The sequence below is a fragment of the Rhinatrema bivittatum genome, chromosome 1, assembly GCF_901001135.1.
Source record: "Rhinatrema bivittatum chromosome 1, aRhiBiv1.1, whole genome shotgun sequence".
NCBI lineage: Eukaryota > Metazoa > Chordata > Amphibia > Gymnophiona > Rhinatrematidae > Rhinatrema > Rhinatrema bivittatum.
Window position 1 is genome coordinate 39,267,577 of NC_042615.1, and position 233,364 is coordinate 39,500,940.

The 233,364-nt window shown below is 44.2% G+C and overlaps 1 protein-coding gene across 2 annotated transcripts; it reads right to left on the reverse strand.

Annotated features, from left to right (window-relative positions):
• Positions 1-42,317: 42,317 nt before the first annotated feature.
• Positions 42,318-181,388, reverse strand: TBC1D9 (TBC1 domain family member 9). 2 transcript variants are annotated; one of them, XM_029597394.1, is made up of 21 exons: positions 181,274-181,388; positions 115,844-115,954; positions 111,357-111,475; positions 110,651-110,879; positions 106,157-106,415; positions 102,271-102,478; positions 96,365-96,553; positions 90,558-90,728; positions 82,661-82,811; positions 81,891-82,105; positions 73,227-73,344; positions 72,165-72,450; positions 70,359-70,488; positions 67,420-67,518; positions 65,284-65,352; positions 59,785-60,025; positions 56,855-56,920; positions 48,786-48,869; positions 46,967-47,035; positions 46,264-46,361; positions 42,318-44,187 (listed from the first exon to the last, which is right to left on the reverse strand). In XM_029597394.1, exons 4-21 carry the CDS (start codon positions 110,778-110,780, stop codon positions 43,498-43,500), a joined length of 3,273 nt encoding a protein of 1,090 aa, XP_029453254.1. In that variant the 5' UTR covers positions 110,781-110,879; positions 111,357-111,475; positions 115,844-115,954; positions 181,274-181,388; the 3' UTR covers positions 42,318-43,497. The 2 variants fall into 2 exon arrangements, with proteins under 2 accessions (XP_029453254.1, XP_029453177.1); XM_029597317.1 differs by lacking the exon at positions 181,274-181,388 and adding an exon at positions 175,394-175,758.
• Positions 181,389-233,364: the final 51,976 nt, after the last annotated feature.

Genomic DNA, 233,364 nt, shown 5'->3' on the forward strand with positions numbered 1-233,364 from the left:
CCTTCAGTAGGTGTAGGAACAGCGGCTCCCGGGGCGGGGCTTGGGTTGTGCTCCGCCCCGCCCCCGCGAAGGCCCCGCCCCCTCTCTCCCGTCAGAGCTCCTGCAGGTGTAGGAACGGCGGCTCCCGGGGCGGGGCTTGGTTTGTGCTCCGCCTCCCCCGCGTAGGCCCCGCCTCCTCCCTCCCGTCAGAGCTCCTTCTGTAGGTGTAGGAACGGCGGCTCCCGGGGCGGGACTTGGTTTGTGCTCCGCCCCCCTCGCCCGTCCCCCCCCAAGCTTCAGAGCCGGCCCGGGTGATGGAGAGAATCGGGAACCTCCACCCAGCGCCTCAGATCGCCTCCGTCCGAGCGAACTCCCCCAGACCTTTCTCTCCCCCTAACCGCACGGGGGCCACCTTCAGGGCCAGATGTGCTCGGCCCTGCCTGCTCTGACACAAAGCGGGAGGAAACCGTTATTACATCTGCGCTTCTTGGAGCGCCTGTGTAACTTCAGCGTAATTCAAGCTATGCCTTGGGGGGGGGGGGGCTTTTAGCGAGGAAGTAGCGAAAGCAAATCTTTAGAAAAGGTCATTTCACCCCCATTTAGGAGCCGATGGGCCGAAGGCGCTCGTAAAGATCCCGTTTGAAGTAAAGCGTAGAATCGTTTCTCGTCCTTTCGTCAAAGAAACGATAGGGCCGTTGCATTATCCACTGGCAACCGGGACGGCAGAACCCGTCCGTCACCCGCTGCGTTCAGTATTCCCCCTGCCCAGGGTTTAATTAGTTGAGTTTATTTCCTAAACCGCCTTTGCAACAAAAATCAAAGCCGGGAGCATAAAACCAACCGTCATAATAGCAACAACAAACCAAACTGCTTAGAGACAATAAATCAAAGCCGTTGAATGCATCAGAAATGACTGCAAGAAGTGTGAGCCACCGGAGCTCTGATGGATGTGCAGAGAAAGAAGAATGTGTAAGGGATGGGATGGGATAACCAAAGCAGTACTGGCTGCTGTTTATCTTTATCCCATTTTCAAGTGTGGTTTAAAGGAGATTCAACAACATTTATTTAAAAACAGGAGGGCTGAAACGCTGCAAGGAAGTATAAGGGCAGAAGGAAGGGGGTTAAAGTGGAGGATGTGATAAGAATGTCAGAGCCAAACAGGTTTTGTTTTATTGTGAGGAATTTTTCTCTTTTCTTTTACTTTTTTTTTAAAAATATTTTATAAAGTTCAATGTAAAACTTCTTTTATTCTGTTCTATGTAAAGCGCTATTTGTAGCGATAGTTACTGTTCTTTGTGAACCGGGGTGATATGTATATTATACAGGAACCTCCGGTATATAAATTATTTTAAATAAATAAATAAATAAATAAATAAAGGGCATTCACTGAGCCTCTAATTCACATCGTTAACACATACAAAAACACTATGATAATAATGATCTCATATAATTTCTATGAGAAATAATTTCACACAATGAGGTTACCTGTACTTTTAATGCAACTCTCTTTTTCTTATTTCCCAGCTGCTCTAATCATATTATAGTCTTGCCGCCCTATGTTATGAAGATTTTTTTTCTTTCGCTTTTCTGTACATTTGATAGTAAACTTCCTACAATTCACAGCACACTTCTGCCATTTTACACACCTTGCATTAATTAATTTGCAGGTTTATTGAACCTAACTTTGAGTTTTTAAACTCAGATTCCTTTCCAAATGCACACATGTATGCACGAATAGATGATCTTTAAACACACACATGTTAACTCGCATATATATGCGAAGGGTTATAAAATCGCCGTATCCATGTGCATGAGCTGGCAAACGCGCGCACATATGCACCCATGCACAGGTCTTAAAATTTACCTCTTAGGTTGTAAGCTCTTTGGAGAATGGAGTTAAAGAACCTGAATTCTAAATATACCACAACTTGCCTTGAGCATTATTTAGAAATACAGTCTACATATCCAGATTTATTATTAACAATACACCTTCTACTGGGAAAACAGAACAAGCTAGAATTTGCAGAAACTACACATTAACAAAATACCTGTTAGTCATGCATAGGCAAGACAGAATACCCTCACAAATACAGAATAAGCAAACACAAATTATAAATAGAAATATGCAGACAAAATCTAAACTCTTGTCCACTCTATGTTCACAATAGGAAGAGAGGGAGTGGCTTAGGGAACAGAGTGGTTCTCCTTTGCTTTGCTCTGCTCTTTCGCCTCTTGCCTGTTTCCTGCAAACTTCCTGGGAGAGGAGGAAGTACAGCAGGAATCATAGTGCTGGTTCTCTGCTGCCAGATACAAGGCTCCTGCCAGTAAAGTCATTAGACAACGCTCTGTGTGCTCATGCATGAGAAACCTCTGATGCTGTCCAAAAATAGTTGCCTTCTAAATGATCGTCTAGCGTGTCTGATGAAAGAGCCAGATCTCTATGTGGGGAGCCCAGTAATGAAGGCTATTTTGCTCTGGCCATGATGACAGGATCAAACTAGCAGCTGAGTCTGTCTGGCAGGCTGCAAATTCTGCAATGAACTAAAAGTCCTAGCAGAAATGCAAATGCTCTACAGGCAGCCTAACAGGTTGGATGGCGACCTCACTGGTATTACTGTCTGCCTGAATTGTGGCAGAGCCTTGTGGTTGGGCATGGAGGTTGGTGTGAGCTGGGGAAGGATCTTGTGTGATTTTCTAACCAGGATGGTGGAGTCCAGGGGAGAAAGACAAAACAGACTGTCCTGGATAAGAAGAAATCTTGCAGGTGGTCACACTTTGTCACAGGTGGCTGGAAGTATCCTTAGCAGTGTGGATAGAATAACTGGGCAGCCTGGATGGGCCGGATGGTCTTTTCCTGTTGTCACTTATTCTGTTTCTGCTGCTATTATGGTTTTTGGAGTGCTGGGATACACACCCTGTGCAGGTGAGCAGATTGGCTATAGATGAAAGCTTTTTGGATGTTCTTGTACACTGATTTTTTTATTTTCTTTGTTTATAGAAGGACGCTGCTATCTCCCTGTTTCCAACGCAGTGATTATTATTTTGCCTTGTTCCACCTGAGCCTCCTTGAAAAAGCCACCTGGCAAAGCATATTCCATGTCAGAGGAAGTACCACCATGGTGCTTTTTCACTAAATGGAAGAAAGTAATGTCATTTGTTTGTTTTGACTGCTTAAATGAGGAGTTTTTTGCATGCACAAATGGAGAAATGATCTTGAGTTTACTTCACACTGGTTTTGAAAAGGTAACATTTTTGAGTGACTGATGCTTTTAATTTTTATAGATGTGCAAATGGTTTTTGGTGCTCGGTAATTACAAAAGAAGTTGGTCTCCCCTGTGCACACCTGTGCTGCTTAAGATAAGGGAGCGATTATTTTACATTTAAGGCCAGAATTGTGGACCTCTGGTCTGCGGTATATACGTTTTAAATAAATAAGGTGGCAGGTGGTTGTATGAAGGCACCTTGTTCACTTGTTAAAAAGGTTTTTGTAAGTTTTGGACATGTAACCAGCATTCATGTAGGGTAAAATGTTTTGATATATGTTTTTCAAATTTGTTTAAAATATTTTTCTCCAGATTACAGGACTTTTTTGTTCACTGCTTGCTTGGAGTTTCGTCCTACTCTGGCTTACCATGTCCTTCTCTTAAAACATTTTTGGGATTTTTGTACAGCTCTGTTATTATGTCATTTAATATATGTCACTTAGGCAAAGATAAAGCAAGACAGACCAGTTGCCTTAGGTAAGGATTATTTATTCACACAATTATCTACATAGCTCGCTAATCTGCACAATCTTAGTATTTGAACTGGAATACTGATGTACACAACGTACGGTTGAAGTTTGATCCGCCGTGATTCCATTCAGCACAATCTTCCATAATTGCGTCTTGGAAAATCACACATAGCATTATCTCCCAGAAAGCCCCTGAAGCAGCCTTGTGTGAAACCCGGCCAGAGTTGGGCTCTTTTATCAAGATAATTGTGTGAATAAATAATCCCTACCTAAGGCAACTGGTCTATCTTGCTTTATCTTTGCCTTCTGGCTTTGACAGACCACCTACCGGCTTATATATGTCACTTAGATGTACAGAATATGATAGCAAATAAAGACTGTAAGGCCCATCCTGTCTGCATAATTTCCTTCTTGTTGCAATACTATAGACCGCACTTGATGTCCAGCTTTGCCTTCACTTCTTTGCCACTAAGGATCCTTTGCGCTTATGCCAAGCTTTTTCTCAATAGAACGTAGTTTGGTGGGTAGATAGGTCATCACATATGACAGATTGTGCATTAAATGCGATCCATTGCACACCCCGGGTGCGGTGCATGAGACCAAAGGCCAACCGCTCAGAAGCCATGGCCAGCAGTGGAGATTCTGGAGCTGTTCTCTTAGCAAGACTGGCTCAAGTTAAAAAAAACATCAACTCAGACTTTTAATACAAGCCAGTTCAGATTAGTAATAGAAGAACTGTGAGATTCCATTGGCTGGTTATAGCTTGGTCGGGATTTCCACTGCTTTTAAGCAGTCAGCGCTGTAGGCTGATTGAATTTATAATGTATTCCTGGGTTTTTTTTTATTTCCTTGTCCCAATTCTCAAGATGATTAACCATGTTGACCACGTGCTGACTGGCCCAGGGCTGGAAAGGAAGTTTCTTTTGTAGCTGAACTCTTCAGAACCAGGACTCTCTTTCTTCCAGAACCTGAGTGTAACAACTGATAACACCGTAGCACTAAATTTAATTTAATTTAAATAAAAAAATGTATCAGTCGCACAATCCATAGGTCTAGGGGACTTACACTTTGACATGCATAATATCATTTAACATACAAGACATAAATATTCATTTTTAAAACTAATAGCTAAAACTAATTAAAATAACAAATAATACAAGTTAAGAACATTCCACAAATAAAAATATAACAAGTAAAAATCTGCATCTTATAGGCCTGTTAACTAACACATTGCTTTCCTCAATGTTTTTGTTACTTTTGGCTGGTTGTGGGCCTGACCCGTGACTGGCCGCTGTCACCTCCAACCCGAGGTTGACAGGGGCCCACCAACATCACGGCAGGGCTCTGGGCAAAGACGCAGCCGGCCACTGCGCAGGCCTGACGTGCCTCACTAGGGACACCACTCAACCGAGCGGGGCGTCCCCAGGTGTGCACTCGCGCAACTCAGACACATTTAAAGGGCCCACGTCAGGAAATCCACTGTGGTGCCCCTGGATGATATCACAGGCCTTCCCCTATATAAGGCCTGCTCTGTCCTGCCTCAGACAACTGAACAATAGGTTGAACTCCTTGGAGTAACTGATCGCCTCCTTGTTCCTGATTTCGGTTCCTGCCCGTGTTCCAGTGCCTTGTCTTCGTGTTCCTGGGTCCTTCCTGTGTCTTCGGAGTTCCTGCGTTCCTGTCTTGGGGCTCCTCATCCATCTCCAGTGCCTTCCAGCTGTTCCACCTTGTGTTATTCCTCCTGGATTGACTTCTCTGCTTGACCTCGGTTCAGATCCCTGGCTTTGCCTTCAGTTGGATTCCTGGCTTGACTTCGGATTGCCCCTCGACGACATTTGACTTCTGCCTGCCTTGTGACCACTGCTTGCTCTTTGTCTTGTTGAACTCCTCCTGCCCCTGATCTCTGCCTGCTCTGCTGTCTGCCCCAACCACTGCTAGGACTGATTTCGTTCTATTCCCGCTGGCCAACAATATCTTCTGCGATGGATTCATCTCTTCACAGAGGACCTCGCCTAAGTCAGCCAGCCCAGGCACCCAAGGACTCAACTTGAAGGGAATGAGGGCTGGTATTGGTGAAGTTCCTGATGGGCCTCTGCTCCTGCCAGCTCCGCCTGCCGACGGTGAGGATCTGCATGGCTCCTCCCTGTGGGTTGCGCCAACCTCACCTCAGTCCAAGGGTCCACATCTGCAACAGTTTTATAAAACTGTGGACATATTTCATACCATCAGTACATGATTGAGATTCATTAATGCTGTAAAATTAATAAAATGAATAAAAATCCTGCTTAAATAAATAAGTTTTGAGCTCTTTTTTAAAAATGTTTTTGTGCAAGTTTGTTTATGCAGTTCAATAGGTAGTAAATTCCAGAGTGCAACACTGAAAGAAGCCTCTCTTTACAGGTGACTAGATGGCTTAGTTTATAGCTTGGAACCTCTAATAAACATTGAGGGCCGGATTTTCAAAAGGTTACGCGCGCAAGTTATAAAATCGGGTGTACATGCGTGAGTGCCGGGTAGCGCGCTCGCATGTACGCCCGCGTGCAACTTTTTAAAATTTACCCCTGACTCTCTGATCTTAAAGATCTGACTGAACAGTTGATTTTTACAAAAGTATTTAGATAAAATAAGGAGTTTCCACTTAAATCTAAGTGAATCATGTCAAGAATTTTATAGTGAAGTCTAAACTTTACTGGTAATTAATGTAACTCGTGTAAAACTGAGTTATGTGCTCACTTCGTAAAATGCCTGTCAAAATTCGAGCTGCCAAATTTTGTATCATCTGACTCTAATAATATAGACAGGTAGACTAGATAAAGGGAGTTACAATAATCTAAGCATGGAAAAATAAGGGCTTGTACTACAGTTCTAAAATCTGACATATTGAGAGGGTTTTAACTTAACGAAGCATTTTTAACTTTCACATTGGCATCTCTGAGCTAAAGATTTTACATGATCTTTAAAACTTAAGTCAGAGTCAATGAGAATACCTATGTTTTTTTGCTACTTTCTGTATTGGAATATGATATCCTTCAAAAGTAGAGTGCGAACAGTACTGAGTCTCAACTTTTCTAGTGAGAACATGATCTCTATTATGGGCTAGCCATCTCTTAATGGCTGTCATGTATACATCTAAAGATCCAATAGTGGAGTTGATATTCAGTGAGCAGTGGGGGAAAAAAATGGATATCATCTGCATAGACAGAGTACTGCAAAGGCAGTCCAGCAAGGAGCTTACCTAAAGGCTGAAGGTAAATATCAAATAAAATTGCTGAGAGCAATTTTTATCTGGTGGGACACCTTGTTTAAGAACTGCCCATGGCGATGTTAAAACTCCACATTTTACTTGTTGAATTCTGTGTGATAAAAAGGAAGAGGACCGTCTCGGCAGGACACCTCCAATACCAATGTGTAAGATGTTGCGATCCAATCTGTCAAATGCTGATGACACATCCAACAAAACCTGCAAACGGTTGGTACCTTTATCCTATCCTCTCTGAATAATCTCAAAATTTGATCTCAGCAAGAGCTCTGTGCTTTTTTTTTTTTTTACAAAATCCAAACTGAAAAATGTCAAGTAGATGATTATCGTCTAAGAACTCTTGCAATTGTTGATGAAGTACAGCGCATTCAATAAGTGAAGTAAAAGCCAGAATGAAAATGAGGGATCGTCATGATTTTAACCACCCAAGTGAATCTGAAATGTATTATCCTGGCTTTGCTTCTTTATTGTGACTGTCACACTCGCTCGTTCAGCGTGAAGGCTGCTTGTAGAGACATGAGCCTCCCTACTCAGGGATGACCTCTCTTTGTGTGCCTGCGGTGCAGCTTCTCCTCCTCTTCCCTGTATCCAGGGACCTTCATTTTCAGTTTTTATTTTATTTTGCCTGGGAATTTCAATGTTAGAACAAAAACGGCCAGTGGAAAAATTACTTTGATAGAACAGATAGGAGAAAAATCAGTGGAAAAGTCATTGTTTCACTGATTTCTCTATTGTTCAAACATTGAAATTCCCAGGCAAAATTACATAAAAACTGAAAAGGAAAGTCCCTACTATCCTAGCCCTTATGTTATCACAGGTCATTAGCAGTATCTCTCTCTCTCTCTCTCTCTCTGTCCTTCTGCTGTTTGGTGGCCTTGGAGGCTCGTTTGCTGACCACCAATCACAGGGGAGGCTGGAACCAGGTCTCCAGTGCTGTGGGGAGGAGCTGCATGAGAAGACCGTAAAGGATGCAGGCTGCACTCGGCTGTGTACGAGGCATGCAACGATAAACAAGTCTTAATAAGTTACTCATCTACTCCTAACCGGGGACTTGTTCTTGGAAAACTTCCTATGGTGATTGGGAAATTATTTGCTGCTTCAAAAGTGTCTACCCCTCTCATACATTTTTTTCTGTTTTCTTAAGATCAGCATGTGCAGTAGAAGCACGTTTCACTGAAATCTCTTATGCAAAATGTTTGCTAAAAATTCTGCGTAATACAATATTTTTGTATTCTTATGATGGTAGTGAGTTTCCTGATCCAGGGACTGACATTACACCATGCATTTCAGTTTTATTTGCCAGAAAAGGCTAAGTTGGTTAACCAGATTGGTAAATTTCACTCTTTTTTTTTTTTTTTTAATGGTGAATAAAACCAAGTTTCATGGACACACAGCAGCCCAGGACATGAGTTTAAGGAGGCCCCATGATGAATAGTTCCTGAAACACAAAATCATGCATTTAGGATACAGGAAAACAAAACATTCAATGATGGCACTGCAGGCGGAGAGAAGTGTGGGGTAATGATCTCAAGGTTAGCAAACAGATCAATAAGGCAGTGGAGATAACACAAGGAATGCAAGGAATGGGGTGCATATAACCAAGATCCCCGTGCTCCTGCAGTCCCAGAGGGGGTAGATTTCAAAGCGAGGCTTAGAAAATTCTGCAACACGGTTTTCAAGATCCCGTGGATATTCTGGAAAATTTAGCACCATTGTATACATTTGCACATACAACTATATGTGAAAACATTTTTATTGAAAATGTATCCAGTTTGAAAAATGCTTTGTTAAAATAAAATATTTCTCTAGTCTGTTGGGAACCATCTGAACCATATTTGTTCTTTTCTGCTTGCAAATCAGTTTTCTCACTTTTTCAGATTTTTTTTTAAATCTTGATGTTTTTATTCCTTCCACTTCATTTGACCACTTCTCTCACTACAGTCTGTTTATCCTGTTCTCAAAGTTAACTCTTTCCACGGGTGGATGCTTGACATAGGTGTCAAAGGACAACCTTTGAAGAAGACCAATGGGGTATGATAAAGAAGCATATGTAACATCAATAAAAAGCCTTTGTATTATACTCATTAATATCCTGATATTTTAGCAGTTTCACCAAAATTGGTAAATTTGTTTTAAATGAGGAAGTAGTTCATTTAAAACAAATAAAAAAAAAATATTTTTCACTCAGCGCATAGAGTTAAGCTCTGGAATTCATTGCCAGAGGATGTGGTTATGGAAGTTAGTGTAACTGGGTTTAAAAAAGGTTTGGATAAGTTCCTAGAGAAGAAGTCCATAAACTGCTATTAATCAATCTTGGGATCTATCTAATGTTTGGGTACATGCCAGGTACTTGTGACTTGGATTGGCCACTGTTGGAAACAGGATGCTGGGCTTGATGGACCCTTGGCCTGACCCTGTATGGCATTTCTTATGTTCTTATGGTGCCCTGCACTCAGGGAAGCTTGTAATTTGTGTTGGTCCCTAAGCCCTGCCTCCATTTTATCCAGCTTGCTGCATGCTACAAGAAAATGTTGTTCCCTGTATTTGTTTCATTCTAGTTACTATAGAGCTTTCTTTATCATCATAATGTTGGATAAAAGTTAACTCTGCTCCAATATGTTGAACTCTGAACCGAGAAGTTGTTTCTCCTACCTGATGTTACATGAAATATATGTAGTGCTAGGGAAGGCCTTCCTCCTAGCTGCTCTAGCCTAAGAGGGGGTCTGCTCAGTAAGAACTTGTTAATTCCCTACAACTGTTCCATTCCAGATGACATGAATAAGATCCTTTTAGAGAAGCAGAGTTGGTCTGCAGATTTTAAAAGAACCAAGGGAAGCAGCTGTATGCTAGAAGAGGAAAGATCCAGTTGCAGGAATCTATGAATGTGGAACAGGGGCGTAAGGTGACTGCCGAAGTTGGCGGTGCACCAGAAAATTTGCTGCTGCCATGTGACCAACCCTCTGAGCTGCCTCCCCAGCCTGACATCATGAATAAAGGCCAGGCTCAAAATGTCCCTTTTGACTGCTAACTCGTGCAGCATTGATCCAGGCTTTGGTGAGGATGTGAGGCTGTGGGAGGTAGTTCAGAGTGTTGGCAGCTCAGAGCAGGAGCAGCAGGGCTTTGCTTTATCGGTAACTGATGCCGGCCATTAGGAACAGCTCCTGGCAATCTGCTGCCTGAGGCGAGGGATAGGATAGGATGAGATTCCCACCACCACCCCTGCTAAGGTACCCAAAAGGGATGCACTCTCCAAGAGACAGGCCCACACCAACTCACCATTACAAAAGAAAATTCAAATTCTGGTGTCACCGCAGTAACAACCACGCAAACACCTTTCACTGCCAGAAACGTTTTGAAGTAAAACCTGGGAACTTTTGATTTGATTAGCGGAAAAGAGGAGAGGGGAGCAGGGGGACATACAAACTTTCTCGTCTCTCATCTACATACCCATAACCCTTCTACCCTCTCTTCTTCTTACTCCCCTCTTCCACTTCTTCATTCTCCCATTCCTCTTGCTCACTCACCCCTCTTCCCTTCCCTCTCAGTCACTCAACCCCTCCTTCTCATCACCACTGCGTGGGATGGGCTCCATCCTTGGTCACCAGGGCCTCAGTTATCTTCAGCCACAAGCGGGATGGGTTCTGCTTACGACCACTGGAACCTCAATTATCTCCAGCCATCAGCAGGATGGGCTCCTCTCACAGCCACCGGGGTCTCAATTATCTTCAGTCATGAGTGGATGGCGACCGCTTGTGGCCCCCCCCCGGGGGCTTTCATCATCTTCAGTCATGAGAGGGATGGGTTCCGCTCGCAGCCCACTGAGCCTTCCTCAATGTTAGCCGTGAGCAGATTGGGCTCCACTTATGGTCACCGGGCCTCTCTCCACTTTAGCCGTGAGAGGGATGGGCTCCGCCTGTGGCCACCGGGGCCTCAATCGTCTTCAGCTGCGAGCAGGATGGGCTCCGCTCGCGGCCCACCTGGCATCTCCAAATGCTGCGCGGTAGAGGAATTCTGTGCAAATACTGCATTCTGCACTAGTGCAGAATTCCCCCAGGAGTGAAGCTGGTGATGCACGGCACATCCCTTTCTAAAGTTGAGGGCAGTCGTGCACCACTGTACACTATGGACGCTGCGCCCCTGCTGTGGAAGGGTGAATCACTCTCGGGGAAGACAGCAAGATGAAGCTGGTTACACATGCAGAGATCTGCAATAAGGGAGGATAAGAACATAAGAAATTGCCATGCTGGGTTAGACCAAGGGTCCATCAAGCCCAGCATCCTGTTTCCAACAGAGGCCAAAACCAGGCCACAAGAACCTGGCAATTACCCAAACACTAAGAAGATCCCCTGCTACTGATGCAATTAATAGCAGTGGCTATTTCCTAAGTAAAATTGATTAATAGCCGTTAATGGACTTCTCCTCCAAGAACTTATCCAAACCTTTTTTGAACCCAGCTACACTAACTGCACTAACCACATCCTCTGGCAACTCTGATAACTTTCAGAACTGCTTGTGCGGACCCTTATATGCATTTATATGGGTGTACAAAAAGTTGCTACAGTATTGTAGAACCTGCGCGCAAATATTATGTGCAGTTTATAAAATAGAAGTACATATTCCCTCACACATGCTTGCATATGTAAAAATTGAGAGCTGTTGCAGTTCAGAAATATCCGGCTAAGTAGCAGCAAATCTTCTACGTAGCTGGTTTAGTCTGAAAAGCACTATTTGTCCATCATGTATTGCTTTTCAGACTTATCCAGTTATGTAAGATAGCAGGCTTCATTGAAAAAAAAAATACTCCAGTTAGAAGGATGTCTTAAAATGCTACTTATCCGGCTAAGTCAGATAGCCAGATAACTCTAAAAAGTGCTACATATCCGGCTAAATCAGCTAGCCGGATAAGTAGCATTTGTAGACTTATCATACAAACTTATCCAGCTAAGCAGTGCCTGCTGCCACTTAGCCAAATAAATTGGAATTTAGGAGTTTAAGAGATGCTATTTATCCGGATAATGTAAAATTTGTCCATCTACGTAGCAGCAAATGTGCTACTTAACAGATGTCAGCATTTAGCCAGGTAAGTGTGCACCGATAATATACCGGCTTCAAATTTTAAGGACATATGTGTGTAGATGTTACATGAGTTATTTAGATACATTTACCCCTATGGTAAGTCGGCTTTTACCCATGTAAGTCAGGGGATTTTCTAACATGAGGGTGGCAATGAACTTATCAGTTTTACCAATTAGTTTGCCAGTCTGCCCAGTCGATCAGCAGCTCGTGAAGACCCTCCTGGCTCTACAGCCTGGTTACCCCATTTCACCCAAATCCCTCACCCAGTCAGTTTTTTCACTTTTAAGATGTAAATGATCACTTAAACCAGATATTGAGCAGGAGTAAATATATGCAAATAAGGTGTTAAATTTACATGTGTAAATGGCTTATAAAATAGCAATTTATTTGCATAAATGCTGGCCCCCTCTGGAACGCCCCATCCTGCCCCTTTTTTACATGCACAATTTACCCACAGACCCTGATTTACAAGTGTATGTTGAGGTTTCTAAAATAGCATAAGTACCATTTTTTTATGTGCACAACTTTTGAAAATTCACCTTTAAGATTATAAGGAGCCCTGTGTTCCCTTAGTAACAGGTGTCTCTTTTAGGAGCCGGTTTTACATGCAGAGTGAGACATACGAACAGCACAGTTGACCTCAGTGAAGATGTGACGGGATTTAGAGTGAGGAAAGTCACACAAAGAAGAGATTTCTACAATGTTCTCTCGCCCTAGCTTGATGGACTCTCTAAGCTAGGGTGAGAGAACGTTGACATAATCTCATCTTAGTCTGACTTTCCTTACTCCAAATCACATCACATCTTCACTGAGGTCTACTCTGCTGTTTGTACATCTCACTCTGCATGTAAAACTGACCCCAAAACCCTAGACCACCAGCAAATCCTCACCTTCAGTTACTGCTGGCCCTCTTATAGTGGTATAAATAGTTAACTATTATGTGCTCCACCCCAGAGATCAGAGAAGCTCGTTCTCCCTCTCTCTCTCCTCATGCAAAAAGTATTGCATTTTGATAAAAAGATCATCATTGAAGTGATTCCTGAAAGGAGATGCATCCCATTCTGTTGCTTACTGGAAAATGCTTCCGTGTCTCCCTATGGGTTAGTTCTGTGCATGCTATGACAGGCATGAACCCCATTCGTAAGCCAGAGTATGTTGGATATGAACCCAACTTCTCAAACTTACTGCTAATGCTCTTCTTAATACTTGCCTTATGCCAAACAAGACCTTTTTTCTGGAGTTTATAGGGCGTAATATGTACAGGCAGCATATCAAGTTCTTCTTAATCAGGCCAGTGGCACCCAATATAAGTCAGTCGATTTCTGTATCTTTCTGCCGCAGTTTCTTAGTCTCTGATGGTATTTTTTGGTACTTGACGATCTTGAGCAGGTGGTGATGTGGGAGGAAAGAAGGAAAACGTTAAAAACTATAGAACACGGCTCTTTGGGAAGAAGGAAGGTGAGATACCTTGCAAGATTTTAAAAAAATATGGATTATATATATTTTTTTAAATTAAAAATATAGGTAAAGATCCATGCATCTAGTTTCCTTCCTGTTAATTTTGTTTGGATTTGAAATGTTTTAGTTAACTGAGTTCCGCTACAAGGGATATTTGGACACGAAGAGATATGACGTCAAGTTGTTGGGATGACAATGGCACCAGAGCTCGGCAATGTGTCAGATGCATGTTTACATGAGAAATTCAATACAAAAAAAAAAAGAAAGTAAAAATAAAAATCCAAGAGGGTTATCTAAAGATCCCAATCAAGTGGAAAGAAAGCATGGCTATGGGACCTCCCACGAATAGTGAAGGAGCCAAAGGAAGTGCTGGCTGCAGCCCTCACAGCTCTTTCTATGACCCATCGCCTGAGGAAAAGGATTCTCACACCTGGGGCAGGGAAGGTTGCAAAGAGACCAGGGTGGGAAGCAGGAGGAAGCAGGCAGGGGCGGAAGAGTACAGAACCCGGCAGCGAGTGGGTTGTAGGATCGTAGGCAACTTGCTTTCAGAAAGGACAAATCTTGCCAAGCGAATCTGATTGATTTCTTTGATGACGTGACCGGAGTAATAGATCGAGGGGGAACTGTAGGGGAAGGATGTTTGTAGATGGATTGTCCAGGGAGGGCTTTTTTTTTTTTTTAATTTTTATTTTTTGGTGATCTTAGCCTCAGACCCCAGGACAAGATCCATGCTATGCTAAAAATGTTTCTCTCCCTATCCCCCCTCTCCCTCGTCCTTCTCCTCCCCTCCCTGGACAATCACATCCGCCTACAGAGCTGTTCCCCTAATGATATCTGCATTTTACAAGGAAACCTTATAAGTGTTTTCAGCCTGAAAGCTGCTCAGCCATTTCTGATCCAAGCACTAGGTAAGTAACTATGAGATATACTCTGGAAAGGGAGTTTCTAAGAGAATTGAATTATGAATATATGTGAAAGATGTACAAAGGAACATTAGTCAGGGATGAAGCCTTAACGATCAGTGCTACTGCTCACATGTTTCAAATTTGTGCTACTTCAATGCCTTTTCATGTTTAATTTCATTTGTTCTATGTAATTTATTTTTTTTGGGGGGGGGGGGGGAGAATAGTAGTTTCCTCTTGCTCCTTTGGAATTCCAGCTCAGTCAGAACCGGGACCAGGATCAGGTGCCATGGGCCTTCATTCACAGCTACCTGGGGATTTCTCCCTTATTTCTCTGTCCCCTCTTAGCTCACCTAGCCCAGAGGCCATGCACCTGGGCTCCTCGAGCAACCCTGCAGTCATGGGCCCTGAGTCTGGCCACTAGGTGTCACCATTGCATGACCACTGGGACTCCCTCTCCCAGCCTGCACGGCGTCCCTGGCCAGGGGAAAGAATTCACAGCCTGGCAATGAAGCCCTGGCCTCCTCACAGCAGTGCACAGCACTGGCACAGAGCCACCAGGTCGGCCTATGTCATATTTTAAGGTGCCATGCAATTGGGCACACTGGGTCCAGCCTGGTGCTTGGCAATCTGTTTACACTTTCAGAAACACCTCAGAAGAACAATTTATAGACCCTTACTGATTGACAGTTGGGATATATCCATGCAGGTGGACAGGAATAATGTTTTTTCTTCTCCCTCCTGGAGCTAGAACTCCCTGTCAGATTGTAGGCCACTGTGTCAGATATTCTCTGCTGGATGCCAGAAGCTATCGGAGAGCAGCTGGTACCGAATGACCCTAAACAGACTCTGAAAATAAAACCATGTAAGCTTTTTTTTGCAACAAAAACCTACTTTTATCTCTTAAGGATGTACAGCACAATATAACCATATTGTAGCCCACATCTGACCAACAGTTTCAATCTATAAAGCGAAAGCAAGCAGGGCATGTTTTAAAACAATACAAATCTGCTTCAAATCCCCAGAGGCAGGCCATCAGCATAAAGGCAAACATTGCACCAGTGTGCGTGCAGTCAACGTTTTAATGGCTCATATGAACCTTGCAGCCTTGAAAGAGTTAAACCATTTCACTTTTCATTATGCCAACTCAGATGCTATGATTATCAAGGTGCACTGATAACCTCCCTCTAATCAGCTCGGTATTCTGCTTATTAGAAGTTTTAAAGATAGGAAAGAGGTGTGTGGTGTGCCCTGTTGTGGCTTGCTTGCACCTCTGACCACATCAGCAGATAACGGCTGCTGCTCTGTTATTCCCGCACTCTCGTGATTTGAACCCGACCCTTGGTTTCTGATAAGCCTGGTGGATTCCTTCAGGAAAGGCATCCCTCTGCTTGTTACCTTGTTTTCTCTTTCTTGAGAGGGGGAGCGGAATTTTTTTTTGTGTCTGCCCAAGGATCTCACAGTATCTCGGCTGTTGTGCCCGAGAAGTCTCCATCAGCGGGGAGCGTGTGAGGGGCAGGAACTGGGAAAGGAGGCCCTTTCGTAATTGGTGAACGTGGCTTGCCTCCAGGTTAAGGCTAGATTTCCAATTAGACATTGCATCAAATATAAATGAGTCCACAGGTCTGGTTCACGTGCAGACCTGTGGACTCATGTCCACGTGCAGACCTGTGCAGATATACAAGCGAAAAGGGACTTTTAGGTCTCTGGACTCGTCATCCAACTTTACCGTTTCACAAAAATGGTAGCAGGAAGGAGCCTGTAAACCACAGACCAGTTAGCCTTTCCTCTGTGGTGGCAAAACTAATGGAGACTCTTCTGAAGGAAAGGATAGTGAAATATGAGCAATATAGGTGGTTGCATGATCCAAAACAATACAGCTTTACCTAAAGAAGATCCACGTCACAAAATTCTGATTCACTTTTTTGATTCGGTGACTAGATCATCAGATGAAGGAAGGCACTTGGTGTGATTTATCTGTATTTCAGCAAAGCTTTTGATTCTGTCCCACATAGGAGACTCATGAACAAAGTGAAAAGCCGGGAGTGGGTCCCATGGTGGTGGAATGGGTCAGAAATTGGTTGACTGACAGGCGACAGCGAGTAGTCATAAGTGGTACCTGCTCTGAAGAGAGAAGAGTGATAAGTGGAGCGCCTCAGGGATCATATCTGGGACCGGTCCTGTTCAATATCTACGTGAGTGATATTGCAAAAGGCTTAGAAGGAAACTTTTCTCTTTTTGCAGAGGACACCATGGTCTGCAACAGAGCGGACCCACTTGAAGGAGTAGAGGGAATGAAAAGCAATCCGAAGAAAACTTGGAGTGGTTGGTTTGGCGGTTGGGATTCAATGCCGGGAAGTGCAGAGTCATGCATGTGCCGGAGCGTGCATGCAGGCATGTTTTAAAATCGGCTATTTGCGTGTACATGATTTCATATCGATGTGCACATGTCCGCGCAAATGCCGCCTCGCTCACATAAGTGGGGGGAGGGGAGAGATTTTACTAGAAATGCGCGCTGAGCCCATTTTCCCAGTTCGTTCCCGGTTTGCCCAGTTAACCAGTCAGCCTTCCTAACCCCCCTGTTATGGACCCCCTAAACCTCGCTAAGTAGCCTATATTTTATTATTTTATTACTTACACGCCATTCATAGCAGAAGTAATGTTACGCAGTAGGGGACCCCAGTGCGCACGTGTGCTCGTAAATAGGTTCGCGCAGAAATCGTGTCTCAGCCCTGGCCCATCTACGCCTCACCCCTTTTTCCTGAAACATTTTTTTACGTGTAACGGGAGGTACTCGCATTGTCACGGGCCTTTTAAAATCCGCGTGGCGCGGGCATGTCCGAGTCACACGCGTATCTCCTGGTTCTGGCACGCGCAAGGCTTTTAAAATCGAGCAGTTAAGTTTAGACCTGAGGCAGTGGAGAGTGAAGGGACTGGCCCAAGGTCACAAGGGGCAGCAGTGGGATTTGAAACCCTGGCTTCCCAAGTTCTTGGCCCCAGTGCTCTATCCACTATAGGCTACTCCCCTACTGTGCTTGAAAGAGCAGGTCTTCTGTCCAAAGATTTAACTTCCAGCAGCTTAAGAAAGGAGAAGAATTCCACAGAAAAACTGGCGTATATATAAAAACATGTACAAGAAGCACCATGCAAGGTTTCCTGGATTCCTAAAATTTAGCACTTTTACACGGCTCTTTTTATTGCAGACGTTATTGGGATCTGTTCTCCTGAAAGTTAATAGAAAGTTTTCCAGGGGTTTATTTATTTATTGAGTTTTATATCTCATTATTCGGTTTTGCCATCACAAATTCTGGACCTCAACTGCCTCTGGCTAGCCCTATTATGCAAACTAATCTGGTCCTTGGATCACACGCATGGAAATATATATGTCATGCATATTCATTGCAGAAATCCTGAAATGCAGACCGGTTTGTGCTACTTGAGGACTAGAGTTCACCATCGCGGACGACTTAGGCCTTTGTGAATTGAGTAGGTAGGACAGACATAAAAAAGGCAGAAGAGCAGGGAGGGCAATAGAAAGTATGAAGGAGGAAGGGGAAAAGGACAAACGTTTGGAAGCAATTGCAGGCAAAGGCGACCTAATATAATGGCAAAAAAATAGTTCCAGCGTTTCTCGAGCAGTTGAGTTTTTACTAAAAATAGCGCTGCTTCCATTCTGTGCAGATCTCTCCCAGGCGTATTCATTGTGGATGCCTTGAAAAAGCCCAACTGCCTGGGTGGTCCTCGAGGACCCTCTCGTTAATTTTAAAGATTTAAGAACTCTGCTAAGAGTAAACTGAAAAGTGGCATGTCTCCATCATTTATATTTGTATACCGTCTTTCCAAACATGATCAGGATGACTTACAATGTTAAACATGCATAAAATAAAAACAATAAAACACAACAGACACAAGTCAGCTCTGTGTGTGAAATGCACTGTGGCGAATGCGGTCAAACATGTGAAGGCAGGGGCTAGGCCGCTCTGCTCCTCGAGTGCTGCCGGTCGGCCAGGTTTTCAGAATATTTACAATGATTACGAACGAGGTGCATTTACATGCAACAGAGGCGCCGAGCGCAGATGCGTCTCATGCCTATTGCGCACGGACGTGTCGGAAAAACCCGACTGGTTTGTGGCACCACTGAATTAAGGGCTCCTGCAGGAATGCCAGCAGAGTGACGAGGAGGCGTTCTGCAACGCCAAACGCGAGGGCACGCGTGCAGCGGCAGGGTAACGCAGCAAGAACGGTGGAAGCCTATTTTCAAGAGCCTCAGAGCGCCAGAGGCACTGTGCTAAGTTACATTCTCTGCAATATTTTTTTTTTTTTAACAGTGCCTTGGGGAAAATATTCATAGAGGCCAGCTTAGAAGGATCCGGCTGTGATAACCCTTCACTAACGCCAAACAGGTTGGTGGTGGGGGGGGGGGCGTGTCAGTCAATACAGCAATTTGATTGCCTGCCTGAATGTACCCAAACAGGGTGCTGGTGAGTCAGCTAGAATCACACCGTACATTGCTAGCCTCGGTCTGCAGCAGCTGCTGCTTGCATCACACTTTTTGTTTTTTTTTATTGCTCAGACTTAGATTATAACCAACACAACAACATAAAAAAAAAGAAGCAGGAAGACACATTGGTTAAAGTCCATTGGTCCGGTATCAACCAGCTCAGCTGCTGAAAATGACAGAGCAGAATCATCAGCTTTCCCCCTATATTACCTTGTTGTGCAGGAAGAAACTATAACTTAAGATTAGAAATAAAGGTCAACAAACAAGTTGTTGGCGATCCCTTTTTTTTTTTATTGGACTCAATTTGTTGCTAGCTTCTGAGTAAGGATGTGATTTCATTTAAAATAATATTTCCCCTTTCTGTTTCAATTCATTTTTAAAACGAAATGAACAAAAAAAATTGATGGAAATTGTATTTGTTTTCATTTGTTTTAAATTTAAAAATGTTTACGCTGCCAAAATAAAATAACCCCACCCATCCCTCCCTCTTACCATATTTTTCTTCATGGGGCTGGAGTGATCTCTAGTTGCACCTGAATGCCTAATTCCAAACAACCCCACAACCTTTGAGCATGCTTGAGTTGATATATGAAACCTCCACCTGTCCCCTATCTATATTCAATAGCTGTGGGGTTGGTTGGATCTAGGTTAATTGTGAACAAGTTTAACCCTACCAATAGCGGCGATTACATTGTACGAGTTTTACAAATGAATGCCAACAAACTGAGGCTGGCATCACTTTAGTTTCTGTCGTAAAAAACTGATGCTGGCCTCAGGTCTGCCATCATTTCTAAGCGTACCGGCATTTCTGGTGGCACGTCACAGTCTGTTTCACCATTCTGCTCGGCTGAATGGTAGCGCACCCCTCCAACTGTTACACTCTTCCCCATCACACGTGGCATTTCCATCTGTACAGATTCTAGGGAGCAGTGTGTTTCCTGCTAAATTTGAATCCTGTTTGTATCGAATCCTTAACATACAGAGCTGCACCACCACAGACACTTCTATCTGCTTTGGCATTTTGATATATTTTGTATCCTGCTAGCACCTAGGGTCCCAGTGGTTGTCCTTTTTCCAGCGGGTCTCTGAAATGCCTCTTATCTAAATATTCTCATCTCGTGCCAGACACTAACTCTCCCATCTTATTGTTTAGACTTCTAGCATTTGCATATAGACATTTAAACATACTCTTCATTTTTTTCACAACACACGGAGGATAACTTTAATACATGCGTGAGCACGCCGATGAGCACACATAAATTGGTGTGCATGCACAATCGCATGTATTTTTGTATTGTGCATGCAAAGGTGCGCACAGTATACAAAGTACACTTAAATCAGCCCAACAACATGCTAGCGTATTTAAGAGATACAAGGCATGTGTTTTCAAAATAGCCAGACAAGGAGCATTTTATCACCCATCCAGCTATTTTACTTAGCCGTATAAGTAGTGGTTTTTGAGAATTATCTGGCTAAATGACAGTAAAGTCACCTCTTACCCAAAGTCAAAATGTATCAGGATAAGTGATGCATATTTTTCCTATATGCAAGTATCTGTGCTCCTAATTTTAATCATTTACATGTGCAGATCCAATTCACGTATTTTCCTTAGCACTTGTTGGCTTTTACACGTGTAAGACATACATTTTCAAACATGCACGCTTGAAGGAAATTATCAGCATTACAATTAGTCTGCCAGTTTGCCCAGTCGATCCAGTCAGTATTTGTCACCTGATCATTAGCAGGCATAAATATATGCAGGTAACAGCTTTTGTAGGTTATATAATAGCAATTTATCCACATAAATATTAGCCCCGCCCTGGAACTTCTCTGGTCCCTCCCTTTTTTATACCAGCAAATTTATTCATGCACCATTACTTGCAGGTGTACATTTGAGGTTTATAGTGCAGCCATTGTATGCAAGGAACTCTTTGAAAGTTCACCTTATGCTCTCAGTTGATTCAGCTTTTTCTGCACCTTACTTTGTAATTGGTACTCAGGTGGACCACGACAACCAGCCCTCTTCCACGCTCTCTCTAATCCTATCTAGGCAGTGCACGCGGTTTGCTACCTTTGCACCAGGCGGGCAAGTTACCAAAAGACCCTCATGGCCACCAAGCACCTAACTATCTATATTCCTAATAATGGAATTGCCCACAGTGGCAGTCCCAATGGCCTACCCTCCTGAGCGGACATCCCTTAAGATGCATCCTCAGTACTAGAGCATAATGCATCTCCCTGAGAGCGGGCCCCAGCTACAGGCTCACCCCCCACGCCACCAACAGGTGATGCTCTCTTTCCTGGTGACCTCGCTCCCCTCCTCGATCATTCAACCTAAATAATTATTTTATGTGGTTACTAAGTTAAAAAAAAGCATCCTAATATGTCAAATACTTCAGAAGCGGATTGTAAAAGTGTAGCCAGGTATTTTGTGGATAAGGTGGAGAATAGTGAAAGCTTAAGTTATGAGAATCTAGGCCCTGTAATTTGGACTCATTTTACAGGAATAACACTGATATTTTCAGATTAATCCCACAGTTGAAACCAACTTGTTGCCTACTTGCTCCATGTCCTTTGTGGATTGTTCAAAGTATGCAGCCATTCACTTAGTAAATATTATAAATGCTTCCTTGGAGGAAGGTCATATGTGCCTGGTGTAAGAGAGCCCTAGTTCCACCTGTCCAAAATGAGTTTGGATGTGGCCGTCAGTGACGTATCCGATTACCAACCAATGTCAAGCCTTACACACAAGCCGATACAGTACAGTGCGCTCCGACGGAGCACACTGTTAACCCTTGATTGGATGCGCGTTTTCCTTTACCCATTATTCAGTAAGGGGCAGAAAACGTGCGTCCAACTCGCCAAACCTAATAGGGCCATCAACATGCAAATGTGCCAAGCCGCACATTTTACTTTCAGAAATTAGCACCTACCCAAAGGTTGGCACTAATTTCTTCAGGCACCGGGAAAGTGCACAGAAAAGCAGTAAAAACAGCTTTTCTGTGCACCCTCCGACTTAATATCATGGCGATATTAAGTCAGAGGTCCCGAAGGCTAAAAAATGTAAAAAAAAAAAAAAATTGAAATCGGCCGGCGGCTGTCGGGTCGAAAACCGGACGCTCAATTTTGCCGGCGTCCAATTTCTGAGCCCGTAGCTGTCAGCAGGCTCGAGAACAGACACCGGCAAAATTGAGCGTTGGCTGTCAAACCCGCTGACAGCGCCGCTCTTGTCAAACCGCCTGGCCTAATTTAAATACTGTATCGCAAGCACAGATGAGTGGCCTGTGGGTGCGCGCCGGGAGAACGGGCTCTCCCGCAGACTTTACTGAATCGGCCCATAAGTAAGTTAATAGAAAAGTGGCTTTTATGTCAACTTGAGGAATTTATAAAAGAATAAAACATTTTAGACTCAAATCAATTTGGCTTTATTTAGAAAAGCCCATGGGACCGTAACTCTTTTAATCTCTTTGCTAGATTCACCGAGAGGGTGATTGGATAAGGGGAGAAACTTATTTTGTTGATGCAACTGGATATCTCTGTGATTTTTGCCATAGAAATCTAATTTCACATCTCTGGTCATTTGGGATTGGTGCAATAATGCTTCACTGTTTTGTTTTGTTTTTCTCTGACAAACAGAAAGCAGATGATCAGGTTAGGGAATAACTGTTCTTATGTAAGACATGCTATACCCATACTGGTTCAGACCAAGGGTCCATCAAGCCCAGCATCCTGTTTCCAACAGAGGCCAATCCAGGCTACAAGTACCTGGCAAGGACCCAAACATTAAATATATCACAAGCCACTATTGCTTATTAATTAATAGCAGTTTATGGATTTTTCCTCTAGGAACTTATCCAAACCTTTCTTAAACCCAGTTACACTAACTGCTGTAACCACATCCTCTGGCAATGAATTCCAGAGCTTAACTATGCACTGAGTGAAAAATAATTTTGATTTATTTTAAATGAGCTATTTGATAACTTCATGGAGTGCCCCCTGGTCCTTCTATTATCTGAGTGAGTAAATAACTGATTTACATTAACTTGTTCAAGTCCTTCCCTGATTTTGTAGACTTCTATCATATCCCCCCTTCAGTCATCTCTTCTCCAAATTGAACAGCCCTATCCTCTTTAGCCTTTCCTCATAGTGAAGCCATCCCATGCCCCTTATCATTTTGGTCGCCCTTCTCTGCACTTTCTCCAGTGCAACTTTATCTTTTTGAGATGCGGCGACCAGAACTGCACACAATATTCAAGATGTGGTCTTGAATTTCTCTTTTGGTATCCTGATTATAAGGACATTGATGCAGTTCTTTGCATCAATAATCTTATAATCAGGATACCAAAAGGAGAAATTTCGAACCGTGCATGCAGGTGTTGCCTTGCTCTTTAATGCTTTGATACTATGCATGACCCAATAGTGCCCTCTAGTGAAAGAAATTTACTCGGACACGACACAAAACAGAAGCTTGGCATATTATGATGTTTGACGTTTCTATGTCCAGTTTACAGATTTCTTTGAAAAGACAAATATACTGCAACTGATGGGGGTGGTCCGCATGACAGTTTGCCTCTGGCAGATTTGTGTTTGTCAAAGGGATAACCATTATATACTAGGATGGCGGAGCACTAAGTTGCCTTAAAGAATGACAGAACTGAAACTCTGGTCTCCTTCAGTGTACGCAGTACACATCCATTTGAACATTTGTGCCATTGAACGGGCTGACGTAGGGTAGAAGAGTGGGACTTGCTCTGCTAACCTGTAAAGACTGGAACAGAGAAGAATTTTTAAACTGAATTATGTTGAACCTTATGGGTTAAAGGCAGAGAGTAGACTGAATGAGCGGGTTTTCTGTAAGTGTGCAATTACATATAATTTATGTTTTTGACATGAGGGTGACTTTGGAGTTAAGTTTGTTTTTATACATTGAGTCAGAACTTTTTAATTAAATAATGTGTTAATTTTGGGATGGTTTTGAAACTACTTGATAGAGCAGCCTTTTTAGTTTATAATTTTCAGCTATGGTGAACTGTTGAGAAGGGCACCCCGACAGAGTATCTGGGTGCCCGGGCATAATGTGGGTGCCAGGCACACGCCGCGCCGGCACCCGGGGGGGGGGGGGGGGGGGGGAGGGGAAAGGGGAAAGCGGGCCGCTGTGCGCGCATGCCCGCTCCAGCGTGCCCGCTTATTGGCTGCTGTCCCCGAGGACGAATCCGGTCCTCGGGGAGGCAGGCCGGGAGCCCTAATTGGCTCCCTGAGAGGAAGGGAACCTTAATCGGCTGGAACCCAGCCGATTAAGGTTCCCAGGGAGCGCCGGCAGCTCCCTCTTTGCCTGCCGACGCTCCCGGGATCGCATCCCACCCACCCACCCTCACGGCACTTGTTATGTTAAGTTATCATGTTCACATTGTATATGCTAAGTCATCAGGCTCATATGGTTCTTGAGCCAATGCTGTCGCAACCGGGGGAGGCGGGGTCGTCCGAGCCAATTGAGAGGCAATGTGTCGAGGGGCAGGACAATTTGGTGCTGTTGTCCTACGGGGGAGGCTCCTTGCTGCAAGTGGCGGGAGCTGGTGGTCACAACCCCTTGCTGATGGTGGCGGGGGTAGTGGGTACAACGCAATGTTAATATCTGCGCACCTTGCTGTCACGTGGCGGGTGCGCAGGGAAGCTGATGTAAACTCCTGGCTCGGGCACCTAATTGTGGTACAATAAAGTTGCGGCCTGTTTGATCCCACTTTGGTCTAAGTCTCGTTCATGTTATCGATTGTACTGCTTGTTATTGATTTGTGAGAGGGTGGGTGCTGGGAAAAAGTCAGTCCTGGCTACCCATATTATGTTGTTTAAGAGGTCAGGTTACAGACCAATTAGCTGACATTCAGGAAAAAGGTGAAGACGTGGTTGTTTACCAGTTTGTAGGCCTGGGGCTGTGGGGGTTCTTACAGGTGTAGTTTTAGGATTGTTTTATTTTTATCATTTTTTATTGAACAGCTGTTTTATTTTAATTTTATGTTTTTATTGTAGTTCACCACACTGAACAGGATTTATTTTTTTTTCCTGCGGGTGCTGAACAGAAGAACTGGAAAATAAAAAAATAGATAAATCCTACTTTTAGTTCTTAGCCAGTGAGCTCAGCTGGCTTAAGTGGAAGCTGCACCGGCTGCAGGCTTTTGAATGATCTGCCTGCTGGACAGTTGGCAGCAGCTGTTTCTGGCTGCCCTCCACCGACTACACCTTTCTCTATAATGTATTGATTTCTTTCAAACCTGTGCTCAGCGCTGGCTCCTTTTCAGACAGGTCGTGACCGTGATGGCCACGAGGAGAGCCTGAGTGCAAGCCGGAAAAATGACATTTATTATTCAGTATCCAGCAGGCCAGTGAAGTTCCCCCCATCTGCACCCCGAGCAGTCTCGTTTTTCATTTGCTCAACAGGTATTCACTGAAACCTCATCTATCCTCAGGGCTCTTTTATACAAAGAAAGCAATAGGAAAATTGCCAGGAGCCTTAATCAGACCTTTCATTATTAAAAAACAAACAAACCATGTACTACACCAGCCTCAAGTGGCCCTGTGGTTTTCTTGTTAGGAGCTGCTGGTTGTGGTGAACTGTTTTTATATAACAAGTGGCAAAGCAAACCACATGCATTCCTTCTACCAATTAATTCCCGTTCACCCCACCACCAACTGCTAGAAAGACAAAACCAGATAGCGCCTGCAATTTCAGAAACCAGCCTCTTGTCTGCTTGCTTGCTTTCTGCCCCAGTGTTAACTAAACCTGTGGTTAGCTGCTGCCATCCTTATTCATCACTGCACAAAGGGCAGGGGAGGCCAGGCCAGGCCCATGGGGGCAGCAAATGGCCCCCAGGCAAGGATTCCGCAACATTTGCAAATTCTTTTCACGTTTGCTTCACTTCTCAGAGTTATAGACTTTTTTTTTTTTTTTTCAAATTAATCCGTCACAACTTCTTAGCAACATTATGCCATACTTAGTATAGCATGCTGGTGGAAGTGCTGCTGGCAAACCACTTACAGCTGCCTCTTGAACCTGGCTACTAGTACAGAGGCATATTTATCCTAGAGAAAAATAAATGTCATCGTGGTAGGTTGGGGTATTTTATTAGACTAACAGGAGAGTTGTAGTACATGAGCCTTTGCTAACATCGTCTTTTTGATGGGCGAATACAAATTTAAAGGATCACAATTTGGTAGATCAGAGTTTTAAAGCCTGCTCGCCGCCCTTTCGTTTTGTAAAACGATGCAGGGATTTGTAAATTTCTTTCAGTGTCCAGCAATGACGCTTTCCTCTCATCGCCGAGTATCCCTTCCCTTTCTGGGTGACCCACCACAGCCCCTCTAACATCTCAAAAAGGCATCAGCTGTCTCAAAAAGGCATCAGCCTTTTTGAGACAGCTCTGCCAGCGAGCTCCTCCGGACAGGGCGCTCTCTCTCCCCATGGACACAAGGGACTTTTGTTGCTTGCCCTGGGCAGACATTTCACCTAATGTGAATTATTTTTACTGTAACAGATCTTAAGAAAATTAAAAAAAAAAAAAGCTCATCATACCTACTATGATTCGGGGCTTTCTTTGTAGTTCCTGTACCACTGATACTTGAAGGTAAATGCAAAAGTTGTCTACTTTAAGATTTCGCAGTGGTGTGCCTGCTCTGCCTTTAGAAACAAAATTTAATATTCCAGGAATCATAGCAGGTGAGGCTTCAATTGGCAAGAATCGACAGAGGTTTAGGAGAAATAGCTCCTACCAAATCAATCGCTTAGCAGCAAACTCACTCTAAGAGGACAGATACTGTGAAAGAGACAGCATAATCGACTAAACATTGATTTTAAACTCATGCAAGATGCAATGTGAAGATGGTGTCTGGGAGTTGGGAAGGTGTCTCGGCTTCTAATGAATGGAACACGTTGCAACTCATGTCAGGGTTGGACTCACTACAGCTTAATTTTTTTTTTTTTTAATCAATGATCAAATCAGAAGAATAAAAGTGTCACCATAGTAAATGATGGCAGATAAAAGAAGCAATTGCTCCATCCATTTTGCCCAGGGAATCTGGTCCTCACGGTTAAGGATATGCCTATCTGGCAGCCCTAAAATCTGAACCACTTGTACCATCATTGCTCCTTTTCCAAATCTGTTTGTGTTGTCTCGCTTATTGGTTCTCTTCCGTACAGGTGGATGAGCATTATAGCATCCCATATTTAACCCAACACCTTCCTCCCTACATCTTACTACTAAAGTTTTATAATAAGCTAAACAGTTACCAGAACTAGGCACCTATTTATTAAAATGCATTCGCAGTAATGCATGCATTTAGCACACCTTAAACACCTGCAATACCAGTTAAAGAGGTAACAGGGTGCCATTAACACCAGAATGCAGATTTTCCCCATTCATATGCAACATTTAAAAGAACTGCTAACATTTTTAAAAATCATGCAATGCAGCTCATTTAAACATAGCACTGCATGTGTAAATGCATTGCATTAAAGCTCATGTGGCCATCAAATGCAAACCTAGCCCTAGTTCTAGAGGCATAGTTCAAGATCCTGGCATTAAAAGTATACATTAATGCACAGTTCACTTAAGGGCATAAAACCCTTAGAAATTAGCACATTAAAACATGCTGAAGTAACGCATTACATGCATTTTAGTAAATAGTCCCCTAGCGAGACTGTTGCGTGCATATCCAGCTGCCTAGCTCCCTGGAGTATGGTGACCACTAACCTCCCGGTCTCGACCAGCTGGTTCCTGGGAAGTTGTAAGCTGCTACTTCCCATAGAACTTCCCCATGGCCTGTGCTGTTCCTAGGGCCAGCTGCCTTTGCCTACCTCTTGTATTCTCATTCTCACCTTTATCTTTGCCTCTGCTCTTGTAAGTGCAAAGGTGAGGTGTTTGCAATATTGCAGTCTCCCAGCCTGTTCCTACCACTGCCCTCTATAATCTGTCCCCAAGCATATTTGAATTTTGGCACAGGGCTGGTTTCCATCATCTCTGCTTAGAGGGTTGATCATTCCAGACCTCTATCACCCTTCTCAGTCAAGAATTTAGAAGGTCACATCAACACACCACAATTGACCTACAATTTCCTCTCCGCTTACACAACTCCACAAGACCTACCAGAGACGCATATCCCCTACTAAAACCACTAGTCACATTACCTTAAGAGATCGAGCCCTCTCCACAGCTGGCCACCGTTATGGAACTCTATCCCTCCCGATCTCAGACAGGAGCCCTGCCTCCTAACCTTTAGAAAAAGACTCAAGGCTTGGCTGTTTATGCAAGCTTTCCCAGACTTAAATTAATGCACCTCGCCATCAACATATCCAACACCGCAGCTGTACCTCTTCTCCTTGTATATAATTTAGTCTCTGCTAAACTATCTTTATTTCCTCTGATCCCAGTTCAATAGTCCTTGTTAATTGTAACTTCTTTCTTCGACAGGTTATTTCTGTTTTGATGTATTTATTGCACCCCTGTTTATTTGTAAACCAGCATGATGTGATCGCTTCATGAATGCCGGTATATAAAAACCTTAAATAAATTCTCATGTTTCCTCTGAACCTTCCTTCTTCCTGGTTTATATTGTGACTGCTGTCCTCCAAGCTCCTTTTCTATGGAAGTTTTGCATCTGTCATTTATTGAAGCCTGTCAACTTCAATATTTGAATGTTTGTATCAAAGCATCCACTCCTCTCCCTACACATTTACACTTTCCTTTCTCCAGCAAATATAATGTTGCAGGACTCCAGTCTTGTTTTAGTGCTTGGCTTTCAGGCTCTGTCATAGGAGCCCTCCTCTAAGCCACTTTCATCTTCAATATGTGTAACACCCCCCCCCCCCCTCGGGGAGCTCTTGGAATGTAGGGGCACACCACTGGCAATGGGGCTACTCTTATTCCCAATTCTCCTTCTGCACCAGTCCACTGGGGAGAAGGATACATTTCCAGGGTCCTAGGGTCACATGTTGGAGACCGACAGTCTCAGTCAGTTGCTTGCACAGACTTATGCATGCTTGGGAGGTCCTTGCTTTAGGGCACCTCTGACTCAGAAAAAAAAATGCTGGCAACGCTGAGGGGGTGTTCAACAATTTAATTTACTGCAACCAAAAATACTTTAAATTCCAATTTCAACAAAAATTCTCCAATTTATCTTCCTGCAAAAGTAAACAGCCAAAAAGCACATCTTCAGGTTTGTTTGGGTTTTTTTGTTTTTGTTTAGCTAAGTCAGTGGCCCTTTGGATGGCAAGCACTAGGAAAAATCCCAACAGTCTTGTGTAATAGAGAGAGGGCTCCTAATGGGGCTAGGATCTCCTATATCTGTCTCTGCTGACAAAATATGGACTTTTGGTGGCACAAAGTCCCAAATGGTGGTCAAGCGCCAAAAATCTCTACTCCTCCTCTCAGTGGGCAGGAAGTGGCAGCAAACGAATTCCTCCTAAAACTCAAAAATAAAATCCTCTACAAAATACTTTTGTTCAGGAGGAAATGAGGCTGGTGGGAGCTTAATCAGCGAGCGAGCTCCCTGTGTAATGTAATGGAGCTGAAAACTCAGGCATCTGCAAATTAAGGAATCTCTCACCGCCCCGATCTGTTTGCGGAAGTGTTGCCGATGTCAACGAAGAGAAGATCGTTTGATTTGAAAACTGTTTTGAAATCAGAAAACGGATTTGGGCGTGTCAGCTTTGCAAAAAATGATGGTGATAGAGGGTGCCGATGCCAGCAACATGGACGACGAAGCTTCCGAAAACTCAGAATCTGAGCTACCTCTACGCACAGAAATGCATACCTGGTTCAGAGATTTATGCCAAGATTTAAAAAGTTACAAATAAGAAATGATGGCGATGTGGGGAGAAATGAAGGAAGACATGTCTGACCTGGGAAGGCAGGTAGATGAGGAGGATATTCATACAGAGGGGCAGGTCGAAGATATCTCCCCAACCACTGCATTCAGAGTATACAGTGCTAGCGGAGAAGCTGGAGGATATTGAAAATGTAACTCGCTGTTGCAATCTCTGATTCCATGTGGTGCTGGAGACTCCAGAATATCTGGACTGCTTGGAGATTGTAGCTCAAACTTGCACAAGCATATTGACCTCCTTTTCACATGCAAACTCTCCTAGCCTCACTGAAATTAAGCTGGATCAGGCCCATCATTCATTGGGTCAGAAAAAGGATAAGCATCCTTGTGACATTATCCTTTGTTTTCACAACTTTACAAGTAAAGATAAAATTTATAGCTTGGCCTGAAAACAAGCCTCATGGACATGAAACAAACCACGATATATCCATCTTTGTGGATTTATCCCCGACCACATCAAGAAAGCGGCAAGAGTTCAACCCTGTCACTGCTTTGCTATGAAAGGAGAATACTCTATAGCGCTGGTTATTTCCTTTCAGGATTTGGTTCTCGATGAAAGGGGTATCCTATCGAGTTAAAACCATTGTGGAGGCAAATGTGATTTTACAAAAGAGCTGTAAAAGCATCATCCGGGACTCAGCCTATGATTCCCAACAGAGAAGATGCACAGAAGATGGCAACAAGCAGGAACGGCTGGGAGGAGACTCCGCTGAAACTGAGGGGTTGACAGCACCTGGCGATGGAACATGAAGTCTTCCTATAGGCACCAGGCTTCCAATAGTTGTAAAAGCTAGTTTGTAAGTGATTGTTGGGGTATAAGGCCTTATTCAAGTTTATATTGTATTGAGAGGACTAAGTGAATACCTTATAGTTTTCAGATTCTTAGGATGCAATTTGATTTCTTTCATCTAGTTTCTCATGGGGAGGGGAACTGATAGTCTAAAGCCATTTCCTCCTAAATATAAAGTAAGTCTGCGGGTTTATTATAGGCAGAACATTCTGGGTATAGTGTCAAAGTTTATAACTATTACAGGGGGAGAATGGATAATAGGATATTGTTTTCTAATGCCTCTCTCACTAATCAAGACATACCAACCTTGTATTAATGACACTAAAGTAAAGAATCACCTGAGCTAAAGAATTCCAAAATATCCATATCAACTGAAAAGAAGGTTGTTGATATAAAACAAAAAACGCACATTGAAAGCTCTGTATGCCAATGCCAGAAGACTAAGCAATAAGATGGGAGAGTTAGAATGTATAGAAGTGAATTATATATACATAATTGGCATCTCAGAGACCTGGTGGAAGGAGGATAATCAATGTGACAGTGCTACATTGGGGAACAAATTATACTGCAATGATAGGGAGGATCAATTTGGTCAGGGTGTAGCACTTTATGTCCGGGAGGGTATAGAGTCCAACAGGATAAAGATTATACAAGAGACTAAATGCTCAGTAGAATCTATAAGGGTAGAAATCCCTTATGTGTTGGGTAAGAGTATAGTGATAGGAATATACTACCGTCCACCTGGACAAAATGGTCAGACAAATGATGAAATGCTAAGAGAGATCAGGGAAGCTAACCAATTTGGCAGTACAGTAATAATGGGAGATTTCAATTACCCCAATATTGACTGGGTAAGTGTAAAATCAAGACATGCTAGAGACATAAAATTCCTAGATGGAATAAATGACTGTTTCATGAACAAATGGTTTAGGAACCAACGAGGGAGGGAGCTATTTTAGATTTAATTCTTAGTGGAATGCAGGATTTGGTGAGAGAGATAATGGTGGTGGGGCCACTTGGCAATAGTGATCATAACATGATCAAATTTGAACTAATGACTGGAAGGAGGACATTTTTAAGAGAAACTTTTATAAAATGAAGAAAATAGAAAAAAACTGAAGGGTGCAGCTGGAAAGATTAAAAGTGTACAACAGGAGTGGACATTGTTTAAAAATACAATCTTAAAAGTGAAGTCCAGATGTATTCCATGCATTAAGAAAGGTTGGAGGAAGGCAAAAAGATTACTGGCATGGTTAAAAGATGAGGTAAAAGGGGCTATTTTAGCCCAAAAACATCCTTAAATTGGAAGAAGGATCCATCTGAAGAAAATAGGAAAAAGCATAAGCGTTGTCAAGTTAAGCGTAAAATAGTGATAAGGCAGGCTAAGATAGAATTTGAAATGAAGTTGGCTGTAGAGGCAAAAGCTCATAAAACCTTTTAAAAATATATCTGAAGCAAGAAACCTGTGACGGAGTTGGTTGGACCCTTAGATGAACAAGGGGTTAAAGGGGCTCTTAGGGAAGATAAGGCCATTGCAGAAAGACACTAAAACGTAATGGGATAGGAGGTGGTGTCCTTTCGTGGATTATAAACTGGTTGAAAGACAGGAAACAGAGTAGGATTAAATGGTCAATTTTTTCAGTGGAAAAAGGTAAACAGTAGAGTGCCTCAGGATCTGTACTTGGACCGGTACTTTTCAATATATTTATAAATTATCTCGAAAGGAATAGGATGAGTGAGGTAATCAGATCTGCAGATGATACAAAATTATTCAGAGTAGTTAAATCACAAGCAGATTGTGAAATTGCAGGAGTGCCTTGCAAGACTGGAAGATTGGGCATCCAAATGGCAGATGAAATTTAATATGGACAAGTGCAAGGTGATACATATGGGGAAAAATAATCCATGCTGTAGTTACACGATATTAGGTTCCATATTAGGAGCTACCACCCAGGAAAAAGATAAGGATGCACAAGACCACCTTTATAAATGTAAGAAGGCTGCTACCAGCATTATTGTGGAAAAGGTTCTTGGAGCAGTAGCCAAACAAAGGCATTGCTTGAAATTGAAAAGTATTTCCTAAAAATCACAAAGTGGATAAATTGATATTTTCTTATTGGAATATGAAGATATGCTTTGGTAAGATCCAAAAGGCATGAGCTATTCCCCTTGCCTTACTGCTGAAGTCACCAATTTAATGGTCTCCATCCTGAAATGAAACGGTCAATGCTTTGTTGACCTCTTTCAGATCCAGAATAGGTTGAAAGATTCCCTCTTTTTTGGGAACCATGAAATAAATCAAATAGCAACCTTAGCCCCTTTGATTTCATAGAACTAAACTACTATAGCTATGCGTAGAAGCCAAAAGTTGTATGAACGGCTCCTCTCTTTTGAGTGATTGAGCAAGGGGAAATCAAAGGCATCTGCTAAAGGATGAAACTTCAAAGTATAACCATCGTGAACAATTTCTAGCACCCACTGATCTGACATGATCCAGATCCATCTCTGAATAAAGCCAGACAAATTGACCTGTGCTTGTTTCTAGAGCCCAAAACCTTCAATGGGAGCTTTGAGAGGTACTGGAACCTCCCAGACCCCTTTCCTTCCCTCCTCATTTAGAGGAGCAAGAGGACTGAAGCTTACTATAAAGATCTATTTTTCTGACTCCTAGAATACCTTTACATCTCTGAAACACATTCTGGACAGAGATAAACAGAAAGACCCTTTAGGCCTAACCTCTGGAATCACCTCAGGCTTTAGCCATCTTCTCAAGCTCTTCCCCAAACAGAATTTTGCCTTTAAAAGGGAAGTCTTTGGCTCTACAACTGGTCTTCAGATTTTATTTCAAAGTTACCACCTTTCCATATAATGGAAGCCATGCTCCTAAGTAGAGGTACAAACTAAAATCAAAAGGAAGCATTGGTTAAGAATACAGCCTCTGGCTCTAAATGAGCAGCATCTGCCACCAAAGACCCCAAAATCTCAAAAGATCTTTCCTGTACACACCGAGATAAATGCAGACCAGCTCTAGCCACAATACAACCACAAGCCACAATCTGAAGAGCCAAGCTGGAAGCCTCAAAAGCTTGCTTAAGCTCAGATTCTATTTTTCTGTCTTGTGCATCTTTGAGTGCAGCACCTCTTCTACAGGGATACAAGGATGAGCTTATGAATTTAATCTAACCATAGAAGAGCCTTCTTCCTTACTTATCCACTCTCCTCTAAAAGAGGATTCAAGAAACACTTGGATGATTTTCTCTCTCCCATTCTCTTGATCTTCCTTCTATTGCATCCTATCCTGCTTCCCATATCCCCCCTTGAAGAGCTGGAACAGAGTTTTGCCCTATGCAAAATGCCTGAAGGTGGCATTTAAAAAATTCTTTAGAAAAAGCAATCTAGGAGGAAGAAAGAAGCAACTGAGAAAGATATTGGCCCTTTAAGAGTCAATCCTCCCATGACTTCCAAGGGATTTACAGTTAAGCTCTGATAAGAGGTGGCAGGTCCAACTCAGATTCTATTTGCAGAGCCTCAGAAACATCTGCTGTTCCCAGCACAAGCAAGCACAGCGGCAGGAACCAGCTGCCCAGCCAGTGCCCAGAGCTCTTGATTAAACTGAGCTGCTTCCAAAAAGAGGTAAAGCATGGACAACTCAGTCTCCCCTTAAAATGTTCCTTAGCAGGGAAATTTGAGTATATTCCTTCATGCATGTTGTGTTTTTCCCAAATGCTTTTATATGTGCCATCCTTCCATAAGGATCACCTTCATGTTACCAGAATCAAAGCGGTTTTAATTGCAACATCGATACATTGCAATGCATTACCTTTAGAACTGCAGCAGATACAGGCTTACTTAATACTTTGGAAGCAGTTTAACAGTTCTATTTCAACAGGTGGATACAGGCTTATAGAATTTATCTGAGTGCAGTCCAGTCCATAAATGCATGTGGCTTTTAGCATCATTTTTAATGTTAGTCACAGTTAAATTAAAATCTAAAACTATTTTAGGCTTGTTTTGATGAACTCCATGCTGAACTTGTTAGATTCGTGAAAACTCTTCAGAGGGACAGCCCTGTTAGGCTGGTGTAGCAAACACGACAGGAATTGAGTGCATGTGATGAAGTGGATTCTATCCTCAAAAGCTCATGCTTTAATAAATTGATTAGTCTATAATGGTGCCATGAGATTCCTGTCATTTTTGTTGATTTTATGGTACAGCTTCTAATCCACAAATCTAAGTTCATTTTTTTCTCTTCGGTTTTGATGCCTTGCTGCCTCAATAGCACCTGTCAGTGCTACTAAAAAACAAAAAAAAGAGTCTATAGAATTAGAGAATTCTGGAAGTTCCCCTCCTTCTGCCTTCTCCATCATGTCAGAAAGAACAAAACTACAGTCAATGGTTTCAAGAACAGTTTGCAGTCAGGTTATGTCCATAACCAGATGGACATGAACTGTTACTGCTGCCTGGGTCTGACCATGAACAAGCAAACTGTCAGGCCTGCAGGCAGATATCCCCAGTTTCAGCACTCTAGGAGCAGCAAAACTATAGAGACTGAATCATAAGAAGCCACAGCAGGTCTCCAATCCCAGAGTGCAGGTTCTTCTGCCTCACTGGATACAGACTTACACCATAGGTTCTCCAAGACTCCCCCATTGGCAGACAGAAGCTATGAGAGAGTTGAGTGAAAATGGTCACCATGTGTTGAAGTCAAAGCTGCACCATTCAGGGAAGCCTCCCAAGTGCTAGAGTAGTATATGCATAGATATGCATCAGCACCATCGATACATGCAGAGTCAGTGCCAAAATCGCAGAAGTCTGTCTCCTTGACGTATGGTTCATCAACACAGGCACCATTGACATATCCCAAGCCTGATACATACAAGCAACTACTTCAATCGATGCACTAGTGCTTCATTAGTTCCAACTAATGTATTCTACCCCTCTAATCAATGCAAGAACAGTCCAAAGCTCACCCACCTACATAGACACATTCTGGGTTCTCTTCACAGCTGTAAACAATCCAAGTTTGGGAAGTATTCCCTCTCCGGTCCAACTTTACTAATGCATTCTTCCAAGGATTCTTTCACACAGTCCTACAAGATGTCTTCTGCTTCCATGCATTTTATACCTACAAGACTCGGCTTCAAATTCTTCAGGCTGCCTTGCCCACTTAGCTTTACACTGTGCAGTTCATGCTAATGGTATCCAATGATTTGTTCCATCTGCCTTATCTAACGAGGACTTTCCCACTCTAACTACTGGCACAAGGTTTGTTTGGAGATGCCCAATCTTGTTTACTCTATTCAGATTTCCTCCAACAGGCCTCCAATTGTTGAGCAGGAACAGTTACTGGCATCAAAAGGATTTCCCTTCTACACTAGGTCAGAAGGCCCAGCAGTCTATCAAGGAGGAAGTGGAAATGGTGAGAAGCTTTCTTGCACTCTTAGTATCTGCAGGAACTTTTCCCCATAGCACTATCCTAACTTGAAGCTTCCACATCACCAGTTCATGTCCACTTTGAGGGTTTTTTTTCAGTTGCAGTGGCATCAAAAGTTCTATTTCACCCTTTTCCCTCACCAAGGCATCAGGAATTACCTCTATCATAGCAGTCATCTTCATGATTTTGGCCTTATCTCCAATGGATTCACCTGGGAGTTCAACATGGATTCCATCTGATTCGGTTCTGGATTCCCTGATCCCAGGTCTTCCCGGCAGATCTTTCCTATTCTTAAGTTTGAGAAATTGGACAGAGCACACAATATCCTTGCTCTAAGGTCATGGGGCTGCTACAAAAAGTTTGGACATCTCATCTGAGCCAGTAGTTCTTCTGCTGCATATTCTAAAGATGAAAATACAGGAAGTGCCCACTTCTAGGATTGCAGCAGCCAAAAGGCTGGACCTAGTCTATAAGATGTAGGAGTCTCCTACTGGTGTGGTAATTGTTCTCCTCCCACACCAGGCAACAGTAGTGGATGTGGCGCTTAAGAAAGTAAAGAAAATTAGACTTCATTCTAACTCCCCACCAGGAAGAGGGCCACAGGATTGTTAATTTTAGAACTAAGGTGTTTCAGGGTGCCATGTTAACTGCTCAAATAACTTATATTAATGAATGCATACAAAAAACTGAAGCTATTCATACCATGACACTGGCAAACCCTGCTCACAAGCTTTGCTGAACTTTGAAGACATTATCATTCACCCATTATACTCTGGTTTGTGAATCAGGTCTATTGCAAGATCAGTAGCCTCTGGAGCCAGATGCAAGCCTTGGTTTTGAGCCAGCAGCATCTGGTAGGATGTTCATGAGAAGCTTTCAGACCACTCTTGCTTAGGTGATAAACTTGGAACCACCACAGTCTGCTCTTTAATCTGAGACACTCATCATCCACAGTTGCAAACTCTGGTCACATCTAGATGGTCTCTCAAAGAGACTTTAGTAGCAGAAGTCCTTATTGCTCTTTCCATCCTTATTGCCTACTGCCCTAGTTAGTGCAAACACCCCAACTTCCAGCTAGATTTTGCCAGAGAATGCTGGCAGCTGAAAACCCAACTGACCCAGCCAAGATCTGGGTCCAGTTTTCAACCCTGGCTGTCTAGGGGAACCCTGACCTAGGTGGGGGCAGTCCAATCCTTCCTGGGAGTGTAGTGCCAAATGACAAAGGACAAGTGGATCCTCAAGATTGTATAATATGAACACAGTTTACATTCTCAGCTCCCTTTCTCTCAGAACTTGTATCCATTTGAGGCAATTGTGATTGATCCAGAGTTAAACTTGTCCAAGCATCACAAATGGAACATAGCTTCTAAGCCCACTGCTTCCTAATCTCCAAACAATTGGGGGTTTTGAGACTTAGTCTAGATCTGAAGCACCTGATCAGCTACCTGCATCATGAGAAGTTCAAAGTGAATTCTCTCACCACAATGCTTCCTTTTATCCAGCAGGGGGCATGGATGTGCTCTCTGGATCTCAAGGATGCTATTTACCCTTTGTTCTAGAGATATCTTTGCTTCAAGGTAGATTCTCCTCATTACCAATACAAGATACTCCCCCATTTAGCCCATCAGCTGTTCCCAGGGTCAAGTGCCTTGCAGTGTTAGAGGCCCATCTAAGATGTTAGGGGAATCCAGGCATTCCCATATATGGATGAGTGGCTAATTATGACATCCCCTGCACACCACAGTTAAGTTTCTACAAAACATCAGATTTCTAATCAACTTCAAGAAGTCCAGCTTGGTTCCAACAATTCCAATTCATCAGGGCATGAATAGATTCTTTGCAGAGGGTTCTTCCCTCCCAGTGACCACAGATATTGCATGCTATAGTTCGTCACCTATCAGATTTGGCAGTAGTCAATAGACTCAAGTGATCCTTCAAGCCACATGCGTATCTGGGATACTCAATACACTGGTGGATCACCTCAGCAGAGTGTTTTGTCTTCAATAGTGTCTCAGACCATACACAGCCAATGGCCTATTCAAGTTGTGGGACTATCAATTGATCAGTTTGCACTGGAGCAAGACCAGAAACAGCCAATTTTGCTCCATTCTTCCAATAAATCCTATGTTGTCTTAAGATTTCCTACTAGATTGGGGGTAGGGGTCAAGCCTTGTGTATGTTTTTCCATTTATTGCAAAGATGGTGCAGAAACTTTAGATACCATGGCTACATGAGCCTCATAGCACCAGCATGGTCCTAAAGTCTGATATGTATAGCTTGTACAACTTTCGTTACATCATCCAGTCCAACTCAGTTCTGACATTTTTCTGCTGACAAGAAAAAAAAAATTGTTCATCTGAATCTTTCCTCAACCTCACAGTTTGTATGTTGAGCATTTAGTAAGCACTCTGTAATAAACCTTTAACTACCCAAATCTATATTTTCAGCCCAAAAGCCTTCCACCAGGCAAAACTATTCCTTTAAGTAGACTGTATCACAAACTATGTGTGTAGAACAGATTAGGCCCATTCTATTGCAAACTAAAGCACCTCTCATATTTGCATTTCTTCTTGGACTGCCTATGTCTTCAGTAAGGGTACATCTGAGTGCCATAGCAGCCTATCATGCAACCATAGATAAGAACATCTAGACTCATGAAGGGGTTAGACACTTGAAATCTGATATATAAAGCCCCAGCACCATGGGATTTGAACAGTTCCTGCCCATTTGATAAAGCTTCCTTTTTTGTACCTTTAGACAGAGTTCCTGAAGTACCAGCCATGGAAAATGGTCTTCCTAGTTGCTGTAACCTTGGCATGCAGAGTCATGCTTCAAGTTCTAGTACACTATCCATTTTATATGCAATTTTCACACAATAAAATGGTCCTATATGCATCCAAAGTTCCTTCCAAAGGTAGGAAATGTTTCACATCAGTCCATTACGCTTTCTTCGCACAGTCAAATGCTCATGATAGTGAGAAGAATGTTCAGATATTGTACTGTAGAAGATCTCTGCCACATCAACAAGCTTCTAAACTTTCTCATTTGATCCTAGGATTTTGAACAGTTTCCAAACATACTTCATCCAACTGGAGAGCAGAATGCATTCAGCATGATGCACTTCAGCAAGTCTTGATCTTGCCAATCTGGTAAAAGCTCATCATGCTAGAGCTACAGCCTCTATTGCCCACTTAAAGGTTCCTCTAGAAGACATCTACAAAGCTGTTACATGGTCATCAGTGCATACCTTTACATCTTGCTATTGTCTGGATAATCTCACACAATCTTTGTATGGGCAGTGTTGCATAATGTACTCTTGCAATAGTCTTCACAGTGGAGTCAGTTGCTTTCAAGTAATCCTCTGTTACTGGAGTTTCAAGCTGAGTATTGCATCAAGGTTACTTGAGCCTGTTTGTCAGAGAATGCAATTTTGCTAATTGTACAACTTTTCCATAGGTAGCATGGATTAGCCATGAAATTCCAAGGAGAAGGGCAGGTGAGTAGACTAAATAGCTAGTTGGCTCTGAAGATTGAGGAGAATCTTGAGGCAACACTTACATGGAAACTACCACACATGCTCAAGTAGCACTCAAAGCTCTTCTAGCTTGGAGAGACTAGTCTGTCTGGTGTTGCCAGATGTCACCCACATATAAAGGGTGACTTCATCCGATTATCTACAGAAGACACTCTTTACAGTAAGCAAACTTACCATCTCTCCAGCTATGATTACAAGCACAACCCATACATCTGGACTGGTTTGGCTGGATGAAAAGGAAGTTCCTTTTGTTGACCAAAGTTCCTCCATACCCTACTCTGCGATGCCCAAGATGATCTTAACACTTGCTCTCTTGAAAGTCCATATCCTAGTCTAGGTATAATTTAGTTCAAGTTTGAGGGGTTTTTTGGACAGTGCAAGATGCTAAATTTTCCTTTGAGGTAATTGTCAATACTGGTACTTAAGACCATGTCAATGTTATGATTTGTGTCAAATCACTGTAAGGCTGCAAGATTATACAGAGAAAAAAGTGGCAAAAAAACTTTGTGAACAGCTACTGCTACAAACTCAAGACTGAACACATTTTTGAAAAATGTGGTTAAGCTAGTGTAAGCTGCTCATTTAGGGACTAAAACCAATTGCCACAGTTTGAGTGTCAGAAACCACTTCACCTATACAATGTTTTCCCTTTTGGGGTGGGGGGGAGGAGTTCTGTCTTTTCAACCACAGCCACTATTAAATCAGATTTTCAAAGATGGGGGGGCAGGGGGAAATCAAATTTAATGGCTTAGATTGTAGCATCATGAGCTACAGACTAACTTCACTCTATCCCAACTAGAAGTCTAAATGCCTTTACCTACAGAAAAGGAGATTTTATTTTCCCCATAAAAGCATTTTTCCTACTCTGTGTTGAGACCTGAAGTTTTGCTATTTGTCCTGGAGTGTCCGACTTCATTCAATAGTTACTCACATGCCACACTGCAGAGTGGTGGAGGGGTCGGGCTACAAGTTGTAAGTTAGAGAAAAGTCGCAGTATGCTATGTAGGACATAAGTCAGATCAACTATTTTCAGAAATGGTAATACAAATAGTTTGTATTTTACCCAAAAGAGGACATTACCATGTCCTCTTTTGGGCTTATTTCTAGTTTTCTTCTCTGTGGGTCCATTGGTTCTAAATTCAGACCTCTGGCTGCCTGGCCAGTTCAGTTTTCAGAATATCCACAAGGAACATGCTCTAGATTTGCATACAATGGACGTAATCTCGTGCATATTCCTTGTGGATATCCTGAAAGCTGAACTGGCCAGGTAGTCTCTGGGAATACAGACTGATTGCATAGTTCTTGGCCCAGTCCTCAGTTTGGGTTGTATTCTTGTTTAACATCAAAAAAATGGAGCCAAAGCTGTTCAAAGTAAAGGAATCCATACAAAAAAAAAAAAAAAAGTAATCATGTCTCCTCGCATTTTATGACCGAGCTGGTATACAGCATGGGTTGTCAAAATATTTGCCACTAAATATATACTAGTGTTTGATAACCTGAATCATCTTTATAAGTCAACAAAATACTAAGTCTCAAGTTTTAACGAATTTAAAATAAAATCACTTATCTTGCATCTGACCAAGACATTATGTCTCAAGACAGCCTCAGTGGAAAAAATGGCCCGTTCACAAATGAACAGTATGGTAACCCCCTAGGGTGATCACCACACACATCAAACCCAAAAACCAAGGTGCTGCAAAGATTACAGGGTCTGCAGGTATTTTAAAGTAAGGAGTATAATTATATTTAAGGAGAGGAAATACACTCTGTGACCTGGATTTGTGTAACACTCATGGAGTTTAGAATACAGCTCTGTCCCAACATGGGACAGTGTTTTGCAAAAAACTCTGCTCTGGCAGGAAAAAATGAGTCTCCATAAGAGCCAAATAGGAGAAATTATCAAAAAGCCATTTTCAGTTAGGGAAGTGAGTGTAGCGTAATGGCAGAGGTCTAATTTAACAGAGAAACTTGTAACGGAGGAGTCAAAAGGTAGTTGGAGGAATCTTTTTGGCAAATAAAATGCCAGCTAAGGTAGATCTCTTTGGACAGCGTCCGGAGTCCTTATTTTGTATTAAATACCACAGCAGAAGCCATGCCAGAGGTATGCAGAATATATGCCCGAAGGTGCGTGTTGAAACATTTATGGCTTTTGGCAGACACCACACTGTATACCAGTTCAGCTATAAAATATCTGAGGAGACAGGATTAGATAGCGTTTACACTGTTTGTATGAAGCCTTCCTGGGCTCCCATGGAGATCAGCACAGCTGTGCCCCTTTCTAGTCCAGGAGCTGCTGTAAGACAACAGCCCAACAGCTCAGTTGGTTAACTGCTGAGCACCACAATTGTTGAAAGTCTCCAGTCAGCCGAGGCTGGAAATGCTGTGGAGACTGTTTGCAGCCCCCTAGAGATTGTGGGGGAAGGCAGGGAATGTCATGGGCACTGCATAAGGCTGTTAAAATAGTGCCCTGGTTCTGTGGCTCCCCACCCACCCACGAGTCTGCGATGACTGAATTAAGCATAAGCTGGGTGCGGTTATAGAATAAGGAAAGAGTCTAGGTCATGAACGAAAGCTTAATGATGCCAGACTGTTCTGATGGAGCTGGAAGTAGAAAAAACCCATAGAAAAAAGTTGCTTGGTCAAAAAAAAGTACCAGAAATCTAATGCACCTTAAAACCTATCCCCTCAAATATTTTCTGGCTTTTACCTATCTACTGCCAAATGAAAGTATGTTTTTGCTAGTACCAATGCTTCAAAATTAAAGCAGGCCCAAGAGCATCATGTTAAGAGTATTTTATTGATTCCAATTTACCTTCTCGTGCAGTTCAGAGACCACACGCCCGACAGCTCTACAATCATTTCTGTAAACATAAAAACAGCAGCTGAACACAAAATTGGCATTTATAATACTGTACTAAAAAATTTTAAAAAACCCAAAATTTAAAAAGTTAGAGTAAAAAAAAAAAAAAAAGGAGTGTTGATACTGTGTTCACTGAAGGAATGATTTGGACCCAAATTTAAAAAAAAAAAAGCATAAAAATGTAAAGAGCCAAAAAGGTACCCTCGAATCGCAAAGATGAAAAAGTGCAGGTGCTCTCATCTCCAGGACCACATACAAGTTTAATACATCAATCTAGTATAATAGTATGAGCCTGCATAAAGTGACAGAGTGGTCTAAGACTTTAAAACATTCGCCTGCAAGTTTTTTTTCCTGTTTTACAAGAACTATAGAGTTACAGTGCTGCAAAACAGGAAATAAGGACATGTAAAATGCACAGTTCTTATTCCTAGGTGATGAAAGAAGATACATAGAAGTTAGAAAGATTGATTTTCAGAGAGAGAGAATTAAATGACAGGTTGTGATTCCCAGTACAGAATAAGAGTATAACCATACATAAAAATTCTTGCTAAAACCTTTTCCTTGCTTATCACATTCAAACTGTGTCTCAATAGCAGTCACCACTGTGGAAGGTGGCGGGCGTAGATCTATGACCTTCACCAAGCTTAAAGTAATGGTTTATTGGCTGATCTGGCTTTGTCAGGTGCACAGCTCTTTCCTCTAAGACAGCATGAGACACCAGTCCAAAAAAAAGTGTCAAAATCAGGCCACCAGCTGTTCTGTCACTCATTGGATGCAGGCCACTTTAGACTTTTGCTCTGAAAACTTACATAAATATCTGCCTTTAATTCAAAGATAAAATTCAGCACAAATATTTACCATTTACATTACAGTTCGATTGAGTAGTACACAGTTCACAGATGGATTTGTGATTCAGTTAGTCACTGAACAAAAAGACTGCAGACTTTCTAAAATGTCCTCCATAAACTAGAATGCTTTGCCCAACAGTACCCTCTGTGAAACTGCCGCCATGTTCAGATGCTAATACGGAATAAAAACAGGTTTTCGCTCATTTAAAAAGCAAGAATCCTCATCCCCTTCCCCCAAAGATGGCCGGGCCTAGCCTGATAATGTGGGGATTTCATAGTCACTAGCGGAGGTCAATGAGCGGCCCGTCATTCTTCCGTTCTTAGCATTAATGATCTTGGCCATCATTGACACAGGCTTCTCAAAGTACCTCACCAGAGCTGGCTCAGTCAACAAGGAGGCTAAAAATTGGTCAAAGGTAATCGCCCAGTCACGGTCCAGGCTAGTGCTGCGGGGCAGCGAGGCAGCACGGCTGCTCCGCACCAAAACAGTGTCCTCACTGATGTCCTCGCACTGCAGCTTTTCGTCCTCCTGCGAGACGCTGCTCAGCACGGAGTAGGAGGACATGGAGCTGTCGTCCTTGGTGTCGTCGTCCGAGATGAGCATGGCCGAGCAGGCTCCATTGTCCCTGGGAGAGGAGTCTTCCAGCTTCACGTCTTCCATCTGATCGGGGCCCAGCACCTCTTCCTCTGCGGCGGGGCTGGCGAGGAACTCCTCGTCCCGGCCCAGGTGGTATGGCACCACGCCCTGGATCGCCTTACTGCCATGGCCACCTCTGGCACCCCCCTCCTCCTTGGTGAACGAGCCAAGGAAGGTCTTGCCAACCTCGCCTATTTCTAGGAGCAAGCCGGTGACTGTGGCTGTGGCGTGGTACAGCTCCTGCTCATCAAAGTCCTCACTGAACATGCTGTACATTGTCTTGCACAACTCAATGAACTGCCCCTATAAAAAAAAAAAAAAAACCAAGGGGTAAAAAAAACCAAAAAGTCTGAAACAGGTCACAGAAGCTACAAAACTGTTCTAAATAGACGTCTAAAGGAAAAAAACTGAATAGCAAGCATTCATGAAAAAAACAAACCCTGCACTTTAGAAGGATGTCTCCGAAAACACACCAGAAGGAAAAGCTACAACCGAACCTGTAGTCAAAGCAGTAAGGTGTTTTGTTAAATTTAAAGTTAATTTAATTGTATTTTAATATCTTTTAGGATAAAGATATTTTATTTTTACTTTCACTTTATGAAAGAATAGTATTTATTATTTTGCTCATTATTGTAAACTTTTTTGTTCAAATCTAATTTGCTAAAGACGGTATATAAAAAAGTCTTAAACAAACAAACAGATGCTCAAAGCTGCTACACCGCCTACAGCTCCACACTCCAGTGGAGTCAGCAGTAGGTAGGGTGACCATATAGCTCCATGTCAAGACAGACATGGTTTTGCCTCTGTATGCATGGACAAGTCTTCCCCCTCCTTAGGGAAGTCGTAACTACATGATCTGCATTAAACGTTAGGATTCGCAGGCTACAAGATTTAATAAACTTTGGGTAAAAGCAGAGCCAAGTTGCAATGCTTCTCTTGACGGACTATATGGTCACCCTACTTTCAGGAGACAAACTGAATTAGACTTTGGATGAGGGAAGGGGGAATTGGCTCTGTTTTCTCTCTGCTAAAGTGTGAGCATTTGTCTGTGCAGTGAAGATGATGACTTTCTACATTAGGAACCTGCATTTGTTCCTGGATGGGTAGACTGATGGAGAATGGCCCTATATGGGTCTTAGGTGACTGGTCAGTACTCATCCTTATCTTTCCCCGGTACTGCCTCAGGTACAAAGTTAAAACTAAGTCCCTTGAGCATGGAAATTACATTCAGGTACTGTAACGCCATGAGATTGGTGAAAAGGCGCGAGCTAAATTGAAATCAAGCATGCTGGGATCCTGTCTGGATGAAAGGTGTTAAACTGTTAGTGTATCTCATTTTCCCCAGTGTATTTCCCTAGCAAAGTGCTCACGTTTTTATTTATTTATTTTTTTAGTATTGGTACTACTTATGTGCAGAACACCCCCACAACTGCCCAGTGCCTCCATCAATATGCAGTGGGGCTACTTCTAGGGTCACCAGGACAAGTCAGTCTTCATACAAGTTCACACTCTGGCCTTTGTGCTTAGACTATTACCAAGGGTGCCAATTAGGGCCAAGATGTATTGGATTTTAGTGCTGGGAACACCCAGTGCTGGGACAAATGGTGCCTGCCTGGACCCCAGTCTTGATGACTATCCCGACTGGGCTTGTAGTCAGGATATGGAGGAAGTGCTGTGTGGCAGCATGGCGCTGCTAACCCTTCTCAGGAAGTTTGGAGCCCTGCAGTATCCAGACTCATGTGCTGATCGCCGAGAGGCATTCGAAGTGCACGAACTGCACAGCTATGCAGAGCAGAAAGCCTGCACAATGGGGGATGGAGAGCAAGCCAGATGCATGCAGGAGGTTGCTGCCAAAATGGGAGGCGGTGTGCAGCCTGTACCAGAGCTGAATGAGGAGAGAACTGTTTGACAGAAGGGCGAGCCAGTGCTGAAGGATGGCGAGCTACCCCAGAGCAGCAGCCGTTGCAGTCACTGTATTTTTAGTTTTTCCCCCACACTCAGCCCTAACTTATTGGTTATGAAACATTGTTAACACAGATTGAGCAGACCCAGTAAAAAGACTTGCATCACTTTCAACCAAGAGCCAGCAATTCTCCTTATGAACATCCCTATTTTTCTTTTAAAAGATATCACCTTATGGATTCTGCTCATCAGTATTCATGCCCCACATGGATCAAGTTCACACTAGCCCAAGTTCCTGACAGTCAACATAACAGAACCCTCAGTATACTCGAGACTACGAGGAGTGTGGCCAAGAGGGGAGATTTTTTTTTAACCTTCACACTTTGCCTAAGTTTAACTGTCAGCCTTGAAAACATTTTCTTCTTTGTTTTTGGAGGTCTGGCTGCTTTAGACTCACATCCCTCTGTATCCACACACCTGATTGAGCTTTGGCAACTCTCTCATGTTCTTTGCTTCGGAATTCTCTTGGGACCACATTCGCAAGTAGTTACGATTTTCTGGTCCACTTTTCTTGCCTAATATTAGGAAAAACAAAGAAAAGCCAGTAGTCCATCAAAATATGTTCCAGATTTGACCCTCCTGTCTACAGGAGGTGAGTTTTATTTCAGTTAACACAAATGTTATGAGGTAGTGGTGAAAGCCAAAAGTTGGACTTGCATGCAAGGAGAGATCATACATGTAGGTCTAACTTTTGGACAATGTTTGTACAAAATGATTGGAGACACCTCATCTTTACCAGAGTGTCCAATTCGAGGCCTTACAAGAGTACACATACCATGAACTTTACAAAAAACATTAAGGAGAGGGGGATGTTATGGTGATATAACATCTCAACATGTACAATTGATAAATGTACAAGAGGCATTTTCCAGTGGACCCCAAAAGGGTCATGCACTGATGCTGGAAGGGGTTAGACTTCACAAAGCATGCTAGATATATAGAATGGCCTAAAAACAGAATGAGGAATTCTGTTGAGTGACGTTAGAGCACAGATGAAGTAGAGCTCGCAAAATTGCTGTAATCATGGAAAAATGGGTAGACTGGATGGGTCTTGTCTCTACATCATTTAGTGGTCTCAGCTACTGCACAGACCATCCCCTACATACTCAGAAGGCTTTACCTCTGCTTGTCTTCAGGCTCACCGACACAAACCCATCATCTGCTTCTTTAGATCTGGACTCCACACCAACTATGAGAAGAGAAAGATCAGATACAGAATGTAGAGTATCACTTACCTAAAAGCATTAACCTTAGATTTGGGAATTCACGCGTACAGTCTTGATATGCTCAAGTGGCCAAGATTCCTCGTAAAACTAGACTTCACTGGATTTTAGTATGCACCTCTGGGCCAACACTAGCTTTCAGGTCAACTGGAACCAAGGCTAGGGTTTGGCAGCATAAAAGACTTTGTTCCCTATTATCTGGAGTTAAAGCTTTCTCAGAGAAGGATATTTTAATAGATGTGTTTGACAGTTAACCAATATATTAGCTGGGTTTTTTTTTTATATCTGATCTTAAAAGTTTCCTAAAGTACTTTCTATGGTTTGAAGCAGCTGTTACGGCACTTATTTTGATATTACTGATTTAGTCTCAATGTTTTTGTACACATTTGCCATACATTAGGAACATTCAATCAAGTGACACTTAGGGCATTTTGCAGAAGTGCAATATGAAGTAAGCTAAACCTATCTTGACAACCGGAGGAAAGTCTCCTTGATCCTGTTTGTGGTAACTGGGGGTGTCTGCTCCACCAGAAATCTCTACAACCCCCCCCCCCCCTGCCTGCTGCCTCCCCATACCTAAATCTGTGGAAAATCAGCGCTCCATTGATCCAACCCAACGTGAGATTAGCTCAGATTGTCTTAAGAACATGCCCTATAACCAAACTTGTGGTACAAACAAATTTACTAAAGATTGTTTAAAAAGAAATAAAATATGCCCCTCACAAAGGACCAGGAACCTTGATACACAGCAGAGTGTCAGAGACAAAGTGAAACCAGTACTTCAGATGGAGCACTTCTGCCTCACAGATTTAAGGGATCAGCAAAGATGAAGTTCCTGGCCATTGTATAGTGCTAAGATAATGTGCACTCAGTCACCAAAATCTGAGGCAACTTAGGCTGTCAGTTTAGGATGTTAAGGCAGTGGATGGGTCATGCAACCCCCTCCCGCAACATACAGAATACAAGCTGCTCACATGCTGGCCCAAAAGGACTTGCAACTGCTCGGTTACAGATTTTTCTTTAGATACAATTTAGACATTTTCTAAACAGAATTCTTTGGACCATGTCTGCAATAGCAGAATGGGAGGAGGACAGCATTGAGCTATGAAGTTAAATATTTCAAGAAGTTTTAAGTCTATAAACACTATGAACATTAAAAGGACAAAGATACTGTCCTTCTTGCCAGAGGACACTGCCGAAGACCCCTATCACAGCTTTCAGCAGCATCCCACCCTCTGATATCTGGCATGAGCAGCAAGGCCGCTGCCTGGTACAGGGCTACAAGCATGGTCACCATTTTTGTCAGTCAGTCCACTGGGTAGACTGCACCCTCACTCCTCACCTAGAGAAGCTATCTTAGCAGGCCAGAACCTTGCATCTTTAAAACACCGATATCCTCTAAGCCTGTACTCTGCTAGACAGGCTTTACAAGATTCTCATGCTGTCTGAACACAGAAAATGTCATGAAAAAGTTTAAGAATTTGCTATAGACAAAGCTTTCAGCCAGGGTAGAACAGCTTTCCTTAGATAGCTCTCAGATTTTAGGACAATATACTTGTGCTGCATGTATTTAAGGATCTGCAGTATAACTAGATTCACCATGGTTTATATTAGAAAAGCTTTCCAATATTTACAGTGAAAAAAAAACCAAAAAAACATGACTGGCCATCAGAGCTCCAAGTAGAAAAACTGTGGCACTAGCAGCTTATCACCTACCACGTGTGCGCTCTGGTGCGATATCTTCAAAGTACTGGGTGGCCTCGAAGGCGGAATCCGGCTCTTCTTGATCAGGAGACAGATCTGGCCGAGTGACAGAAATAAATATTTAGCATTGTGCGGACTAACTTATGCAAAATGCTGCATGTTAAATTAAAAGCTCTACAAAGACAGTCAAAGCTTGCAAAGAAAGGTAGTTCCATTTCTCCCAGGAAACTGACCAACCTCTTAGAGAATACAAGTGTAGCTAAACACAATGCCCCAGCCTTACAGCCCAGCATCACTGCATTAAGGTTTAGAATATTCTCCACACTTAATTCTATGTACAACAAGCATTGTTCTCATAACACGTTGATTGAAAGACAACCCAAAGTATTTGGTTAGAGAAGACATCCAAGTTAATTAGGCTAAAGAATGGCATTTAGGAGCCAAGTCCTTCATATCAGTTAATATGGGAAGTGCCAAAAGCTTATTCTAATTTCTTCTCTACAAAAAGGTGGAGTCACTACATACTTTGTGCTTCATAACATAATACCGTACAAGCTTTAGAGCTTTATTTAAAAAGCATTCATTGAGAATTCAGCAAAACCCAATGGAGTGAATGAGATTCAGTACTGGAATGCCACAAACTGGAGTTTGCTGCTCAAAACAGACATACAGATGGGTATACTGCAATCTCTGGTACATTTTTTTTTTTTTTTTAATATTGCTAATCATAGGACAGCTTCCCATGCAGAAAGTAGCATAACTTCATTATCACATCCCTTAAAGGATGTCTGGACATTGAGTTATTCTTCACTAGTGCCAGCTCTGTAAATCAAGGGCTCTCAACTCCTGTCTTAAGCGGCAGGATTTTAGCATGCAAGGCCCTTGTGGTCTCTTAAGAGTACACGCTACAAGCGCACCCCCATTGATGTGTGCATTTTTGGAATGTGCCTGTCGGTGGGTAAGAACGTCTTGAGGAAGGAAGATTCACCTGTAGGACAGAAGTGAGTATTTTCTGGAAGGGTTTCCCAATTTGACAATGAAGAGCAGCTAATTTCAGATTGATTCTGTTCTTTTGCTTCAGTAACAGCAACTTGCCTATCAGTCTGCAGGTTGAAGTAGTTATGCGCGAGATTCTTGGTCCCCATTACCATCCAGATGTGATAATCTAGCAGTGCTACTCACTGATGAGCGTTGCATGTGTAGGGACTCCTTCCCCCAATTATAGGAAGAGATTTGCCTTGGTTAGGAGCTACATTAGGGAGGATATTCCAGGGCAGAGGATGCTGTAGCTTTGTGTGCTGCCAGTGGTAGTTGGGGGGCAGTAGAGAACCTTTTGGGTTAAAGTCCAGCACACAATCCAATGTGCTGGATGTTATCTGAAGGAAAAGAAAACAGCTGGAGTACTTTTTGTGCCTCCCAAACTTTGGGGGTCATGTGAATTTTAGTGCTTAACGTAGGGTCACGGTAGCTAAGAGGATGACCAAAACAAGTTAGTGGGGATGTGGTCCCCCTCCAACAGGTCACTCCACTCACTGTCCCCACATGGTAGCTAATTCCCCGAGGACCTCCTCTCAAGGTCTGTGCCTCCAGCTGATCCCCCTCTTATATCCCCAAGGTCCTCAGTTTGTCAGTCCATCCCCTTCTACATCTTCCAAGCAGATTCTCTCACCTCAAGCCATTTGTATAACCCCCAAGTGATCTTTTGCCACCTCTTCCCCTCTCACCTCCCCCAGTCCCTCTCCAGCTAATCCAACCCTCAAACCCATCTTGAATCCGACCCCTCCCTTCAAGCAGTGCCTCCTAATATCCCCCCGGGCAGGGTCAGCAGTAAACATTTTCCTTTGGGCCCTGGGCCAAAGTTGGATGAAACATGGTGGAAAGAGGGCAGGCTGATGGCAGGGGCGACTTTTTCTTGGTAGGTTCGGCAGTGGCCATCTCGGGGGCCCTCGCACACTTAGGCCACCCTTCCCTCATGACCGGACCAAAGAGTGATGGTGACCTGCAAACAGCAGCAGCATTAGTGACAGAAGTGTGAAACCTGAGCCATTGCAAGCAAACAAACCCAACTGAACTCAAGATGTGGTCTCTATAAAAACAAAAAAAGTGTGAGATTCTAAGCTTTCATATTACTGCCATGGTATAAAGTGACTCTTGCTTCTTCTTAGGTACATTAGTCACTTACCCTCTCTTCTTGACCGAGTCATGGCCTTAAGACAATGATGCACCCACAAAGTGACTACTGTAACTCACTTGGTTTACCTTTAACTAAGCACTTCCAGCTAGCCAAAGTCATTTACAGTTTAGGGAAATTTAATCATGTTACTCCATCTTGCAGAAAGTTATACCGCTATATGCTTTGTCAAATCAGATTTAAAATGCTTTGAAGTTGTGCTGTTCTTATGGGCACTCTGATGTACTTGTACAACACTTAATCCCTTACTCTCCAATTAAGACTCTGCTGTGGTGGAAGGAACGTGCAAAAACCTTTGTGGGAGGATTGCAAGGTACTTAGTGAAAAGAAGAAGAGTTACTTGGCCATTTGGAAAGGGTATGAGAAAAAAAACCAAAACAATTTTAGTTAATTCAGAAAGTTACAAGCACCATTTTGAAAAAATATAGAAGCAATATTGAAACTGCAAAAAAAGGCTTTACAAAGAAACGTCATGAGTTTAACTTTAAATTTTCATCAACAGTAAATCTGTGTCAAGTAGAATCTGAAAATAGTAATACAAATTCAAATTTTAATCCAGTGATGTGTTTGGGAAGTTACAAGTCAGTTTTTCAAAAAAGCAGTTGCAAAGTTTGATGTTTCTCTAGACCTGGATGTGATTGCAACTCAATGGAATTCTTCTGATTCCATCCCTACGTTGGAAGTGCAAATTTCAAAATTGAATCCCTCTTATTGCCAATTAAACGCGATTGAGGTTAGTTTTAAATCTATTTGTATAGAGATTTCCCAGTATAATGCAAAAATTAGTGAGCCTCTCTAGGAGGGGGTTCTACCAGATCAGTTAAGAGGAGCTATAATTTGGCCACTGTTAAAGAATGATAGTTCATCAGCTTTATCACCCTATATCCCCTATGGCTAAAGAGAAGGTTGGGCATAAACAATTGGATGATTTTTTGGAAAAAAAGGTGGAACTCCAGCTAATATGGTTTCAGAAGAGATAGTAATGAAACTTACTAGCATTATCAGATACAATCTTAAGCTTTGCTGGGTTAATATTAAAAAGGATCCACTATCTGCGACTAGCCATTGTCTATATTGCCCTGTCATGTAAGCTTCTAGATAGTTTAGGATTAGAATTTAAGATTTGCGGATGACATTCAATTTTGCTTTAAAATAAATGATTCTATGTCTGCCAAGTTAGTCTGTAGACAAATCTTTCATTCACTTATGGCTGTTTCAATCAGTTAGCACTTAATTGGAAATTGATATCATCTAGGGGGAAATCTGACAATCCCATCTTCGTTTGATGGATCAGAAATTCAGCTGTCCAGAGTTTTGTGGATCTGGGACTCAATTGTGCAAGGCAGGTACTATAAACTGAACATATCTTGTGCCAGAGGGACCCAGAAAGGAGAGAGCACCATCACCCACACTGACCAGACTCCCTGGCACCCCAACTGCCAGTCTTGGGGGATGGGGGGTAGTACATCCTGATTGACTGCTTCTCCCTACTGGACTCCTCCTCACTGGAGTGGATGCTGCAGCTAAAGAAATAAGGTCAGTGGGCAGAACAGACGTGGGCAGGCCAAATGAAGAGGTCCTGTGGGCTGTAGTTTGCAGCACATTCATGTTCCTTTGCATTAAAACACACCCTTATTTTATGCCATATCAAGATGCTCAAGTACATGTAGGTGGATTTACTCAAAGGTTTATGAAGAGTGATTATGTGGCATTAAAGATCAAACAAGTTGCAGTGATACCTTGTCACTGGATGCCAATCATTTATTGAAAGGTTCCCTGCCTTTTAAGTTCAAAGTGAACCATAAAAAGCGAATTATCCTCCCTTCATCAGGTCATGGCATTTCTATGTATCTAGCCAGACTAAAGCCACAATACTTGTATTTAATTCTTTTCTATACCGATGTTCATAACACGTCATATCACATTGGTTTACATCAAACATGGGAAATGTAACATTAACAGTCAACATAGCTAGAGTGCTACTCAGTTAAGAAAGAGGGAAGTGACAATGTTACAAGAACTTGGAGGAGTAAGGAGAGCAGGAGCAGTTGATTAAGTATATAAATATATGGACTTCACAACAGTAAGGAGGAACAGACGATTGATACAGGTTATAGCCGTAGTATATACAAGCTAAATATGTAGCACACAATATAAAGAGCCATATTATATATAAAATAAATATGTAGAGCTCAATAGTCCAGAGGAGCAACTGAGTGATACAAGTTATCGCCAACGTATATACAAAATAAATATGTAGAACACAATGTAGGGGGAGCAGAGCTGTTGTGTATACATAAATAATTCACAATGGTGAGAGGCAACAAATGAAAGATACCAGTTAAAAATCATAAAATAGTGAAGAATATAGAGTTAATGATTAAATGGTTAAGGATAGGCTTGTTTGAACAGCCAAGTTTTTTTTTGTTTTTTTTTTTAAGGTCATTGGGCAGTGTTCCTGGCGTAGGTCGGGAGGCAGTGTGTTCCACAGGTATGGCCCACCTGCAGAGAAAGCACGTTCCCTAGTAGAGGTGTGAAGAATGGATTTATGAGAGGGAACGTGTAGGGCTCCTTTATAAGCAGTTCTAATTGGTCTTTTTGAAGTGTGGAGTTGTAGCGGGATTTTTAGCTCGAGCAAGTGCCGATTGTGGATGGTTTTGTGAATGATAGCAAGAGACTTATGAAGGATTCTAAAGATGATAGGGAGCCAATGGAGATTCCCAAGGATGGGTGTGATATGGTCTCCTCGGCTGGAGTTGGTTAGGATTCAGGCAGTGGCATTCTGGAGCATCTGCAAGGGTTTAGTGGTAGATTTGGGGAGGCCTAGAAGGGAGTTGCAGTAGTCTATTTTTGAAAAAAGGGTAGCTTGGAGGACTGCCCAGAAGTCAAAGAAGTGACGGAATGGTCTAAGCTTTTTCAGGATTTGTAATTTGTAGAAGCAGTCCTTTGTTGTGGTGTTAAATTTTTTTAGGTTTAGTCGGTGGTCCAGTACTACATAGAGGTCTCTGGTTTGGGCAGCTGTGGCGGGAGTGGGGTCAGGGAGGGAAAGTTTATTATAGTCTGGTCTTGGTCGTGTTAAGGAGGAGATTGAGATTGGAAAGGAGGAGGTTGATGAGTGAAGGCAACTGTCCCAGAACTTGATGGTTTTGGGGAGAGAATCTGTTATGGGAATCAAGATCTGCACATCATTGGCGAATAGGAAATGAGTTAAATTTACTTTAGCGAGGAACTGGCAAAGGGGTAGGAGATAGATATTAAAGAGGGTTGGGGAAAGGGAGGAGCCTTGGGGTACTCAGAGATGAACTGATTGGGGGGTGGTTCCTTTATTGCTAATTCTGACCTTGTAGTATCTATTGCTGAGGAAGGACTCAAACCATCTGAGGACTGTTCCGATATACCTATGTCTGAGAGGCGGTTTAGGAGAGAAGAGTGATTTACGGTATCAAATGCAGATGAGCTATCTAGGCATGCCAATAGGTAAGGTTGTCCTTTGTCTAATCCCATGAGAAGGGTATCCAAGAGGGAGATCAGAAGAGATTGTGTGTTTAGGGATTTACGGAAGCCGAACTGTGCCGGGTAGAGAATATTGTGTTTACCTAGACAGAGTTGGGAGTTGACTAGTCTCTCCATGAGTTTGGCGATAAATGGCAGATTGGAGATGGGGGTGGAAGTTGGGAAGGGTCTCATGGATCAAGGTTTGGTTTCTTCAGTAAGGGTTTGATAGTGGCAAGTTTGAGGGTCCGGGACTGTTCCTTGTGACAGGGAGCAATTTATGTTGGCCAGAGGTTTGGAAATGGTGAGCTGTAGTTTTGTAGGGATGGGATGAGGGTTTCATGTTCTTGAATTTTAAATGCTCTATAAAGGAGACTATGCATATGCTATTGTCAGGCTAATGGCTACACCTCACTATTACACATTCTGGAGAACAGAAGACAGATTGTTTAAGGGAAATTTTTTTTTAGCTATAGTGTGTTCCACATTCTTAACACTGTACCTGAAAGGACCACCATAACACTGTAACTACTTTATGAAGCTTAAAAAATATTAAAAAAAAGTTTCCATAGTGCTAGAAATGAGACCAGGAGGGTGCAGTGCTGGTTCCTCCACACTTCTTGGACATCTCACACCCTCCCCAGCACAGGCAGAAACTCTGCCTCACACCACACACAAACCATATTTACACCTTACATTTTACTCATTCCCAAAGCCAGAAAATTAGTGTTACTAATGCGATGTCTCCAGTGAGCTTCAGCATGTACCTTTTTTTCCCCTAAAAATTGGCCACACTATTTGCTCATGTTTACTTGCATTTTGGAAGCTGCAAGCAGTAGAAAGACCAGGAATTTGTGAAGCAGCTGCTAGGTGGCAACACTGCTTATCAGCTCTCTATGGAGAGAGATTTCCCAGAGTTACAAAGCAGGCTGGAAAGTTTCAGGCCGATACAGTACAGTGCACTCTGGTAAAGCGCACTGTTAGCCCACGTTTGGCCGCACATTTTCGATGCGCTGCCAACCCCCCCCCGAAACTAATAGCACCCACAACATGCAAATGCATGTTGATGGCCCTATTAGTTATTCCCGCTCGATACAGAAAGTAAAATGTGCAGCCAAGCCGCACATTTTGCTTTCAGAAATTAACACCTTCCGGCACTGGGAAAGTGTACTGAAAATCAGAAAAAACCTGCTTTTCTGTGCACCCTCTGACTTAATATCATAGCGCTATTAAGTCTGAGGCCCCAAAATTAAAAAAAACCACCAAAAAACACAAACCAAGTTTTAAAAAGTTTTTAAATCTGTCAGCGGCCAGGAAGACTGATGCTCAATTATGTTGGCATCAGTTTTTCGAACCCATGGCTGTCTGCGGGTTTGAGAACAGATGCTGGTAAAATTTAGCGTCTGCTGTCAAACCCGCTGACAGCCGCCGCTCCTGTCAAAAAGGAGGCGCTAGGGCCCTCATCTGCATACTCGACTGCGTGCCCAGGAGAGTGGCCTGGGTGAGTGTTGGGAGAGCAGGCGCTCGCCTCGGAACGCCGGCTCTCCCACGAATTTTACTGTATCGGCCCGGTTGTGAGTGGAAAAAGCTCATCATGGGTGTATGGCACTGATGGCAGTTTTCAGAGGCTAACTTTCAGAAAAATAAGGCATCTGCCTTGGCAGAGACCATGCACTACAAGTTGAATGCAATGCATGACCCTTGGGGAAGGCACAGTAATGTGGTGATATTGCTGGAAACATATATAAGGGGTAGGTATTTGTTTTTTAGATTTTACTCACAGCTTTTCATTGCTTGCTCAAGGTGAGTTATTTACCCTGTTCCCAGAGGGCTTATAATTTAAGGGCCTGATTTATTACTGCTTCTCACATTCTATGAGAAAAATGCTTAATAAAGCAAACCCCTAAGTTTGTACCTGAGGCAATGGAGAGTACAGACTTAAGGCCCAAAATCATAAACACAAGCAGGATTTGAACCTTGGCTCCCCCTGATTCTCAGCCTGCTTTCTCTAGCCTAGCCTAGGCTACTCTTCCACTCCCAGGCAGCCAGTCCGGGTCTTGGCTAATGGAGTGAATGAACTTTAAAATCCAAGGCCCTTTCGAAAGCTGGACTGGCTTGCTGCTCCTTCTAATGAAGGAAACTGGAAACCCTAACTGGTGCCACCTCCCTGATGGGTCAGCCATTTTGAAGTACTGCCAAGTGGGCTATGACCATGCTGGAGACTACCAATAAATCTGGCTCAGACTTGACCATCCTAGTTTTACACAAACAAGAACACACACATCTTTAGTTACACATTTTCCTGACTCGTCCCCCTCCCCCTTTTAATCTTCATCTTTGGAAGAAAAAAAAAAAGTTAAGAGATGCCATTTGAGCGTTTTATGCAGGTTTTACTTACCCGGTAAGACGTGCATTCTGTACAGCAGCTTCAGCTTCTCTGCAAGATCCCCATGACATGCTGTGCCTAAGGGAAACAAGCTGGGGGTCATTTTGCAGGGTCACTAACAGTGCTATTGCCCCCTAACCCCATTCTCATTCTAGTCCAGCAGGAATCCAGCCCTTGCAGCTGCGTCAGGTAAAGCCCCTGTCCTTTCAGGGCCCCAGGAAGCTGTGCTTACCACCCAGAGGTACTTCCCAGGCATATCAGGGATCTCTTGCCTAAGGGACAGATGGCCAACTTACCTTTAAGCTTTTCCTTCCACCCACTTAAGACTGGGGAAAAAAAAAATTGAAGTGTGTACTGTAGTGAAGACAGGGCCCCTCACATCTGTGAGAAAACTGCTTGCAGGCCCAAAGAAAGCCTGCACTTACCAAGCATTCAGGGGCTCCTTCTGTACAAAAAAGGCCAGACAATATCTTAAGGTTATGATTTAAGAAGCTTACTAGGCTCATGACCACCACCCCACCCTTTTCAACAAGCCTTCCCCTATGCCACACACAATTCTGTGTGTGAAAGAAATAGGATGTTCCTGCTAGCTGTTGCATACTCTTCTAGGCTGAAAGCACCAACACTGTCCTCACCATGACTTCAAACATGTTTACATGCTTAAAAAAAGCTTAAAAAGTTTACTAGTTTAAAGCACCATCCCCAGTACTGGATACTATTGCTAGATCATGTGCAGATAACACTGATGTCAGCTCATTACCAGTCTTGCCTGCAGCTTTCAGGTTCTGGCATGCAATGCTAATTGTAAATTAACAGGAAGCTCCTTAGCTTGAGCCGAAAGGAAACCAGTGCATGAAACTTCACCGAAAAGGAATTTCAGAAGTGTGGTAAGTTCAGTCACTACTGTTGTAATGTTTAGAAATAAAAAAAGGATATTCCAGATAAACAAGCACAAGACACCCTGGCAGAGCTATATTTTACAGAAGCATTCTCCATGTGAGTGTGACTCATGCTGTGACGGGGAGAAAGTCACATCCTACGTGTACAGCACTATGCACACAGCTCACATTCGTGTCAGTCTCTCCGCTCAGGTCCTGAATGAATAGGAAAGACCCCTTCCCCCAACCCATGAATTCTGTGATACTCCCGAGCTGTGTAAGTGGCCAAAGTTTGGTTTGCATACTCATGTTATGTAAAATTTCAGGATCACTGTTTTAATCTGGTGGCATTTTTTTGCCCAACCGAATCTCACAAAATACAGTCCTGATTGCATAAGACTCCCAGACATGGCACTGGACAATAAAACTGATCCATGTCAAACAAAAATAAAGGTTTCATATATAATTTCCATCTATAAATGCCTTTCAAAGCACCACATGGTACAATGATCATGAGAGAGGTGGTGTGCAATTGCCAGCCGAACACATGGCAGGAAGTGGACATGCATAAGGTTGCAGTCACCCTACCATGGCTCAATGATCAAGACTAGGAGGCAAATATAGCAGGATATACTCAAACAAGGTTAAGAGGTTTTATAGATATGTATCTTATGAAATCTTGTGATCTGCTTAAGAGTTTGATGGTGTGCAATAGACTTTTTTAAAATAAGAGCAGTAGTTTAAAGTTGAGGGAAAAAAAGCACCAAGATACCAAGTGAGTAAGGAACAACTATGTTCTGGATTTCTTCAGAACCTACGAGTCTTAACATCCACATAGGTCACCATTACGAGGATAAAGAGGCAGATATGGACACAAGAGAGACACCATACAAAGCAGAAGTGCTATTGTGTGGGAACAATCTCCCAGGGGTAGACTGGCATGTGCCAGCTGCAGGATCAGCTAGAGGCAGTGAAGAGGAGATGTTCCTAAGCAGGTTAAGGAAGCCCCATTCAGGGTGGCAGTGACATCAGGTCTGGTACCAAGGGGGAACAGTGGGGGTCCACTGGGGCATGAACCTTACTAGAACAAGATATACCAGATTCCATAAAAGAGTTAAGACAATGATTGATGCAGAGAACTGTGGACAGAAATAAAGAGTTAGAAGTCAGGCATGTTACCAAGAGGAAGAAGATAAAAGCCACTATGGTTCACAGTTGAAGGAAAAAAAAATTCAGAAGATACAAAATGTGAGCAGGCAAAGCTTTGAGAAGCAAAAAGGAGGCAGGCAGGACAGTTTACTGAGCAGGCAATCTAATCCATTTCAACCTCTGCCTATTGAAGGCAGGAGATACATTAAGTGAAAGAATGACCAGTACATGCTGCTGACTATGCAGCCAGCCACATGCAAGGGTGGATGAAAGACCCTCTTATCTCCCCCATAATGCATTTAAGTTCACCACACACAAAGGAAACGAGAAATTAAGGGTGAGGACAGGTGAAGTGAAGAGGAATCTGTGCGTGATGTAGGCCACAAATCTTGAGTTTGGTTCAGAGAGAAAGTAGCTTTTGGTCTAAGAGGAACAGACAAGCAGCAAGGACCTGGAATCTTCCAATATGAGTGGAAATAGCAAGTGAAGATCACCTTCCCCCCCCCCCCCCCCCCCCCCAGGCAGAGGTACACAGAGTGTTTAAGAGTTTTCCCCATAGGGACAAAAGTAGACACCAGCTACTGTCAGCAGTAGGTATAGAGTCATAGTGATACTGACTGAATGTGAAGAGATACTGCTTATTACGAGAGACGTTTCCTAAGGTAAAGGGGAATAGCGGAAAGCAGGGATATCACCATAACAAGAACGACACTTTTAGTCAGATCATTTCAGGAGTTTTGTCTTAAGTTCTAAAATAATTGTGTGAACAATCTGCACACTTCCTGCTAACTAATGCCTGCACCAGTAAAAGGGTAGTTGGTCGGCCTTCTGATGTAGGTTTGGGCAATTTTGCAAATGCTCCCTCCCCCCCACCCTTTCAAGTTCAGTGTACGACCGGATTATAGTTTCTCTTACTTAACCCAGTGACGAACTCCCGGAAGTTGATGAGAGAGTCTCCGTTCTCGTCCAGCAGTCTGAAGAGGCGCGCGGCCAGGACGTCCGTGTGCGTGCCGCAGGCCCAGGGGAAGAGGAAGGCAAACATTCCCCTGAACTGCTCAAAGTCGATGCGGTACTGCTCGAGGTAAGGCAGGCTGGGGTCGTAGCGGACAGAGACTGTGCCGGGATCTCCCCAGTAGCAGTTGATCAGATGTTCAGCCTGAGCAAAGAGGTGCAGGAAATAAACGTCAGAACAGCACAACCTACAAGAAAACACTCTGCTTTTCAGCAGGGCCAGAGAGCAGTTTCAGGCCCCCCCCCCCCCCCAACTAATCAAAACTGGTACTTCCCAGGGGCCCAGATTCAGATCTATCACTTCTGGGACCTGGGCAGACTGTTTCAGCTATCATTCACCCACCCCTCAACCACCCTGCTCAGGTCCACAAAAAACCCCCACACAATTATATAATGTGCTATGTTCAAACTTAAAGTTAAAGTGGGGAAGAAAGCTTTTGATTGAGAAGCATTGTAAATAAGCTACCTCTGTTAAGATTATATAATTGTCTTTCCCTGTCTCCTTCCTTCCCAGTTTCAACAACCTTGTTATATTGTATCTTTTTATTTCCTCGACACTGGTTAAAAGAAAGTTATTGCACCCCTTGTTATATGTAAACCGGCATGATATGATTGTATCATGAATGCCGGTATAGAAAAGCTTTAAATAAATAAATGAGACATTCCAGAGCATGTCAGGTGGTAGGTTATACAGTGCCTCAGGTGGATTAGTGCTGTCCCTTCAGATTACATGCCACCACCTGCTTTCTAATAACCATGTTACAAATGAACTGCAGACAGGAAGGTTACATTTGTCAAGATGCGCAGTGCTCCTAATCTTGTACTCCACCTCTAATGTAGATCAGTGATTTTTTTTTTTTTTTTTTTTAAATATGATTTTAGCAAACCAGGATGTGAAGTAGTATTGGAGGCACTATACAGATTAATTTGTCTGGACTGATGCAGTCTCCTTGCTAGTATTCAAGGCCATATAGAGGAGTCTCTTGGTGGGGCAATGTATCCGACTGTGCTCCCATGAGGGACATTCTTGGTCAAGCTAGAGAATCTAAACCCATCAGTCTTCATCATAGAAGAATTGAGCTCCATTATAATCTGAACTAGTGTGGACAGAGTAGAGGCTGGAATGGATCCATCTTACTGCCAGAGATTGTACTACTGAATAAGGGACGATATGCAAAATAATGGCTTGTTGAAAGGATGTACATAGAAATCTGAATTGTAGGGAGATATCCCACGTTTAACTACCAAAAGCACCCAATATGAATCATAATAGCCAAAGAGGAATGCAGACAAGTAGCTGTCAGACCCAAAAACACCATCACAGCTAAAGAAAAAATTTTGCCCAGATGAGAACTTTTACACAGGAGCTTGCAAACAGGCAGATCTTTAAGTATCCTTCAGTCCTGGTTTAAAGCCAAGGCAGAGGGATAATGCAGCAACTTAAGCTCATAAGCATAATTCACAGACTGGCCAAGGGAAGTCCAGAGGTCAGAGGGACCCCCACCCCTGAAGGGGGAGCATTCTGAAATGGAGAACATGCCAATGCTGGCATTCAGAGAAAAAGAGGGGGGAGGGGGGGGAAGACCTGCAATGCGGCAAAGGCCCTTCACCCACTACATGATTATGCAATAGCTTACACATGTTTATCAGCTGGAAAGTATAAGATGGGGGAATGAGTAAATAAGGAGAAAAGGAGGGGACCTGAAGCAGCCTAGCACCTCCTGCTATTGAGGAAGACTAGGCATGGCCAGGAGACCTGAGAGGTTCCCTCCTGGGGTCAGATAGTGGCAGAGTAAGGCAGTGAGGAGCCAGGAGCAGTTCTGCCAGTACCAGACCTGGAAGCAAGCCTCTTTCACAGAAAGTTCTCCAGATACCTGCTTCAGAGGTAAACAAAGGGAAATCTGAAGTTAGCCATAAGTATTAATATATTAGGCAGGCTAAGGTTTATGGCATGTTTGAAACCACCCATGATACAGAACCTTCTTTAGGGTAAACTGGTGCTTAGTAGCCAGGATGTTAAAAACATCTTCTAAATGCTAATCCTACCAAATCTGATAAGTCTAATTCTGTGGAGAACACATCTTTTCCTGAACTTAGGATCAAGAAGTGGGAAGGGAGCTGGAAATGACTTCTAGCAGACAGGTCCCTGCACTCCTAAAAATTTACAGAATCTGACATCTACCTTTATATTTTATTTTGGTTTGGTGCAATTACATTATGGTTAAGAGGGAAGATTCAGGGGCTCCCTCAACTCTCCCCTATGGAGTCTTACCCGGCTGGGGAAGATATTAATTTTTTGTGCATGCAGAGGTGGAAAAGATACTGGTGGACAATATCGGTCACAGGAAGGCAAGTGAGTCTCCAGTCAGACTGCAGTAAGTCCTGGCACATCAGCAGTGGCTTATTTAGCTCATGCCTTCTGTGAAGCAGAAATGGCTATTGTCCCTGGTGACCCATTGCATACAGTAGTGTCTGGGGGGAGAGCTCCTACTCGTGTGGGAGCTCATTGTGGAGAGCCAAGGCAAGCATAATGAAAAATGTTTTGGAATGGGGAGGGAAGGGTTCTGGCAATTCAAGCTGTAGTGGGAAGCAAACCTGGGTAAGTCCCTGTTAGTGGAGCTATATCAGTGACATTGGTCACATCTTCCACCACCACAATGGATTCCTTACAGCATATTTTGCACCATTAGAACAAAGCAGCATCTTACATAAGAACATAAGTTGCCATACTGGGTCAGACCAAAGGTCCCATCAAGCCCAGTATCCTGTTTCCAACAGGGGCCAAGCCAGATCACAAGTACCTGGCAGGATGCCAAGGGTAGATAAATTCCGAGCGGCTTATCCCAAGAATAAGCAGTGGATTTCTGCAACTCTACCTTAATGGTTAGACTTTTCCTCCAGGAACTTATCAATTTTTTTTTTGGACAGTTACACTAATAGCTTTCAACACATCCTCTGGCAATTTTTTCAGAGCTTAATTATGCATTGAGTAAAAAAAAAAATCACTTTAGTTTAAGTGTATTACCATGGGACTTCATAGTGTCCCCTGGTCTTTGTAATTTTTGAAAGAGTAAACCACAGATTTTCTTGGCTGCTGCTGCACACTGAACAGAAGATTTCAAAAAGTTATAAGTGATGACACCTAGATCCTTTTCCTGAGTAGCAACTCCTAATGTGGAACCTTGCATTGCATAATTATAATTTGGGTTACTCTTCCTTAAGTGCATGCTGCATTTGTGGACATTAAATTTTATTTGCCACAGTTTTGCAATGTCCTCTTGCACTCAATCCTTTTGCAATTTAACTTTGAATAGCTTTGTCTCATCAATAAGTGAGGCTCACTTGTTCCCTTTTCCAGGTAGTTTATAGATTAAAAAGCAGTGGTCCCAGAACAGATCTCTGGGGCACTCTACTATTCACCTCTATCCACCGAGAAGATTTACCATTTAGCCCTACTCTATTTTTTCAACCAATTGGCAATCCACAATAGGACAATTCCCCCCAACTCATGACTTTCTAAATTTAAGAAGTCTGAGGGACTGTCATATGCTTTCTGGAAATCCAAATATAACTGGCTCACCTTTATTCATATCTTAAAAAAAAAAAAATGTAGCAAGTTAGTGAGGCAAGACTTCTCCTTGGCTAAATCCAAGTTGGCTTTGTCCCATTAAACTATACCTATCTATAGGTCCAGCAATTTTGTTTTGCTAGTTTGACATCTGTGCAAGGCAAAATAGTAGACTTACTAGTCTATGGTTTCCTGGATCACCCCTTTATCCCTTTTTAAAAATTGGTGTTACATTGGCAACCCTCCAGTCTTCAGATACCATAGACAATGTTCCTGAGTTTATAAATTTGATAGGTCTGCAAATTTCTCAGATTTTTTTTAGTACTCTGATATATACCATCTGGTCCAGGTGATATGCTACTCTAGTTTGTCAATTTGCCCTAGTACATCAAACCAGGTTCACTGAGATTTGTTTTGGTCCATCTGCATCATCACCTGCATGGGTATATCAGACTCCTCAGTGAAGACCGAAGAATGTATTTAGGGATGACAAAGCCATAGAGAAACTTAAGTGCCCCTTTTACCTCTTGATCTAATAGTCTGACTGCCTCAGGCTGTTTACCTGAAATGCATCTGGGAAGAAAATGAGTTTTTGCTTCCATGGCAAGCTTTTCAAATTCTTTGCCTTCTTATCAGTGCTTTGCATCTGACTTTCCAGTGCTTATGCTATTTCCTGTTTTTTTTTTTTGGATCCCTTTTACATTTCTTGAAAGATGTAGACATAGCCTCTCTTCACCTTTTAACCATGCTTGTAGTCCTTTAGCCCTACTTCCACCTTTTCCAATGCATGGAACTATCTGATCTGGGCTTTCAAGATTGTTTTTAACACACTGTGTCCATGTCTGAGTAAACTCAGAACCTTTGCAGTTGGTCCTTTCAGTTTTTCCCTCCAGCCATCTTCCCTAGTAATAGACCGTAGATATTAAGAAAATGCGAACCAATGAAATGGCTCTTCATACCCAGATGGAGAAAGCTGATCAGGTATAACGGTCAAATGACTGCTTCTTAGAGTGAAGCACTTAGAGGCAACTTGGTGAATTCATACGAATGAATCTTGAGAACTTTGCCAAGCACTTCGAACACTTGCACTTTAAATTTTAGGAAAATTAGAATACTCCTGTCTGTATATTTAATGAACAAGCCCTGGAGATTCTGCATGCCCTGTCTGAGGCCATGGCATCTGAGAGAGGATGTTTTGTTTTGCTAGGAGTAGGGGATTTTGTTGGGGAGCTCCCCAGGAAGAGGAGCATCTGACTGTTGGTTCTTTGGATCCTCATTGTATGTTGGAGAAGTCTAGCAATGAATGTCAGATGTTTGCTACCTTTGTTTTCCCTCAGAATATTGACTATGAAACGTTTCCTGAAACATGTTAAATGGCCATGAAATTAAAGTTCGGCCCTCTGATGTTTCTAGAGACAAGATTGAAGAAACTTTTGGCTATGCATCAAGAAGCTTTAGCTTTGGGCACTTGTAGTTTCCCATGCAAATACATATTATTGAATATTGTGAAGCTTTTTAGCCTTAGATTGAAAAGCTGCTCGATTTATGGATTAGCCAGCAATATTACTAAATCTATTTTGTTGTGGCTTTTTAAAGACATGAAAAGATGGTTTTACATTTACTGCTACATCAAGTATGTACTTGCATTAAACTTAAGTATACTACTATTGAACAAGGACAGTGGTCTTTTTAAATTCTCAACTTTCAATATTAAAAACAAGAACAATTCTTGTATTATTGAAGTTTTTTGTTTTTGGAATATACAGGTGGTGGCTCTAACTCAGCTGGCCGCTAAACTTTCTAGAGAGCGGGACTCATCCTGCCTGCCACTTTACCTTGAAAAGCGCATAGAGCTCCTCCAGTTCATCCGATGTAAAGGAAGTCTCAGTAATGATTGTCCGCACCTTTTCAAAATTTACATAAAGAAAAGTTTTGAGTCATGAAAGTAATTCCATTTTAAAAATTGCATGCATGACACTTTCAAGAATAAGGGAAAAATGTTGCAGTGACATTTATGGTTAAGTGGGAGATTCGAGGACTCCCCCCCAATTATCCTCCTATAGGCTAACTGGGGAGTCCCCAAGTAGAGCACTGTTCTGTCACTCCTGTTTTTATAAAGGAACCGATACCACACGATAAGAACTGGACAGCTTACTAATTGAGATACCTTCTATTAGAGCAGCATAACCTGTAGGGCCCTACAGACTCCAAAAACTCACAGCTACAGGTTAAGAAGTGGATTTTTATTCTGGTCCAAAAGGTCAGAATCCTATGGACACTGGATAGGGCCTTTCACAGTCCTCCATCATTACAGCAATACATACAAGTTTTCAAGCAAATCAGGCTGTGGAATTAGTATTGTGGTTTAAATCCATGATTTAGGATTGCTATTGATTGTTTTAAGTTTAGAAACCTAACTTCACTCCCCTGACCTGGTCCCACCCACTTTTAAGGTAACTTGTGAATGAAGGTTCCTAAAACTTAGCTATTCTGCAGGTGTAATTTCCTTTTGGCTAGATGCCTAGATATTTTGAATACTGGGCTTACAGTTAAAAGCCCTGATATTTGTGTTTTTGGGGCAAACTAGGCCCCCCTTTATTGTTTTAAGTGCAGAAACTTCCAGCAGTGGGAAGTTTGAGGAGTTGGTCATTTGGGAGTGACAGGAAGTTGCCTATTCCTTGAAAGGGTTGGCGAGCAGGGTCTAAATGGCATCTCAGGGGAGTCGTGGGGAGGAGAGGGTTGATGATGTGGTAAGGAACCGTGGGCTCTGGGAAGGAGAAAGCTGTTTTTCTTCTCTTCCATTTCTGTCGAGGATCCTGTGGTGTCCAGGAAAAGCTTTGCTAATTGGCTGGGACATCCATCAGGTAGATTCTTCTTGTATGGGAGAAGAGGACGTCCCTGGAGTCCAAGGGTTTCTAAAGATACCTTTGGGAAAAAACTAAGCAAAGTCCTACCTCAGTACTCTGATGGTTCAAGGACTTGTTTTGGGGACTGTGCCTGCTGCAAGAGTCAGTGCATCACCGAGGTCTGCCTCGGGGACTTCAGATTGTTTTATTTTGTATATGTTAAAGCTGCAGGTCCCTTTAGGGCCCTACAGGTTAAGCCTGTCCCATCACAGAACACTTTGTGCCAGAAGCTGCAACAAGTTTTGTTACGACTCAGCAGTCTAAATAAGTGATCCCCTTGCAAATGTGGAAGGGCTGAGATTCTTGTAGTCCAAGGTGAACTTTCAACTCTTCCTCCACTACAGTAGGTCATTGGGTTAATAGCTGCAGCACTTAACATGGGTTTTAACTCCCTGCATTAACAGAAAGGCAGTGTCCTCAAATGAGACTTTTTTTTTTTTCCTTTTTTTTTACACACAAACTACCATTACTACTTACTGACTTAGCATCTCTACAGTATTCCACCCAATAAAAAAAGAGAACTTGCAAAGAAATCAAGTTTTGGACCAAATATGGCTACTAGGACACTGTACTACAGTAAAACATGGTAATGGATACATGAACCTTTGGTATTCATATTTTATATTGGTATTCTGATCAATACTACTCCAGTGGATTAAGCCACTGGACCACTGTTGACTTCTACTCAAGGCTTAAAGCCCAGTCATGTTTTATGAAAGTTATTTTGTGCTCTGACAATCAGGGCTTTGGTGTTTTCAGCTCTGGCAATCATTTCTAAGAGAGCAAACAAAACCCCCTATCAGAAGCCTCAGGTCAAGCGGGTGAGAGTTAGCTCGACAATGCTGTCAAACGCTAGTTAGCATATAACTGGGTGAGATCATGAGATCAGAGGAAAGAAGATACAAAAAAGAAGAAGAACTTGAGTTGGCAACGCAGAGGAAACATTGTGGTCCTCTTCCTAGAGAAAGCTTAAGTCCCAGGATGGTCACACAAGCAATTTTATGTTCACAGCGACTTAATCACCATTAGAAGATGGATTGGAGAACGAAGGCCAATAGCGCTTACCACATTGCGTTTTGTGGCATCTTCTAGGGTTTGGATCACCTTCAGCCTCTGCTTGAATCTCATCTGCTCAATCAGATCTGCTCTTATGGTCCCAAATTTCTAAAGGGAAACAAAAAAAAAAAAAGTTTCCTTTTGTGGTCAGATACTCAGAACCATCTTCTTCCTTGCAAGACTGCAGGCATTTTGTTAAATGTTCCGGGTTCAATATATTTAAGTTCAGTTATTTGTCTGACCAAACAGCTTATATTTACAGCCCCAGTCAGAGCTCCCCCCCCCCTACATTAGATCCTTCCATGTGAAGCAACCTGTTTATAACACAAGGAGGGGGTATGCAGTTTGTAGGGAACGGACATCTTTCACTCCTTAGTGAACCACACAGATCAGCTCAGACCCAGCTTGCTCACTTCTAATCAGGGGTCAGTGTACTGGCGGGAAAAAGGAGAAGCCACTAAAAGCTTAGCCATGTGCTTGAGAGTTTACCTACACTGCTAGCACAGGATCACCTACAGGGAAAAAAAACCCCACCAAATCATTGCTCTTCACCAGCACGCAGAAGGATTATGAGCAATGTGTAACAAAAAATAAAAAGCCAGCCCTCCACCTCTGAAAGATTCAAAGATTGCTACCCAATAGACATGAAGAGTATGGATGACTGGTATGCAAAAATATAGATCATCAAGGACTGTACAGAGGAAATGGGAGTCTTAAGAGATTCCTTTGTATCAGTATTTGATTATACAAAATTGATAATGAATAGACTTCTGAAATTTGATTCAAAACTAATACAAAGCAAAAAGCACTTAAGTATTCAATAACTGGCAGAACTAAGTCATGAGAAGGCACAATCTCCAGCAGGCAGTCAAGCTTATTCAAGTGACAACTGGGGGATCTCTTTAATATAGTGGGTGGTAGTAAGTGCCAAGGGCGGGCAGTAACCGGAGAGCAGAATATATTTAGACCACTGATTTTTCAGAGGAATTTATGCTATCTAGTCCAGTTAATGCATCTGGTGTCAGCCATTGTGGGATTTGGATTTCACACTACTCACCTTCTCAAACCTGTCAAGGTGAGTTAAATTCAAGTACAGTAGGTATTGTAAATCCTGAGGCAGGGACTTCAGACAAAAAAGTGACTTGTTCAAGGTCACAAGGATAGCTGGTGGGAGAGGCTGTATTTTTGGGCCTTTGTTTCTGTGGTTCTCAGCCTGCTGCTCCAGCCACTAGGCCACTGAGTGTACAGTGTTCACCCAGAGGCATTCAAGGAGTCAGCCAGGCATGCTCAACAAGTGCAGCTAGGAGACAGGACAGCTTTAACAGCAATTGATTCCAGGTACAAAGCAAAGCACTTTCCCCAATGATTGAGGGGAACACTGTAGTCTGTCATTAAGTGAACCTGAAATAAAGATCCCCCTTCAAACTGCATTAACATAAGAGACAGCTGAGGGGGGGTGGGGGGGAGATATGAACGAGTAGATGTGACTTTACACTTTCGAATAATAGGACTAGGGAGCATTCCATGAAGTTAGCAAGTAGCACATTTAAGACTAATCAGAGAAAATTCTCTCACTCACACAATAAAGCTCTGGCATTTGTTGCCAGAGGATGTGGTTAGTGCAGTTAGTGTAGCTGGGTTCAAAAAAAGGTTTGGATAAGTTCTTGGAGGAGAAGTCCATTAATGGCTATTAATCAATTTTACTTAGGGAATAGCCACTGCTATAAATTGCATCAGTAGCATGGGATCTTCTTAGTGTTTGGGTAATTGCCAGGTTCTTGTGGCCTGGTTTTGGCCTCTGTTGGCAACAGGATGCTGGGCTTGATGGACCCTTGGTCTGACTCAGCATGGCAATTTCTTATGTTCTTATGTTATGCCATGTTGGGTCAGACCAAGGGTCCATCAAGCCCAGCATCCTGTTGCCAACAGAGGCCAAAACCAGGCCACAAGAACTTGGCAAGTACCCAAACACCAAGAAGATCCCAAGCTACTGGTGCCAGTAATAGCAGAAGCCATTCCCTAAGTCAACTTGATAATAGCAGGTAATTGACTTCTCCAAGAACTTATCCAAACCTTTTTTAAACCAAGCTACACTGACTACATCCCGGGCAACAAATTCCAGAGTTTAATTGTGCGTTGAGTGAAATAATTTTCTTCTATTAGTCTTAAATGTGCTACTTGCTAACTTCATGGAGTGCCCCCTAGTCCTATTATCTGAAAGTGTAAACAGATTCACATCTACTCATTCAAGACCTCTCATGATTTTAAAGACCTCTATCATATCCCCCCTCAGTCATCTCTTCTCCAAGCTGAACAGCCCTAACCTCTTCAGCTTTTCCTCATAGGGGAGCAGTTACATCCCCTTTATCATTTTGGACCAAGGCGTCTCATCTTACAGGCTGGACTTTTTTCAATTTTCCCCCATTTAATTTTGATTCTTTGTACTTTAACTTGAATCCTGCAATAAATTCTATTTCTGGAACAAAAATCTGGGTGTGGACTCTTCCGTTGGGCTCCATGGCTATAGGTATTCCCCAGTGGAAGGAGCCCCTGCAGATTGGTTCAAACTCTTGCACACCGTCCTTCTTCCATGCACATGGAAGTCAGACTAGTCTGGAACCACACCAGCTGGGAACAGTGTCGCAGGACTACATCTTCCACAGAGCACAGTGAACATTCATGGCGAGTTTGTGTGTCACCTGCTGCCCACCGACACATTACAGAACTCAAATCTCAGGACACCTCCCCCCCCCAAAATACACACATCACATCAAAACCAGTTCTTATACCCAAGCAAAAAACGCAAACTGTAGACACGCAATTCAGGAATCCTAAAAGGCAGATCAGCCAGGGTGCTCGAGGACTGGTATTAAGATTGTCCAGAATCACTGCCATATTCAAGCCAGGCAGTCTAATCTCGGAGTAAAACACCCCCAAACGAAGCTCACCTCATAAGATGTTCTGATAAGTGTGAAGATATCAACCTCCGGGTAAGGCTCCCCTTCGTCGCCGACGATGGAATGAAAGTGAGGAATTGGTGGCAAGGTACTGTCTTTATTGGTGACGCTGACCAAGTATCTGATGGGAGAGAGAGAGAGGAGGCAAGAAAGATCAGAGTGAGAAATGCGAGCAACGGGATTTTAGGGTTAGACACACACTCCAGGTTACTTTGGTTTTGGATGGCCCCCACCGGTTCTCTTCCCACCTACTCTGACATTTTTTTTTCAAATGAGGGTTTTAGTCAGAGTTTGAGGTCTGGCATTACCTTACCCCATGGCTTGCTTTCAGTTTTACCCCTCTGGGATGGGATGGCCAGTGAAGAGGCAATTAAAAGGGGGGCCTTGTAGTCAAGAGTCAAGGCTTATTGTCCATCTGGCTGTACCTGCCAAGCGGCCCAGTCTGGACCAAAGCAGATCAGAACTTTTACCTTCATTCATGTGGTGCTTCCTAGACCTCTCATTTCTCCCTCCCCCTCATTTAAAATGTTTACTTCCATTTTGGTTCCTAGTGTTTTTATAAAGCCTGAACAGGACACTGCCTGCCCCCCTATCCTCCCAAAAGAGGGTACCAGGACCATGAACCATGCTGGACACCCCCCCCCCCCCTTTACCCCATTCATAGGGGTCCTGGGCAGTAAAGGGGCAGGAAGGATGCCCACTTGTCTTTAAAATGGTGCCAGTCTAGCTGGTCGATGCAATACGGCGCACTCAGCTGGGCACATTGTTTAACCTGTGGTTGGACACGCACCCTCAACCCCTTATACAAGGAGGATTAGCGCATCCAAAATGCCCAGATCAGGCATCAGGTTCTGAGCAGCCCAAAAAGTGTAAAGAAAAAGCAGAAGCTATGGCTTTTCTGTACTCCCTCCAACTTAATATGGTGATTTTAAGATAAGGAGCCAAAAGGACAAGAAAGCTTAAAAAAAACCAAACACACAAAGTGTGCCAGTGGTCAGGTTAGAAGGGGACACTCCATTAACATGCATCCATTTTCCTAACCCATGGCTATGCACAGGTTAGGAAAATAGATGCTTATAAAATTGAGCATTTCTAACCTGACAGCCACCTCTCCTGGGTGCAGCTAGGGGGCATATTTGTCCCTAGCACCCTCCTTGGCAGCATGACCCCTCATTTAAATATTTGATGATGCGCCCAGGAGATGTGGCTGGATGCACATTAGGAAGGCAGGTGCTCAGTGTTTTCCGTGATGATTGGATCAGCCTGTGTCTATTGGTGCCATTTCCTTGTACAGCTGTATGTTTGAAGCAATGGTATATAAAGTCTCCGGTAGCATTAACTATGAATTTTTGCTTAAGACATTGAAAAAATATTTGCTCAAAACATATGCTTGCATTTGTTCCCCTAAATAAAGCAAATGCACAATTTGAAATATGTAAGCCTCATGCTACAGACACCACTAGTATACTATTGTCCCATGATTCTGCTGCACAAGTTGTTCTTGAATTAAAGTATAACAGTCTCCATTAGACAACAAAAATTAGTATTTGAGACCTGGCAATCTAAGGAGTCAGGATCTCTCAAATGCTAATAAGATTAGGATCCTTTTGCTTGAGCAGAAAGCCAGCTAGCTAGCATTAGACAGAACTTGCACTTAAACTCCAAAGCCTAGTCAACTAGAATTACATCATCCCAAAGATGCAGACACTCAAAACCCAAACTGACATTGTGGGCTTAAATGTCCTTCAAATTCAGACTAGCCACCCCAGCACAGTTTTGATCTTGAAGGGTTATTACCTTCCCAGGACAGTCATAGCTTCCCCATCATCCTTACAGTCCAGGAGCTTGTCCACATTGGCCTCTAGCACAGCTAAAGCTAACTGGAATATCACTTTTATTCCTTCATAGAAGAAACAGTCCACCACCACCACAGCACTCTCAAATGGCATTACGCTGAGGAAAACCGTGAGGAACCAGGACAGGGAGATGGTAGAGATGACACCCAGGTCCTGCATACAGTCATAAAGCTGAGGAACATAGTCACGGGCCAACTCTTCAAACACACCCTGATCCACCAGTGCTCCTGTAAAGAGAAAGCAGGTTAAAGCCTATTGTGCATTGGAGCCAGCTAAGCCTTTTCTCAGACAAACCCAATAAGCAAATGCTTATGTTAAGACATTTCTTCAGCACCAGGGAAAGGAGACTGCCTTCTCATATTACTGCAAGTGCAGGGTAAAAAGGTTAAGCAATGAAGAGGATGATCAGGTTTGTTCTATATTTTATGTTTTTTTTACTATAAACTGCTGATAGTTTATTATGGTGCAATATATAAGATACATAAATTAAATAAAACCAAAATGGTAGAGAAAGTAAATGCAATCAGCTACTACAAAACAATTTAAAGTCTTTGGGTCAAGTTGTGTATCCCTCGTAACTCAGGGACAAAGTTAGAGCTCCAGCAGTAACTAAACTAGAAAAAAAAAGTTACACTTTGCCTCAAGAATAAGCACTATTTTGTCCATGTGCCCCACTGAAACAAAATTTCTTTTGGGGTATGTTTTCCCCCAGCTGCCAGATGAGGTTGGACAGTGAACAGGTCTTCCTGGAAGCAAATGCTGGGAATGGGTACCTACTGAAAGAGATATAGGCCATCACCACAATGGACCAGTTTGGCAACAGAGCAGAACACTGTTGGGGGAATCTTGCTAGTCTGATACGATCATTTTAGTATGAGAAGAAATCTGGATTTTTTGGGCCTCAATTTATGGATGCCCAATTAGTCAACTAGTTCCACAATTATAGCTGAAAGTGCCTCAACATCTTTAAAGGCAGCAATATTAAAATAAAATGTGAACCTACCGACAACCCTGGTATTGTAGTAGTCTGGCAGCATGCGCTCACACAGAGCCACAAGCAGCCAGAAAGCTTCCTCCTCTTTGGCATACAGGAGCAAGACTGATGTCACGATATTCATGGCCTGCGAGAACATACCAGAAACAAAAAAGTTGAAGTTTATACACCAATGCTGTTATTGCTAGTCACCTGTACATTGTGTTCTTCCAAAGCATTTGCACTGTACTTGCACCAAGACATGCTAACTCATGTCAACCTGATACAAGTATTGTCGGGAGTGTGACAATGGATAACTCACTATTAAGTGTAGAAGTCTCATGCACAAAGAAAAACCCAAAACGTATCCAGTGACCTTAATTCTAAGTGTTTTTGGCTTAAACCCAAGTCAATGCCCCTTCCCCCCACCCCTAAAAAAAAATAAAAAGCTACTTCTAGACTCATGAAGTCTTCACCTCTCCCCCATAATACCGTTGCTTTCCTAGAACAGAAGTTGGCCACAGCTTGTTGAGCCAGTGGAATGAAGGCCACTTCTCTAATGAGATTAAACAAGTAACACTAAAGCAAGGCTGCTTAAACTTTTCTGTAGACGGCAGGATGAATAAGCCATTACATGGTTGATGTCATCTGGCAGCATGAAGTATACTTCTTAGCCAGTAGAGCTTTTGCTCTATTGTACTTGTGGGATTTCCTGCCTGGGTGTTGCCTCATGAGCCACCTCCATTTTAGAACTAAAACTAGCTATGCAGTTGACTAATAAGTCAAATGGGTATTTAGTATGGCTAGTTCATCCTAGCTATGGAAGGATGTTTACGGTAAGCTTGCTTTTTCCATCAATAAACTGGCATAAATTAGCCATTGTGTGTGTGTGTGTGGGGGGGGGGGGGGGGGTCCCATGCTAAGGGTTGCAGCTGAACATGAACTGAAAAAGCTACCTGGACCACTGTGGAGAACAGATTATAGGAGGCTTTGTAAAACTGCTTGTCTGAAACTGTCAGATAGGTTGTCCAGACAGTACTGGGACAAAGGTGTGAGCTAATGACCAGCTTACAGCTCTGCAGATATCTTCTAGTAGTACTGATTCAAAACAAGTTCTTGACACCACCGTGGCTCTACCTTGGTGAGCCTCATGTCTTATCTACAGGGCTGTTCGGGCACAAGGAATATAGTCTGCTACTCAGTTGGCAATATACATTTGGGCACTGCTATTCCTAGCCTGGTAAGAATATAAGAACAAAAGAAGTTGCCATGCTGGGTCAGACCAAGGGTCCATCAAGCCCAGCATCCTGTCTCCAACAGAGGCCAAACCAGGCCACAAGAACCTTGCAATTACCCAAACACTAAGATCATCCCATGCCACTGATGCAATTAATAGCAGTAGCTATTCCCTAAGTAAGTTTGAATAATAGCAGTTAATGGACTTCTCCAAGAACTTATCCAAATCTTTTTTGAACCCAGCTACACTAACTGCACTAACCACATCCTCTGGCAACAAATTCCAGAGTTTTATTGTGCGTTGAGTGAAAAAGAATTTTCTCCGATTAGTCTTAAATGTGCTACTTGCTAACTTCATGGAATGCCCCCTAGTCCTATTATTCGAAAGTGTAAATAACCAATTCACATCTACTTGTTCAAGACTTCTCATGATCTTAAAGACCTCTATGTACCTTCTCCATCGCAACTATCTTTTTTGAAACGTGGCGGCAGAATTGTACACAGTATTCCAGGTGTGGTCTCACCATGGAGCAATAGAGACATGATGACATTTTCTGTTTTATTAACCATTCCCTTCCTAATAATTCCTAATATTGTTTGCTTTGACTGCTGCAGCACATTGAGCCGACGATTTTAAAGTATTATCCACTATGATGCCTAGATCTTTTTCCTGGATGGTAGCTCCTAATATGGAACCTAACATTGTGTAACCTCTGCATGGGTTATTTTTCCCTATATGCAACATCTTGCACTTGTCCACATTAAATTTCAACTGCCATTTGGATGCCCAATCTTCCAGTCTTGCAAGGTCCTCCTATAATGTATCACAATCCACTTGTGATTTTAATTACTCTGAATAATTTTGTATCATCCACAAATTTGATAACCTCACTAGTCTTATTCCTTTCCAGATCATTCATATATGTGAATGATCTGGAAAGGATGATACAAAATTATTCAGAGTAGTTAAAATCACAAGCGGATTGTAGAAAAGCACTGGTGCAGGTACAGATCCCTGAGGCACTCCACCGTTTACCCTTTTCCACTGAGAAAATTGACCATTTAATCCAACTGTTTCCTGTCTATTAACCAGTTTGTAGTCCACGAGAGGACGTTGCCTCCTATCCCATGACTTTTTAGTTTTCATAGAAGCCTCTCATGAGGGACTTTGGATTTTCAGAAGCCGTTTGACAAATACACTACTTCTACCGGTTCACCATTATCCACATGTTTATTAACCCCTTCAAAAAAATGAAGCAGATTTGTTAGGCAAGACTTCCCTTGGGTAAATCCATGTTGACTGTGTTCCATTAAGCCATGTCTTTCTATATGCTCTACGATTTTGATCTTGAGAATAGTTTCCATTATTTTTCCCGGCACTGAAGTCAGGCTCACTGGTCTATAGTTACCCGGATCGCTCCTGGAGCCTTTTTTAAATATTGGGGTTACATTGGCCACCCTCCAGTCTTCAGGTACAATGGATGATTTTAATGATAGGTTATAAATTTTAACTAATAGATCATAAATTTCATTTTTTAGTTCCTTCAGTACCCTAGGATGCATACCATCTGGTCCAGGTGATTTGCTACTCTAGTTTGTCAATCTGGAGTACTACATCTTCCAGGTTCACAGTGATTTTGTTCAGTTCGTCTGACTCATCACCTTGGAAAACCATCTCAGGAACAGGTATCTCCCCAAATTCCTCATTAGTAAAACACGGAAGCAAAGAAGTCATTTAGTCTTTCTGCAATGGCCTTATCTTCCCTAAGAGCCCCTTTAACCCCTCTGTCATCTAATGGTCCAACTGACTCCCTCACAGATTTCTTGCTTCGGATATATTTAAGAGTTTTTATTATGAGTTTTTGCCTTTATGGCCAACTTGAATTCAAATTCTCTCTTCACCTGTCTTATCAATGTTTTACACTTAACTTGACAATGCTTATGTTTTATCCTATTTTCTTCAGATGGATCCTTCTGGTAGGATCGTAAGATGAACAGTTGAAGATTGAAGTGGCAAGAGTCTTCTGGAAGTTAAGGCTGTTTCACATTTTAAAGTATAAAAGGTTGACACTTCCTTGTGCGTGTGTTCTCAGGAAGAAATGTTTGTAATATGATGGCTAGAACAATATGGAAAGCAGATTTTAGCAGAACAAGTGGGTATGGAGCAGCACCTATTGCTAAAAAATTGCATATAGAATTGGATAATTTACCAGAATCTGAAAATCTGATCTTCTGGATGAAGATAGTGTTAGAAAAAAAAAAAAAAAAACTGTACTATGAAAAACTTGAGAAGCTGACACCAGTAGTTAAAGCAGCAACTTCATAACCAGACTTTAGGAATAGCCACTGCTATTACTGGCATGTGATCTACTTAGTGTTTGGGTACTTGCCAGGTCTTTGTAGCCCAGATTGGCCATTGTTGGAAACAAGATGCTGGGCTTGGACCCTTTGTCTGACCCAGTATGGCAATTTATGCTTGTGTTCATTTTGATCCAATGGAAATTGCAGAGGTTTAACATACCATAATACTTTCAGAAGTTTAGATATTAGTGGATGAATTGAGATAAGCTTACTGTTAACTGGAATGTGATAAACTACTATGGCATGGAGGTGACGTCTTACTGATGAGGTAGCAAGACCTGATTCAGATAGAGAACAAGTTGTTCCCTAGACTTCTAGGATTACAAACAATGCCTTGAATCCATATGTAAACCCTGTGAGAGATTTGTCTAATTCCAACAGTTCTTCTAGTTACTACTCTGTCCTCACCATTCTTGGGCAAGCACCAGTCTGACTCACTATTTACTATCTAAGCAAGCAGCTGCAAGATGGTAGATTCAGATGAAAGACTGTCTTAAGTATGGATTTAATCCCAGAGGAAGTCAGAGGGACCTACAGTATAGCTGTATCAGACATCGGAGCTAAAACTGTAGGCCACATGGGAGCCATTAGGATTAGTTAGGCCTGATCCTCAAGCACAGATTATTTTGTTCTTTCAATGGCATTAGAAAGCTTCCTATTATGTATATTTACTACTATTATGGAGTGCAGATGAGTTAACCAGAGATTGCTGGGAAGAATACAGCAAACTGCTCGTCCAGTTTTCTGTTTTCTTCTGATGTGAATGGGTTGATCATAGAAGTCTCCAGAAGCTGACTAGTCTATTGGGTGTTAAACACTGGAGTAACCACTTGAGTGTTCAAACATCTGCTTAGGTGATCAGCCATCATATTGCAGACCCAAGGATACATTGCTTGATGTTTTCATGTGCAGTCCCATAAGCATTTTGTTTCTGGCCAAGAGTCATGACACTGCCTCCCTGTTCATGGAGGAACAGTTTGTGTTAATTAGGATGCCCCTGTTTTGGATAAAATGTGTGAAAGTTGTCAGAATACCCAATAGCTCTTAGCTCTAGAAGGTTATTTGGAATTATTCCTATATCAAGTTCTGAGTTTGAAAGGGGCCTATGTGAACACCTCACTCCTTTTTGTTGTGTGTTAGAATACCAATGGTACTGCATGTCTCAGAGGGGGTAACCAGAGTAGACCTCAATTTTCGAGCGAGACAGGACTTAACACCAGTGAAATTTGTTTCCCTTGATTGGAAAGTTTCCAGTTTGGCAGACAATGGTTGGGTGTTCCACTGGGAACACATTTCACTATAGACGACATCTGAAGTCAGGATGGAGAACCTACATGGATGGATGTCCCCATTGGCTCTAAGACAATCACTTACCTGGCTGAAGAACATAAGCAAGTGATTTTAGAGCGTGTTCATGGAGCTGATGGGAGGAACTCCTGCAGAAAATCGAAGCATGCTTTAAGAAATTTGATTTCCTAGGAAGGAATCTGTTGACTTCTGAAAGTTTAATCAAAAAACTAATGTGCTTAGTGAAATGATTTTGCAGGGAGGTCAGTATGCCTTCATGAGAGGTGGTCATTAGCCAGTTTAGACATGGGAAGATCTAGCTCCTCTGTTGCTAGTGAGGCACTGTGAAAACTCTGTGCTGCCAATAAGCCAAAGGGAAACTTTGCATTGATAATGGAAGCATCCACCATGAAGTGCAGGTCCATCTCATTAGGAGGGATGGATCTGTTAGGTCAAATATGCTTATTCATTCTCCCTTCTGGTTGAAGGAAAGGAGAATAAGTTTATTCTGATTTCTCTTGAAGTAGGATATTTGCTCAAGCCTCAAATCCAGGATGGTCTCAGTCCCCTGGATTTCTTGGGAATAGAATCCTTGCCCAGGATGAGGAGGGACAGATTCTGTTGAGAAGCAACTCAGATGTGGACTGAAGGCTGAACAATGGAATAGTGGCGGCCAAGAGAAATGCAAATGGTATCCAGATTCCAGTGTTCTGACCTTTGCAATCTTTGATTGCACAGTACTTCAGGAAAATCTGGATTGTATTCTGATTTTGCAGTGTGATCAAGAGATGGTCTAGATATGGATTGGACTTGCTATGTTTTTTTGAAGATGTGTTCTGTTTAGCACAAGCCTGCAGATGCTGGTAATATGGTTTTAAAAGCATAGGAGTGCCATGCTTTGGTTAGTTTGAGCAACAGTTTGCTGAGGTTTCCTCCTAGTTGATTGAGAGCCAATAACTTTCATAATTATAGTATACCACTTGTCTGGGAGAGAATCAAGTCACAGTGAACTTTGATCTACAAGTCTTTTGGTACCATCTCATGTACCTCAACTGCTTCCATCAAAAAGATAGCATATGTACTCTTCCAGGAGTGGTTGAGGGAATTTACTGCTGCCCTTAAGCCTATATACAGAGTATCATGTACTACATCATGGCAATAATTTTGGATCTTTCCCTTATGATATGCTCATGCAACAATCATGGACCATATAGAATTGGTAGGCAGAAACCCATGCATTAGACAGATAAAAAAAAGGTTTACACTAATCTGACTGGTGGGGTAGATGTGCTATTCCAAAATTGTGGGGATTTTCACTCTCCAAGTTTGAGATCTAATTTCCTTGCAAGTTTGCCAGTAGTCTGGCTTAGAACTCTCGTAGAATATTCTGACTAGAAAGGCTGCTAGCTTAGCTGATATAGCCAGAAACTGGAAGAAGAGAGCAAAGATGTTTGCTTGGAGGCCTTAACATTGAAGTCTGAATGATTTTCCCAGCTTGCCCACAATCTAGAATAGGGAATCTCTTCCAGTGGTGATGAGTTTCCTGGAGGCTCCAGGAGGCATCCTCTTCAACCTATAGAGCTTAGAGGTGAGAGAACAGTTTGGTATCCCAGACTGGGTAAGCTCTGCTGCAAGCCATTACCATGGACTAGAACTACCTCGTGGGGGATTCTGGGACTTCCTCCTGGAAAGGAGAGATTAGGTCTTGTTTAAGTTATAAACCACTATTTTCTACTGAATATCCGGGCAGGGAGGAGGCAACCAAAGGCTAGAGGATCCTTTCTTGGGAAAAATGAATGATACATGAAGGTTTTCACCTAGCCTTAGCCACCTGTCTGAGTCAGAGTAAAGTACAAGCAGTAGCAAGAAGAGAAGGCAGAAATTTCATGTAGACCTAGTATTTTGTGTGTTAAAAATTTGGAGTCCTGAGCACTGGATTCACTCCAGCACTGGGCTTTGCTTCATGCCAGAATGCAGAAATTGCATCGGCCACATCAGCTGGGATGGAACTTATCAGCTGCACTGGCCAGCATTGGCCTGGCACAAGCTTTGTTTTTAGTACTGGGGAGCATAGAAAGCCAGATGCTTTAACAGCTCTAGGAATTGTGGAACAGAGGTCGGCAGTTCTTCTCCGAGCTGAGGAGCATCCAGAAGGAACAAGGCCCAGAGCTCTCAGGCTGCAGTGCCCTAGAGTAGTGCACCCTACATGAGCCAAACGAGAATCCCATGCTTAACACACACACCCTGCCCTCAAGTGCTGCTGGAGAACCAACAGCCTGTAGTAGAAAGTTATCTTAATTTTTATTCTGAATGTAGCCTCTGCAAACAGTGCTATTGAGTGGTACTTTAAAAACAATAACTGAGTGACTGAGGTGGCTCACAAGGTAATGCCCATGCAGGAATTTCCACACATGCTCAGTACAGCAAGAAGGTCTGTTCAATGCTGCCAGATGTCACCCACAAGTAATGGCTAATTCAGCCTGCCTGATGGAAAATTTAAATCTAACTTCTCTCAGACACTCTACAAGCTACTTTCTGGTCCTAACGTGCTAGTTTTACCAATCTAGTTCCAGGTTATGTTTAGCTTCAGTCCTGGTTCTCTTACTCCAGTAAGAAAATTGTTTTTTCCTCTGTAGAGCATACAATTGCATTTTATTTTGGTGGGTGGAGAAGAGTGTGCCCCACAGAGTTCACCCACCCACCCAGTTAACTGGAGTTTTAAACACAAATATGCACCAAGGCACTAACCTGCCCACATCCAAACAAGTGGAGTGGTACTGCTTTATAAAAACCAAGGTCAAACACCACATTTTGACTATTTAATTGTCTCAAGTAGAAATTAGAGACACTGCAAAATTGCACAAATAAGAGAAACTGCAATGTACACAGACTAGGATCACCATCCATTAATTCAAAACCTGCAGATTATTTTTTTGTAACTGTACATCTAGAACTCTTGTAGTTAAGATATTGAACAAGCTTAAAGTGTGGGCCACTTTAGTGCTCTACCAATTGGACATCAAGGAAGCTTTAACTGCTGTGTTAGTGAGCAATCAGGGCACCTGCTACCTGAGCAAAGTATTTTTTCTACACAGAAAAGGTAGCCATCTACATAGATACTCAAGCTCACTCTGCCATACAAAGTGTCCCTGGATTGGGCCATCTGCACGTCAGCTTAAGAGTGTCCTCATTATGTGGGACCTGTAGTGGCTGGATTTGGCGCTCATGATGCAGAATTCCAGAAGGAGCCCTGGTGCATAGCCTCCAGGCTCAGGACTGAATGCTGTAGTGACTGGACTAGGGAAGATGGATCCAGGACAGCCTTTAGGTAGGCAAGCTGGACAGCTGCCAGGAAACAAGAGGCACTCCTTGTGCTATCACCAAACAGGCTGTCAGCAGCAGCAGTGCAGACTGGATGTGGATCTGGTACAGGAGGTGCAACACTGGCAAATGCTAACCTTCAGAGTCTGCCCCCTTAAAAGGCATGGGTATTCCCAGGTCCGTGGCACTGAAGTCACTGCCAGTCTGAGGATACCCCTTTTAACTTGGCAGTTCTTCTCTAGCCACAGCTCACTGATGGGCACCAAATAAAGAGGTGCAGACACCATAGAGGAAGGAGCAGCTACATTAGCAATGGCCAAGGCACAAAAGTGAGACTGTGTCTTCCAAATTGCTGCACAGAAATAAGACTAATTTTGGCTCTCTCCCTATATCTATAATGCCATAGCCCCATGGGGCAGATACAACCCAAACGCATGCCCCTTGCTCCTCCCCCCCCCCCCCTCCATAAATTCACGTAATCCATCTCACCTGGCAGTAGCCTATGTTTGGATTTCTGAAGGCATAAGCTGTCAGTACTCTCCTGAGGGCAGCGATACCCATCTCATTCTGGAAGGCAGGATGCTCCGGCAGGGAACGGTGCAAGTCCCTCTCAATCTCCTCCGTTGCAAGATTGTATTTCCCCATCGATTTCTCCACCAGTTCCTCATAGTAGCCAGGATGGGTAGCCATCTCATTAATGGCTCCTAGAAAGAAAAAAAAAAGCACACACTTTTGAATGACATGATCTTGCTACTAAAGCAAGAGGGTGGACTTTACACCTGCTTCCCTCCCTGCAGTGTTTGAAAAGCAGTGGGAGACTGAGGATGGCTGCTGTAGTTTGTAAAAGACATTTAGTCTAAAATTCTGGCAGGACTACTTCCTCAAAAAAAAACAAAAAACACACATACACAACACAAAAAAACACAAAACCAGACACACACCTCCCCAGTCAAGTGCCAAAAAAGGTACCTCAAATCTCCCCACTTATGTCTCAACCACAGCAGGGCCCAGACGAGCTGAAAACAAAGTAAAATAAGCCTAAGGATTTGCATAAAGGGAGAGATGGAGGAAGGGCAGACTAGAATAAAGGTAAACATGTGAAACTGGCATCGCTATTGGAAAGAAGTTCCCATATAGTATAGCACATAAGGGAATGTGGGCTTTCTGAAGATGCATTTGTTCTAAATTAATCCTGATGTTATAACAAAGTTATCCCCAACCTTAGTTTGTTTCTTCAGGACTGCAAAGCTGGGACCCACCTGAAACCAGCAGCCAGAGCTCCCCTCTCATGCTTTCAGGAATGCCTTGAAGCACCAGGTCCCTGGTTTTCTCTGTACGGTACATACAGACGCCCTGACCATACTCCGCAAAGTGGTTCCTCCAAGCTTGCTCTTTCAGAAACTCCTTGGCCTGCACAGAATTACAATGAAACCTAGAATATTAAGTCCCCCACAGTTCCTTCCATGCATGCTTTCAATTTGAGAGCATCAAGGACTTCAGAAATCTCAGATGCTTTAGGAGAATCTCAAAAAAAAAAAAAGTGTCAGTCGCCAACAGTCCCACAGCTGCACACAGATGAGTCATGTCCACAATATGTTCTGAGCATAGAATTTAAACAAACGTTTCCCCATTTTAAGCTTATGGGAAAAGTAGCTATGAATAAAGGCTTATATGGATGGATAACAGAGCTGCAATAGAAAGTACTGGTACAATGGTAGCAGACTAAGTCTGCCCACCCTGAGGCTGCATCTTTAGCATTGGCAGATGTGCCGAGAGCTCAGGGTATGCAGAAGCCATAGTAACAGTAGTGATAGCAGATAAAGACCAAGTGGTCCATCCAGTCTGCCCAGCAAGTTGCTCATGGTGGTAGCTTCCAGCCCCTGAAGATTACACCAAGCCTTCAGTTAAAGAGTGTAACTACTGCTCCATGCAGGTTACTCCCCTGCACCCCCTTTTCTCATTTCCAAGATCTAGCATCTAAAGACCTTTAGTGTTTATCCTATGCCCTTAAAGTAGTCTTAAAATTGTGGGCTAACAGTAGTCAAGAACACTTCACACCCAAGGAGTTGCTCCATCATAATAATCTGGTACTTTGAATACTACATAGGATCTTGCAGTTTTTCTGCTTGTAAGATTTATGTAACCTTGAGTCAAATCGCAGCATAGGCAATTCAAGTCATTCAATCCGAGGTAGCTAAAACATGCACCAGCTGTATTTGCAAATTAAAATTGCATTCTATAAAGAGCAATAACCAAAGCCATTTCTGCAGATCACGTTTAGCCACGGAAATGGGCTCAGATTTCTGCCCAATGCTGCATGTGCATAAGAGTATGAATGCCTTTTCAAGATGCAGTATCTGCATATTGTGGATGTAATCCCAGGGGCACGTGGAGAACGTATAATTCAAACTCCTCACGTTCAACACTATGCACGGTTTATTGTTCTGAAAAGTTACCAATTTTTTCATTTGGCGATAAAGCAAACACAGATGTAATTTTGCTTTAGTGCAAATCTTGTGGGCAAGAGTATCCACAGAGTTTGCACCAGACACTGATTGCCCTTTATGTTTCAAAAAAGGGTACTAGGGCCAGTAGCAACATGAACGCCCTCTAAATGATCTTAGCGTGATTAAGCAAAAAAGTACCAAAACAGGAGTGTGTGACTGAACTCGTAGCCATGGTACAGGCGCAGTAACAAGATGTGAAAGATCAGTTCCCTGTACGTACCAGGATCAGTCCAGGACACCTGGGTTGTGACTCCGCACCAGTAGATGGAGACAGATTAAAACTTGTGGGCGGAGCCATATATAAGCCCCTGTGCCAGTCACAGCCCCTCAGTCTTACTCTGTCTCCAGTAGATGGTGCAGGTCCAGTCACAGCCCTGCCTGACCTGATTCTGGTTGTTTGTCAGGTTTGATTTTTTGAGTTAGTTTTTGGTTAGGTCTGATTTTGAGCTAAATTGGGTTTTCTTTTTAATTCTTTCCCGGTTGCCCTGCCTCCCAGGGGAGTTGAGAGGTCCTGAGGGGACTACCCTCCCCCGGTTGAGGCCGCTGCCAGGGTTGAGGACCCGGCTGAGCTAGTGGCAGCGTCAGGGGTGACACCAGGGAGCCTGGTTCACTCACCCCTGCAGGAATAAGGGCTTTTCAGAACCAGGGACAGCGTTTTTTTTCTTTGTAAAAAAAAAAAAAAAAAAAAAAGGTTTTACTTTTGTTTTTGCGGCTCTGTTGCCTGGCGTCGCCGCTCCGTTTTAGTCGGTGGGGGGGCGTTGTTGGCAGGGGGGAGGTCGCCGAATTGCGCCGTTTTGCTTATTTTGAATTTTTTAATTTGTGGTAATTTTTTCGGCGTGGCCCCGTTTTTCTTCCCGCGTTTTCGCCGGCATGCCGTGTGCTGCACAGTGCAGGGCCTGCGGCTCGGCGCGCGTCTCTCTAGGGACAGCCTTTGTTCAGCCTGCGTCCTGGGTGATGAGGGACCCTCGGTAGCACCGCGGGTCGCACGTTCGCCGCACGGTGGTAGCTCCGCTGACAGGCCTCAGGAACTTTTCCCGGTTAGTGCGGGAGTGGCGGCCATCTTGGCCACCGGCCGGGAAATTTCGCGGGAAACGGTGGGGGCCTCTTCCTTTCCTCCCACGCTTTCCCCGCAGCGTGTCACGGCGGGGGAGGTTCCCTCGGAGGGGCTTCGGTCCCGGGGGGCTTCCGAGAGTGATTCCTCGGATTCTGGTGAATTTTCGGAGAATTTTGCGCTGTTACTGCGCAAAGTCCTCAGATACAAGCGCAGCAGACGCATCCGGGGGAATGGCTCCCGCGCGGCCGATCACGGGTCCCCTCTACGGAAAAAGAAAGCCAGGAAGGGCGCGGAGATCGCCCACGGTGCGTCCCAGGGGAAGCGGCCTCCCAGGGGGGTGCCGCAAGAATCAGATCCCGAGGATTCCCCTGGGGATGATACGGAGTCCTCCGAGGAGCCCCTGACGGGGGCCGGGAAGGCAGCTGTGGATGGTACTGCACAGCCCATTGCAGAGAAAGCTGCACAGGCTGCAGAAGGGGACGACCCCAAGGTGGTGTGGCTATTCCGCAGAGAGGAACTGGCACCTCTCATCCCAGCCATTCTCCAAGAATTGGGAATTGAAGCTCCTCCGGTGGTGGTCCGCCAGGAGGCGAATATGGATCCTGTTCTGCTCGGCCTCACAGGACCGGCGGTCGCCTTCCCTTTTCATTTCTCGTCCACGGATATCCTTTTCAAGGAATGGGATACTCCGGAGTTAGGTTTGAAAGTCAGCAAGGCCATGGATAAACTCTATCCTTTACCGGAGGAGGCGCTGGAGCTCCTCCGACTCCCAAAGGTGGATTCGGCGGTGTCCACTGTCACGAAGAGGTCTACCATCCCTGTCACGGGAGCGACGGCCCTCCGGGATATTCAAGACCGAAAGTTGGAGGTACAGCTCAAAAAGATTTTTGAGGTTTCCGCCCTGGGAGTGCGGGCCACCATTTGCACGAACTTTGCTATGCGAGCTAGTCTGCGCTGGGCCCAGGTACTGCAGGCGAATGCGGGTCTCTCTCCGGAGGAGGCTTCCCAAGCAGACAGGTTGGAAGCTGCTATCGCATATGGGGCCGATGCGCTCCATGATCTTTTATGCACTTCAGCTAGGTCCATGGTGGCAGCGGTGTCGGCATGCCGTCTCCTTTGGCTGCGCAACTGGGCGGCGGATGGTTTGTCCAAGGCTCACCTCGGGGCATTGCCCTTCAAAGGGAAATTGCTGTTTGGTAAGGAGTTAGATGACTTGATGGTTTCCCTGGGTGAGAACCGAGCGTTTAGGCTGCCAGAGGATAGGACCTGGTCGCGCTCTTCGTTTTCCGGCAGAGCCCGTTTCCGGGGTCCCCGTAAGTCCAGGCCGCAAAGATCCACCGGACCCTCGTATAGGCCGGCCTCTTCTCGAAACACTCACTGGCAGCAGTCCTTTCGGGGCAAACGCTTTGGCAGGCAAGGAGGAGCCCCGTCGGGTGCGGGTTCCAAGCCTTCGCAATGAAGTTCGGCCGGCCCATCCCTCGTCGCGCCCTCAGCACGCTGTTCCAAACGTGGGGGCGCGTCTATCCTTATTTCTCGAGGAATGGGCCAGCATGACGTCGGATCAGTGGGTCCTCGATGTGATAAGACACGGCTAAGAGTTAGATTTTGCTCGCATCCCAGCGGACAAGTTCCTGGTCTCGCCTTGCAAGGATCCCAGGAAGAAGGCGGCGGTGCTAGACACCATCCGAAGACTAGAAAGCTTGGGGGCCATCTCTCCAGTTCCGGCCGATCAGTACGGCAAAGGCCGGTACTCCATAGTTCCCAAGAAGGACGGCACTTTCAGACCCATACTGGATCTGAAAGGAGTCAGATGCCTTCGGGTCCCTCACTTCAAGATGGAAACCATTCGTTCAGTGATCGCGTCAGTGCAGCCAGGCGAATTCCTTGCGTCACTAGATCTCACAGAAGCATACCTTCATGTGGGCATCCAACCAGCGTTCCAGCGGTTCCTGCGGTTTTGCATTCTGGGAAGACACTTCCAGTTCCAGGTTCTTCCGTTCGGCCTGGCGACAGCACCTCTGACATTCACGAAAGTGATGGTGGTAGTGGCGGCGCACTTATGTCGGGAAGGCCTCCTGGTTCACCCTTACCTCGACGATTGGCTGATTCGGGCAAAGTCAGAGAACCTGTGTCGGCAAGCGGTAGCCAGGGTGCTACAATTCTTGCAGTCCCTGGGCTGGGTGGTCAACTACAACAAGAGTCATCTGGAACCCACTCAGTCCTTGGAGTACCTTGGAGCCGTTTTAGACACAAAACGGGGCAGAGTGATTCTCTCTCAGGATCGGATATGCAAACTACAGTTTCAGGTGCGACGTCTTGTCTCAGCACCGTCCGCGAGTCTGCGATTACCTGACAGTTCTCGGATCTATGGCCTCCACACTGGCGTTAGTCCCTTGGGCGTTCGCTCACCTGCGGCCACTGCAGTCTTCATTGTTGTCCCGCTGGAAACAGACTTTAGAGGAATATTATCTTCCACTGCCTCTCGAGAGTCAGGTGCGCTCCAGCCTGGGCTGGTGGCTGGATTCCAAACATCTCTCCTGCGGAGTATCTCTTCTTCTTCCCAACTGGACTGTGGTGACCACGGATGCCAGTCTTTCCGGTTGGGGTGCAGTTTGCCAAGGGAAATCGGTTCAGGGTCTGTGGTCAGAAGATCAGACTTGGTGGTCTATCAACCGCCTAGAGTTCAGGGCGGTCCGTCTGGCATTGCAAGCTTTTCTACCCCTTCTACGAGGAAAGGCGATCCGAGTATTGTCGGACAACGCTACCACCGTGGCTTACATCAATCGCCAGGGCGGGACGAAAAGCCCTCAAGTAGCGGAGGAAGCGCGTTCCTTGATGACCTGGGCAGAGCGGCATCTCAGCGATCTCGCTGCGTCTCACATAGCAGGAGCCGACAATGTCCAGGCGGATTTCCTCAGCCGACACCACCTGGATCCCGGAGAGTGGGAGCTAGCGGAAGAAGCGTTTCTTCTCATTTGCAGGACTTGGGGAACGCCCCACATGGACCTGATGGCCACATGGAACAACTCAAAGGCTCCGAGATTTTTCAGTCGACGCCGAGAAAGGAGCAGAAGGGGTCGACGCATTAGGACTTCCCTGGCCGGCGGATGTGCTTCTGTATGTGTTCCCACCGTGGCCCTTGATCGGCAAGATACTGTGGCGCATAGAATTGCACCCATCCGACGTGATCTTGGTGGCGCCGGAGTGGCCGCGCCGTCCGTGGTTTGCGGACCTGGTCCAGTTGTCGGTGGCGGCACCCCTTCATCTACAGGGGTTTCCGGGGCTCCTTCGTCAGGGTCCCGTCTGTTTGGAGGATGCGGATCACTTCTGTCTCGCGGCATGGCTTTTGAGAGGTATCGGTTGAAGCAAAAAGGTTACTCGGACGCGGTAGTTGCCATGTTGCTGAGATCCAGGAAACAGTCTACGTCTCTGGCTTATGTTCGAGTCTGGGTAGTCTTTGAGGAATGGTGCGTGGAGCGGGGTCTTAATCCCACTTCCGCTGCTATTCCCGATATTTTGGCTTTTCTCCAGGCCGGGCTGGCCAAAGGCTTAGCGTGCAGTTCCCTACGGGTCCAAGTCGCGGCGCTTGGTTGTTTGCGTGGTAAGATTCAGGGAGTCTCCCTGGCTCTCCACCCGGATATCTCCCATTTCCTTCGGGGGGCGAAACACCTCCGTCCTCCTTTGCGGCTCCCTTGTCCTTCTTGGAACCTCAACTGGGTGCTCTCGTCCTTATGCTCAGCTCCTTTTGAGCCTCTGAAGCGTTCTACGATCAAAGATCTCACGTTAAAGACTGTATTCCTGGTAGCCATTGCTTCGGCTCGCCGGGTTTCTGAGTTGCAAGCTTTGTCCTGCAGAGAGCCCTTCTTGCGCTTTTCCGATTCAGGGGTTTCCTTGCGGACCGTTCCCTCTTTCTTGCCTAAGGTCGTATCACCTTTTCATTTGAATCAATCTGTTGAACTTCCCGCTTTCGCGGTTGGGGAATATTCCAACCCGAAGTTGAGGGATTTGAGAAAACTAGATGTGCGGAGGTCTATTCTTCGCTATCTAGAGGTCACAAATTCTTTTCGATTAACGGATCATCTGTTTGTGTTGACGTCGGGTCCGAAGAAAGGTTCTGCGGCGTCCCGCACAACGATCGCCCGTTGGCTCAAGGAGGCCATTGGTTCCGCGTACATTCTGCGCGGTAAAACACCGCCAGTGGGTCTTCGAGCTCATTCGACGAGATCTCATGCTGCGTCTTGGGCGGAATCTTCTCAGGTGTCGCCTCAAGAGATTTGCAGGGCGGCTACCTGGAAATCGTTGCATACCTTCATTAAACATTACCGATTGGATGTTCAAGCTACTGATGCTGGGGGATTTGGAGAGAGGGTACTCCGAGCAGGACTCTGCTTCCCACCCTCGATAACTTAGCTCTGGTACATCCCAGGTGTCCTGGACTGATCCTGGTACGTACAGGGAAAGGAAAATTAGTTTCTTACCTGATAATTTTCGTTCCTGTAGTACCAAGGATCAGTCCAGGATCCCACCCGCAGTGTGGCGCTATAGTAATGGAGAGTCCGCTCATTGTTTTTTAATACGCTGACCCCTTGTTTTGTTCGCTCTCCCGGTTGGGGAGTCTGTTTTTTCCTGTAGGGGTGTTGGAGTTATTTTACTTAGTAAGTTTCTATGGTTAGCTATGTTGGCTTTTGGATTTTTCTACTTTGACATTACGTATGACTGAGGGCTGTGACTGGCACAGGGGCTTATATATGGCTCCGCCCACAAGTTTTAATCTGTCTCCATCTACTGGTGCGGAGTCACAACCCAGGTGTCCTGGACTGATCCTTGGTACTACAGGAACGAAAATTATCAGGTAAGAAACTAATTTTCCTTTGTCATACCAGATTTAGATTTTTATATTCTGCTTTTCAACATTTCAAAGTGGATTACATTCAGGTACAGGAGGTATTTCCCTAGCCCCAGAGAGCGCTCAATCTAAAAGGCCAAAGCAGTATCTGTGCGTTGAAAGCAGGCGCTCACGTGTGCCCGACCATCTCTCCTGGGGACAGATATTTAGATGACCTGCCATGCTAAAAATGATCATGCTAGGGAAAGTTGTGCACCCTTAGCACATACTTGACATTGGGGGCCTAGGAGACATGCTGGGTGCCCATGTCTGACCTCCCCCCACCCCCAATAGGCCAGGCGGATTGGGTCAGATCCGGGGAAGGGGTTCAGTACCTGGAGGTACTTAGGAAAGCCCTTGGAAAACTTCAAATCTTCTCCCTCCCTCAGGCTGGGAACCCCTACCAGAGAACCTCCTCCAGCAGGGCTGTTCCCAATTGGTCCTTTTCACTGACATTTGTCAGTGAAGAAGACCAATCCCCTTTCAGGACAGCCTTCTGATAGGTGACTGGCCTTTCATTGACAAGTGACAGTGAAGGGACCCAATCCACAATAAGTGGCACTTAATATTCACTCCTTCAAACACTTATTGATTTGAACCCTGGCTTGTAGCCTTCTGCTCTAACCAGTAAGCTACACCTCCACTCCACAAAACGTTTCAAATCCGACTTGAGAAAAGAGGCACTAAAAAGTTGCAGCGGCAGTAAGTACCTGTTTGGGGCTGAACTCATCTGGAGACCTCTTGCGGTACATGGTCATTAAGGTCTGGGTGACCGTGGGTGCACTGCCCCTGTTCAGGTTGAACGGCCGCTCGCTCTCTGCTTCTGAGCAGAGGGGTTGGTAGGGGCTGGAAGAAGCCAGGCTGCTCGCTCTGGAATACGCCTGCAAGGAAAGCACATGTCAACTTCATGCTCAGGTTCCTCATCCTGTACCAAAAAAACCCTCTGCATTCAGGAGGGGGAAGGTTTGTAGGTATAAAATAGAAGGGAAAAAAAGCCAACCAACCACGTGAATGCCATCTTTCGAGTAGCATCTGGCATCTAGCAATCTACACCCTGCTAAGGCTTCTTTATTGAAAGCTTTAGGGAAGTCAATATTTCATTGTCCTCCCAGGAGAGAGTTATGAGTGTGTGGTCTAGGATATAAAGTTTGATATTTTGATAAATATAAAGTGTGCATCCATACATGTAAACCATATTCAGATCTAGTTCTACAGCTTGTGCTCCGTTATGAGTCACTTCCAAACCAGAGTTCCAGGGCTATCACAGCTTTCCCTTCTACCCCCACATTTGTTAAAAGTTGAACCAGCAGGAGACACAGAAGCAAGTCCGCTTTTACAAGGGTGACAGGCAGTGCACGTCCCTGCAGACCTGCAGCATTTCTTCCATGAAATAAAGCCATCGTCTGAGCCGCGAGTTTTCCATTCTGTTAATTCCCACGGCAGTCCGAACTCGCGAGAACCTTACTGCACTGGGGAGCATCCCAGACAGGCGGCCACTGCAATTAAGTTATCCTGCCTGCTCCTCACCCCAATCTGAGCATCTCTGGCAACATGGTCTGCAGCAGACATCTCTTCCGAAAGCTTCCCTACAGGTCCACCACCCCGGAAAGGCCTGCAGTAGCTGGATCTTACAACCCTGTGTAAACCAAACACCTTCCCCAGAAGTCTCAGGGGAACTAAAAAAAAAAAAAAAAAAAAAATAGTAGGAGGGCCTTTATTTCAGCCACTACTTCCCTGATCAATTTCCAGTCTGCGGAGCAGTTCTGTACTGTCAGAAGAGATTCAAAGTGGTTCCCTACAGGCATCCAAGGTAAGCTTTTCAGTCTCAAACCTTCCCTAGCAGCCACTCCATCCACAGCTTTAGAGAAGGGTTGGTGGCCTCGCCTACAGCCACCCCAGATTTATGAATGACTGCTTATGTATCCTGATTTTATATATTTTGCTTCCTCCTACAATCTGTTCACTGTGGATTACATAACAAAAAAAAAAAGAAAACTAACAGATAAAAACAGACAAATTGACACTTAAGTGCCTCCGTGAGTTAGCCTTTAGCTTTTCTAAAATGTTTTGTATCTGACCAATGCACAGGACCCTGGATGTGAGTCAAACAGTGGATTATAGGCCCCTTTCCCATTCTCTTGGGATATCTATCCCTCAGTCTCTGAGACTTTGGCCCATCATGCCATCTTATCGTTGGGCAGCCTGTTCAGCCAGGCCAGGGCTTTGAGCACCAGAGCCTTCTGGGAGCAGCCCAGGTTGTTTAAGCCTCTCTGCAGCTGAGCCAGGACCAGTTTTTTCTGCACCTGGGGCAAAGATTTCAGAATTATGCTCTCCCCACCCCCCCCCCCCCCTTCCCTTTGAATTACCAGTGGCTGCTTCAACACAAGTCTCTCCTTTGGCAACAAAGGCACCAGATGTACCCTCTGGTGGCGGCGGCACCCCCTGTCCAGCACGTGCAGCTGCCTTCCCTCTGCCATTCGGCCTCCTACCCAGCGGCAGTGCCTTCTCCCCTCACTCTCACAGCTTGGACTAAGACATCGAGTAGCATCTGTGGCAACGGCTGCAAAAGCTTGGAAAAATTCAAGCCTGTGAGCAAATACACTTGCAGGCCCCCGAGGCACTAACCCTTCTCCCACAAGCTTGTTCACTGCAGATATGAAAGTCTGACTGGTTTGGGGGAGGGGGGGGGGGATGTCACATGGAAGAGGGTTTGGGAACCACAGCCCTAGGTCCTTTCAGCCTTACATAAGGGCCCATCCTCCACCAAAACATTCAGATCCACAGACCCTTCTAAGACTGATAGTTCAACTCTCTTCACAATTCGTGTCAGTGTGATCAATGGGTCACTGGAGTTTTTGGGTATAGAATGCAAAAAACATTCCTTAAAAAAAAAAAAAACTGCAAAAGAATCATTCAGAATCCAAACAACAAACCTGTCATTCCAAGAGAAGCTGCTGGACTGGTTCAGATCCCTACACAGAACCTACCTCACCTCAGTCACCCCCCACATACACCCTAAAATACAGAATAAAGTCACAAATTAGAAATAGGCAGACAAACTGTTCCTTTCAGTTTCACCCTCCCCCCCCCCCCCACTCCCTTCCTGTCCCTACAGATGGGGGGGGGGGGGGGGGGGGAGTGGCAGCCTAGTGCTAGAACTGCAGGTTGTGAACCAGGGAAGCCAGGGTTCAAGTCCCACTGACACTCCTTGTGACCTTGGGCTGGTCACCTCACCCTCCAGAGCCTCAGGTACAACCTTTAAGGCCTTACTCATTTAGCCATGTTAGGCCATTTACAGTGAAAAATGTTATTGCACACAGTGAGTGGCTTTAATGCAGGGGATAACATGACATGGGGTGCAGTAGGGGCCCAGGCCGCAGCCATTTTCTAGAACGCGTCACCTGGCCTTTCTAGGGCAAAGGCCGGGCAGCACCATTTTGGCAAACAGCCACTGCCTTGGCCAAGAGCCTAGCGGGGATGCTCGAGGCTCCTACTGCAGATTCAAATAAGGAGATGTGTATGTGTGGTGGTGGTGGTGGTGTGGGGGGGGGGGGGGGGGGAGTGTGTGTATGTGTGGTGTGGGGGGGGGGGGGAAGGGGAAGAGTTTACAATTTTCAGGATGACCCACAGCCCCAGGGCTTCCATTGTACGTTGTGTGGGGAGAAAGACACCAGGATTCAGAGCCGCAGTGTCATTTACTGCAGCTTTGTGATCCCTGTGGTATTTTTCTCTTGAGGGATAAAGAGGCCTTGGCTTTAGTGAATGGTCCCCTTAGATCATGAGCCCTCTGGAGATATGTTCAGGTATTGTAGGTAACTCCCTAACCTGCTTTGGAGCACCATGAAAGGAAAGAGGTGGGGGAGAATCAGGTTCTTGTCTTGACACTGTATTTAGTCTATGCCATGCTCACCACTCCCCTCCTGTTCCTTACAGGCTGCCTGAGAGTAGGAAGCAGAGATTCAAGGGTCTGGCTAAGAGTCATTGGGGCAGGGCCATGTGCATGAGCACACAGGGTTATCTTACTATGCCCCTAGGTTAAAGCAGCCTTGCTGCGGCCCCTTCTGGGCTAGATGCCTGAGGCAGCCGTCCCTCCCCCTCCATCTCAGCATAAATGTACTGTGCTGCCCTGTGGTCTTAGAAATCCTTAACCCAGCCCAGAAGCGGGGCTCTGGCTCTAGTCTCCAGGCCACTGAGGCTTTCCTTCCAAAATCTGGAAAGCTCGCAGGAACATTGAGGTCACATTTTAGTGTTTCCCACCTCAGAATCAAAGGGAACAGCCACCCCTCTCTCTCTCTTTCACATGCTCCATTTTCTGCTTTTCCTCAGAAACTGGAAGCAGCAATGTGGGAGCTGCTGCTCCTTGGTTCTTCCCCTCGCCTAAAACGAGCAGAAGGGACCACGCTGAAGGACGAGGTGGCGGCATTATGGCTATAACTTGGGCTAGACGCTTGCTGGTCTCAGTCACACTCCTGAAGAGCAGTCAGGATTGCTGAAGTGAGGACGAGAACAGGGAAAGCAGAAGCAGACGGCATCTCTGCTGCAGGGACAGTCTTACAGAGTTTCTGTTCTAGAGTGCAATCTTAGGTAGTTTGCCTTTCAAGCTTATGACCTGGAGGAAGTAACACCACTGAGCCAAGCTGGGGCAGAGGTAGAAAATAGAGATGCAGGGTGCTTTTAACCCAGTCTCAGCACAAAGAGGATGCCAGGACCTCTAAGGAAGCTGCACAACCGTATGAGAAGCCTGCAAAACATACACGGGGAGGGATCATCCAGTCAAGTTGAACAAAACCACAGTTCACTGCTAAAGCACTTCAAAGGCCCCTTCTGCTGATTTGCTACATTTCCTGCCAGACCCGAGAAGCCAGATTGCGATGTAGGTGGTGGCACACCACATTACTAAGTTTGGTTTTGTTTTAACTAAGCATAAAGCAATAAACAAAATGTTAACTAAACTGAGACAAGATTTGGAATAAGGCATGCAAAAATTGTTTTGCTTGCCATCTAAGCCTAACTATTGATCTCCATTCAGTCCTGCTTTTCTCATTACACCAGACGGCCAAGTAGTGTCTTAAGCCCTAAGAGATGCACAGGACCCTCGTTCAGACTTTCCCTCCCATCATGCAGTGTACATAAAAAAAAAAAAGTTCACTGCAGTTTAAAATGCATGTGCAGAATTGGGATTATATGGAATGCAAGAGCAAGCGATACATCAAGTATTATCCAAAATGAGCTTCTAGCCTTCTTTTCCTGCATTTACAATGCTGCCAAAAGGGATGCCCTAAGAGACTATTGTAGGGACTGATTCCCTACTAGTTTATGTCCTTGGTACAGACTGTCCCTTGCCCCTGCACTGGAGCATGCTGTGAAGGGGCCAGAGGCCCCAGTGAGTTCGGGAGCTGCGCACACAGGTGGGAGCAAGTGAGCTCCAGCAGCTGAGAGAGCTATCAGGAGAGCTTGCATGGAGGAGCCGAGAGCAGGTCTCCACCCTGTGTTTAGAAGACCTTTGTTCCAGAGGAACAAGAATGAGCCACTCTGGGGGTCAGGGAAAAAAATAATCTGCTTTGAAGTGTGTGAAAAGCAGCATATAAAAAAAAAATCAAATAAGAGTTAGATAAAAATCCAAAGCCACCCCTGCTTTTGAGAAATCTAGGGATTCACCAATGGATCTTAAGACATTTCCTGTGGAGGAAAGTGTGTGACTGAACTGCTTCCTGTTTCACCAATGCACCAACCCAGTGCTAAAAAGTTACAAGAGGATCATCTTTGCCTGCATTAAAATGAAAGCCAAATTAGAACCAGGATATCCAGGTATTTGGGTATGGGAGGAGCAGTGGGAGATTCTCCACATGGAAAGATCTTACCAGATCAGTTAGTGGTGGGGGTGATAACCACCGTTTCTCCAGACAACTGAAGCTAGTCTGGAGACACTCATGGGAGAGAGAGTCACATCCTAAATTAATTCTCTGAAAATACAGTTTGAGCTGAATAGGAAGTGGTGAAATCTTTTGAAGAAAGAAAGTGAAGGAAAAGGAGGGGAAGCCTGATTCCCCTACTCGCATCTGCTGGAGTCAGAAGATACTGAACTCCTGCAGAGGGGGTAGTAGTATATATGGATACGCCCCCTCAAAGCTTGTGCTGACTCCATCTGCTGGATTGGGGACATAACCCACTGTCTGGACTGATCCAGGTACGTACAGGGAAAATACAGTTTGAGCTGAATAGGAAGTGGTGAAATCTTTTGAAGATACTGCAGATTTATCACCTAACTGTACTGTAACACCAACCACAGATATTTGTTAAAGGTCATCCTTTGTATATTCCAAAAAGAGTTGTTAGTTTACGCAAGTGTCTGTTTCCTGCTGGACAGCACCAGAGGGCCTAGAAGCATCTTTCTCCTGACAGGAATAACCACAAAGTACCCTCTCTCCGGGCCAACCACCCCTAGGACAACAGAAGTGAGACAGGAACTATGCTGGAAAAAAAGTCAATTACCAAGAGAAGTTTTTGGTAATCATACCTCATCATCCACAGTGCTGTAGCTTTCAGCCATTTTCAAAGTTGTTTGCTGTAGAAAGTCAGATATTCTCTGCACCAAGAAGTCCCGGTCCTTTAAATTGGCAAAGAGAAAAGTCATTCTGTTTTTCGTGCTGATGGACAGTGGACTGGGTAGCACACTGGAGCTGTCTGCCTTTTCTACTATGGTCACCTAGGAAAAGAAAAAAGAAAGAATGACAAGATCACACGTCAAAGAATGTACAGTTATGTCTTGGAGACCCAGAACTAGCCACCACAGGAAAAAAGCAGCCATAGGATGGTAGATGAAGTTTGCACAACCTATCCGGTCTGTCCCAGAAGCCCTGCCTCAATTTCTGCGAGGACTGGACTGCCAAGGGGGAATGCTTTTCACCCGTCACCCAGCTCAGGTAGCCTTCGCAAAACTAGCTGTGGTCTCAGTCCAGCTCTCCAAGGCCAGAGCTTAAGGATTAGACTCTCACTCAGTTCTGCTGCACTCGCCCAATGTGTGTCAAGGACAGAAAAACCAGTTTTGCTTTATTGGATCACTTTTCTACCACCATGTACTTATCCCCAAGACTTCTTGCATTGCCCCATCGGGGACAGTTCACTTTGTGAAGAAATGTTTCCTAGAGTAACGAAACACACCAAGGTAGGAAGTGAGGTAGAGATCTTCACAGACCTAGCAAGAGAACATTAAAAAACATTGCCAACTTTGCTGCAAGAAATCACTGCCACTTGTGCTATGCTAATCTGTCGTTCAAAATGATTCTTTTTTTTAGATTACAGGTAAAAAAAAAAAAAAGTCAAGCTTTACTGACTGTTACATATAGTGATGGGGAATCTATCTTGTGTAGAATTCACATGAACTGCCACAATCTGAAGCGATGCACTTTGGGCTGAGGAGGTAATCAACATGTGCATTTCTGAAAAAAAAAGCACCACATGTAAGTTCCACAGAACTTTAACACTGGAGTAGCCAAGTGGTTAGAGCAGGGGGCTATGAACCAGGACTAGAGTCCCACTGTCGCTCCTTGTGACCTTGGGCAAGTCACTTTACCCTCCATTGCCTCAGATACAAACTTAGATTGTAAAGCCCTCTGGGGGTAGGGAAATACTTAAAGTACCTGAATATAATTCACTGAAGTGCTGAAAGTGCAAAAAGCAGAACATAAGTCTAAAAAAATAAAAAATGTTGACAATTCGCAAAGAGTTACTTGCTGTTACTGTAAATACCTGTTCAGGTATAATCCCACTCCATCTAAGATGCTGCATGTCATTTTTAGATATCTACTGCCAACACAACCAGATTACATGATCTTTTAAGTAGACATTGATGCACCTACGTAGATCATGTCATGTGGGCAGATCCCACAGAAATCCAATCGTGCAGGCGTATACTGACTGGGAAGGCCCGCAGACATAAGACCACCTCAGCAGTGATTAATTTGTCCTCATTGTCTCACAAGCCATTTTAGATAAAAAGCCTCTATGTTCCTACAATACAATCCTTTGCAGCTAAAATTGTGTATACATCTATTATACATAAAGTCCAACTGGATCCCCCGCTGGAATCATGGACACACATTGCCATATTCCATGACCTATTCAAGATGTTGACAGTGTTAAAAAAAAAAAAAAAAAAATCACACTTTTCCAATTTGAGCTCAGAACAAACCACGTTGAGAGCATTCAGGTGACACTAATGTTGAAATAAAACCCACTGACAAAGTGAGCTCAATTGTGATACAGGATTGCGTTCAATATTGCACAGAAATTAAAGGGAATGAGAGAACATACCGTCCATTCGCTGAGCACAGATCCAACAATTGATATGGCACACAGACAGCATAGCTTCTCCAGATGTCCTCTTACCAATAAAGAATTATTTTTGGAATGTTAAAACATCCTAGGGAACCTGTCATATGGGGTACCAAACGCTCACAAGATGCTAACAAACCCACTATTAAGACTTGTCTCCAGGAATGGCTCAGTTTTTGAACCACTGGCAGACTTAGATTGGCCTTGAGAATCACACATGCAGGACACCACAGGTATTACAAACGCTACAAAATCTTCTCTGTGAATTGTGGTTACCACCAAGGATGTTTACATTGTACACCAACGTATTAACAACTGCAATGGATGTTCTTTAAGGTGTTATGCAGCACATCCAGTCATCACTGGATTCCTAATTATGTCCTCGTACACTAACCGTTTTGAGTTTTTCAAAATTCACTTTCAGGCTGGTTTTTTTTTTTTTTTTTTAAGACAGAATCAAAGGGATCTGTGGTTGCCTCCCTCTACTCTAGAAAGATTACTACAAGACATATTTACACTTCAGAATATTTGAGGTGTAGTGGTTTGGATAATTACATAGAAGCATTCCAAATTTAAAAAAAAAAAAAAAAGGGGGGATGACATCCATCACTTAACGCCATGAAATTCCTGGATTGAATTAGCTTATGAACAAAAAACTAACATTAGGATATCCAAAGTCAGTCAGATCCACACTACCATTCAGAGAGAGAAAAAAAGCAAAGCGCAAAAACCCAACCACTTACAGCAGAAAACCTGAAGTAACAAGTCTCATCATCCAAGTGGCTTCAAGGCAGGTTTGTCAGTCATTTTAGGAAACAAAAATGTTCCACTAACTGAGAAAAGCACAAATTTTGGTAAGATGTTCAGAGGTTATCCACTGTCTGCAGTATAAAGAAAAAAAAGCTTACTGCAGGGTGATATATTCTGATCATACTTCACTGTTACAATACCAGAAGGAAGAGGACACTGTCAGTATGGTGCCTTTTTCCAACAAGGCATCTTGGCTTGCTGACAGCAAGAAGCATCATTGGCATGTTGTATTATACCAGGTATTCTGCAAGCCTCCCATTATCTTCTTAGACTTGTAGGTTTAACATAAGAGCCCCTGTAGCAGGCAGCACTTCCTGAGAAGTCCATTCATCCTACAGACGGGCCAGCACTTGGGCCATTCACCTTGTGGTCACTGATTTCTGCATGTCCTTTGAAGGTGCAACATGAACTCAGACCTCAAAATTACTCAATTTTTCCCACTACATGCAAGTAACATGATATGTTAGACCATGACCTTGCCCATTAGTATGCATTGGGAGAACCAAGTGTACCCTCTGCACCAGGAGTACTGTGGTTGCCTCCAAACCAGAAAACAGGCCCTGATCACCAGTTCAAAGATCTCTGCTGGGGCACCATAGATGCAGTTAAAACTCCCTCCCCCCCCCCCCCAAAAAAAAAAAAAAAAAAGTGTGGCACTATAATGTCCAGTTTGAATTAGAAAGAACAATGCTAGATATCTTAATTAGAAACAGTGGATCCTCACGGGATGGAGGTGATTTAATGGCGATCACTGATATTCTCTTCTTTTGGCCATGCATGATGTCAGTTTGAAATTCAGTCTCCTCTACTATTTTATGTTCTGCAAGCAGGTTTTTCAATTTCTAATTCTTTAATTTGTTCATTCACTCATACTCTTAGTTGCTTTGGATCATTTGACAATCTAAGTAGGTGCATCAACAATACATATTTAACAATGACATGCATCTTAGATGGAGTGGGGTTATGCCTGAACAGGTCTTATAACAGCAGGCAACATTTTTACAATTTAAGTATTTTTAGCGTTAAATTGCTGTGGAGCTTAAATTTCCAAGAAATGCACATCACATCTGGTTGTGCATAGCATAAAAAATGTTGCGGCAGCTTATGTGAATGCAATACAAGATAAGCTCCCCATCTCTATGCAACATCCAGTAAAGCTTGACTTTTCTTGCAACTTAAAATATAAAGCTTGACTAAGACTGATTACAAAAAAATGTAGCATAGCACAAAAGCAATGGAAGTGACTTTTGCAGCAAAGCTACTATGTTCTAATGCTGCAGCTTGCTATGTTTATATGAAAGCCTCTACCTCATTTCCTATCTTGCTGGCTTTGTCACTCTAGCTTTCAAAGACACAGGAAAATTGGTTCTTACCTGCTAATTTTCGTTCCTGTAGTACCATGGATCAGGCAGTCTGGACTGATCCGGGTATGTACAGGGAACTCCAATATTTGGGTTTATTATAGAAATGTTTTCTATCACTCCTGAGCCGACCCCCATTGAGTTACACATCATGACCTCTGGCTTTTCAGCTTTTTACTGCTGAAGTTTGCTTCTTTTCAATTATGCTTTTAAGATATTTGAAGGTCTGTTTTATATCCTCCCAGCCCCCCAAATCAAGAACCACCTTACACTTAAATGAACAGCTTTGTTCTGCAATTTGTCCAGGTATACCAGTAAGTCTTAAAAGGTACATGGAACACGTTGGCATTTAAGAGTGATATTTTGGGGGGAGGAGGTCTGTCTTAGGCCTAGGTGCCATGTTAAGTATGGGAACCTGTACATTCCTCTGCTCAGGATAGAGGCTGGGATATATCCCTTGGCAGCATGGGCCAAGATAGCTGGGCAGAATGATCAATTGGTTTGTTATCCCGAGTTACTATGGTTATAAAAAAGAGCCATGAGTGTACTGTACTCAGTTTGAAAAGCAACTTCATTTCTACAGTTCATGAGCTACTTTCAAGGCAGCCGGAAGGGCCACAGACCACCACTGATCTGGGAGGTGGCGATACAGAGGTTCTAGCACTTCTGTAGCAAAGACTTTCAGATTTTGGTGCACCAACTCCCCATCCCATGATAAACCATATTCCCGATCCGGAACCAGCCCTATATTCCTCTTGGGCAGTTTATTAGCTCTGGTCATGCCTTTGAACTAGCTATCTTGCCCTCCCCCTAGCCCCACATTTGATCTTCAGAATAAGACTCCCAATTACAGCACATCCCCACTGGTTAAGGTTACTGCACCTCCTTCAGCTTTACTAAGTTTCCATGCATGTCAATTGCAACCAAAAGCAAACAAAAAAAAAAAAAAAACCAGCCACACTAGGGCAGCACTGCTTCCTACAGCATTCTTTGCAAAATATGGAGGACAGACAGCTAAAAATTAAGTGGAAATGCCAAACAAACCCTTCCCCCACACTTTTGGGGTTCACAGCAAATGAGATGATCTTTTCCCCTGCCTTCTGAAGTCAAGATTAAGCCACCAATGAATAGCTTCCAATAAAGACACAATTAACGGCTGGGACTAAGCTTCTCGGCAAAAAGATATTGGGTATTCTAGTTAATTTGATTTTTTTTTTTTGGTTTTCCATTTGCTCCCACACAGATATCAAAGTGATTTAAAAAACCTCCTGCCTTGTTCTCTGCTGCTGTGCCTGGTTCTGACCTTGTGGCCATGGCCCTCACGACCGAGCCCGGGTGCGTACGCTCTTGGGCTCTGCCTGCCTCTCCCTCTCTGGGCTGTCACACTGCAGCAGAACCAGGCAAGGTCAGCCTGTCACTCTGCTGGCTGCCAAGTTACGTCCGGAGATGGCCGTATGAGACAAACCGCTGTGGATCGGGTTGCAGCTGAATGGTGCAGTGCTGGTTTCTCCTCCCCACTGGAGAGAGAGATGCTACAGATTCCCAAGCGGCTCAGAAGGAATGAAGGAGAAAGGTACAGGTAAGCCTGCCACCAGCACAAGCTGCAGTGTCCTGCACTAAACTAGGAACGTTTCCCTTACAGAAGCAGCCCAGAAAGCACAGGTACTCAAGGAGGCGTTGTGCTTAGGAGTAACTTGTGCTATTAGTCTTGATCCAATTTTAGATTTAAGTTTACAAGAGATGCATTAAAGAGAAGAGGTAGATGTTTGCCTGATTCTGCAACCCATTCCCTTCCTCTACACGTTACCCTTGAAAATAAGAATTTGTATGCACTCAGTCGCTAGTGTTTCGCACAACACAAGCTGGCATGTTTGAGTGTCTAGAGGAGCTCAGACTGCCCCCCCCCCCCTCTGCTCACCTCTCGCAGCGGGACGATGAGGCTGCACAAGTTCTCCTCTTTACTACTGAAGCAGATGTAGTTCGTGGACACAAACATCTGCCCGGCGATGTGCATCTTGTTAAAGGGAGTCCACAGGGTGCAGTCCGTGTGTCCGTCTAACTTCTCGTCCTTGGGGAGTCTGAAGACTGCCCGATACCTTTCGCTCTTGGCTCTAGCATCAAGATCCCTGAGAAGGGAGGGAAACAAAATTATCCAGATGCAAACCAAAAAAAAACAACCCACAAACCAACCACAAAACCAGATATGAAGCTCAAATAACCTACCTGGGAAATCAAAGCTGATGGAAGCAGGGGGAGGGAACAGAACATGGCATGGATTCACTGTTTATATGTGACACCAGATTCCATGACAACCAAGTTTTAGGAAAGTTGTTTTTTTTTAATTTTATTTTCTTCAACAAGCTTAAAATTTATTGCAGTTTTGGCCAGGCTCAGCGACTGCAGTGGGGTCAGATTCCCAGGGACAACTGTGGCAGGAGGGAGTCTGTCATACTGGTGACGCCCAAGGGCTGGATCCGAGTTCCATGTTTAAAAAGGAAGCCTTAGTGCATGGTCCCCAGTTGGGGGATTATTGCTGTAATGCCAGGACTAAAAACGTTAACGAGGATGGGTGAAATCCCCGGGTATTTATAAGCAGCCCTGATTTTGGACTAAACTTGAAAGCCCAAGAAGGATAAAGAGCTAAAGGAGGAGAAGAAAACCTTTCCAAAATGGGTTAAGAGGGGCTACCAACCTCATCCTTGCCAAGGACTCCCATCCCAAATACTCTTGCTAGTACCCAATTACAGTGTGGAGCCTCCAACCTAATCCTTCCTACTGCCATTCAGCTTCCCCCAACAACCACCGCACATGGTAAGGCAGGGGAAGGCAGCCCTGCTCTCCACCTAAAGCCGCCATGCAGGAGTAGTGAGCACATGCGCTCCTGGGAGCAGCACTTTTCTTTACTCTCCTGTCCTGCCACTCATCCATAACTAAAAAAGGTCATTACCAAGGACTGCATCAGAACCAACACCAAATTCTCAGCCTTGCAAGAGAAAGACTGATGCACTTCCTGTTACCTGTTTTCAGTGTAAGGACCGACAGGTACAGCACCCTCTGCCCACTTTCATCCCTGTTGCATAACCACAGACCTCAAGTCACTGACAGCAGCATCCTTCCAATCATATTCAACTCATCTATGGGATTACATAGGATCAATTCAGCACTGAATGACCACAGACCTGCACTATCAGATGCCAGCATGATCTTGAGCAGTCACCTGTCATGCACCCACAGCTCTCCTCTTCCTGGGGTAGCTGCCACCTACTCCCTCTACCACCACTTGCTTCCTTCCCAAAGCGGCAGGGCGACCTAGGTTCGCATGGCCAGACCTTCACAACTGTGTTGCATGCTTGGTTCCCACGTCAGTTTGATGCTGGCCGAGTCCTTTCCAAGGAGGCAGTGGGATGAGAGACTGCACAGCTCTGCTGCTAAGGAGGACCCTGATATTCAAGGAGAGCTGCTGGAGGACTGGGCCAGGGTAAGGGGGTGGGGGTGAAGTAGCACACAGCCATCTACAGTAAGAATTTTATTCTATCTGCACTTTATGCCGTGTGCATTAAAATAAAATGCATTTCTAATCAATGCTTCCAGTTGCTGATCAGTTATCAGATGAACTTTTCAATTAGCTAGTTCTTTGACAAAACAGACTGCTGAAAATGCTTATGCAAAATCTGCCAGGCATGCATGAAGTAGATGGCAGAACCCCTAAAGTTCCCCGTGCACCACTTTTAATCAAGGGAATAGCTGTAGCGGTTTGACCCATGTTCCTGTTTGTAAGAGCAGCGCACCCGCCCCAGGAAGTTGCCAGAACGCGCACCCAGTTCCCAGCAGAGCTGAGGCCCAGACATTCATCCGGCCATGCGAGTGGTGGTTGAGATAAGGAGAGGAGCTGTCTCCTTTCCCCACAGACATCACAGAGGCCGATGCATGCATGGTGCAAGCTGCAAGCCTGTAGGCTTGGTCCCTTTTCTCGTTTGAAAGGCAGGAAAGGAATGTAAGCTCTCATCCTGGATGATGTTCAAGGTTCTAAGGTGTGGATAAAAAAGGAGCAAGAGGATTAAAGGCTTCCCCAGTATAAGATGCTCCCTCAGATCTTCCCCCTTGAGTGGAGTGTCCCCTATTTTTGGTGACTTGGAGTATGTGGGAATGACTCGGCTGGCCACTGTAAGGTTGGTGGAAGGAGCACACAGTAAATTTAAAGTGCACAGATTTGGGACCTCATCAAGGAAGAGGCCAGTACCCATCTGCACAGCGGAGCCGGTGGAAATCAGGTAACAAAAGGGGTGTCCTACTCTGTTAGAGGAATGTATTTGTAGCCCACTGCATGCAAGAGGTTGACAGATTCAAAGAAGTCTGCCACTTGCTTAGTGTCTGGATCCTCAATACACGATCATATTTCACCTACTTCAGCCCGTTTACATCGGCTGCCTGTCATTTTAACAGGTGAGATGTAAGATTCCTACTTTAAGGCTCTCTGTGGACTTGGCCCCCTCCCCCTTATCCAGCATGTGCTCTCCACTCATCTTCTAAGCATGTTATATCTTCAGCAGGCAGGTTTGCTTAAGCAATGGGAATCCAGAACATGAGCATTATGGACTTCCTTACCCGAGGAGGTGAAGGCTCACACGATGCACCTGTTTAGGAAACAGAGGACTCACCTTCTCGTGTCTGTATCGAGTGATGCTAGATTGCAGCTCTTGGGATGGGTTGCTAGGGGCTTGCAGTCTGCAAACAGTTCATGGGGTTATCCTACATCTAGTTTTGTTATGCTAATTTCTTTGCACTGTAAGTGGTTTTAGTCGTGTTGCCTGTTATTTTGCAATGTAGGTTGAGACTTCTGCATCAACGAAATACAGTTTGTTTTTAAATAAATCCCTATAGACTATCCATTAGGAGATCCTGACAGTAAGGAAAGGGAATCCTGAGAAGTGTGGCTTGTGAATGCAAGTGTTGGAAGCAGATTAGATAGATCCCAAGAAAGATATACCCATGGTCAGAAGAAATTTTACTGAGAATATATTTGTTGCTCACCAAGTGTGTGAACAGTGACTGTCCAACGAGAAACCAAAGGCTTACGTTTCGTCCCCCTCCAAGCTGGGGGTATAGACCCGCAGCACCCCATCAAGCCTCCTAGTAACAAGTTACCAGTTGGCAGAAGACATCCAAATGGTCCATCCAGTCTGCCTAGTACACTGCACATGGTGGGAATTGCCGCTCCATGCAGACCACCCATGAGCCCTCCGTCATGAGCAGAGACTGCACCATGCGGGTTACTCCTGTGTCTTAAGAGCAGTAATGTTTATCATCAAAACCAAGCAGCTGTCAAATCCATAATGAAATTGCCACCAACATTTTCGTGTGATAACCAGTCTTTGATAATTCCAACAATGCTGCTTTGCTTTTGGACTTGGCCACAGAAGTATTCATGTTCTTCCCAAATGTCTGCGTGTCAGGGCCCAGTGTTTGCTGTTATCTGAATCCAGTGGGGGTTTGGGGGGGGGGGGGGGGGGGGGGGGGGGAAGACCACTCCATAGACAAAGCTCAATTGTTTTTCTGCAGGAGTTTCATTTAAGCTTTATCCCTACACCCTGAACAGCTTTTAATACATTAAAGAGATTTATGTAGAGCACAGAATTGAGTACATGAGGGTCAGTTTGATAGCACAGGTTTGCTTGGATTACTTTGAGATCCCTGCAGAATATACAAGGAGGTAAGTCTTTGACATTACTCTCTCCAGGCTCAGCTAGCGACTGCCAGGAAGATCTCGTTCTAGGACGCGCTGACCAAGACCCTGCGTCACTCACCGTTTTAGAGAAGAGACTTTTTTGGGCGATTTCTTCTTCAGCTTGGGTAGTGACCTGTCCTGCTCAAACCCCTCGTTGTCCAGCAGCTGCCTCATGGCTATGTTGGCCAGTTGCTCCATCAGCTTGAATGTCTCGCCAATGTTGAGAAACATGGAGAAGTAGTGCTCGCTTGACCTTGTACTCACTTTGATATCCGGGAAGAGCAGGGTCGCATTCTTCTCCAGCTGGGTGATGTCGACCCAGCGGATCACCAACTTTGCTATTAAAAGGAAAAAGTTGTACATCAAGGAGTTATCAAAAATACAGGCCAGTAAGTGAGCTTTGTGTTTTGATCCAGAACTCACATATGGGGGGGGGGGGGGGGGGGGCGGCGAGGAAGGGATGGGATGTTAAACCAGAATAGGAAATGAAATAACTTGGCACTTACAGAATGTGTAAAGATTTGTTCCTATTTCAGTCTCACTAAGTGGTGACTAAAGTGACTTTGGTGTGAGAAAGACTGTTCGGCCTATTGTATCTCTTGTGGGAAACATCCGGTGTACAGGCCCTTTTGAATAAGTTGCAGGTACATGGTTACCTCACTATACACTTGCTACACTTCAGAAACCAACATGTTTGCTTAAACTGGTTTGGATAGAAACATACACCAAGGGTGACTTTTGAACTCTGCACACATGGCTGCATGTAGATTGACACCCATGCATCAGATATGCACGTATTATAATACATGCACATTTGTACCCTGCACCATACATGTATGCTTACACGAGACTATATGCAATACTTTGAATGTACGAAAATAAGACTTCATTTGCATGTATACACTGGGTTTTTACACTAGTATTAAACATTGATAAAAAATTTTACATGAATTACTCCAGTTTGCCCAGTCCTTCTCCAGATTGAGACCCGCTGGTTCTTCAGCCTGAATTCCCCGTTCACCCAAAACTAATTTATACAAGATAAGGTGTAAAATTACACAAGTAATGCCAGGCTGGGTCAGACCAAGAACCATCGAGCCCAGCATCCTGTACATCTATACTAATAAACGAAGCTTGACCGACGTGCCGCAAATGCGCAGTAGAGAGCAGCTCTACTGCGCATGCGCGCACATCGGCCAGAGCGCAGCGTGTCAGGAAAAAAAATGGCACCTGCTCCTTAGGAGCAGGACCGGCAGCGAGCAGGACCAGCGGCGACGAGCAGTAGCCACGGCGGCGACACGCGCGAGAGGCAGGGAGGAGCAATAGTGGCGGCGACGCGCGCGCGTACGAGAGAGAGAGGCAGGGAGGAGCAGTAGCGGCGGCAGCGTGCGAGAGGCAGGGAGGAGCAGTAACGGCGGCGGCGCGCGCACGGGAGGGACACCCCCTGTCTGCCGGTTGTGGATGAGCTGGGAGGAGAGTGAGCTGAGGGGAGGTGGGAGAGTGAGGTGGGAGGGGAGGGAGAGAGGGAGGTGAGAGAGAGGTGGGGGGAGGGAGTGGAAAGGAAATGGACCAAAAAAAAAATTTTAATGTAGCCCGTTGTTACGGGCTTAACGGCTTGTAAGAACATAAGAAGTGCTGTGCTGGGTCAGACCGAGGTCCATCGAGCCCTGCATCCTGTACATAAGAAGTGCCAGGCTGGGTCCGACCAAGGGTCCATCAAGCCCAGCATCCTGTTTCCAACAGAGGCCAAAACCAGGCCACAAGAACCTGGCAATTACCCAAACACTAAGAAGATCCCATGCTACTGATGCAATTAATAGCAGTGGCTATTCCCTAAGTAAACTTGATTAATAGCAGGTAATGTACTTCTCCTCCAAGAACTTATCCAAACCTTTTTTGAACCCAACTGCACTAACCACATCCTCTGGCAACAAATTCCAGAGCTTTATAGTTCTGTTGATAATAAGCTGCAGCCCGGTCAGAAGAGAATTCGTGTAATCAGTCAAAATGACACTTCAGACTCAGCCCAAGGAATGAGATAATTACTAATCTCATAACCCGTTTTATATTATTTATTTGTTGCTAATTCCGCTCTACCTTTCTTCCTGGCTACTTTAGCCCCCAAGTTCAATGCCCTTGTTTTATGTAACTTTGCTTGTTTCGGCCTTCTTGTTTGGTTACACTTGTTAATCCCCTAAATTCCATGTAAACCGGCCTGATGTGAATTCCATTTGTGAAGTCCGGTATAGAAATATATATTAAATAAATAAAATTACACAAGTTGCTAAATGTGCAGATCTTAACACAGCAACTTGCATATAACTGTTGGTCCTGCCCCAGAACACCCATAGGTTATCCCTTTTTACATATATACATGTACACACTGGTTTGTGTAATTCAAAAATTACTTTATAAACTTAAATACAAATATCTCCAACACAAAATGTATGTGAGGGAGAGGGAAAGGCTGAGGCCCAGTAAACTCAAGTCTGTTACCAAGCATTGGGACATTTAAGGGTTGTGATACCCTTAAAGGCACAGAAGAAGCCACAGCCCCTGTAGGAGTTCGAGATCACAAGGTCATCCTTCAGAGGTCACTTTTTTTTTTTTCTTCAATGAAAGTCAGTCCTTAGTCCAGGCCCACTGAGGCTACCAGCACTCTGCAGTACAGACTAAAAAGGTATTTGAGGAGAATGAAAAGCAAGACTGAATTAAGTACTGGGGTGGTGTGGGTATGAGTAGGTGGCCACCCAGAGGAAAAACATGGTGGTGAGGGGCATGCAAGATGACAGGAAGCCATTTGAGATTTACAGGGTAGGTGACATCTGTTTGGTAAACAACTTGTGGCCTATTGTGCCTACAAACTATGATGGAAGGAACAGAGACTTTTGAATTTTCCACCAAGACTGAGAATAGAGGTTACATAAAAACAAAAAGATAAGTCTTGTTTGTCAACACCCCAGAGTTATTTACTTCTGGTTTGCCTGAAATAGAAAATGAGACCGACACTGCTTATCTAAGCATGCCACAGGCTGTGCAGTCAAGCAAGTTTACTTAAAAAAAAAATCTTCCAATCAAAAAAAGCAGAGTTTCACCCTCAATATGCATGCAGGTTCCTTATCACTTGCTTTGACGTGGAACCCAGGAGCAAAAGAGCAGGGCGATCACCATCAGAGCCTGCTGTCATCTTGTGACCCAATGGACACTCTTGGGAGTAGTATTGCCACTACTGATATCCCAGCAGAAGCTGCCTGCATGTCACCTGAAGACAGATGCTGGCCAATCTTACACAAACTCAGCTGAAGGTTTACAGTGCTACATCTCTGCTCCAGCTCCTTATCCTGTGAAGAGCCTAAAGCTACTAACACTGGGTTCCTATCCAGACAGACTGCACCCTGCTTCATCCAACAATTGTCAGTGTGGTAAAGCATCAGCTCCTAGTTATGTTAGGATTTCAGAGAATTGGTCAAAGTAATTTCGGGTTAGTCATAAGTTAACTGGGCAAGTTTACAACAGATAGGCAAATATAGCAGTTTTATTCTGACTCCAGTCCTATAAAGGTTACTGTAAGAAGTCTATTCTTGGCAGTTGGAACCTGTAAAGCAGAAACAGTGGAAAGTGGAAATGAGTTGGAGAGAGGAAGAAAAGGAGCATGTTTAAGTGGCAGTCCAGGGTAGGGCTTGGAAGAAAAAAAAAAAAAAAGGTTTTAATGGATCCTAATGAGCACAATGCTCTCTAGGCACCGAAAGCACAAATCTCTGCAAAGGAGTTGGGACAGCAAGAGAGTTTAGGGTCACCAAGGATCAGCTACAAGCCTATAAAGAAGAGTATGAACAGCCTCTAACAAGTCAAACGTGCTAGGAAATCTAAAGCCACAAAGCCATTATACTTCGTGACAGTTACTATAAGTCAAGCCATAAAATATATATAGACTGAAAGCATTTAGCTCTGTTTTCCCAGAGACGTTGGTAGAGGCAGAAGGACCATGTTCTAGCCATTAATGCCCTTTTCCTTGAAGCACTCAGCCAGTAAGAAAAGAGACTTCTGTGCCAGCAACCTGACCCTCAAGAGTTCATAAGATTTAGATCAGGGCCGGACTGGTGACACTCAGCACTGGTTCTGCAAATTGTGTTGGAGTTTGTCAGGTTATACTTTTCAGCATCACCAGATCTGTAAATCAAACAATGTTTCTGTAGCTTTATTTGTATGTTTTACAGCGTATGTGCTTATAGACTTTTCACAGAGGATGTTTTTGGCATGCTATAAAAAGAAAATCAGAGCAGGGACTCTTATTTCGAGCTCAGATCTTCCACTATTCATTGTCCGCAACTGGAGATGCTGCAGAGTCCGTGCACTGGTGGGTGGGTGCTGAGCAACATGTGGTCATTACCAACATCTAGTGGCTGGGATTACAGCCCATGGTACAGGGTTCTAGAAGCACCTCCAATGCATGGATCAAGAACCAGTGGGGGGGGGGGGGATGGAAGCTCGTGCTACCAGGATCACCACACACTTTGGGAGCAATATGCTGTAGGTGACAGATGAGATACCTGCAGAACACAACACCACATACCTTCTTTTCCGAGGAGAAAAGAAGAGAAACAAAGATGGTTGATGCTGAGGTACATCCAGCCATGACGGGGAACTTTCCCCTTCCAATAGCTGCAGGAGTAATAGTTGACCAACTTTTCTTCCTCCGGCATGGCAAAAAGTTTATGGAATTTAGCAGTAACTTCCTTGAACTTCTCGGTATCATCGTCCTCCTTGATATTGTTGATTTTGTTATATTCAGCAATGATGCCCTGGAGAAAGGAGCAAGGAGGGCCTGTTATTTGGAGCAGGTGTTAAATAGCTGGGGGGGGGCATTTAAAATGAGTACAGAAAAGCAGGAAAAGCTTTTTATCATCGTGATATTAAATAGGAAGAAAAATGAAAAAAAGTCAGTCAGGTGCAGGAAACTGATACTCAACTGACAAACGTGCGTTTCCTGAACCCCGATAATCATGTTCTTGTTAGCAAGGAGGCACAATCCCCTAATTTAAATATTGCATGGCACCCTGCTTGGGGGGGGGGGGGGGCACAAACTGTTCAGCGCCTGCTTTCTATGCACATTTATTGCACCACCCAAGGTAGCCCAGGTTCCATTTCACCATTTACCAAATGGTCAAGTCACTTAAGCTCCATTTACAGAGTCAGTAAGCACAGGAAACTCCCAGCAAGTTATCTGGTCCACTATTTATGTGCATCAATAGCATTATATACACACATTCTTACGTTACCTGTATTTTTCCTCTCACAAAGGTGGTTATATCGTTTTCGTTTTCAAAAATGGACAGCGTCTGCAGCAGGTTCTGTTCAAGCCACTCCCAGTGTTCAGTGATCTCCTTCCGGGAACCTCCTGTCCCAAGAAGAGTTGAGTTAGTTTGCAGATTTCCAAAAAAACTACATGGATCTGGATTAAGAGAGCAGTGATACAGCCAAGCCAAGGGTCATGCTAATTCACAGGTGAAGAACCAGAGATCCCTGCTCTAGAGATCTACTTGGCCAGGCTACTGTGATCATTCCAACAGAAGGAATGGTTACATACAAGTCAGTGGTCACCATTCACAAAGCTCCATTATAAAGTCAACATTTCAACAAAAACAAGAGCTTTTAGATTTTGTATAACAAACCCAGTATTTGGTTAATGCAGTACTCACTGTGCAACTTGGAAGATTGTTCACTATAAAGCTAGAAGGGGGGCTATAGTGACCTATTCCAGCAATGCCCAGTCTGTGGGTCTTCCAGGTGACAGATTAAATGCCAGTAGGGGAAATTGCGTTTTCAGGTTAACCACCATGAACAGCAGCAAATGACTAAACATGTAAGATTTGGGATATTAACGTCTACTTTTGAGGGGTCTAATTGTGGGCTGAAAGCTTACACAATCAAGTGAAACTACTGTCCCCATGCTCCGAGAGCTAACTCTCAAAATACCCATTAAATTACAGCAACAACCTGTTAAAACAATTCAGTAAAATCCACATCATTGAAGACAGGAACAGAACATGCCAGATAAGGACCTTATCTCCTTTTCTGTAATATACTCCAGTCTCTTGCCCCTCCCCATCAGGTCACTTCTGTCAGATGCTAAAATGGAAAAGCTCCCAGGGGAGGTGAGCTCAGCCCTCACGGAGCTTGGTGAGATCATTCCTTGGTTTTGCTGAGAGCTCTGGACTATGCCTACCATCCATCCACATAAAATACAACACAAAGCCACTGGCAGACTCCTACCAGGTATAAAAAGCACTCAACCACCTCACCCGCTTACAGAGTGGTTCAATCGGTTTGCCAGAACTGAGGTCAGGGACATTAAGTTAGCCACGTGGACTCTTATTAGATCTGTTCTCATCACACCTAGATAAGAGTGCAAGCATTCATCACTGCCAAGATATTCCCAGAGCTAGCTGAACATTTTTTATTCTAATAAAAGTAAAGTCACTGCTTAAAAACAAAAGTTTTGATGTTGCACTTGTATAGGTCAAAAGTTAAGCTTGTTGCAGTAAAATCCTTTGAAAAATCTGAAAGCAGTGCACTAACAGAAATCCATGAAAAGAGAGAGAGAGAGAGAGAGAGAGACTCTGCAGTGCTAGGATGAAAACTGGAAGCCAACAAAAGCTGTAATAAGCCACATTAGAGTCCAACCTTACCCAGTTTAGTTTTGCGTTTTAGTTTAGCTCTGCAGAATTTGACACAAAAGCATCTAATGCTTGTGCAAGATAGGGGAGGGGAGGGTGGGCAGAGATTTACCCACATAGCAAATAGGCACAGGCAGCAGCACAAGCTCCCTGTCCATACTCCTCCAGCCTACTGAAAGAGGGGGATAAAACTCATCTTTGGTTCTGAGACTGCCCCAGCTCATGCCCAAACTGCTGGCAGTTTTAGGGATGTGGACACCTGCCCACTGGGAAGAGAGATCAGCTCATGCCACAGACCAGCAGCTGATAGTTGTTTCTGACCTGTGCTGGATTTGGTTCCGTGACCTAAAATGAAAAAAAGGCTCTGCTAAACTCTCTCCAGCCCATTTAGAAGTTTCCACTTTAGTGTTGGCTAAAAGCATTCCAGCCAAAGCTACTGCTAGTCATTGCCGGGCCAGTGGCAATATCCAAAAAGCTTCCTGCAGAGCACTCCCAGCACTAGCACAGAGGGACAAGAGCACCAGCATCCAAAAGCTGCTGGGGAGGCGGCTCTGCCGACAGGACGACAAGCTGATGGCTGCACCCCATATGCCAGTGATTAACCTTTTTGGTGCCTGCACCGTGCTTAAGAGTTAGGGAGGGTCAGGGGTTTACATCTCAACCAAAAATAGCACCAATTTCCGCTCCCCAGCAAGCTCATCTTCCACGAACACTCAGTTTATTTTATTTATTTTTTTTTTTTTTAAATCAAAGGAAGAAACTGTTCTTCTGTGTTTAAGTAAAAGATTTCCGCTTCTTTGCTCAGAAGCCAGCAGGGTTACCCAGGACATCTCAGAGGTGGGCAATGGACAGCATAGTCAGATTAGCAGGAGGGCAAGAAGTGACGAGATAAGACTAGCATTCCTCTAATACCTTTCCCTGCCTCATTTTTAACCCTGTCCTTACCAGTAAGGGCGCTATCCCACTGCCTGAGTGCATTAGGAGTATCTGCACATTTTTCCAGTTTAGATATCTATTCCAGGCACAGTAAACACCAACTCCTAAAAAGTTGGTTCAGACCTGCTGGTAAGTTTTCCTGACCCTTGCTTTTTTTTGGGAAACTGAATTGCCTTCAAAGTGTAAACTTGTGGTTGCCCTGCGACAAAGGCTCTGATGCTGTAGATCGTGGCTACAGACTTGTGTTGCCGGTGGCTGTCAGAGGCAGCAGGTGTGAGCCTGGAGCTCGCGAAAGGCCAGTGGCCACCCTGTGTGGAGGCCTAGGCCCAGATGTTCTCCCAAGCATACTGTCTGGGAGCGGCAGATCTTAAACGAGGGGGAAAGAAGTTAAGGAATCCAAGGGGAGAAAGCCTGCAAGTTACTGCCATTGTTGCAATAAGATGCTGTATAAAATGTTAAAACAGAATTGCTCTCTGGACACTGTTTATAGCAGCCCAGTAAGGAGGCATCCGTTTATTTCTCCTGGAGAAATAAAGTTAGAGTTTTACTAGGTGAAACTGTCAAGAACAGCCACTGTTTGAGACCCTGCAGTCAGCTTATATTATATAATGTTATAATCTATATGTTATAACTGTTCTCTGTATAAATTTGTTTCACTGTAAACCGGAATGAAGGCACTCTGCTATATTTCAGTATAAAAAAAGAATATAAATAAAATAAAAATAAATAAATAGAACCCTACTGTCTGCTACCAAAAACAGCAAACAAATATTGAGCGAGCGAATTTTAGTTTTCTACCATGTTTTGGAATAAGAAGTTTGATGGCACCAGTCTGGGGAGGGGGGAGAATCACATCCATCTAAAGGAGATCAACTGAGGGGTGTGCCCTTCAGGTACAGTAAAAAGGAAAGATTGCCAAGGACTGAGCACTCATTTACATGGACCAGATGCTATCCTTAAATGGGAAGGAAGCTTAAAAGCTTTACCTTAAGACAGGAAACAGGATAATTGGCTTCAATCTACTCAAGTAGATCATAGAAAAAAAAAAAGTCATTAAAACCATAAAATGTATCTGGGCTTTGAATTTTGAAAGGTGTAAAGAGAATCCATCAAGTATCAGCAAGATTTGGGTTGGAAGCCACATCTTCCAGCTCAATTTCCATTTGCATATGAAAGGCCCTTCGCTTTAAACCTTAGAAGATAAATCTGAGTGCCCATGATGAGGGGCAGGGAGTTAACTGGGCAGTAACATCTAAGACTTGATTTGAGCTGTGGCCCTTGGAGTAACCTGAATAGTCAGTCTGTTTACTAGTGAGGTTGTGACTCACACCACCTCCACAGTACAAACATTGAAAGCAGCAGTTTGTTACAGGTATGGTAGAGTAATTTCTTCTGTAAATGGATGCAAAGTTCTGAGCTTATACTGCAGGAAGAGTGCACATCAGCAGTATTGAAAAGGACATCTTGCCCTATTAGATAGGTCTACGCTAGAGACAACACATTAAAGCATGTTTACTCAGGAAACCCATTTCAATTGATTGGTTAAGTTATTCCTACTTCCTTCCACAACCTTAGCAAAACTGTTGTTCTTCCCCAGGTGCCTTCCATTAATAACACTTCCAGCTCTAGCTAGATCAATACAGAGCGGTTGTATGACTGCAGAAGTAGACCTTGAGGAGCTCTGTTAACACAGCAGAGCATCTAAGCTGGGGGAAAAAAAAAAAAATCCATCCAGACCAGTCTTCTGGATGACGAGTCTCGTGCATCTAGAGCCACAGTCTCCCATTTGAGAGAAGCATCAGGAATTTGTTATGAAAGTTAAGTGCAAAATCTATTTTCTCTTAAAAAAAAAAAGATCACCCAGTCACAAAGCAGCTGCAATGGATACCCCACCAGGAAGCTAGATGACAGCTGCTTTCTGATTGGTTGATCTGCTTTTCCTAAGCTGCCGACAAAGCTAAAAATGCACTGCTTTGATTACTTTACCTTCATTTTCTTCAAGTCACATGGGGCTATTTACCTGCCCTGTACATTTTCCATTCTAAGAGTCATACAAAAAGGACAAGACATGATATGGCTTTAGTTTATCCCAATCCTCCAATAGCTTCTGGCAAAAAAAAAAGCCCAAACATTCACATACTTCTGTTCCTTACCGCAAGCAATAGTCCAATATATCAAGGAGTCTGGTGTCTGATAGAGGATTCTGAAAGGAATTACTCTGGCATTGGAGTCCAGTACAACATCAAGAGTTCCTACAAGGAGACCTGAGGAGGAAACAAAGCTCCATTAGTATGACAGAAACATGATATATTCTTACTGGCAGACCTGTTGAAATTAAAGAGCAATAACCAAGGTGCACAGTTTAGCCAATGTAGTAAAAAAAAAAAAGTTTGATTCCATCTGAAATGGATCATAAAACAAGCAGCAAGTAAGATTAAGGACAACATTAAAGAATGGAGATGGTAAAGTAGCACCTATGTTTTCACCATCTTGTATAAAGACTGTAAATAGAGTCTCCGTTTTATGTGAATCCACATTTTTCTTGAAGATACAGCCCTGCTTCCCATTTAATCCCTTATACCACCACATGGTATGTCTGGGCAAGAATCTCCAGCACTGGAAGCCTGAAGGGACATCTCCAGGTTGATTACACACTGATATATGTGCACACTACAGCATCATTAAACAAATATAAACATGATAGTAAAGAGCATCTTTGGTACACCACAGCTTGCAAGATAACAGGATCAAGAATATACTAACAAACAGTCAGGACACTAAGCAGCATAGTAACCTATGCTCATTTACACAGATAAGGTACACATTTCGTGAATCCATCCCATAGACCCTATTTCCAGGAGCAAATCATACATGTTGCAGGTTACCTTGCTGTAGTGACTGCCTCTATCTGGTAACCCAGATAGAATTTCGCAATAAGCCCAACTGGAGCCCCTAACTTTACAGGTATCCACACTCCCCATAAGACTGTACCTAAACACCAGACAGAAAGGAAAATTAGTTCTTACCTGATAATTTTCGTTCCTGTAGTACCACGGATCAGTCCAGACACCTGGGTTGTGACTCCGCACCAGCAGATGGAGACAGAGCAAAACTTGACGGGCTCCCTACATATAGTAAGGTGCCACCCACAGCCCCTCAGTCGAATGAACTGTCAAAGCAAACCAGTGCCCGACTAACTAGAACAATGTTAAACCAATTCAAACACCCCCTGGCTGAAAACCGCAAACATCAGACCAGAGGCAAGCGGCGTTATGCCAAGAACTGGAACAATTGCAGCACGAATAAACCACGAGCGGACTCTCTCTCTCTTCATCGTACCGAACAGAACGGGCGGGAGCCTGGACTGATCCGTGGTACTACAGGAATGAAAATTATCAGGTAAGAACTAATTTTCCTTTCCCTGTACGTACCCGGATCAGTCCAGACACCTGGGATGTACCAGAGCAAACTACCGAGGGTGGGACGCAGAGAGTCCCGCTCTGAGAACACTCGCCCCACACCCCCGAGACTCAGCCGCCTGGACATCAAGCCTGTAATGTCTAGTGAAAGTATGCAAGGACTTCCACGTCGCAGCTCTACAGATCTCCTGCGTGGACACCCGAGACACCTCGGCCCAGGACGTGGCTTGCGCCCGAGTGGAGTGCGCACGAAGCCCCCTGGGTGCCAACTTACCGTGCAGAAGATATGCGGAACTAATAGCCTCTTTGAGCCAACGCGCAATAGTGGCCCGCGACGCAGCAGACCCCCGGCGAGGCCCGGACCAGAGAACAAACAGATGGTCGGAAACCCGGAAAGGATTCGTAACCTCCAGGTAACGAAGCAGAATCCTGCGAACGTCGAGCTTCCTTAACTCTTTCATCCCCTTGTCCATCTGATCCCCGACCTCAAAACCTGGAAGGTCCACTGACTGATTTAAGTGAAAAGAGGACACCACCTTAGGCAAAAAGGACGGCACAGTCCGCAGGGAAACTCCGCCCTGCGAAAAACGCAAGAACGGTTCCCGACAGGACAAGGCCTGCAACTCCGAGACCCGACGAGCAGACGTAATGGCTACTAGAAACACGGTCTTCAAAGTAAGATCCTTCAGCGTCGCCCGCTTGAGGCTCAAACGGTGCTCCCCCAAGCGCCGAGAGCACGCAATTTAAATTCCACGACTGACAAGGATTCCGTACAGGAGGGCGTAAATGCTTAGCCCCGCGCAGAAAACGCACCACATCCGGATGACATGCCAAGGACACTCCGCGAACCTTACCGCGCAGATAGCCAAGCGCAGCTATCTGGACCTTCAGGGTACTCTAGGCCAGCCCCTTCGAGAGGCCCTCTTGAAGAAAAGCGAGGACCCCCGGCACCGGTGGACGTACAGGATCCACCTCATGAGTACTACACCAGTCCTCGAACACCGTCCACACCCTCATATAGGTTAAGGACGTGGACTGTTTGAGCCCTCAACAAGGTAGCAATCACTGCCTCTGAGTACCCCTTAGCCCTTAAGCGCGCCCTTTCAAACGCCATGCCGCGAGACAAAAGTGATCCGCATCCTCCAAACAGATGGGTCCTTGTCGAAGAAGAGATGCGGCCCCGTGAAACCGAAGCGGAGGCTACGCCGCCAGCTGAATGAGGTCCACGAACCATGGGCGCCTTGGCCACTCCGGCGCCACCAGGATCACGTCCGACGGATGTAACTCGATTCGGCGAAGAACCTTGCCTATCAGAGGCCACGGGGGAAACACATATAGCAACACGTCCGTGGGCCAGGGAAGTACTACAGCATCGACTCCTTCCGCGCCCCGTTCCCTCCGATGGCTGAAGAACCGTGGGGCCTTTGAGTTGCGAGCGGTGGCCATCAGGTCCAGGCGTGGCGTTCCCCATCTGGCACAGATGAGGCGATACGCCATGTCTGGTAACTCCCACTCGCCTGGATCCAGCCGATGTCGGCTGAGGAAATCCGCCTGCACGTTGTCCACACCTGCGATGAGACGCCGCCAAGCCGCTGAGGTGTTGCTCCGCCCAGATCATGAGCAGCCTTGCTTCCTCTGCCACTTGCTGGCTCCTCGTGCCCCCTTGACGATTGATATACGCCACCGTGGTTGCGTTGTCCGAGAGCACCCGAACCGCCTGGCCCCGTATCCACGGCAGAAAAGCTTGCAGGGCTAACGACACCGCCCTCGTCTCCAAGCGGTTGATGGACCACCTCGACTGCTGGCTCAACCACTGCCCCTGGACCGAGCGGCCTCCGCAGACCGCCCCCCAGCCGAGTAGACTGGCATCCGTCGTCACTACCGTCCAGGTGGGCATGACCAGAGACACCCCGCATGACAGATGATCTCGGGAGAGCCACCAGTGCAGACTGGCCCTGGCACAGGGCGTGAGAGGCAACGGAAGATGAAACTCCTCCGAAACCGGCTTCCAGCGGGAAAGTAACGCTGATTGTAACGGTCGCAGGTGAGCGAATGCCCAAGGGACCAGAGCGAGGGTCGACGCCATGGAACCCAAGACCCTCAGGTAATCGCAAACCAGCGGGCACCGCATGGACAAAATGTGTCGCACCTGTCGCTGGAGCTTGATCACTCTCTCCTGAGTCAGCGACACCATGGCCCTCTCGGTGTCGAACAGGGCCCCCAGATACTCCAACCGCTGCAGCTGACTCTTGGACAAGTTGACCACCCAACCGAGCGATCCTGGCAATCGCCTGCCGACACTCGTCCTCCGATTTGGCTCGGATGAGCCAGTCGTCCAAGTAAGGATGCACCAGCAGCCCTTCCCTCCGGAGCTGAGCAGCCACCACCACCATCACCTTGGTGAAAGTGCGTGGAGCCGTGGCGAGGCCGAAGGGAAGAGCCCGGAACTGATAATGTCCGCCCAGAATGCAGAACCTCAGGTACCGGTGATAAGCCGGCTGAATCCCGATGTGAAGATACACCTCCGTAAGGTCCAGAGAAGCGAGGAACTCGCCCGGACGAACCGCGGCAATCACCGAGCGGATCGTCTCCATCTTGAACCGTGGTACCCGCAGGCACTGGTTGACGCCCTTTAGATCGAGAATGGGCCGAAACGCTCCATCCTTCTTTGGGACCACGAAGTAAATAGAGTACCTTCCCTTGCCCTGCTGATCCCGCGGCACAGGAGTAATTGCGCCCAGGTCCTCTAGACGCCGGAGGGTGGTCCGGACAGCGGCGCGCTTGACGAGGGCCTTGCAGGGTGAGACGAGGAACTTGTCCACCGGGAGCCGAACAAAATCTAACGTGTAACCGCCTCTTATCACAGCGAGGACCCACTGGTCTGAAGTTATTCTGGTCCATGCCTCGTAAAAACAAGGTGAGCCTCGCGCCCACGTAAGGTACGAGGGCTGGAGGCAACAAGGAATGGACCCGTCTCGTTTCATTGGGCCGACTTGGACCCCGAGCCGGACGAGGGTCCACCGGTTCTGTTGAATTTCTTCCCTCGAAAGGACTGGGACCAGGAGGACGATCTAGCCGATCCGGACCGGTAGGACTGGCCCGACAGACGCCCTCTGCGGCCGCTGACGGCGGTTGGACCGGAACCTGTTCCTTCCAGAAAAGGACGACCGCGGCCTGGGCCTATCCTCCGGCAACTTAAAAGCCTTGTTCTCGCTCAGGAACTGCATCAGATCGTCCAGCTGCTTGCCAAACAGGAGCTTTCCCTTAAACGGTAAGGACCCCAGGTGGGCCTTGGACGCTCCATCCGCAGCCCAGTTGCGAAGCCAAAGGAGACGACGCGCCGAGACCGCCGACACCATCGCTCTGGCCGATGTTCTGATTAAATCGTGCATCGCATCAGCGGTGTAGGCAATCACCGCCTCCAAGTTATCCGCCTGAGTAGCCTCCCCCGAGGAGAGGTCGGTGTTTGCTTGCAGGACTTGGGCCCACCGGAGCCCCACTCGCAGTGCAAAGGTACTACAAATGGCTGCCCGCACTCCCAGTGCGGACACTTCGAAGATCTTCTTCAGTTGCACCTCCAGCTTCCTATCCTGGATATCACAGAGGGCAGTAGCACCCGTAACCGGGATGGTGGATCTCTTTGTAACCGCTGACACCGCCGCGTCCACCCGCGGGAGACGCAGCAGTTCCAGCGCGTCCTCTGGAAGGGGATAAAGCTTGTCCATAGCCTTACTCACCTTCAGCCCCAGTTCCGGGGTATCCCATTCCCGAAACAAAATATCAGAGGCCGAGAAGTGAAAAGGGAAGGCCAGTGCAGGACCCACCAGGCCCAACAGCACCGGATCCATCTTGACCCCCTGCCTGGACTCCACTGGAGGCGGATCCACGCCGATCTCGTCCAGAATGGCTGGGATAAGTGGAGAAAGTTCTTCCCGACGAAACAGGCGGACAACCTTGGGGTCATCACCCTCCGCCGCCTGCGGCCCCTTGCCGGCTCCCGGCTGGGCCTGCCCCTCGTCCTCGGGGCCCTCCTGGCCCTCAGGGGCTCCCGACAGCGCTTCCTCCTCCGAGGAGGCGGTGGACGCTGACTCAGACTCCTGCAGGTCGCCACGCGGCTGCCTCTTCTCCCGCGGCACCCCCCGGGTCAGAGCGGCTCTCTTCCGGGGCTGGGAGTGCGCTTCCCTGTCCCCTGAAGCCTTCCCAGCCTTTAGTTTTGACTTTTTATATTTCGCCAGTTTCTGCATTAATAAGGAAAAATCCTCTGAAAACGAGCCCTCCGATCCGGAGGAATCCTCCCCAGCGCAAGGGCTCCCCGAACCACGGGGTCCCGGGGGCTCTCCCCCCGAACCCCTGGGCTGTGGCAATAGCGCGGGAGGCTGGGCGCCATCTTGGAGTGCCCTCCTCGTGGCTTCCCTCACAGTGGATAAAATGGCGTCCGTTCCCGCGGGAACGGATCAAAAGACGCGGCCTCCGAAGCTCCGGCGCGCGATGGCGAACGGGCCCCCCACGATCGACCCCCCCGGGCGACCTCCGACGAACCCTCGCCACCTGCAACGCAGCCGGAGCAGACCCCGCCCCTGGAGAGCCACACGCGCGGCAAGTCGTCCCCCTCGGCATCCTGGACCACCTCTGCGAACAGGCTCCCCAACCAGCGTCCCCCCTCCGCGAACGATCAACCCGACCGGCGAAGGGACGGCGAAGAGGGAGAGAGCTGGCGGCGCAAAACCAAAACACGCTGTTTTTTTTGTTTTTTGGTTTTTTTAATTTAGCCGCTAGCCGTGGTCCTGCAGTCTTCAGCTCCAGCGGGGGTGAGTGAACCGGGCTCCCCGGTGTCACCCCCGACGCTGCTGCCAGCACAGGCCGGGTCCTCGACCCTCAGCAGCGGCCTCGACCTGGAGGGGATGGTCCTCTCAGGACCTTCCAACCCTCCTGGGCGGCTCCCCCGACGGAAGACTTCTATCTTCTTCTTTATGTCTTCTTTGAAGAAAATTTCTCTCCTTTCCTATTTTTTTTTTTTTTTTTTTTTTTTAAAACAACTTAGGATTTAATACAAATAGATCCCTGACTGACTACCCCGAGCCACAAAACTACCAAGGATCACCGAGACTGTGGGTGGACCTGCCCCATCTGCTGGAGACAGAGAAAGACTGAGGGGCTGTGGGTGGCACCTTACTATATGTAGGGAGCCCGTCAAGTTTTGCTCTGTCTCCATCTGCTGGTGCGGAGTCACAACCCAGGTGTCTGGACTGATCCGGGTACGTACAGGGAACACTTGGATGTCTGGCGTTGGCACACAGACATTTCAAAGTAGTAAGATGGGAGAGTTAAGAGTGTATAGCAGTGAAGAGACATAATTGGCATCTCAGAGACTTTGTGGAAGGAGGATAACCAATGGGACAATGCTATCAGGGTACAAATTATATCGCAATGATAGGGAGGATCAACTTGCTGGGGGTGTGGCACTTTATGTCCGGGAGGGTATAGAGTCCAACAGGATAAAGATCATACAAGAGACTAAATGCTCAGTAGAATCTATATGGGTAGAAATCCCATGTGTGTGTTGGGTAAGAGTATAGTGATAGGAGTATATTACTGTCCACCTGGACAAAATGGTCAGACAGATGCTGAAATTCTAAGAGAAATCAGGGAAGCTAGCCAATTTGGCAGTGCAGTAATGGGAGATTTTAGTTACCACAATTTTGACTGAGTAAATATCAGGACATGCTAGAGAGTTCCTGGATGACTGCTTCGTGGAACAGTTTGTTCAGGAACTGAAACAAGAGCTTTTAGTTTTTAGTAGTGTGATAACTGGTCGGGCCACTTGGCAATGATCATAGCATAATTAAATTTGAACTAATGACTGGAAGGGGGAGGGGGGGGGAACAATGTAATCCTACAGCTCTAACTAAATTTTCAAAAGGGAAACTGATAAAATGAGGAAAAAACAAAGAATTGAAAGGTGCAGCTGCAAAGGTTAAGTGTACAACAGGTGTGGACATCGTATTTTTAAACAAACTTAGAAATGCAGTCCAAATGTATTCCATGCTTAAGGTTGAAGGAAGGCAAAATAACTATGCCAGTAATCAAGTGAGGTGAAAGGCTATTTTAGCCAAAAAACATCCTTCAAAAACTGGAAGGATCCATCTGAAGAAAATAGGAAAAAGCATAAGCATTGTCAAGTTGATAAGGCAGGCTAAGAATTTGAAATTTGTTTGTGCTTTTATACACCGATTGTTTGGAACATCTAATCTGTTTACAGAGAACAGAAATTTTAGCAACAGGCTTTACATGTAAATTAGTGAACAATTCAGAAACAAGTTATAAAGTTTGGAAGTCCATGTAACTAATAAGAGGATTAAATACATTATGTAACATTTATTTTCAACAGGTGTCTAAAGGAATGACAACTCGTATACAAAATATACATTTAGTTTGGTATTTAAGGTTAGTATCAATTTGTGTATAATTATTCAGGTGAGTATCATCATTAATTGTAGTACTGCATATAAGTCTACAAAGTTGAGACAGACATGGTATTTGAGGGAAAGAGGTGATTGAGACCAGCAGAGAGGGGAGGAGGACCGGAGGGAAGACTTAGGTAAAGGCTTGCTTGAAGAGCCATGTTTTGAGATTCTCTTTAAAAAATTTTATAGCATGGTTCCTGTCGCAGCTTGTGGGGCATGCTATTCCATAAAGAGGTCAGCAGTGGATAGGGCACGGTTGGAGGTGGACTTAAGCTTCATAGATTTGAGGGAGTGTGTAATGTAGCTGCATGTTGTTTTCTAGTGGGTCTGCCAGTGTTGTGGAAGTAGAGGTGTTCCTTGAACCCTTGCATATCATTGTTGGAGGGATTTATGAATTAGAGTGTTTTGTATTGTATTCGGGATATTACAGGTAACCAGTGTAGGTATTTGAGTACAGGGGTGATATGATCATGTTTGTGTACATTTGTGATAATGCGGGCAGCCGCATTTTGGAGAATTTGTAAGGGTTGGATCGTGCTTTTTGGGAGACCTAGGAGAATGGCATTGCAGTAATCAATTTTTGAAAGAATGATGGCTTGAAGTATAGTGTGAAAATCATTAAGGTGGAGCAGGGGTTTGAGGTTTGTTTTTTTTAAGGTATGAAGTTTGAAAAAGCCATCTTTTAGGGTTGTATTGATGAATTTTTTAAAAATTGAATTGGTTGTCTAAAATGATGCAGAGGCTGCGGACATGAGAGGTGAAGGTGTTGGTTGTGGTATTGAAGTTGAGTGAAGGAGGACTGATGGTGATGTTATTGGGAGAGAGAGCTAGTAATTCGGTTTTTGCAGTGTTAAGGGTGAGGAAGTTGTCGGTAAGCATAGAGTTTATGGCAGGGAGGGCTGATTCCCAGGTCTTGATTGCATTAGGCAGAGTGTCTGATCAGGATGAGAATCTGAATGTCATCAGCATATATGAAATGTGGGAGACCTAGGTTAGACAAGATACGGCATAGGGGAAGTAGATCTATATTGAATAGGGTGGAGGAAAGGGAGGAGCCTTGGGGAACACCTTGAGCCAAGTTATGATTCAGATTCATTGTTCCCAATTTTAACTGTATTGTCGATTACTAAGGAAAGAGTGAAACCAGTTTCCTGGAGGCGTTTGAGTAATATATTATGATTGACTGTATCAAAGGCGGAGGAAATGTCCAATAGGGCAAGGATGTAAGATTGACCATTGTCTAGGGCTTTTAGCACGTAGTCTGTCAACGATAATAGGAGGGTTTCAGTACTATGGTGTTTACGGAAACCGAATTGGGATGGAAAAGGATGTAGAAATGAAGTTGGCCATAAAGGCAAACACTCAAAAATTTAAAAATATCTGAAGAAAACTATGAGGAGTTAGACCATTAGATGACCAAGGTTAAAGGGGCTCTTAAGATAACGCCATTGCAGAAACACTAAATGAGTTCTTTGCTTCTGTGTTTACTAATGAGGAAATTTGAGGTACCAGTTCTGGAGACAGTTTAAGGGTGATGAGTCAGATGAACTGAACCAAATCACTGATCCTGGAAGATGTAGGTGGCCAGATTTGCTACTATTTAGTTTGTCAATCACCTGGACTGGATGGTATACACCCCAGTGTTCTGAAGGAACTCAAAATGAAGCTTTAGATCTATTAGTTGAAATTTGTAACCTATCATTAAAACCATCCATTGTACCTGAAGACCGGAGGGTGGCCAATGTTTCAAGAAGGGCTCCAGGGGTGATCTGGGAAGCTATAGACCAGTAAGCCAGACTTTAGTGCCGGGAAAGATAGTGGAATCTATTCTAGAGATCAAAACCCACAGTATATAGAAAGACATGGTTTAATGGAACAGAGTCAACAAGGATTTACCCAATGGAAGTCTTGCCTAACAAATCCGCTTCATATTTTTTTTTAAGGTGTTAGCAAACATGTAGATACACTACATCTGCCGATTCACCGTATTTGGATTTTCAGAAGGTGTGTTTGACAAAGTCCCTCATGAGAGGCTTCAAAGAAAGTTAAGTCATGGGATAGGTGGTGATGTAAGTGGATTACAAACTAGATAAAAAAAAAAAAAAAAAAAAAAGACAGGAAACAGTAGGATTAAGTGATCAATTTTCTCCATGGAAAAGGGTAAACAGGGGGTGTGTCTTAGGGATCTGTACTCAGGCTGGTGTTTTTCTCCTCCTAGGCCTACCAGCATGCACCACCAAACCACTTCAGATTGTCCTGAACGCCTCAGCAAGAATTCTCTCAAATGCCAAGAAAAGAGATCATATCACCCCAATCCTCCACTACCTCCACTGGCTTCCAATTAAATACAGGATCCAATTCAAGTCTCTAGCGATGATACATAAGGCCTTATACAACATCGCGCCTCTCAACTTAACATTTCAAATTCAACTACACACATCCGTAAAACCTACCAGAAGCGCTTATCAGAACAGACTAATCACACAACCGGCGAAATCCGCTCTAAGGAAACGTGCACTGTCGACAGCGGGCCCTTCACTTTGGAACTCGCTCCCTCCAGAACTGCGTCTGGAACCATGTCACACTACATTTAAAAAGAAACTTAAGACTTGGTTATTCAAACTAGCCTTCCCCTAGAACCAAGAACAGGAAAAAAGTCTTTTCACTCCCACAATGATATTTTTCAGATCTTTTTTATTCTTCATTATTCAATTAGAGATTCACATATTCATGCTGTCTACATACAGTGTACATACATATATTCATGTGGACTTACATATCTCCATGTTATTTTTTGATTTATTAACCGCATGTCTATTAATGGTTTAATAGTATTTACTATTTGCCTACTTCTATTAATTTGTTTCAAAGTAAAAACTTGTTTACTTTGTTTGTTTCAATGTTAAAACTTGTTTACTTATTTTTGCTCAATGTTAAACTTCGTTGTTTAATCCTGTTCTATGTAAACCGCAAAATGTAGCGATTGTTACTGTTCTTTGTAAACCGGGGTGATATGTATATTATACAGGAACCTCTGGTATATAAATTTAAATAAAATAAATAAATAAATGAATCTGGCAAGCAATATGATGAGTGAGGTAATCAAATTTGCAGATCTAGAAGTATTCAGAATAGTTAAATCACAAGCAGATTGTGAGAAATTGCAGGATGACCTTGTGAGACTAGAAAACTAAACTTCATCTGCCATTTGGAAGCCCAATGTGAACAAGTGCAAAGTGATGCATATAGGGAAAGATAGAACCTAATGTATAACTTATCTTAGGAGCTACCACCCAGGAAAGATCTAGGAGTCAGTGGATAATACATTGAAATCAGCTCAGTGTGCTGTGTACAATTCCAGTTGCTGCATTTAAAAAAAAAAAAAAAAAGTTGCACTGGAGAAGGCAACCAAAATGAGAAAGGAGATGGAACAGTTCCCCTACGAGGAAAGACTAAAGAGGTTAGGGCTGTTCAGCTTAGAGAAGAGAGACGGCTGAGGGGGGTATGAGAGGTCTACAACAGGAAAGTGTGAATTGTTTATGCTTTTGGATAATAGGTCTAGGGGCACTCCATGAAGTTAGCAAGTAGCACATTTAAAACTAGTCAGAGAAGATTTATACTCTATGCACAATTAAGTTCTGGAATTTGTTGCTAAGATATGGTTAGTGCAGTTGGGTTTAAGAAAGTTTGGATAGTTCTTGCTATTAATCAAGTTGACTTAGGGAATAGCCACTGCTTTTATTAGCATCTGTAGCAAGGGATTTAGTGTGTGGGTACTTGCATCCTGGATTGGCCACTGTTGGAAACAGCATGCTGGACTTTATGGACCCTTGGTCTGATCCAGTTTGGAAATTTAACACTGGGCTCCCACCATCCAATACAGAGCAAAAAAGCTTTACTGCCAGGAGGAATACCAGAGTCACCCCAGATGCCCAACAAGCACAGCCACTTTGCAAAGCATGTGCCCAATTTCAATATCAAACTATTCCCAGTAGCTTTGGCAAACCAGCAAGACTGCCACACTGTCTCCAGGATAAAAGTTTATGTATGTGTATGTATACTGCAAAATGCTAATATTGGTCCTTTTGCACGTTATCTGGAAACAGGCATGCAACGTCTCCATTTACTGCAAATGGATTTTCATCCAGGTTTAGGTGCAAATTCTCATCCACTTGGAAACTAACTTTGCTGGCATGGAACTCTATTCATCTTAAGTAAAAACACTAATACACAGGTTGCTAACTTGAGAATACGTATGTGAACTAAGCAGCTTAAGCTGATCCAATATTTAAGTACAAGCTAAGAAATCCTGAAGCTGTAAAACCTGAAAGTGAATAATCACTGCTGTAACCAAAGAGCTTTAACCAGGAACAGTTCACCAACATCAACATTTTGGAGCTAGATCTCCAAAAAGCTAGACCAGTGTTCTCCCTCCCAGTCCCACATCTGTCCTGCATGTTAAAGCTGGAGTTGCCACCAGATCTCAAAAGCAGGAGCCATGTCACCATACAGCGAGAATGTTTCTATACTGCTCACATTTAGAGGGTATGGAATGTGACTTCTACATATTTGTCTAATTCTGGTGCATGCAGGATTTGATAAGAATTCAACTTTGTATTCAAGCACTAACCAGACACCCTGCTTGTCATCATTTAAACAGTGTGGGTCCCAATTTTAATACTTAAAAAGTAGGCTCTTTATGGGCAAAGATTTGTCTCCTACAATAGAGTGGGGAATAAGGTTTGTGCCTTTTTAGAGACTGATATCAGTAGTGACATCTACTACAATGTATGCAGGAATAGTTTTGTCCCCCTCAGCTTGTAGTTTAGCTTTTGCTGCAGAAACCAGCAGAGAACCTCTCTAATGGAAGGAGTATATTAAATCACTGTTCCAACACAGAAGGCCTAGCTTTCTGGAAAAGAGTCAGGGGCAGAATCATGACAAACGGGAACAGCCTACCTCAAAAGTTTCAAGAATTGAGCAAGTTCACTAACAGCATATTACTATACTTTACCAGGGATGTGCATTCCTTACCCCATTCTTTTCATAGTACATGCATATTTGACAAATGGATAGTAAGCATGACAAGTTGCTGTGTGCGGATGTATGTGCCAGCCATCCCTTTCAGCCCACCTACTATCCATTCGTCAGAAACATGTGTACCGCCAAAACGAATGGAGCAATGAATGCACATCACTAATGCAGTTTTTCTGCCAAAATAAATTGCTAGTCTGGTCTTACCTATGTTACAAAGGCTTTAAGTAGTCCAAACACTGCTGCAAGAATTATGGTTAGCCCAGAAAGGAATCAGCTGCCACTCTTAAACTGGTTACTTGTGAAGCTACAAGGCAAGTGTAAACTTCTTGTGCTTGCGCCCTACCTCCACGTGTCTCAAAGGCTGTGTTAGAAATTATCTAGAAGTGTGCATTCACAATAGCATCAACTCCAGCAGATATCAGAATGATCTAAGTTATGAACAATTTGTTGATTTGATGTGGTTTTGCTCCAAAGGGAAGACCTGGATGTATGAGTGCTATGAGTTAGTATCAACAGTAGAACACAAGCTTCACACCTGGAAAGTGTTTAATCTGGTATTTTATGCATTGATTATGCTTTTGTCTTATGTCCATTGCTCTTTTAATATTCTGTTGTAAAAACTAGAATAGCAACAGAAACATACAGGCCCATCCTGTAAAGTGCGGCCGCGTTTACCCTGCTCCTAAGCCACTTTTAACTCACGTTCCGGCCGCGTTAGCCCTTCCTGCGATCCCGAATCCCCTTTAACCTACTCCTACCGAGTCCTAAATTCCCCGGGTAACCCCTTCCGCCCGCGGCATGCATATTGCATGCAAACGAGCGAATTAGCTCGATATTGCATGAAAACGAGCCAATTAGCTATTCCCCTAGCATCCCGTAACCCGCGCCCCGACTAACGCTACCTTTCCCTGCCGTTTTGTCGCGCGTTTAACCTGCAAACTTACCGCCTACCCTGACCCAGGGGGTAGAGGCATGGGTAAGGGTAGGTGGCAAGCTTTCCCCCAGCCCCCGCTCACCTGCCCCGGCCGCGATCGTGGGTGCCGGTCTCCGTGGCAGCCCCAGTCCTCTCCCCTGCTCCCGAAGCAAAAAAAAAAAAAAAAAAAGCGAAAAAAAAGTTGCAGCCCCCCTCTGATGTCCGGAGGGGGCTGCAAAGTTTTTTTCGCTTTTTTTTTTGGCTTCGGGAGGAGGGGAGAGGACTGGGGCTGCCACGGAGACTGCTTTCCCCCGTGCAAGTAAGTTGTTTCGCCGCTTGTATTTTCTCCCCCCTCCCGGAGGGCGGGGGGAGAAGAGACAAGCGGCGAAACTGAGCGGCAAAGCCCGAACCCGACCTGGACCCCAAACCCGGACCCGACAAGCAGCGAAACTAAAAAAAAAAAAAAAAAAAAAAAAAAGAGAAAAGCAATTTTTTTTTTCCCCAAAATTGACAATTTTGGGTTTTTTCCAAAAGCGACTTACTTTTGGGATCTTGACAGATCCCAAAAGTAAGTCGCTTTTGGACGCCAGCAAAACTTATTTTGCAGCCATCAGTAACACGACCTGGCTCCGTAGCTCCTCCCGACAAGATGGCTGCCTGCACGGGGAAAGCGCACAATTGGCCGCTGAAGACGTGACGTCACGACGTTTGGCGTCACGGGTTGTGACGCCACGTCTTCAGCGGCCAATTGTGCGCTTTCCCCGTGCAGACGGCCATCTTGTCGGGAGGAGCTACGGAGCCAGGTCGTGTTACTGATGATGGCTGCAAAAAGTAAGTTTTGCTGGCGTCCAAAAGCGACTTTTGGAAAAAAACCAAAATTGTCAATTTTGAAAAAAAAAAAAAAAAAAATTGCTTTTTTTTTTTTTTTTTTAGTTTCGCCGCTTGTCGGGTCCGGGCTTTGCCGCTCAGTTTCGCCGCTGTCATCTTCGCCCCTCTCCCGGAGCAGGGCGCGAAAAGCAGCCTTGCTCAGGGAGGAGGGAGAACAGACTGACAGCGGTCAGGCCGAGTCCGGTTGGGGGTCCGGGTCGGGTTCGGGCTGGGGGAAAGCTTCGCCGCTGTCAGTGTCTCTTCTCCCCTCCTCCCGGAGCAAGGCTGCTTTTCGCGCCCTGCTTCGGGAGGAGGGGAGGGGGACTGGCAGTCCCGACTTCTGGTATCTGTCATTTCCATTTGAAATGACAGATACCAGCGTGGCGTGAAGCCTTAGCCCCGCGCACCCAGGATCCTGTATAGGCGCTCTATCCAGTATCCTGGGTTGCGCGGGCCTAAGGCTTTTTGGACGCGGCTTACATTTACATATAATTAGGCTTCAGGATCGAGCGGTAGGTGAGCTGCACTGTGCGGGTGGTAACCGCGGGTGCCGTAGGCACTAACGCAGCTCTTCCTACTGCTCGGTACTGGATCACCCTGATAGAAATGACGGCAGAAGACGACCAAACGGCCCATCCAGTCTGCCCAGCAAGCTTCACACATTTTCTCTCTCATACTTATCTGTTTCTCTTAGCTCTTGGTTCTATTTCCCTTCCACCCCCACCATTAATGTAGAGAGCAGTGATGAGCTGCATCCAAGTGAAATATCTAGCTTGATTACTTAGGGGTAGTAGGGGTAGTAACCGCCACAATAAGCAAGCTACACCCATGCTTATTTGTTTTACCCAGACTATGTTATACAGCCCTTATTGGTTGTTTTTTCTTCTCCCCTGCCGTTGAAGCAGGGAGCTCTGCTGGATATGCATTGAAAGTGAAGTATCAGGCTTATTTGGTTTGGGGTAGTAGCTGCCGTAACAAGCCAGCTACTCCCCTCTTTGTGAGTGCAAATCCTTTTTTCCACATTTCCTCTTGCTGTTGAAGCTTAGAGCGATGTTGGAGTCACAGTAAGCATGTGTATGTTTATTGAATAAGGGTATTGTGTCCAGGCAGTAGCCATCATTCTGGCGAGTCACCCACTTTTCATTGGCGGCCTCTTGACTTTATGGATCCACAGTTTATCCCACGCCCCTTTGAAGTCCTTCACAGTTCTGGTCTTCACCACTTCCTCCGGAAGGGCATTCCAGGCATCCACCACCCTCTCTGTGAAGAAATACTTCCTGACATTGGTTCTGAATCTTCCTCCCTGGAGCCTCAAATCGTGAGCCCTGGTTCTGCTGATTTTTTTCCTACGGAAAAGGTTTGTTGTTGTCTTTGGATCATCAAAACCTTTCAAATATCTGAAAGTCTGTATCATATCACCCCTGTTCCTCCTTTCCTCCAGGGTGTACATATTTAGATTCTTCAATCTCTCCTCGTACGTCAACCGATGAAGATCCTCCACCTTCCAGGTCGCCCTTCTCTGTACCACTTCCATCTTGTCTTTGTCTTTTTGTAGATACGGTCTCCAGAACTGAACACAGTACTCCAGGTGAGGCCTCACCAAGGACCTGTACAAGGGAATAATCACTTCCCTTTTCTTACTCTATATTCCTCTCTATGCAGCCCAGCATTCTTCTGGCTTTTGCTATCGCCTTGTCGCATTGTTTCGCAGACTTCATATCATTAGACACTATCACCCCAAGGTCCCTCTCCTGCTCCGTGCACATCAGCCTTTCCCCCCCCATCGAATACAGTTCATTCGGATTTCCACTCCCCATATGCATGACTTTGCACTTCTTGGCATTGAATCTCAGCTGCTATATCTTCGACCACTCTTCCAGTTTCCTTAGATCCAGTCTCATTCTCTCCACTCCGTTGCAGATCTTAGTGTCATCTGCAGAAAGACAAACCTTACCTTCTATCCCGTCCGCAATGTCGCTCACAAAGATATTGAACAGGACCGGTCCCAACACCGATCCTTGCGGTACACCACTTAAAACCGCTCTCTCTTCAGAGAAGGTTCCATTTACCATCACACATTGTCTTCTGTCCGTCAACCAATTTCCAATCCAGGTCACCACCTTGGCACTCACTCCTAAGCTTCTCGTTTTATTCACCAGTCTCCTATGCGGAACCGTATCAAAAGCTTTGCTGAAATCCAAGTATATGATATCGAGCACTCTTCCTTGATCCAATTCCTTGGTTCAGAATATACAGGCTTGTTTATAATTGTTGAAGACACCCCTATTTGTGTTAAATTTGGCATTATTGGATCCACCAAATCCCAAAAGACTAGACTAACTTATTCCAGGGTTTGGGGGTCATCTGAGGTGGAGGCTGCTAATGAACTGTTCCTGGGCTAGAGCAGCCCTTTGCTTAATGGCAGTGAGTCACTCCCAGTCCTTGAGTGACTTAACAGGTTGGGTTTTCAGGCTATCCTTATTGAATATGCATGGGAGAGATTTGCAGGCATGTTGCCCGACTCGTATGCAAATCTAATCCATATATATTTGGGAGGGGTAGCCTGAAACCCAGACCTATTTGCAACCCTCAAGAGCTGGAAGAGAACGCCACTGGCCTAGGGGTAATGCCTGCTCAGACACAAGAGGGGAAAATAGTTTCCCATGCCCAGTAAAGAAATTGATCTCAGGATACCCCGAATCCAATCCCATTCACTCCACCATAATCAAGAAACACAGCAACAGGTTTGGATTCACCACCAATATTCTGAAGGGCAAATGGTATAATTAGATGCCCGATTGTCCTCAAAAAAAAAAAAAAAAAAAAAAAAAAAAATCAGCAAACAAGTGTCCCAGCCCATGAGTTAAATATGCTTGAGGTGCCACGTCTTAAGTGGGTGGGCAGCACAGATTTGAAAGTGTACTACTCCCTGCATTTTAGGGAACAGCCTAGTTCGCCTAATGGAAAACACAACCCTGCTTTAGAAAGGGTTTATAGAATAATATCTTGCAAGTACAAACATTTTGACCATCTAGAACAGAAAGCTAGTGTATTCTTCTTGGGAGTATGCAGAAGAGTCAAATGCATTCTGCACAATGTATTTTTACTGTTAGCTGCATTAGCTACTCTGCTATTACAGCAGATGTGCTCTTAGGGAACGGCACACCAAGTCCTCCTGTGCAAAGCCGTGACTTGAACAGAATGAAATAGTTTATATTGATTTTTTTCCTCTGCAATGATATTGCACTTCCAGAACAAAGATTTGAGTCTTGCTGTTTTATCAGCTATTAAATACTGTTTGCAACATGCTTGCAGTAAATGATTTATTACAATAAAAGACAACTCCATAAAAGCAATTAAAGAGAGACAGCAGTCCAGCCTTTAGGTTTTTATATAGGAGCACAGTTTGAATAGAGTGGTTTTATGCATGTGTCTGCACATGGGAAGGATACACTCCTTAAACAGAGGCAGGGTAGTCATTTAGGATGAAGGGTCAGACATCTCCAAATACAAGGACATTTGCTAGAGACTGTAGAGTCTCGTCTGCCCATTCTCCCTACTTGATGCAATACTGTAAGACATTACCTGGCAACTGCTGCATCCATCTACCTTTAATGTGGAAAATAGTTTCCACACTATCCAGAGATGTGCTTCGGGTTAGGATTTCGTATCTGCTTCGGTTCAGGAGTTAGTGCACGCTAACCCAAAAATGAATTTTTGGAAAACATTGGTTCGGGAGAACCAAAAAAAACATTCTGAATTGTTGGGAAAAACAATTGCACATCCTTACTTTCCAATCCTCTTGCTGTAGAGGTTGTTTCCCTTGAAGGGGGTTTGCCTCTAGTGCATTGAGAAGTGTTAAAGGCATTTGAATGCTATTCATGCCCCACTTCTCTGGGGTACATTTTAAGCTCATATCTCCTGCTTCAAGCTTTGTGGGTGATTCCATATCATTTTGGTAGCTCTTGTGGGAGAGTTGTCTACAGCTTTCTAGGAGATATGGTAGCCAGTATTGAACTCAATACTCTAGATATCACTGCTTATATTTTTGCTTCCCACATACCCAGGGCCAGTTTTAGTTGGTGGCTGAGGGGGATGAATTACCTGGGGGCCTCGCCACCACCAGGAACCCCCTTGGCAAAAAACAATGATGTCACCAAGAGACATCCAGGGCACCAGACAATGGCTGAGCCTGAACCTTTGCCATTAATGGCCTAGGGCATAAGCTAACAGGCCAGGTTTTCAGGATATCCACAATGAATATGCACAAGAGATTTGCATGCCCTGCTTCATTTTATGCATATTCATTGTCTGTGGCTCTTCGACATGAATTCACCATCACTGCCCTAGGCTCACCCATAGTGTTTGATGCTTGAACTGTACATGCCTTAGGAATCTACTGGCTCTCCCAAAGACAGTGTATGGAAGGGAGGGTGACAGGGTTGATCATGGGTGTGATTGCCTCAAGCTGGCAATATATATATGGCTACACACACACATATTCCCCTCCATTACCTAGAGAGGATATACATTTAAAGGCCCAGTTACCCAAAACACTTAAAAGCAAGACTAAACCAGTGCCTATGTCAAGATCAGAATACCTTATGAACAGCATTTGATCATATTAAAAAATGCAGATTTCCAACTCTCTTCTGATGGTCTTGTGTTTTAGTCATGGTAAGTGCATGCAGGAAAAAACAACACACAAAACACACAAGTGGTCCAGCCAATACATCCAGTTATTCCCATCCCACAGTGCAAGGATGTATTCCAGCTGTAGGAGTTGGACTGTAGTGTTATTGCTCTTTAAATAAAGGCTGTTTGCTTCAACACTGGGTTGTCTACCATCTTTGATAAATGGCCACAGTACCAGAATAGAAAGACTGTACAGGGCATCTGCCCTAGGCTTCACGTCTCCCACAAGTTGAAACAGATTAGCACAGTCCTGCCCCTCACGTTTCCTAAGCAACAGGAAACCTACACGTGAAAGGGCTACGGCCACCACAGGCCCTGCACAAACTGTTTTCAATTGCTGCTGCCACTGCACAAAAAACACACCTCAGCATCACCTGAAGTGTATGTTGGGGGGAGGGGGAGGAGTGATGGCTGCCACTAAGCAGGGAGAGCCACTGGTTCCCTACAACAGAAAAAAAAAAAAAAGGATGGAGACTGCTGAGCTGGAGCAGGGAGAGGAGAGAGGCAGGAAGCACAGATTTTGAATATCTGCCCCAGCTGCAGGGAAAAAACCTCACACTGGTCCCAATACACAAGATTATGTACTTAAATCCAACCCCCAGCAAGATCCACTGTGTCTTCCAGTTTTGCAATAAACCAGACAGTTGAAGATAGTGAGGCTGTTTTCTGAACATCTGCCCTTCTAGATACCCGTGGCTTTCCTGAACAGTACCTGGCTGGTTTCTGGTGCGTTGTAGCTGGTTTGTTTCAAGTCAGCTACCCCATGACTTGCACTACCACTCGTGGCTCCTTTTGCCTTACTCTTGAGTGAGCGAAGGCTGGGTTGCTAGCAACGCTGCAGCCTCCCACAGACCACAAAAGCAGGTAAGGACTATCAGGTCCATCTAGTCAGCCTCTTGCTACTGGTTCAGTGCCATAGACCCATCCTGATGTCTGGCTCTCCTTACCACTAAGGACTCTGGATATCCATTATTTTTTTTTTTTAAATAAAAGCAGCACCATCTCCAGAGTCCTACCATATGAACCTAACTTTCAAGAAAAAATGTTTTCCAATTGTGTCCCTTGGAGTCTTATACCTTTGACCTGTCCTCTGAAAGACAGTTTGCTTCTTGTACTGTTAGGATCTCTCCTGGGGTATAGATTTGGGTCTTTACGTCATGGCATTGATGATCTTTTGCTAGCTTCTTTGCAGTACCTCCCTCCTTTCAGGGGCACAGCCTCCAGCACTGGACAACATTCTAGGTGAGGTTTCAGTGACCCTACAAACACATTACCTTTTTTTTTATTTTGCTGTTGTGGCTTTCCCAGTGCACCCCAGTAATCCTTTGACACTTTGCTAACCTGAGACACAGGCATCCCGTCTCCTTCATGCTTGGTGCACATTAGCTTGTCATCCCCTCCTGTCCTAGTCATATACCACTCCCCTTGGATTTCTATACCCAAGTTCATGGCCCTGCACTTTTTTTTTTTTGCATTTTAATCTCGGCTACCAAGCAATCAGCCAAGCCTTGAGGTCTTAGGACACCTGCCTACTCCCTTTGAATATCCACTATTGCAAGTCTTATCCCACAAAGGCAAACCTTTCCCTCCTAACCTATCTGCAATATTATGCAAAGATAATGAACAGAATCAACTGGCCAGATCCCTGAGGCACTCTAGTTTTAGAGATGAGCCACTCTTTACCACCCCTCTGTGCATCATGCAGCCAGCTCCTAACCCAGTCTACCACCTTCATGCTCATTCCCAGGTTGCTCAATTTATTCAGATTGTGGCAGAGCAATTTAAAAGCTTTACCAAAGCAATTCCCAACTTGTCACATCAACTCCCCCGCCCCAATCACAGCTTTCCCTCCCCCCCCCCCAAAAAAAAAACCCCATCCTCCCTTCCTTTCCTGTATCACCTCCATCTGGTACAGTGGAGCAGGTGAGCACTGGTTGTGTACCTGCCACCTCTTCTGCTGGCTTCCCTCTAAAACCAGAACTGTACAAAGCCTCAGACCTCTGGCCCCATGCAATTCCAGCTTCAAAAGGAGGCAGCAGCAGTACCAAGTGAAGTGTGCTGCTTGCTCACATCCACCAGCAGAAGGGGCTAGTGCAAGGGACAGGGCTATGGGAGAGCAAGACTGTAGGTCACAGCTACAGCAAGAACTCTGCCGGTTGACACATTTCATAGGACATCTGAGGGTCCCCTGAAGGGCAGAGGCTGGGAGCCTCCACTGCCCACCTCCCCTAGACGAAGTTCTGTAGTCAAAAGCTACAGATATGTCTGAACCTCCAGCTGCTGGATTTGGGATACTTTGCTATCCTTTCCTTCAGCAGGAAAACCAATTAAAGTTTACCACAATGGAAGTAAAAACTAGCCAACCTATGAGTTCCCCTCAGCCAAGACTTGGGAACAGGCAACTGCTTAGGGCATCAAGTTTTGAAGACAAAATACCCCAATACAAATAAACCTTTGCCCCCTTTAGGGCTGGGCACCAGTGCCACTTTGAGACCTCTCCTACTTCCCAAACTTGGGGTGAACAGCCTGCCCATGGGTGCCAAAAATCTTAAGTCTGGCCCTGGCTTCTAGCCTTCGTTACTTACATGAAGAGGGACATCTGCCCTTCTCAATCCTGACAGAGCAGCTCCTTCAGTGAACCTGAGCTCCCTTAACATCCTAGGACAGGAGCTGGCAACTCTGCTCCTGAAATGCCAGAAACCAGCCTGGTTTTTTTATATACCTTGGCTGAGGTACAAATATTTAATTCACTCTTATACTAGAGGAGGAGGTTCAAATGTCATGCTTTAGAGGAGTAGGATAGCTTTTCAGTTGGAATCTAGGTATATAGTACATCTGCATGCACCACCTCCTTTATATGCAGATATCTAGTGCATAGTCACTAGCGATACTCAAAACTTGACCTGTTTGTGGTTCTCCAGGAGTGGTGTTGCACATCCTTGAACTAGGATGTATCCCACCCAGCCCCCCAGTTTCGTCTACCTCTAAAGTTTTAGAGGTTCCATACAAATCCTCATGAACTGTGCAGAATTTATTCCCCCCCCCCCGTCAGCTATCCTAGTCCTCTAAAGCATGACATTTGAACCTCCTCCTCTAGTATAAGAGTGAATTAAATATTTGTATCTCAGCCAAGTCAACTAATCCAGGCTGCTTGGCATACCATAGCCTTCAGAGCCAAAGTTTCACCAAGGAATGCTAACAAGAGGGAGCTGAAACTTCACAGAAGTGGAACTATTTTGACATCTTAAGTAGATTAAGTACAATCTGTTTTAGGGTCCTTATCCTCATGTAAGATTGAGGAAACAGTTCCAAGCTGTTCATTTCTGCATGAAGTGTGTAGCATTGAGGGCCAAGACGTTCCTAGAGAGAGTGGTCATTTTGCTGTGATACGTCTTGACATTCCTCTGTTGCAGCTTTGATATAAAAAAAAGTCACATGAGGTCACTGGGAAACAGACACCCCTGTCCCACAGCAGACTACCCATGTGGGAGACCCAGGCCAGCAAGCAGCAGTGCTCACAGTCCTAGAACGGGGGAAAGAGGGAAGTGTGTGTCCCAGTACAACAGCAATGCTTAGGACTGGGATTCCCTAGGGAGCAGTGGCTACAGAGGAAGGATTGGTGAATAAAAGAACAGAGCCCCCAGGTAGCTGCAAACGAAGGCACAGGGCAACATAACCCTGCTCATTTCCTATTCTAGGGAAACTAGTAAGAGGAGCAGCAGAAAGCTGCCAAAATAGAAAAGTGTTCAAGAAGCTGTAGTTTATTAGTCTGGGTCAGAAGCAGCAAGAGTCTAAGCTCCCAGCTGTGCAAGGGCTAAGAGGCTGTAAGGAACGGCTCTGAGACTGGGAAGAGGGGCCCCAGACATCGGGACAATACCTGCTAGCCTACAGATCAGAAGCCACCACCTCCTACAACAATGTGGAGTAGGCAAGTGATTTTATTGTGTTTGATTCAGAAGCCTTAAGTTTAAGTTACCCCATTCAAGTGCTGATTCTTGTCTACACCCCCCTCAAGGCATATCAATAAATGCAAAAAAAAAAATAAAAAAATAAAATATATATATATACACATATATACATATATACAAAAAAGCCACAAACTTAAGGTATGTAACTGTTAGGGTGGGTGTGTGTAAAACCTAAGGGGGGGGGGGGGGGGGGGAGGAAAAAAAAGCACTTGTTTTATAATGAATACCACAAATTTCTTTGCTATATTAAAAATTCATATTTGTTAGAAATGTTGTAAAAAATGGTTTACATACAATATATTATTCATGCATAAATTTATTAAATTCCTCATTAACCTCATAACCCCTCAACCCTAAGCTATAACTAATATCAGTTACCAATTTGACCATCCCCTATATAACAATACATTTTTAGTTTATTATGCTATATGTATAGCTCATATTACCATTAAATGCATACAAAATGTACAATACAAATCACTTGTTTACTACATGTAACATACATCCAGTTTTCTAATAGATATTACTGAATAAATATATATCTCCTTTTCCAATTTAATGTATTTTGACTATAATTTGCCCATTGTGTCGTTTTGATGGTGTAATCACATCTCAGTTATCCCTGTCAGTTTCCCACTGTATCTTTTGATAGTGTAATTGCATCTCATATCCCACCAAGGCCTTGTTTCACCTATATGGCTTCAGGGAACTTATTTTCAAATTAAACCAGTTATACACAAAGTGCCTCAGTATCAGTTATGACTGTATCTAGTCAACATGGGGTAAGACAGAAGATGCCAGGTTCAAATTCACCTTCTGGCTGAAATAAGTCATCTTGTACTGTATGATGTATTCAATGAGCTTCTGATAACCCGAAACTAGCACTGGTTCAACCTCATATCACTTCATTCTCAAAGAGGGTCCATATGACTAGAAGGGTGCAAAATTTATGTTTAAGATGTTGGTGACTCTTTTAGTGTGGCCTCAATTCTTACTTTGGTTCTCTCAAACTCTTCTCCTGTTCTGGCTGAACGGCTTTAGATTTGAAATTCCATATATAAAAGGCATTGCACAAGCAATACAGAGCAGAAGTGTGCCACACCTCCACAGCTCTGACCAGCAGCACCCACCCACTGGGTTTCTCTGCTGAAACTTGAGGCTTTGGGTAGAGATGAGCCCTGCAAAGGGGCAAGAATTAATTCACAGCAAAGACCAGAAGAGTTGAGCCAGGTAAGTGGGGTGGGGGAGAAGAGCCGACACCACCCTTTTCATGTAGCAGTACATCAGTACAAGGCGGCAGAGCGAGGCTATAAGAGACCCATTGTGCATCAGGACAGCCAATGAATCCCAACTCATTTTCTTTAGCATCTAGCACAGCATAAGTGCTTTATCCTTCCAAGACCACCTCCTGAATCATAAACTGCATCTGTTTTCCAAAGCAGTGTAACATTTTGCCTCTGTGGGAAGCATGATTACTACATGTGGTCCACACTTTGGTTACACAAAAAACAACACTATATAGCCACAAGCCATTGAGGAACAGATGTGGGTACACACTGGAAGACCAAAACCAGATGCCTAGCTTCATGGAGGTAGTCTGGCACGGTTCCAACATGCCTGCTCCAAGAGAACTACAGAGTAACAGATTAAAAGTACAATGGGTCTGGGAGGCTCCATGAGAGAAAAGAACTGTGTAAGTAGTATGAGTGGGACAGAAGGCCTTACCGGGGGTAAGAGACAGGCTCTGACCGGCCCTGATGGTGGTCTCAAGTCAGGAACTCCCATCGCCGTCAGCAGTAAGCAACGCTGAGGGATCATAAAAGCTGCCCAGCTGCGGCATACAGTCTACACCAGCACACGGCTTTGTCACAATTAAGTTAAATTATGTTTATCTTTGTTTAGCTCTCTTGTTTTGGACCTCTCCCCCAACTCCTGGAAGCCTCCATTGGATCCAAGTATGTAGCAGGTTATAGATAGCACAGGAAACGTGGTGCATTATTTTTTAGATTAGTTTCTTTTGTGTTCTGGAATTTAAATGCCCCATTCAGTTACGAAAAGATGGGCCAGGGAGAAAGCCAACCCTGAGGCTACCCCTGACTCGCCAAGGACTGGCCCAATGGATAGCCACGTGATCCGTGGGGCTCAGACAGACATCGGATGTAGAGTCGCAGAGGCAGGGAACTATAGAAGAGGGGTTGTGTTCCCTACCTGACTTGGAAACAATGTTTTCCCCCGATGCTAAGGGAAGCGCCGGTCAATCCAGCCAAGCTAAGAAACCTGGTTGGGAAACAGGAGGCAACATCTGCTGAAGATGCAGATGTTGGAAGCCTGACAGGGATCCTGTACCCGGGAGGAGAAAGCTTGGAGTAAGAACTGATAGGCATGAACTGAGTAACGGCAGCTCAGATGAAGGAATATTCAGACCAACAACATCTGGTATTACCATCTTTAAAGAAACCTGCTCAAACATTAGAAACATTGTGGGAAGCAATTGAGGGTCTGGGAAGCTTGATAAGGCAATTGGAGCCTGTAGTTACTAAATTAGAAGACCATGAGGATAAAAGCTTTGGAAAGTACAACTAAGGATTTGAACCAACAAAGATCTGAACTGAAAGTATTATTGAACTCCAAGGATAAGCATGATCTCTTGGTTAAAGATAATGTGGTATTCAATAAATTGGAAAATATCTTAAAAGGGAGAAATCTCTGGTTAATTTTCCTGGGACTTACATATCTCTCTAGGGAAAATATGTGGAACTGAAGTGTTGAAGGTAAAAGAAGAAGAAGATCTTATTCCACCATTGGCACAGGCATTTTATATATCTGAAAAAAAAACACAGAAGAGATCTTAAATGGGGTAAAACAGAGCAATGGTAATGTTAAAGAGATTACTGAAGTCCCACCAAGGGAAGTAGTAGCAGTGGAAGGATTAAATATTACCGAGATACTTGAAACATCGGATGAAGATTTAGCCCAACGGGCAACTTTAGTTATTACGTTTGCCCTAGAATCAGATTAAAAAAAAGTAACTTAAGGAATGGTGGTTAAACATCGTATGGTGCCTTCTATGAAAGTGTTAGAAGTGTCCAGATATATCCTAACACACAAAAGAAATGGAAACCATTCCTTACTTAGACTCATGGTCTTACAGTTTGGAGCCAGTTTCAGACTCTTTTCCTTGTAAATGTTATAATATTAAGAGAACTCTTTCCTCTTCTATTGTCCCTCCCAGTTTAAAGCAGTTCTTGTCCGATAAAGTATCTATTTAATTGGAGGATAGATGGTAACTTACTATTTTCTAGATACCTTAGATAAGTGAGATTATGCTCACTTACGATATAGTTATAACCCCATTGAAGTGCTATCTTTAAATAACCTATTTCTCCATTTGTCAGTTAATCCGAAATTAGAATAGTAAAAACACTTTGAATCCATATTGTGGACTTAGAAGTATATGTATCCTAAATTTTAGTTAAGAGTATTAAGAATGTTGTATGTTTGTTACCTGAATATGGATTGTATACTTATTCAATGTCAAGAATGTTTGATGTACAATGTAAAAGATTAAGAGTAAATTTTAAGAGTACAACAGGTTTGGTGTCATTTTCACATGCTATACCCTCTGCAGTTTGTAAGTTCAATCTGACTCAATAATATTCACACCCCCCCCCCCCCCCAATGTGACTCACCAACAACAAGATAGCCACTTCTCTATCGACTTAGAACTACAATAGTTCATGCTTAGTATATCTTGTTCAGTCCAGCATAATTGGCAGGTGAAATATGTACCCAACAGTGTAGAAACCCAGGAAAAAAAAAGGGATTACAATGGGTTGTTAGAACAAGACATCCACCTTCCAATTTTATGGCATCCTATGCATCAACCCCGCAGAGATTTCAGACATCCAGGAACAATTGGATAACCATGGGCTCTGGCAGAATAAGGCCTGCGATGGAGACACCTGCTCTGCCCACTATTACCCCTACATAATGCATTTTCTGCATTGGAGAATGAAGAAACCTCAGCAATAGATTTTGCAGGGATTTCTAAGAGTGAAGTCACCCAATGCACCCAAAGCCCTGCAACAATCAAATGTAATAAAGGAAAAGCTGCTTCTGCTAGGAGACTCAGGAGGAACCAATCTGGGAGCACATTAAATGCCTTCCAGGTTCCTCAGCAAGTAAAAATGCAAACTAGATAGTCCGAGTCACTGAAGAGGAAAGTAGGAACTTTGATAGTGTTATCATCCACCTGGAGGATCAGTGACCTCACTAGAAATGGCCACCATTAAGTATGGAGAGATAAGAGTGCAAAGACTTTTCAGAAATGTTACCTGTTTGTGGAAAGGGAAATGAGAAGCTTTGCCATGCAGATACGTTTCAATTCCTGACTCAAAACCTGCTGTATAGAAAGTAGTGTTGGATACAGTCATGTACAGAGCATTAAGATGCTATGCTATATGGTAAGGATGGCCTACATGTGACTGTAGCAGGAAGGAGGATACTAAGTGAGAAATTCAGATCATATAGACATTTAATGTAAAGAATGGGAGAGGCAGGAAATAGCCAAAACTTGTCAGTCCCAAGCAATACTGAAGTGGGAGGAGAGAAAAAATATCACAGCTCAAAAAAGCAGAAAAAAGGTGTCTAAGTACAAGTCAAGGGGGAAAAAAAAAAAGTTGGAAAGCTATTACTAATGCTCACAGCTTGGGCAATAAAATCCCAGACCTGCAGGCCCTATTGGTGGAAGCAGACTGACATGGTTCATGCATTCTCATGACTGGGATACAGTCACAGGACTATAATTTAAGGACAATGGACAAAGTGGGGAGCAGGCTCTTTATGTCAAATATCCAAGCAACTAAACTGCAAGAAAGGTGGGGTAGACAAGAAGCATTGAGCCATCCTAAGGTAAAAATGGATGTACCATTTTATCTGGAGTTTACAGGACTCCTATTCAAAAATGGAAGAATAGGAGATCTGGTCAAAGACATCCAAATGGTCAGAAAGAAAAAGGAGGAGAAGTGTTGGCGATTTGAATCTGCCGGACGTAAACCGGAGAGTTCCTTCTGTGGAAACTACCAGAAGTCGAGTGGATGGGCTGCAAGGAGTTCTGTACAGATGGTAATTGAACCCACAAGGGAGGGAGTTACATGTGACCTAGTGCTCTCTAACAGGGATAATAATGTCTTGTGTCCAGGTGGGTGCCCACCTCACTGTTTGATATAGTAAGTAGGAGATGGAGATGTCACAAGACCACTCAAGGTTTGAATTTCAAAAACTACACTGTTGAAATGGGGACATACTTGAGGTATAACTAGAAGGCTGGGAGAAAATGAGGTGGAACAGTGGGCCAAACTAAAAAAGGAGATTTGTTGTCTTTGTAATTGCTATGTTAGAGAAGTAAACAAGAGAAATAAGAAACTGATAAAAAGCAGACATAGCATTCAAGAAATAAAGGATCCTAAACAGAGTAACACAGGGAAGAATCTGGTGAAACTGAGGAGACTAGTCAAAGCAAAGTGTCAGGCAAAAGAGGATTACCAAAGAGGTAAAGCGAGGTGACATTTTTCAGATACAATAAGTGAAAGGAGAAAAGTCCAAAGTGGTATACTGAAATTGAAAGGTGAAAATCAATGGCAGAAATATTAAACGAAAACTTCAGTTTGGTGTTTACTAAAGAAGATCCCAGAGAAGGACAGACACTAGTTAACAAGAAACTGGAGGGAAGCAGAATGGATGAAACTCCATTTATGGAAGAGAATGTATGGGAAGAGCTAGGAAAACTGAAGGTGGACAGAGCCATGGGGGTCTTATGAGGTTCATCCCAGGATACTGGGGGAGCTCAGGGATGTGCTGGCGGCTCCACTGTGTGACCTGTTCAATAGATCCCTGGAAACTGGAGTGGTGCAGAGTGATTGGAGAAGAGCGGCGGTGGTCCTGCTTCGTGGGAGCAGAGAGGAGGCTGGAAGCTACAGGCTGGTGAGTCTCACCTCTGTGGTGGAAACGTATTGGAGTCGCTGCTGAAGGAAAGACTAGTGAACTTTCTACAAGCAGCAGAATTGACTAGAGGCAGCATGGATTCACCAAGGGAAGGTCCTGTCAGACAGATCTGATATGTTCTTATGTCACCCAATCAAAGAAATCTAAGAAAATGCCACACTGGGTCAGACCAAGGGTCCATCAAGCCCAGCATCCTGTTTCCAACAGTGGCCAATCCAGGCCATAAGAACCTGGCAAGTACCCAAAAACTAAGTCTATTCCACGTTACCATTACTAATGGCAGTGGCTATTCTCTAAGTGAACTTAATAGCAGGTAATTGACTTCTCCTCCAAGAACTTATCCAATCCTTTTTTTAAACACAGCTATACTAACTGCACGAACCACATTCTCTGGCAACAAATTCCAGAGTTTAATTATGCGTTGAGTAAAAAAGAACTTTCTCCGATTAGTTTTAAATGTGCCCCATGCTAACTTCATGGAGTGCCCCCCTAGTCTTTCTACTATCCGAAAGAGTAAATAACCGATTCACATCTACCCGTTCTAGACCTCATGATTTTAAACACCTCTATCATATCCCCCCCTCAGTAGTCTCTTCTCCAAGCTGAAAAGTCCTAACCTCTTTAGTCTTTCCTCATAGGGGGTTGTTCTATTCCCCTTATCATTTTGGTAGCCCTTCTCTGTACCTTCTCCATCGCAATTATCATTGAGATGCAGCGACCAGAATTGTACACAGTATTCAAGGTGCAGTCTCACCATGGAGCAATACAGAGGCATTATGACTAAAGAATTCAATCGAGGAAGAGCGTTAGATGTCATCTACTTTGATTTTAGCAAAGTTTTTGATATGGTCCCGCACAGGAGGCTTGTGAATAATACGAGAAGCTTGGGTGCGAGTGCCAAGGTGGTGGCCTGGATAGCAAACTGGTTAAAGGACCGAAGACAATGTGTTATGGTAAATGGAACTTACTCTGAAGAGAAAGCGGTGATGAGTGGAGTGCCACAAGGGTTGTTGGGACCGGTCTTGTTCAATATCTTTCTGAGCAACATCGTGGATGGGATAGAAGGTAAGGTTTGTCTATTTGCGGATGATACTAAGATCAGCAACAGATTTGACACACCGGAAGGAGTGGAGAGAATGAGACTGGATTTAAAGGAAGCTCGAAGACTGGTCAAAGTTATGGCAGCTGAGATTCAATGCCAAGAAGTGCAGAGACATGCATATGAGCTGTGGAAATCCAAAAAGAATTATATTCAATGGGGGTGAAGGGCTGATGTGCACGGAGCAGGAGAGAGACCTGGGGGTGATGGTGAAACAGTTACAAGGCGATAGCTAAAGCCAGAAGAATGCTGGGCTGCATAGAGAGGAATTTAGAGTAAGAAAAGGGAAGTAATTATCCCCTTTTACAGGTCCTTAATGAGGCCTCACCTGGCATGCTGTGCTCAGTTCTGGAGACCATATCTCTGAAGGGACAGACAGGATGGGGGTGGTCCAGAGAAGGGTGACCAAAAAAGTGGATGGTCTTCAAATGACTGAGAAGAGACTGAAGAATCTAAGAGTGATATGATTCAGAGACTTTCAGATATTTGAAAGGTTTTAATGATCCAAAGATGACAAACCTTTTCCATCGGGGGGAACCCCAGCAGAACAAGGGGGGGTTCACGATTTAAAACTCCAGGGAGGAAGATTCAGAACCAGTATCAGGGAGTATTTCTTCATGGAGAGGGTGGTGAATGTCTGGAATGCCCTTCCAGAGGAAGTGGTGAAGACCAAAACTGAAGGATTTCAAAGGGGCATGAGATAAACACTGTGGATCCATAAAGCCTGGAGGATGGGAATGAAGGGAAGAGGTATGGGGTGACTTGTGGAAATAACTGCTACTACCTGAGTAAGGGTATTAAATCACCAAACATTCACACGGTTAATGAGACTCCAACATGAGCTTCAATGGCAAGAGGAAAATGGGGGGGGGGGGGGGGGGGGGGGCGGGAGGAGAAGAGGATGTCATTCAGGCAAACAAGGTAGCACAGTCTGGGTAAACAAATAAGTGTGGGAGTAGCTTGCTTGTTCTTGAGGTTACTACCCTGAACCAATTTAAGCCTGTAACTTTACTTGGAAAGCATATCCAGCACAATTCACTGCTTCAAACGGCAGGGGAATAAAGAAATAGGATTTACATACAGCCAACATCTAACAAGGCATTGATCTGAGCAGTATGCGTATACAAACATTGGGGTAACTTGTTCTATATGATGGTTACTACCTTCAAACGAAGTGCATTATAAGGCTTAGATACAGCTCCAACACTGCTCTCTGCATCAATGGCAGGGGTGGAAGGAAATTAGAATAAAAAAGCTACCAATAAGGGCCTTGAACTCAGTGGTTGGAGCAACAGATATTCTCATACTTAAGTGTGAAAGCTTGCTGGGTAGACTGGGTGGGCCTATTTGTCTTCTGCCATCATTTCTATGTTTCTATCAATGTGAGGAGATATGAAGACATGGCAGAAATTTAGTTTCGTGTTCACTAAAGACCCTGGAGAAGGACCTTTCCTGGTTGACAAGACTAGGTGGAGATGGGATAGATGAAACTCCATTTACAGAAGAGAATGTTATGGGAAGAGCTAGGAAAACTGAAGGTGGACAAGGCCATGGGGCTGGATGATGTACATCCCAGCATACTGAGGGAGCTCAGGGATGTGCTGGTGGGTCTGCTAAGGACCTATTCAGCAGATCCCTGGAAACAGGAGTGGTGCTGCAAGATTGGAGAAGAGCAGAGTTGTCCCACTTCACAAGAGCAGGAGCACAAAGGAAGCTGGAAACTACAGGCCAGTTAGCCTCACCTCTGGTGAGAGAATTGAGACTCTGCTGAAAGAAGAGATCATGGGCAGGTGAGCTAGACAGACCTTCAGATACCTGAAAGGCTTTAATGATGCTTGATAGACCAACCTTTGCTGTTGGAAAGAAATTAATAGAACTAGGGGGTTACATAATCTAACTCCAAGGAGGACAACTCAGAACCAATGTCAGGAAATGTTACTTCATGGAGGGTGGTGGATGCCTGGAATGCCCTTCTGGAGGAGGAAGTGAAGATAGTGAGATTTCAAATGGGAATGGATAAACACTGTGGATCCTTAAAAGTCTAGTGAATGGAAATGAAGTGCATGGGGTAACTTGCTGGTGTGACAGTTGCTACCTTAAACCAATAAGCCTTCATACTTCAGATGAAACTCCATTATTGCTCTCTGCTTTAATGGCAGGGAAGAGGAAAAGGGGGAATTAGATTCTGACAGCAAACAAGGACATTGAAATTGTGGTCGGAGAAAGAATAGTAACTTAACTTGATGCAACTATTCCTATACTTTATACAGCTACAGCATTGCTCTGTTTCAGCAGCAGGAGGTAATGGGGAATTGGACTCAGACAGCAAACAAGGGCCCTAACTTTGATGGTTTGGGAAACTTAAGGATGGGGGGGACGGACACACGACCTGTATGGTGCAGATGTTACCATAGGTTTTCTGGGCAGACTGGATGGACTTTTTGGTCCTTTTCTGTTTCTATAAGATTGTACAAGAATTCCTGAATGTGGTGACCAGTAGATCTAATGCCCAAACCTAGCACTAACACAGGCTGACTTTACACAATCAAATGAATTTGTATAGTATTTTATTCTATACCACAGACCTATTTAAAATAAAGGCATCATCTGCTTTATAGATTATAGGAAAAACATTCAGGAGTGAGCCCAATGGACAGATAGCACTTCAAGGACATTGCTCCCAACTTATGTTATGGCTATGGTAACAACGATTTACCTAACACACCCCAAAGTGTTCTGATTCAATTGACCATGGATTAGCATCTCAGTCTTGAACTTTATTCTCTAATGTATAGAGAACCAGTGAAGAGAGTACAATAAAATTAATATCCTATACGAAAGTTGGTGGCTATATCCTGGACAGCCTGCAAGCTTTTCAGCATTGCTGGTAGACCAAATGAGTGAGTTGTAATAAATCTAGTCTTGACATTATCAATGCCTACAGGACTAAGCAGAAAAATCAATTGAGATGTAAGGTTTCACCCTTTACAGATTGTGCAGTTTATACAATACTTTTTCATGCCTGCCTATTTGAAGCTGAAGGCTAACACTTTAAATTCTGCAGTTGAAAGGAGACTGAAATAAACCCATTCTTAAAAATGAATGGAGGAAGGAGATTGGTAGAGTAAGCCTATTCAAGATTTCCATTTTACCAACATTCGACAAACTTGTTACCAGTCATCCAACACCTAATACCTACACATTCAGCCATTGACTATGCACTCAAAGTGTGTGTAGCTGGTACAAAGTCTACAGTCACCTATACTCAAATGGATAGAAGACTACAGACTGGAGACAAATGTTGAGCCAACAGGGCAGATCCCTGTGGAGCTCTAGTTTCAGTAGAGAACCACTTAGATGCCAGATAGTGTCTTCACTTACTGCATTTGACCAGAAAGGAAAGAAGCAAAAACCATTTCAAAAAGGTCCCTGAAATTCCGATCTTCCTTAAGGACAGCTACAGCAAGTTGCCAGATTTATTGAATGCAGTAGAAGTGTCCACTCAATATCTTAATTTTATTGGATACTTCAAAACCAAGCCTTCTCTTAACTCATCTAATCTCCCACTAGTAGACTTTGTCCTTGGCATCTCCTTAATGGTACTCTCGCTTTAATAAACCTGAGATAATACCTTTGCCCTAAGTGCATCTATGCCTAGTCACCGAATGCTACACCAGCAAGCATTAGGCTCGCCGGTCAATCCACCTTGCTTATATACTGTGTTAAACCCAGTTCTTTGTATCCAAGTTTGATTACCCTGGTTTAATGTAAGACATTCTCATGTCATGGTTATTGTTGGAATGTAAACCGACGTGATTGGTAACTATGTTACTTGAATATCGGTATACAAATATAGTAAGCAAGACTTAGAGGCTTTTAGTGCTATTACCAGTTCTAAAATCCAAACCAATATTGGGTCCAATATGTTAAAAAGGAATCTCAAGTTGAATGTTTGATTTTTTTTTCCAGGAAAAAAAAAAAAATAAGTGACATAGGACAATAGCTCCCTGGGTCATCACAGGCCAGCTTTTGGTGTTTTAAGATGGGATGTATCAAAGTTTGCTTCAGCTAATCTGATGGATCTTCAAACCAGTGATGCATTAATATTTGCCATAGGAACACAGACGGTATGCACTTTCATAGTGCCATGCTGATTTAATGCATTCATACCAGCTAGGATCTGAACTTCTGTGCTTGACACTATCTAAAGTGTCCCAATTTTGGAGGTAGAATGTGACACTGTCTACTATCCCAGAAAAAGTAGACAAGATAGAAAGCTTTGGTAAATGTGGCAAAGCTTTAGCTACTAATAGAAGCATTGTAAGATTCTCTGGGCAAGGTTGTCTCTGCTCTGTGATAATTCACCTGCTTAGAGTTGCCATTGAAGTAAAGCTTTTTTTTTTTTTTTTTTTTTGCAAACTGCATTTCTTCCTTGTATTCACCCAATTGAAGAATAATCTTAGGTTTAAGACTTTTCCAGCACCGATGCTCTGAAGCTTTGCTTACCTTCCTCAAAACCAAAACAAAGAGTTAGGTAGCATTAACATAAGTGCTTCAGATGTACTTGTTTCATAGGGGCCACCTTAACTGCCTCCATCATGCCACTGTGAAAGTGTGGACATCTGTTTGAGGAAGATTGTTAAGAGCAGAGAGCCATCACAAGTCTATTGCATACCATCAATGTGCTCCTGTTTAACATAAGGTTTGGAGGTACATATAAATCAAACCATCTCAGCAAGATTAACGTTTATACTAAAGAATGATCCAACCATAGAATTTTGATAGATAAAAAGTTACTCAACCATGTGTAGATTGAAGTCCTAAGTACTATTGAGACATACCCTAGATGCAAGGAGGAGAGAAATAAATGTATAGCCCACCCGGTTTTCTTAAACATAAAATACCAAGTGGGAGTAACTAATAAAAGCATTTCATAATATTGATTTAGAAAGGCCACTTGCTTCAGTGGCAGAAAGGCTTCTTGAATGCAGTTGGCAAGCCACACCACATTTAAAAAGCGGAGGGTTGTGATGCAGTTTGGTAAGAGGAAATGTAAAGCCAAATCAGTAGCACATCCATGTAAGTGCCTCGATTCAGCGATGCCCCGTATATCTGCCTTTAACAAGTCTATTGCAAGATCCATGAAGCAAAATCCCTGCATTAAAAGCAAGACAAAGTATCCAGTAGGTGTACTACCAGGGCTGGCTGAGTAAATTATCTTGAAGTGGTCTTCTAGAATAGTTTTAAACATTGCTAAATATTTCTTTAGTCTGAGATTTTATATTCTTCTCTCATGTAAGCAATTTCCTTATCCTCATTACATTTTGGAACTCTCCTGGTTCCTCAGCAGGGGATGGCAGCTCGGTGAGAACACCCCAGGTGCCTCCTGCTTTTAATTTTTTGGCTGTACATTTAAATATCCTTAGATTTCTTATCCATTAATATATAGCCCATGGGAACAGTTCCTAAGTGCACAAAGACAGATATGGTTACAAGCTAGAAAAAAGGAAAAAAGTGATAGCCTTTAAATGGGATCCAGAAAAAAAAAATTCTCAAAAAAAACTGGACATGTTCTGGGAAAAATATAGCTGAACTGCTTGCTCAGGCTAGTGGAAGATCTGGAAAAAAAACCCCCACATCACACAAACACAACACCTGAATGAATCAGGTATAGCCCAGTCAGTTTGTGTGTGTTAAGTTTTGCACCATGCCATTTGGCAGAGATTAAAAGCAATTTAGTTTGGCAGATTCATGAAACAGAAGAACATGCATACTATTTATTGTCAGTACCTAGAACTGATAATCCCCTGTACTTACTCCCTTTCAGTAATAAGTGAGAAGAGCTTAGGGGGTTTTGTGAGCAGCCTGTGCCAGGGGATGTTTCATAGTGCTGACTTCCTCTGCCGTTCTGAGCCGGCAGGCTTGAGTGCTTTAATCATACTAGAAAGAACACAAGTCAGGGTAGTTCTGTGCTAAAAAGGGGAATTCAAATATGAACCTTTGTGTTTCACATTAAAAAGGAGAAACATGTGTCATTGTCCTTGCAGGAAGAAAAAATGCAAGATAAGAGGCAGTAGTCAAGATGGCAAAGCTTCCTATTAAAAGCAAATTAGGATTAATAGCAATTGGAAGGGCAACCAATTCCCAGGTGAGGGAGAAAGCCACTTTGATAGCCATCTCAGATTCTAGTTAAGGTTTGAACCTGTTTTTCCCCATTATATTAGTTATAGCAGAAGGTCCAAAAAATGCTTTAAAATGGCAAGCAGAAGTTAGGGAATGGGGGTTTGGAAGTCCCTGCAAGTCAGTTTTTGTATAAACTTTGAATAGATTTAGAAGTAAGATCTCTGTACCAATAGATTGTCTGATATACACCCAGCTACTGGGGAAAAGATTAAAAAAAACCAAAACAAAATACAGAAGGCTGAAGCTGGAAAGTGCACACTGGCAGCATGACCGTGCTTGCCAGACTAATGGCCAGTGGGAGAGGCTGTCTGCTACCCATCAGTGCTATTCTAGTAATATCTGTCCATGCGATGAATGGGTTTAAGAACTAGAATCTTAAGTTGTCTGAAGAAAGCCGTCCTGATATCAGCACAGTCACAGTGATCAAGAGGCACTCTTACAGAAAGCAACATGCACAAGTGTTAAGCTTTCAAAGCATCAATTTTTTTTAGATTTATATTCCACTTTTTTCAGCACTTCATAGTGGATTACATTCAGGTACTGTAGGTATTTCCCTATCACATGAGGGCTTACAAATCTAACTTTGTACCTGAGGCAATGGAGGGTAAAGTGACTTGCCCAAGGTCACAAGGAGTTGACAGTGGGACTCGAACCCTGGTCTCCTGGTTCATAGCCCACTGCTCCACTCCTAATGCTGGAAGAAATCTGCAACTCTGGGATGTTTTATACAGAGCCTCCTGCTATGTTAATGAATGCTCAGACCAGGAGCTGTCCAACCTAAGACACTGTTGCCTGCTTACTTTTGAACTGTTTTTAAAGCATAACTAAATAGGAATTTGTCAGAGACATGACATTTGACATTCTGCCTGTACTAAGTGGTCTCCAGGCAGATTAGACTGAACAGTTTACAATCTACACAGATTGGGAAACAGAGGAGGGGGATTAATGGGATGGAAAGGGAACCAGGGTAAGTGAACCATACAATAGCAATGCCATGAATGAAGGTTTTACAGAAGTAGTTACAGGTGGATGAAGAGAAACATAAGTGCATAGAAAGTGGTATTTGATTTTGGCAGAGGCGTGTGGAAGGGAAGATTCAGCTTGTGCTGCTACATCCTGGACACTTGAAGTTTCTGGAACTGAAGGCGATAGCATTTGTGTTAGTCAAATTTATAGTCCCACTTTTCCAAGTGTTCTTGAAACATCTTTTTGTAGGAATGTGGTGGAATAGTGCAGTTTCCATTTCAGCTGTCTTTTTGTAGTCGTAGACCCAGTGGTACAAGCCTGATGGCCTCTCCTCCCACCCATCTCTAGTAGTAGTTTATTCTGTGCTCTTTGTATAGAGACGTAGGTGCATAGTACTGCAGGAGAGTGTAGCGGCACAGTTATGCTATGAGGTGTTTGATTTTAGCCCACAATGCCCTATCAAGAGAGATCAGTATTTAGCTTATTGTAATCCAGAATATTTTTAGTAGGTTATAGTGAGGCTACTGTATTCTGTATCACCAGTTCAAGAAGGGCAACATGAAAGCCTAACAAATGACAATCCCCAAAAAATAAGTACAGGTACTGCATGCTATCAGTGAATACTGAATCTGACATGCCCACAAGTGTCTTGCAAGATATAAACTGTTTAGTACACATGCCAGTCTCCCCCCACCACCACACTGAGTTATGCTCAACTCTTCATATCAAGCCAACTACTAAGTCCTTACAATCTAATTCACAAGAGTCTGTCAAAGGCCAGCATAAATAAGGTGTGTTTAGAAGTTTAATACTTAATGGCAGAGGCCGCTTTAATCATCTCAGGCAAGAGTGTTAGGACCTGCTACACAAAAAAAGATCCACTCAGATTCAACTACTCACCAGCTTGACTGACTGTACATCAAGTATGTACTGCCAACATGAGCAAGGAGTTGATAAAGTCTTCAAAACAGAATTCAGGCAATGGGGAGATCAGCCATGAACTGCTTTGTAAACAGTTTTAAAAAAAAAAAAAGTCACCTTCACTGTACTGGAGCCAAGGCAGACTAACACAAGACTGGTGCAATATGATCCCACATCAGCTGAGCAGGGAAGACCTAAATACAGGGAGTTACAGTAGTCAAAAGGAAGGAAGTGGTGTGCATACACTACTGCCCACAAAAAGAAAATAAATCACTCAAGAAACAGGTTTTGGAGTACATGGGGGGGGGGGGGGGGGGAGATCTTGAGACTATATACTATCTGGGGACACAGATAGCTCTGGATCTGATGCACAATATATTGATGCCAAACTCAAGTGATAAAAGCGGCATCTGAAGCAGGAAAAAACAAACAAAACAGGCCAGCAGAAGGTGGTCTGCCTTCTTCAAATTCAAGACTAGTTTACTACTAGTCAACCTGTTTTTTTTTTTTAATGCAGGACAGAGTGAGATAAAGCCATCCAGTTAGAGTTAATAGGGAAATAAAGTTGGACCTCATCTGTGTGGCATTTTAATATCCACCTCTAAATAAGTGTTAAAGTAGCCAGCAGTATGGCTCCCTGGAGGGCACCAGCATGTTATGCAAGGCTTTGCTGCAGCAGGCCCTCCTATCAGGAAGAGGAGTAAACCAGTCTAACTATTGTGGAGTTGCCCATCATCTGACACTAAAGATAATGATTTACTTATCAAAGAGGCAGAAGAGATGTCCGGTAAAGATAATAAAGATCATGCCAGTGTCAAACAGAAGATGAAATTCATCAAACACACTGTGTTATGACCTGCATGAGAACCGACTGTAGTCCCTCCAAAACCACTCTCAACCTTTGCCAAGAGTGAAGAGACAGGTCTAAGGGTTCAGCCTGGCTTTTTCCCCCCCCCCCCCCCCTACTGAGAAGATGGATGCAGTCTGAGGATCAGGTAGTGTGCCCTCAGCCAATGATGCATTAATAGAGGGAGCACTAAAGTGACTCAGATCAGCCTGTAGCACAGGTAGGTAACAGACAATGTCCGTTTACCAAGTATTTCCTCAACTTCAAAACGGCAGCAGTAGGCTGGAAAGTCACTAAACCGTGTGGTACTACTGGTAATGGCAGTGAATGGAGCATTCTTAGACAGCTGATCCCAGAGTTAGAGACTTCCAGTATGGGGGAAGATTAGAGGGAGTGCAAGAGGTCTTCTGAAGGATGGCTTCTCTTTACAAACAGAGAACCTTCCAGATCAGGAAGATCAACAGAAGCAGTGTGATAGCCAAGCCCAGTAAGGAAACTATAAAAAATGCTTTCCACAGGATTCTTCAGTGCTGAGATGGGAAGATTGAGAAATTTGGAGAGACATAGCAGGTACTTCCCACCCAGGTGGGAGGAGCTGAAGAATTTGGATAACTGGGGCTTCTATGAAGCCCTTGTGAAGGGAAGGTAGTCTGAGACAGGGTGTGAAGTAGGGGGATGAAGGCAAGGAGCTATGTGCTGGTCCCACAAGGAGTCTGGTACAGGGCTGTGGAAGCTTCCTAGTCTAGAAGATGGGCAGAGTTGTTCTGAAGTCAATCCTGAGGTTCTGATTAACTGCAGTTTAGAAGAGATATGGGGGGGGAAGAGGAGGGAAGTGGACAGATTTTGGAGAACAGTGATTTTTTCTCTCCTATACTGAACTATGGAATTGTATCTCTTTACTGATTTTTCCAGCAAACCATTTTTCTTTGGAGCACAGTGTTTTGAGGTATCCTTGGCCCAGTTTGGTGAGCCTGTCTCCATCTTAAGAGTCTCTCACACTGGTTTGGTGTGCCCCATTGCTCTCTGGGGTAGGGAAAGTAGCCCAAGGAGGGGATTACAATGGCTTGCTAGGATGCCAGATATTACAAAGTATCTCAGCACTGGAGAACTGAGAACTCAGTCAGAAAAATGGGTGACTCAACTAGGCTGAGCATGCTGGACCTGAGCAAGTACAATAGCCAAAGCAGTTGACAATCCAAAACTTTGGTTTCGAACCAGGTACTTCAATGCAAGGAAAAAAAAAAGCCAACCAACTTCTTTGCACTGTGTTGCCAGCTTATATCCTTTCAGACATGCAAGTCTCCCATGAATTTGGACTTATAGCAGCAGAGCTCTGCTTGCCTCACCTTGCATTTAGTCTGATCTTTGTAGTATGCTACAGGGTCCAATGGATCTTAACAGGCTTGACCATTTACAGGGGCCTGTACCAAGTACAGTGAATCAAGCCAGCTCTCAGCCTCTGCATTAGAGTAGCAATATCTAATTAAGTTTAAATAGCCAAGCAGACTGTATTTGATCAGCATCTATAGGTAGTTTCCACTCATGAAGCATGCAAGTTTCAGCAAAGGCAAATACTTGGAAGGAAAGATTTTGCATAGTATATTTTTCCTCCATTTTCAGAGTGGTCAGGAGCATAGCAGTAAGATATGCATCCTCAGGAAGCCTGTCAGTTTCAGGCAGTGTACATAAAGTTATTTAAGCTTTACTCATTACCACCACATATGCACCATGTGTCCAAATAAAGACTAAATCTGCATAACCATTAGGCCACTTTGACTTAACAATCCAGTGCAATTTGTTTCACATGTGTTACCTTTCACAATGAACTGGTTTTCTAGTTACAAAGCAGAGCTAGTATATGTTAAATGAAATATGCAGCTCTGGCTGTCTAGCTGAACGCACAATTTGGATACCTCCCACCATATGCAGAGAAAAGAAAGCCACCTCATGCATTACTGCAAGGTCACTTCCTGTGCCAAGTTACAAGTTTAACACATTGGTAAATGCCTGTCAAAATCAACTCCATCCACTGTCTAGAAAGCTCTAGCCAAGTTGGTAGAGTTTTGGTTTTTTTTTAGTTTTAACTGTAAGTGGCAGACTACCTTCCTCCACCACAATCCCATCATAAACATCTCCTGCGTCTGGAGAAAGCAGAGTTCTGGAGTTTGCTTAATACAGCAATAAAAGATAGCCTTGTTAAGAGTGTGTGTGGGAAGGAGAGAAGAGGAAGCATTAATGCCAAATATAGTACAAAGCACAGCAGCCTGTTCCTTCCTCAGACAGCAATGGTGCTGTTCCTTCAGTTAGCCTGTGAAGAGAAATGAACTGTGTCCTCCTGCATCACAGCAGCCACTAACAAGCTAGCCAGCTTTCCCAGAGCACTGTTTTAGAGAGAGAAGCTTGAGACATTCTGATGCAAAGATGTCCGAAAAGGGTTAGGCCACAGAAGTGATGGGCCCAACCAACACTCAAGAGTCCGTCAGAGCCCATGCAGTTCACAAGCTGTTTCCCAAGACAGACCCAGCTTTCAGCACTGCAGGAATGCAGCCCCAGAAAGGCTGGCTGAGGGCAGTCCCCCCCCCCCCACTTAAAGCCCTCCTGTTTTGTGCCATGTGACTGCAGACAGTCCCCCACCCCCTCTGAGCAGCCGTCCCAGGTCCTTTAGTGTCTGCCATGAGCTGGCTGCTCACAGAGATCACTGTATGCTGCTACTGCCCATCAAACCTGTTCAAATGCTTATTGGCTTTGAATTCCAGGCTGCAGCCCCTCTCCAGCCCTAGCCACAAGTGGTGCTTTAGGCGAGCAGGTTTCCATTTGATATACTGCCTGTTTCTGGGAAAGCAGGATGCAGATGATTAAAAGATGTGAGCTGCAGTACATCCATCTGGGTCCAGGGGCAGGAAGGAGCAGAGTCTTGCATGCCAATATGGAGGTCATATTTTAGTGGTCAGTTTGCTAGACTGGTAGTTTGTGACCTTCAGTGCAGCTCTCTCTCCTCAGCAAGCCTATGTAGATAACCTTGAGACAGGCTAACATCTAGAATTGAAAGACTGGTGTAATCTTTCATGTTTTGTATTTTATTAAGGTATTTGTTTTCCTACTGAATGCATGTTTTAAAATTCGATGTATACTCTGTTATTTTATGTAAACCGTTGTGATGTATTTTGAACGGCTGTATACAAAAAACTTTAAATAAATAGCAGCTCTGGCATCCTACAGAAGACTGAACATGGATAGGTAGCAAGGTGGCAGCTAGCTGTGACCTTAAATCATGATATTTAAATCTTAGCATCTCTGGCATTTTAGAATTTGTGTTTGATGGTAAATTTTACCTCCAAGTGTAAAATTGCCCTGGCTTCAGCCATGGCACCCGATAGCAAAATTTTGTAGTTGGACAGATCAAATAGTTTTATCAATCTCTCCAAACACACCTTGTGTCTTTGGAAGTATTATTGATCTGTCATGTGGACTAGTACAAGTGTAATGTTATCAAATTAAGCAATTTGTGGAAGGAAGTTATGATTATGCAAATAAGTACCAGCAAAGTTCTAAAAAAAAAAAAAAAAATAGAAAAAAAAAGTTTATATAGTACAATTAACACATCTAATGCACACAGACATGCCCAACTGTTTGCTATTGTTTCTATAGTGTGTAGGCTGGTTACCTCAGGGGACATATACATATGAACAAGAAGCTAAACACACCAACATGTGCACACAAAACAGATTAACCAAAAAGCTTTTATAAATACATAAAGTGGTTGCATCAACTTTACTCGGACAGATATCAAAATGTGTTAAGTGCTGAAATGCTAGAAGTAGCATCTCCTTGAGAGAGAAAAAAAAATACTAAGTTAAGAGTATGCAATCTTAATGCCACAATAGAATTTCATTAGAACTAGTATGGACTCAATGCATTAAATAGATGTACAACACTTCTGGTACCATGCCAGTAACTGAGCAACCTACCACAACATACAGTAAAGTCATTAAAGAAGACTTAAAGCCTCAACTTACTACAGTATAAGAATACCACCAACACCGACTGCACCGTGCAAGCAAAAAATGGCACATGTATACTGATGCATGTAAATGCTTCTGTTGGCAGTACTATTAAAGCTTTTCATGCAACTGAATGACATGAGTGATGACCAATAAGTAAACAAAAGTAAATTAGAATCAGTAAAGTGTGTAAATATAGTAACACCATTCTACATCCAAATTTAAGCCATTGGGTTCAATGTTGTGCCATTGAAAAATGAAGTTTTGATCTAAAGCTTTAGAGATGTCACCTCCCCCCACCCCCACTATAACTTGATCTGGTAAATAAAAAAAAAGCCTTCAGATCTTCTACACTGTGTCCCAACGGGCAACAAAGGGAGTGTCTTCCTTATTTGTTCTAATATAGCTCATGTGCTCCAACAGCTTAGTTTGACCAATATACAATTTACATGACACTATTGTATAAATAACTTTAGATGGAAAAGTCAGAATAAGCAGGCAATTTATAAATAGGATTTGGAGCACCAATATGAGTCTAAGATCTTGTACATAGGGACAAACTGAACAAGTGCCACATTTAAAACTGTACATAAGGACATAGGTAAAGCTGATCATGCAGGGAATTATTTCTCTTTAAGGCAAAGATTGGAAGATCAGTACGTTTAATAGATTTAACTCTGCCTGAAAGTGAAGATAGAGCATATACAGATCTTGAAACATGCAATTTAGATGACAGCAATAAGTTATTGCAATTAGCATAAAGTACATTTAAAAGCCTTAAGGCAGGCCCAACTGTATCCTCTATCCCGAGCTTTACTGGCCTATATTCAGTGGTAGAACAAACATGGTGCAGTCCAAAAATTAAGATATTTAAGGGCCATCAGGTGAAAACTCCAAAGTGTAATGTATTTTTCTGTCCTTTTGGAAGAAAGAAGTACAAACCATTGTTTTTGTAAATATGCAAATCTAAAACCATGGACTCCTGATGATATTGAAAAGAAAAACTAAAAAAAACACAAAAAACCACCAGCTGAGCAAATATAAAATGTTGCTTTAATGCTTCTACATTAAGTATTGTGGAGAGAGAGCTCTCTATATGAAGCCCCTCAAGTTGATCTAGATGCACATAGGCCACAGCAGAACCCATAAGACGACCTTTGATTTGATAGTACAACTGTGGATCAAACTGGGAAAAAAAAAATTAAGAGCCATTTTAGCCAAATCACAAAAATTGTTACAGGAAGCTCTGATTATGCACAAACTACCTCAAGATGCAGCTGGTAAGATGAAATATTGGCTGTAACCAGCCACTGTTTGGCCCATACACCTTGAACCAGTGTTAACTGTCTAATACACTCAGATGTGTCCCTCAAAAAAGATTATGGGAAACCTGGTTTAAAAAAGTTATGTAACTGGCTCAAAGAGAACCATTTCCCAATGCAATAGGGTGACAGGGGGTAAATCAAATGATGTTTAGATACCAGATATAGAAATCCAGAACTGGACATTTTACAAAAATAATCAGCTAGTTTATAAACTAATTTAAGATTTCTCATGCACAGCAGTCCTTCTGGGGGCTCTTTTTTTGGATATCATGGTTGATTACTCTAACCCAGGTTTCACTACTATTTTAAAGGAGATTGCAACACATGATTGGAGTTGCCACCCAGCTTCCCTGAACACCTTCCCTAGCCAATTCTTCAGCTTCAGATGGCCGTATCCGAACTAGTTTTAAACTGAAGGCTCTGTCATGTATCCCTGCTTTTGAGAGGCATTGCCCACTGTTTGCCTTTAGGTTTTTTATATGCTTGATGAATTTATCTTCTGAGGGTATGCGGTAGCTGAAGGTCAAGTGCAGGGCTCAATAGCTTAACACTTTTTTATACCGACCTTCATAGTAATAACCATATCGGATCGGTTTACATCGAACAAGGGTATAACTGAAACGACAACTAAAATAAACAATTGAGAAGAAAGGCAAGTTACATTCAACAAGGAGTAATAACTTGGAAGCTTAAACAGCTGGAAAGAAGTTAAGGCAGGTAGTGATTATAAGATAATACGGGTTAAAGCATAATGTGCTTTAACCTGGAAGTGCCAGAGTCCATCATTCAGGATGAGAGGTTTCTGACATATATTCTGGGCTTATGTATGCCCAGAATATATGTCAGTGTTATTTTTATTACCAAATATGGGAGTTTACTTCATATATTTTAACATTACTATAACAGTGCTCTGTCTCACATTGAAGACTTGCGGTCTCTCCATTTTAGTTGCAGCAGTTAATCATATAGTTGAACATTGACATGTCTTGCATTTATATTCGAGTGACTGCCCATGTACTGCCTGCACTCCGTTCTAATATCTTGATTTCTGTGGATCCAAGAACACAGGCCACAGAAAGTGTCCACAGTAGTATGTGTGAATATACTATCAGGTAATTGGTGTAATACACTGGCCATGCAACCCAATGTGAACAGGTAAAACTAAACAGGTAGCAAAGACTTGTTTTCAGTTTAAGCTGATTAAAGAGCAGTATCTCGAGGCTTCCAGCAACTGCTGGAACCCAGCGTGGGCCACAGCACCTGCAGCATTTTGAGTCCCACACCCTCACCAGTGAGGGCTTGCCCTTCAGTGCGAGTCTTACCCCTCAGCAGCCCACCAGAAGCACTTCCTGGCAGCTACCCGGCCCCACAGAAGAGTGCAAGAGCCTCAGCCGAAGAAGAAAGGAGACATCTGCAGCCATTAGTAATGGAGGGATTCCCTCTCTCCTCATCCCAGGCAGGGGATGGGGATACTGCTAAGTGGACTAGTGGGGAAAAAAAAAAACCTACTTGTTTTCTCATTGTCCTGGCTTGTGTCCAGAAACTCATCTGGGGATTGCTTCTTGCTCTTGTAATAAACCCTGATCTACTTTTTAAGTGTAAGGTCCTTATTTACAGACCGCTGCAGCTGCCTGTCTGTGGTTATGCATGGTGAAGAGACAGGCTAGAGCTTTGCAGACTGGCATTAGCTCATCATTGATGAAGTGCAGCAATCCTGGTGGGGGTAGTGATAAGTCATCCTACAGCTCAGATTAACACCTTCATAACCCTGTAGTCTAAATAAGGAAATTAGTGCAGTTCTGGGATCCCAGTCCATGGACACTTGTATTTTTTTTTAAATTTTTACCTACATACCAACTATGTATATCCTAAGTGCATTCTGATTGGTTTGATTGACCCTTGTAATTGTTTGCTGATTTTATTATTAAAAACACAGGGGGGGGCTGTGTGTTTTCAAATGTGGCAGAGAAGCTGATGTGAATGGAGTTTTAAGTCAGAAGCTGGACATCGATACTGCAGCATCCTAAGCAGGCATTTGAATTAGGCTGAAAACAGCTGTGTCAGGCTAGAGAATCAGAAGGCAGAGTCCTCAGGATTATCCTGTGATATCTGACCCACAAGCTAGGTTAAAAGTATTTTTCAAATGACAAGCTTTTTCCACATAGTCTCACTATATGGACTGATAGTAATTGGTACATGGTCTTATATGGGCTAAGCTTTCCCCCATATAAGATCATGCCACTTTATGACTGTCTATACATTGTATGGTGTTTCTTCACAACTAACAGTAAGCCAGGCTACAGGACCTGATGGGGTACTTACCAGAATACTCTATCACCAATGATTCATGAAAATGCTGGGCCAAGTACTCACTTCACAGGCCACCTTTGCTAGGATTTCAACTGGTTATCTAGATGTAAAAAGGCTCTATGCTGCTGTCACCATTCCCCTAAGCCACCTAATCCTTTTCAGAAGGAGGAGATGCTGGCTCAGCTCTGTTCACCCAAACCAGGAGGCGAGGTTCCAAGAGACTGAGAAGAGCAAATATAGTAACACTCTACTAGGGTGGGAACAAGGAGGAGGAGACACTAGGGCCCATTAGCTTATCAATGGTAGGTAAGTGAATGGAAGCAGTATTAGGACAGAGGCATACAATACACCGAAGCCAGTAGGTTATATGATCACTGGTATATTTCACCAAAAAAAAAAAACAACCTTGCTAATTGATTTTAGCAAGTGACTAGGTATCTGCAGTAGACATGGCCTAATACTGTTCAAAGCCAAAGACTGATGAGTGATCTCAATTTGAAGTTCATAGAAAAATTATAAAATTAGGTCAAGAGTTAGAGCTTCAAAATGTGGCAGTCAATTAAGGTTTTAAATAAAGCTATAGTAAACCCATCTCCAACTGAGTATTGTCCAATGCAGTTTAATATATTAAAAAAAAAAAAAAAAAAAAAAAAAAAAAAAAAAGATTTGTGCATGTTAAACCCAAATATAAAATCCATTCTGCCTCTGGAGTTCAATGCCATCTACCTCCCCATATCATACCGACATCCCCCTCCGATGCAGGGATTCTATTTCCCAACCTTGAGTGAGGCAAAAACTCAAGTTTTGTTTTTTTAATCTGAAGCAGGAAGCCTGTGAGATAGTCAAGGAGTTAAGATGGGCACTCAGGGGAAAATAAGGTCATTAAGAAACTAAACTGATTGCTTCAGTGTTTACTGAAGAGGATGTTGGGGAGATACCAGTGCTGGAAACTATTCCATGGTTATGAGTCAGGAGAACCGAAACTGAATGACCAGACGGCATGCAGACCAGTGTTCTGAAGAGTAATAAGTCTCGTTTGAGATCTACTACTAGTAATTTAACCTCAAAAGCATCTATTGTACCTAAAGATTAGAGTGTGGCCAATATAACTCATTTTAAAAAAGTTGCAGAATGTATAGAAAGACATGTTTTAATGTGATAGTCAGCATGGATTCAACCAGGGGAAGTAGATTCAATCTGCTACTTTAAAAAAAAAAAAGTGGTTAACAAAACATGTGGCTCATGAGCTAGTGTATATAGGTTATTTGGATTTTCAGAAGATGTTTGACAAAGTCCCTTGAGAGACTTCTGAGAAAGTTTAAAGCCGTGAGATAGGTTCCATTTGCCTAATATTTAGCTAGAGCGTGGGTTACTTTTCCACTATTCACATCACTGCACTTTTCCTATTAAATTTCATCCGTGTGGATGCCCACTCAAGTTTTCCTGCAGTTTCTCACAATCTGCTTGTGGTTTTGCTACTGAGTAATTTGTTGTCTGCAAGTTTGACCACCTCACTCACTGCTTCTCTCCAGATAATTTATAAAACAAAAGAACACCCATGCACTGGTCCCAGTACAGATCCCAGGGGGTGTTACACCATTTCCCTTTCGCCAGAAAGAAAGGTGACTATTAAGTCCTACTCTTCAATTCCTATCTTAGCCAGTTTGCAATCCATGATAGGATGTTACCTTCCAGGAAAAGTTAGTGGAAGAGGAAGGAGTGAGGAGAGAGACCTCAGACTGCATGAACTGGCTATTCCAATTGGTCCTTTTCTGGCAATATCTAGGATGTAAGCCAGTCACAGTGCCTCAGTCAATTTCTGTACCACCAAGAGTCCAAAGTTTGTGTTGACATTTCAGTACTACCCACAAGTTGCATATAAACAGTATTTGAATACCTGAAATGACAAGAGCAGGGGAGGCAAAGAATAGCCATTGACCTATGCTCTGGGGCAGTGGTTCTCAACCAGTGTGCTGTGACACTGTCTCCACACTTCCTGGGTCCCCCTACCCAAGTGAAATGCGGCAGGAGAGCTAGAGTCAGCGGCACCGGTATGCTCTCTTCTTCCCGCCCCCCCCCCCGGAAGAGGAAGTGGTGAGCAGCAGGTGTGTGTGAGAAGAGACCATGCTAGTGCGGGCAGCATCAGCCCAAAGAAAAAGGAGAGGCACGGCCCAGAGTAAAACAAGGAACATCGACCCCTGTGGCCGATGGGACTCCTTTCTCTGTGAAGGCTGAAAATGAAGGAGGTTGCTGCTGCCTTTAGGGTTGGGAGGTGGGAGAGTGAGTGAATGAGCAAGCATGTTGTGTGAGTTTGCATGTGTGATTGAGATCCTGTGTGTGAGAAATTGTGTATGTATAAGTAAAAGAGACTGTGTGTGACCATGTGAGTATGCGATTGAGAGCCTGTGTGTAAAAGAGTGGATGTGTAAGCATGTGAAAGAGAAAAAAGACAGCATGTATGTATGTGTGTGATTGAAAGCCTGTGTGTAAGCATGAAAGACACAGCATGTTTATAAATGTGAAATTAAGAGCCTATAAGTGAGAAAAAGTATGTGTATATGTGAGCGATGAGAAAGTTGCAAGCAAGCCATCCCTCCTGCTAATTCAAAACAATCTCAGGGCACCTGGATATCAAACGTTCCCAGCTATGCAGAGCAAAACAGTTTTATATCCTTATTTCTCATTGTAAGGCCCTTTGCTGCTATTTTGAAATGTTATTGGTATCTAGAAATTTGATACTAGTCTTATTGGCTATGCCATTCATCAGCTGTTTTGAAATCTGTTTTTTGTTTTGTTTTTTTATTACTATGGTTTTGTTGCTATTTTATATTTCTTGATTTGTTTTATAAGGACTAGTGGTGTTTTTCCTTTGTTCCACTGTATACAGAGCCTCTGGCTTGTTGTGGTTTCCAATTCAGTTTTTGTCTGTATGCTTCTAGTTATGTGTTGGTCTCTTTATTAGGTGAGGGTCAGCATGTGATCCAGGTGAGGTTTCCTGCTGGCGTGTAGTTGGTGCAGGGCTCTATAGTAGCCTGGCTTGTTCTGTTTTCTTAATAGGTAGTGTATTGGTGTCTTAAGGCCTGCTGTAATATTTTCAGTATTGCCTTTTCTTAGATAAGGTGATTACTATTAGAGTACTAGAAATAGGTGCTGTTTATGCAAATTTCTGTTCAGACAGTATTTATCTTTTCCTTGTGTCATTCTTAATAAAAATGACTGGACTTTTTTTTTTTTTTTTATTTCTGCTGTGAGCGTGGTCTCAGGTGTGTCACGATGGGAAAAGGTTGAGAACCACAACTCTAGTGATTGGAATAATTAAGATACTTCCCTTCTTAAAGTTGGCCATTTATTCAAGCTGTCCTAGCACATGCTAGGAGCTCGTGGAAAGACAAATTCACATGTTGGGGTGTGTTTTAAGAACATTACATTGTATTTCTCATCTGTAATTAAACAAAAAGACTGAAATATTTACAGGGGTGGGAGGGAAGCTGCTAGGGACACGTGGGCCTGAATCTTAACAGCACCTTGCTAAGTGGACAACGAGCACACCAGGCTATTCTCCAGTCTCTGGGAGGAGTGGTGCCATCTCCATGCAGAAACTAGGGGGTGGCAGGGACAAAAAAAAAAAAAAAAGTCAGAACCATCCCAGCTTACAGTGAGCTATGGATAAGCACTCATGCTCTTCTAACAAAAGTAATCTGAGTGGATTACAGGCAAATAAATCAAACCCAGCCCTAGGGATCCCTAAAGACATCTTGTTTTCCCCCAAAGTAACTGGAATATGAAAAAACTAGATTTAGAGTATATATATATATGCAAATCCCTTACGTTTTCATAGTGGGTACCTTAATGCCCAGGACCTGCTTGGAGTCGGATTTAATAGAAGTGGTAGGACACACCCATGATGCCAAGTTTACTTACAGAATGCACAAGTGTTGTGTTAGCATTTTTCCTATACATGTTGCCCCAGTGCACAAAACAGAAACCTGTAAAGAGCTCAGGCTTATTTCTGCTGCCCTGACAGCTTGCAGCATGGTTTTGAGAGAGACAGCAAAGATCCCCACTGACAGCACAATGTGCAAAATAATCTGAAGACTAAGCACCCTGTTTACAGGACATGTTTAATGGGTGAAAATCAGTTTAGCCCCAGATTTTTCAACCCCCAAAAGTATCCGTTTAAACAGCCATGCTAATTTTGGGATTAAAAAAAAAAAAAAAAAAAAAAAGCTGCTCCAGACCCAGTATTTCAAGGTCTCCGGCCACTGCTGGAAGCCAGAGTCCAAACTGTTTAGAGTCCCACCTTCCACAACGGGAAGCCCTCACCCTCCAGTGCCACCCATGCCATGTATCACCACCCCCTCAGGCAGCCAAGGTGCCCACCATCTGGTGCATTTCTAGCGGGCCCTGCACAAGAGCAGATGTGTGGTGCTGCAGAGTACAGGAACCTCAAGAAGCTGATGCCAAAGGACAGAGAAGCAGCCTGGAGCCACCGCTGGTAAGAATTAGTACTGTTTACCATGTGGGGAGGGAGATAGCATGCTGCTAAGTAAGGTGGGAAAACGGTTGTCATCCTGGCTTCTGTCCAGCAAAATGAAAAATGTTTCTCCCCCTTGGCAAGGAGTCAAACTGATTTTTCCCCTGTTTGTTATCACAATAAACTCTGAAAAATTCCCAAGAAAGATGAGATAAAAACCAAAATAGAAGTTCTTAGTTATAAAGCAATCCAGCAACAGGAGGGTAGCTGCCACGGAAAGGCACTTGTATACTGAACACATGCTGATCAGCTGCAAAAGCAGAACATGATCTTAAAAAGGGAGTCCCCACTCAAGCAAGGGCTGCTCTTCCTCAGCGTGACCATAACACAGCAGAATCTTCGACACACACACGAACCACAAGCTCAGCCTTACCTGCACCTCAGGCAACAAGCCTACATCTGCTAGACTTTAGAGATCAGCCATTCCACTGATAGCACAAAACCAGGCTGGGCTTTGTTACCAAGGGGAAAAGAAAAAAAAACCAATACTAATAATATTGGTCATTATGTTTCAAAACTATACTACTGTGCTATTTCCAATATAAGATAGCAGTATAGCATGAAAAACAAAGGAAAAGGCTTGAAAGTGGAACAAACAGGCAAGAGGAAAATGTGTTTGACCTTATAAAGGTTATATTAAGAAGTGCTCTATTTTTGGTCTGTCTAACTGACATGCAGGTAAACTGAGTCTGTTGACTCATCTATTCTCTTCCCTGGTTTCTATAGGATGGATGATGTATATTTATTACATTGTTGGATTTATATTTGCCATTATATTAATGTAGTTATCTACTCTTCTGAAGAGAAGTTATACCAACAATGATTAGAGAGTGGAATACAGCATTTCTACCCCTGGCTGTCCAAAGGGAAGCACCAGGACAACATTAAAGTTCATTTTCAAAGGCATTGTGCATGTAGATTTAACAAACTATCAGTTTCCAAAAGCCATTTACCTGCATTCAGTGCACTTCTACGTGGGTAAACCCTATGGCTAATTCAATAGCAGCTCAGGGCAATTTCCAAAAGCCATTTAATGCAGTTTAAGTTTGTTTACACATGTGTAAAGGCTTTTACTTTAGGGTTTGTTTTTTTTTGCAATGCAAAAAAACTTGTAGTGTACAAGTTGAGAACTGTTTTCTGCATATAACCTTCCTCCCAGGCACACATAGGAGGAAGATTAGATGTGCTGGGAAAGGCTGGATTGCTCCATTCAATCTTTTCCAGCCTGTAAAGATGGGATATGCACAAGTCAAGAAGATACAATCATGTCAGTATTTTACTGAAGGGCACCTTGCTTAAAAGCAGAAGATTAAGAGGAAGCTAATCTACACCAGTAGCCCCGGGGGAGGGGGGTCCTGGCCCCAGAGGCATGACATAAGAAGTTGCCATGCTGGGTCTGACCAAGGGTCCATCAAGCCCAGCATCCTGTTTCCAGAGGCCAAACCAGGTCACAAGAAGATCCCATGCTACTGATGCAATAGCAGTGGCTATTAGTTAAGTAAACTTGATTAATAGCATTTAATGGACTTCTCCTCCAAGAACTTATCCAAACCTTTTTTGAACCCAGCTACATTAACTGCACTAACCATGTCCTCTGGCAACAGATGCCAGAGCTTAATTGTGCATTGCGTGAAAAAGAATTCTGATTAGTCTTAAATGTGCTACTTGCTAATTTCATGGCATGCCCCCTGGTCCTTCTATTATCTGAAAGTGTAAATAACCGATTCACATCTACTTGTTCAAGACCTCTCATATCAGGCTCACTGGTCTATAGTTTCCTGGATCACCCTTGTAGCCCTTTTTAAATATCGGGATTACATTGGCAACTCCAGTTTTCAGGTACAATAGATGATTTTAATGATAGGTTACAAATTTTAACTAATAGATCAGAAATTTCATTTTAGTTCCTTCAGTACCCTAGGATGCATACCATCTGGACCTGGTGATTTGCTACTCTTTAGTTTGTCAATCTGGCCTACTACATCTTCCAGGTTCACAGTGATTTGGTTCAGTTTGACTCATCACCCCTGAAAACCATCTCTAGAACTGGTATCCCCCAACATACTCATTAGTAAACACAGAAGCAAAGAATTAAATTTAGTCTTTCTGCAATGGCCTTATCTTCCCTAAGAGCCCCTTTAACCCCTCTGTCATCTAAGGGTCCAACCGACTCCCTCACAGGTTTGTTTCCTATTTTAAGAAGTTTTTGCCTCTACGGCCAACTTCAGTTCAAATTCTCTCTTCACCTGTCTTATCAATGTTTACACTTGACAATGCTTAATCCTATTTTCTTCAGATGGATCCTTTCCAATTCTTGAAGTATTTTTTTTTGGCTAAAATAAGCTTTTCACTTCACCTTTTAACCATGCTGGTAATTGTTTTGCCTTCCCTTCCACCTTTAATGCATGGAATACACCTGGCCTGCACGTCTAGGATTGTATTTTTAAACAATGTCCATGCCTGTTCAACACTAAACTGAAAGGTGGAGCTGCAAAGGTTTTTTTCTAACTATTTTCCTCATTTTATCAAAAAGTTTCCCTTTTGAAAATGTAGTGTTAAGAGCTGTAGATTTGTCCCCTTCTATTTATTAGTTTAAATTTGATCATGTTATCACTATTGCCAAGTGGCCCTACCACCATTCTCTCTCACCAAATCCTACCTTCCACTAAGAATTAAATCTAAAATAGCTCCCTCTTGTTGGTTCCTGAACCAATTGCTCCCTGAAGCAGTCATTTATTACATCCAGGAATTTTATGTCTCTAGCAAGTCCTGATGTTACATTTACCCAGTCAATATTGGGGTAGCTGAAGTCTATATAAATATGTTGTAAAGCTACAATTTCTCCTTCAATGTGCTGTATATTATTAATGTAAATTAATTTGTGTGAAGGACCATCATAACACCCACAGTATACCAGCTGTTTTAGCTTTATATACCGTGTTTCCCCGAAAATAAGACATCCCCCAAAAATAAGACCTAGTAGGGATTTAGCCGAATTCTTAAATATAAGACCTCCCCCGAAAGTAAGACATCCCTTGTAAACAGGGGCGGATTGACCTATCGGGGGATCAGGCTTCCCCCGGTGGGCCGGTCAATCCTGTGACGTCATTTTTTATTTTTTTTATTTATTTTTTTAAAATAAAGTTTCCAAAGTATTAGGAGCAGATGCGAGCAGTGGTATCCGGAGGGGAGCCGATGCGCACAGGCGCAAGGAGGCTCATGCGGCCGCTGAGCCTCCTTGCCCGAAGAAAAAGATCGCGTTCAAATGCACTGATGCTCTTTCTCCTTCCTGCCTGTGCGGCCCCGGAAGTAAACGTTGCCAGAGCCGCATGGGCAGGAAGGAGAAAGAGCATCAGCGCGTGCAGAAGAGGAGCCGCCGCGGGCTGCTGCGAATCCCAAGTCGCAGCGGCCCAAGAAGAGGAAGAGGCCCGGTAGCGAGGAAGAGGCCCGAGAAGTTCAGGGCCGCTGCAGAGCCCATCCTGCAGCGACCCGCGAAGAGGCCTGCAGTGGTATCCGGAGGGGAGCCGATGCGCCCGGGCGCAAGGAGGCTCATGCGGCCGCTGAGCCTCCTTGCCCGAAGAAAAAGATTGCGTGCAAACGCACTGATGCTCTTCCTCCTTTCTGCCTGTGCGGCCCGGAAGTAAACGTTGCCGGAGCCGCATGGGCAGGAAGGAGAAAGAGCATCAGCGCGTGCAGAAGAGGAGCCGCCGCGGGCTGCTGCGAATCCCAAGTCGCAGCGGCCCAAGAAGAGGAAGAGGCCCGAGAAGTTCAGGGCCGCTGCAGAGCCGATCCTGCGGCGACCCGCGAAGAGGAGGCCCAGAGGTGAGAGAGAGGCTGAGGGTCTGTAGAGGGTGCGTGCGTGTATGAGATGAGTTGAGAGATTGTGTGTGAGAGTGAGGATCTGAATGTTTGCAGAGGCAGCATGTGAGAGCCTCTGTGTGTGTGTGTGAGAGAGACAGCGTGTGACGGTGAGAGCCTATGCTTGAGCAAGACAGCATGTGGGAGTGAGAGAGAGCCTGTGTGTGTGAGCGTCAGACAGCATGAGCCAGTGAGAGACTGTGTGTGTGTGTGAGAGAAATGCATGTGAGAATGAGAACCTGACTGTGTTTGAGGGAAGAAGACGGAGAGAAAAGAAATACGGAAGAAAAAAGGACAATATAAAAGGAATTGGCAAAAAAATAAGAAAGGGAAGGTGGAAAAAAAAAAAGCCTGTGACCAACCGATTAGAAAACTAACATCAGCCAGCAAAGGTAAAAAAAAAATAAAAATTACTTTTTAGTGATTGGCACATGTGATCTTTGGGAATGTGCAAGAATAGCACTTTCTCTATGTGGATCTCACAATGTACGAGATCAGCATGGAGGAAGTGGAAGCCCACGGGGCCTGCACAGAGGAGGCAGCAGAATGGGCTTCAGTGTCAGTAGCAGCAATCGGCGCCTCCCCAATAGCCATGTGGCAGCAGTGACAGTGGCAGCAAGATTACAGACATCTGGGGATGGTGGCAGTACCAGTCGGGGGACCCCTTCCAAGCAGTGTGCAGAGGTTCAAAAGCAGCAGAGTCAGCCCAAGCTGACTACCATGAATGCTGCACACTCTTACCTCTCTCTGACAGCACACTGGTGGGACATGGCTGACGCAGGGGCAGCCAGGAGCTCAACGGTATTAGACATCCCCTGAAAATAAGGCCTAGTGCATCTTTGGTACCAAAAATTAATATAAGACACTGTCTTATTTTCGGGGAAACAAGGTATTAACCACTACAGGTCATTTTTAATCGGTCCAAGTTCCTTAGACGCCAACAAGAGGAAAGGTGGCAAGGTTTGGATAGAAATAGCCATGTGGACATGATGATTTTCACGTCTCAGTGACTTGTATAGGAGACTCCATGTTGGTTGCAGTCCCTGAAGCAGCTTTGCAAAACGTACATCGGACTGGACTCGTTGAACAACTGTCCCCTGAGTAAATTAATTCTCTGAAGTGCGGCAGCGCCATCAAGAGAACTGGATTTTCTGAAGCGCGGCAGTGGTGTCACCTACTAAGGTAAGTATCGGTTCCACATTAAGAAAAATTGAAAAGAAAAGCAACAAATGAAAAAAGTATAATAAAAGGACTTGGACCGATGATTAAAAAATGACCCGTAGCGGTTAATACATAAAGCTAAAACAGCTAGTATACTGTGGGTGTTATGATGGTCCTTCACACAAATTAATAATATACAGCACATTGAAGGAGAAATTGTAGCTTCACAACGTATTTGAAATATTGTGATTTGTTGTGCATTAAAGTTAACTTATTTTTGTGGTAGTTGAAGTCTCCCATTATTGTACTGACAAATTTGTTAGCTTCCCTGATTTCTCTAAGCATTTCGTCATCTGTCTGACCATTTTGGCCAGATGGACAGTAGTATACTCCCAACACATTGGACAAAGCAGTTAGGCTGCCATTAGTCCATCTGGATGTGCAAATATGAAAGTATAGTATAAGATACCTTTTTTTCAGTGGATTAAAAGCAGATCCATGACTAGCATTCTGGTGCAGATGCTCTTCAGGTCAGAATTCAAAGTGAAAAGCCACATGACTGAAATAGTAGTAGTGTGGCTGCCATAGGTGAACTGTAAAATGCATTTCAGTGATAGGTGAACAGGGGGTAGAGAATGCCTGTTATGATTCACTTATGGCAGTCGTGTGACTATTTCCTGGGAATGCCATCTTGCTCATTTGAATTCTGACCCAAAGGGGGGAAAAAAAAAAAAATGTATGAGCCTGAACATCAGTCAAGAAATATCAAGTCAATCTAGTAAAATCAATCACTTCATGCATACAGATTATATACCCTAGGAGAGGTCAGCTGTTAAAGGGAGTTGAGCTAAAGAAAACCTGAGATAAGCCTCCACAGCTGAGGGGAATTCAGAACAAAAAAAAATGAAATAAAGGAACAATTCCCATGACACAGAGGCTGTGCGCTACCCAAGTGAGTCCTTGGAGAGCGCACACATGCAGCTTGCTAAGCAAGGGAGGGGCAGGAAGAGCAGGGAGTTGCAAGTAAGCCAGAGGAAGATGTAGAGATGGAGGCAGAGACACTGCAAGCCACTAATGGACATGGAGGTCCCCTCCAGAGGGAGGTACAGATGGGGAGTTTGCAGGCTAAACTCCTGGAAGGACACTGCCATGACTGCAGCTGAGAGAAGGAAAGTGATAAATGCCCAGCTGCAGGGGGTGGTGGCAATGGAGCTTGCTTCCTCCAACCAAGCCCGCAAAGTCAATAGCAGGACTACAAGACAGAGGAAAAAAAAATGTTTTTGTGCTTTGAAGGACACTGCTTTGCTAATTGAGGAGTTTGCTTTGGACTAAAGATTGTGCTACCATATTGGTAGCCAGACAGGAAGGGAGAATTTCATGCTTGGAATAAAAAAAAAGTTCAAACTTTTTTCTAAATTTCTTAAAATATTTTTGTTCAAAAAGCAGGACGGACAATCTTAGTCTAAAGCAGATCAGCAAACCTGGAATGGGGAGAAGATTCAGGAAAAAAGGTCCATTAAATAGAAGGAAGAGGAGATCACAGAGCACTTTCTGGCATACATGGTACAGAGATTCCTGTGCAGGGGGAGAGGATCCTAAACCTGAGGCTAGGCAGGTTCCAATAACAATGAAAAATGAAGGAATCTGAAAAGCCAAGCGGGGCATGTCTGCAGTGTTGTTAACACCCTCACTATTTGCACAGGTACACAGCTGTACAGAGAGGAAGGCTGTGACCCATCTACCTTGCTGTGCAGGATGTCACCCCGCAGCTGCCAACCACCCCCTTAGCTTCAGTGCTAGCATGACTGGCAGATTCAAAGCTTGAGGGCTGGCACTTCCCATCTGCTGACTATATATTGTGCATCGTAATCAGCAGGCGGGTAGTGCCAGCCTGCAAGCAGGTTCATGGTGCCAACACAGACACTATGGAGGTGGTCAGAGGCAGATGCTGGAGACGTGGTGGAATACAGAGGAATTGAGAATCTGTGGCAGCACTACAGTATTAAGATGTGGAAGGATGGGAGAGGAGAATGGGAGTTTAGGTTCAAGTGAGGGAGCTGAAAGATAAGACAAAATGCTAAGGGGAGAGCAAGAAGAGATAGCAATGAAGGAAACAGAAGAGATGAGCTTTGGCAGCACTACAGTATAAACCACTCACCTGCAAGCTTGCACGCATCCCAGAAAGTGTCAGATCAAAGGCATACTACACACAAGCAGCACCACCTACTCATTTTGGCACTTTCATGTGTATCACAAGTGAATAACCCTTCATAAGCTCAGGCTGAGCATCATCCTCCCCCCCCAAAGTTCACAGGTTTGCCAAACATGAGATCAGGTGACCAACTGCTGGCGAGCATCAGCTGAGATGGTATTTGGGGAATCTGGCCTACAATATAGGTAGTGTGGCCTAACAGTACAAGAGCCCCAGAAGAGAGCCACCCACCCCATGCAGGTTCAGATACCATCCACGTCCACAAAATGGACACAAGAACAGAGCAGCTGCCTTAACCAGTTTGAGAGCCCAGAATACTGACCAGAAGGTGCTTATGAAGCTCACCTGACCAAGAATCACAGGTCTTCCTTCACTTTAGAAATGCCACCTGGTATGCAAAATGACACACTCCAAGATAAGAGAAGCAACCTCTCTGCTGACATTAGGGACCACATGACCGAGCAAGCATTGCCGAAGGGTAGATGGAAGAAGTCAGGGCATGGGTCTTTAGTAACTGGAAAGGGACTTTCGTGGCCAGAGACGGTTCAGTGAGCTGAAATGAACCCGGTGCTGTCACCTCGGCTCCAGGCTTGGCAGGACCGCCTCAGATCTGTAAGCCTTGAGACTGTCCAGCACTGGTGTGACTCAGCCTAAGTCACTTAACCTGCCCGCTCTCCGAAGTGTCAGATCTTTTAGGATAGGCGTGAAGCCATTGATCTAGTATAAAAAAAAATGCAATGCATATGCTTTAAAAAAAAAATGCGAACATGCCCCATCCCATGGCACGAGCAGCAAGCCGCATGAAGCACCAACCAACCATACAGTAAGAATAGACTGTAAACAAGCCCGTTCCTTCCATCCTCTGGCAGCGCCCAGCATCGCCAGATCCTGCGTCCACCGAGGGCATCCTCGCCGCCTACCTGCCAGCCCGCCGCCGCCGCCGCCCTCTCCGTGCCCCTTCCTCCTCTGCAGGATGAAGTAAGGATTGGCCCTCTCCGTCGCCCACAGGGCGTTCGCCAGCAGCACCTCCTCGGGACTCAGCCACATGGCCCCGGCAGTCCCCGACCCCGAGCTGTCGCAGGCTCTCCGTGGCGCGCTCCGGCTTTTGAGAAAAGCATCAGACAGGTGCAGCCAGCCGGGCGCAGCCGTGACAGCAGCAGCACCGGCGGCGGCACGGGCACCCGAGGGCCCGCCGCAGCGCGAGCCTCCCCAGCGACTCCCCGGGGCGCGAGGAGACGCGCGCGCGCGCGCCGCACCAACACCAACACCAACAGCGGTAAGGAGGAGAAGGAGGAGGAGCGGAGCCCACAAGGCAGCCAGGGAGGAGGAGGAGGGCCGAGAGCCGTGACAACAGCAGGATCACCTTCCACGCTCATTGGGTCTTCCGGCTCTGCAGCTCCAATTAAAAAAAACAAACCCAAAACAAGAGGGGACTCGAGAATGTGCCCTGCTCGAGCGCATTAGGGTAAGATTAGAAGATTAGAGAACATTTCTTTTGGCACCCCCTGTAAAATAAGATAACCGGGGGTGCCTTCTAGTTCTTACGTGCACGGCACAGATTTGTTTTTTTGTTTTTTTTTTAATTCCCCTTGACAGATCAGGAGGGCGGGGCCGTTTTAGGTGGTTCCCGCCCCCTTCCCGGGGATGAGGTTTAGATAGGCTGGGAGAGCAGGGTACAAAGTCAGTGCGCCCCGCACGTGCTCGCAGCCTCCCTGCTGGGCAGTAGGGCAGAAACACCCGGCACGGGCAATGCCTGCGGTCCCCCTCCACGGTTTTAAACTAAATTCTGGATTTATAATCTATTTCTCGGGTTATTTTCAGTTTTCTTGTTCTGTATAGATTTTTATTAATGTATTCCATTGCTTTTGTTGTACATCCCACTGTAGCCTCTCGGGAAGGGTGGTCTAGAAAGCTAAAAATAAATGGAGAGCGGGGGGAGGCGGAGCTCCTAAGACCGGAGCCAGAACAGACCAGACAGGCAACGGACTGATTGAAGGATTCACTCCCCCCTGGCCCATACCATCGATAAGTGAACGTGGAAGAAGCAGTTTTACCAATTAAAAACCCCTTAAAATAAAATTGAAATGACCCAAGAAAAAAAAAAGTTACTTTTGTAGACATCAGGGCACACAATCACATCTCCAGGAACTGATCAACATCGTAAGAAATTTCACGCTCCACTAAGCCTACTATAGCTAGGCTATATGTACACTTTAATGTCTTTATAACCAATTTAAAACGCCAGTCTTACATAAATGAAGCTACAAATCGCTCGTCCCCCTGTAAAGCTATTAATGTACTCTAAATTCAGCGACTCATATGGGAATGCGGTCTGGGGTCTATTAACCCTGACTGTTACAGAACAATCCTACACCTCCAGCTCGCAAACTTGACACTCCGTGCCCACAGAAACACCTCTAAGACAGGTGCAGAGCAGAACTGGGATGCTTCCCTCGTTTACTCCCTATTTATTCACTTTCTGGTGTTCTCAACAGCAATAAACTCCCTTCCCAACCAGGCAGTCCGTGAAATAAAAACCCTGGAAAAGACACTCAGTACTTATATAACAAACCTGTCGTCAACTACAATCTGGCCAACAAGGAGGTGGCAATATAAATATTGAACTGTGCCCTAGAACACCAATATACCTCCTACTAGGAGGTGCAAGTTTGAAAAAGCTAGACTGCTACAGAAGTTATCAGGCTAGAAATAAGAAGAATATAAAAAATTAAAATGTAAATAAGATAGAAAAATACAGAGAAAGTGAACTGGAAACCAAGCCAACATTGGAGAAAAAGTGCATGTCAAAGCTATCAGATGCATGGTTTTCCCAAAATGGAGGAAAAGTCCCACAGAAGAATGTAGCAGAAAAAGCTGTATAACCCTGAATAGGAGGAACAGCTGCTATAGCAACAACAAAAAAAAAAAAGCACAATATCCTGCCTCCAGGCTAGAAATAGGGACCAGCACCAAAATTTGAGACATGATCAATACAAGTTAAGGAAAGAGGTACAGTAATTTTGTAATTTCCTATTTTCCTCATTTTAATCATTCTGAATATTACTTTACCACATGCAAGATTGTCATGCCAATAAAAGTTATCTGAATCTACTCAGAGACAAAGATGCTTTTATCTAGGGGCATAGCAAGGAGTCCATTGCATGAGCATACCGAGCTTTGCCCCAATAAAAGTTATCTAGCACCCCAAGTCTCAGCTTCCTCCTCCAGCCCCTTCCCTTCTGTTTCCTGTCTAGGAGGGGTGCAAGCCTAGAGCAGACAGAGCTAAGCAGCTTCTCTTCTGCCAGCCCCTTCTGAATGCAGGGAACAGATAGGGAGAGAGTGAAGATTTCTAATTTGTGGTTACTTATTTGTATTTGGCAAGTGTTTGCTCAGTGTACACAACACAAACAGGCCAGTACTGTAAAGTGTACTCAGCTGAGCACACTTAAGTCACTGTTGGACATGGGTTCAACTTGTGTATACTACCCCTTATGCAGTAAAGGGTTTACCAACCTCCCCCCAAACTAACAGCACTCATCACATGCAAATGCATGTTGATAAGGCTATAAGTCATTTGCTCTGGATACCAAAAGAATGCAGTCAAAGTATACTGCATACTCTGTACATCCTCTGACAGTATTGTAGCCAATATTAAGTCTGAGGAACCAAAATGTTAAAGAAAAAAAAAATGTGCCAGCAAGTCTGCCAATTTTAGGAGCATCAGTCTTCCAAACCCCTTGACAGTGCCCCTAGCGCCTGAGCGGCACATAACCTTTCTAGCATAGCCCCTCATTTGCATTGTGCGCCCAGAAGTGGGGGCTGAGCGTGTGTTCTGAAAGCAGGTGCCAAAATGGCCACTTAGTACAGCTGTATTGTGCCAGCCTGAAAGTCAGATATTCTAGCATGTAGACATCTGTGGCCATCCAGCTTGTTCTGTTTTATTTGCTTTTATATACAGACATTCGTGGTTACATCATGCTGGTTTACAATATAACTGAAGGAGGAAAATACAAAAAACCAGGGTGGGGGGGGGGGGGGGGGAGCAGCTAGGAAGAGAGGAAGAGAATAGGAACAGTACCTGATGGAAAGAAGCCAAAGAACATATGTAACATTGCAAATCATACTCAAAAAGGGACTGTGTATAACCTTATACATTCTAAAAAGCACTATATACAATATACATTATCTTTAACTAGTACATGCAGAAGACTATATATGACATTACAAGTTTTACATTCAGAAAGGCAACCATATATAGTCTAGCAGGGGTATAAAAGGGAGTATATAAGGAGGTGCAGCGATATGAGAGACAAATCTGAGTACAATTAAAAGAATAAAGGGGAAGGCAATAAGTATGGTAATGACAGGGCTCTTTCTCCGAGGGAGTAGAGGGAGCAGGGGGATTACATAGGATCTGAGTCAGGGTAGGCCATGTTTTAAGCCCTGTTTTGAATTTCCAAATGCATGGTTCTAGTCGGAGCTCAAGTGGCATAGTGTTCCAGAGGGAGGGGCCTGCAATGGATAGGGCTCTCTGGTGGAGGTGTGGGGAGCACATTTAAGGGAAGGGGTGTAGAGGGTTCCCGAGAGTGCAGTTCTAGTAGGACGACTGGAGGAGCGGAATCAAAGAGCATCCTCAAGCCAGGAGTGATTGTGGTTGTGCAGGGAGCTGTGAATAACGGTGAGGGTTTTATATCTGACACGGGAGGAGATGGGAAGCCTCAATAGGAGGCGTTTTGACATTTTAGGGCCCAGTGGCATATTCACAGTGTTGCCTTCTCATTCAGGGCTGTTGCTGTTTGAGTTCTGAAAGCTATTAATGCTATTTTGGTACAGCAGGCACACTATATGGGTTGCGAGTGACTTTACAGTGTTGTGTGTTACTTTACAAAAAATTGCAGAGTAAAGCCAAGAGAATAAGAAAAAAAATTGGAATATCTTCCCCCTCAAAGAAAAACCAAAAGCCAGAGCCCAGCAAGCGTGTCAGTGTCCCCTAGGAGGCACCCAGCTCTAAACTCTCCAAAGCTACAGACAGGACCTACTATACCCAGTAGGCCCCTGGGCTGGAAATGCTAATCCAATGTCTCTATGCTCCGAGGGAAAAGCCATAGTCTCATGAACACTTTTTTGCTGATATGTATTTTAGATTTAAGTTACCCCTTTTCACATGCAAGGTAAGCAGGCTCAATCACGAGAGTGGTGGGGGGGGGGGGGGTGTAATGGAAGGCGCTCTGTTCTGAACTAGATTCAACGCAGTGAGGCTGTCAGGAGGGCTGAGATATTCTTAAAGAAACGAAACAGCAGCTGCTTCAACGCAGCGAGAAGAGGTTTAGGATGTGGAGGCCCCAAGAAATGGGGAGTTGTGGTATCGAAGCCAATAAAGACCTGAATCAAGAGCTGCATAAAGCGTGACAAAGAGGAGGCATATTATACAAGACGGCAGACTTACAGCTGTTTAAGAGCATGATGAAGTGCAATACAAGCGTGAAATCAGAGCCAAGCGGGGACGCTGATGAGAGAGAAAGTGCAAGGCAGGGCTGTTATGACTGCGGGGATAAATGCACAGACTGCTCAAGTAGATTCTGAGATTCGGGAACACCAAGTAAATAAAAACAAACAAACAAACCAGAGGTTGCAGAATAAAGTAGACTGCTGAAAGAGTTGTACTCCAATGATTTGTTCATAAGCTCACCGTTAAAAGGTGCCCGAGCAGGTTAGAAGCCACCCCCACAGAAAGAGCCACACGATTAGAAGAAAGTAACAAAAAAAAAAACAAAACCACAAAAAACGCGACAGGAACAGTTTTAATAAGTTTTGTGTAAATAGGGTTTTTTCTTTTTAATGGTGCTAGGAATGTTACATGCACGATTTTAGCAGAGCTCAGACTGCTCTGTTATTTAGCCCATTAGACGAGCATCAGATGTGGGTTATTAAGTATTTAGTGGAACATAAGCCCATTTTGCAAGGACAAGGCCAGACAAAACCGCATGCCAATGACTTTCAATATTCAGTAACCTCAACTTAACGTCCAATATGCCCCCATGGCAACCGTAGGAATATGTCATAGGAAGTTATGCATTCGTTTTCCCCCATATTCTACTTATCGCTACCTTGTGACCAACACATGTTCTCAAACTATGCTTTGAGCCTCCTTCACGAGTAGGAAAACCCCTGGGCACTGCCCTCTCCTGCATGCCAGCCATTGCTCCGCTTATGGAGTAGCATTAGTGGCCCAAAAGCTGCTCTGAGAGACCTGGGCCACCCTTTTTGGGTGCATTCCTCCTCCCAGTCCCTTTCAGGCCACGCTGTCTTAATGGAAAGGCTCATAGGGGAAAAAAAAAAAAGCCCTCCATACAATCATAGTTTGAGAACATGGGACCAACTCCTAAATGGGGAGGGGGAATATAGCAGAATATTCCCAGGAACGTCTACCAGATTCTTACAAAATGGAGCTACGCCAAGATTAAAAAACTAAAAAAAGAGTTTGTCCTTGCCTTCCATTAACTGATAGCCTTGGGTGAGCTCAAAAAGCCGCCATACCCACAGCCACTAGAAACCAGTCAAGCCTTCTAGAGGAAAGAAATCCCACCACACCACACGTGTTATGTATTCTATCAATGTCACACCCATTCAAACCACTTTAACCAGCCAGCGACGCTACCACTCCGTTAAGGCGCACCTAGCATTTGCACAGGAATAAACCGGGTCAGCTTTCTACCTCTAGGACACTTCCACGCCACCACCTCCTAGCTGTTACTGGTGCCTCGAGAAAACAAACACGGGGAGGTCATATTGCAACTTACTGCTTCAAAAGCTCAGAGCACACCACAGCCAAGTTTCCCCGCTCTGCACGCTGCCTCCAGCACTCCCACAGGCTGCCATGCCTCACCTACCGCGCCATAGGCCCTCAAGAGCCGCTCCAAACTGAGGTTTCGTCCCGCCCCCATTCCTGATTCGCTACTAGTCTCGTCCTTCCTTTCCCAAAAGCCAATCAGCTTTGGCTTGGCATCCAGCAATTTTTGGTTTGGCATCCAGCAATTTTTTTTAGTCCTGATGATCAATAAGGACACGTTTTATTGCAAAGGCAGCAGCAGCACATTGCTCACGTTTGTTATGAGTACAGAGACGTGACAAAGCACTGCTGTTGGATTGTTCTTTTTTTTTTTTTTTTTTTAAACAAAATGAATTAATTAAAGTTTACCACAAGGAGATTCTCCTCAGATCAGACGTTTTTGAGCTTCTGAGTGAGTCACTTACTTATATCCTAGATTTCCCAGTCTTTTGCCATGCAGGATTCCCCCCCCGCCCCCCATTAGGGCCCACCTAAAATGTCTCTGAAAAGTCAAATGCCAGGTTTAACACGCGTCATTACATAACGGGAGTGCTGCAGCCTGGATTGGGTTGAGCTTTATTTCACGACCCCGCCCCCTCCCCGAAAGCCTCCTGAGCGCTGCAGTGACTCAGTTACGCAGGTGAGGCCGCTTCGCGTGCCCGAGACGGAACCGAGCGCTGCTTTGTTCCTGGAATCCTGCTGGGGACCGGGGATAGGCAGGTGATGGCCGGGGGCGTGGTTTCCAGGTAAGGAGGAATGCATGATGTCACGAACATCCATCAACAAAGAAGCCACCGCTTCCTCCATGAACGTTACGTAGCACTGATTCTAGTGCCCTGGGCGCTAGGTTTAAACAGCAGTGTTTTAAAAACGCATTTTGTAAACAAAGCCAATTTTACGAACCGCGAATATGCAGCCGCTTCCGAGGTGAAAGGCAGCAGCAATTCTGAAAGTTTCCGCACACAACCTTGCAAATCTAGAGATCTTTCAGACAAGAGACATTGTTTGTGCTGCAAAAAAAAAAAATGCACCTGTTTCAAAGCTAAAGAAATTAACAAAAATGACTGAAGCTGGATTTAATTAGGTTTGAGAGAAGAGAGCAGAACATAATTTACAGATTCGTCTATTGAATCTGGCTTCTCAGAGTTATTGCGATAAGGATAGGGTGGAAACAGGACCAGTGGAAGTTCACCCTGGGTGAATCTGCAGCCTTGCACCCTCGCCCTTCCCCCTCCATATTGACTTTCCGATCTATAGAATGCCCACCCTGCCCTTTTGTGAACTGGTACCTGCAACTTTACATCAAAATGTACATTTTTGAAAATTATCCCACATTCTTTAAAATATTAAACTGTATATATTTCAGAAATTGTATCACAGTGTCTGATGAATGAGTTGACTGTGATTTTTGGATAGACTGCAACAAAAGATGAAGAAATACATACCGTTTATACATTAAAAGAAATCCATGCCAAATTAGCTGAAGGTAGTCTCTGAAATGATTGGCTGGCTGTGCTGAACTAGGATATTTCCCTGGAATACTCACCATAAAAAAGATATTCTTTGGTCATATCACCTCAGTGACCGTGACACAGGCTCTCTCCATTACCAGGCATGCAAAGTAACACAAAACCCTGCTAAAGAGAGCCTGGGTATAAGATGCTGGCTTCAGTATGGGAATTTATATTCTCATCTTCCCAAAGTGCTAGGGAGCCAGGGAAGAAGACAACGAGATAGACCAGATGGGACATCCCACAGGATTTACTGTGGGTTAATGTCAGTTTGTGTGCAGTTTTGTTATGGATATGAATGAGCTCGGAGCTCCTGAGCAAGTGAAGTAAAATTGCACAAGACCATTTTCATGCATTGCCATGGCCGCCACAATGTGCAAATCTGGCCCAGGACAGTCATGGGGATTTAAAGGGCCCTCGTGGCCTGTGTGAGGTTACCTCTCTACAACCCCTCCCCCCCAGGGATTGGGACAATCCCTCTCTACAACCCCTCCCCCCAGGGAATGGGACAATCTCTCTACAATTATGGCCCACAGACAGCTTGGGAGTCCCCACTCCAAGCTTAACCCAGCAAAGGAGCGGTCTTCTGGGGGAAGACGTGATCCCCACTTATTCCTGCACTATCAGCACCTAGTTCCAAAATGGTGTCAGCTGACCACTTTTTTTGCGCATGTCATGAGGGTGCTTTAAATCCCCGCAGCAGTTCATGAACAGCTGCATCCCAGGCCTTCCAGGAAAAATAACTACACTTCATCAAGATGTAGCTATTGCTTTGCAAACACAGGTAGGTGGAACCTTTTCCATGTGCCAGTTTTCACAAAATTGCCCAGTTATGAGTTCTTGGCATGATGATTTTGCATGCAGGAGCTCATTAGTGGGCCATTTGAGTAAACTATTGTGTGTATCAGACTACACGCAAAAGTTTACTACTGTGAAGCAAATATTTGCAAAATGTTTTAAAAGAATTCATATAAAACACCGACACTTTCACATTTTTTGTGTGTGGACGTTTTGCAAAAGTTTTCATGCATAAATCCTTTTGCAAAAAAAAAATAAATTCAAAGTTTAGTACATTGGCTTCTGTATAAAGCAAAACGTTTATATTCACAGAGTGAAAACAATTGGGGTATTTTCCACTCAAAGAGCATTGCAGTCTAAGGAGATATGACATTGGCATTGGTAGACTATTACTGGCAAATTCTGAAAGGCAAGATTAACTTTAGACAGGTTTGGATGTTGCTCAATGAAAGCTGCTGGAGGGTTCATACAGCTTACGTTTGGCCAGGGAGGGGAGGGGGCGAGGAGCGAGTGGCAGCAACAGCCCCTGAATCCCCCTCCAAAACAAATTCAACAAATAGCTGAGGAATTAGAGCTAACAAGCAAAAAGTAAAGTACATACATTAAGATTTATAACAATTTAAATTACTTCAAATAATGATGAGTGCAGCATTCTTTTTTAAAATAATTTAAAACTTTGAAACGTCACCCAAGCAATTTTTCAATTGATTTTTTTCTGCCTGACTTTTTTCATTCCATACTGTTCTTTCACCTTTCCCACCGCTCCTTCCCATCTGTCTTTCTTCCTTCCTCTGGCTCTCCTTCGTTCACATCGCTTCTCCTCCATCATCTCCCTTATACTCTTGTCTCTCTATCATTCCTTCTCCATCTCTCAAACCTTCCCATCTCTGGTCTTACTCATCCTTCTCCTCCTGTCCGCCTGTCTCTGTCTTTGATGCTGATTGTCTTCTAGGTCCCCCGTCTCTCCTTCCTTACCTCCAGCTCCCACTGTCAGTCCCTCCCAGCTCACCATCCCTTTCCCTCTATTTCACTGCCCACTCAGCCCCTTCGCTCCTTCCCTCTTCCTCTCACCCCTCTGCAGGCCCTATCCTCTTCCTCCTGCCCTTCCCAGCCATCCTGCTCCTTAGCTGTGTTTTATGACCACTTCCCCCTGCCTCCAGCTCCTTCCTTCTGTCTTACTCTCTTCCCAGCCCCCCAGCTCTTTACCTCTACCTTCCATCCCTTTCCCTCTCTTTCCCTTACTTCTCATTCTCCAGCTGCTTCCCTCTGTTTCTCATCCTCCTCCTCTTTCCCCAGTGGAGCATTGGCAGATCCAGAATAGGGTTGCTAACTGGCTCCAGATTTTCAGGACAGGTTGATCCAGTGCTGGTTTTACTCCCCTGCATGTGGGTAGTTATAGTCTTGCTTTATTTTAGGGAATGTGCAATAGGGAAATCAGAATAAGTCCCAGCATGCAATGGGATAAAACCAGGACTGGATCAACTTGTCCTGAAAATCTGGAGCCAGTTGGCAACCCTACATCAGAAATGCACACCATCAGGAGAGGAGGAGAGAAGCGCCAGAGGGGACAGTTAATGTACAGGCTCTCTCTCGCTACTATACCAGCAGTTCTGGTAGAGTGCGCAAAGAGAAATGGTAGCTCTTTCTAATGGGGAGCCTGCAGCCTCTCGAGAGCTGTGAGCCCCAGCAGGTAAGTAGAGAGGGCAATCAGAGAGCCCAGAGGTCTTCCAGAAGATCCATGAGACTTGGATTGTCTGGTGCGTCCTTGATGAAGCTGCTTTGTGGTTTCTGTTGTAGTAAGCTAGATGAGAGCACTTGTGTGCAAGAGGGACTGGCTCCAGATCATAAATACCATCCTTTGTGGCTTTACCAGAGCAGCCTTGATTTGAATTTCTATTCAAATCTATTTCTATTCACATTTCTATTACGTATTACTTATCAACGTATTTATTGATTTTATGTATCTTATTTTCATCATTGTAAACCGCCGTGATGGTTGTTCCGATACGACGGTATATAAACCCCAATAAACTATAAACTATTTTTTTTTAACAAAAGGATCCCGGTTCTAGTTGGTCACTGGTTTGGCTGGTGGGCAGCAAACCTCGATGACTAGCCAGCTCGGCTTATTTACCAACTTCTGAATGTTTGTTTGCTGCTGGATTCCTTTGGTGGTGCGACTGAGTCACCGTTCAAGCCATGGAAAATGCCTGAATCATTCCGCTTCAGATTCTGTGGGTCTGGCGTGGGCAGATGAGAGACGCTGTCCCCTCTGCCAGCACCTAAGCAAAATAATGCAATGGAGATAGGTCAATTGCTTTACTTAGAGAAGACCGCTTGTGACTTCATTGTTTGTGACAAATAACATTTCAAGGCCAGAAAATAAGAAAATTCTGCCCCATCCCTACCTTCTGTACTGCTTCCGGTGGAGTTAGGGATGACTGAAGCAGTCGTGGGTGGCAGAGCCACGAGCCAGGGCTTTCTGTCATTCGTTACACACTTCCTGTCCTGCACTCGTTGACGTGATATGCTGGACTGGCATGTCATACTTGCGGAGCTGATTTTGTGGTGAAGGATATTGTTTGGTATGAGTCAGAGTCATTAGCAAGCACTGCTGAGATAGCTCCTCGGAGCAGATCCCTCCCTGGAATGCATTACTCTGAGAAGCAATACAAATTATTATTCCATGAGTGGAGACACTCTGCCATGGTCAGACATACCAATTAGCATCCTATTATAGGTGGAATTTAAATTAGAGTTAGCATCAGTCATTTTACTTATATAAGGCACTGGAAACACATTGTACAGGCTAAACTGATTGCTGCAGCTGTAAAACCTAGTAGGAAAATATAGTGCGTAACTTTAAAGCAAGCGCGCGCAGTTATATAGATGTGTGTGCACACTCATGCATTTTATATTGTGTATGTAATTGTGCATGCATGATATAAAACACATATCGATCTACCCAATAATGTATTCACATATCTAAAAGACATGTGGCATGCAATGTTGAACATAGCCAGATAAATAGCAATTTTATACTTATTTGCTAGTCTTACTTAGCCAAATAAGTGGCAGTTTTCAGGCTTATCCTAAGGTGCGACAAAGCCACCACTTAGCTGGAGAAGTCAAAATTTATCCGGAGAAGTGGCGCGAATATGCTCCTCTCGCATAGTTGTGCTGCTAATTTTAGTCATTTACATGAGAAGATTTAACTCGCGTATTTTTCTTACCGCTTCTTGTTTTTTACACGTTTAATTCTTCAACTTTTGTAAAATGCGCGTGAGAAGGAAATGACCGGTTTTACCAAGGAGTCTGCCGGTGTGTCCGGTACGATCTGCAGCTCAGGAACACCCTCCTGGCTCTGGAGCCTGAAGTCTTCCCACATCACCCAAACCCCTCACTCAGTAATGTTTTTCACTTTTAATCTCTTTACGATCACTTATATCTGATATTGAGCAGCAGTAAAATTATGCAAGGAAAAGACTTGCTCGCGTCACTTTGGCAGGTTTCCAAATAGCCACTTATTCACGTAAACGCTGGCCCCACCACGGAACACCCCTTTTTTTTACACGCATTCTGTTGCTCGCATATACGCTCATACTTTTCTGCTTTAAAAATACGAGTTGTGTGCGATCGGCTCATATACCCGTATACGTGTGGACTTTTTTACGTGAGCAACTCTTTTAAAATTCAGTTAATAATGCGCAGTTGGGTCTCAGGTCCCCCTGTTTGGATGCAACTAGCATTTCCTCATGCAAGACACTTCATTTTCCTTCCACACGACAGAATGACTTTTTTTTTTTTCTTTTTTAAATTTCCCGTTTTTGTTCAGCGGTTTCCTCCTGCTGCTATGGGCTCCCAGCTCAGTCAGAACTGGTCCATATTGAGCTCCGGGCACTATGAGCCTTCACTCTCACAACTACCCCCTGCATTTTTGCCCTGTTGCGTACCCTCTCCACTCTCTTAGCACCTGTCATCATAGTGCGAATCTCCAGCCAAAAGGCCATTGCATGCTGCGACTTATTCTGATTTCCCTATTGCATTCCCTAAGAAAAGGGTTTTCCCAGAATCCTGCAGTCGTGAGCCTTAAGTCCGGCCACTGTGCAATGACTGTGACTCTCTCCTCCCCGGGGGCTGTGAACCCTACCCCCGTGGCATCTCCATCCCCCGGCCTATGCAGGAAATTGAAGTCCTGGCCTGGGAATAAGACATAGGGTCCTTGGCATGGGGGTGGTGTGCACTGCCACAGAGATGCCTGTTGGACCCTTTTTTTTTTTCCCATTTTAAGAAAAGACTTCGTTCAACTGGAGAAAGAAATACTGGGTAAAAAGTTTATTTCTTTGCTGTTCATTTTTCAGGTTTTTTGTAATAAGGAGAGAGCTGGAGGTTCTTCCACTCCAGTCAACTCTGCCTCTGATTGCTATTGGCTACCTGGTGGTCAGAGCCAGAGGAATGCTAGGAAGAGGCAGAACCTGTAAACGATAAAAGGAGGTGATAATCCCCCTGTACAAGTTGTTCAGACCCCCTCCCTGGAGCATTGCCTCTGGAAAGACACAGACAGAGTGGCGGCAGCACAAAGAAGGGCGGCTTGCAGGAAAATATCAGCCCGGGGGATTTTCTTTTCAAAACTGGCCCACGCGGTACCTGTCTGACTCCCTTGTGCGCTTTCCCTGCAGGATGTGTTTCAACAGTTCCCAAAAGCACGCCAAAGTGACCCTTCGTAGGTATATCCTGTGACCTGGAGCCTGGCAGATTTGAGCCAAAAAACCGTTAACATAAAAGTCACATTTTAGCTAAACAACACACCCTAGACCAGAGGTGAGCAAACAGAGCTGCGGGCCCACTTCCATCCATGCAATTGGTTGCCATCTGCCCCCAAGCCTAGTTACATCTCTCACATATATCTTGGATCCATGGTCTGATATTAAAGTCTCTTGCCAACCAATCATCTCTTGAACCAGTTGCCAAGTAATGTGACATCCACACTGCCAGCCAGTGTCTCTCAGGCACAAACACCCCCACACCCACTCTTTCAGACACCCACTTTGTGTCTGTCTCTCTGCCACGAAGACATCCACACTCACACTCTCACTCTGTGTATGGGTGTGTCATAGAGAAAGAGTGTGTAAGGGTGTCTTTCTGCATCGGGGAGAAAGACACCCACGCAAACACACACTCTCTCTTTCTCTTTCTGATACTCTCATTCCATCATTGTGCTGCCGCTCATATGCTCACATGGGGTAAATTTTTAAAGAGCCACTCGGGCATCAGATACTAGAAAGCTTTTAAGTATGCATGTTTCTTGAACCTTTTCCATTGGAAAGAAATCAGTAGAACTAGGGTTTACGATATGAAGCTTCAGGGGGGAGGACTCAGAACCAAGATCAGGAAATATTTCTTCACGGAGAGAGTGTTGGAAGCCTGGAATGTCCTTCCAGAAGAGGTGGTGAAGACAAAAACAGTAAACACATTCAAAAAGGCATGGGATAAACACTGTCGATCCCTATGGAAACTTGATTAATGTAAAGCTTAAAGATGCGAATTGTTTACATATTCTTTAAAACGGTTAATTGTAAAATCTGTTATTAATATATTTATGCTGTTTAATTTTGTATAAACTGTTTTATGTAAAGCCTGTTGCTAAAATTAATGTTGTCTGTAAACCGAGGTGATGTATTATTATACGTACCGCGGTATATAAGAATCTTGAAATAAATAAATAAATAAATAAATAAATAAATAAAGGCTGGACTTAGAAATTAAGAAAAGGGTGCATGGGGGTAACCAGCATGGAGCGGCAGCTACTATGCCTTCAGAATTTGGCACCCAAGGCACATGCCTTTGTTGCCTATGGCTAAATCTGGCCCTGCTGCCCAGCAAAGTATTTAGGGTTATAACAGTCACTCCATGCAGGTTACCATAAGGGTAAGGAGGCCCCATTCAAGCAGTAAAAGCAGGTGATGGATAGACTTTCCCCTCCCAACTTTATTCATTTCTTCTTGTGCTGCACAGAGGACCTGCCCCAGCTATGGAATCACAAGAGCAGACTGCCCCTGCCCTATGATCAAACTTCATTGAATTAATGTACATGACTCAGAAATGTTGGTAGCCTAAGTTGTTCTGGAAGGAAGGAAGGAATAAGCCACTTGGTTTCTGAATTTAGAAATCAAACATTCCATAACATACACATACATATACATGATTAAATCAGCAGCTAGAAGTGTTCATAGGTAAATTAATTGCTATCTAGGGAAATGTTTTGGATTTATAAATTAAAAACATGCTATTTGACTCTGCTGGACACTATATTGCTTATTAAACTCTGATGTAAAAGTCTGCTATGACAGAAGAGGGGTTAATTGTATTATCTTCCCCTCTGCCTCCCCCCAAGTAGTGTCCACATGGTATTACAGTTGACCAACACATGGCTTCCAGCCAATATGATTACTAAACTCTTCATCTAAGATTACAAGACACCACATTTCTTTCCTATGGGCTTTAGAGGAGAGAACAGACCATCAATAGATCACCATGAACAAGTGTTGATTGCCCTTTCTTTGTCTTGCAAAAAAACAAACAAACATTTTGCTGTATTCTAGCATTAGGCATTTCCTCTTTAACTAAAAAAAATGATTGCAAGAAGTTGTTTCATGTAACCATTTGTCCTTTGAATTAAGCCTTGTTGAGCAATAGGAGAAACAATTTAAATTAAATTATACTTTTTAAGGTCCTTACAAGCATGAGCTGGATTTGAACCAGCGACCTAAGGTATGAGGTTCTGGAACATGGGCAATAGGTCAGAATGTTTCCTGATTTCATTCATAAGATACATTTTAGGAGGAAAACATTTATTTATTTAAATTTGATATACTGGAAAACCTCTAGACAGTTTACAGTAAATATTTCACACAACATATAACTCAGTGTAACCTTCCTTTCACAAGGAACCACATTTCAGAGACTGCTGAGTTCTTTCCAATTAGGTGAGGTGTCTGGAAATTGGATTTTGATATGGGGCACAGGACCTGTAAGACCTAGGGGATCACACTCTGTCTCTGAGGAAAAAAATCCACATACTATGAGTTGGGCTGAAAAACAAAATGAGTTTTACTGAAGGAAATATAAATAGTCCAGCATTACAAAGTGCCTAACAAGGCACAAGGAATAGATCTTCCAAATGCAGCACAGGAAGACACGTGGAGAAAGCCATGGAGGGCTCGCTGGGAGTGGAGCAGGGGGAAGAGGAGCGCTGCAACCTCCCCTGAGTTGATGACAACTTTATCTCCGGTGGAGAGATCACCGCCTGAGAATCCAGCAGAGGCCCGGCCCTAACACCGTTGGAGGGACTCGGAGGGATCGGAAGTCGGTGCCCTGGGTGAGTCCCTCGTTTCGGAGCCCTCGCTATTGGTGGGAGAGACCTCTTTGTATCCGGGTAAAAATGTAGCTCCATCTGATCTGACCCAGGGCTGTGAGATAGAACCCAAATATCCCTCATTCCAGATAACGGAGTTGGTGAGGCCCTCGGAGTTTAGCCTCGAAACGATATGGGAAGCTATTAATACCTTGAATATTAACGTTTCTTCACAAGTTACTAACATTTCTAAAATGGTACAAGAAGTGGATAAAAGATTTGGGCCTAGCAGAAAAAGATTTGGGTGAAGTTAAAAAGATTCAAGATTCACAAAATACAAACATTGAAAGCTTAATTCTTGCCCAACAAGAGATTACAAAGGAAAATAATTCATTTAATTTCAAGCTGGAGAACTTGGAAAACATGGCTCGCGCTAAGAATATGCGCTGTATAAATTTTCCAAAGATTCCATCCATTCCTCCTAAGGATATCTGGAAAAGGTATCTAATAGAATCTTTAAAGATTCCAGAAGAAACACTTCCTAGAGTTGCCAAAGTGTATTACATGCCAATAACAAAGAAGGTTACATCACAAGAAGAAAAAGAGGTTCAATTGAAAGAGTTACCAAAGATGAATATTTCTGATATACTGGAACAGTCGGATGAAGAAGAGGCAGTGTCGTCTATGCTGATTGTTACATTCTTACTTGATTCAGATAAGGAATGGATTAAGAACATAAGAACATAAGAAATTGCCATGCTGGGTCAGACCAAGGGTCCATCAAGCCCAGCATCCTGTTTCCAACAGAGACCAAAACCAGGCCACAAGAACCTGGCAATTACCCAAACACTAAGAAGATCCCATGCTACTGATGCAATTAATAGCAGTGGCTATTCCCTAAGTAAAATTGATTAATAGCCATTAATGGACTTCTCCTCCAAGAACTTATCCAAACCTTTTTTAAACCCAGCTACACTAACTGCACTAACCACATCCTCTGGCAACAAATTCCAGAGCTTTATTGTGTGTTGAGTGAAAAAGAATTTTCTACAATTAGTCTTAAATGTGTTACTTGCTAACTTCATGGAATGCCCCCTAGTCCTTCTATTATTCGAAAGTGTAAATAACCGAGTCACATCTACTCGTTCAAGACCTCTCATGATCTTAAAGACCTCTATCATATCCCCCCTCAGCCGTCTCTTCTTCAAGCTGAACAGCCCTAACCTATTCAGCCTTTCCTCATAGGGGAGCTGTTCCATCCCCTTTATCATTTTGGTTGCCCTTCTCTGTACCTTCTCCATCGCAACTATATCTTTTTTGAAATGTGGCGACCAGAATTGTACACAGTATTCAAGGTGCGGTCTCACCATGGAGCGATACAGAGGCATTATGACATTTTCCGTTCTATTAACCATTCCCTTCCTAATAATTCCTAACATTCTGTTTGCTTTTTTGAATGCTGCAGCACACTGAGCCGACGATTTTAAAGTATTATCCACTATGATGCCTAGATCTTTTTCCTGGGTGGTAGCTCCTAATATGGGACCTAACATCGTTTAACTACAGCAAGGGTTATTTTTCCCTATATACAACACCTTGCACTTGTCCACATTAAATTTCATCTGCCATTTGGATGCCCAATCTTCCAGTCTTGCAAGGTCCTCCTGTAATGTATCACAGTCTGCCTGTGATTTAACTACTCTGAATAATTTTGTATCATCCGCACATTTGATAACCTCACTTGTCGTATTCCTTTCCAGATCATTTATATATATATTGTAAAGCACCGGTCCAAGTAAAGATCCCTGAGGCACTCCACTGTTTACCCTTTTCTACTGAGAAAATTGACCATTTAATCCTACTCTCTGTTTCCTGTCTTTTAACCAGTTTGTAATCCACGAAAGGACATCGCCTCCTATCCCATGACTTTTTAGTTTTCGTAGAAGCCTCTCATGAGGGACTTTGTCAAACGCCTTCTGAAAATCCAAGTGCACTACATCTACCGGTTCACCTTTATCCACATGTTTATTAACCCCTTCAAAAAAATGAAGCAGATTTGTTAGGCAAGACTTCCCTTGGGTAAATCCATGTTGACTGTGTCCCATTAAATCATGTCTTTCTATATGCTCTACGATTTTGATCTTGAGAATAATTTCCACTATTTTTCCCGGCGCTGAAGTCAGGCTCACTGGTCTATAGTTACCGGATCGCCCCTGGATCCTTTTTTAAATATTGGGGTTACATTGGCCAATTGTACATCAGGTACAATGGATGATTTTAATGATAGGTTACAAATTTTAACTAATAGATCAGAAATTTCATTTTTTAGTTCCTTCAGAACCCTAGGATGCATACCATCTGGTCCAGGGGATTTGCTACTCTTTTGTTTGTCAATCTGGCCTACTAAATCTTCCAGGTTCACAGTGATTTTGTTCAGTTCATCTGACTCATCACCCCTGAAAACCATCTCCAGAACTGGTATCTCCCCAACATCCTCATTAGTAAACACGTAGGCAAAGAATTCATTTAGTCTTTCTGCAATGGCCTTATCTTCCCTAAGAGCCCCTTTAACCCCTCTGTCATCTAATGGTCCAACCGACTCCCTCACAGATTTCTTGCTTTGGATATATTTTTAAAAGTTTTTATTATGAGTTTTTGCCTCTATGGCCAACTTCATTTCAAATTCTCTCTTCGCCTGTCTTATCAATGTTTTACACTTAGCTTGACAATGCTTATGTTTTATCCTATTTTCTTCAGGTGGATCCTACTTCCAGTTTTTGAAGGATGTTTTTTTGGCTAAAATAGCCTCTTTCACCTCACCTTTTAACCATGACGGTAATCGTTTTGCCTTCCTTCCCCCTTTCTTAATGCGCGGAATACATCTGGACTGCGCCTCTAGGATTGTATTTTTAAACAATGTCCAAGCCTGTTGAACACTTTTAACCTTTGCAGCTGCACCTTTCAGTTTTTTTCTAACTATTTTCCTCATTTTATCAAAGTTTCCCATTTTTGAAATTTAGTGTTAGAGCTGCAGATTTACTTATTGTCCCCCTTCCAGTTATTAATTTAAATTTGATCATGTTATGATCACTGTTGCCAAGTGGCCCCACCACCGTTACATCTCTCACCAAATCTTACGTTCCACTAAGAATTAAATCTAAAATAGCTCCCTCTCTTGTTGGTTCTTGAACCAATTGCTCCATGAAGCAATCATTTTCAAAAAGTACTTTCAACATCGAAAGGAACCTTTTTTAAAATATTCAGTTCTGATGTTCCCAGATCTATCCAGGCAGACGCAGAAGCAAAGGCGCCAATTCCTGTTATTAAGACCTAGAGCACAGCGATTGAGAGCATTACATGTTCTTAAGTTTTCATGTAAACGCATGTTAAAATATCAAGGGGTCTCATACCAATTTTCTCTTCCTTCCCGATTAGTAAATTTCTTTAGCAATAAGGGGGAGGATTTGGGACAGCTCCCAGTATCTGGTTAAGGGAGTTTATGGAGCGCAAATTGATCTCGTAATAAAGTAACTGACCTGTAACCGCTACATTTCTTGAATTATTTCCTTTGGATTGTGGATATCAGGGGTACATGTTTGGTCCGTATTGTGCTCTAAAATATAATATATGCATTATTTTTGTTACCTAAAAAAAACTTTCCTCCATTCAGATGTGAAATTTTGCCTGAACATATGTTTTTGCGTTTCAAGTGTGTTTTGCTTGATAAAATGTAAAAGATTTATAAATTAAAAAAAAAAAAAGGAAGACATAGTTCTTAACTAGACTACAAGCTCAAAATACTCTCTTCATGCACTTTGAGTAAAACATGGCAGGAAAACTTAGACTCTTAGAAAAGCTATCTTGCCCAGGGGCGGATTGGCCAACTGGGGCATCGGGTATCCCCTGGTAGACCAGTTGCACTGGTCTCGTGGTTATCTCAGCTTCTGCTGAGAGATTCCCACAGATCTCAATGCGGCCTGAGGGAGGTGTTGGCGGGGCCAAGACGAAGCCCAACCTATCGCGGCCTGAGGGAGGTCTCAGAGGGGCTGCACAAACCGATGCAGCTCAAAGAAAGGCCTACAAGCTTGGCAACAGGTCACATCTGGCGGTTGCAGAGCAGCTTCCATTTCCCCCTCTGGCAGTAAATGAGCAGCGCAGGATCAGCCAAGGCCCAGAAGAAAGGAGGATACCTGAGAGAGGTGTGTGTGTGTGTGTATGAGAGAAAGTGCCAGCATGTGTGTATGAAAATGAGAGACCGTGCATGAGAGAAAGTGCCAGCATGTGTGTATGAAAATGAGAAACCATGAACATGTGCATGAGAGATTGCCTGCATGTGTGTATGAAAGAGAGAGAGCCTGAATATGTGAATAAGCGAGAATGCCTGCATGTGTGTATGAGAGAGACTGTGAATATGTGCATGAGAGAGAGTGCCTGCATGTGTGTATGAAAGAGAGAACTTGAAAATATACAAGAGTGATCCTGCATGTGTGTATGAAAGAGAGAGCCTAAATATGTGCATGAGAGAGAGTGCCTGCATGTGTGTATGAAAGAGAGTGCCTGCATATGTGTATGAAAGAGAGAGCCTGAATATGTGCATGAGAGTGAGCCTGCATGTGTGTATGAAAGAGAGAGCCTGAAAATGTGCATGAGTGAGCCTGCCTGTGTGTGAAAGAGAGAGCCTGAACCTGTGCATGAGAGAGAGTGCCTGCATGTGTGTATGAAAGAGAGAGCCTGAATCTGTGCATGAGAGAGAGTGCCTGCATATGTGTATGAAAGAGAGCGAGCCTGCAATTGTGTATGAGAAAGAGCCCTGATTGTTGCACTGGAGGTGGACCCTTGGCCTGGTGCAGGATTGGTATGGCCTTCCGGTCGGACCCAGAGAGTGCCTGCCACCAGGAGGCGGAGCACAGGAGGAGACAGAGGCTGGCTGGAGCTTCGCCAATAGCAACCCAGGGTTTCCGCAGGTTGAGCCCTTGGGTACCCGGGCCGCCTGGTCTTAGGTGGGCCTCGCAGGGTCTCCTAGAGAGGAAGTGCAGGGGAGTGCCCACCACGAACAAGGGTGCGCGGTCGATGTCCAAGCAAGAATGTCCAGAGGTCGCAGGAGGCCAGAATAGAGTGTCCGAGTGGATAGCAAGGATCAAGGCCACAGTAACAGTCCAGAATTGTCAGCCGAAGCAGGGATCAGTACCTATAGTCAGTCCGGGAGTGGTCAGGTCAGGCAAAGGTCAAGTTCCAGGCAGTGATCAGACATAGTCGGTAAACAGGCAGAGGTCAAGTTCCAGGCAGCGATCAGACATGGTCAGTGGACAGGCAGAGGTCAAATTTTGGGCAGCAGTCAGACAAGGTCAGGAGCAAGCAAAGGTCAGTACCGTGAGATCAGTCCGAAGGGTACTACCAGGAATGGAGAGACACAGGAGCAGGAGACGCAAGAACAGGAGACACTGGAACAGGCAAACTAGAAACACTGGAGTGTATGACCCGATTGCCAAGGTGAGGAACAGGAAGCAGAGCCTCGCCTTAAATATTCATTTTGGTGACGTCATCGGGAGGTGCCCCTGCCGGTTTTCCCATCGTTGGCCCTTTAAAGGGCTGCAGGTTGGCCGCGCGCGCACCTAGGGGTGCAGCCGAGGACGCTGATGATGTGGAGCCCCGACGGGAGCTCCGCTGTGAAGCCTGCATGGGAGACTGTGAGCGGGGGAGCTGGGGACACTGCGAACTGGCTGCGGCTGTGGAGGAGGAGAGCCCGGAGCTCGTGGATGGGAGAGCGAGGTGAGCGGGGCCGGCCACAGAATGGATGCGGCCGGGACGTGCAATACTAATATGTGCATGAGAGTGAGAGCCTGCATGTGTATGAGAGAGAACTTGCCTACAAGTCTGTATGCGAGAACCTGCATGTGTGCATGAGAGAGTGAGAGCCTGCATGTGTCCATCAGAGAGAGTTTCTGCATGTGTGTGTGAGAGCCTGCATGTGTATGAGAAAGAGAGTGCCAATGTGTATGAAGGGGAAAGAGAGGGAGATAGAATAAAGTTTGTGTGGCCTTCACTCAAATCCACAACAATCTCTGGAAAATCAAAAGATGCCAGGTATTTATTTATTTATGTTCTCTCAACCTAGCTTGATGTTACCCAGGTAGAGAGTCCATCAAGCTAGGCTGAGAGAACCTTGCCCAAATCTCATCTTGGAGTGAGTTTCCTCACTCCGAAGGCCATCAAATCTTCACAAGAGACCACTGTTCTGTTCGTAGGTGTCACGTAGCATGTCAAAGTGGCCCCTAACCCCCTACATACTTACCTAATCCCCACCTCGAGTTACTAGGTGGGCCTACCCTAGGGATACAAATACCTGCCTATGGGCCATGCTATTATGGCTAGTCTCTCTCTCTCTCTCTCTCTCTCTCTCTCTCTCTCTCTCTCTCTCTCTCTCTCTCTCTCTCTCTCAAATAAGCCTTACAGGACACATCACAAATGGCAATGAAACCTCACCACATGATAGCTCTTCGCAGGCAGGCTAACCCAGCCCACTCCTCCTATTTTTTTGGAATTTGCATCGCACCATACGATATGGTGCGATCGCATGCGGTAAACACGTTTTCGCATGCGTTAAAGGCCTATCGCATGCGAAAACGGGGCTTTTCGCATGCGATAAGCCCTTAATGCATGCAAAAACGCCTTACCACATTTTGATAAATGACCCCCTTAGCCGGATATAACTTATCCAGCTAAATTACACGGTATATTCAGCGGCACGGCCTTGTTGCTGAAATATCTCATATATATTTGTACTTAGCCGTATTAGTTATAACTGTCTAACGTAGCTGGCAAACTTATGTAGCTAAGACAAAATATTGCTACTTAGTTGCATAAGTTACACAGCCACTGCTTGCCCACAACTTATGCAGCTAACATTTTAGCCATATAAGGGACTGATGTGGCTAAGCAGCAACCACTAAATGTAAGCGCGTAGTCAGCAGCCACTACTTAACCACTTAAGTCCTATTTACCCAGCTAAGTAGTGCTGAACGTGCTTTGAATATTGGGCCCCCTATGTTTGTCAGCTGTTTTGATATATTCATTCTTTTCATGGTTTTAATATGAATTATATCATATCTCTTGATTTTATTGCTTGATGCTTTGTGAGGAGTGATTATATTTCTGTTTTTCCATTGTTACACTGCATTATACAGTCGGGCTTGTTGTGATTACCAGAGCATGTTTGTGAGCGAGAGAGAACGAGTGAGTCAATGAGCATATGTTTGAGCAAGAGGGCTATTTAAGCCAGTGGCCTGTGTGTGAGTATAAAAGAGAGCATGTGTGTGAGCAAGAACGAGTCAGTGAATATGTGTGTGAGCATATATATCTGAGAGAGCAAATGAGCCAGTGAGTATGTGTGTGAATGAGAATGTGAGTGTGTGACAGAGTGAGCATGTCTGTGAGAGAGAGCATGTGAGCCAGTGAGCATGTATGAGAGACAACGTGTGATCTAGTGAGCATGTGTGTGAGAGAGAATATAAGGGAGTTTGTGTGAGAATGAACATGTGTGTTAGAGAAGAAAGTTTGTGCATATCTCCCACTCCTTACTAATCCATGACAATCTCAGGGTGACTGGAATCTAAAGTTCCCAGATACAGAGAGCAGGGGATTTATTTTAGCTTTAATTTTAATTATTGAGTGTTGTTTGCTGTGTCTTCTATTTTGAAATATTTTATCGATGTTTGGGAAATTAAAAAACAATGTTATATGTTTGTAATCACTGGATGTTCTTTTCATCAGCTGTTTTGAATTATTTATTCTTTTTATGAGTTTGGTTTTATTATTATGATTGATGCTTTATATTTCTTGAAGTTATTTTTTGATGTTTAGTGCGGAATGATATTTGTTTTTCCATTCCATACAGAGTCTGGCTTGTTGTGATTTCAAGTTAAGTTTTTGTCTGCATGTTTCTATTTATATTTTATTATCTCTTCATTTTGTATTTGGTGAGGGTCTTTCTGTGATCTACATGTATGACTAAAGTGAGGTATTCTGCTAACAGACTCGTGGGGTGGCTCCATCCGATTTGCATGGATGGAATGGGGGTCTACAGCTTTGTTTACTCACTACTGGTCTAGAGTATGCTCTATTTCTTAGTTATTTAGGAAAAATGTGAAATTTATTTTGGAGATATTTGGGCTTAATTCTGCCTGGTTTCAGAGTCAACTTGGTGTGTTGATGCATGTGCTGCAGAGAAAGTACACAAGGGAGTAAGATACCCTATGGGCCGGTTTTGAAAAAATCCCCCAGGTTGATATTTTCCTGCAGTCTGCCCCTGATCTTGCCCCAATACCTGGGGCAAACCCAGAGCACTTCAAACCATGGGACCCTTCCTGAAATTTCTTTAACTGATTTAGAAAGAGGACACCTCCCTCAGTGGAAAGAAAAGGCAAACATCTTTTTCCCCTTCTTGGAGCTAGGAGAGCCTCAGCCCTTGCTGCCTGCCCCTTTCTGTCTTCATCAGTGACCCCTAATGTAATAATAGGCATGGGAGTGGGACATTTTGTGCTGCAGTGTAGTTGACACAGCCTTGTAAGCGAACCTATGAGTCCTATGCCAGAAGCTGGCAAATGCGCCCTCTAGCGAGACAGTCTGGAGCTTCACCTATACCAGCCGCCTACCCCGCAGGTTGAGCCTTTGGGTTCTGGTGGCCGGTAGGACTTAGGCAGGTCCTTAGGGTGATGAAGAGAACAAGAGTCTAAGGACACAACAGCCTCACGCCAGGCCTCCTATCTCTGGCCCACTCTTTAGTGGTTGGACCCTTGACATCGCTCAAAATATCCACTGCACCACTTGAACTTCCCATTGCTAGAAAGTTCCTTCTTTCTCCATGTGAAAGTCTATCCAGCCTTACCCTAAAAACCATGAACACAACAAAATTAAATCCTAAATTATTAATACAACATAATACATATGTGAACATATAAATAACTCCTTCGGCCTCTTGTCATAGTATTTTATCTTGTGAATTGCCCCGCCATACCAATGGCCTCTAGGCTTTTTAACCAGTAGCTCCAGGCATGACTTAGTGGATCTCTAAACATTATGAACCTCTTTCAAAACCTTGGCCATAACACCAGGTTTTAAGTTTCTTCCCAGACCATAAGTAACACAGTTTACTCTGAACATGAAACACAAATGAGATTCCATAATCTTGGATCAGAAGCACAGAAAGCAGTTTTCTGGGCAGATGTTAATCTTGTTACAGAGGGAGGTCGAGCATTCAGAAGAGCCCGCTGTGAAGACAGCAGAGTCCTGGATGGCAGGTAGATGATGGGGCTAACAGTTCAATGAGGCACTTTGGGTGCATGTGATACAAACATTTAAATGCAATTCTTATCATCTTAAATCCAACTCTCCAAAATACTACGGTAAGAGCCAATGCCGCTGCTCCGATATTGGTAAAATATGATCATTAGACACCAACACTGGATATCTCACAAATACTGGAAATGTCACAGGATGTGGAAATTAATCAGAGGAGACCATTGTTGGTCTCATATGCCTTTTTGGCCGACCGCAACAACATATTGAAATTTTTCTTTAGATATAGACAATCCCTTTTCTATGGTCGTCAGATATTGATCTATCCGGATGTGATCGAGTCCACCCAATTACGTCGTAAAACTTTTCTAACAATATAACCTGAAATATTTCAACTAGGGGGCTCGATTTATCCTGAGATACCCGTGTAGATGCTGTATAAGATATTTAAACGTAAATTATGTTTTCTTCGAGCCTGATCAGCGCAGAGCTTTTTCGATTCCACATACCCGAGACGTTTCCACTAGTGGTTCTGCATAGTTATACGTTGTGTAACTACTCGATGTAACTGTTTTTTTAATTTTCAATTTCTTAAGTGACGCTCCTATTTCTGCCTCTCCATATTTCCCATATTTTAGGTGCAGACAGTGCTTATAAGTAAAGTTTCTTTTTTGTTTCTGTTTATTTCTTGAGTAAATGTACCAATATTTCTGTACAAGGATGTATTCTTGTGGAAAAAATATATAATTTTGAAAATTAAAAATTAAAAAAAATATATGATCATGAGGCTTTATATCTGCTAAAAAAAAGTCTGCCAGGTGTACTTTGGAAGAACTCAGGGTGCTTTAACATTCTGAGAGGGAGATCTACAAGTGCATGGATAACAGTGGTCAAGTCATTTTTGGAGAGGAATGAACAGATTTGTTTAATTTTTAAAATGTTTTATTTATTGCAAATTTATACAGATAGCAACTAGCAAATACTTATTAGCCAGGAGCTTTACAATGACCTTTTGACATAACTTAGTCATAAGAAATTATTAATCAAGATACTTCAAACAAAGTCCATGGTCATTGCGACAAGTCCAATTTGTTTAATTTTGGCATGAATACATGAAGGTGGCCTTGATAATTGAGGAGACCTGGGGTTTCATAGATAATTTAGAGCAGGGATAGGTGGCTTCGGGCCTTGATTCTTGCAAGCCCGTTGAGTTTTCAAAATATCCATATTGACTATTCATGCGACGTAGCGGAAAAAGTAAGGGAGAAAAGGTTAGCATTCGTAAACTACAAGAGATCGCGGAAAGAGGAAGAGAGGCGACAATATCTGGAAAAGCTAAGAGAAGCTAGGAGTGTAGTCAGGAATGTAAAGATGCAAATGGAAATAAAAATAGCAAATATGGTAAAACAGAGGGACAAAACTTTTTTTTAGCTGTGTTAGCAATAGTAGGAAGTGCAAAAGTGGCATCGTGAGGCTCAGAGGCGAAGGGGAGGAATATTTAGAGGCTGATGAGGAAAAAGGAAAACTGCATAACACATGTTTCTGTTTGATATTCAATGTGGGAGGACCAGGAGCAGGACCACGTAAAACAAACAGAAACAGGATTGGAAGTGAAGTAAAACTTCAATTTATTTTCAGAAAAGCGTTTCTGAGGTGCTAACTCAACTTAAAGTAGATAGAGTGGTGGAGCCAGTTGGAATACATGTGAGGGGATTTAGAGAAGCTCTGGCAGTGACACTGGCTGATCCTTTCCAACTCTTCGTTAGAGTTGGGAATAGTTCTGGAGTACTGGAGAGGGGCAGATGTGGCTCCTATTCACAAAAGTGGACGTAAGGAGGCCGGGTAGTTTGACCTCCGTGGCGAGCAAATTAATGGAATTGCTGCTAAAACAGAGGACAGTGCAGTTTCTGGAATCCAATGGCTTGGAAGATCCGAGGCAGCACGGTTTTACCAGAGGAGGTCTCGTCAGACAGACCTGATCAATTTCTTTGATCGGTTGACCTGAGACTTAGATCTGGGGACAGCATTAGATGTTGCGTACTTGCATTTCAGTTAGGGCCTTTGAGACGATTCTGCACAGGTGACTTATAAATAAACTGAGCACCCTTGGTCAGAGCCCTAAAGCGACTGACTGGATTAGAAACCGCTTGCGTGTGAGGCAACAAAGGGACGTGATAAATGGAGCTCATTGTGAGGACAGGAGGCGTTATTAGCGGTGTGCCTCAGGGATCCGTCCTCAACATTTCCGTGAGCAGCATTGCGGAAGGATTATCGGGAAAGGTTTGTGCCTTTCCCAGTGATGATAACGTCTACAACAGGGTAGTCAGCCAGGAAGGTGTGGAAGCCATGAGGAGGGATCATGCAAAGCTCGAGGAATCGTCTAGGCTCTGGCAGCTTCGATTAATGCTAAAAAAAAATAATTCAGAATTATGCATTTAGGAAGCAAAAACCCACTGAAGAGATATAGTATAAGGTGTAAAAGTCCCCCAAGCACAAACAAGAGCAGACGTTGTGAAAAATTAATGCGTGGGTCAGGACATGGACAACCACTTGAAAAACGTACAAGCATATAGTGTATCAGGGAATGCTAAGCACAATCTAAGGTCAAACAGAAGGGCGTTGAAACATGAGACAGTAAAAGCAAGGAAGAAGGACAGAATAAAAATGTGTAGCAGCCAAAGTGGCTGATAGGGATCCAGAAGACACTGGGACTAAAATGTAATGAAGATTAAAGATGGAATGGAAAGGGTCATTGTAAAATATGACTAAGCAGGGCTCAATTCATCTAAATCGGGGACTTAGAAAAATGTACACCTAAACATTATTTGCCAGTTTTGGCAAATCAAACTAATCACATCCTATTACAAAAAAAAATGCAGCGGCTCACATAAGCATCTTTTATGCCTTCTTATTCCAGCCCCCACTCGGTATAGCAAAATGCATTATCAGCTTCACTACAATACGCATGATCTTCTCTGAATAAAGAAAATGTATTTTATGTTGCAAAAATGCTTTCATGTTTATAAAAATTAATATGAATTTCTTTAGTATGTGTGTATGTGTGCATGCATGTGTAGTCACCGAGCCAAGCAATAGCTAGCTGTATCTCTGACTGAACGGTATTCCTCCAACCATTTTGTCAGAGGACATTCCTCAACATCGTGGGTCATAGTTTGAACTACACTGCAGCTGCAGCCTGGGGGGATTCATAGGACACCACTGGTGCTGAATGGCTGCACCGAGAGTTTGGCTAGGTCTGGATGTGATTTAGGAGAATCCACATTTTCCAGGGAAGATTAAAACCAGGTGGGAAAAGAGTGGGGTCTGAAATAGGTAGAGGTTTCTAAGGGATGATTTTGACTGCCAGTCCTCCTCAGCTGCTTCTTCTTCATTTGATGGACATAACCACATGGGATGGCATGATGGAAGATGTAGCACTGAAGAGGTAAGGAAACCATTGAATGAGAGTAGATCCTTTCCAGGGACTTTCCTGTTGAAATCACCCTCCTAATGCACAAGGGTATAATATTGCTCAGTACATGTATTCAAAGAAGATTTCTTGAACAGAGAGCACCAGTAATGATATACATTGTGGAATTAAGCTACACATCCACAAATTTGCTGTGGACTAACTGATACCATAATGGAGCACAGTACAATGACAAGAGCAGAGGTCCTTATAGTCTTTGTCCCAAAATGCATAGTTTGAAAATTGCCTCATATACACCCATCATGTTCAGGTAAGGCAAGTACGCCTACCTCTAGGCCTTGTCCAAAATGTACCTTCATCCCTGGTACCTTGAATCATTGCCTTTGTCGGTGTGAAAAAAGATTGCAGTTTTTTTGGAATGAGGTAATTATATATCTTGAGATGACATGTAGTCAGTAAGTCAAAAGTTGGGTTGCTTGTACTCTGGGAGGGATAGAAAAGTGTTTTCTTGTAGGAAGCCTCCCGGATTATTTCTTGGGGAAAGCACCCAAATGTCAGGCATTGCATTTTGTTTAGGTGGCTTGATAATTCTCTTCCTGACCTTACTGTGTGGAGAAATGAAATGCCCAAGCACAAAGGAAATGGATAAAATGACTACTTGAGGAAAATGTTTTCTGGAAAAAAACCCCATCATTTTGTCATCTAGGAGGCATTCACAGAAACTTTATCTGCACGAGCTCCGAAGGTAATCTCTTGACTCTTTTTAAGCATTTAGAATGAAATGAACAGAGGTCACTACACAACATTGCTTAGCTTTTTTTCTTTCTTTTGCCATCTTGTTTTGTGGGTCTTCCAGATGTTATACTTCTCTTCTTACCGCACGTAACACTTTTTTTTCTTCAAAGGAGACGGCAATACATTCAAACGTATTGTCTTGAAAACTTCAGTCTGCATACACATGCTAATCCATCTGTCTGGGTACAGGGATGGGGATGTGTGCCATAGGATTTATTTTGTGTACAGCTAACGACCAAGAGCTGCTTAAAAACAGAACCCTCATTACAGGGCTTAGACAGCAGGTGCAATTGCCGCTAGACGTGGCTACCTTCCTCCCGGCTTTTGTGTGGGACCCATGCTGACAACAATCCAAAAGTTACAAATAAGTCCCAGGTTGAGTAGAAAAGAGAGAATTCCTAAAGGGTCAGGTCGACTTTACTGAAGATGAGCTCTAAGTGCCCTTATTTGCAATTCACGTCTTCCAAAAGACAAATTATGCCAGAAAATGTAGATGCCATACTATCACAGTATTAGTCTGTACGGTGGTGAGTACGTTTAGGACTACAGAAAGAAGTAGGAATAGTGAACCCAGCCAAACATTTAGGTTGCTCCAACTGCATTTCTGCAGCACCCTCTTTAAAACGCATTTTAGTTTTATCCTACTTTCCAAAGGGAATGAAGGTTTATGAGTAGGGTTTCTGATTTCAGCTGTTTATAAATTGTAAATGTAGGTGTATATTTTCCAGCTAATTTGGGGGCGGCAAAGCTCTGTGTTTTCACGGTGCAGGTGCTATGGTCGGGTACCTTTTCCGGTTGAATCAAATCCGTGCATTTGTGCAGCTTGAGGAGTCGTTAATGTAGAAAAGGCACAAAAGCAAAGCAGAGGATCCAAGGGAGGCAATGGAAGGCTGAGAGAGTCCTAGCGGAAGTGGTGTTTTCCAAGTGCTTTATTTGTATTTATCTTTTGATTCTGCATTGGTGGTGTTTATTGAGGTTTATCGGTTAAAACCTAAAATTAGCAGCCTTATTTATGAGATTGCCATGTGCTTGTGTTTCTGTCTGTTCCCCTCCTCCCTCCCCCCCCCCCCCCCCCAATAACTCTTCTGTTTGGTGTCCTGTCAACACAAAATTTGGAGGATATGTCAGGAGGGTTTGCATCCCAGAAAGTCAGCTGGATTTGTTCTGGGGGGGAATTTCATGGCTGTTAATATGAAAAGTTCTTCTATTTAAGTTTTCTACACACGGGAAAACAAGTAAAATTAGACTGCATGAATTATTCATTGACACTTATCAACTGTGACCTTTATTTCGCTTGATTAAGTTCTGTAAACATTGTGCCGGTATTAATGTTGCCTGCGGAAGTGCAAAACTTAGCATACAGATTAGGCCTGAAAGATGATCCCTTAGGTACCCTACTAAGAATTACCCCTAAGTGCTGAGTCACGTGCATAATTCAGTAACGCACAAAGTCAGTCCCGTTTTCAGACTTCAGATACACTGACAGCTCGGGATGACTGGGTTTCACTTTTACCTAAATGTCTGTAACCCCCACCTCCGGGAGCGTGCTGTGCTTCAGTGGGGCCATAAACCTTTTTGAACTTGGTTCTTTGGGGCTGGAACCCTGGCTAGCTTGAGCACCGTCTCTTTTTCGCCCGGGTGTGAGTTCATTGTTGGTTGGGGAGGAAAGTTCTTCCTTTCAGGGTGGTTGGTAACTCTTTATCAGGGCCGGTGCCAGCTTTCTTTGCTGCCCTGTGCGAACAATTACTGTGCTGACACCCCCCCCCCCCCCCCCCCCAATTCATTCATTATCTGTCCCGGGCCCACCAAAAAAAGCCCAGCTCCCTTCAATAATACAAACTTTAAAAACTGACACCATCACCACCACCCCCAAACCTATGGCTGGTGCAGGGGTGTTAAGTGTCCTAGGTGAACCTTACAGCCTTGCACAATGTCCCTCTCACCATCCACACACACAGTTAAGAGTTATGCATTTATATTTTGCTTGAAAAATATCAAAGTACAGTATTCTGAGGCAAAAATATCCCTTACATTATATTTACAAGCACTGCTGTGATGCCAACCAGAAATCCCTGCAAAAAGGACACTTGGAACCCATAGGATATTAGGCCTATTGTGATGTGTGATGGGTGTGGGCTTGACCCTCTGAAAGCCCTAAAATACTAATACACTTCCTATTAGGAGAATGCCTCACCTCAGTCACACATGCAGAACATAAACAAACCCTCACCAAATACATAACAGAGCAAACCATAAATACAAACGTGGAGACAAAAACTGAACTGGAAACTGCAAGAAGCCAGACTCTATGAGTGCAACAATGAAAAAACAGAACCATCACCATTCCGCAAACATCAAACAATAAAATCAAGAAATAAAATAAATACATAATCATAAAACAAAAAACATACTAATAATATTTCAAAAAAAGCTGATAAATAAAAGATCAAATAATGAAAAACCTATATACAAGGTTTTTTTAAATGTCCCAAACACCAGTAAAATATTTCAAAACAGCAGATACATCAAATAACACCTGAAAGATAAAACTAAAAAGGATTTTAAAACTTCACACTCTCCATACCTGGGAATTTTGATTTCCAGTCACCCTGAGATTGTCATGGATTAGTGCGAGTGGGATGCACAAACTTTCTCCATTCTTTCTTATTTATACATACACTCTGAGTCAAACCCGCAGGCATCTCCACCTCTTCTTTGGTTGGGATCTACCAGCAGCATCAGGCCCTCATCTTCATTTCAGCTGCTGGCAGGTTGGAATCCACCTGCAACACTCATTCTCTCTCTCTCTCTCACCCCAAGCAGGCTCCCATTCACACACCCATCCCAAGCAGCCTTTCATTCACACTCACACATACATATACACACCCCCCTATTACAGGCAGTCTCCTATTCAAAACACGCAGTGCTAGCATTTCCTGAATTCTCATCTCGTGCATTGTGGGGCCAGCACATGAGGAGGAGCTGTTGGACGAGCTTCCTCTTCTACTGTAGCCTCCTGCTTCTTCTGCCACTGGTGGGATTGTGTGCACTGGTGGCACTACAGGCCTCCACGTCTTGCGCCGCAGGTGGAATTGGGTCCCCCGGTGGCAACAAAGGGCCCCTCCCTGCTCCTGACACCGCCCCACCAAGTGTGCCGCCCTGTGCAATTGCACGGTTTGTACATCCGGTGGCACCATTACTAATGGTAAGAAAGTAAATGCACCAAGGGATTGTGACTTGTTGATAAGTTTCTCCTCTCAATCTGTGCAGGAGCTTTCCTTGCAGGGACTCAGGGTATTGCCACCCTCCTAGGTGTGGAAAATGAAGACCCCCCCCCCCCCCAGGTAGCCAAAGTACCCCTTAATATGGCAGGGGTACCGCTCCAACCCTGGACCCGAGGTGGGCAAACAGTCTTGGCACAGAGAGATTAACTCTCTCTCTCCCCTGAGGGGCCAAGACTCTGGGTGGGCGATGAATCTGGGTGGGTGTTCTCGCGGATGACAAAATAAAATTCGTACTCATAGTTCGATTAGTTCCTTCCTTTTTTCCTCTTGTCCTCCAGATCCCAGATGAGAGGGATCTTACTAGAAACTGCACTCTTGATCTTCCCCTCAGGTAGGTCAGGGCAGCCAAAATATCTTCCTCCTGAGTTTTAAAATAAAGTCTTTTCTCTTTCAAATGAAGTTACCATCGGAAGGTCCAGCAGTTTCCAGGGGGCCCAACAGGCTTTCTACAAATCAGAAATTTAAAAACCCAGGAAAACAACCCAGACGGAGGAAATCCCAACCAGCCAGAGAGTGCACTGGAAGGAATACTCTTCCTACGCAGATCAGGATCCCCAGGCTGGGTGAGCCTGGTTCCTCTGACTGGGCCTGAAAATCCAATTGGAAAACACCCAGCTCCTTGCTACCTCCTAACCTTAAGCAAACCAAAAGCCACTGCCCACAAGTCCCTCAGTAGAGAGCTGCTTAAAAAAAACCTTCCCGGGGGGACGGCCATTGCAGCATCCTCCAAGGGAGGGGCTGTGTTTGAATGGTATCCTCTCTCTTCACTAACCTTTACTGTTCTGTCTAGAATAAGACTTAAATAGTGAATGAGTAGCGGAAATCTTTTGGCTTCTTTAACCCTCTGGGGGATACCCTATCTGCATATCTATTCTCTCGTGTGTGATACCATTTATACTATGTTTGTGCAAATTTTGACTTTGTAACTGTGAAGCATGGGGGGTGGGGGGTGGGGTGGACTATATAAATTCCTTGTGAACAACTCTGTTGCAAACCTTTGATGTACAACCGACAGCAGATACCGGTTTTGTGTTCATATCTGGGCAGTTTCTTAAGCCTATTGTTCTCCTGATTATGTGGACCGGTCTGTAGGTTGCTTTATGATGTTGTTTCAATAAAAATCTTTAAATTAAAAAAAAAAAAAAAGAATAAGGACTCACCCAGGGCTTACTGGTAAGGTGACCGTGGAATCCAATACATGTGTGGTTTGCTTCAATGTTTGAAAAACGGAGTAAAAAGTTATGCTGATAAACAGCATTCTATTCTATTCTTTACACTTGTATCTCACCTTACTGGTCCTGTAGGCCTACAGCATTAAAAATAGTACAACAAATTAAAAATAGAGTTCATAAATACACATTACATTCAGAACACAAAAAGAATTCCAAACAGTTCATAAACAATTCATAACAACAATATAAGCAAATAAAGCAATAATAAGGCCCTAACACCCAAGTGAAGCTCATTCCCTGCTCTCACTAGGGAAAGTCTCTGCCAAGTTACAAATTCTAACGTAGCAAAAGTTAGTTACAACAAACAAAGTGTAAACCCAGCTAAGGCAACCTGTACCACCAATTACAGAACCTCGCCCCCCCGATCCACAGGACACCCCAACTCCTAATACTATCTCCGTCCCAAACCCACGGGAATGCCTCAGTTGCCTCCTAACGAACTCCGCAGACTGCCTCTTCAGATACGCCCTGCCCCGCTCTGATGACGTCAGCAGGTGGAGGTGGAATCAGGGCATCCCTCACACCAGGCCCGGCAGAGGCATGTTGCGAGGGCGGGCAGTAGGAGCAAAGGGGATAGCAGCTCCACGTCTGCCGGGCTCCAGCAAATGGTCTGGCTATCTTCTCCTCCCCGTTGCGAGCAGGCCTACGTCACTTGCAGTACGTGCATAACTTTCTGAAAATTCAGGTACCCGTGTAAATCTTTTAACATGCCCTCGAAATGCCCCCTTCCCCTGGCACAAGCCCCTTGTTTTGGGAGCGGGCCGGGGACGTTTATGCGTGTAATGGAACGTGAGCCTGCTTATAGGCATCTGGAAACTCCATAGTGATAGTATGGGGTGTGTTATGCTTGCAGCACTTTAATTTTTTTGGATCTAGGTCCTGACTAAGGGGGGTCATTTTCCAAAGCGATCGCATGCGAAAAGGGACTAAACGGGGGCAGAGTCGGGGCGGCGTCAAGACCGGAACAGGAGGAGTCAGGGCGGCACCGGGGCGGACGCTGCCAATTTCACGCCAATAGCACCACCTTTTATGATGGCGCTTTCGCAGATTCCAGTGCAGAGCTGTTCATGGCGGTTTCCAATTTAACATACACAAACAAACACACAAATACAGGTGTAACAAGCAGAATATAATATTAAAACATTAAGACAGAAATTAAAACTAAATATATTCATAAGGCACATTCAGGTTACACAATTCATCCTTTATTCATAAACCTGCCTAAAAAGCTTTGCTGCAGCCCTCTTTTCTGAAATGTAACAGTCACTCGCTTTTTATTTATTTATTTATTTATTTAATTGGGAAGACTTCTTCTATCGTGGCACTCATTTCTCCTCGCAGTACCCTAGAAAGTGCAGAGTGAATTTAATTCCTTTTTTGGATCCAAACTAACTGTTTTGTTTCTATTTTATTCTATTTGTATTTATTTGATTTACATTCCGCTTTTCAGCACTTCAAAACGGATTCCATTCAGGTACTGAGGATATTTTCACTGTCCCCAGAGGGCTCACTGTCTGCTTTGGTTCATCGAACCTTAGATTTGGGCTCTCAGTGGGCGTTTTCCTCGCCTGAATCTCTAGAGGGGATAGAGTTTTTAGAAGTTCTCCTTTCCTTTTACTGGAGCCATGACCAGGTAAGTCTGGACACATTACCTGTGGTTTTCTTTCTTGTTGATGGCTTATGATCCTCACCCTTCCTTATCTGCTCTTTTATCCTTTGTAGGCTTATATTAAATAAAACGTTGCAAGGTTTCACGCTATTTTTTTCTCCTTAGTTCCTATAATAATATGTATCCCATTGTTCTATGAGGTTGGATGGATATTTTTGGTTATCTGTGCATAAATAAGGATTTTAATAACTTACTTTAAAATGTTCTGTTTTTTATATTTGTTCCATATAATTACCAAACGTGCAAAAGCAGATCAACTTGTGAGCAAAATTCAATTGACAGTTCCATAGAAACAACTAAATGTCACCCAAGAGACCATCTTGTGAAGCAGGTGAGACTTCATTAAGCCTGGCCTTTGGCATACACAATCAATCAAATGTAAGCAGGGGGATTTAAATTACATTAAATACATAAGATTTGCCATGTTGCGTTACACAGAAGGTCCATCGAGCTCAGCATCCCATCTCCGAAAGTGGCCAGCCTGGGATCACTAGTAAGTACCCGGAAGATCCCAACTGTGGTTAAATCAAAGTGTGAATAACATGATGTTTTATAAGTGTAATGGAAAATATTCCACTGCTATAAAGCATACCATGTAATATTATCTATAGCGCATGGCAGAGCTCAGTAACTTTGGCCACCTCATTTTGCTCCTGACGGCTTGCTATAAATCATAACAAAATGGGAGGTGGTAGAAACTCCTGCACAGTGCTAGCTGGAAAGGTCACCTGCAGATGTGACATCGGTGCACAGACTGTTTTTTTGTGTAAATTTCCTCTTGCTAATGCCCTTTTGCACAGCCTTTCATAGGTGCAGTAATTTAATAATTAAGGGATCGATTTACGCAGCTCACTGCTTCAACGGCAGGGGGGGATGAAGAAAAGTGGATTTATATTCAGACAACCAACAAGGACTGACTTGCACAGGCTAGGTAAACAAATAAGCGTGGGAGTAGCTTGCTTATTGCGGCAGTTACTACCCCAACCAATTAAGCTAGATATTTCACTTAGATGCAGTTCCAACACTGCTCTCTACATTAATGGCGGGGGTGGAAGGGAAATAGAACCAAAAGGTTACTAAGGGCCAAGAGTAACAGATAAGTATGAGAAAAAAATCAAGAGCGAAAGCTTGCTGGGCAGACTCGATGGGCCGTTTGGTCTTCTTCTGCCATCATTTCTATGTTTCTATGTGCCAACATGTGTTTAATGCGATTACTAGTCGACAGGCCCCCATAGTACATGACAGAAAAAGGCCATCCAGTCTGCCCAGTTATTCTGTTCATGCTGCTAAAGATACCATCCCAGCTGCTAGCCACAGAGCTTGACCACTTGTAAAATGTCATTCTTTATCCAGGACAGTTTGTTGTGGCAGGTGAGCATACAAGATTCCCCCAGCACCCACTTTCTCCATGCCTAAGCAGAAGGTTGGCTCTGTAATAATCTAAATAATGGCAAATACTAGTTTGACCATTGTCCAAACATCCGGAATTCTAGGTTTTCTACATAGCCGGCCAGACATACCCAGTTACATGAGCACCTGCATTTCCACTAGGACTTCTAGCTACTACAGAACCTGCAGCCTGCTAGACAGAGGCGGTTGCTAGATCCTAAATCCATCCCTCAGCCTGATCAAAAACAGCCACCACTACCGGTGAGCCTACCAGGTCCCCTGCGTAGCCTGCTTGACAGACCCAACTGAGTAGCTGTGTTTCCGCTAGAACTTTTAGTTATTACGGAACTTGCACCCTGCCAGACAGACCCAGCTGGGAATAGATTCTACCACCGCAGCCTGTCGGACACGCTGGGCCATGTGGATTTGCTGACGTTTCATTGGAACTACTTCCCTGTGCATTCTGGCAGCCCCAACACTCACTGCTGGATCAAGTGAGTAGGGCGCTATGAACTTTCAAACAAGTGCCATTAGCTCATGCTTTCTGGTGTCTTCCCTTTTAGCCACCAAGGATCCTCTGTGCTTATCGCATGCTCTCTTAAACTCTGTTATTGTTTTAGCTGCCAGACCTCGCCCTTTCCGTGGAAAAACATTTCCTGACGTTTTTCCTCAGTCTGCTGGTGTCAGAGAGGCAGTCCGTCTGTTCTAGTGATCATGCTGCTGGAGAAGTGGACTGGGCCTAGGCTAATTTACAAGAAAATACACGTTTGTGAGTACAATATTAGGGCCCATGGATAACTAGTTTGACTTTCCTAAGAAAAGCAGATTACAATTTCATAAAAGCCAGCAGAAATGCCTAAAGCGTGGTTCTGTGACTTTCGGGGGCCCTTCCAGGATGGTGTGGGGGGTCCTTCTCTTAAGAACTGTGTCAGACTTGCTCAGAAGAAGCTTCACCCGCCCGATGGTGAGGAAGGGCGGGGAACTGTGGTTGGAACAGTCGTAGCCCTGTGCTGCTGGACATCGCTGGGGTTCCCTCCCAGGTGGCTCCTGCCCCCATATCCTTTCCTTTCCCCTCCAGCTTCTTAACTGTGCCGTGTCCCCCCTCACTTTCAGCCGGGCACCTGCAGCAGCAAAATCTTGAAGAAAAAGTCAGTGGGCGGGGGCTCTGCGGCGGCCACACCTCTCCCTCCTGCACAGGCTTCCTGTTACCATGGGAACCCGCGCCCGGATGCTGCAGGCCCTGTGAGCGCACGCTGGCTTTTCTAGGCCTCTGCCCACCTTCCTGCCCTCTCTGACTTTTCTTTGAGGATTTGCTGCTCCAGGCACCGGTTCAAAAGGGGGCGGTCGGTGGCAGGCCCGGGTGGCGAAACCTGTGCCCAAATTTGGGCTGGGGAAGGAGGGGAGACGGAGGAAGGTCTGCTTTTCAAATATGACTGTGTGGGATGGCTTTTACCAGAGAGGTGTTCTGTATCCTGGGGACGTGACAGTTGCCCTGCTGCTAAGGAAAAAACCTGGGGGGGGGGGGGGGGGACGGACGGACGACGACACAGGATGGGGGGACTCTGGAACTTTGCTTAATTCTTAAATTTAACATTTTCAGGCAAATGTCCCTCAAGCACCACTTCTTGCATAATTCTCTCTCTTCTCCTGAAGGTGCAAGAAATGAAATCCTTCGGCAAAAAGGTGTAAGGTGTGTCATTTCAAAATTGTACAAGCCAATTGACTTCCAGCCATCTTGCACCTCTCTTTTTTTTTTTGTCCCGAAACTTAAATCTGGACCTAATCACCCATGGGAGGGAGGGAGGGAAGGAAGGGCTCTGCTTTTTGTGTTGAGCAGCGTTTTGAAAGCAGCGGCAGGAGTGGTTTCGAGAGACTCCGGCACGGGTCTCTGCTCGGTGCTTTTTGGTTTGCGGACCTGTACGCTGCTGCTGCTGCTGGCTTTACCACAGTGTGCACAGCACATGTAGTTTCTAAGAGTTCCTGTTTATGATCTAGGACACAGCGCAACGTGAATCTGTGGCTCAGCAAACCAGTACAGTGGGTAGAGCGGCAGAAGGACGTGCCGCGTGGTCTAAACTTCCTCCCGCTGCTGGAAAGTAGAGGGACTTGTTTGTATTAGATTATTTCACGCTGTTCTACGCATAGGAGGTGGGGGTTGAATGACCTAGATGTGAAACCCACTCACTGCCAGCAATTTAGCCACCTCCGTGCTGCTCTTCTTTCCTGCTTGGTCAAGCTTGCACTAACAACACTGGTTTTGTTTTGTTTCTGTTTCTCCTCCATGTTCCTCTTGGCACCTTCCGGCATCCTAATAGTGTCTTTTCTGGACCATTTCTAGCCATAGTGGAAGACCCAAAGGCCGGCCGGCTGAGATGAGTGCCTCTGACCGAGCTAACCACAAGCAAGCCGCCTTGAAGCGGCCGGAGGCCCAAGCACTTTAGGATCCTGCCGGCCCTACAAACAGGACTCCTGAGGATGGAGCTGCAGGATCATAGTGCTTGATGGCACAAGCTTTGTTCACAAAAGTCCGATTTATCAGTTTAAAAGACTTGAGTGCGCCCTTTTACTGGTTGTGGGTGGCATTGATGAAAGAAAAAAAACATTCCCACTTTGTCATGCCCTCTCATTTTGCCCTCTTCTAGTGATTTTAGAGTTTTCTTAACACCGCTTTTTAATTGTCAGGTTTTAAGCATTAAAAACTTTGAATGGCTCCAATGGCTGGGAGCTTTCTCCTGCTCCTTCGGTTGGAACCTGCTCCACCTCAATGCCATGACGCCAGAGACTGTTCCCTGGGGGCTCCTCCCATTTTTATTCCCTAGCCCTCCTTTTATAGTCAAATCGCCGTGGCTGGCAGGAGATGCCACAGCCCACAGCTGCCTTCAAACTTCAGCGCATTGCTCCCTGAAGCCCCCTGGTAGGTGACATCCTTATGCAATGGCCAGTGCTCCACTCCATAAGGTGGGGGAGGGGGAGGTTAGACTATGACCGCCGCCTCGGCAGCATCCCTAATTACTGGCTGCCCTGGAGGGGTCCAGCTTACTCTCAGCGCTGCACTGCTGTCCTCTCAGCAGGGCTGTGAGTGTTCGAAGGCCTCGTGCAGGCAAGTGCATCTCTTGCTTGCTGCACTGTAGTGAGAGATGAACGCCCAGAAGATTTCAGGAACATGGACACGCACATTTTTATTTTTTTTTTGTATTTTCCCAGAGCACAAATCTGTTTGTAAAATGCCCACTCTGCAAGCTTGTCAGGAAAAACAGATTTGCAATTTATTCTGCAGACCTTTACTACCACTACTACTCCTCTTAATTATGTCTATAGCGCTACTAGACATACAAAGCACTGTTCAAATACACATAAGAGACAGTCCCTGCTCCTTAGAGCTTACAATCTAATCAAGACAAGACAAAAGAGACTTTTGGGAAATTCAGTTATTAAGAAACTGGTTAAAACCAACGAGGCTGCGATTAGGAGAATCAGGGGGTTAAGATTTAAAAGCAGCTTCAAGGAGCTGGGTTTTTAGACTGCAGAAGCCTTAGCCATCAGTATGAAAGGTAACCTCTGCACTGACAGGTTCCGCATTTAAAGCACAGCCAGGGACGGATCTTTAAGCATCTCCAGCTGAGACCAGAAAGAGCTCCCGGATCCCTTGTGAAAAGCGAGACTTCAGAAGCAGGTATTCCTTTCTCAATCTAGGAAATGTATTTGTTTGCACCCTCTGAATGGGAGAACTCAACCACCACATCTGCAGGATGCAGCTGACTTCCTGGCACTGCTCGCGCTTTGCTCACCGGGGGAGGCTCCGCCTCGTTTCTCATTTACATAATGGGTCTCTGTTGTGGGCCTCGGGGACCGCTGCGCGGTGCTCGGGCGCTTCTGCACTTCCTTGCTAGGCGCGGTTACAAGAACAAGGAAGGAAGCTTGTGCTTGTAAAACAAGGAGCTCTATAATTATTAATAATGCAGACTGAGAAACCAACAGGAGCTGGGCCAGAGTCCGAGCTGTGCTCCAGAAAAGGGGATTGTAAGGACAGAAAACGATCTGCAAGGCTCATCCTGGCTGCGGGCTTTACCCCGTCTCCCCCTTGTCCTCCGTTTCTATAAATGTGTTGGCACGTTTAGGGTGCTGCAGGGTATAAACTTTCTGTCTGCAGCCCCTGGGGATCTTCACTGGGGAGAAGCAGTAGCTTTGTGCTCCACAGGGTCAGGCCTGCTTCAGCCACTTAAGGGGTCCTAGACACATTTTTTTTTGTGGATGGGCCCCCTTTTTATTTATTTTTTTTCCATTTTAACCACCATCCTCCCTCTCCTCCCTAACCCCAGCACTCCCCTTCCTTCTCTCCATCCCCCATCCCGTTAATCTGACACTGCCGGCTCGCTGCCGCAGCTTTCCTATGTCCTGTGACAGAAGGGCAGTCGCACACCTCTCCCTTCTTCCAGCCTGCATGGGCTCAGGCAAGTGTGGCGTGAGGCATCCTCCACTTCTGGTCTGTGTGGCCTGGTGCTAGTGCAGTGTTAAGGGCCTTGTGCTACGAGCAGGACCAGTGCAAGGGTGTTAGGCACCCTAGGTGAACCTTCAGCCTTGCACCCCCCCCCCCAATTAACTTTTAGGCTCATAGCCTTGCCCCCCCCTGAGCAGGGCGAGATTTAAAATGATGGTACCCATAGGCAGAGAACTCGGGATAGGGGAATTTTCTCCTGGAAATCAGAGAACAATGCGGAGAGTCCCAGGGTTTTTTTTTTTTTCTTTTTTGGTGCCTTCAGAATTTGGCATCCAAGGCACGTGCCTGTGTTGCCTAGGCCTAAATCTGGCCCTGCCCCTGAGCTTTTTTTTTTATTATTAAACTCAATAATCATTAAGATCCTGTTGGGCCGGAGGTGGACCCTTAGCCTGAGGTGGGGGTTGATGCTATCCATAGGGCAAGCCCCTCGGGTCCCCACCATCGGGAGGTGGAGCAGACTAGGAGACGGAGGCTGACTGGAGCTTCGCCAATACCAGCCCACGTTCCCCACAGGTTGAGCCCTTGGGTGCCGGGGCCGGCTGGTCTTAGGCGGGCCTCCGTCAGACGATGACTCCCAGTGGATGTTGTAGCAGGTAAGCCAGGGACCAGCAGAGGTATCGGAGGGATCGAAGCAGGTCCGGACGAGGCAGGGATCCAGAGGCCCGGGCGCCGAGGACGGGCCAGGAATAAGAACAGGCGACGCCCAGGCAGTAGAAGGCCAGAGCCTGAGAGGGCCAAGTCCAGGGAGATACCAAAGGCGTAGTCGAGAACAGGCTGGAGTCAGGGCAGGCCGCAGAGCTAGTCAAGGTGCAGAGTTCCGATGAAGCAAAGATCAAAGCCAGAAGTCAGTCCTGAGCGTGGTCCAAACGTAGCACGGATCAAAGCTAGAGGTCAGTCCTGAGCGTGATCCAAACGTAGCACGGATCAAAGCTAGAGGTCAGTCCTGAGCGTGGTCCAAACGTAGCACGGATCAAAGCTAGAGGTCAGTCCTGAGCGTGATCCAAACGTAGCACGGATCAAAGCTAGAGGTCAGTCCTGAGCGTGATCCAAACGTAGCACGGATCAAAGCTAGAGGTCAGTCCTGAGCGTGGTCCAAACGTAGCACGGATCAAAGCTAGAGGTCAGTCCTGAGCGTGGTCCAAACGTAGCACGGATCAAAGCTAGAGGTCAGTCCTGAGCGTGATCCAAACGTAGCACGGATCAAAGCTAGAGGTCAGTCCTGAGCGTGGTCCAAACGTAGCACGGATCAAAGCTAGAGGTCAGTCCTGAGCGTGGTCCAAACGTAGCACGGATCAAAGCTAGAGGTCAGTCCTGAGCGTGGTCCAAACGTAGCACGGATCAAAGCTAGAGGTCAGTCCTGAGCGTGGTCCAAACGTAGCACGGTTTGAAAGCTAGAGGTCAGTCCTGAGCGTGATCCAAACGCAGCACGGATCAAAGCTAGAGGTCAGTCCTGAGCGTGGTCCAAACGTAGCACGGATCAAAGCTAGAGGTCAGTCCTGAGCGTGGTCCAAACGTAGCACGGATCAAAGCTAGAGGTCAGTCCTGAGCGTGATCCAAACGTAGCACGGTTGAAAGCTAGAGATCAGTCCTGAGCGTGGTCCAAACGTAGCACGGATCAAAGCTAGAGGTCAGTCCTGAGCGTGGTCCAAACGTAGCACGGTTGAAAGCTAGAGGTCAGTCCTGAGCGTGATCCAAACGTAGCACGGTTGAAAGCTAGAGGTCAGTCCTGAGCGTGATCCAAACGTAGCACGGATCAAAGCTAGAGGTCAGTCCTGAGCGTGGTCCAAACGTAGCACGGATCAAAGCTAGAGGTCAGTCCTGAGCGTGGTCCAAACGTAGCACGGATCAAAGCTAGAGATCAGTCCAAGCAAGGCTAGGTAGGAACCGGGAATGGAGTCAGGAACTGGGACCAGAAACAAAGTCAGGAACAGGAACCAGGAACGAAGTCAGGAACAGGGACCAGGAACGAAGTCAGGAACTGGGACCAGAAACGAAGTCAGGAACTGGAACAAGCAACGAGCACACGAGAAGTGTGGAGACCTGTTGCCAAGGCAAGGAAGAAGTGGCAGGCCCTGCCTTAAGTAGCAGGGCCCAATGATGTCATCATGCAGGTGGGAAGACCTGCCAGGAGCTGGGGAGGTCCGCAGAGGAGCCAGGAACGCCGGAGGAGGCAACAGAGGTGCGGGAGTGCAGGCGGCTGCCCACAGCCACAAGAGAGGATGGGCCAGGTCTGGGAGCCAGAGGCGAGTAGGCCTGCCACGGACGGGACACGCAACATCCTGCCACTACCCCTCCCAGAACAATCCTATAAAAACACATAACTTTGGCATCATACTTTTAAATATTAAAATAATTGAATTTATTTAAATCCACCATGCCAAAGTTTGTGGCAGGGTGCAATATATAAAATTTTATATATATATAATAAGAACATAAGAAATTGCCATGCTGGGTCAGACCAAGGGTCCATCAAGCCCAGCATCCTGTTTCCAACAGAGGCCAAACCAGGCCACAAGAACCTGGAAAGTACCCAAACACCAAGAAGATCCCATGCTAATCTAACCTATTTTTGTATGCATATGTGTATATAAGAACAACAGATATGCCACACTGGGTAAAACCAAAGGCCCATGAAACCCAGCAGCCTGTGTCCAACCAAGTCACAAGATCCTGGCAAGCACCCAAACATTAAATAGATTCCAAGCTACTATTCCTTATTGATTAATGGCAGTTTATGGACTTCTCCTCTAGGAACTTATCCAAACCTTTTTTAAACCCAGTTACACTAACTGCCATAACCACATCCTCTGGCAATGAATTCCAGAGCTTAACTAAGCACTGAGTGAAAAAGAATTTTCTCTTACTTGTTTTAAATGAACTACTTGCTAACTTCATGGAGTGCCCCCTAGTCCTTCTATTATCTGAGAGAGTAAATAACTGAATTTCTTTCATGATTTTGTAGACCTCTATCATATCCCCCATCAGCTGTCACTTTTCCAAGCTGAACAGTCCTAAGCTCTTTAGCCTTTCCTCATAGGAGAGCCATTCCACGCCCTTTATCATTTTGGTCGACCTTCTCTGCACTTTCCCATTACATATATATATGTAATGCCCCTGTGCTCAATAACCTTGCAGGGCCATTCCTGGGTCAGGGACCAATCTGTTAGGAGTCCCCCTCAATCAGACTCCAATAGACCTTGTGTTCTTGGCGCCTGGTGCTTCTACCTGGGGAAGAAATTGTTAGTGGGTGGGTGCATTTCTTTGATTAATTGTAGATAGGCAGTTCATCAAATTGAATAAACTAAACTCATCTTCCTCCCTTCACCACTAGAAACGCCCCCCCCCAAAAAAAGAGGGGACTATAAGCAAGGCTGGCAATATTTACAAGTTTTATTTGATTACATGATTATATACATTTCTACAAGAAGTCAAACAACAGTTTATCTACTTAGTTGTGGGTATTAGTCTCAGACTACATGACTATATGTTCCCACAGGATATCAAACTGCACACTTAGCTGCTTGAGGTATAAGCCCGAAAGAAACATTCCCTTTCATTCAATGTAGTTTCCAATCCCCTTTTTTCCTTCCTACTGTACCTCAAGTCTCACTCATGTGAAGAAATGAAACTGGACCACTGGGTACTGCTGGACAAAAGGGGGGGGGGGAGTGAGATCCATTGTCTCCAACCTGTTGATATCGTCTCCTCTGCTCCGCTTTTGCTGTATTGCTGGGGCCCATTCTTTCCTGGGGGACCAAACGCCACTTCTTGATCCGCTCTTGGCATTCACATCCACCTGGCGAACTCAGCGTAGCCTCCCGATCAACCACTGGGATCCATGTCTTCTGGGGCTTGACTCTGCCTTTGCCCAGCCAATGTCCTGATCCTTTCTTCCTTGGTGGAAAGGGTTTTCATTGCTTGGGTAGCTTGACTAGGCTCATGGCTTGCTCATTGTTCTATGATTATAGCTCTTAGTGATGTCATTGTCAGCTCTCAGTAATTCCAACTCAGCCAAGTCCATGACCACTTATTTCCTGTTATCCAGCACGGAGAGATCCCTTCCTCTCAGCCTCAAGGCTAAGATCCAGGCAGAATTCTAGAACGAGTTCAAGCTCTACCATCCTGTCTGGCCTTTTTTTTTTTTTTTGTTATGGGAGTCTTTATTTATTTTATTTAGCATTTTTTATATACCGAGGTATAGCAGAGTTGCCTTCACTCCGGTTTACATACAGAACAACGTGTTACATTGAACGATGTTTGAAATTTAAGAATATCAAAGATTAACAATAATGAGCAAAGACATAACAAGGAGAATGAGTATAACAGGATAACACAGGGTGGAAACCCTGAGTAGGTGAACAGAGATATCTGGGAACATTGAAAACAGAGGACATCTGCATCATGAAACAGGAAGATTGATTGAAGGAGATATTGAAAGATAGCAGGCTATGTTAATATAAGTTCATTGAGAGCAGGCTTTAAAAGATTGGCTGAGTAGCCTGGATTTTAGGTCTTTTTTGAAGGATTAGTTTAGTGGACCCTTGGGCTGACCTGCAGGAGACTGGGAAAAGATGGTCACTGTCTCTAGTATATGGCAGGCCGGGAGGCAGATGTTCAGGCAGGACATAGAGGTGCTCTTCACCCTGGAAGCTGGTGCTCCCCCGGGAGGAGCCCGTAGGGGCCCGGTCGCTGGGACTTAGGCGGTAGTGGATGAGGACTGGAAACTGGAACCAGACTAGGACAGTAGCAATACTGTAACTGGGCTCGGGTTCTGGAACCAGGCAGGAACTGTAGCAGGCAAGCAGGAACCAAGCAGGTATTGTAGCAGGAACGGAGCGAATAGTGAGGCAGGTCGCTCCGGGGGCACAGCGCAATAGGGATCCGGTAGGTAAGCCCGTTGCAAGGCAAAGACTGGGTGGCCGCGGCCGGCTTATCAAGGCCGCAGCGTCTGACGTCAGGAATTGGGCGGAGTCACCACTGGCGGGAAATGGCCTAGAAAGCGCCCAAGTGGCGCATGCGCGCGTGCCTAGAGACAGGGCATCCACGGAAGGCTTCCTGGCGGCGCGGCCCTCTTGGGGACGCCGCCGAACAGGCCAGGAACTAGGCCAACGAAAGCGGGAACAGGTCCAGGAACACGGAGGTAAGGGTCTGGTCGTGGCGCTCGCGGCCAGAACCGCAACATTTTTGTTCTAAAATTCAGGTACACAAGGTTTCTGACCCCTTTGTCATTCAGGCTGAGAATCTGGTTGTTTGATAATACTGTCTTTCAATACATTTCCAACACAAATTTCTCTTTTAGTCAAAGACCTAAATGCCATTATTTGGACATGATGCAATAAGGTGTGTGGTAAAGCTGCACTGAAATTCAACATACAATTTTTAACCTGCGTGGTGAAAACAATGTTAACTCTCAATGCAGTGAGATAATGGTTTGCTAATGGATCGAGAGTTTAAAAAAAGCACGCTAACCCGACAATGCATGTTAAAAAATAAAAAAAAGGCTTAGCACGCACAAAAACATGCAGAAACCATTTCTGTGGGCAGAAACCATCTTTTATGTGCAGAAAAAAAAATAGTTTATGTGCACAAATCATATTTTCAATGCATAACATGATTGATGGGCATTGAAAAACAAATGTTATATGCACAAAAATTGATTTGCAGATTTATTTATTGATTGATAATTTAAAGGTAACAGAGTATTAATACAAAATAATGGTTGTGTGCTGATACAAGTCGATACAAGATGCACAACAAATTATCAGAAAGAATGTAAAGACATGAAGAACTTCAGTTTGTCCATTGTTATCAACTGCAATATACAACAAACTTTGATATTTCTGTTCCTTACACGTGTTTTTTGTCCTTAATTCCCAGAACTCCCATCCCTTCCCCGCAACTCATTCCCAGCCCCTCCCCCGCTAAAGTACCTGAATGACAGCCGTAGCTACTAGACAACGGGCTGCTGTTGTTGCCATCGAGCGTCAAATTTGGGCATTTGGTTATGTCGCACTGCAGTCAATTTGTTTAGATAACGCACCTTTAATCAATCTCAGTTGCACACGTTTCAGTAGGGGAGCCTCTACCCGTTTCCATTTACAAGCTATTTCAGCCCTTGCTGGATGAGATAGCTATGCGGATAGGATACCGGTGTAGCAGAGATATTTAGTAAAAAGAATGCGGGATCCCTCATGCTACTGACTCCTACTACATCAGGAATCATTTGTGTCACATCATCCCAATAACGCTGAATTATTGCACACTCCCACCACATTTGGAGGTAAGACCCCCACGGCACCACATTCTCTCCAGCAGCTGTCTGGTAATCGTGGGTAAAATCTGTGTAACTTAACAGGAGTAATGTGCCAGCAATAAAGCATCTTGTAATTATGTTCAACTAAGGACGCCGAAACTGAACATTTCCTAATAGATATGAAGCACTTGGTCCACTGTGCCGGGGTTAGTGTTGTTTGAAGGTCCTTTTCCCGCTTAGCGATATGTGCCGGTGGAAGTGGAGGATCAGCGTTTAAAAATGCATATATCCGTGATATCAACCTTCTAAGTGTCCCCGCTTGGTCACAGTGACCTTCAAACAGGTATTTCCCCCTACTTAAGTCAGTTTTGATAAATTTCTGGGAGAGATAGTGTCTCAGCTGGCAGTAAAAGTAATGGTCTGAGGTAGGTAAATCATATTTGAGCTTGAGCTCAGAAAATTCCATTATCTGACCTGTGGACCATAGGTGTTCGAAGCGAGAGCAACCTTGTCTCTCCCACTTCCCAGCCCTGCTTTTGGAAGCCCCAGGCGGAAAATCTGGATTGAAAAATATCGGAGACCTAAAGAAATATTGCCGGTTTCCCACCAGGAAGGGTTTCCACTGGTCCCAGAGTTTCAAAGTAAGAGCTGTCGAGGGAATGGCTCCTGTTTCTTTCAGCCTGTCTTTACTTGGTAGCCAGACTTGGGAGGCGGGAGGCAGGAGGCACCTCCCCTCAAAAGATCTGTTTCCAGTTGCACCCAGCGTTTGTGTGTCCCCGGAGTATGCCAGTCAATCACTGTATGCAGTTGAGATGCTACATAATACCACTGGAGACATGGGACACTCAATTCCCCCTCTCTCCTTAGGTAAAAACAGGACAGCTCGACGGACTCGGGGAGGACGCCTCTTCCAGATAAACTGAAAAAGTTTCCGCTGCCACCTCCTAATGCTAAGATTAGGGCGGGAAGAAAGGGCACTTAAAAATAAACCCCAAACCTAGCCCGACCCTTTAAAATTAATTCTGTCGCATCCCCCACTCTCCCGACCCCCCCCCCCCCAATTTTTAAAATACCTGGTGGTCCAGCGGGGATCCCGGGAGCGATCTCCCGCTCTCGGGCCGTCGGCTGCCACTAACCAAAATGGCGCCGATGGCCTTTTGCCCTTTGCCCACGCCATCCATTGCTCCTACCATGTGACAGGGGCCGGCCAATGGCATGGATGCCTTGTCACATGCTAAGGGCAAAGGGCCATCAGCGCCATTTTGATTAGTGGCAGCCGACGGCCCGAGAGCGGGAGATCGCTCCCGGGACCTCCACTGAACCACCAGGTATTTTAAAAATTTTGGGGGGGAGGTCGGAAGTTGTGGGGGATGCAAAAGAATTAAATTTAAAGGGTCAGGGTGTTTTTCTTTTTTTTTTCGGCATGACACAGCCGATTAAAACGGGTAAGAATCGCGGGAATGAAGATTTCCCGTGGTTTTTACCCGAACTCGATACTGGAAACGAGTCCGGTACCGATTCACATCCCTACTAGCCACCCATTAAACCATGCTAGAGCCAGATTCCACCGGAATGGAGAGTGTTCTTGTACTGACGGACATGTTTACCAGATATACGTTGGCCATACTAACTCGAAATCAGACAGCAAAAAATATGGCAAAGGTGATAGTTACAGCATTTGAGAGCCCACAATGGTTGCCCTTCTGACTTACATTCTGATTAAGGGAGGAATTTTGAATTTGCTACTAGAAAAGGACTTTGCAAGTTGAATGGGATGGAAAAAGAGCAAAACAATCCCCATCTTCCTGAAGGGAATGTGTAAGGGTCTGGAAAGCTTTTGGACATGAAGAGGAACCAAGTGACATAGCCGGGAATGTAACTGGGATGTAAACACAGTGTGAGCGGTCTTTAGCTAGCCGGAGGACACAGTAGATTGGACTCCGGCTATTTTTCTAGAGACTTTTATTATTTACAGCCAAATTAAATACCCAAAAGCCTGCTTACCTCAGCAGTGCTGGAAACAAAAATGCAGTAGTCTTCAAATAAATAGCTTTAGCAAAGCTCCTGCTTCCTTCTACTTGCATGTTTCAGCCTGCTTTTCTCTCTTCTTATCTCTCTCCCCAGAGGGGATTCTCTTGTGGGCTTGTCATAAGGTGGACCAGTCTTAATGCCTGGTGCTGGATTTTTAAAGGGGATCTTGTATATATTCCTTTTCAGGTGGGTCCTTACTCCTTACATCTTGGTCATTAACAAGTCCAGAATGGATGCTGGAACTGGGTGGCATATAATGAAGAGCAATGAGGATTACCTGGGGCTAGCATTGGAAGGGGGGGGGGGGCCCAAGTGGACATCAACCTGCAGCATTTCCGTATTCATTTCATTTGTTGTTCTCCTGCAAACATTTTAGGAAAATGTGTCAATGCAGATGGATGATTTTCTAGATACTTACGGTATTTTGCATGGTTATCAGGTCGGGTTCCGGAAAGGGAGAGGTCCGGAGACACTTAGTATCTCTGTGGGGTGAAATCCAATGTAAGTTAGAACATAAGAAAAGCGGTATTTTTGTCCAGTTAGATGTCAAATCAGCATTTGATATGATTTCGCATGCCAAATTATTGAGGAAATTGTTAGATATTGGGATCAGAGGATCAGTACTGATATAGTTCTATTCTTTTTTACATGAGAGATTTCAACAGATTTGCATTAAAGTTGATCTAAGCAATATTCTAATAATTGGGGATTTCCTCAGGGGTCTGCCTTATTGGCAGTTCTCTTTAATATATTTCTGCAGTTGCTAGCTATAGAATTATCAGACCTGTCAGAAATTTGTAAAATTTATGCTGATGATGTCCATTTTATTTACTTACGGGCCGATTCAGTAAAAACGCGGGAGAGCGGACGAACGCCCGTTCTCCCAGTGCGAGCACCGGCCACTCGCCAGTGCGCGTGATCCAGTATGCAAATTAGGTGGTGCGGTAGAAACGGGCAAAAGGAGGCACTAGGGACACTAGCGCGTCCCTAGCGCCTCCTTTTGACCCAGAGCGGCGGCTGTCAGCGGGTTTGACAGCAGACTCAATTTTGCCGGCGTTGGTTCTCGAGCCCGCTGACAGCCACGGGCTCGGAAACCGGACACCGGCAAAATTGAGCGTCCGGTTTTCGGCCCGACAGCCGCCGGCCCATTTTACTTTTCTTTTTCTTTTCTTTTTACTTTTTTTACTCTTCGGGACCTCCGACTTAATATCGCCATGATATTAAGTTGGAGGGTGCACAGAAAAGCAGTTTTTACTGCTTTTCTGTGCACTTTCCCGGTGCCGGCAGAAACTAGCGCCTACCTTTGGGTAGGCGCTAATTTTTTAGAGTAAAATGTGTGGCTTGGCTGCACATTTTACTTACTGTATCGCGTGGGCATACCTAATAGGGCCATCAACATGCATTTGCATGTTGAGGGCGCTATTAGGTGCCGCGGGTTGGACGCGCGTTTTCCGCCCCTTACTGAATAAGGGGTAAGGGAAAATGCACGTCTAAGGGCAGGTTAACAGTGCGCTCCGTCAGAGCGCACTGTACTGTATCAGCCTGCTAGTGAGGTAGCAGGAGAGTTTCCCAAGGCTACGTTCAATAATTGTTTAGAATGCATAGGTTGTTGGTTCAAGGATATTAACTTGAAATTGAATGTTGCAAAAACCATTGTTTTATGGCTGGGGTCTTTACCAATGCTGAAGGATTTAAGATTATTTACCCTGGACAAGGACAAGTTGCAAATATATGCTGAGGCTAGGAATTTAGGCATGGTGTTGGATTTGAGGTTATTTCGAAACACATTGAAAATCTATTTGTTTTTAGAGGTTTTTAATTAGTTTATTATATGTTTATTTTGAATTGTATGTTTTTATTATGCATATTGATTGTAATCCAAATTGGTGCTTTGCGAATTGTGGTTTATAAATCTGTGAAATAAATAAAGTAAAATAAATCTCCCAATAGACTGTTCTCGACCAGTTTGGCCAGAGGTTCGGGGAATTGGAGAGAAAATAGTCTACTGGGCTATTCCCTTGAGGACGGGAGGAGGTGGAGGGGATTATGACTTCAGTAAACTAGCTGTGCTGGAGCACAGTTGCGTAGGATTTTGATGTGAACATGGGGATCAGAGAAAATCGGGTCCTGCACCAATATGTGGAGATGCACTGGGATTATCGCTAGCCCTGTGTCCACCTTGATTTAATGTTATATTGAGGCACACCAGGATGAATGCATCTGGATCCCCTATACAAGGATTACACGAAACATCATCTGATGATCTAGGACAACCTTATGTGGCAGATGGAGACATGGTGGTGGGGAAGAAGCATTCAAAAATATGCTGTGATCATCACGCCCCAGACTGTTGAACTTCTCAGAAAGTATTCTGTCACCAGGCTGTTGCCAGGAGGAGCAAACGTGGAAAAACCACACCCGTACTGGTATAGCTAGAAGAAAAATAACTGTACTGTTCCAGGGAAGTGTTGCTGGTTTTCTGGACTACAACACAAGGACTTGTTTGTATGTTCTCCTTTGTCTGTGTTTAGTTACAGGAACTAGAGTTAAGTACCTGGTGTTGCTTAGAGGGTTTCCTTGGATTTGCCTACTGTCTGGAGAGCTCCAGATACCTCGGTGGGAAGTCTTGATGCAGCAGAAGTTAAGGATGCAGTGCCCTCTGCTGACTGTTTAAAGGAACTATTTCTAGTTTAAAGAAAGATTGTGGTTTTACCTTTGGGACTTGTTAAATGAAGATGGGATAGAAGAGCAGAACGTTTTCAGGTCTGAAGAACTGTGAGCCATGCGGTTAATGTTTGGCTTGATAGAGATTTTGGAAAACTATTGAAAACAAGTACAAAATAAGAAAATTCCTGAAAAAGTTAAAAAATGGAAAAATCCTTACTATAAAAATTATCAAAATACAGAAAGTACATTGTTTACTCAAATGTTTGCCTTCATTTGCATTTTTCCATGCATTTATATGCTTAATTTGGGATTTGTGCTTTAGGTTGTCCATTCTTGGTGCACAAAGAAATGGTACCTGTTTAACCTGGATGTTTCTTTGCACCACTTGGTACTCGGAGTTATGAAGGAGAGACAGACTGAGAAAGTGCCACTAGATGGCGCACTAACTATATGTGTTATAGACTGATTCATTATTAGGTCTGTGTTTTAGAGTTTAAGATCAAAAGTGCATTTTCTGTAGCCATACTAGGAATGCTCTGATTTCTTGGGGGTGTTAGTAAAAAGCCATGGTAGGGTATGGCTAGTAGGGAGGAGACCTTTAAATAGCCCTTCAGCAAAGGGGATGTAAGTGTGACTTTTTTCTAAAAGGTTAAAAGTTGAACTTATTTGTTGTACTGGGAAAATTCCAGAGAAGTGTTTCAAGGGATAGCCCCAGGTGGGACTCTGAGTAACCCGAGTACTGGTAACCAATGACAGAGTAGGAATGTGTGCATAAAAGGACACGTGTGATCTTTTCAAGGGGCTGGTCATCTAAGGAAGGACCGCCAGGAGTCTGGGGAGCTCTGGAGAAGCCATGCCATAAGAGCGACTGGAGAAACAGCCGATACCTCCCCTTAGGGTGAACAGTTTGCTGGACGTAGTGGGAGATGGTAGTGTAACAGAGGTGGAAGAAGAAATGAGTGTGGATTGAAAAATCATCTGAGAGTGCCTCTCAGCTCTCCGGTTTGAGAGGAGATTCTGCAGAAGTGTGATTGGCAACAGTCAGAGAGAGAAGAGGCTTTGAGTTTGGAGATTGTGCTAAGGAATTGTGGTGGAGGTGGAGGGGGAGGAGGGCTGGCTGGACCTAAGGGAGAATTACCAATTGATTATTTCACCACAGGTCTTGGGCCCAGCACTGTGCGCAACGGACCTGGGGTGCCCTGTCCCTGGAGCTGCTCCTGAGGTGGGCTGTCTGAAATCTGAACAGTTTCTGAAACGTGAGTAAAAGTGTGTGACTTCTGTGTTAGAAAGAGGAATTTTGTCTAGGATCATCAATGGGTCCCTGAAGGATAAACTGTATGAATTTGTGAGTGGGGTGAGCAGAGGAGAGCGAGAATGAGAGACTATCCCTGTGGAGAAGAGTGAACCGGAATGGCGTGGAGGTGAATTAAGGCCTCAGTAAGCTCTGGGAGTAACCTGGCCTGTGGATTTGTGGAAGGGCAGGAGAGGTGAATGGGGCCCCTCAGGTCCAGGAAGTAGCCTCATAGTGTACAAGTAGAACCACATCTGAGTGGAGGAGTAGCCTAGAGGCTTTGAACCAGTGGGAGCAGAGTTCAAATTCCACTGCCACTCCTTGTGACCTTGGGCAAGTCATTTATTTATTTAACATTTTTATATACCGATAGCCGTTTGTGCATCGTACCGGTTTACAGATAACTGATGGAGGCCAATGGACGATGGCCCATCCTTTCCATAGAACACAAAATAAACAGTAACATTGTTCAATTGTTTAGAAATTAAAATAGCATAACATAAATAGAGAGTAAATAATTAGGATGGTTTGTCTAACATATTTACAGGGAAGTTAATTGAGGTAAGATCAGAGAGATAAGGTACTATGATTTTGGGACAGTAGGGTTGTTCAGGTTTGGAGATGTAAGCAGAGGGTTAAGAAAAAGGAAGGAAAGGAAAGAGGAATGGGACAGGGGGGGGGGATGAGGACAGGAGAGAAGTAGATAAAAGGGGAACAAACTTATAGGGTCATTCATCAAAACTTGTTAATGCTTGCCATAGTAATGGTATTGCATTGTGTGCATTTTTGTAATAGCATACCCCGTGCTTTTAATGCCAGAAATAACTACACCTTTTTTCCTGGTGTCAAGCTGTGCGAAATGCATGAAATGGCCCTAATGCAAGAGTAGGATTAAATGGTCAATATTCTCAGAGGAAAAGGGTAAACAGTGGAGTGCCTCAGGGATCTATACCTGGACCGGTGCTTTTCAATCTACCATATAAATGGGATGGAACCGATGTGCCGTAAATGCGCAGTAGAGAGCAGCTCTACCGCACATGACTCCAAGTCTCCCTTTCTAGCATCTGAATCAAACTGGTGCTTTCTTCTGTTCTCCTCCTCAGAAGGAGATCCTTCTCACTCCAGTGAGAATGCAATCTAAGATTATTATGGTGGTTTTTAAAGCAATGTATGGGTTAGCCTTAAATTGCTTTAACTCTGTTGTAAAAATCTATTGACCTTACTGGAAGCACCATCTGTTCGAGCTATTTGTTGACCGAGTCCAGAGAGAGCGGCTGGCCCGTGTCTTTGGAAGATCCTGAAGAGCTAAAGAACGAGTCATCTGTGTGTAAGCTCATTTATTGGTACAATCTTTGGAGGAGCTGGAACAGAGTTTGTTTGTTTATTTTTCATTGACTAAATGGCTAAAGTAATGGTAATCAGGGTATGTTTTTAGTTTTATTTTTAGCTTTGTTTTTAGGGTTATGTGGAAGTGTTTATGATTTTATGAAGCATTTTTGTGAGTGACATTATATAATCTGTTTAGAATTGTAGCTAAGCGGAATATAAATAAATAACTAAAGCTAGTGGTGGTTTCCCCTCTGAGAATCCTCTGACCAGTCTAAGCTGCCACTCTCCTTGGTGCGGGACTTCTCCCAAGGCAAACCGTACACGCCCTGGAGCTTGGATCACCCCAAAAGTGTTATTTCCGCTTCTCCACAGAGCGAGAACCCTATGTAGCGGGACCCCCGTTCGGCTGGTGTTCTGTATCCGGAGAGCTGCAACACCGGGGTCTGTCCGGCAGGGGTGGGGAGGCTTCACCTGCCGGGCTCTTGGCCTGGTCATGGCCGCGCTAGACTGCCTTTGCTTCCAAACCCCTGGACTTAGCTGCCGGGCAGGAGTTTCTTCAGAAAGCGCCACGGTGAAAATAAATAAAAGAATAAAGTAAAAATAAAAGCACAGGCACCTTCTCCACTCTCTGTCCTACTGCTGAGTCCAAGGAAAGAGTCACAGGGTTCTGAGGATGGCGTTCAACAAAAAAACGTGTACTTTCGTTTAAAAATCAAAATCCAGGGGCAAGAATTGAAAAAGTAAGAAAGAGCATTAGGAAAATCAGTGTCCGAAAAACCGTGGACTCCTTATCCATCTTACGCCTCCTTGGTGTTCTTGTCTGCACTGCACCCTGCACCCATCTCCAAAAATCCATCCCCTTGGAGGGTAGGATAGTCCTGAAGTAGTCCCAGCATAACAAGAAAGCCCCGAGGGAAGGTGACAAAAAAAACCAGGTAGGTCCAGCAGCTTCTGCCGGAAAATCCAGAAATTCTCAACAATGCTCTGCTCCCTTCATCTTTTCTGTTGCCTTAAAGCAAGGGCAACAAGAAAACTGAACCCAGCCCTTCCGGATACTTGGGGGTCTCCCTTCTGTCAGGCACTGGTTCAAATCCAAGTGTCAAAAACTGGACAAAATCCTCAAATCCCCAAGATCTACTGCTTGGGTCTCCTCTACTGCAGAGCAGAGAAACCCCCGCTCTCCTCCTGGGGGATGGCAAAGCCCCAAATCCCATGCTCTGGGGGATTGTTATAATCAATCAAAATAAGTGGGAACGCAGAAAGACATTTTGAATAGCCTAGACGAAGGTTAGCCTCGGTCCCTCCGTCCATGCTGCAAGACGGTTGAGACGCCAGTACAGATGAAGTATGGTAGCCTTCCATTAAAGATAAGCACCGCTGTGTACTATTGATGATCTTTGCATATCTTATTGAAATTAGTTCGTTGTTACATTTTTATAGATGCGATGAAGGATTTGTTTAAATGCCCCTGAAGAAGCACTGCTTGTGTGAAACACGGCCGGGTTGGGCGCTCAGAAATTTCCTGGACTGTGGTTATATTTCATTTTAATTTTTAAAAAAAATTTCTTCATAAAATCCCCCCCCAAAAAAAAATGCTATTGAAGGTGGATGACTGAGAGGACTGGTTGGTTTCAGTGGAAAACAACGACAGGCTTGCCGACACCTTCATCTAGGCTTTTCAAAATGTATTTTTGCGTTCCCACTGATTTTGATTGATTGATATATCCTAGCTTGGGTAACTTTTACGACTCCATCGATTATCGTAGGATTGTTATAATCCCCTGCAGCCTCCCTCAAAAAGGTGGGGGATAAAGCAAGGGGAGGATCCCAAAATGCAAAATCCCTCCCCCCCATGAAACAAAAATGTAGGAGAATCTTAGTGACAGGCAGAGCTGGGTCACACCTAGGATCGATTCCCCGATTCCCCTCCCCACGGCTGCTCTAGGCACTCCTCGCTCTTTGAATTACAGGCGCTCCAGCCTCGGACTCCATCAGAAGAAAGAGCCAGGAGGGAAAGGGTCACAGAACCTTCTGGACTTCCTCCACTGTACTGAGTCCACAAAATCCTAGACACCACCCACTGGAGAATGTCTGAAAACCAGGGCCGGTGCAAGCAGGCGATCGCCTAAGGTGGCGTCAGTGGGCAGAGTGCTGCCAGGGTATGCGAAGAGACAGCAGTCACAGAGCGAGATAGAGAGAGGGCACATTCAACTCGGGGTGGGGTTTTTTTTTGGGGGGGGGGGAGGGGCGGTGTTATATTGGTCTGCTTAGGGCGCTACAGACCCTTGCACCGGCACTGCTGAAAACCAATGCACCTCCTCTCTGACATTATGGCTGTGGAGACACGTACCTTACTACTAGACAGTTTAAGGACTTCCCTTACTGTCTGGCAGCTAAAATTAGCCCTCTGGATAGCTAATAACGTTTAGGCCCACATGTATTTTGCTAGGTTGCCTGCTGCTGTGCTGCCTGTTTGACTGCCATCCTGCTATCTCGCTGCTTCATTCCTAAGCATTTGGAAGTTCCCCATGGGGATTTTCCTACAGCTTGTTTGGTCTACAAGAACCCATGGCGAGAGAAACACACACACCATAGAAATGGTTAATCGAAGTTGCCATAATTAACCACTTCAGTGCAATAATGAGGAGTTCTGGAAGAGTCAGGGAACTGTCTGCTTAGCATGCAGCATTCACAATGGCCAAAGAAACTTTACAATTTCCATTTGCTTTACACAAACGAACACCGTGTGGTCTAAAACACATGGGGCCCAATATTTGTACGTTAGCTGGATAAGATTTATCCAGTTAATGTACATGCGATATTCTGCAGCACGGCTATGCTGCTGAATATCCCCATCAAAATTGCCACTTAGCCAGATAAGCATTGAGCAGGTCTAACTTGTCCGGTAAACTTAACAGGATAAGTATGAATATCACTACTTATCCAGCTAAGTTGACCAGATCCGCCAGCTAAGTGGTGGCTTCTGAACGTAGCCGGTTATTCAGCGGCTGCCACTTAGCTGGATAAGTCACTACTTATCCAGCTAAGTAGCTTTGAATATCGGGTTCAGGTGCTTCTTCAAATATTTACACAGTTCAGCTCTCAAGGTCCATGACTGTAGGATTAGTCCAGTGGTGCCTCTCATGTACACTTCAGAGTGGAGCTGTCATAGACACACTGCAGGAAGGGGCTGCTTAATTTTATTTCTGGATCCACGGAGAGGGTGACTGGAAGCCC

Coding starts and splice junctions, on each gene's coding strand:
- TBC1D9 (XM_029597317.1), bottom strand. CDS start 175,520: ATGTGGCTGAGTCCCGAGGAGGTGCTGCTGGCGAACGCCCTGTGGGCG. Junction 82,812..90,557: donor ATGAGTTCAGCCCCAAACAG/GTACTTACTGCC, acceptor AATTCTGTGCAG/GCCAAGGAGTTTCTGAAAGA. Junction 70,489..72,164: donor GCTATGACTGTCCTGGGAAG/GTAATAACCCTT, acceptor CTCTCCCATCAG/ATACTTGGTCAGCGTCACCA.